Source organism: Stenella coeruleoalba (genome assembly GCF_951394435.1).
Source record: "Stenella coeruleoalba genome assembly, chromosome: 3".
In the NCBI taxonomy this organism is placed as follows: domain Eukaryota; kingdom Metazoa; phylum Chordata; class Mammalia; order Artiodactyla; family Delphinidae; genus Stenella; species Stenella coeruleoalba.
This window is the reverse complement of record NC_137148.1, coordinates 164,545,339-164,783,556: the sequence shown is the minus strand read 5'-3', so window position 1 is coordinate 164,783,556 and position 238,218 is coordinate 164,545,339. Positions and strand designations below refer to the sequence as shown.

The 238,218-nt window shown below is 55.3% G+C and overlaps 14 protein-coding genes across 26 annotated transcripts; 7 read left to right on the top strand and 7 right to left on the bottom strand.

The window, feature by feature from the left end:
- Window positions 1-10,758: 10,758 nt before the first annotated feature.
- IER2 (immediate early response 2) lies at window positions 10,759-13,669 on the bottom strand. The gene has a single exon (XM_079917048.1). The coding sequence runs from the start codon at window positions 12,314-12,316 to the stop codon at window positions 11,645-11,647; it is 672 nt and encodes a 223-aa protein (XP_079773174.1). The 5' UTR covers window positions 12,317-13,669; the 3' UTR covers window positions 10,759-11,644.
- A 1,632-nt stretch (window positions 13,670-15,301) lies between these two features.
- STX10 (syntaxin 10) lies at window positions 15,302-18,896 on the top strand. 4 transcript variants are annotated; one of them, XM_079916331.1, is made up of 8 exons: window positions 15,302-15,486; window positions 15,727-15,896; window positions 16,072-16,166; window positions 16,243-16,305; window positions 17,240-17,347; window positions 17,442-17,544; window positions 17,646-17,740; window positions 17,844-18,896. In XM_079916331.1, the coding sequence occupies exons 1-7, from the start codon at window positions 15,452-15,454 to the stop codon at window positions 17,732-17,734; spliced, it is 663 nt and encodes a 220-aa protein (XP_079772457.1). In that variant the 5' UTR covers window positions 15,302-15,451; the 3' UTR covers window positions 17,735-17,740; window positions 17,844-18,896. The 4 variants fall into 4 exon arrangements, with proteins under 4 accessions (XP_079772457.1, XP_079772454.1, XP_079772455.1 ...); XM_079916328.1 differs by having other exon boundaries at window positions 17,442-17,548; XM_079916329.1 differs by lacking the exon at window positions 16,243-16,305 and having other exon boundaries at window positions 17,442-17,548.
- A 2,385-nt stretch (window positions 18,897-21,281) lies between these two features.
- NACC1 (nucleus accumbens associated 1) lies at window positions 21,282-39,079 on the bottom strand. The gene is made up of 6 exons (XM_079918736.1): window positions 38,879-39,079; window positions 25,072-26,028; window positions 24,812-24,985; window positions 24,105-24,210; window positions 23,900-23,997; window positions 21,282-23,291 (listed from the first exon to the last, which is right to left on the bottom strand). Exons 2-6 carry the CDS (start codon window positions 26,015-26,017, stop codon window positions 23,029-23,031), a joined length of 1,587 nt encoding a protein of 528 aa, XP_079774862.1. The 5' UTR covers window positions 26,018-26,028; window positions 38,879-39,079; the 3' UTR covers window positions 21,282-23,028.
- A 1,236-nt stretch (window positions 39,080-40,315) lies between these two features.
- TRMT1 (tRNA methyltransferase 1) lies at window positions 40,316-49,176 on the top strand. The gene is made up of 17 exons (XM_079918732.1): window positions 40,316-40,405; window positions 40,628-40,912; window positions 40,998-41,053; window positions 41,305-41,447; window positions 41,615-41,802; window positions 43,789-43,904; window positions 44,014-44,126; window positions 46,110-46,258; window positions 46,430-46,516; window positions 46,601-46,670; window positions 46,767-46,901; window positions 46,994-47,079; window positions 47,416-47,524; window positions 47,611-47,687; window positions 48,472-48,591; window positions 48,682-48,811; window positions 49,011-49,176. Exons 2-17 carry the CDS (start codon window positions 40,653-40,655, stop codon window positions 49,158-49,160), a joined length of 1,989 nt encoding a protein of 662 aa, XP_079774858.1. The 5' UTR covers window positions 40,316-40,405; window positions 40,628-40,652; the 3' UTR covers window positions 49,161-49,176.
- A 1,565-nt stretch (window positions 49,177-50,741) lies between these two features.
- On the top strand, window positions 50,742-54,454 carry LYL1 (LYL1 basic helix-loop-helix family member). Its single transcript, XM_079918007.1, has 4 exons — window positions 50,742-51,373; window positions 52,282-52,634; window positions 52,718-52,809; window positions 53,657-54,454. The coding sequence occupies exons 2-4, from the start codon at window positions 52,303-52,305 to the stop codon at window positions 54,070-54,072; spliced, it is 840 nt and encodes a 279-aa protein (XP_079774133.1). The 5' UTR covers window positions 50,742-51,373; window positions 52,282-52,302; the 3' UTR covers window positions 54,073-54,454.
- Window positions 54,455-56,055: 1,601 nt separating this feature from the next.
- Window positions 56,056-153,167, bottom strand: NFIX (nuclear factor I X; the record flags this gene model as incomplete). 6 transcript variants are annotated; one of them, XM_079919046.1, is made up of 10 exons in its annotated part: window positions 56,056-58,830; window positions 63,478-63,569; window positions 71,509-71,684; window positions 73,646-73,768; window positions 76,747-76,883; window positions 78,047-78,167; window positions 78,542-78,616; window positions 78,969-79,031; window positions 124,292-124,823; window positions 152,655-153,167. In XM_079919046.1, 9 exons carry the CDS (start codon window positions 152,679-152,681, stop codon window positions 63,498-63,500), a joined length of 1,326 nt encoding a protein of 441 aa, XP_079775172.1. In that variant the 3' UTR covers window positions 56,056-58,830; window positions 63,478-63,497. The 6 variants fall into 6 exon arrangements, with proteins under 6 accessions (XP_079775172.1, XP_079775171.1, XP_079775173.1 ...); XM_079919045.1 differs by lacking the exon at window positions 152,655-153,167 and adding an exon at window positions 137,723-138,024; XM_079919047.1 differs by lacking the exon at window positions 152,655-153,167 and adding an exon at window positions 125,827-126,325.
- An 11,297-nt stretch (window positions 153,168-164,464) lies between these two features.
- On the bottom strand, window positions 164,465-169,228 carry DAND5 (DAN domain BMP antagonist family member 5; the record flags this gene model as incomplete). Its single annotated transcript, XM_079917286.1, is given in 5 exon segments — window positions 164,465-164,512; window positions 164,514-164,616; window positions 164,618-164,694; window positions 168,904-168,973; window positions 168,975-169,228. Coding segments are annotated over 5 exon segments (552 nt in total).
- Window positions 169,229-180,596: 11,368 nt separating this feature from the next.
- Window positions 180,597-183,836, top strand: GADD45GIP1 (GADD45G interacting protein 1). The gene is made up of 3 exons (XM_079915863.1): window positions 180,597-180,987; window positions 182,350-182,668; window positions 183,345-183,836. Exons 1-2 carry the CDS (start codon window positions 180,638-180,640, stop codon window positions 182,666-182,668), a joined length of 669 nt encoding a protein of 222 aa, XP_079771989.1. The 5' UTR covers window positions 180,597-180,637; the 3' UTR covers window positions 183,345-183,836.
- A 35-nt stretch (window positions 183,837-183,871) lies between these two features.
- On the bottom strand, window positions 183,872-189,149 carry RAD23A (RAD23 homolog A, nucleotide excision repair protein). Of its 3 annotated transcripts, none has more exons than XM_079915860.1 (9): window positions 188,825-189,149; window positions 187,327-187,488; window positions 186,977-187,158; window positions 186,782-186,837; window positions 186,522-186,649; window positions 186,179-186,257; window positions 185,925-186,058; window positions 184,092-184,256; window positions 183,872-184,009 (listed from the first exon to the last, which is right to left on the bottom strand). In XM_079915860.1, exons 1-9 carry the CDS (start codon window positions 188,894-188,896, stop codon window positions 183,896-183,898), a joined length of 1,092 nt encoding a protein of 363 aa, XP_079771986.1. In that variant the 5' UTR covers window positions 188,897-189,149; the 3' UTR covers window positions 183,872-183,895. The 3 variants fall into 3 exon arrangements, with proteins under 3 accessions (XP_079771986.1, XP_079771987.1, XP_079771988.1); XM_079915861.1 differs by having other exon boundaries at window positions 185,925-186,055; XM_079915862.1 differs by having other exon boundaries at window positions 186,782-186,820; window positions 186,977-187,064.
- Window positions 189,150-190,719: 1,570 nt separating this feature from the next.
- CALR (calreticulin) lies at window positions 190,720-194,860 on the bottom strand. Its single transcript, XM_079917596.1, has 9 exons — window positions 194,696-194,860; window positions 194,228-194,329; window positions 193,839-194,042; window positions 193,299-193,393; window positions 193,000-193,209; window positions 192,804-192,917; window positions 192,577-192,720; window positions 191,613-191,705; window positions 190,720-191,527 (listed from the first exon to the last, which is right to left on the bottom strand). The coding sequence occupies exons 1-9, from the start codon at window positions 194,784-194,786 to the stop codon at window positions 191,327-191,329; spliced, it is 1,254 nt and encodes a 417-aa protein (XP_079773722.1). The 5' UTR covers window positions 194,787-194,860; the 3' UTR covers window positions 190,720-191,326.
- Window positions 194,861-198,272: 3,412 nt separating this feature from the next.
- On the top strand, window positions 198,273-208,692 carry FARSA (phenylalanyl-tRNA synthetase subunit alpha). The gene is made up of 13 exons (XM_079917223.1): window positions 198,273-198,457; window positions 200,290-200,427; window positions 200,514-200,612; window positions 200,701-200,819; window positions 201,876-201,968; window positions 202,054-202,182; window positions 202,259-202,374; window positions 205,069-205,153; window positions 205,265-205,364; window positions 205,457-205,625; window positions 205,756-205,833; window positions 205,996-206,110; window positions 206,783-208,692. Exons 1-13 carry the CDS (start codon window positions 198,311-198,313, stop codon window positions 206,919-206,921), a joined length of 1,527 nt encoding a protein of 508 aa, XP_079773349.1. The 5' UTR covers window positions 198,273-198,310; the 3' UTR covers window positions 206,922-208,692.
- Window positions 208,693-210,846: 2,154 nt separating this feature from the next.
- On the top strand, window positions 210,847-224,320 carry SYCE2 (synaptonemal complex central element protein 2). Of its 3 annotated transcripts, XM_079918242.1 has the most exons (5): window positions 210,847-210,865; window positions 211,486-211,601; window positions 221,224-221,434; window positions 222,755-222,943; window positions 224,053-224,320. In XM_079918242.1, exons 1-5 carry the CDS (start codon window positions 210,851-210,853, stop codon window positions 224,098-224,100), a joined length of 579 nt encoding a protein of 192 aa, XP_079774368.1. In that variant the 5' UTR covers window positions 210,847-210,850; the 3' UTR covers window positions 224,101-224,320. The 3 variants fall into 3 exon arrangements, with proteins under 3 accessions (XP_079774368.1, XP_079774367.1, XP_079774366.1); XM_079918241.1 differs by lacking the exon at window positions 224,053-224,320 and having other exon boundaries at window positions 221,227-221,434; window positions 222,755-223,071; XM_079918240.1 differs by lacking the exon at window positions 224,053-224,320 and having other exon boundaries at window positions 222,755-223,071.
- Window positions 223,171-229,678, bottom strand: GCDH (glutaryl-CoA dehydrogenase). Its single transcript, XM_079918239.1, has 12 exons — window positions 229,622-229,678; window positions 229,416-229,545; window positions 229,291-229,326; window positions 228,865-229,008; window positions 228,634-228,696; window positions 228,183-228,353; window positions 227,337-227,466; window positions 227,039-227,255; window positions 226,394-226,497; window positions 226,002-226,127; window positions 225,552-225,712; window positions 223,171-223,974 (listed from the first exon to the last, which is right to left on the bottom strand). The coding sequence occupies exons 2-12, from the start codon at window positions 229,504-229,506 to the stop codon at window positions 223,901-223,903; spliced, it is 1,317 nt and encodes a 438-aa protein (XP_079774365.1). The 5' UTR covers window positions 229,507-229,545; window positions 229,622-229,678; the 3' UTR covers window positions 223,171-223,900.
- A 4,965-nt stretch (window positions 229,679-234,643) lies between these two features.
- Window positions 234,644-237,587, top strand: KLF1 (KLF transcription factor 1; the record flags this gene model as incomplete). Its single annotated transcript, XM_079918006.1, has 3 exons — window positions 234,644-234,730; window positions 235,384-236,224; window positions 237,412-237,587. 3 exons carry the CDS (start codon window positions 234,644-234,646, stop codon window positions 237,585-237,587), a joined length of 1,104 nt encoding a protein of 367 aa, XP_079774132.1.
- Window positions 237,588-238,218: the final 631 nt, after the last annotated feature.

The following is a 238,218-nucleotide window of genomic DNA, read 5'->3' as shown; positions in this document are numbered from 1 at the left end:
CCCTTGAACGGGTCTCAGTAATCAGTGACCTTAAGGGAAGCGAGGGAATGTGGGAACACAGGAAAAGTAGTCAAGAAACAATATTTCAGCAATAAAATAGAGACCTAGCTCCTCCTGAAGGGATATACATAACAATCTGATACAGGTCTTTGAGTTCTGCAGAAACTAAGGCCCCAACCCAGGTGGAGGATAGAATGATGTTGTTGACCCTTCTGACTTCAATCAAGTAAAGCTTGGACTCCATCTACCTCTGCCCCAATTCTATGTTGAATTCTCTTCTGCTCAAGCCCCTTCCTAAATATACACGTACCCTTACTTAAAACTTCCCCAGTTTTGCTGTTCAGAGAGACACTGCTTTAGGAAAGATCTCTGGTATTCTCCTTACCTGCTGCAAATAATAAATCCTTCCTTCTCCCAATCTTTACCTTGACACCCTCCTAGAGGTGATCCCAGTTTTCAGGTAACACTAGTGGATGGAGGCCAGGACTGCAGCTCAACATCCTGAGATGCACAAGGCAGAGCTCCCACCCCCAACAGAGAACGATCCAGCCCCAAATGTCAAGAGTCAAGAAACTGGCACTGGGCTTCCCTGGTGGCGCAGTGGTTGAGAGTCCGCATGCCGAGGCAGGGGACACGGGTTCGTGCCCCGGTCTGGGAAGATCCCACATGCCGCAGAGCGGCTGGGCCCGTGAGCCATGGCCGCTGAGCCTGCGCATCCGGAGCCTGTGCTCCGCAGCGGGAGAGGCCACAACAGTGAGAGGCCGCGTACCGGGGGGGGGGGGGGCGGGCGGGGGGGAGGACTGGCACTTTTTCGCTGTAAAGACTATATAGAGCAGGCAAGCTATCCAGCCTCCCTGGGCCTCAGTTTCAACAATGTGAAATGAGGATAAGGTAATAAATCTTTGCAGTGAGGACTCCATAGGTAAAGTGCCTCACTAGGAAGCAACAGCTGCTATGATGATTGTCATTCTTAAGACCTTAGGCTCCAAGGCTCCCACAGACCCCAGTTCAAATCCGAAATTCAGACAAGTGCTATCACGGCCCGTCTCAGAGTCATGGGGGGGAGACTACTGGGGCACACAGCCTCGGTGTGGTGGGGGGGATCTAGGGGTACAGAGTAAACTCTCACAGAGCTCAGAAGTGCCTGAGCCTGGAAGGGGCATTAGGGAACATAAGACCATCTGGCTTCTGGGTACCACAGATGCCATGGCAACGGGACAGGACGGGCTCTGTTGCGGTATGAATTGGAGAAGGTTTGGGGAGGAATCATGCTGGCCTTGAGCACAGAGCAGGGAGCATGCCTGAGACCTGGCCCATCTGGTGGGTGGCTGGCAGGACGATGGTTCTGAGGATCCTTCCCTAGCTTTCTAGAACATATAGGGTAGCTGCAAGGAGGGAGATTCACCAAGAGCAGGGACAGGTACACTAGGGTAATCCAGGACAATCAGAGGGAACCTGGGCCATTCAGAGGGTGGCAGAGAATTTCCCAGAGCCGAGAAGACCCAGCCTGCCTGCCCACTCGCCCAGTCTGACCAGAAACCCAGGTCCAAGCTTGGGACATGTGGCCCTGGGGGTGCACCCTGGTTCCAGCCTCCAGGGACAGAGCTGGCTTTAGTCACAGTGGAATCACTGGGAGATTGGGCAACAAGTATGCACCGCCCACAGATGTCCAGAAAGTCGTGAGAAAAAGGGACAAGCCTGGGGATAAGGGAGGGGGGTTACGGGAGACAGAAGGACGCCCAGGCTGCAGAGACAGACACATTAGTGCCCGCTGACTGCAGTCCCCAGAGGCCCTCTCTTGCACATTCCCTCCTCCGTAGCCTCATCTCCGCAGCAGCAGCCAGAGACGCAAAGCCAGGAGAGGGGAAGCCCCCTTCCTAAAAGGAAGGTTCTGGAGATCCTGGGGTAAGCCCCTTCTCACAGCCTCAGTTTCTCCCTCAGAGGGAATTCCCTGGCAGGCCAGTGGTTAGGACTCCGTGCTTCCACTGCAGGGGGCACGGGTTCGATCCCTGGTCGGGGAACTAGGATCCAGCAAGCCCCAGGGCATGGAAAAAAAAAAAAGGAACTGGTTTCATACCACCCCTCTCGGAAGGTAATGCCTTGTCCCAAACAACAGGAGAGTACTTTGAAAATCCGAGTATCTGTTTACAAGACAATATCCCTGGGTAGCCAGAAGCCAGCAGGGGACTACCTGGGGGTAGAAGCTGCAGACTTGAACCACCACTCCAGGCACACGGCCCGACGGGGAGGAGCTCCACCCCCGCCCCATGCTGAGCCTCCGAGCCACAGCCGGCAGGGCCCCGGCAGTAATTGCAGGCTTGCTTTGGCCTTCCTGGTGGCTCCAAGCCAGGACAAGTTTCATTCCGGAAGGGCGGGCCACAGCAGGGGAGCGGAGTGGCGGTGGAGGCGGGGTGGGAGGGGCGGTACTCAGGTGGAGGCTGGTTGGCAGTGGGCTGGCCTGGGGCCCATGGGCTGAGGCCCAGACTCCTGCGGCCTCTAACACACCCCTAACATGGCAGGTGGCCTCTGATGGCCCTCCCGGCCTTCCCTCGCCCCACCCCCGGGTCTAAAGGGTGAAGCAGTGAGCCATTTCTTGTTCCAGACACCTGCAAGGGGGCCCAGCAGCAGCCTTTCTAGTCTAGCAGTGTGGGCGGTTTGGATTTGCTCAGTTAATAATGATCACCCAAAACAAAAAGCAACAAAAACTAAAACCCAAACCCAACTTTGTCCTCATCAAGCCCCTGGGCTGAGCACGCACAAATTGGCCTCTGGGGATGTTTTCACCAGAGGAAACAGGAGAAAAGACAGTACAGAATCACCCAGCAAGTGGGTCTGCAAACGCTGAAGGAGGAAGCTGGTGGGCGAAGCTAGTGGGTGGCTAGCCCAGGATGCACGAGAGAAAAGGACGCCCGGTGGTGGCCAGAGGACCTGGACCATGGATCTCACCACCCTGAGCTCTCTTTCCTTATCTATGATAAGGTGCTGGGTATACACAAGCAAAAGTCCACTGGTCTGGAGAAAGATCGCTACCCACCCACCCCATCCTCTGCCCCCAAATCCAGGAGAGAAAGAAAAACAATGGACTTTGTTTTAGTAGACACGTCTTCTCTGTGCCTCAACTCCCTCATCCGTAAAATGGTGCTAGTGAAAGCGCCTACTTTAATTCTGACCCAGGCTTGGGGCGGGGTTAACTAAGTGAATATGTGGAATGAGCCCAGCAAAGCACCTGGCTGGCAGTAAGTATAAATACACTGTCTCTTCTAAGAACAGGGCATGTGATCTGGTCTCTAACCGGCAGCCCCTGGGGTTGAATGCTGAGTCTTCAGGGGCCCTTCAGAGTCTCACAGAATCTTCTGAGGGTGCTTCTCAGGTTAGCTCTGTAAACACACAGGACTTTGCACGAAGCCTCAATTAACACAGCGGCTAATTCCCCAACATGTCTTTCCAGGGCTCCAAGGAAGAGCAGAGCATTTCCAAGACTCCCCGCTCAGCTCACCCTGGCCCCCTAGGACCACCCTGTGCTCTGGTCAATCCCTTGGGAGAACTTCCCAAACTGAGGGAAACTGAGGCCCAGACTACCAAGGGAATGGCTCAGGGGGAGCGCAACCTCCAGCTCGCCCGGCAGGACAGTTAGATCAACCGTGCTTGGCAAACATAGCTGTACTTTGGACTCACCTGGGACACCTGAGTCCCCTGCCCGGACCAGCCCAGCCCAGCCCCAGAGATCCCGGGATTTCTAGCCATGCCCCGTCCCCTGATGGTACAACCCTCAGCAACAGAGGGGAAAAGAAACAGGCCCTGTGACTCCATTGAGGAGGACAAGGTCTGCATTCATCTCACCATTTCCAGGTACTTTCACAAACAAGTCGTGGAACAAGAGAAAAAGCTGTGCATTTGCTGGTTTTGTCATTCCCCTCGCCTTGCTCCCCCCTCTGCAGCTGGGCCCCGAGTGAAGAGTTAACAGGAAGTGCCTGGCGTCCTGCAGCCACAGAAGCCCATTGTTCTCCAGCTGGCCCCCTCCCCCTCGTCCAGGAAGACCCTCCAGGGAGCTCCTTCAAAAGGGCCGGGCCGGTGTCGCCATACTGCAGGCCAGCCAGTCAGGAGAGCCAGCACAGGAAAAGGAAACCCGCCGGGCGCGGGCTGGGGCACAGCTGTCACCGCAGAGTCTCGGGGGGTTTCCGAGGAAGGGGGGCTCAGCCTCATCCGCCCCTGGCGGGGGGATGGTGCAGCCCTCCCCCACAGTCCCCATCTGGAAGCCGGAAGGCTTTGATCTCAATTCTTTAAGTACAACTTAAGCTTCTGCCTCCCTCCACCCATTTGCCCCCCACCCCTCCCACCCCCAGCATCTCTGGGTTAGAAAGCTAAGCTGACTTAACTAGGTAAATAGGGAAGAGAAAAGACTCTTAGCAGATAATAGCATATACAAAGGCCCTGTGGCTGGAAAGACTGTGGAAATATAAGGAACAAAAAGCAGATCAGTGTGGCCAGAGAATGATGCAAGATTAGCCAGAGATGGGCTGGGCACAGATCAAGCAGAGTCTAAACATAGAAGTTTCACACCGCACCCCTCCTCCTTCTGATTTCAGATCTCTCTTGCAGGCACTAACCGCCGGCTTTTTCTGATTAGTAGACTCGGATTGCGGGGGGCTGGGGAGTGGGCGCTGTGCTTTGGCGGGGTGGCCTGGATTTGGGGGGCCAAAGGAGGCAGAGAGCTGCGAGCAATTCCCTGGGAGACCCTGGGGGGCAAGCAGGGTGAGGGTGAGCAGCTGGCAACCAGATGTGAGTGGACAGGTTGAGGGGGAAATTAATTGGTGCCAGTGGGGGTGGGCGGAGAAGGCAGGACCCCAGGGGGCCCCCGGGTAGCTACCTAGGTACAGGAGGGAGGGTGGCGAGACTGAACGCTGAGATAACTTCTTAAGTGAGAGTCAACAATGTGCTGGGGAGGGGGCGCTGATCTGAAGCCGATTGGGCCAGGAGGCTGGAAGGCAGCGAGAACTAAAAGGGCAGGGAGGGGCGGCGAGGTAGGGACCCAGGGGAATTTCTGCTGAGAGGGGCTGCAAGAAAGGGGCAGGCAGGGAGCTGGCCTTGGAGAGGGTTCGGGCCTGGACATAAGGTGGAGGGCCTTAGGCCCTAGGCTCAGCTCTCCTGGACACAAATTTGGGGTGACCTTAGCTCCCCGGACACAGGTGGGCAAAACACCCCTCTAGGCTGAGCCTCAGAAAACAGATATGAAATACCCTAGTGAGAGCAGTCCCGGACACAGGTGGGGAAGGTCTGGGCTCCCCTGAACACAGGTGTGTGGATCTGAGCTCCACTACACACTGCTGTGGAGGTTCTGGGCTCCCCTAGACACCGGTGTGGGGTTCTGGGCTCCCCTAAACATACATGGGGGAGGGTTTCAGTAGCCCCCACGCCAAGGGCGGGTAGCGTGAGCCTCAAACTCTGGCAACCCCCATTTCCCTTCAGCTTTTCTATGCCATTTACCTGATTCCGAGCCGACGCCCAGCCCCAGGAACCCCCTGCTCGACCTCTGCCTTCCTGCTCGGCGCCTAAACCCCGCCCCGTACCTAAACCCCGCCCCTACAACCGCAGGGCGCGCTGGGGCGGGAGGGGGAGGCAAGCGCCGAAGGTCTGGGCGGAATCCGGAAGGGACCAGTTTGGGGGCGAGGGGGCGGAGCCGGGGTCACAGACCAACACCTGGAGCTCTAGGAAGTACTTAGCTCGGTGCAGCGCGCGGGGGCGGGGCCCAGAAAGGAGTGCAAAGCGGGTAAATTTGCATACCCCGCCCCCGTCTGTGATTGACACCCAGATAACCCCGCCCCGCGCCCTGGCTACGTTACCCACCCAGAGGGCCCAGCCTCGGACTTAAATTTCCCAGCCTAGATCAAGTCCCCGCCCCGCGCCACTAGCAATCTGGACGAGGCCTGCGTTTTACCGCCGCGGGCGGGTGGACGTCTCTCAGGTTCCTGAAACCGGGTAAGCCGGTCTGGGAGCCGCTTCTGGGCTGGTCTCGACCTGTGGACCGGCCCTTTCCCAGCTCAGCGGAGTCCGAACTGGGGCATCTGTTCCTTGGGTCCCACACAGTGGAGGAGGCGGGGGTGGGGGTGGGCGTAGTGAGCGAATATCTTGATGGTGGGGGGGGACACCACTAGACCTGTCCCGTATTTGCTCTCCTGCAGGACAATCTTCTCTGGACCTCGGTTTCCCAGTCTGTGAAAAGTGGACATTAAAAGGACCGACCTCAAAGGAAAGTAGCAAATACATCATTCACTCACAAAAAACACTTAGTAAGCATCTACTAGATTCATCTCTGCCCTGATGGAGGCCACAAGCTAGAAAAGGAGACAGACCCAGAAAGAAATGTAACATTGCAGTTGTGATAAATACTACTGCTACCACCACTACCACTACCACTACTATTACTACTACTACTACTACTACTACAAAGTAGTTCCTGATCAGAACAGCAATAAATATAGGGGTCTTAGGCTAAAACGGAGGGCAGAAAGGTAAGTTCCCTGATGATTTGCCCTTGAGCTAAGCTGACTTAACTAGGTAAATAGGGAAGAGAAAAGACTCTTAGCAGATAATAGCATATACAAAGGCCCTGTGGCTGGAAAGATTGTGGAAATATAAGGAACAAAAAGCAGATCAGTGTGGCCAGAGAATGATGCAAGATTAGCCAGAGATGGGCTGGGCACAGATCAAGCAGAGTCTTTCAGACAGTCGTAGGGGTTTTGTCCCTCTTCCAGAAGCAGAATTTTCCTAACTCTGGGACAGTGGGCAAAGTGATTCAATGTTATTTAAATAATGTAACGAATCCCTCAGAGTCTCTCCCTTTTCAGCTAGTCTAAGGATCGTCTTTGGCAATAATGTGTCTTTAACCTTTCTAATCTTCCTTTGTAACAAAGGAAGCTGTCTGGAACCTAACATTGGCTACTGTTTCAGCAGGGTCTTATGACAGTGTTTCATTTTCATTGTAACTTTTATACACTGTTACCTTCTAAGTATGGTGAGTGATTGACAAGTGGGTTAAGTTTAAAATATCTATTACTTAAATAATAGTACTGTTGTTAAGCAGATATGACAAAAATCCTGACCCTCAACTGCCTGAAGTTTGGGAAATTCAATTCTAAGAGCCATGGGAAGCCACTGATTAATGAGATAATAAATATTAAGCGTTTAGCACCTGCTTACCCCAGCCAACCTCATTCACTTACTCAGGACTGGGCTGGGCATTCATGGAATTGACATTTATATGGGGCCATGGATGCTAAATAGAACTTAAATACATCCTTTCAGGAGGTGAGCAGTGCTCTAAAGAAGGCTGAACAGGGTAAAGGAGTAGGTAGCAGAGTGGGGTGCTATTTTAGATCAGGTAGCCAAAGAAGGCCTCCCCAGGGAGGTGACATTTCAGCAGAAAGTGAGGATGGACTTGTGGATGTCTGGGAGAAGAGCATTGCAGGCAGAAGGAACAGCAGGCGCAAAGGTCCTGGGGTTGGAACACACCTGTCCTGTTCTCCAAGCAAAAAGGAGGCCAGTGTAGATGAAGCAGAGGAAAGCTGGGATAGTGAAATGATCCCGTTTGCATTTTTATAAGATCAGTGCAGCTGCTGCATAGAATAGACTGTGGGCGTCAAGGGCAGGGAGGAAGCCACTGCCCTCACCCAGGTGACAGGTGAAGGCAGCTCACAGCAAGGTGGGAGCCATGAGGATGGGGAAAAGCTTGGAGTGGGATGGATAGTCAAGTTGACAGCACCTGCGACTGGACGGGGTATGAAGGAAGGAGAAAAGGGAAGTCAAGGAAGATTCCTCCTCCGGTGAAAGGCTGGCAGGAAGCAGCAAGAATCCTCTTTAGGTCCTGCTAGGTTTGGAATACCTTAGAGCCTCAAGGGGAGACAGAGAGAGAGGACTTGCCAGACAAGTCTGGAGGTTAGGGGGAGGTCCAGGATGGAGAGCAAAATTTGGGAGTCAGCATAGAGGTAGCAGTTAGGGCCTTAAGACTGAATAAGCCTACCTAAGGGTGAGTATAGACAGAGATGGACCCAGGGCCTGAGGCAGGAATCACAGGTGAGGTGGGAGTGTGAGTGTGGGGGCCTGAAAGCAGGAAGAATCAACCCTGTCAAATCATTAGCATTAGACCAGACTCAAGCTGGGAGGGGAGCTCTCGTTCACATTGAGCTACTGGGTGAGGAACCATTCTTCCAGCTCTCTGGGCTTAGCACAGTGTCTGTACACACTTTCCCATACATATACATGTACTTGTATTGCTGTATGTGCTTTTATTATTTTTTTCAAAACAAACAACTTTTTTTTAAATTGAAGTATAGTTGATTTACCATGTTGTGTTTGTTTCAGGTGTACAGCAAAGTGATTCAGAGATATATATAGACATAGATGGACCTTTTTTTTTAAGTCTTTATTGAATTTGTTACAATATTTCTTCTGTTTTATGGGGTTTTTTTTGGCCCTGAGGCATGTGGGATCTTAGCTCCCCAACCAGGGATCGAACCCACATCCCCTGAATTGGAAGGCGAAGTCTTAACCACTGGACCTCCAGGGAAGTCCCTAGATATATATTCTTTTTCAAATTCTTTTCCATTATAGGTTATTACAAGATATGAATATAGTTTCCTGTGCCATACAGTAGGTCCTTGCTGTTTATTTTATATATAGTAGTGAATATCTGCTGTATGTGCTTTTTTATAAATTTATTTATTTATTTTTGGCTGTGTTGGTTCTTCATTGCTGCGAGCGGGCTTTCTCTAGTTGCAGTCAGCAGCCTTCTCATTGTGGTGCCTTCTCTTGTGGCAGAGCACGGGCTCTAGGCACGCAGGCTTCAGTAGTTGTGGCTCGCGGGCTCAGTAGTTGTGGCTCACAGGCTCTAGAGTGCAGGCTCAGTAGTTGTAGCACATGGGCTTAGTGGCTCCGCAGCATGTGGGATCTTTCTGGACCAGGGCTCGAACTCATGTCCCCTGCATTGGCAGGAGGATTCTTAACCACTGCGCCACCAAGGAAGTCCCCAATTTGTGCCAATTTTGGACAATGCTGTAGTGAATACCCTTCTGGAACCTCTTTTTCCAGGCCTGAGGTTCCGTGGGGATCCACGGGCTATGAGATCTGTGACAGTTTTAGTTTTCACAGCTATTGTCCAATCGATTATTCCCTAGAGGGCTTGTCCCAATAATCCAATGCCATGTAATGGCGTGGAAAGTCCATGGCTCATCAGTGTCGACTGTTGTGACAAATTTTCAATTTTGTCTCTTCTGATGGGTGAAATGGGGTCTTGGGGAAGGGTATACGTTAAGCGGATGTATGTGAGGGGCACTTGGCCTGTCTCCCACAGCATCACCTCCAGCCCTCAGCCCCCAGTGACCGAGTACCGGAAACCCCCAGGCGGCCCGGGCGGGGGCGGGGGTCGGCCAAGCAGCTTCCCGTGGAAGGAAGCGCCCGGCGGTTCCTGCGACAGGATGCGCAGTGATGCCCCTCCCCAGCCGCCGGGGACTTCCCGGGGCCGGGCCAGGTTCTCGAGGGAGTTGCCCCCACGCGGACGAATTGAGCTACCGCGAGGGGTGTGGGGCTCCAGTCCCCCAGCATCCCACTGCGGAGCTGTGGGTCGGTCCCCCGAGTGGGCGGCACTAAAGTCTTTCACATTTCCCGGGAGGGAAACGGGCTGCGGTGGAGGCGAGATTCCCCTGAGGGGCCCTGAGGGAGGCAGGGAGGAGGGAGTGCGATGAGTGAACGACGCAGGAGGGGAGCCAGGGGCGGGCATTCGGGGGCGGGGCCTCCCCTCCCCCGCGCCCTCCTCCCTCAACCCTCGGGGTCAGGTCCCCCGGGTCTCGGGAGGCCAGCCGTGGCGGAGCCTGCCGTCTGGAGGCGGGGCGGGAGCTTTCCCGGCGCCTCCCGCCGCCTTCACCGCCCGCACCTGCGGCTCCTTTGTCCTCCCAACAGCCCCCACCCCCCACCCCCCAGTCCCAGTGCAACATCTACAAACGCTCTCCTAAACCAGCACTGGGGAAATTGTGAGGGGTTCCTCCTCTCTGGGGGGCTAACCTGGGGATGGGGTGGGGCCAAAGCAAAAAAGCGCTCCCACGGGAATTTCTAAACCCACAGCCTCGCAGGGAAGCTGTTGAGGCCCACTTTGCAGATGAGGAAACTGAGGCTGGGAGCACACCTCCTAGCCTGAACCACAGTTATACCGCCAGGGACTGGAACTGGGCATAAAGTGTGCTCCAAAGCTCACCTCAGTTCCACCCCAGTTGTGGGATCCCTGCTGATTCAGTTAATCAAGCGGGGGGGGGGGGGGGGAGGACTGTTGGGAGACATCCTTCAAGTCTCCAAAGGAGGTGTGGTCCCCCGACTCTGCTGCGGGCACAGTACCCAAAGTATCCCCCAAACGTCTGAACTCGGAAAGCACTCTGACCCAGCCAGAAATACAGGAGAATGTCCAAGGAACCCCCAAACGTGAGAGGGTTAAGGAAAGGTCAGAGCACCAGGCAATCAGCACTCAGTGCTCTGGCAAAGAAAAGGCGCCCGGCCCCTTCCCGCCCACTCTGCCCACGTGGTAGCCGGTCAGACCGGTTTCTGGGGCCCCAGCAAGCCGCCAGCCAGCTCCTGACCCCTTAACCCTGCCCCTCCCCCACCAGGGAAGAAAACCAGACGGGCTCCACAGACTTTTTCTTCAAATGGTCTTTATTTTCCTATCTGGCATTTCTAGCAAAAAGGCCAGACAGATGGAGTTAACAGAATCCACCACAGTAAAGGTAAACAGAACCCCCCTCCCCCAAAACTGGCCCAGTCTCACCAGCAACTGATCCCAGCTCAGCTTTACAGCGCTCTGAACAACCCCCTCCCCCCATTTCCGTGATTCATACCAGGAACGTCTGGGTTGATTGTGTCTGTAGGTCTGAGGGAGGCTCAAGCTTGAGACTGTCAACATATTCCCACCTCTCACACACCAGATGAGAAAAATTTTAACCTGAAATTTGATCTGCCCTCTGCCCCCGAAGGCGTAGGGGCTCGGGGCAATAACCCACACCACGCGGAGGCGAAGTGACTCAGGCCGCCCTCCTCCCATTCCCCTGGGCGTCCACACCCCAGATCCTCCTCCCAGGCCTCACACCCACGCAAGACAACAGGAAGCTCCCCACGTCTGCCCATGACGCAACGATGACCGCTTGCACAAGTATGTCACTGGAGGGGGAAGGGAAGTGCCTGGAATTCTCCGAGGTTGGAAACGCAAACACCAACTATTGAAAAACCTTGAAAGGGCAGCACAGCCCCCAGTAAAAAATAAAGTACGACCCTGAGGAGTTTAAAGAACCAAAGCTCCCTTCTCCAAGTCCCAGAAGGAGAGCGTAAGGTCCATATCCCAGTCCGTTAAGACAGCACCTGTGGGCGCGGCAGGTCTGGGGGAAGACGCCCGCGCCCCCGGCTCAGGTTTCTTGGTGTCGCCGCTGCACACAGGTGGCGACGGCACCCCGTGGGTAGAGTCCCTCTCAGGGCATCTCGGCAGCCAGGGCGGCTGCCCCTCTCCACGGTTTCCACGGGCGCTCCCCCGGGGGTGGGCCTCGCCTTGGGTCTGCTCACTCTGGCCGACGGTTCGGCCCGCGCTCTGGGCTCTGGTAGCGCCGCTCACGGACCCTCAGAAGGCCACCACGGCCCGCACCAGCACGTTCAGCATATTGTCCGCCGGGCGGCAAGCCGGCTTCGCCTCGCACGCCGGCGGCGCCGTCGGGGGCGCGGCGGGGCTGCAGTTCAGGAGGCCGGAGAAGCGCCTCTGCAGGACACGCGCCAGGTTGGGGAATGCGCCCTCCGCTTGCGCCGGAGGGGGCTGCAGGCGATCAAGGACGTCCGAAGAGGCCCTTTCCTCCTCCTCCTCTTCTTCTAGGCGGGCTTTCTTACTTGGGACCAGTGCAGCGTCCCCACCGTCGCTCAGGCTGCAGCTCCGCCGCTTGCGGCTGACTTTGGCGGGGCGCTGGGCACTGCGGGCAGGGGTCTCCTCCGCTCTCGGTGTCTCCTGCGTGTCCATGGGTTCCGGAGAGGGCTGCTCACCGTCGCAGGGCGCTACCTCTGCTGCGGCTTCCGCTTCCCGCGGCGGGTGCAGGCAAGGGTCAGGGGAGCGGGCGGGCGGCAAGGGCACCTCGGGCTCCTGGGCTTCCACCTTGGCCGAGAGGTAGAGCTCCCGGGCGCTGCGCATGACCAGCGACAGCTGCAGACTCCGGTGCAGCCGCAGGCCACCGCGCTGCATGCGCGAATGGTACATCTTCCACACCGACAGGGTCATGATGCGTTGCGCCTCCTTCTGCACTTCCATAGCTGCTTGACTGAGGGGCGAAGGCGGCGGGGACACGCGGCTGGGCAGGGCAGGTGGCAGGTGCACACTGGACAAGGCGCTCGTTCACGCCTCTCTGTACAAGCCAACCCACGCCGAGACGCTGCCAGGACGCTCTACCCCGGCGCCCGCCACCCGGGCCCTTTTGTACCTCAAGTGAAGTCACTGAGACGCCCCGCCCAATCAGAAAGTCGCATCCGGGCTTTCCACAGCTCTGAGGCGAAAGACTCCTTAAAGCGACAGGGTGGAATTTACCGAGCAAAGAAAAGGGACTCGAACTCGTGTGAGGAGGAGCGTTCCCCAGCCCAAGCTGAGCTCTCGGGGTGGTCTGCTTCTTCAGGGCCCCGCACTGCACCCGCGCGCGGGCCCAGGGGACAGGCGCCGTGGGTGGGGCTCAGGGTCCACCCACGGGTTGCATCTGGAGACCCCTGCGGGTCGTAGGCAGCACGTTTCCCTTCGCACCCGGGAAGACTTGGGTTCTAACTGATACATCCCCCGTGGGAACTGTGCCTAGCATCTACCAGGCGCCTAATTAATGTCTTGTTTGATCCCCCGTGGGAACTGTGCCTAGCATCTACCAGGCGCCTAATTAATGTCTTGTTTTTGTTTTTTTTAATCAATAACGATGCTTACACTTACTAAGCTCTTACTACGTGCCAGGCGCTAAAGGCTTTCCTTTCACAAACATCTCATTGATCTCTCACCTCCACTCCGCGGAGGGTAGTTATATCTTATTTCTTCAGGTGAGGAAACCGAGGCAGAATGACTCGTCCAATATTTGCTAGACGAATAAATGAGCCACGGCGGTGAAAGGGGACCACTGGAACCTGAAGCTCTCCTGTCTCTCCAGCGTCCGCCAGCCCCCGTCACTCCCCTCGTTTGGAAGCAGTTAAGAAAGCGGGACACGCTGGCTGGCTCTAGGGCAAAGTTGCCCACTACACGGGCGGCGGACGTCTGCAGACACAAGCGCAGCCCAGGCTGCCATCTCTGCGCTCCTCTTTGAGCATCCCCCCTCCGCCACCCCAGTTTCCGTTGGCACGAAATCCACGATGGGCGTGGAGCTCGTAAGGCGGAGGACCCGGCCGCAACACAGCCCGAGTGAACATGTGGCTGCGGTCCCCCAAACGACGCAGACGTTCTCCGCCTCTGCTTCCCGGGAGGCGGAGTTGGGATAGGACCTAGAAACTGAGCCAAGCACTGATAGAGCAGATAGATAGAAAACATCGGCCCCACCTTCCGCTACGCACTACAGTTCCAAGAAAACCTAATTCCAGTTCCTCAGAAAATGCAGAATTGTTCGAACAGCTCCATTCACTCGTGGTGCGGGCCCTTTAAGGGGAGGCTTCCCCCGCCACACACACACACACACACACCCCCGCACTGGTGCGCGAACCTTCCCGCCACTAGATCTGCCAGACTTCCACAACTATATTTGGAAGTAATGACGTAGGGCATGCGCGCTAGCCGCTTCCGGCTGCCCATATAAGGACTGGGGCCAGGATCTCTATACAAGACTTCAGCCGGCTTTTTCCGGGCCAGCGGGCGGGCGTGGGTGGTGCCTTACCCTCCTGGCAGGCCCCCTCCGCTCTCCCTCTCCCAGCCGCTAGAGCTGGTTGGAACCCCCGCTTTCAGGAGCGGCGTCCAGGGGGGGGCCCGCGGAGAGCGAGAAGAAACTTTCGCTTCCTTCCCTCCGGAGTCCAGGAAGGTGTGACGCCCCTCCGGAAAGCCCCCTGCCGGCAGGTAGGGGCCACCTCAGGGCTCACACTGACGCCATCTCCCAGAGACCTACACAAAGACCTTGCCAACACAAGCAGCTACTCCCTGAGGACCACTACATTCCTGTCCCCGCCCCTCCCCCCCATGGACACCCTGCCAGGCCCCCTCTCATGTATTCCTGCCCCTCCGCCAAAAAATTGCTCTTCTCGTTCACATTTGGAGCATGCTCATGTCCCCCACTCCCAACCCCGGCACATGAAAACAACAATTATTCTCTCTTCTAAAAGACTTCTCCCAAAACTGTCCCCATTCAACGATCCTGCCACATATTACGGCAACCTGCTGAGGACACCCCCATCCTCCCCCCCCACGAAACTCCACAATGACATCCCCAGCCCAGACGCTATCTCTGACACACAACGGGGGCGACCCTCCGAGGACTTCTTCAGACATCCCGCTCCAGAGATCAGGACCCCACTCAGCCGACAGCTGCCTCCCGCCCCCATAAAAAAAGTGCTTTCCCGGAGACCCTACACAGAAGGGCTCTGTCACACAGGTGGCGACCCTATGAGTCCCTCTCCAGACATTCCTGACCCCTCCTCACAAGCAGAGGATTTCCCTGCAGACCATCCTCAGAGCCACCACCACACCCACTCCCGCACCCCCAGGCTCGCACCCAGAAAGACCTCACCCCCCAGAAGCATCTCCGGGCCCCCACTCGCGGCCAACCCGCCCTAGGGCGATCTCGAGGCGTCCCTCCTCCGCAGGAAAAAAGAGGAGGAGAGAGTCCAGCAGAACTCCCCACACTTCACCCTGCCCCCGCGGGAAGGTGGGGATACCACCTCTCCCAATACTCCTTACCAAACCTGCCACTCCCGACCCTGGGCTGGGACCATCTCTCATCTCCCATCTCCTAGGACAGGATCTAGGTGCAGGCTCAGGGAGCCCATGAAGATGATCTACAAATTGAATGAGCCCCTTCCCCAGCCATAATCTCTCCTGATTTAAAGGAGACTATTATTATTTACATTGCCCGGAAGGGAAACAGGTTGCGCAGCAACAATCCGAGAGGTTGGGTCTCGAACCGAGGGATTTGGAGCTCTGAGTCGAACCCAGCCAGACGGAACTAGGACACCTCCGGGGACCAGGACGCGAAGGGGCTGTACGTGCAGACAGGAAGCCGTCTCTGCCCACAACCAAGATGGCGAAAGAGAGAGCGGATGTTTCCGCACTTCGGGCTGCCAAGGCCTCTCTTTCTCTCCTGGCGGCCCAGCTCTCAATGATGGCAGTGGTCACGTGACGGGGGCGGGGGTGACGGCTCGTTTTGCACCTCTTGGAGGGAACCAGCTTCCCAGGCCCAGAGGGGAGGGGGCTTGCCTTCGGGCGGGTGAGGGGCGTGACATGTCGCTCGAAGATCCGTTTTTTGTAGTCCGAGGGTGAGTGACAGCGATGGGGGAGGACAGAGGGTGTGCTGTCCCCCTGCCAGCCAGTGCCCGCGTGCCATACGGAGCATGTCAGGCATTCTGGGCACCGCCGTCGGGATCGCCCCGTGGCCGTGTGGGAGGGGTACGCAGTGGGATATGAGGGTCTCCTGAGTCCCCAGCTCGTTTGGGGGCGCAGTGGTGGGAGGGAGGACCGCCTGCCCCCAGCCGCGCCCGCTGTGCCCCTGCCCGCAGCGAGGTGCAGAAGGCGGTGAACACGGCCCGCGGGCTTTACCAGCGGTGGTGCGAGCTTCTGCATGAGGGCGCGGCGGTCGGACGCGAGGAGCTGGACTGGACGACCAATGAGCTGCGGAATGGCCTGCGCAGCATCGAGTGGGACCTCGAGGACCTGGAGGAGACCATCGATATCCTGGGGGTGGGGGGGGGTTGGAGGGCGGCATGGGAGAACCCATTGAAGTGGCAGTGGGCCGTGGGAGCCAGCCCTCGGGGAGGCTGGACACCTAGGAGGTGTTTGAGGGCTTTGAGGCAGAGGAGGGCGTTCTGTCGGGCTCTGGCCTTGACTCTTGACTCGCGGCTTACGCATAGTGGAAGCCAACCCAGGCAAGTTCAAGCTCCCAGCTGGAGACCTGCAGGAGAGAAAGGTGTTTGTGGAGAGGATGCGGGAAGCAGTCCAGGTGAAGAGAGTTTCCAGTGGGGTGAGGGTGGGGAGGTTGGGGTATCATTACTCTCTGATGCTGTCCTTACCCCTAGGAAATGAAGGACCATATGGTTAGCCCCGCAGCCATAGCCTTCATGGAGAGGAATAATAGAGAGGTAAAGGCATCCCGACCCAGTATCCTCACCCCCTGTCTCTCGGGGTGACCCTCCCCTTGGAGTGCAAGCCACCCTCTGAGTCAGTGCTCATCTTCTCTGTGCACAGTTGTCTCCATGCTGTCTACCCGCCTGCTCTTTCTGGATGTGAGCTCCTGTGTGTATAATCTCTTCTGCCTTCTCCTGTGGGTCTATACTGGTTTCCTGTCGGGGGGGGGGGGTGGCCTATCTCCTTTCTTTTTTTTTTTTTTTTAGCTCTCTGTGTTACTGTTTTCAGGATTTGATGCTTACCTTTTTAATCTGTGTATGCACTTGACCTCTCTGAACTTGACCTCTGAGTGGATCCCCACCTGCCTTGTGCATGCACACCATTTTCCTCTGTGGGTGTGCGTGCCCCACGTGTGTACCCACTCATGCCTTTTGTGCGCAGTCTCTCTGCTGCCTCTGTCTGTACACCTTTTTCCTCTGTGTTGTGTGTTCGTTCTTGCATGTTGTAAACAGCAGCCTCACCCATTAAACCCACATGGGGTCTGGGAGGGTGGAGGGCTGAGGTCTGCAGCAGCTTGGAGTCCTATAGCAGGGTCCACATGCCTTCCATGTGTGCTGCTTTGGGTATTAAAGTTCAATTCTTAAATACATGTGTTTATAGGATAATAAGTGTTCTCCCTGGATTAATTCATTAAATCCTTATTCCATCCTCAGGAAACAGGAATTATAGCTCTCCCCATTTTACAGATGAGGAAACTGAGGCACAGGGAAGTCAAGTGATATGGCCTCGGGGTCACCTTGCTAGTAAGTGGTGGCTCTGAGGAACCCAGGCCGTCCCACTCCAGAGACTGCCTTCCTGACAAACCACCATCTAAATTTGCCACAAACCTTGTCTGTCTCTGCCGTGAGTGGGTGACCCTCCCTGAGCCTGTGGTCTTGGCCTCCACAGATGCTGACAGGCAAGCCAGCCACCCTGAAGTCAACCAGCGACTTGCTGGACGCCAGTGTGGTCTCAACCACCTCTCGCTACATTGAAGAGCAGCAGGCCACACAGCAGGTGTGTGTGGGTGGCTGGAGGCCCCGGGCTGGAGGAGCCTTCAGGCAGCTCAGGGCTCCCTGCCGACCGCAGTTCCCACCCCTCCAACCTGCAGCTGATCATGGACCAGCAGGACCAACAACTGGAAATGGTGTCTGGGAGTATCCAGGTTCTGAAACACATGTCCGGCCGCGTCGGGGAGGAGCTAAATGAGCAGGGCATGTGAGGCCAGGACCCCAGGGGTGGGCCAGGAACCCTTGGCTGGCTGCACTGGTGTGCACAGACCCTCCAGGGGCTGATTACCTCCTGATCTCGGCAGTATGCTGGACACCTTTGCTCATGAGATGGACCACACCCAGTCCCGGATGGATGGGGTCCTCAGGAAGATGGCCAAAGTATCCCACATGACCAGTGGTGAGTCCCGTGGAGGTGGGGGGGGGGGGAATTCGGCAGTGGGGGGAGGGGGTTGTGGGTGGTGCTGCCTCCCCTCTGTGAACTCTGACCCTCTTGCTCCCAGACCGCCGACAGTGGTGTGCCATTGTGGTGCTGCTGGGGGTGCTTCTCCTGGCCCTCATCCTGTTCTTCTCTCTCTGATCCTGGTCCTCCCCAGGAAGCTGGTCCCTCCAGCTGGGGGGCTCAGCAGAGCCTTGCCCCCTGGGAGGAGGGGGATCATGCCTGGGGAGCTGTCCCAAGGCTTCATCCAGAGCCAGTAGGACCCTCATGGCCCTGGGTGGGAGCCCCCACCACTGGTTCTGTCTCAAGTGCGCTTAGGGGGTGGTGGAGGTAGGGGGACCTCAGACACGCCCCTCCCCATCTCTCCTTCCCGTGCCCCAAAGCCATCGCTTTGCCCGTGTGCCTTCTACATGTGTCAACTTGGAAATAAAATCCCAGCCTTTGTTATATACATTTGTATCGTATGATGTGTCGATCTGAACTTGTGGCTGTCCCTGAATGGGAGCTCCTGTTCTAAGCCCCCTGCTTGCACACGCTGGGGCGAAGTGTGCATGTGTGTGTTAAGGATTTCAATGGTTGATATTTGGTGCAGAAAAGACTGTTCTGGTTTATTTCTTGGATTTCATGATGGATAATTTTATTACCATCGAAATTCCAAACACTGATTCTTCTTGAGCTTTTGAAGTTCAGCCTAAACGTCTTTTGCTTGTTCTTTGTCTAAGGTAGGTAGGTGAGTCCCTTAGCTGTGGAACTGAGCTGTCACTTCCGAGGGGCCTCTGAGTACCACTAGGCTCCCTCATACACCTGGTCACTCTAAAAAGAAAGCATTTGTAAATTTAAGGGCTTTGCCATAGAGCCTTCCTGAGTAGGAGAAATGATTCCTATAAGCCAGGTAAACTTGTAAGTGCTGTGAATCTTAACTTACTGTCTTACATGTTTCCGTCTTGAGCATTATGTAATCAGGCATCAGGCCCACCCTTCTCAGTCACTCATTTATACATTGTAAAGTGCTCTGACAAGGATGTCTGTCATTCCATTAGGCTGATTTGTCAAAGAGAACCAAATATGTTCAGATTATTTTTTTTTGGTCGCACCATGTGGCTTTTGGGATCTTAATTCCCCGATCAGGGATCGAACCCAGGCCGCCTGCAGTGGAAGCGTAGAGCCCTAACCCCCCCCCCCCACACACACACTTATTTTTTGAATGCAAAACCACTACCACTAATGCTGTGGTTCAGGTTGTCTTGATCCATTCTACACTTGGTTCTAAGTCTTCCTGGGGTTAAAAAGATGTGCTTCTGGGAGTCTGACAGTGTTTCCACCTACCTGGGCTTGCCTATATGTTAAGACAGGCAGACTTCCTGTTACTTGAAGTGACTCTGGACCAGAGTCACCTGAGGATTTTTGTTGATGCTGCTGTTGGCTCCCCCAAACCCCTGCTTTCTGTTGGTTGAAGCTGGGCTTCAGGACTCCAGAGGGGGCTGGTCTTACTGAAGCATGCCCAAGTCACCCTGTGAATTGAGTCACCCTCAATCATCTGCCCCAAGGAAGTCTGGAGCTCCCTCCAATCATCATGGGGTGGTGAGACCTGGACTGGGCGGAGATGAAACCCCTTGTCCACCTCCCCAGCAAAGATCTTTTGATTTGATGGAATCCCTAAGGTCTGTCAGTAGTCTTCCCACACTGCTTGAGATACCTCTGAATCAATGGGACCCTAGGGCACGTTGCATCTTTCCTGTTTCGGTTGTTAGAACATTTTCCCACTCATATCCTCAGGGCCCTACAGCTCTTCCAGTTTTTTTTGTTTTTTGGCCACCCTGCACAGCATGTGGGATCTTAGTTCCCTGACCAACCCGTGCCACCTGCAGTGGAAGTGCAGAGTCTTAACCACTGGACCACCAGGGAAGTCCCTCTTCCAGGTATTTTAAACAACCACCGGCTGATTTTAGGCTTGCCATCCCGACTTTAGTGTTCCTTCTGACTTTAGTGCTCCTTCCAGACGCAGTGGCTCGGGACGGGGCGAAGGGTGTGGGCTTACGTTCAGGACACGTTTCTGGGGCTGGGAGTGTCAAATACCATGGAAGGGCAGCAAGTGGATCTGTAATACAGATAATTCCATGGAGCAGCTGGCCTTCTAGCTTTGGAGGGGCTCCCGTGGGACGCCCATGCAGGATTTAGGGCCCACACGTGTGAAGGAAGAGCCTAGGGAGGGTGTTGTTTGTACATATTGGGGCAACCTGGAAGCTGCTGGAAACTGTTTTCCCACCTAAAGAGGGCCCTCCCCTCAGGCCGACATTCTGAGGCATGACGTTTGGCATGGCCGTTCTGAGCACACCCCAAGCCGGGCCCCCACTGCCTTTGTCAGTGTGAAGCCCTGGGGAATGGGGATGTCGCTCTGCGGAAGGAGGGGGCCCACCACCCCGCGCCCCCAGTGAGCAGCTTGCAGCAGGGCTGTTACAAAGGCGTTTAGTTTATTCTCCTCATCAGTATCACTGATATTCTCATGGTTCACATTTCCCAGTGCGGCTCCTCTTCTTACAGTAGTTAATGTGCAATCTCACTTATGGGCCCGGGGAGGAGGGGCTCGGCCCAGGGCAGGGAGGGTGTTGGCACTCCACGCGGACAGGGCGGGTGGTCTGTCCTGCGTGAAAGAGACGTGGGTGAATGGGCGGCCGGGGGAGGTGGAGGGGGGCCCCCATAGTCTTTTTTGCGTTGGTCGGTGATCCTCCATTCATGTTCCTTCCTGGCTGCCCCGGGGGGTGGGGGAGTTGTGGGGTCCATGCAGCTCAGGGCAGGGCAGGGCCAGGGGAAGGGAAAGCAGGAAAAGCAGCAGGCCGCCCAAGAACGGGGAGGGCAGGGCGGGAGGGCGCAGGGGTGGCTCCTGGGGTAAGGCACAACCCTGTCTTTGGCTCTCCTGGTGAGGAGTTTCCTCCCCTGCGCCCCTGCCCAGCCCCTCTCCCCCGCCCCCTCCCCAGACCTATACACACAGTCCAGGGAGCCAGGGGCACCTCCTGGAGTCCCTGAAACAAGAGGGCTCTGCCACCCAACCCAGTGCTGCAGGGGCTCGGAGGAGGGACGGGGCAAGCCCCACCCGAGGACAAGGCGAGGAGGGGCTGGACAGGGGCCTGCCCAGGACAAGGGGGTGGGGAGGGAGAAGACCCCAGTCCCAGAGAGCTGGCCCCCGCTGAGGCCTGGAAGGAGGGGAGCGCCCGGGGACTCCTGCTTCCTTTGGGGTCTGGCTGGAGCCCCAGCCCACCCTCGGCCTTGGTCGGCCCGGCAGCTTGCCGAGTGACCAGGATGTTGTGCTTTGGGATCTACGCTGGGGTGGGGTGTCGAGGCCAGGATGAGGGGGCAGGGGAGGTGCGACTAAGGTGCTTGTGCTTTAGCTGGGGCTGTCGACTCCCCCCCCCCACGCACTCGGACCGGCTGAGGGCTAAGGTACTGGGGCTGGGCCAGGAAAGCAGAGCGCCAGGGCCCCGCTGGTCTGACCCCATCCCCACTCCCACCCCCACCCCCCGGCCCCTGGCAGCAAGCAGATGTCAGGAAGGACCCGCTCCCCGCAGGCTGGCAGGGGTGCCTGGGGGGGCGGGCAGGCCTCCAGGTCAGATCCCAGTGGTCCAGCTGGCCACCACCCCACCTCCTGTAATCCCCTTGCCTTTGGAAAGAGAGAGGCTGCTGGGAGCAACGGGCTAGTCAGACTGCGGGGGAGACAGAGGCGGTGAGAACCAGGGCTAGAGACAAAAATGTGAAATTGCAAAGAAACGGACACCCAGCCTGTGTGGGGAGGGGTGCGGGGGGGGGGGGGGAGAGTTAAAAAAACAAAAAGAACCCTCCGAGTTTACATGTAGAACTCAAAAAAAAAACACAAAACCACTCGTGGAGCTAGGCCAAGGATAGAAAGAGAGGAATGGTAAAAGAAGATTCTGCAAACAATCTTTAACCATGAAGCGGACCCGGCCCTGCCAGGAGCTGGACTCAGCCAACCGGACAAACCAGGGACACCCTTGCAATGTAGCCCTTGGGGGGGAGGCCCTGGGGTTAAGTGTGAGCCGGCCAGACCCACGGGAGCCCAGGCAGAGCGGTGCCTGGGGGGCCCCCCCCTCGGCAACGCGCGCCCCCACTCCACACACATGCGCACATTCAGCCTGCCCCTGGCTCCCCACTCCGTCCTGCCTTCCACAGCCCCGAGGACCGAAGGGGACATCAGACACGGTCCCGTTGGTTTGAAAAATAAAAGGAATCTTATACTTCAATATTTCATTAGCTAAAAAAATGTTTTAAAAAGTATGTACAGGGGGTGGGGGCTGGGAGCCCTGCCGTGGGGGGTGGGGGTGGGGGAAGGGAGGGAAAGGCAGCAGCACCCCCCAGCCTGCTCCCCTGGGTTCCACCCCTGGTCCTACTGCCTCTCACGTCTTCATCTGTTTAAAAGCAAAACTTCTACACACGCACGCGCACACACACACACGCACACCCATACGCTTCTGCGAGCCCCGGAAACCTCTCCTATTCTCAGAGACCCTCGGTCTGCCCCCAAGGGCCCCCTCTCAGGACTTGCCCCTCTCAGGCCCCAGGGGGCTGGTGGCGGCAAGAGAGGCTGAGCACAGGTGGGGGAAGAGAAGGGCGCTGGGCCTGCCACCGCCCGCCACCTTAGGTCGGTCATGGAGTTTCTCTGAGCCTCAGTTTCCTCAGCTGTAAAACGGGCAGTCCTCACGGCCTCGCCTACCCCAGCCCCCAGGCGCAGGGACAGACAAGGGAGACAGGAAGGCGCTTTTGGAAACGTGGAAGCACTGGGAGGTGGTGGCGGGAGGGGTCCTGAGAACCCGGGGCCCCTGTGAGTCCCCAAGGGGCTGCAGTGGGGGGCGGAGGCTGAGGAATGCTCCGGCTAGGTGGCCCAGCGCCTGGGAAGGGGGTCTTCCCAAGCCCCCCAGGCCAGCCCCTCCCTGTGCCTGGCCTGGTGAGTGGGGAGACAGTTGCTAGGGGTTAGGAGAGGGGGAGCAAGAGCCCCCCGACTGTGCACGAGTGTGTGCTAGAGAAGGCAACGCAGACCTCGCACCACCTGCCGTCCTCTCCCAGCCCGGATCCCTGATCGGATTGGGGTCAGGGGGTGGGACGTGGAGGCAGAGGGGCCAGGAGCATGCAGTGCCCCCCGCGGGTCCTGGGGAAGGACAGACAGTAGCTCGTGACCAAGACGGTGGGCGGGTGTGACAGGAGGGGGAGTGTGACAGCCCCGCGGGAGGGTCCGGTGGGGGTTACTGGAGGGCCTCCTCGGCCGAGGGGCCGGCCTCGCCGTCATGGCTGGCCGTCTCGAAGCCGTGCTCCACACCCATCATGTCCGGCTCTATCTTGCCCGTGTAGCTGATGAAGGTGGTGTACGCGTCACCCTCGGCCATAAGCGGCTTGACCTTGGGGATCCAGCTCTTCCTCACAACGCGGCGGGCATTGGTGCACATGTCGGCTGCGATGGCGTTCATCTCGCTCTCCTTGAAGTTGGGAGCAAAGTTCTGGCAGTAGTCTGTGCGGGCAGAATGGGTAGCTCATGTTGAGCGTGGCCTGGGCCTCCCACCCTCCCAACAGGCACTCAGCCCCCACGCTGCTCCTGAACCCCCCCCCCGGAACCATGGCACCCCTGAACGCCCCCCTTGGAGCTTGCGGACAGCACGCTACACCACATCAGTGGGCCCAGGACTGACAGAGCTTGGCCATGCGTATGGGATGTGTGGATTTGATGCGGGATGGCCCAGTGCTCTTGAAAAATGTGGGTCATTCGCCAGAATTCAGAAACTGGGAGATTCCACTTGAAAACCTAGACTTCCCTCCTGACAACTGGCTGAGGCCTGGCCACTTCATCACTCTGATGACCAGGATAAGTTTGAGACCCCCCCTCCCATAGGCTTCATGGCTTTCCTTCAGTGTCCTACCCACCCCCTCAAGAAATCTCTAACCAAGAACTCTCTAACCAATCACAGCCCTCTTCCCAACAAGCCCAGACTGAACCTCAGAATCCTTCTTAATACCAAACCCTACCTACCCATCCATCAGGGCCAACACCAGAGAAAAGGACCACCTGCCCGCCCCAGACCTCCATCCCCCAATCCCGACTCCAGAAAGGTGGACACTTACACTTGACAGCGTGCAGGACGCGGCTATCCAGCGGTTTGCGGCTGGGGTTGTTACTGGAAGAGCGGATGCCGGTGCCACAGCTATTGGCCAGCGTGTTCCTGGGCGAGGGATATGGGGGAGGGGAGTCAGGCCCCCTGTGGTGGTGGTGGTGGGGGCATGGGGCACCCCGTCCTCCCCCACATCGGGGCTCTGGCATGGGCCTCACCGGTCAAAGAAGGAGGCCAGGAGGCGCCGCAGCAGGACCTTGTGCCGCGTGCCTGCGCTGACGTGGCAGTTCATGAGCTGCGCCCTGGTGATATACACGTTGGTGCCTGGGCGGGGGGGGGCGAAGCCAGAGGATGATGGGTGTGGGGGGCAAACCGCCATGTTCCCCACTCGGCCAAGCCCCGTCCTGGGCCCAACCAAGACCCCCCCCCCCGCCCCCCGCCCCCCGCCCCAACCACTCAACTTAGAGCGTCCTCCTCAACACTCAGGAAAGGACCGAGACTGTGGCGCCACCGTCCACGGGGCTCCCAACGTGCCGGGGCCCTTGCCCACAAAACCACCAGCATCAGAAAGAACAGGCAGCAGATGCTCGCACCCTGACACCCTGAGTCGGAGGGCCAAATTCTTAACCACCGTGTTGATCAACCCTCAAACCACGCTATGAAGCCACTGATCTACTCCCATGTGGCCAACAATGCTGGCCCACACTTACACCAGCCTCCGGGGTGGAAAGCTACAAGCCAGTCTTTGATTTGTATCAATGCAAAGAGGTGTCAGCTGCCCCAGGACACAGCCAGTGGGCGGCAGGGCTGGGGTTGGACCTTGAGCCTGGCTCCTAAGCACTGTGCTGCAGGCTGCTGGCCCAGAGGGCATCGAGGCCCAAGGTGGGGGAGGGGGGAATTCAGGGAGCAAGTGAGGCCAGCCCACCTGTTACCAGCTCCAGCTTCTCAGAGGGGTCACCCTCATCGTAGAGCTTGGGGTGGCAGCGGTTGCCGATCTGGTTGATGAGCTCAGCAGGGAGAGACGCCAGGTCTTGCCGCACTCGGATGCGGTTCCGGGACTCGGGGGCCACCTGTTCAGGGAGGGCCTCCACCTTCTCGGCTGTCGGGGGCGAAATTGGTGTGTTGGGGGCGGGGCCGGGGGCGGGGGCGAGGGGCCAGGCTTGGGGTTGTGGTGGGGCACCTCACCGGTCTGGCCGACGTTCATCATGCTGTACATGGTGTACATATTGCAGATCTGCCGGTACTGCTCGTCTGTGCCCTCCTCGCCCGCGTCCTCCTCCTCATCTTCCTCGTGGTAAGAGCCGGGGCTGTCGCTGGTGTAAGCGCTTGAGGTGCCCGGGCTGGTCCGCTCCGACGTGCTGGGCCCACTCACCACTCCGCCTGCCGCTGCTGCCACGCCCCCCGCCGGCTGCCCGGCCCCGGGCCCCCCCGCCACTCCGGTGGGCTGTGCTGCCGCCACCACCGGGGCCTGCTGGGGCGGCCGGTTGGCGGCCAGGTCCGGCGTGGAGAACTTGGCCATCTTGCGGCTGCCGTTGCCACTGCTGCCACCGCCGGCCTCCTTCTGGCTGCTGTCCCACAGCCTCTTGGCCACGGGCGTGCACTGCACAGAGTCCGACTCCTGCTGCTCTGTCTTGACGCGAGACACGAGGGGCAGTGGGGTGCCGCAGGCCGGCCAGCTCGACGTCTGCGCCACAGGGCTCTGGGGCTCGGACGAGGGGGCCTCCTCGGCGTGCAGGCCCTGGGAGTCACAGCTGGGGGAGCTCACCTTGAGGAAGAACTCTGTGCCCTTCTCCATGATCTCCTGGATCTGCAGGAAGCCCGCTGTGTACATGAGCAGGAACTGGTCGCCCATGTTCATGCTCAGCCGGCCCGTGTAGCAGAAGCTGAGGATCTGCTGGAAGGACTGGGGCTGCACAGCCGCCGGCAGCTCCACCACCGCACTCCGGCTGCTGTTGAACAGGTCCCGGAAGTAGGAGCTGCTGGCGGCCAGCACGGCCCGGTGGGCCTTGAAGGCATGGCCCTTGACCACCACCGAGACATCACAGTACAGGCCCTGCAGCCGCTGCTCGTTGAGGCACTCCAGAATGCTGTTGCCGAAGTTCGGGATCTCCATCTGCAGGGTCTGGGCCATGGCGGCGGCGGCTGCACAGGGGACAGGGAGAGACGGAGGGACAGGGTCAGATGGCAGACTCAGCCCGCTGCAGGGAGACACACGGGAGCGTGGACATCCACGTGGTGGAATTTGCCACGACTGTAAGAATCACAGGTGCCGCCCACTCCTGTCCCAGCATGGCCTTTCCTCTGTGACAGACTGTCAAATCAGCTAAGTCAGCTATAGGCCGGGGTGGCCTATGCCGTCCCTTTGCAGAAAGGAAGGCAAAAGCATACTTACACGTCTGTGCTTGAATATTAAATGAGATAACACAGTGAGCCCCCCGTGAGCATTAACCACCACTAGCACTACACACATAGGGTAACAGGCATAGAGACACCAAGAAGGCAGAGTCATCCGATTTTTCACACTGCGTTTGCAGTGCTGAGCACGTGACCCTCAATCACCATTTGCTGAATGACTGAATGACCACTCGAGAAACCCTGAAACTGCATGAGAACATCACTAGTCATCAGGGTAATGCAAATCCAAACCACAATGAGACACCATTCCACACCCACTAGGCTGGCTAGAATAAGAAAGATAAGTATTGGTGAGGATGAGAAATGAACCGGAACCCTCCTACACTGCTGGTGGGAATGTGAAATGGTGCAGCTGCTGTGGAAAACCGTTCCTCAAATGGTTAAACATGAAGTTGCCATATGACCCAGCAATTCCACTTCTAGGAATTATTCCTGAGAAATGAAAACATATATCCACACATACACCTGTACGTGAATGTTTACAGCAGCACTGTTCACAATAGGCAAAAGGTGGAAACAACCCAAATGTCCATCAACTGATGAATGGATAAACAAAATATGGTCAATCCACAATGGAATACTACTCAGTCATAAAGAGGAATGCACTACTGCTACATGCTACAACTTGGATAAACCCTGAAAACATTATGCTAAATGCAAGAAGCCAGACGAAAAGACCACATATTATACAATCCCATTTATATGAAACGTCCAGAACAGGCAAATCGATAAGAGACAGAAAGCAGATGAGTGGTTGCCTGGGCTGGGGGTGCTTGGAGGATTAGGGGAGTGTGAGCAACAGGTGCAGGGTTTCTTCTTGCCCTCGTGAAAAATGTTCAGAAATCGTGGTGATGGATGCACAACTCTGAATATACTAAAAACTCCTGAACCTGTACACTTTAAACGGGTGAACTGCTTGGTATATGCATCTCAGTAAAGCTGTAAAAGGAAGAAAGAAACCATAAGACTAATGTCCTCTGTGTAGAACTGGGGATGAGACTTACCATGTACATTCTTAGGGTCTTTTTTTTTTTTGGCCACACTACACGGCTTGTGGGATCTTAGTTCCCTGACCAGGGATTGAACCCAGGCCCTTGGCAGTGAAAGCTCAGAGTCCTAACCGCTGGACTGCCAGGGAATTCCATCTTAGGGTCTTTTAAATTTTAAACATGGTGAATGTATTGCCTATTTACAAAAGTAAATAATATTTAAAATAAAGTGTGTGGGACTTCCCTGGTAGCGCAGTGATTAAGAACCTGCCTGCCAGTGCAGGAGACACGGGCTCAAGCCCTGGTCCGTGAAGATCCCACATGCCACGGAGCAACTAAGCCCGTGCGCCACAACTACTGAGGCCTGCGCGCCTAGAGCCCAGGCTCTGCAACAAGAGAAGCCACCGCTCGCCTCAACTAGAGAAAGCCTGTGCACAGCAACAAAGACCCAACGCAGCCAAAAATAGAATAAATAAATTTTAAAAAATAAAATAAAATAAAAAAATAAAGTGTGTGAAATCACACCACAAACAATTCACCCCAAAGTGCTTGAGGGGTGGGTGGAGAAAGAAATGTGAATTTAAGGAACTGCATGAGATCCTGCTCAGGGAGCCCACCCCCATCCTGACCTGTGAAGTACCACCTGGGGGGCCCTGGCACCTCTCAAATGTGTGACCTTCTGCATCAGAGCCTATTCCATCAGTGCATGTTCCAACCCAGGAGGAAGAACTGGTCGGGTGAGGACAGCATGTCTGATGCTCTGGGGGCAATCATAAAAGGGCTCTGAGGGAAGATACCGCTTTACAAGTGCCCCCATTGGTAAAACTGAGTCCCCTGCCATTCTGGAGTTGTGGAGGGCAGTCATCCTGAATGGGCAGGTATGGGTGAGAAGAGAGGCCTGAGCAGAGTGTCAGGCTGGTGAGAAGAAAGAGGAAAAAGGTGAAGAGTGTGTGCAAAGGCCCTGAGGCAGGAACTAACTAGAGCCCCCAGCTGTTCATCTCTCACTCCCATGTTAGCTCTCATGCATCTTTCAGTTTTTTTTCTTTAACCAGTCTATTCTAAGCTGCCTCGATGGGCTGAGGATTGGGGATGCAGTGAAGACTTGGGCCCTACCCAGGTTCATTCAGAAAGGGCTACCTGGAGGAACACAAGGGGCCATGCGCCCATGGGCTCAGAGGTGCACTTCAGGGCAAGGGTGAGTCCTGGCTCCCCCAGATCTGTCTGGGCACTGAAATCCATGATTCCCCTCTGCTGTACCCTCCTCTTCCTCATCAAAATCATTGTCGCCACCGCGAAAAACAAAAAGGCAATCAGGAGGGGGAGGCAGAGACAGGGAAATCCTAATTAGACGGCAGCATGCACGTCCCAGGAGGTCAAACTAAGGGCCGGACAGGCTAGGAGCTGGTGCTTCAGTTTCCCCTACCGCCTCATTCAGAGCTGGGCCTCTGAATGAGGCGGTAGGGGAAACTGAGGCACCAAGAGGCGGCAAAGGATAGAGCCCAGAGAGCCTCCTCCAGGGCCCTGGTAGCCCTGACCCGCCTCCCCAGGCTGCCAAACAGAAGACCCCCCGGGTACTAGGGCCCAAGTGACCAGGGCCGAGGCAGCCAAGGAAGAGGCTGCCTGGCCTCTAGTCCCTGGAGGGGTGCTCTAGACCCCTGGCTTGGAAGGCTTACACCCCAAGGGGGAGGACCAAGGCAGGACATGCATGCGGTGGAGCTAGAGTCCCTCAGACCTGGGTTCTGCTGCTAGCCCCACTCTGAAGCTGCATGACCTCAGGCCAGCCGCTCACCTCTCTGTGCTTCAGTTTGTTTTTGTGTAAAATGGGGAGGTATACATCCAACCCACCCGATGGACTGCAAGGTGCTGGGGACATAGCCCTGAAGAGGACTGGTTGTGCCCACATGTAGCTCACTGTCTAGTGAGGAGCCACAGGGCATGATTTTAGTTGGGGTGAGTGTGTCACTGAGTGAGCGAGGTAAAGATGGGGAGATGGAGAGAGCAACCAACAGTCCTGGGCAGGAAGGAGCCAGTGTGGCTGGAAAGCGGCACAGGGTGTGGGACAGGTGGGCCCTGGCCTGGTGAGGATGAATGTCTGAGAGTGAGCAATGGGAAGCCCGGAGCAAGGGAGACTGGGCCCAGACCAGCTTTGGGAGAATTCCCAGCATCAGTGGCGGGGACAGAGAGAAGCGGGTGAGTGACTCAGGAATGAGCCTCTACGGGAGACGGTATTGTTTTAAAAGTTGTAGACAGGAGACTTCCCTAGCAGTCAAGTGGTTAAGACTCCATGCTTCTACTGCAGGGGGCACGGGTTCGATCCCTGGTTGGAGAACTAAGATCCTGCATGCTGCATAGCGCAGTCAAAAAAAAGTTGTGTAGATAGGTACTCCGCAAGGAGACTGTCAGCTCCAGAGGGGCAGGCATGCTGGCAGATTTGCTCATGATTAGCTCATCAGAACAGAGAGAGGCGGTCAATAAATATTTGTAAACGTGTCAGATAGTGTACCAAGGCAGGAATAGACTGCTCCTGTCTGGGAAATGGCAGCTGCGGGGTGGGGGTGGGGAAGCATGGGGGAACGGGGGGAGGGGGCTGAGGCAGTACACATACGGGTGTGGATGCTTCTGGGGCTACGGAGGGCGTTGCAAAGTGTCCTCCTAACTGTGCTCGGTGTGACGGACACTGTTGCACGCATTTCCGGAAGGCTACCAAAGTGCTCACAGCACTCCACAGTGAAGGCTAGCAGGGCCCCACTTTGTGGGTGGTGATCACAGCACCGCCCTGCCCCGTCCCAAGCAGTTGGACTTCAGGGTCTGACCCCTCACCGGGAATTGGTGCAGGATGGCTTTGTGGTGAGCGCTCAGCATGGGGGCGATAAGGTCCTCAACAGGAGGGAAAAGAGATGCAAGGAGGAGGGCTCCCGAGGGCGAGAGCCAACCTGACATTCAGTCTGGGGTCCCCAGGCCTTGTGAACCCCATGGGGCCTCAGAGCCCAGCACCCAGGGCTTTGAAGCCTTCAACTAGCAATGGCGGCGGGGGGCGGGGGCACAACTTGTGCAAAAGGCTGATGCAATCCGTGCACAGGCACGCACCCTCTGCAGTGACAGCGAGTGGGGTGCTAGGTCTGCCTCGCTGCCCCTGTAAGTAGGACAGGGTATGGGGTGGGGGGAGGTGGAAGAGGCCACTGGAGACCACTAGAGACCCACCCCTGGATCGTGGCACCAATCCAGGCTGCCAGACTCAGAAGAACAATGGCCGGTGGTCCTGCCCCTCACCTACACCAGCTGTGAGGGAGGAGCCATGGAGCCAGATCAGGCTTCCAGAGGAAACAGGTTGAAAGCAGCTGGCGCTCGGCCTGGGTCACCTGCTGGTTGGGAAGTGGTAGGATGGAGAGCCGGGGTGGGGGTGGGGGTGGGGGTGGGGGTGGGGGGCGGTGCGGTTCTCTAAACCAGCCAACAGTTCTGTCCTCACCAGCCCGAGCCCCTCGCCTGTACTGCACGGTTCCCCTCAGCCAGACCTTTACCCAAGCTGTGCACCCTGCCCGGAGCGCCCTTCTCCTCCCACTACCCGCATCTTCCTCATTCACCCTCAGCTGCCCCGTGCTCTGAGAACTCACCAGACTGGAGAAGATGCCCTCTTTGGCACTCCCCGCAACCCCCAAGCCACAGGGCCCTTATGCTTACCTCTGAGAACATTAAATCCCACTTGACTATAATCTCCCCAGGGGCAGAAAACCGTATTTGAATTCTCTCTCCTCACAACTTGGCACATGAGCCGGCACATCTTCTGGGGTGCCCAGATCCCCCTGGAGGGAAGGGGCGGCCCCCAGACCCACACAAGGCCAAGGGGACCCTTCCATCGCTACTCCTGGCCCCGGAAGAGAGTGGGTTTCCTGACGAGACGCAAGGGCACGACACAGGGTTTCCATGACCTCTCAACAGTCACTCAACAAATATTTGCCAAGCGCCTTGCCTGGGGCAGGAAGTGCCCAGAGCCTGAGGCAGGCCACCACTAAGACAAGGCCCTGCCTCCGGAGCTCATGGTCCAGGAAGAGACATGACCATTCATCCAGGGTCACACGGATCAACGAGCTGCAGGTCTGCGCCTCTGACCTCACCCGGAGGAGGGGACACTGGAGCTGAGATCTGGGGGGCACAAGGGGGTGGAGGTGGGGGGTGATCTAATGGGGCAGTGGTGGGCTGGGAGCGTGGCCCTCAAGGAACAAGGAAGGTGTGCAGAGCCCCAAGGGAGAAGCAGGCACGGCCCTTCCAGAAACTGGAGGAAGGCAAAGCTGGCTCTGGGCTCAGTCTTTAGTCTGCTTCTCTCCTTGGGGGATCACACCCAGTCTCAGGGCTCTGATGTGGACTAAATTGTGTCGCCCACCCCAATTTCTAAGTTGAAGTCCTAATCCCCCGTGTGACTGTATTTGGAGACAGGGTCTTATTTGAAGGTAATTAAGGTTAAATGAGGTCATAAAGGTCGGGCCCTAATGCAACAGAACTCTTTGTCCTTATAAGAAGAGGAAGAGAGAGTTCTCTTTCTCTCTCCAAGCGCAGACACTAAGGGCCACATGAGCACACTAGAATCCAACCAGAACCTGACTGCGCTGGCATCTTAGACTTCCAGCCCCCAGAACTGTGAGAAAATGTCTGTTGTTTAAGCTGCCCAGTCTATGGTATTTTGTTATGGCGACCCAAGCGGACTAAGACAGGCTCAAAACACCATCTACTTGGACTTCCCTGGAGATCCAGGGAAGTTAAGACTTCATGCTCCCAATGCAGGGGGCACAGGTTTGATCCCTGGTCAGGGAAGATCCTGCATGCCGTGGCCAAAACCAAACAAACACCATCTACTCACCCCACAACTCCCTCATGGAGCCCCTGGCCTGGACCTCCCCTTGGACGGCAGACTTGCACATACCCCAGATGCCCACACAATGCGTCCTCAGCCGAGCCCTTCTCCCCTCAAGCCTGCTCTGGCTGCAGTGCACACAGGCTCTATCTAGCCCTCCTTGCTTGGGTGAAGAGCCTAAGATTCACACCTCCAATTTCTTCAAAACCAGTTCTCACCACCTGGGCCCCTACGATGTGTATGGGGGTCCTGCACAGTAAGGACTGCCTGCTCTCAGACCTCTTACAAGGCAGGCCCCAAGATGGTCACAGCCCTTCATCACCTATCAGGTCACACCCCTGATCACCTATCTCAGATTTCCAAAGACAGCCTTTGCCAACCCCAATTCCTCCGGCCACTTCTGCTTCATTTTCCCTCCTTGGCACTTCCCACCATCTACCAACTAGATGTGTCCTTGGCTTTGTGTCAGCTCCACCAGGGCAGGGCGACTGCCTGTCTGGTTCACACTACTATGTCCCCTGCCCCCAACTAGACAGGCACACAGTGGACGCACAATCGTTGTTAGCGGAATGAATGAATGATTTGTTACTTCCAACTACACTCCCCTTTTAGTCGCACTGTGACTAGAACAGAGTGGGACTTGGAAGAGGTCTCTGAGGCTGGGCAGGGGTGCCACCCGCACCGCAGTGGGGGCCGCCGGGGCCAACGCAGAGGGTGCTGCTCAGACAGACACCCTCCTCTGGCAGCCATAGCAGGTGGGTAGCCTGCAGTCAGGGTCCCACTTGGGGCTCAATGTAACTGAACTTGGGATTCCCACTGACTGCTGTCCTACTGCCGGATCCCGCTAGGGTGCGGCAGGCTTGAAACGGAGGTGCTTGTGTTGCAGTGCAATTCCTAGGGGTGGAAACTGCCAGCTCTTTGAAGGAGCTCCGAGTACCCCAGCCAGCAGTGGCTGGGGGGCAGATCTATGTCTGCCTCACCAAGGACTGTCTTTTCTGGCTGACTTTCCAGGGAAGTGGTGAGCTGCCCATTGACATGTAAGCTGGTTAAGGGAACCCACTAACTCCAAGCGTAAGAAGGACAGAGGCCCCTGGAAAGTCCCACAATCCTTCACCCAGCTCAGCATGAGGTCAGAGTGACAACTGGGGGCAGGAAAGTGGCACACCCCCCAGGCTGCTCGGAGTGCATTCCTGGCCCAAAGCCATTCGGACCCTCTGCAGGAGCCGAACTGGAAGGTAGTTTAGGCAAACATTAGCTAGTGAAGAACAAGGCGATACCCGATTGTACACATCTTTTTAAGGTACATGCACATTTAATTCATTTTCTTTTTCCCTGAAAAGCTCCTGTTAACTCCACAGTGGGTGACAGGATTAGCAATCGTTGGTGGCATGGAAGTTGCCCCTACTGTGCACCAGCACCCGACGAGGGCTCAGCTATTCCTCTCACCAGTTTCTGAGGAAGAAATGAGTCTTCCTGCCATTTTACAGATGAGGAGAGCAAGGCCCAGGATGGCATCCAGGCCACGTGGCTCCTGTCCAAGAATCAGGAGATAATGGCAGTTGGGGCTCCCTGACCATGGCTGGCCCAGGCTGCACTCATCCTCCGCATGGCCCTGCTGCTCCCTGTGGCAGGCGGCCACCACAGCTAGACCCATTTCATGACTGGGAAAACTGAGAAACCAGAGCTGAGAAGGGAAGCCGAGACCCGAGTTGGGGTCTGCTGCCCACCTGAGGCCCCAGCCCAAGGGTTCTAGGTGCTGCTATTCCCGCTCCCCCTGAAGCCGCCTTCTTTCCCCCAGCCTCCCCCAGCTACTCTCTACTCTTCCTCCCCTCACTGCCACCTCCGGGAAAGAGCAATCCAGCCTGCTGCCTCTCCTCCCTCCCCCCTCCCACTCTCTCCTCGAAGTCCTCAGCAATCTGGCTTCTGCCTGCAGCAGCTCCTAAGAGAACCCAGCCAGGCCCCACCCCCTTCCCACTCTGACCTCAAGCCCACCTTTGTGAGTTACCTCATACTCCCGGTGTGCCTCCAGACCCAAGGACAAGGGGGCAGGGCAGCAGCTGCACAAAGGGTGGAGGGAAGTGCAAAGGCCCTGAGGTGACCTTGGGGAGGCTAACACAAAGGAGGCTGGGCGTTACTGGGGATGGGTCGTGGAGATGTGCTTGGAGACCCTGCAGGGCCTTGGCAGGACAAAAGAATCAGAATCCTGTTTTACTAGACTCAAATATCCCTTACAAAGCTTCCCCGCTTAGAATTACGCTTTCCTTCCTCTACGCTCCCAGAAAACATTTATCTGTACTAGTGCTTACCACCCCCCACGTCAGTCTTTCCCAACTATAAAACAAGCAGCCGCCTCACAAGGCTGTTTTGAGGATTAAACCACCTTAAGGTAACACAGGTAGGTAGGCTGGTGCTGACTTTGCAGTCAGTGCTCAGCTGCTATTATTAGTTATGTTCCCCCTTCTGTCTGTCCCCCTAGCCCCTCACAGGACTGCAAACTCCCTGACAGCAGCAGAGGCATCTTATACCGCTCACCATCTCCCAGAACCTTAGGCCATTTCATGAGCTATCAGGCCATACTTACTGAGGGCTCCCTGCACTGCCTTCCCAGCACCAGCTGATCACACCCCAGACACCAACGTCTCACATGACCCTCCCAATAACCACGCAGCGGGGAGCCCCAACTGAGGCCCTGTTGCCACTGGGGCCAGATCATCCGCTGTCGTGGAGGCTGCCCTGTACATTATATGATACTGAGGGGCATTCCTGGCCTCTACTGTGACAGCTGTGACAACCAAAAATGTCTCCAGACATTTCCCAAGCATCCCTTGAGGGGGGCAGAATCACCCCTGGTTGAGAACCACTGCAGTGCAGGTATGCCTGCTTGTCCCCACTTATCAGATACTTAAACTGAGGCGCCAAGGCCACAGCGTTTGCCCAGGGTCTCCTGGCTGAGCAAGGTGGCACTAACAGTGGAATCTGACTCTCCACTACACCATGTTTGCTCACCTTTACCCACCCTCTGCTTAATTCAGTCACGGTCCTCACAGAGGGCCCTCGGATCTCTAAGGATGCTGAGACCTTCACATCCTGTCTATCCTGAGGAGACAGGGGCAATGATCACAACCAGATACTGGACACAACGAGACAGCCACCTGTTCAGTCCCACCTCACAGCCTCTGTGGCTCAGAAGGCTCTTCAGGAGGAGACAGAGGGATGACACTCTTGCCCAAGGGGACCCAGGAGCAGAGGCAGGGAGGCGGGCCTGCGTGCTCATGCTAGGCATAGGCTTAAGTGATTTACAAATGGGTGAAAGTGCTCAGAGCAGCGTGACACCCAGGAAAGGGATGGGAGTGATGAGAGGCAGGGAGGACCCAAGAGAAGGAGCAGAGGCTGGTGCAAACACCACCTCCGTGTCTTCAAGGCTGGCTCACCTTTACCTCAAATGCTGCAAGCCCCACCTGAACCTGGCAGGCCCTCCTCCACCACAGTCTCTGGCAGTGACACTGATGAGCCGGGTCAGACTTTCCTGGACCAACCCGCAACCCTCTCCAAACCCCATGCCTCCAGGCTGACCTCCATGACGGGTCCTGCCAAACTGACCGAAACTCATTTCCTTGCAGCCCTGTGCAAGAACCTGCTGGGGCTCCCCACTGCTTGGCCGGGGCAACAGATTTTAGAAGGCCTTGGATGTAGGCCAAGGGGTCTGGACTTGCATCTGGGGGTGATGGGGGGATCCAGGACACCCTGAGATCAGACGCTTCTTTTCTGGGAACGGCACTAAGGGTCTCTTATCTCCACGCTAGGGTCACCCTTCAGTCCTTCCCTCATAAAGACAAAATGTTTAGAGCACTTAGCAGGAGCCTGGCACATGCTAAATAAAGGCTTTCAATGTGTTGTCCTGTCTGCCTAGAACATTCGCCCCTCCCTGCCGCAGCTCCCCCACCAGCAGGCTGATCTCTTATTATTCAGAGCTCAGCTCGCCTGGAAGCCTTCCCTGACCACCCAAATCTAATGCTTTCCACCCACCCCAGCACCATCACTTCACTTGGTTTTACTATATTCATGAACGCGGGGATATCAGAAATGAGCTTGATCATTTGTTTGTCTGAGGTCAGTCACCTTCAGACAAACCTTTGTCTAACCTTCACTAGAAGTTGCTGAGAGCAATTCTAGGAGCTGCTTTTCAGGGCTGCTCCCCGGGCCCCAGCAGGGAGTTGGCACCCATGTGAAATCAAACTGTCCCAAGGGTCCCTTAACTTGTTGCTCTTGCCTGCCAGGCTATTTTGGCCTCCTCTGGCGCCCCAGGTCTGGGCACCCTAAATCCTCACAGAAAAGCAATTATTAAGAGTGCTTTCTCCAGCTCCAGGCACAGGCTCGGACTCACTGCCCCCTTCTCTGCCATCACACACAGCGGCCAACTCCTACCAGTCTCTGCCCCCGTTCCAGCTCTATGACTGGAGGCAGCTGTGCCCAATCCTAAGTACCCAGCCCGGAGCCCCGGCCGAGGCCCCAGGCTGCGCCACGGCAGCCAGCCTCAGCCCAACCAGGCAGGGGGAAGGCTTCTTTACATGGGGCTGCTGGCCCAGTTTCTACCCCTCCCAAAACCAGGAGGCCAGCCAAAGAGGGGAGGAGGGCCGAGCCCAGGTGGGGGCAGTTCTAGGAACTACAAGGAGATTGGGGGAAGGGAGGGAATGAGGTGACAAGCCATCATTAAACCCAGATCTAGCTGATACCACTCGACCCAGCAGTTTGTGGTTCCTGCCTCAGGTACTGAGGCTCCCAAGTCAATGTTCCCAAGACACATTGGTAACAGCTTTGCAGTTAGCCCAGAGAGAAGGAACAAAAGCAGGGGTGGTCTGACTGGGGACCAAACAGAGAAAAAGATAAACCAGGAAAAAAAGCAAAAATCCAGCTCCAGAGCCAGGTTCCATCCTCATAACCACCTCCCTCTGCCAGCCCACAGCTCTGTGACCCCTGACCTCTTGGCTCCCATTATAACAGGGATGACCTTGCCTCTGGGAAAAAAGCTTCCACTGATCTGGCTCCCTGGGACACCAGCAAAACTCTCCGCAAGGGATGGGCAAGAGAAAAGTCCTGGACAGAGAATTCCCACCAGGGAATCCAGAACAGTGGGCTCTTCCAGTCACGCCCCTAAAAGGCCAGCTCCAGGGGACTGCGGGCTGGGGCAGAGGATCAGTCAATCCCAGTCGGCCACTGTCTAGCTGTGGGACCTGGGACAAGTCATGGGGTCGCGGCTTCCTCCCCAGTACCATGAAGAAGGCCTAAGTTGACCTGGTGGTGGTGAGCAATCAATGAGCTCATCTAACCAGCAAGCTCAGCACAGGGCCTGCCCCAGGAAGAGCACCGCAGAGGCAGAGCCCTGGGACCCGGAGCACCAAAGGCCTGGGCCAGGGTGTAGGTGCCTGGTTTGATCCCTTTCTTGGTGACCTGCCTTCCCCCCATCAGGAGCCTTCAAGACACAATGAACAGAGCTTTATATGCTCACCTCCCAGTAACTCACCTGCGGAGAGCTGGTGCCTGGAAGGTAGTGAGGTCCCAACCCCTAGGCTTGAGCCTCAAGGCTCTGGTCACAAAAAGTGGAGAAAGAATCTTAGGACCCTAAGATACTCAGATAACAGGGGCTGGGCTGCCTCCCTACAGATATATGGGGTGGGGGTGGACAAAAGGGTGGTAAACAAGATGCCCGAGCTAGGTGTTCCAGACGATTTCCCAAGCTGCCCACACAAACGCCCAGGTGGGCGGGCTAGCACCTTGGAGCAGCCAGCAGAGGCTTGCCCAAAGGGTATGTCGGGACCCAGAGCCTGAGACAGGCAGGGATGAGGTGTGAGAAAGAAGAAACCCCTCAGATTTGGCCCCAAGCTAACGCCTGGACGGGGAAGGGGGGAGGGGGTGCACCTTGGCACTTGCCTTTTGATCACACTAGTTTCTCCGGACCTGCTCCCACATCCCCACTAGCCTACTTAGCGCAAAGGCTCTGCCTCCCCCGGACTCCCAAAGCTCCTACAGTAGTTCCTCAACCTACCTGATCGCCTCCGTATCAGGTCCTCGCCACCCCCTCCCCACTCTCCGAACTGAAACCTCATGTGACCCCTGCAAACATTTCAGGGATCTCCTAACCGCCCCCACTAGAACTAACTCCGCCCACACCCACCCTGCCCCACTTCCTGGGCTTCTCCTCAACCGCCCCCAGGCCTGTAACCTGACCCACCTCCTCCAGCGCCCCGACTGTACCTGCCAGCCCGGCCCCTCCCCGCCCCCCCCTCGGGGCCGTTTCCCTCCGGCCAAGCCACTCTCCCCTCCTCCCCCATTCGGCCGGCCCAAAGCCCGACTCCTCCTCCCCCTCCCCCTCCGGTCTCCCCGGCGCCTCCTCACTTTTCCTCCACCGGCCCTCCCTCCAACTTCCCGGCCCCCAGCCACCCCTGCACCTGCCCGGGCCTGGTCTCGCTCCCCTCTCGCGGGGGATGACAGGAGGAGGTCTGGGCCTGATCCCGACGCCCCCAAGCTCCGCGGCCCGGCCCGGGGCTGGACGCTCAAGGCCGCTCGCGGGGACCGGGACTCTCCGCACTCGGGCCGGGGCACAGTGCAAGCTGCTAACCAGGTTCCTCCCCGGTCGGAGGAGACCCCCATGTCCTCCCCCCTCAACCCTTAGCCGGACCTCGGATGCCCTCCGGCCGTCCCGGCGAAAGGAGGCCGGAACCGGGCCTGGGGCGGGCCGCCTCACCTGCGCCGTGGCCGCGCTCCGGGGGCTCCCGGCGAGCTCCGCAGCGGCGGCTGGGGCCGGGCCTGGGCCCGGGGCGCGCCCCCCTGCGCCGGGGCCTCGGCGTCCGCCTCCGCGGCCTCCGCGGCCTCCGCTTCAGCAGCAGCGGCAGCCGCGGCGGCCATTCATTGTGGGCCAGGCCGCCCCAGCCGAGCGCCGAGCGAGCGCAAGGCGCGCCGCCGCCGCCGCCGCCGGGCCGGGGAGGAGCGGCCGTGGCCCCGCCCACGCACCGCCCCCGGTGCCCGCCCCCGAGGCTAGGCCAGCCGAGCGCCGAACGCGCCCCTTCTCTCAGTCTCTTCCCTCGGCCCCTCGGAATCCCCGTCTGGACCTTGGCTCTGCGGCAAGTTCGAGTCCCGACCTCGCCACCATCTAGTCCCGCGACCTTAAACAAGTCGCTCTGCCTTTCGGAACTTTAGTTTCCTGTAAAAACGCAAACAATAATATCTGCTGTTTATTATGCCAGGAACTGTTTTAGGTTCTTTACGGGATTATCTCGTTTAAATTTCACAGTAGTATCTTTAGGTAGGAATTATTTTATAAACACACACACACACACACACACACACACACACACACACACTTTATAGAAAATAAGAAAGGGAGGCACAGAGAGATGAAGAAACCTGCTCCAGGTCACACAGCAAGGAAGTGGTGGCGGGTGCCAGGATTCAAAACCGGGCCCAAGAAGAAACAATAAAAGTTAACACTTGTCCGATGCTTATGCGACGCCAGATTCCATTCTAAGCATTCTACCTGCACTAACTCGTTTAATTCTCATCACAACTCAATAACGAACGTTAAAAATTTCTGCCCATTTTGCAAATGGGGAAATATAAGCAGAGAGCATTAAGAACAAGTAGGAAGGCAAGCTGGGGCTGGAACCAGTCAGTACCGACACTACGGTCTCCTTTCCTACACCGGTTAGAACCTTCTGAGGGTTTGCTATGTGAGAGCGCCTACTTTGCACATTTTCCAGGCATTCTGTCGTTTAATCTCTGCTCTATCTTGGAAGCTAGGGCTCTTATTTAACAGGTAAGGAAAGTGAAGCCCAGAGAGTTTAAGTAACTTGTCAAGAGCATGTGGTAGGACTGGGATTCAAACGCAGGAAATCTGATTTCAGAGTCTGAGTTATTCCCGCAGGGTGCCCTGACATACTGTGTTTACAAAACCCAGCACACGGGAGGCGATCAAAAGGTGTTGGATTTCTCCGCTTACCGCCCCTTTTCTGAGTCTCACCTTCCTCATCCGTGAAATGGGGCTAGTGTGGTATCCCCTCCCAGGGGAGCCGCAGTGATTAAGGCCGTCACACAACACTTTCAGCGCTTTCCGCCGTGCATTTTGATCCCAGCTGCCCACTATAGGTAGCATCAATGATTGACTAAACTCTGTCACATGATCTGCCCTCCCACTGTGCCAACATGGCGGCGCCCAGGTCCTAATCTGGGGAAATGTGCACCGAGACCGATTTGGTTTTCGGTGCCGCAGGAGAAGGTGAGGGGGGCCTGGGCGACGCGGGGAGGGATCCGGAGCATGGGTGGGCCCGCTCGAGGGCTTCCGGCTTCTCAGGGACAGTCCTCCAAAGACGGGGGGTGGTGTCAATTTACTGAGGTCACAGGGTTTCCTTAGTCCCTACTTTACACTTGTGTAGGCCATCCGGCCAGGAAAGCAGCTCTCTGATGCTTTGGCTATTCTCTCCCCCGCCCTCCGAACTAGGCTTGGCGGGCAGAGGCGCCCGCGGATGTCCCGTGCGAGGATCGTTCTGTGGCTAAGCCTGAGTCTCCGCTCCGCCCGCAGCTTCTCTAGAGCCCGCTTTATGGAGGGGCAGCCCCAAGGGCCGCCAAATCCAGCGGCAATGGAGAATGGCACCGAGCCCTGCGGAGAAGAGCGCCCACCTGAGGTTCAGGAGACGACGGTCACTGAGGGGGCCGCCAAGATCGTCTTCCCCAGCGCAAACGAAGTTTTCTACAACCCAGTGCAGGAGTTCAACCGGGACCTGACGTGAGCAGAGTCCGGGGTCAGCTTGGCAGAGGGCAGTGGGTCTATGAGGATGAAGGGGTGTGAGCTGACTCTCCGTTTCCCGCAGATGTGCTGTGATTACCGAGTTTGCTCGCATTCAGCTTGGGGCCAAAGGAATCCAGAGTGAGTAGAGGTCCAGGCTCCTGGTGGGCAGGGGTGTCACGCAGAGCTCTCTCGTTGCCCCGCCCCTTCTCTCCCTTACCTTCCAGAAAGACTCCAGCCGTGTAGCAGGCCCTGGGCTCTGCTCCTCTGCCTTCCTCCAGGGACTTTGGGGAAGATTTTCTTCCCTGAATCTTCTGTATTCTGAAGAGTTGGGGGAGGTTTCTCAGATGGCGCTTTGATATCCCCTAACTCGTGCGTCTGGATGGCTGCAGTCAAGGTGCCAGGTGAGAAGGATTTGCAAAAGGTGGTCGTGGACTTGTCGGAGCAAGAGGAGGACAAGGCTGAAGTGAAAGAGGGTGCAAACCTGGCCCCGGGAGACCAACCTCGAACAGCTGCCGTGCGGGATATCTGCGAGGTGGGGCCTGAACGTGGGAGGTAGCAGCCCTGGAGTCCGGTGGGTGGTAAAAGAAGGAAGGCTCCTGGAGGGGGAGAGCGATAGGAGCTGGGGGGGGGGGGGCTCCTTGGCGCCCAGCAGAGGATGGAGGCATGGATGTGAGTGGGGCTCCCTGCTTACTCCAACAGGAAGGCCTGCGAGTGCTGGAAGGCCTGGCAGCCTCCGGCCTCCGTTCCATTCGCTTTGCGCTAGAGGTGCCTGGGCTCCGATCCGTGGTTGCCAATGATGCCTCTGCCCGAGCCGTGGATCTCATGCACCGTAATGTGCAGCTCAACGATGTGGCCCACCTTGTACAGCCCAGCCAGGCGGATGCCCGGTAGGTGCTGGGCAGTAGAGGCTAGCTGCTGGAAGGTGCTTTCTGGAACAGAGTTCCCTGGGGTCAAATCCTGGCTGTGTCATAATCTTGCTCTGTGACCTTGGGGGAGTGGCCTTAGCCTCTTAGAGCCCGAGTTTCCTTGTCTATAAAACAAGGACAGTAGTTTTATAGGGGTTGCTGTATGTTATAGGGGTTACTGATTATACCTGTGTGGCTTGTGGTCCGAGGTGGAAATAAGTACCGTTATGGTCTCCATTTTAGACTCAACTTCTTGTACTTTTATTCAGTCAAGTGAACCAGTGTATATCCAGTGCCAGGCACCATTCTTTTTTTTAAAAAATAAATTTATTTATTTATTTTTGGCTGCGTTGGGTCTTTGTTGCTGCGCGTGGACTTTCTCTAGTTGCGGTGAGCGGGGGCTACTCTTGGTCATGGCGCACAGGCTTCTCATTGCGGTGGCTTCTTTTGTTGTGGAGCACGAGTTCTAGGCACGCAGGCTTCAGTAGTTGTGTCACGTGGGCCCAGGAGTTGTGGCTCGAGGGCTCTAGAGCACAGGCTTAGTAGTTGTGGCGCACGGGCTTGGTGGCTCCGCAGCATGTGGGATATTCCTGGACCAGGGCTCGAACCCATGTCCCCTGCATTGGCAGGTGGGTTCTTAACCACCGCACCACTTAGGGAAGTCCCCAGGAGCCATTCTGCCTGTCAGGACTGCATCGGTAAACAATACAGACAAAATTCCTGACCTTGTGGAGTTCATAATGCAGGGGTCAGCAAACTGCAGCCTGCGAGGCCCACGCCTGTTTTTTTATGGCCTGCCTTCTAAGAATGTTTTTCACATTTTTAAAGGTTTAGAAAAAGAAGAATATGTGATAGGGACCACATGTCTCGCAAAAAGCCTAAAATACTTACTACCTGACCCTTTACAGAAAATAAATGAATTAAAAATGTTTGCTTTCTTGACCATATTAGAATCTAATAGGGGGACTTCCCTGGTGGTCCAGTGGCAAAGAATCCACCTTACAACGCAGGGGACGCGGGTTCGATCCCTGGTCAGGGAACTAAGATCCCACATGCCGCGGGGCAACTAAGGCCACGCACCCCAACTACTGAGCTCTCGCGCCTCAACTAGAGCCCGCGTGCCACAAACTACAGAGCCCACACACTCTGCGACCCGCGTGCCACAAGTAGAGGAGAGAAAACACTCACACCACAACTAGAGAGAAGCCCGCGCGCCAACGAAGAGCCCGCGTGCCGCAACAGAGACCCGACGCAGCCAAAAATAAATAAGTAAATAAATCTTTTTTTTTAAAAAAAAATCTAATAGGAAACACAGATGATAACCAATAATCATGACAAATAAACAAACTGTGTAGTAAACTAGAGGTGAGAAGTGCTGGAGGCAGGGGTGAAATAACAGGGTACAAGGGATGGACGAAGGAAGGGTTGCAGTTATAAATTACACGGTCAGGAGCATTTGCATTTTCTCCCCTGCAAAGAACAACAATAGTTTCAAATCTGTGGAAGACTGTGTGATTAGATGAGTTAATACATTTATAAACCGCTTGAAACAGTGTCAGGTAAATATGTGCTGCATCAGTATTGGCTATTATCATTGCCATCTTGTTTTTCTGTTTTTTTGTTTTTGGGTTTTTTTTTTTTTTTTTTTTTTTTTGGCCGCGCTGCATGGCTTATGGGATCTTAGTTCCCCGACCAGGGATTGAACACAGGCCCTCGGCAGTGAAAACACGGAGTCCTAACCACTGGACCGCCAGGGAATTCCCTATTATTATTGCCGCTGTTAGATAGGTAGACAGACCCAAGAAGGAAAAGTTAATATAGTTAGCAGATGGATAAGCCAGGATCTGAAGCCGCGCAGCTGGCCCCCAAGTCCAGGCCAAAACCATCACATTGTGTGAGTGAACGTGTGTAGGGGACAGCACGGGTCCCTGGTGCAGGGGATTGAGGACCTGGCCCTCTCACTCCTAGGATGCTGATGTACCAGCATCAGAAGGCGTCGGAGCGGTTTGATGTCATTGACCTGGACCCCTATGGCAGCCCCGCCCCCTTCCTGGATGCAGCTGTGCAGGCTGTGAGTGAAGGAGGTGAGGCCAGCCTGATGCAAGGGCGGGGTGGGGATGGGTTGGGGGGTGTTATGTACTGAGCAGGGCTTGGGGTGTTGGAGGGTCCTCACTGCCGGGTCCCTCCCCACAGGGCTGCTGTGTGTGACCTGCACAGACATGGCAGTGCTGGCGGGGAACAGTGGGGAGACATGCTACAGCAAGTACGGGGCCATGGCCCTCAAGAGCCGGGCCTGCCACGAGATGGTGAGGGGCCTCCCAACTCTCCGCCCACCCCCAGACCTGCTTGGCCAGATCCATCCCAGGATTTCGATGACAAGCACGTTCTTTGTTTTTTTAAAAATATTTATCTATTTATTTATTTTTTTGGTTGTGCTGGGTCTTAGTTGCAGCAGGCGGGCTCCTTAGCTGTGGCATGCGAACTCTGAGTTGCGGCACGCATGTGGGATCTGGTTCCCTGACCAGGGATCGACCCCGGGCTTCCTGCATTGGGAGCACGGAGTCTCAGCCACTGTGCCGCCAGGGAGGTCCCAACAAGCACGTTCTTTAACCCGCATAGTTCCTGAGAGCATGGCTGCCAAATATGGTCCTTTGGGGGTGAGGTGGGGCAGTAGTTTCGCCCAGGATAAGAGTGGGTGATTACATTATTCTTTCTAGTATTCTCTACTTCAACAACTTTGCAATTTTCTTTTCTTTGTTTTGTTTTTTGTTTTGTTTTTTGTTTTTGCCGCACTGCATGACCTACAGGATCTCAGTTGCCCGACCTGGGATTAAACCCAGGCCGTAGCAGTGAAAGCCTGGAATCCTAACCACTAGACCACCAGGGAACTCCCACAAAATTATTATTATTATTATTATCTCTAATTTTATACTTCTTATTTATTTATTTATTGGCTGCTTTGGGTCTTCATTGCTGTGCGCGGGCTTTCCCTAGTTGCGGCGACCCGGGGCTACTCTTTGTTGTGGTGCGCGGCTTCTCATCGTGGTGGCTTCTCTTGTTGTGAAGCACGGGCTCTAGGCGCGTGGGCTTCAGTAGTTGCAGCACACGGGCTCAGTAGTTGTGGCACGCGGTCTCTAGAGTGCAGGCTCAGTAGTTGTGGTGCATGGGTTTAGTTGCTCCGCAGCATGTGGGATCCTCCTGGACCAGGGATCAAACCCTTGCCCCCTGCATTGGCAGGCAGATTCTTAGCCACTGTGCCATCAGGGTTGTCCACAAAATTTTTTTTTTTTTTTTTGCGGTACGCGGGCCTCTCACCGTTGTGGCCTCTCCCGTTGTGGAGCACAGGCTCCGGACGCGCAGGCTCAGCGGCCATGGCTCACGGGCCCAGCTGCTCCGCGGCATGTGGGATCTTCCCGGACCGGGGCACGAACCCGTGTGCCCTGCGTCGGCAGGCAGACGGACTCTCAACCATTGCGCCACCAGGGAAGCCCACAAAATTATTTTTTAAGGCAGTTTTTCCAGGTTTGCATTTGGCTCTGGGTTCAGGTCCTAGTTTTGCTGGCGGCTTTGGGCAAGTGACTTCACCTTTTCTGGGCCTCTGTTTTTGCATCTGTGAAATGGGTATGATGATGACCCAGACCCCACCAGGTTGCTATGGGGATTCAAGAAGGTCGGGTTGGCTATGTTGAGGGGCTGGGAAAGGAGGGCTCTTGTCCTTGTTCCTTAAGGACCTTGTTGTCAGGTCAGTCTGGAAAATGCTGCCTCCTTTCCCGTGTCAGAGTCTTACTGCAGCCTCTGGCAAGGAGAAGGCCCCAGTAGTTCGCAGCACCCAGTATCCTGCCCAGAGGAATGCAGGTCCTTGTGCCACATCACACAGCATGGGGCATGCTGAGAATGCTAGTTGGAAGAGGTTTGGTTTACTGGGCCTGTGCTTTCCTTAATTATTTTGGGGGGGGGGGGGCGGCGTGCTGCACGGCACGTGGGATCTTAGTTCCCCGACCAGGGATGGAACCCATGCCCACCGCACTGGGAGCGCGGAGTCTTAACCACTGGACCGCCAGGGAAGTCCCTTCCTTAATCATTTAGTGCCAGGGCCTTAAAGAGACAGATGGGTGTGATTTCATAGATGAGGGAACTGAGGCTCTCACTTGCCAAGGGTCACTCAGGGCTGGCCTGAGAACCCGGGGAGCCGGCCCTGACCTTGTACTTGCGAGCACCTTGTGTGGCTCCCTGTAGGGGAGGTGGCGGCGGGGGCAGGACTGATGGCTGGCACCCGCCCCCCACGCCAGGCCCTGAGGATTGTCCTGCACAGCCTGGACCTCCACGCCAACTGCTACCAGCGCTTCGTGGTGCCCCTGCTCAGCATCAGCGCCGACTTCTACGTGCGCATTTTCGTTCGCGTCTTCACCGGCCAGGCCAAGGTCAAGGCCTCGGCCAGGTTAGCCTGGGGCAGGGAAGGGTGATGGATGAGGGAGGTCACGGGGCCTTTCCCGGGGCGGGGGGAGGGAAGGCTGCCCTGGGGAGCCCAAAGGGGACCCAGTCAGCCTGAGGGAAGAGTTGGGGTGCGGTGGCAATTCCAGGAACTGGTGGCCACCCTGGTCTCCCACAGCAAGCAGGCGCTGGTGTTCCAGTGTGTGGGCTGCGGGGCGTTCCACCTCCAGCGCCTTGGGAAGGCATCGGGAGCCTCCGGTGGCCGGTGAGCAAGGGAGAGCTGGGGAGGAAGGCGAAGGGGGCATCCCAGCCAGGGTCACCACCCCCGACCTCACCCCTCTCTGTGCAGGGTCAAGTTCTCTGCAGCCTGCGGCCCCCCCGTGGCCCCAGAGTGTGAGCACTGTGGGCAGCGACACCAGGTGGGGCTGGGCGAGGGTGCGGGGGGAAAAGGCCAGGGGGAGGCGGGGGTCCTGGCTGTCCTGATCCCTGCTTATCTGGTCCCTGTGTGTCCATAGCTTGGTGGCCCCATGTGGGCGGAGCCCCTCCACGACCTAGACTTCGTGGGCCGTGTCCTAGAGGCTGTGAGCGCCAACCCTGGCCGCTTCCACACCGCCGAGCGGATCCGCGGGGTCCTGAGCGTCGTCGCCGAGGTGGGGACCGCGCCGTGACCGGGAGGAGGCCCCGCGGGTGCCCAGCCATCCTTCCTCGGTCTGCCCCACACCCATCCCGTCCTCTCTGGCAGGAGCTCCTGGATGTACCTCTCTACTACACGCTGGACCAGCTGAGCAGCACCATCCGCTGCAGCACGCCCAGGCTCCTGCAGCTGAGGTGAGGCTGGGCCCGGGGTGGAGCCTCGGCCTGACCCCTGGGTGCCCTTGGGCACGTCGGCTCCCTCTTGGACTGGAGTCCCCTATAAAATGGAGGTCAAACATAACCCCGGTCTAGGGCTTCTCATGCACAAGAGCTTAGAACAGCTCTTGGAAGCCATGAGCCCTGGCCACGGGGATAGTCTTACTGTGAAGGTGGTTGGCATTATGCAGGCAATGTAGTCACCAGGAGACGTGCAGCCATGCCAGTCTGTGAAACAAGGGTCACACTCACAGGTCAGCACCGACCTTGGGGTCCAGCCTTCCCCTCCCCCTCACAATCCCTCCCGGTCCCCAGGTCTGCCCTCCTCCATGCTGGCTTCCGGGTCTCCCTCTCCCATGCCTGTAAGAATGCCGTGAAGACGGACGCCCCCTCCTCGGTCCTCTGGGACATCATGCGCTGCTGGGTGAGGCCAGGCCTGACCAGATGGAATTGGGAAGGCAGGGGACGGTCAGTGCCAGCATCCTCTGACCTCTGACCTTTGCCTCCCAGGAGAAGGAGTGTCCGGTGAAACGGGAGCGCCTGTCGGAGACCAGTCCGGCATTCCGCATTCTCAGTGTGGAGCCCAGGTAGGGGCATGGCACGGATACGGCTGCCCGCAGGCACGGGAAGTAGACGACACAGACCCTTCTCCTCACAGACACACGCTCATTCTTCAAGTGAGATCCAGAATCCATCCACTTCTCTCCCTCCCCTTCTGCCCTCACCCTATTCTGGCCCCAGTACTGCTCAGCTGGACCAGTGCAGTGGCCTTCACCCTGGTCCCCCAGCTCTCCTCCCCCCACATTCTGTTCCCCCCCGCAGTGGCCAGAGGGCACCTGTGAGCACAAGTCAGATCCCGTCCCTCCTCTGCTCAGAACCCTCCGTGGCTCCCACCTGACTCACTAGAAACAATTCTATCTGCAGGCCCTGCACCATCTCCCCCTCACCTCCCTGCCCTCATTCGTCCACCACCCACCCCCCCAACTCCACACTGGCCTCCTCACCCAAACTCACCAGGCACAGCCCCTCCTCAGGGCCTCTGCATGGCTCCCAGACTCCCCATTCCCTCTACCGTGCTCTTTTCCCCAAAACTCTTAATCTCATGCCCTCACACGTTATAATTTGCTGATTTCTGATTTGCCCCATTGCCTGCCTCTCTTGTGCATTAGAATGTCAGCTTTACTGGCAGCAGACTTTAGGCACACCGTAGGCACTTGATAAATGTTTATTAAATGACTGATAGAAACCTGACGTCTGCAGACACAGTTTTCCCAAAGTACGTTGAGCTGCACTGAGGTGGGCAGGTGGCCTGGGCGGTGTGTGCCCGCTTGCCTGGTAGATGCCCTTCAGCCCCCACCCTCATTTCCCTAGGCTGCAGGCCAACTTCACCATCCGGGACGATGCCAACCCCAGCTCCCGCCAGCGAGGACTCAAGCGCTTCCAGGCCAACCCCGAGGCCAACTGGGGTCCCCGGCCCCGCGCCCGGCCACGGTGAGTGAGAGTGGGATGGGGGCGGGGCTGGGCTGGGGGGAGTGGGCACAGAGGCCAGACGGAGCCTCCGCTACTCGTCTCCCTACGCAGAGGCAAGGCGGCAGGCGAAGCTGTGGAAGAGAGACGCAAGCTGCTCCAGAATAAGCGAAAGGAGCCGGAGGAGGACCTGGCCCAGCGGGCTGCCCAGCTCAAGACATTTCCCTGCAAGAGGTTCAAGGAGGTGAGGGGCCCCCCAGCCCCCACTGAAACACACATGGGTTCGCCTCCTGGCAACAGGGCTGGGCCAATGGGCAGGCAGGGCTGGGAGAACTGGGGCCAGGCAAGTGTGTGGGAGTGAGCTCCCCATCCAGGGAGGGAACCCAGCAGAGGCTGCTGAGCTCCGGGCCAGGGTTCATTCACACCCATCATACTCCCACCAGGGCACCTGCCAGCGTGGGGAGCAGTGCTGCTACTCGCATAGCCCCCTGACACCCAAGGCCACTGCTGAAGCCACCCCCACTGACTGTCCAGAGGCCCCCGATCAGAACCCCCTTGGGCCTGGGGCTGCTGCTGGTCCAGGCGAAGACTGAGCCAATAAAGACTTTTCACCTTCCCCTGACTGTCATTTGTCTGAATGGGGAGGCTGCCTGTGGTGTGTCTGTCCATCTGCTGGAGGGGCTCTGTCCATCTCTTCAGCTGCTTGTCTGGGGTCTGTTCCTCTGTCCATCTGTTTTGACTCCCTTGGGGAGCTCTGTGCATCTGGGCTGTGTTTGTCCCTGCCCGAATGAAGTGTTGTCATTGTTTCTGACGGGAGTGTTCTGTCTGTATTGGAGAGGTGGGGAGCTGATCGTATTCCTGCAAGGTGCTTAGCCACCCATTTGCTGGCGCCTGCCATTCCCGAGGTGGCCACGGGGCGGCAGCCGTGCGCTCACGCCCGCAGGGACCTTTACCCCCTTCCCCTTCCTCCCACCCTCCCAGCGTGGGCGCGCCCCCTGGACGCAGGCACGCGCGCAGGCTGGTGTTCTAGACCCCGCGCCCGCTTATGGACTCGCGCCCCCGCCGCCGCCACCTCGCCGCCTGGTTTCTCTGGCCCAGTTCCCGCCAGGGCCCCGGTGGCGGAAGCCGGACCGGAACCAGGCGCCTCATGCATCCGCTCCAGACCAGGTGCTTCCTGCCCTGCGGCCCCTCGGGCTCGCACACTGAGGCACCCGGCAGCCTGCTGCAACCCCTCCCCCCAGGGCAGGGGCGGGTGGCCGCGTTAACGAAGAGGCCTGGGGCAGAATCCCCACCCTGCCACGTGGTAGCTGTGGGACCCTGCAAGCACCCTTTACCTTGCTTCATCCCCATCTGTAAAATGAACCTAATTCCAGAACCCACCTTGTAGGGATACCAGAGTTAACTCCTATGTTTAGAACTGTACTCTTGCTTCCCTGGGACAGTAGGAAGGTTGCTTGTGGGGTCCTGGGCTTCAACTGATTCCTGAGTGGGGGGGCGATAGTTCGGTGCTGGGGGGCAGCTGAGGGCCTGCCTGGGGCTCCTGCAGTCGCCCAGATATGCACTGGGCAAAGTACGACTGACCTGCTGGGAGGTTGCTGGGGATAAGGGACAGTGTTATGCTGACAGTGTCACTGCTTACGTTGTGGTACCCAGCACCCCTCCCTTTGTGAGGCCCAGCAGGAACTTGAGCTTTACCACCATTCCAAGATATTTACCCAATGCCTCTTTATCACTGTCCACCCTGAAGTGGACCCCACTGTGGGATGAGGGCCAAGGACCTCTGAGTTGGGGCTATGTGATCCTGTGACGTGGAGGCCCAGGATTGTGGGGACCTGCTGGGGAGGCACCTATTAGAAGGTTCTGCCAGCTCTGGCATGGGAGGAAATCTCCCCCAGCTGCGGCACTTCCCCTCACTCTCCTGGGCCTGGAAAGGTGGTGTGGATAGTGCACGGGGAGGGGGGGGCGCCCAAGACACCTGCCTAGGCTGGACACCCAAGGCCAAACTGTCAGAACTGCCCTCCAGTCAGTGCCCCACTCCAGGGTGGGGTTGGCAGAAAGGCGGGGAAGCACTCTGTAGAAAGAGGAACCAGGCAGGGTGAGGAGAGAAGGGGGCCCCTGGGTCACGAGGCCCCAGCAGGGCCGGAAAGAGCTCTCCTCCACCCCCATCAGCACGGACACAGCAAGGGGTATTCAAAGCTGGAGGACAGACCCAAGTGACATAGGGACCACTGCATCCATCCCTGCCTCAGTGTCCCTTCTGCATGCAACTGGGCACCTCACTCCTAGGGGTGTGCACCCTGGCTGGGATCCTTCAGTGCCTGGGGGGATGGAAGGTGAGGCCTTGAGGGGTGACAGTCAGTCCTGCATGTGCCGGCTGGGGGCGGGGACTTGAGGCCCGCGCTAGGAGATCCCCGCCCGCTGGTTTCCTCCGGGGTCAGCCCGGCTCCTTATCAGGCGCGGCCAGGCAGCCAGGCACTTATCTGCACTGGCCCAGCATCCTCCGGCCGCTGCGCCAGGGGTGAGAGGGAGGAAACCCGGCCGCCAGGGGCGGGGAGAGGGCAGGCGGCCCGGAGCTGCTCACTTTCCCTGGAGGGACCTACCCTGTTGCCACCGCCGCCGCGGTGGCCCTTGGGAGCCAAGGAAGCGGGGCGGCCTGATGCTGCGGCCCAAACAGGGCCTCCGGCCGCCAGCAGCACGCAGCGCAGAGGCCCGAGCGCGCGGCGGTGCCTTGCCTGAAGTCGGAACCACATCCTGGACCTGAAGGACAGAGTCACGGCCATCAGCAGGCATCCGGAGCAGTGCTGGGGTAAGAGTGGCGTGGGCCTGAAATTGGGGGATCCCGGACCCGCCTACATTCATTCATTCGTTCCTTCCTTCATTCATCTAGGGGGCCCACTAAGTGAGAGACTAGGCCTAGCTAGGGAAGACAGGGCAGAGGGGCCAGGAAACCCAGACATTGCTGGGACACACCAGGCCATGAGGCCAAGAGTGAACAGGGATATGGAAGCAGGGTGCAAAGGGGTGGATACTGATGGGGGGTGGGGAGGACACAAGAGCCAGAGGGAGGATTGGGGCATGACTGTGCTGGGCAGTAGGGTTAGCATCTGGAGTCAATGTCAGCAGTGGGGTCACAGGGGACATTTTCAGTGGGTGGGGGCGTGGTCACTGGAGTGATTATGGAGGACTTTCAGAGTCTGACATGGAGACAATGGGAAAGAGCCTCAGGGTTATAGCTGAGGGCCACATGGTCAGCCAGGGGGCAGTGATCAGTGAAGGGTCAGTCAATCGTGGAGGGATTCCAAGGTCCATGGTGTCCATGAAGGGTCTTGGGATCAGATCTGAGGGTTTAAGGGGCACCCTGTGGTCAAAGGGTCCATCATGGGCTCCCTGCCTTGCCCTTCCCTCCAGGCGAGAGGGGATTCTGGAAGAAGGGAAATTTGCTCAGGGGCTCTACAACTAAGGCCTCATGGGTCACAGACAGCTCAGAAGCAGCATTGCTGAGCTCAGTGCTGCCCAGCACCTCAGTGGGCACCTCCTGTCCTTGTGTTGGACCCCCTCCCATGTCCTGGTAGTTTCTGGGCCCACCCTGCATCTGCCTTTGCCCACTGAACTGCCACCCCCTCCAGTCTTCCTCCCATTTGAGGGCTCTGTTGGGCTAAGGGTGGGGGGTGGCTTCTGATTCCCCCCTCCCCGCTGGCTTCCTTCCTCCCACAGGTGAGCACCCCCTCGGGGTCCATGTGCCCGCCCGAGGCCCAGGCAGAGGTGGGCCCCACCATGACCGAGAAGGCCAAGATGGTGTGTGCCCCCAGCCCAGTGCCTGCCCCGCCCCCAAAGCCTGCCTCGCCTGGGCCCCCAAAGGCGGAGGAGGTGGGCCACAGAGGCTCCTCGCCACCCAGGCTGCCCCCTGGCGTGCCAGTGATCAGCCTGGGCCACACCAGGCCCCCAGGGGCAGCCATGGCCACCACGGAACTAAGCACCCTCCGTCCCCCGCTGCTGCAACTCTCCACCCTGGGAACCGCCCCAGCGCCCCTGGCCCTGCATTACCACCCTCACCCCTTCCTCAACAGGTCAGTGGGGGACTGGGGCCTGGGGGGAATCCGGGGTCAGGGTCCTTACCCACAAGGCATTAGTGACCCACGACCCCTTACAGCCTCTACATTGGGCCGGCAGGACCTTTCAGCATCTTCCCTAGCAGCCGGCTGAAGCGGAGACCAAGCCATTGTGAGCTGGAGCTGGCTGAGGGTGAGTATGGCTTTGTGTTCGCCCAGCCACCTCTGCTGGGGCCCACGTCTGTCACATAGCCTTCCGCAGGGAAAGGTTATGTGACATCGCACACAGACATACACAGGACAGCCCACACAGGGGCTCAGTACTCAGGCAGGTTACGCCCACGTGCAAAACCCCAGAAAAATGGCCAGTTCCACACAAGCACAGCCACCCAACGAGCCACAGAGGGTCGCGGCAAGACACAGCATGGCATGGGGGCTTCAAAATGACAGCCACGCACATGCGCAGGCACACAGGAAACAGCCACGGGACAGCAACCATCCAAGAGACAGCCACACAAGAGAGAGAGTCACAGGACCGCAACCACAGCCACTGAGGTCCATGGCCACACAGGAATTAGCCACACAACCACACGGCAATGATCACACACCACAGCCATTTAGATATACCAGGAGTTCACAGGGCCACCTGAGACATGAACGGCACCACAATCACTGGGAGAGAAACTCTCAGAATGAGAATGAGGACCATAGGGACAGCTGCCCGGACCGGCAGCCACACTCCCTAGAGAATTTCAGCCCTTAACATCAAGGTGTAGACAGAGGTACAGAAGGCTTCAGTTGTCTGCAGCTTGGGCCTGTGACAGTCCTTGTCTAGGCAGCTTAGAGGTGGGGCTGCGGGGGCTGCTAACTGGCAGGAGGGCTACACGTGGATCCTACGTGTGTATCCCTTGGGTGGAGAAAGGCCGAGCTCCCCGCCGGGGATGAAGTCCCATGAGGGTGCTGGGAGTCTGGAGTAAGGGCAGGTAGGGGTGCCTGCCTCCCCCGGGCCATGGCGCCAACCCTGCCACTCCTGTCCTCAGGGCACCAGCCCCAGAAGGTGGCCCGGCGCGTGTTCACCAACAGTCGGGAGCGCTGGCGGCAGCAGAACGTGAACGGCGCCTTCGCCGAGCTCAGGAAACTGCTGCCAACGCACCCGCCCGACCGGAAGCTGAGCAAGAACGAGGTGCTCCGCCTGGCCATGAAATACATTGGCTTCCTGGTGCGGCTGCTGCGCGACCAGGCAGCGGCTCTGGCCGCAGGCTCCGCCCCTCCAGGGCCCCGCAAACGGCCGGCGCACCGAGCCCTGGACGACGGCGCCCGCCGCGGGCCTTGTCGCAAGGCCGAGGTGGTGGCGCGCCCGCAGCCCGCGCCCCCAGGCGGCCCCGATGGCAGCCCCGGTGGGGCGGGCCGACCCATCAAGACAGAAAAAGCGGCTGTGAGTCCGGAGGTGCGATGACCTCCACGGTGTCGCCTCTGAGCCGAAGGGCACTGGGAACTCAGCCCAGGGCCGTCCAGGAAGGGGCGGACGACGCTCAGCGCCTGCTGTGGAGATAACTCCCCCGAAGAAGGACCAGTGAAGAGTCCCCTACAGGGGAAAGGGCCCGGGGGTCTGGAAGGGCGACCGTCGCCCCCAGGGGCCCTGCAGACCCTTTTATCGCCCACCGCCCGCTGGAAGTGGCCTTGTCCGCGTACCCCTCCCGGGGGAGAGGCCCGGGAACCAACACGTCATCGGAGCGGTCATCGGACCCAAGTGGTGCCGCATTTTTACGTGCTGGGGTCACCGAGGGAGGTGGGGAGGGACCGGAGAGCCTACTCCTTTCTCACCGGCGCCCCCTCCCGGAGACCAAAAGATACGCGCTCCTCGACGGTAGCGGCCGCCGGCCTGGCTGGAGGAGAGAGGCGCAGAATCCGTGCGGCGGCCCCCCCCGCCCCGACCGATCCCGAAACTGTCCCGCACGATCGCGTTAGCGAAGGCTCAGACGCTCTTGCTTTTGTTTTTCTTTATTTCTTTATTTCACATACACATTAGCCATTCAATGGAGAAGCCGGAGAGAGTCAGGCAAAGATGGTATAACAGAAGCGCAGTGACGGGGGCGGGTTGGGGTGGGGCGGGGCGGAGAGGGAACGTACGGGCTGGCTGCCTACTTGCATTCCGCTAGGACACTGAAAACCCAGAAAACAAAACAGACAGTAAACTACCCTTGTTTCTTATGTATCTCAGTGCAGAGACGGGGGTGGAGGGCAGAGAGGGGGAGACCAGGCTGAAGGAAGAGGAGCGGAGGGACGGGGACGCTAAGGGGGAAGCACACCAAATCCATTAGTACTATATATAGAGATACTCGTATATACTGCGTTTCTTAGCCTAAGAAGAAACTTGTTTGACGGGACGGGCGGCCTTTGCGGTCCGCGATGCTGGTGCTGGTCGGGCGCACGGATCTCCCGGGGCCGAAGCGGGGCTGGCCCAGGCTGGCTTGCGGGGGGAGGGGGGCGCCCCAAGGGTGGGTGGGGGGGAGCAGAGGCGGGGCTGGGGTGCCCCTCGGGCTCTCGATTGGGGGACGAAAGTTCTCGTGACTTTATTGCTCCTTTATTTTCTCTCGTGTGTGTGTGTGTCGGGGGGGAGTGTCCGTTCAGCACGGTCGGGGTGGGGAAGTGGTGGGTCGTCTGAGCCACCCGGCCCCTCTGGGACCCAGAGCGCGGCGTCCGCTCCGCCAGCACGGGGGTGAGAACAAGGCACTAGGTCGGCCGGCCAGCGCGGGGGCGGGTGTGTAAGGCAGTCGACGGGGTTGGTTGCAGGGTAAGGATGGGGCTGTGTGCGGGGCCGTGTGCGTGCGTGCGTGCGTGCGCGGGCCTGGGCGAATCGACCTGTCAGCTTGGCTGGTCCTGTCCTGGAGCGTCGAGCCTTCCCCGTACTCCCCGGAGGGTGACCGGGGTGGGGGTGGGAGGGTGATGTTGAGTCGCGGGCGCCGGGGAAGCGGTGGGGGGCGGGGGAGGGGAGAAACTACCAACTTGCTGAGCGCGCTCCTGATAATGCTGGTGAGGGTCAAGTTGGCGTCTGGCTCAAAGAAGGACGCTCGGGTTGGAGAGGGAGGGAGGGGACGTTTGTTCGTTGGCATTGACCTCTGCGGGGGAGGGGCTGGGGACCCGCCGCCGCGCCCCCGGGCCCGGACGGGGATGGGGCGAGGAGGGGGCGCTGGGCCCCGGGGAGGGGGCGCCCGGGGAGACCCGCGGCCAGAGCAGCCCGCCGCCGGGCGCACGCCGCTGTCCCGTTCCGTTAAACTCAACAAAGAAGGGATATGCGTGTTCCTAACAAGTGCAGGATATTTAATTGATTCATAAACTTATGTATAATAGTTTGTGGGTTTTTTAAAACGTACTTTATAATGTAAGAAGCACCAGGGTTTTTATGTTGAATTATCTTTAAAATAATTTTCTCTCGTCCTTTTCCTTTTTGATCTTGTGTTGGTTTTTTAATGTCGAGGTGTTGTTTTTTTATTTTTCAATTCTAAAATGTGAACGTTTCCTTCAGCCCTCCCACCGAAACCGAGAACGAACGACGAAACAAATAAAAACCCCAGATCATCCTCGTCAACGCAGGAAAACGACTTAAAAAAAAAAAAAAAGAACAAAAAAAAAAAAAAGGAAAAAACACTCAGCTTTCGTTACCCCCGCACAAGGCGGGGCAGGCCCGGTTCTTTTAGCGTCCCCAGAGCCGCGAGGACATTACAACAAAAATAGAATTTTTTTTCTTAATCTCTTAACATACAAAGATAGGAAAACTCTCTGATGCATTGCACTTGGTTCAATGAAAAAAAAAAAAAAGTTCATTTCCCCCATATATATTTTTTGTGGGTTTTTTCTCTTCTAACACGTCCCCACATCTCCTGTCGCCCTCGTCGCCCCTCGCCTGCCCCTCACAACAACACTTAGGAAAGGAGCGGCCCCCAACCCCCGTGCCCACCCCGGCAGCCCTGCAGGGCGCGCTCCCGCCCCGGCCCAGCTGGCCTGCAGCTTCCGACCTCGCCTGGGCGGGCGCCCCGCAGACCCCCGCCCCCGAGGACCCACCGCGCCCGCGGCCCCGATTGTCTTCGAGGGAAGGGGCGTGTGCGGCCGGGCAGGGGGGCAGGGGTCCCTTCTGCTCCCCTCTCAGCTCTGACCCTGTTTAGCCAACCAAACTGAAAAATCATTGCACTTTGACCGCGCGTCACGCCCGGCCCACCCGGCCCCCCACCCCCCGCCCTACTCCCCACGACCCCCAGGCTCCCGCGGATTCCCCTATCCCCTGCTTCTCAGACCCGGTCCTCCTCGAGGGCTGCACGCGGATGGGGGAGGGGCTTCGCTCAACTTCCAACAAAAGCCACCCCTGGGGCCAGCCACCTTGTGGCTTCCAGCTGGGGAGGAGGCACCACTCAAGCTGGCCCCTTTTGCCCCAGGTAAGAGCTCTCCTCTCCTCTCCAGCCACCTCCCTCCCCTCCTTCCCTCCCTTTGCTTGGGGCCACAGCCTCACAAACTAGATTCACAATAAATAAAGCCCATAACCCACCCCTATGTGGTGCAACGTTGGGTTGATTGACTTTCAGAGGATCCTGACCTGTGCTTTGTGTTTTCATACAGTTAAGAAGGAGAGAGAAAGAGAGAGAGAGAGGCACAAGGACTCCAGAAGGGGGCCAAGATGCAGGGAGGAGGGAGTAAGGCACAGAAAGACAAGCCAGAGGGGCCAAGTCACACCCTGGAGGCGGGCTGGGCGTGCTCTTGCTCCCCTCCCTCCCAGGGGGGCTTCTGAAGACCCTCTGGACAGGCCCCCAACCATCCCTTGGGGGAGGAGGGGGCTGTGGTGGTGGTGGTGGGGGAGAGCTACTTCTTGTGGTGTGTTACCAAATTGTTCCCAAGTTGCTCAAATGGAGGAGTTCCCAACTGCAACAGCAAAAGACCGAAACAATGAATGCCCCACCCCTAAATAAAGAGTAAAGACATTACAGCTGAAATCCAGAGAGAAGTGGCCATGGGGGTGGCGTGGGGGAAAGGGGAGGCAGAGAAAGCTCCAAAACACTTTTGAAAAAGGACGACACCCAACACCCTCCAAAGGAACTGAAAGTCGGCAAGCAGGACGCCTACCTAGCGCGGGTGGCGGTTTAGCCAACGGCAGCGGCGGCTGCCTCGTCCTCCTCGCTCGACTCCGGGGTCCCCTTTCTGCTCCACTCTCCGGCCCGGCCACAGCAGGGCTGTCTGCGTAGGGGCAGGGGCAGGGACCGATGGGGCGGAGCGAGGGCACCTGCATGCGGGGCTGGGGTGTGGGGGCAACCTGGGGCCCACCTCCCCTCACGTGTAGCATGTCAGGACGGTGACCTTCCTGGCCTGCCTTGGGAGGGAGGGAAGAGGGGACCTGTCCCAGGCTGGGATGGGCTGTCTAGAGCATTCCGACCTTTTCCTATGGACTGTACAGAGGGGTTTGGGGCCCGGGGAACTGCCCCTGCAGCTCAGGGTCGGGTGGTAGAACACCCTCCATTCTGGGAGCACAAAACTAGCTCCGGGAGATGCCCCCTGCCCAGCCGGGGTTGGGGGGCTTCTAGCCCGAGGGTGGGGCAGAGGGACATCGCGAGGCTACCCTGCCTCACCCGGTCCAGAGCAGCTGGGGGAAGAAGCCAGAGGCAAAGGCAGTGAGGGAGGGAGGGGGTGGAGTCTGGAGGGGAGAGCCCTCTGGATCTGCACCCCATCATCTTTACAAGCTGGTCCTCTGAGCTCCCTAGTGAAGCTCCGGCCCTAGTCGAGGGTGGGGTTCCCCTAGGAAGGGTGAGGGTGGGGGACAGGCCCCTTCAGAATTGTGCTGGTTGCTTTGTTTGGGGATTTTGCTCCTTCCCCAGAAGGCCGGGACGGGATGTGGGGGGAGGAAGGCAGTTCTGCATCCTTTCTTTCTGTCCTCTACTTGACAGAGTCCGTTTTGCATGTTTCTTTCTGCTTGGCTGCTGGTGCACAGCTCCACCGAGACCTCTTCTGAGGCTCTCCGAGAACTGAGCTGCTTCTGGGGGCCTGCAGGGGTCCCCGGGCTGGAGGAGAGAAGGGCTGAGTGGCTGACGACGTCTAATTTTTGCTTTTCGGTGGGGCTGGGCTGGGCTGGGGGATTTTTTTCCACGTCTCAAAATTTCTTCTCCCCCCTTTTGAGGAACCTCTTCTTTTCATTTTGCCATTTCTTTTGTCGATCTTATCAGAGGAACCAGGACTGAAATGGGACGAAAAAAGAGGCGACATTGAGAATAGCAGGGGCAGGTCCCTTCTTGCTCCCACCTGGTCCTGTGACTCCAGGCTGGTTCCTGAGGCCCCTGGAGGGTCCAGCTCCAGCAGAGCCAAGGACACCAACACCTCGTGCAGAGGTACATCCCCACTCTGTCGGTCCCTCCTATGGGGATCCTGACCCCCCAGGAGACCCTGCCTCCGGTGCTGGAGTCCAGCTGGCCTTCTCGTGGGTACCGTGCCCAGCGGGTGAACCCCGTGGCTGGCACTGGCACAAGCACAGACCTGGGATCTGGCCATGTTTCCAATTGTTTAGGTTTTTGTGTGGGTCCTGGAGGGTGGGGGAGGATGCCAGGCTACAGCTTTTGTCCCCAGAGGGGTTTGGGGAGTGGCGTGGGGGGTAGCCCAGCTTCTTGCTGAGTTTTCTTTCTGTCTCTTTGGATTAAAAGCAGAAATTCCCATCTGCATAGCTCAGCTAAGGTCCCACAGCCTGAAAGTCTGGGGAGGGGTGGGTACCACATGGCTTCAGTCCCTAGCAGTACCAGGCCTGGGGGAAGGGATCAGTAGCCCAGTGGGCTTGATCTTCTACCCTCCTGGACGCCACGCCCTGTGGAAGACCTGAGGCTCCCTCGGGTGGGCATCGCTTCCCTCAGGGTGCCAGCAGGGGGCGCCGCCTTCCCACAAACAGGATCTGGCAGCCACTCAGTACAAAACACACCTAGGGTGGACCCCTGGGAACTGGGCTGCCTGGCAGAACCCTCCACAAAAGGCTCTGGCCCCACCTCATGGCCAAGGGGCGGGGCAGGGGGGTTCTACTCTGGTCTACAGTGCCTGGGTATGTCTGGTTGTACCCTCGGGGCAAAATGGTGGTGGGTGGTCCCTGAAGATGCATCTTGGGGCCTCTCTCCGGCTCAGGGTCACAGACTCAGATCTGCAGAGGCCAAGCAGAGCTAACTACAGAGCATGCACCTGGTGCGGACTCATTCTATCCTCACTCCAACCCTGCACAGAAGCCAGGTGAAGAGAGGGTGGCTGAACTGCCCAAGGCCACACAGCCCACAGGGCCAAGCTGGGACTCAAATGCAGGGGGCAGCTCAAACTCAACGCTCCTAACTGCTATGTGTGGCGTGTTCACAGGGAGGCAGGGTCTGTGGTGACCAGGACACCAGCACCTTTCCAAGGCTGTGGCCAAGGCTGCCACATCAGGGTGAGGGCCTAGGGTGGCTAGATCAGCCAAATTTTAAAAAGAAGCTTGAGGGGCTTCCCTGGCCGTCCAGTGGTTAAGACTCTGAGCTTCCAATGCAGGGGGTGCGGGTTCGATCCCTGGTCGGGGAACTAAGATCCCACATGCCATGTGGTACGGCCAAAAATAAATTAATTTATTAATTTGAAAAAAAAAAAAGCAGCAGCTTGAAAGTCCAGACAATTTCATGTGAAATTTTTCCAATATTTGAAACACTTGTCTTGGTCACACAGATTATGCCTACAGCCCTCAGGCTCTGGTTTGGAACCGCAGGCCACGGTCCACCATGAGATGGAGACATCCAGTTTTAGAGTTAGAAAGGGCCTTGGTTATATGAGATCATAGATGCTTACTAACCCTATCGTGGCAGTCATTTCGTGATGTATGTAAGTCAAGTCATGATGTTGTACACTTGAAACTTATACAATGCTATATGTCAATTATCTCTCAATGAAACTGGAAAAAAGAAGAAAGACAGGGCCTCGGAGATCATCTAGAACTTTCTGGGACAATGGAAATATTCTCTATTTGTGCTGTCCAGTGCAGTAGCCACTAACAATGCATGGCTTCTAGGCTCTTGAAATATGGCTAGTGTGACCAAGGGACTAAATTTTTCTCTAGTTATTTACTTTAAACAGCCACATGTGGCCAGTGGCTACCACACTGGATATGGAGGAGGGCAGATGGAGGGCATTTGGAAACACGGGGGTTTGGGGTTGCCACAATGACTGGGGGCACTGCTAGCATTTACTGGGTGGGCAGAGATACTACACTTCCTGCCATGTACTGGACAACATGCAGAGAGGAGACCTGCCCTCCTTTGATGGAGCTCCTGGAGCACCTGCCCGAAGTTCAACCCCATCGACTGATTTTAGGCCAAATGGAGGCTCATGGGGGCCTAGCAAGGTGTGGGGGAAACCCGGGCCTGAGGCATTCTCAGAGTGGCTGGGGGAGGGCTGGTTCAGCCGCCAGCTCCCAGGCTTCGGTCCTGGCCGGAGGAACAGGGAAGCTGCCCGGGTGAGCCCCCTGTCCCTGCAGGCTCGGGTGTTAGTGTTCTCTGGGACACCCCCACACACACACACCTTCCCGAGGGGAGACTACACCAGAACCCTTACACCATCACCCTGGCTGCGAGCCTGCCCCTCCCCCTTCCTGTGAGGGAAAAGAGGCCGGGGACAACCAGCGCAGGGAGGACCTGCTTGGCCTCGATGCCCTTGGCAGGCCAAGCCAAGGCCCCAGACTGGCCCCGTTGGGGTCTCCTGAGCTGCACAGTGGCGGGGGGCGGGGGGACGTGCTCAGATTGAGGGGCCCTCCCCTCAGAGGAGGAAGACTCTGGTTTCAGGCCTGGAGTCAGGGACAAAGACAACTCCGACGGGACTCCCCGGTGCCTCCCCACGGGTCCCAGAGATGGGGGATCTGCTGGCAAGCACAGAGCGGCTTTTTCTGCTCACCCCTCCCTGTTTCCTGAGCCAGGTCCAAAATTGATTAAAACTAAGTAAAAAACGCTGCCCAGGGAATGACAAAATTGGTAAAATTCTCTTTTCTTCCCTCGTTCTATTGTTCTCTCTCCATCTGGTGCTCCAGAGATCAGCTAAAGTCACTGGTTACTGTGGAAACCGCCCCCCACTGGACCCCCTGCGCCCGCCGCAGCCGCCTGCCTGCCCCCAGGCCCGAGGGCTCCCCGCTCGCTCGGCTTGTCCGACTCCGGCCCCCCAACCCCCATCCCCAGACACACCTGCCTGCTCAGGGCCCCGGCCCAAGGCTCCTTGTAGGAACAAGGGGAAGAAAAACTGTTTCCCAAACTTGCCTCAGATTCTGAGTTGGCCCCAACATCCAAGCAAAGTGAGCAGAGAAAGTGAAGAAGGGAAAGCATGTGGAAGCGGAAATGGGGTGAATGGGGAGGGCTCATGGCAGTGGTCCCCGAGAGTGAGCAAGCGCATATACAGTCAGAGCTGCAGGGCGGACAGCGGGAGGGAGGGTGGGCAGGCAGGGGCACCAGAGCCCTGCCGCCTGGTGCCAGCCCAGAGCCAGGAGGGGAGGCCCTCCTGCTGTCCCTTCCTCTGGCACCCCCTCCTGCCCTCTACCAGCAGGGCTCTCTTGGCCTCCCTGGCACAGAGCGGAGGGGGCTGGCTCCAGCCCCTGCTCGGAGCCATTGTTTTTCTTCTCAACACCCCCAAGTTCAAGTTCATCTGGGTGTTACATCATGTCTGGTTGCTCCTGGAAACCAGACGGGTCAGACGTGACTCTGGGGAAAGGGGGTGGGAAGCTGGAGGGGGTTGAAGTTCTCCTCCCCTCCCCTCCTTGCCACTAGGGAGCTCTGAAGTTTGAAGTTTGACAAAGTTTTTTGGCTTTTTTTTTTTTTTTTTTTTTTTAGGGAGGGAAAGGAAAAGGGAAAAAAACAAAACCTTAAACCACACACACAAGACTTCCATCCACCAACTTTCTTTGGACTTGGGCCTCAGAGCAAAGAGGGAGCAGAAGCTGAAAGAGGTGTTCCCAGGGCTGAGGAAGCCTCCAAGGCCCTGGGCTCACAGGGTGTGTTTTTGTAAAATGTGCAAAAGAAAAAGATATTTGCATGCTCCCCTCCCCTCCATTCCCCAGAAGCCTCATACTGTAAAAGCTGCCTCTGCCCTGCTCCGGAGGCTGGTCCCTGTGCCCTGAGAGCCCTGGGCTCTACAGGCTATTCCCAGCCTCTTGGGGACAGGCACAGGGAGGAGAGGGCCTGCGTGCATGTGTGTGCAAAGATGCCTGTGCAAAACCAGGTCCAGGGGCCTCCAGCAGGAGGGCTGGAGGGGTGGCATTTCCTTGTGGGAACTGGGGGCAGATGGCAGCAGGACTGGGGGCTCCAGCAGCCTGGCCTCCCCTCTAACAGGATTCACAGGACGTGGGGGAGCCGCCCCTCCAGGGCGGCTTTGAGCCCTGCCTTACCCTCAGTGCCAGAGTCTCTGGGCACATAGCCCACCAGGCCGCTTCTGTCCCTCCTCCACCCCCAACCCAGCCCACCCAAAACCAAGGAAGAGGGGAGGGCCAGGGGCTAGGGCATCCAGCCGGAGCAAAAGGAGAGCAACAAGGCAGACCCTGTCCTCCTCCGGATGGAGCCTCCTGCTTCCATCTTTGCTTCCACCAGGCCTGGCCCAGAGCGCCTCTAGCCTTGGGTCCTTGGCTGCCTTCCCCAGGGCCAGGGCTGTCAGAGCTAATTATCCAATTAGCTGATTAGCCAGGGGGCCTGGGGGCTGCCTGGGGAGGCAGGCTCAGCTGGGCATGCAAAAGCCTGAGCCTTCCAGCCCTGCCCCAGCCTCTTCTCCCGGACTGCCCCAAGGATCCCTGCCTCCTCCCGGACACCAAGATGCCCCCACCCCTGCCTGCATCCACCTGGTGGGCAGGGCCTCCTACCTGAGACTGCTGTGGGATGTTCAGAAAGTTGCCGTCCCGGGGTCCGATGCTGACAAACCGGTTGGCAGAGGAGGCGCCTGTCGTTGCGAATGCTGTGGGGAGCAGGGGAGAGAGGGAGAGACCCCGTGAGGACTTGGAGCCTGCCCGGGCACTGCCCTTTGGGACTGCTGAGAGAGGGAGAGACTAGGTTAGACCACGTTGCCTGGGCTTAAGCTGGCAGTGGGAAGGACAGGCCCGAGGGGCCCCCTCCTCCTCTCACTGGACCAGGAGCACACAGTCCCCCACCCCTGGCACTCCGTTGCAGCCAGGCATCCTCTTTCATGGCCCTGGAGGCTATAGCTGAGGCCCCATGGGCCCACTTCTGTCCCCTAAACAGGCACTAGGCAGGGCCAGGGATACCCCTCATCCCAGAGCACCCGAAGCAAATACCCTCGCTTTCCTACCGGCCCTCTTGGGTCTGGAGAAGAGGGAGCCGGGGAGGGCGGGAGTTCTGGCAGACCGGCCCCATCCTGCTTGGAGAAGGCCATCTCAGCCAGGCCACCCCTCCAACTGGGGTGCCTAGTTGGGTGCTACACCACTTAACACTCTGGACCCAAGGATGGGGCCGGTGGTTTGGGAAACCTGAAGGGTCCCAACAGAGGGCTGAGCTGGGTGGGTCAGGGTCAGAGAGGGGTCTGGGTGCTGGCTGCTGGCTCAGGCACAGGGGTGGCAAGGCTCAGGCCCGGCACACATCCTCCTCCTTCGATGGATGAGCCAGGTCCTATGGTCCTGCTGTTCCCTGGGACCCGAGGTACAAGACGAGGAGGAGGCCAGAGGGCCTGGCAAAGGCCCAGGGCTTGGGCACCGGGGCAACGGTTCTAGGGTCTGGGGGGCAAATGGGCCAAATACCCAGGAGCTCTTCTTGGGTTGTCTGGCTGGAGCCCTATGGGAGGGGACTGGCGCTGCACCCCCAGGAGGAAGGATGCCCCCAGAGAGGACAAGGAGTGTCACAGCTAACTGGGAGCCCCCACCCCACCACCCCCTGCACCAGATACACCCCAGGGACCCCGTGCTCACCAGATTCTGTCCATAAGTGGCCCCCAGCCACCCCGCAGCCTGGCTCCCCCTCTCCCACCCTGCCCACCGCCAATGACCATGACCATGACTTCGTGTCTTGTGGCGAATGCAGATGAGAAGATGGCATGAAGAGGATGGACAGGGGAAAAGAACTCAAACCAAGAAAAAAGAAGGTGAGACAGAGAGCGCGAGACGAAGAAAAGTGGTGAGATGGGCCACCCCTTCCGCCGCTGTCCCGAAGTCCTGGCCCACGGCCTGCCAGCCCCCAGAGCGCCCGAAGCGCTGCCCACCCCCCACCCACAGTCCCACAGACGGCACGCCGCCCACCCTCCGCCTCTCCTGTCCTTCAAGCGTCGTCGGGTCTAGCTTGGGCCTCTCAACTCAGATTTTTCTCTTCCCTTTGACAAAATTTGTCATCGGTTTAAAAAGAAAAAAAAAAAAAAGAAAGAGAGAGAGAGAAAGAGATGAAGTAAGCCAAGGCCCAGAGCCCTTCCTTGTCCTTGGAACATCCAACCTGGGGAAGAAATTGAGGGAAGGGAGAGGGATGGGAAGGGGGGGAAAAAAAAAGAGGAACAACGAGAAACCAAATGTGAGACTGAAGGCTGAAGGGAGGGGGTCGGGGGCTGGCCTGCTGCACCTTTAGAGGCCTGAGGGACCCAGAATGGAGGTGAGGGGGGCAAAGGCAAAAAGGGGATGGTGGTGGCGTCGCCTTGTGGTCACATTTAATTTTCTTGGTGTGGGGGGGGGCACAACGAAACAACAAAAAAATCAAAAAACGAAAAAACAAAAAATGAAAAAACAGCAATTAGGCATGAAGATGGCATGGCTGTGCCTCCCCTCCCCCCTCCCCCCCTGGCCAGCACCCCTGGCCTGTGTGCCCCACTGTGCTCCCTCTCCCGCCCCCCGGAAGGGGCCTGGGCCAGGGGCCCCAGCTGGGAGCAGTGGGCGGGCAGGGGGGCTAGTGGGGTGCTGGCTGGTGCAACTAAGGCCCAGGAGGCCGTGGTTGGGGGGCTCAGCTCTGCTCTTGTCTGGGTGGGAGGCTCCGTGGCACTCTGGGTTGGGGGGCTTTGGCAGTGAGGGAGGGGGCTTTTCTTTTTGCAGTGGAGACTGTTTGGATGGGCTGGGGACGCTGGGCGTTGTGGTTTCGGTTTCATCGTCCACTTACAAGGTGATGGAGGAGTCAAGGCGGCGCCGTCTGGGGCAGTGCTGGTGGATTTGGAATCAGGCATAGGAAGGGGCACAGGTCTGGCCACTGGAGGCGGCGGTGGTAGCAAAAATGACCCCGGGACTTTGCCCTGGCCGCTACCGTTGGGCTGCGAACAACATAAATAGAGTGACGCATGAAGGCACATCACACACAGACACACGCTCCCCTGCGCGGCCACGCCAGCTCGCTCCTGAGAGCGGGCGCTCCCGGCGGAAGATGATGCAGGACGGGATTCTCTCCTCCAGGGCACAGGGTTGGTGAGGGCGTAAGGCCTCTATTTGGTCTCTCAGGTGTTTCTCTCTTTTTTTTTTTTTTTTTTTTTAAGTTCTCTTTTGAAGTTGTGGGAGGGAGGAAGGGGGATGTCCGACGGGTGGTTTGTTATTTCTTAGGGAACAGGTTTTAGGTACCGAAACATGCCACCTAGCCGTACAAGCAGCTGCACTCAGAACTCTCACGCTCTTGAAGACCTTCTCCTATGGCAGGAAAGATGTACCAGCTTACCTCCTGTGCCCCCCTAAAACACACACATGCCTCCCCTCCGTGGGCCCCTGGGGTAGGACCAGCAGACCCCACCAAGGACCACAGGCCCACCAGCATCTGCCCCATGTCATGGCCTCGGGGGGATGCCAGGGAGCATGCCCTGGGCTCTGGTAGCCTGAGGACAGTGGGGTGCTGGCTTATCTGCTACAGAACAGCCCAAGAGGAAAATCCATTGCTGGCAGCTCTGGTTCCCACAAGGTTCTTTGAGTGGCTTTCCCTCAGAAGCTGGGGATGTCTGGTCACCAGATCCACTAATTGTCCTTTATTCCCTCTTGTGCCCTACACTTGAGTTTCCTCCTCCAGGCCCCATGTGTGGCCTTGTGTTCAATCAGCCTTTGGGCTTCAGGGGGTGTAGGAACCACAAGGGAGGGCAGAGGTCCCCAGCCTCTGGCAGACACAGCTCCCCTGGGCTCCACACCTCCTGCTGCTCTGGGCAGTGCCCTCGATGACCACCTGCAGCCTGGGCTCAAGGGGGCCAGGCCACAGCTTTTCATCCTAAACCGGTTCCTCTCCTGTGGGTCAAACCTCTGCCCTCCCAGCTACCCAGGTTTAGGACCTTGGGAGGTTCCTATGCTCCTCCTTCTGTTGGTGGGCAGACCCTGTGGGGCACACCCCTAGACGTGTCCAGCTGGGTCGTCCTTCTCTCCTAACTGGTTTCACCTGGACTGTGACAGTGAGACTCCCAAGGGGCCTCCCCTCTGCCGACAGTGTGCTCAGCAGCTCAGCACCCTTGGCACCTGGCTCTGTACTAGGCCCTTCACTCAGGTTGTGTCCGATCCTCCAACCACCCTGTAAGGCAGTGGTTCTTGCTTCTGGGCAGTTCTGGGTATTGACAGTGTCTGGAGACATTCCGCTTAGCACAGCTTGGGGATGGAGGCTGGGGATGCTGTTCAACACCCTACAACGCACGGGGCAGCCCCCAGGACAGAGGCTCATTGGCCCAAAGATTAACAGTGCTGTGGCTGAGAAACCTTGCTGCGAGGGAAGCTCTACTCTCGGCCTTTCACAACAGGGGATACTGAGGCTCTTCATGATTAAGTGGTCTAGCCAAAGTCACCCGGCTGTCATTGGAAAGGCCTGAGATTCAGAGTCATGTCTGTCTAACTCCTAGGATCCTACAGATTCTTTCCAACAGACTCATTAACCCTCTTCCCAAACCCAAAGGAGTTCAGACTTCTCCGATGCCCTAAAACCTTCCACAGCTACGACTACATCTGACATAAAACATAATCTCCCCGGCCAGGCACGCAAGGTCGCCGTGATAGAGCCCAGATGGGGTCTTCCACCACTCATGCCCCTACACTCCCTCCCCGCCGAGTACTTCCCATTGTAAACCTACTGGGGTTTCCAGAACACAGCCTAAGCAGTCGGGGCTGCACACTTGCCAACTGCAGAACCCACTGTTCTAGAATGCCCTTTCTCACACCCTTCAAAGCCTGCTCAGAAAACACCATCCCCAGCATGGGGACCAGCCAGGTGTCCTGAATCACCATCCATCTCTCTCTCTCTTGTTCTTCCAGGACACTGTTGACCTCCACTGGAGCCTCTGAAGCAGACTGCCTCCAAGGCTCCCCAACAAGCAGGTGGAATGTCACCTCTGTGTGGCCCAAGCATGTAGCACTCAAGTCCCACTGACTGAGTTGAATCAACTAGTCCATCCTGCTGCACTTTAAAACCACAGAGCCCCATGGCTGAACCGCGCAGGCCATGCCCTTCTGCGTTTCTGCTGTCCCACCCTCCATCCTTCACCTCTAGTGACCAGTCACCTAGGTCTGACGCTGTCCCTCCAAACGGTTCCCTCGACTTGATCTTTCCTGCCCACTTAGAGGCCCGTGACAAAAGCGAGCAGTGGCTGCTTCTAGTGCTTATTGGTGTCCTGGGCTGAAGACCCTTTGTGCTGGGTGTCATTTTGGAAATGGACCTTTCAGTTCCAAGCAACAGCACCGGCCAGAGAGCAAGGGTTTCCGGCTCTCCAGGGTGGTTCTGACATCCACGTGGAAACTGCCTTCCCTCATTTTCACAGGCTATCTTGTTCCTATCTCATTCTTCCATCAGGGCAGGAAATGGAATGATCCCAACAGATTCACAGCCTCACTTCTTCTCTCCGGGCTGTCCTGAGCTTGGGCTCCAGGGGGGCTGGGACACGGGAGCTTTCCAGGCAGCCCTTGCTCCTATAGGGCAGCCTCTGGCTCCTCAGAGCCTGTCTCTGCCTAGGAGGATCTAAATCACTAATCCCATCCAATAAAGCAAATCCTAGCCCAATATGGCCAGACATCGAAACCTGCTGATTTACAACATTCAATTTCCGGAAGCAAGTCCCAGCCAGGCTAGGATGTCTCAGCTCTGGTTGGGGTACAAGTTGAGGTTTTAAAAATCTCAAGGTCTTGTGACTTTGCAGTGCCTTAAGACCTTGTGAGTTAAGATCTTAGAAGGAACCTAGGGGCTGGGATAGCTCCTCACATTCATCTGACAGATGAAGATGTGGGCCTGGCCATTCTGGCACTGGTGGTCAAGGCTGAGCTAGTAACCAGGCTTTCTGCCTCCCAGAGTCATACTCTCCCATCAGGCCCTGCAACTTCTTCATCGTGCTCACCTGGTGGCCTCTTCTCTATGACAGAAATACAGCTAACCAGGTATCCTCTTTCTGCCCTTTGCATGTCCTCTAAGTGGTGTCTCCATTTGACCTTGGCCTTTACCAATGTGGTTTTCTCAATCAGGGCCTTATGCTGAGGTCTAAGAGGTGCCTGGGAACCATTCTGCAAGTTGTCTGTAAAATTTTGTATGCGTATATTTTTCTGCAAAGATGATCCATAACTTCAGATTCTCAAGGAGATTAGGAATTTACTCCTCTAGTCTCTAGATCAGTGGTTCTAAAAGTGGGTCCGCGGACCAGAAGCAGCATCACCTGGGAACTTGGGGGCGAATGCAGATTCTCGGCCCCACACCAGAACTGCTGAATCAGAATTAGGTGAGGCCCAGCTACCTGTGTGTTAGTGAAGCCTCCAAGTGACTCTCATACATGCGAAGACTGAGAACTACTACCCTGGAGGTGGCCATGGAGCAAGCACAGCCCTGTACCGCCACCGTCTGCCACCAGGTCAGCTGCAGAGCCCAGGGCCTCTCTCTGGCTCGCCCCTCCTCCATAGCGTGATGCCATCTCTAGCCTCCTCTCAGAAACTGGGCCCAATGGAGCAGACTCACTGCAGAATTCAAGCCCCACCCCCCCAACTCTTGGGCACAACAGGCCACAAGAGGAAGCCTGCAGAGACTGCTCTCCAGCCGAACCAGACTCTCTGTTTAACCAGAGGGGCTGTTTGCTCCCCTATCGGTAGTGTTTTGTCTGCGGTATACTCCAAGCAGGCACCTGCCTTGAGAAGAGAACCGTCTAGGCCAAGTGAGCCCTTGATCTTTTTTTAATTTATTTTTTGGCCACGCCACACAGCTTGTGGGATCTTAGTTCCCCGACCAGGCACTGAACCGGGGCCCTCGGCCGTGGAAGCACAGGGTCCTAACCACGGGACCTCCAGGGAATTCCTGAGCCCTTGATCAGGGACAGGCGCAAGACCTGGCCATCGGGATGCCCAGGGATGGACTGACCCCCACTCTTGAGGGTCCTGTGGGCCAGCTTAGGCTCTCTGGGCTAAGTCGGGCCCCCAGGTGGCTGCCATTCTGATCCCAAACCCCAGCTGCGTCCTTAGGTGAGAAGCAGGCACGGAAGGGTTCCTGGTCTCTCTGATCCATATTCCAGACCCCAGGCCCCTTGGGGGCTGGGACACATGCTGGCAGCTCCCGTAGACTCTGCCGGTATCTCTGAAGGAAGCACGGAAGCTGTTGGAGTCATGTCCACTTTTCCCTCCAGGCCCCTAAGAGTGGACAGAGCTTGTCCAGAGAGGTGGGCGAAGCTCTGAGTGTGCTAAGGAGCTGCAGAGCCAGCAAAAGAAACCCTTGCAGGGCAAAGGGGAGAGAAAGATGAGAAAAGTGGAAGAGGAAGAAGAGCGGGAGGTAGGGAAGGAGACTGGCTTCTGTCCTAGACAGCGAGAGCAAGGAGGCTGAGCCACGGCCCTGCCCCAGATCAATACACCAGCACCGTGCAGGGCGCCCCGAGGCCGCACCAGGCTGAGCGGAGGGCCGCTGCTCTCGCTGGGCTGCCTCTGGCGTGGGCTTCCCAATGTCTTTCCCTACCAAGGCACTTTGAGTGTCCTCCCCATCTGATCTCTCACAGTGGGGTTCCAGGCTGGACCAACTGTGGGGAAAGGAGCTGGGCCTTCTCATAGCACAGCATGCTGCTGGAGTTCCAGAACATTCCCAGAGGTCTAGAGACCACCATGCCCCAACCTGGAATGGTCTCCCAGGGACTAAACAAGGACCACTGTCCCACGGAAGGGTCACCTTTGGCCCACTGCCGTCTGGGATAATTCCTTTGCTGAGTGGCTCTGTGTTTCTGCTCATCAGTGACCAGGCCCCGGGGGCTTGCTGACGGAGAAGGACAGTGGGGCCACAGAGCTCCATGGGGAGCCAGTCTCTCTCCCAGGCTGAGGAGCAGAAGACTTCACTCCAGAACCATGACTGACCCGAGAACCCCCTTGTTAAGAGTCCTGCCAACAGGAGTCTCATGAAAGACCCTGTGGAACTAGGCCTGCCCTCTACTAAGGGCTTCTCACTGGGGGATGATGATGCCCCCAGGGCACACCGAAATCTGGAGACATTCATGATCAACACAGCTGGGGAGGGGGCGGTGTTGCTGGCATAGAGTGGGTGGGGGCCAGGGATGCCGCTCAGTACCCCACAGTGCACAGGACATCCCCACACAACAGAGAATGAAGAACCCCAAGTGTCAATAGTGGGAAACCTTGGTCTAGAACCTACCAAATCCCTGCAGCCCTGAGGTTTAAGAGGGGTGTTAGGAGCTAAGGGGCCTGGGCCCAGGTTGGACAGATCATGGGTACACTCCTGCTAGAGGAAAAGACCACAAGGAGGGCAAAAAGCCCAAGCAAGGTGGGCCCAGCCACTGCCCCCTCATCTCTGGACCGTGACAGACAGGCCCCGGCCTGATACGTGGACCCCTACTCCCAGACCCAGAAGATCGAGGTGTTCGGCACTACCGGCTCTCTGCTGCTGCAGCCCCAGGTGGGCTTCCAGCTTTTGGGCCCTCTCCCTGTGAGCCCTGAGACAGACAGACAGACGCAAAGATGAGCTGTAGAGGGGCTCGTGGGGTCCTCTGGACTCACCTGTCCGGTGGCCTGGCCCGAGCCATCCGAGCACACAAACTGCACAAACTCCTTCAGCGAGTCCTGCCCGTGGTGGTGGTGGTAGCGGATGGTCGGGTGCGTGAAGTATGGGCTCGACTGCTGGATGATGGATGTGGAGGGGAAGTGCAGCGCTGATGCTGTGGCCCGTGGGCTCCCTGCATGCACGTGGCAGGAAGAAAAGGGCATCGTCAGGGCCTAGGAGGCAGTGGGGTGGGGAGCACTGAAGACAAGGAGAACTGCTGGTCAGAGCACTTTGGATCCAGAGAACGGGCAGGAGCAGGGCAGGGACCAGAGTGAGGAGAGCGAGGCACTGGCCGCTAGTGTGAAAGTTAAGATGGTGCCAAATAACTCAGCAAATCAAGATAAATAACATTTTAATGCAATATTTTAAAAAGTCAGATTGGCAAACCGGGACCCACAGACCAGCTGCTTATCTTTGTAAATAAAGTTTGATTGGAACCAGGGCCAGAGTTAGGGTGAGGGAAGTGAGGGTCATGCAAGCGCAAGGTCGGTCCGATCTTTTATTTAAAATCTTGACATTTGCTCATCGTGTATCTCTGCAATCGGTTTAATTTTTAGAAATATTGCATTAAAATAAAATGTATCTTGATGACTGAGATTTCAGGGGCTCCCTGACATTTTGCGCCGAGGTGAGTGCCTCACTCGCCTCACCCCGGTCCGGGGCCCGGGTGGGGAGCCTCGATGAGGAGACAGACAGTTCTGTGGGGCTGCAGATAAACACACAGCCCTGCGCCAGTGCAAGAGGGGCCCCTGCAGTGCACACACACATCTCCTGCGTGCGGTGGGTGTGCACCTGGCTGCTGCCGCCCAGGCCACATTCTTCTGTGCTCAGCCCCATCGCTCGTACGCACGTCCCCGAACGCACAACTCCCACCCTGGAGCAGGCCCCAGCTCTTCCCTGGCCAAGTCCTCCCCCTCCTGTCTGTTTCCAATCAGCTCCCTCTTGCTCTCAGTTTCATTAGGGGCCTGAAGAAACTTGGCTTCTCTCTGGAGTTCATAAAAGCTGAGTCGAGCAGGGCCTGCTGCCCTCCCGCTGCCTGTGCAGAGGGCCTGGGCTCCCCGCCCCCACCTTGCGGCCACCACGCCCTGCCCCGCTGCTGGCTGCCTCTGGGCTCCCAGCCAGGAGGCCCTGAGGAAGAAGCCAGGAGGGTAAACCTCAGTGTTCTCCGTGGAAGGCCCAGGAGACAGAGGGTGGACACAGGACACAGGGCAGTGTTCAGAAAAAAATCCAGGCCTCTTTCTGCCAGACAGGTGCCAAGAGAGGGAAGAGGCAAGTGGCTGAGGACTCAGCTTCCACAGCTTCCTGCCTGATTCCATCCCCTCCAGAACATGGAGGCATCCTCCCCTCGAGCACTCTCTCCGTGAGACTGAAGCAAGAGAGCTCCCAAGGCAGCAGGGCCAGCTCCTTTCCCTGAAGAGCAGCCCAGGTACCACCTTCCCCCTTGGCCTAGCCCTTCACTTCTGGAAAACAGCAGGGAGGCCCCGAGAAGGGAGCCTGGGCTCCTAGGAGTACTGTTCTCAACCTGTGCTCACACCAACCTGGGCTGGTGCTGGGAAAACAGGCCCCGGGCTCTGTGAGGAGTTGAGAGACAAGAGCTGAAAGGAGGGCAGAGGGAGAAGCCTGGGCTATCCCACCCACAGCTGGAGGGAGGACAGGAGAACTGCGTAGGAATGGGCCTGAGGCTTCTGCAGTCAGGGGTAAGTGGGAGGAAGCCTCAGGACAGGCCTGTGCCACACACACGAGCACACACGCATCCGATGCACGTACACAGCACCTGCACACGCACACAAGCAAACACACACACTCATGTGCACGCACAGCGCACAAGCATGCATCATGCACAAGGGGTGTGAGAAGCAAGTGGGAGAGTGCTGAGGAACAAGGTGAGGAGGCCCAAGGGCTGGCCTGGGTCTGGAGGAGGCGCTGCTGCGGAGGGAGGGCCCGTTCCCATGCCCACCCACTGCCATACCATAGCCCATTCAGAGAGCTTGGGGCTGTCACTCAGGGTCGGCCCTGGCCCCTTTGCCTGGCCAGTTGCCCATGTGGGCTCCTCTGCCACCCCCACTGCCCCCCTCCGGGCCCTCCATTTCTCACCTGGTCTGACTCCAGCAAGCACAGGCAGCGGGTGGTGAGTGAAAGCCATGCGCGGGGAGCTGCCCTGAGAGGAGAGGGCACTGCAGAAGTCCAGCTTTCCTGACTTCTTTAGAGAAGCCGGGCCTGGGGGGAGGAATCAGCAACACAGGGCAGGTTTAGCTGGGCTGGGGAGGGAGCAGGGGAAGGTGGGAAGCCAGCAGCTCACTCCTTCTCTCCTCGGCCCCCTCCCGGCTGCCCCTTCCCCCACCAGGCTCCCTCCTGCCTCCTTTGCCTGACTGTGGCTCTGTTTCTCAGGCCGTGTGCAGACCATCCTGCCGTGGGTGCTGCCGACAGGAGAGGAAAATAAGGCCCTTCGGTGCACTGGGCAGGGAGTGAGCAAGGGGGCCCATCTTGCCCCCTGACAAGCAGATAAGGAGCTCAAGGGGCACAGAGTAAAAGGGGGGATGCAGGGCCAGAGGGCAGGGAAGGTGTGCAGGAGGAGCCCGGGAGAGCAGCTTCAGAGCGAGCCGGCCCAGGGACTTCCCTGGCGGTCCAGGGGTTTAGGACTCCCGCGCTTCCATGCGGGGTGGGGTGGGGGTGAGGGCGCGGTTTTGGTCGCTGGTCAGGGAACTAAGCTCCCACGCAGCGCGGGCCCTGGGCTCTGGGAGGTTCCGATGGGAAGAAACCAGAGCTCCTTACGGGAAGGGAAAGCACAGCCATTGGCCCTTGGGAAGGACCACAGTGGAGAAACAGCATCTGACTGGAGAGCAGGGAGGAGGCTGGAGGGCTTGGGCGGATGCTGGGGTTACGGCTAGACAGGAAAGGACTTCCTCAGTCAGGGGACCCAAAGGCAGGACTGTCAGAGCATGGGTAATTCCAGGGCTTTGCTCGGCTCCCAGTACCAGAGATGGGGTGACATTCAGCAGGAGACAGGGACACAGAGGATACCCCATTTGAGCTCTCCCTCTAAGAGCCTGATGTTGCCAATCAAGGTCATCTCTGTGCCCAGTGGGCATGACATCCAAGATGCTATACAAAGCAGGGCCCCCAGGCCAGGTCCCCCAGGGGAGCTTGTCTCCTGTCCTCAGCTGGGCCTTGAGGCTATGCCCAGGCTGGGAGGGATAAGGGGAAGTCAGGGCAGATATCCAGAGCTGCCATCATTGGGACACAAACTGAATCGGTTTGGGTGGGGTGTGTGTGTGCTGGGTGGCGGGGGGTTCGGGGGGAGGCTTCAGAACACAGAAATAAGAGCTGTCTTAACCACGGAGGGAAGAGGCGGGGAAAGGGTGAACTCGCAGCCGCCAGCAGAGGTGTTATCTGGCAGCAGCTGTGTGCCACCTGATAGCTGGCACGATGGGGGCAGCGCCTCCACCAGCTGTGCACAGCTGTCCCCATGGCCGCACAGTGCCTCCCCAGCTGTTCCCAGTCCTGCAGCTGGGCTGCTTAATTGGTGATTTGTCCCAGAACAGGAAAACAGCACAGGGTCGGTGGGAGGAGGGGAATGAGTACACAGGAAAAGGGGGGAAGGCGAGGGAGCTGGGGGTGCTGCAGGAGGATGCTGGGGCCGTGCGTGGCAGGACTGCTGGAAGGAGCAGAAGTGGCAAGCTCGACAGCAGGCAGCCAAGAAAAGGAGAGAGAGGGAACTGCGGAGGGGAGGGTTCCTCGGGAACCAGGTCTGCGCAGAGGGACCTGGGGGCCCATGCCTCAGGAGCCAGCAGTAGACATGGCCCTCAAGGCACACCAGTCCTTGAGGAAACACTTCACTGAGGCCCTAGCTGGGGAGTCTCCAGGGCCTTCTCAAGCCCTTCTTTCTGCACCTCCAGAGGTTCCCCCAGGGAAGCATCTGTGCTGTGCTGGCCACGACACCCTGGGAGGGGCACCCAGAGTCGTGCCGGAGCGCTGTCCGGCAGAGGTGAGCCTTGCTGCTGGTCTAACCCTCTCCCTCAGCCCAAGGCCCGGAGGTGAGTCCTCTCTTCCTCCCAGGTTGCTGAGAGCAGAAGCCAGAGGTTGCATCTGGGGCAGCAGGAAAGCAGAAGCACGCCCTTGCCCTTTAGTCTTGCTTCCCCCCCAGCCCTGGCCCCTGCCCATCCACTTGGCCCTTCCCGGTAGGGGAACATCTACAAAATACCAAGCAAAACACCATCAGGTAGACCCTCGTCTTCCTGCGTCAGAGAACAAGGCCCCTGTGCCCAGGCCTGAGCAACGCAGACACACCTCATGCGCATCCCGTACACAGAGGTCTGCACTACCTGGTCCCAAGACACCCATACTTTGAGGACACACACAGGCTGCACCAACAATGTGTCCGGCAGAAGCGCCCTGCAGGCAGCCTCCTTATGCACACCACCTGTGCAGTACACACACACACACAGCCCCCCTCTGTCCCGCCTGGGCTCTCCAGGTGTGCCCGTACCTCCCGTCAAGACTGGAGGTGAAGGTGGGTGTATTCACCAGCAAGGGTGCGGTTAGAGAGGATCGGGAGGCCTGAAAACAATGCTGCTCGCTCTTTACTAGGCTCTGCTCCTCTCTGTGAGGGTGGGCCCTTTAGACCAGTGGTCCTCAACTTAGGAAGGTCCTGTCCCCACCCAGGGGACATTCAGCAATGTCCGGAGACCTTTTCGGTCATCACACCTGGTGAGGAGGTTTGCTCCTGGCATCTAGTGGGTGGAGGTCAGGGCTCTGCTCAGCACCCTACAGGGCCAAATGGCCCCGCTCCAGAGAATACCGTGGCCCCAAACGTCAAGAGTGCCCAGTTTAAGAAATGGCTTTAAACCACGAAGACCGTAGAACCGGGGCAGCCTCTCTAAAGAAATACCAAGAGAAGGAGGATGAGGAGGCTCTGAGCGGGAGGCCACGGCCCCCACTGCAGGGCCCCGGAGGCTCAGGGTCGGGGCCTCTGCTTTCCTTCTGCCACATCTGTGGGCTCTACTGCCCACTCAGGGACAACCCAGCTGCCCGCCTCTGCTCTCCTGGTCTGCCCTCCTCTGGAAGCTCAGGGGGTGAAAAGACAGGCAGTGCCACCAACAGGAGGAGGAACGGTGGGAGGTTTGCCGGGTAAACTGAGGGGGAAGAGGAGGCTCCATGCTGCCCTTGCTCCAGGTCGGGCCTTGTGGCGCCCATACCTGCATCCACATCGTTGGGCCACCCGCTGGACTGGCTGCTGCCAGCTGCTGGGGAGCGGCCTGTGCCAGGATAGAAGACGTCATCGACAGGGCTCTCCATCTCGCTGTCATCGATGGACTTGGGGCGCTTGGTGGTGCTGGGGAAGGAGGAAAGGGGTCAGGTGGGCCAAGGATGAGCTGAGGTGCTGGTACGCAGGCCGAGGAAGCCTGCACTGACAGTCTTCCATGTGGGGAGTGGGTGCCCGCTGTCAGCAGCACTTCAGGGCACTCACTGTGTGCCCACCCCCCAAGGCCAGACCTACAGCCCCTTGGGCCCAGCCCACCCACTCCTCCTTGAGCCCCTTCTCAGTCACAATACCATCCATCATCTATGGAACTGCCCAAGTCAAAGAAGTGGGCAAAACCCTCAACTGCTTCCTCAGCCCCACCTTCTATTTCCCATCAGCTCCCACGGCTAGGGTGAGGCGTGTGAGGCACTGGCCAGGGACAAAAATGCCAGGGGGTGACACAAAACTCAGTCATCGTGATATTATGTTATTTTATATTAAAGTATGATTAAATATGAAAACATCATAACATTTTAATGCAATATTCTAACATATCAAAATGAATGCCTAAACCTCACAATGAACCAAAATGTCCAAGGTTTTTTTAAAAAAGGACAGGATCCCACCTTGCCCTGCGTGACCAGGGCCTGACCAGGGCCTACTATATCTACCTCCCAAATATCTCTCAACTCCATCCCTCCCTCTCAGCCCAATCCCCCATCTGACTCAGGCCCTCCTCCCCTCCAACCTGCTGGGATAGCCTCTAACTTCTTCTAGAAGTACTTTCTAGAACATATATCCCCAGCATCTTCTACTTAAAAGCCGTCAGTGGATTTTAAGCCCTAAATACCCTCCTCTGGCCTCTGAAGTCCTCCGTGGGACAGTCCCGCCAGCCCGCCCAGCCTTGGCCAGGTTGAAGGCTGCTTCTCTCTACCTCGAGCATCCACCCCATGCCTGTACCAGACCCCTGGGCTCAAATGTCACATCCCCAAGAGAGAGGCCTTCTCCAATGCCCACAGGGAGCACCTTCTAGGCAAAGCCATGCCTTGTTTGAGTTTGTGTCCCCAAGGCCGAGTGCCTGTGTCAGCACAAAGCAGGAATCTCAGGGGTTGGGGAGCATAGTGAGCCCCAGCTCTGGAGCCAGTGCCCTCAACAAAGGATGACGTTCTGAAGCACCCAGGCCACAGTGGTACAGCTGCCCAAAGCGCCTGAGATGCCTGGGGGCTGGGGGAAGGCCGGGGTGCAGGGCTCACCTGGTGGAAGGAGGGGAGGTGATGGACCGCCGCCCCAGGGTCACCTGGTTTATATTGTAGTAGCTGGGACTCTCCAGGTCTGCCAGCGAGAAGTTGGGCCCTGATGCTGTCGCAACAGGAGCTGGGAAGAAGGGAGAGTGTGATGAGGTTTGGAAACTGTGGGTGCCTGTTTTGTTGCCATGAGCAGCTCCCCAGAAGCCCTGGGGTGAGTTCACTGTGAAGGCCGCTGAGGAAACCTCCTCCTGGCTGGAGGTTGTTGGGAAGAGTCCTTGGTTACGATTTTTTTCCTCCAAAGCAATGGAGGTTAGAGGTGGGGCTCTCTGGATGCCTCCATTCCACCCAGCCCCATGCCAGTGAGGCCGAGAGTGTCCCAGGAAACCTGTCTGCGCCCGCCCCAACCAAGACCCCATCAGTGGGGGGCTACGTGGGGTCCAAGTCCCACCGCTTCACCCCCATCCCTGCTGACTCAGCCCTGGCCCAGAAGGAAGGACTCACTCTGTGATACTCTCACCAGCTCCGTCACATTCCAGACCCCGGAAGTCACAAAACAGTCCTGGAAACTTAAGTGCCCTGAGGAGGGAAAAGGGCAAGTGAGTGAGTGGAGACAAGGCCAGGAGGGGATGTCTGCCTGTTTCCCCAAAGCTCTCCCCACCCTCCACTTGCTCCATCCCATGCCCCATGTCCCAGCCCCAGGCTGGCCCTCAGGGGTCTCAGATCTCCCTGGGAGTTAGGGTGTGCTACCGATGAGCGCCCTCCCCCTCTGCATAGCAGCCCAAGTTCAGTCGAGGGACAGCTGAGTGAAGCGGAATGGCAGGGGCAGGCCTGCCCTGGCCGGGGAGAGCAGAGAAGGGTGTGGGGAGGACGTGGTGGGCACAGCAGGCCAGGGAGGCTGGGTACAGGCAGGAGGGCAGGGGGCACTGACCGTTGGGCAGTGGTTTGATGTCCGCATCTCCTTGCTGGTTTGAACTATCTGATTGTCCGGATTCTGCAGGAGACACAAAGGGTGGGGATGGGTCAAAACCAAAGCGCTCCACAAACACCAGGCAAGCAGCTGCCCCTCGAGCCTTCTCAACACCTCCACTCTCCTTCCCTCCCTGAGCAGCCCGAGGAGACCAGGGAGAGAAGGAACCGCGGCCGCCGTGGTGGGGCTATCCTGGGCTCTGCAGGGTGTTTGGCAGCATCTCTAGCCTCCACCCCCCCACTAGATGCCAGTAGCACCCCAGTTGTGACAACCAAAAAACCGGTCTCCAAGCACTGCCTGATGTGCCCTGGGGGCAAGCTGCCCACGAGTGAACGCACTGGCTGAGAGTCAGGGCAAGGAGGCGCCCAGGAGAGAAGCCAGCGACTGTCTCTTTGCACAGCTGGGATGGACCCAAGGGCCCCCCATTCTCTACCCAGCTCAAGCTCCAGAGGAGCAGCCCCTTCCCTCCCTTCATTAATTAGAGCCGTTCCTGTCTGCCCACGCCACCCCCACCTCACCTTTATGCTTACGGGCAGTGCCTGGCAACACGGGGCTGGGGGGGGGGAGGTTTGCCTTGACGCTGTCGCCTGCTCTGTGCCAGCCTGTCTGGGCTGTCTCATGCCCCAGTGCCACAGCTGCTCGGAGGGAGCCCCGAGACAAGGGCCCATTGTGCGGTGGGAGCTCACAGAGGGCTGGGGGCAGGGTGGAGTGTGTGTGTGAATATTTTGCTGAGCTTGGGAAAGCCCCCCGCCCCTGCCCCCCAGGTCCTCAAAGCTTTGTGTACCAGGGGCACAACGGGGACCTCCAGAATGCTTGCCTGGGCACGACAGCTGGTGAGAGGGTGGCAGAGGGGGGCCAGGGCAGGTTGTGGGGCAGGGGAAAGGCGGGCATTGGGTAAAGAATCATCTTCTCACACGGGGATCGCATGGGGTGGCCTCAGAAAACCGGGCCCCGGTACTGGCCAGGGCTTTGCCCGACTCTTTGGAGTAACCCTGCCTCCACCACCCTCGCCCACCACCTCACAATCAGCCGGCTCACCAGGGTGTCCATCCTACACTGGCCTCACAGTCGAGCTGCTCACGTTGGGGAGTGACCAGCAAGGAGGTTCCCGAAGAGTGACATGGGCCCAAGAGATAGAAGTGGGGGGACCCTGCAGCCACTTGGGAAGGAAGGAAGAGCCCTGGGTGCTGGGGCTGGTGGGCATAATAGTAGGCTTTTCAGAGCCCAGGACCTACTGCGGCTCGACCAAGTTCCTAGCTTCCTGCCTCACTGGGGCAGGTGGAAAAAAAACAGGCTGCCCCCAGGATGGTTACACTTTTTTTTTTTTTTTTTTTTTTTTTTTTTGCGGTACGCGGGCCTCTCACTGTTGTGGCCTCTCCCGTTGCGAAGCACAGGCTCCGGACGCGCAGGCTCAGCGGCCATGGCTCACGGGCCCAGCCGCTCCGCGGCACGTGGGATCTTCCCGGACCGGGGCACGAACCTGTGTCCCCTGCATCGGCAGGCAGACTCTCAACCACTGCGCCACCAGGGAAGCCCACTTTTTTTTTTTTTTAATTCTAAAAAAAAAAAAAAGTAATAAATCTAGTCACAAATCAAGAAAACGGAGCTTTATAAGTGCTAACAGGGCCCCTTACCCCCTTGTGTTTGGGGTGTGTCCTTCCACACCTCCCTGTGCACTCACCCCTGTGGTGTGTTTAGGGATGGCGAATCCCACCCCAGGCCACTTCTCTGCTAGTGGCACTCTGCTCTGGAGAGAGCCCACAGGACCTCCTTCCACGCTCCTGGGAGGGCAACCTCTCTGTGGATGTGAGTTGTCTTGTTGTTCTCTCACCTCAGCTCATTCCTGACTCTCTGGTTCTGATTCAAGCCCCAGCCGGTCCAGGAGAGAGCAGGCAAGGGGCTGAGGCAGTAGGCAGCCCACCTTAGGGCCTCCTTGGACCAGGGCCCTGAGCCTGATGTCTCTCAGGGCCGTCCTTTCCCAGATTCATACCTCAGGAAGAGCACAGCTGCAGCACCTGCATGTGGTGCCCAGCGAGGGGCACACAGTCAAGGCTTTGCTGCCGAGGGGGTCCCTGCTACCGACCCCACCTGTCCCAGGACCAACTCAGTCCCCACGGAGCCCTCCAGGCCAGAGACAGTGGAGTAGGAGGAAATGGAGGAGGCTACTCAATGAGACTGGTCCCAGCTCTTCCAAAATGGCCAGGTGGAGACAGAAAGCCGCACGCATGCGCACACCCAGCCCAGGGACAGAAAGACGAGAGAACCCGACAAAGAGATGGAGGTGGGCCAGCGACAGAGGCAGAGACAAATGGGGCTCCAGGAGAGCGCGACAGACAGGAAATCCTTCTAAACCAGGACACTGCCCTGAAACATTACTGCTGCTATTACTATTATCTCCACGTAAGGGAGAAAGCAGGAGTGAGGATCCAGCGCAGGCAAGGCCCGCTGCCACGCGCCTCCAGGCGCTGCTCCGGGCGCTGCTGGCAGCCATTTTAGCCCTTGGCAGCCATCTTACGGCTGGCGGCCCCAGCCAGCATCCCCGCAATGCCACCACCGCCGGCCCCGGCACGCTCAGCTCAGCTCCAGGACAAAAGGCAGAGACACTAGAAATCTGGACCCGGGCTCAGAGGCAGAAGAGCCAGCCCTGCGGCAGGGGCAGCTGTGGCCAGGGCCCCACCATCCTGCTCAGGCGGCACCCCCTTCACCCTCCTGGCCAATGCCAAGTGGAATGGGCAGGGAGGGCCGAGGCTAGGGCCCACTCAACGTGGCTGAGGCCCCCACCGGCCATCCCCAGGCCCAGGGCCCTCAAACAGTTTACCAAGTAAACCCCTGCCCCGACGAGGTGACGGGGTGCTCAGGGAGTCAGGGGGCATGATGGGGACAGGCCCTTGTCCACCCAGTTAGCTTGGGGGCACACCTTGGGCAGAGAGGAGAAGGGGGCTGGCAGGGGCCCAGTCAGTGGCTGCAGGGCCCAGAGAGGCCACTAGGACTGTGGTGGGCAGGCTCCTGGGGAGGGCAAGGAGATGCCCTCCCCACCCAGAGGCGGGAGCCAGCCTGGCCAGCTTTCTTAAATGATGTGCCCTTTGGGGAGCTGTGCCCTCGGGTCAGGGCCTGCTCTGGACAGCCCCTGGGGATCCGGAGCTGCACCCCAGGCCGGCACATCAGGGAGCATGACACCCCAGCGCCTGACTCCTTTGCCTGTCTGGGCTCCCTAGGGAAGGGAGGGGATAACCCCAGGCCTTGGGACAGAATCAGGCAGGCCCCTTTATGACACCCCTCCCCAGGCCCCGCCTCATGGCTGCTTGGCTTTTATCTAGCAGAATGGGGCTTATCAGAGCCACCAGCTGAACAAACACACAAATCCACGGTTAGTGAGAGAAAACCCTCTGCCTGAACTCTTTATCTCCTGTTCGCAGGCCCCACGCACTGCCCCCTGCCAACGGCACAGGAGGAGCCCTGACTGCTGTGCAGTGAGGGATCCTCTCTCTGCCACCCCCCTTCTCGCCTTGCCCGACCCAGCACGGGTGGCTCTCCCCTGGCAGTCCCTACCAGGCGGCCTTGCATGAGTGAGCTCCTGCCACATGGGAGCCCCCCTCCAGTGTCTGATTTCTCACTGGGGACAATGGGCCAGCTGGTGGCCTGTGGGCCAGTGGAGGGGCAGGGAAAGTGTTGGCTGGCACAAGGCGGGCAGGTGCCCGACTCCATTTTTATCCTCTCCCGCCCAGCCCACGCCTCTGAGGCTGTCGCTCTGATTCCCCAGCCTTCTAGGGCCATGTCCCCTGGCAACTTTTCCAGCCTTGGCTTTCTCTCCAGCCTAGTTACCAGAGCAGTAGGGACCCTGACCACACACCCCCAGTTCAGGGCCACCCTGACTAAACCCCAACCCCCATGCCTGCACCCCTCTCCAGGGACCAAGGCTGCCTTCCCCTTCTGGAGAGACTGGAGATGGCACAGAGGGACCAAAGACACTGCTACCTCCCTCCAGTCCTGAGATAACATCTTCCTGCATCCTGGGGCTCAGAACCAGAGAGTGCCTTCCGTGCTCTAAGCTTCCTTCCACTCAGCCCATCAAATGCAGCCTCCTCAAAACCAAGTCCAGCCACTTTGTCTGATGATGGATGCCTGGGCGTGCAGGCATCAGGCCCTTGCCTGGTCCAGGTTTGGGGATGAAGAGAATTTTGGAAGCCACAACTCGTCCTTGATGCTGCCAGGGTGGAAGGGGTGTGTTCAGGCTGGCTCGTGTCATACATGAGAGCACGCTCTGCCGTTTTCCTCTCAGGACTGGGGCTACTCGTGCAATCCACACCTCTGAGGCAGAGGCCTCGCCTGCCAGTGGTGCCTCAGGGCTCAGACCACTGCAGAGGCTTCCAGAAGGGAGGACCGTGCAGGGGCAGGTGACGAATCTGGACTCGTTCTAGGTGTGGGCCCAAGCAGGCTCCGCAGAGCAAGGCTCTGAAATGGGATTTGGCTCACGGGTCCACGGCTGCTCTCCATTCATCCCCACACGTCATCAGTCACCCCCCGACCCCGGGTCAACGCTTGTGGACCGGAGGCCTTGTGCAGCACCCAGACCTGGGCCAGGCTCAGCCAGAGGATGGCAGCGTGGGGCCCTCTCTTCCTCGGGGTTCCTCCATCTCTCCTGGAACAGCCAAAAAGCCCTTGAAATACTGTTTTTCTCACCCCTCCACCGGCTCTACTCATTCTCTACCTCTTCTCAGTTCTCGAAGCCCCCCTACTTCATCCAGCTCTTCGCCTTTCCCTCTGGAATCCTATTTCTGGTCTCATTTCGCTCTGTCTTGGCTCCATGCCCCTCTCTCTGTCCTTCCTTCTCCTTCACTTTCCCTCTCTTGGGCCCCCTTTCCTCTCCCAATCCTGCCTGTTTGCACAAGTGTGTGTGTGTGTGTGTGTGTGTGCGCGCGCACGCGCACGTGTGTGCACACGTGCGTGTGTTTCCGAGAGGGCTCTGCCTCTTCATCAGAGCTCTAGAGGGGAAGCTCCAGCAGCCAGAAGGAGCCCAGAATCGCACATAAACCCCAACTGACAGCATGTTTTTAATATATATATATTTCCAGCCATAGACAGGGAGATATTTATGGCTCCTACTAGGTGAGGGAGGAATTCCTGCTCACTGCAGCAAATGCTCTCCCTCGTCTCCTACCCGAAAGAAATTCTCTCTGAGAAAGGGGCCACATGTAATTCACCGGCTGGCTGCCCCCACGCACATCAAAGATTGAGTGCGTTTTTCGGGGGCTGAGAGGGGCGCGCAGGCCCAGCTCAACCACACCCACACGTGCGTACCCAGGCACGTGTGTGCACTAGGGCGAACACTTGCTATGCATCCAGACACGCACATACACACACTTAGAGATGCCACCAGCCACTTCATGCTGTCCAGCAGGGATGGAGTGAGATGGTGTGTCCAGAGCTGTGGTTAGCATGCTCAACGCTAAGAGGAACCCCCTTCGGCTCTGTTCAGACCATTGGCCTTTGAGGGCTGGGGAGACCAGCCCTTGGGGTGTGCCTGCCTTTCCCCTCCCCTGGCCCTCCCCAAGTCTGAAGTTCGAGAAGCAGGTGAGGGTGTGCTCTGTTCTGGGGGTCCCATACTCTGAACGGCCAATTCGGGAGCTGATCCCTGGCCCTACTCAGTGTGGTATGCCCCCCCCCACCCCCCACACACCTTCTCTGCAATTCAGGAGCATCCAGGGCATGAGAAACCCAATCTCAAGGGGAGCCAAAGGCCTGGCCTGCAGCAATCAGAGCTGGAGAATGTAACTATTGTGCCTCTTGAAACCCAAGTCCGAGAATCTGAGACACCCTGAGGAGGGGAGCGGCAGACGGATGGGGGGCTAGGGGAACGGGTCACAGAGGGGTTCTCCCTGTCTCTGCAAACAGGAGACTCAAGACCGAGGAAGTTCTTGAGAATGCAGGGCAGCCAGAGGACAGAAGGGGGCTGGGCTTGGCCTGGACCAGGCCCAGGGGGCTTCTAGATCTTCCCCTCCTTCTCTCCACTCTCTACACCACCTCCATGAGCCAGCATGTATGCGCACAGGACATGGGGCCATCCTGAGGTTTTTCCCTCCTCTGTCATCCCTAGACCCCCACATGGCTGGAGACAGAAGCCTGACCAGGAAGCACAGCTCTGAAGCTGTGGGTGGGGTGTGGGCAGGGGCAAGGTGGGGAGACATGTCACTCCCCCCCCATCACCCTCCTCTCTTCTCTCATTTCCCCTCCCCTCATGGATGCAAAGGGGCTCAAGCCCTTGACTTGAGTCACCTGCTGGGGGGAAGAGGAGATGAGTGACAGGGAAGAGAAAGAGACCAAGTTACAACCTCAACACACATGTGGTCTAGATCTGCTCTGGCTGTCCCTGGGGCCTAGGTTCAAGGAAGGCCATTGGGGGTGGGGTGGGGGATGGGGACAGCAGATCAGGCCACGGGGATCTGCAGCCGCCTCAAGATGGGACATTCCACTCTTGGTCCCTGACTCCGACCGTACTGCCTTTTCCACCTCAACACACCTTGCCTCCATGGTGGCTATTTGGGGTCTCCTGGGAAGCAAGGGCCAAGTCTGGCTACAGCAGGGCTCATGGCCTGGCAGTGAAGCTGTGGGATGGGAAGAGAAGGCAAGTCCACGGGCTTATCTGGTGCCCAGAGGACGAGCAGAACGGGATCTGAAGGCTGGGCTCGGGCAAACAGCTCCAAGCCCCCCAGCCCGCTCCCTGGTGTGAGCTGCTCAGTGTTCTCTGCCCTGCACCTGCCAGAAGAACCTTTGTTAGCACTGCCCCCAGGCCAGGGAGAACTAGAGATGGGGCCTGGGCACTGAAGCCTGGGGGAACTTGGTGCCCAGGTGCTCATCCCCAAGGCATGACAGATAATGGCCAGCAAAGGAGAGAGGAAGGACATACCCCGGTGCAGAGCAAAGCACCCAGCAGGTTGATGGAGGGAAAGAGCCCAGGCCCATCAGCCTGTCAGCTGCCTCTCCAAGCCCAGCCCAGTAGTTAACGAACGAGACCCCCACCTACAGCAGCACTAGGAGTTGCAAGTGGGCCTGCAGGCTCCTCCTGGGTCTGCCCTTTGCAGGGGACCCAACACTGTCCCCAGCACCTCTGATATCAGTGCTCCGTGGCTGTCTGCAGACTGAACGGGCAGACCCAGGGCCGGGCAGTAACACCATCCTGGATGTTCCAGAGATGCCCAGGGGCTAGGAGGTCGAATTCACACCAGCGAGGGAATGAAGGTGAGACAGTCGCTAATGCAAAGGGAGGGACCTGTGGTGAGACAAAGGGAGGCAGGTGCCCTTGGCCCCAGGCCTGCCTCTGCCTCCACCCTGAGCCTGCCCTTGGCCCACCCAGGGAGGTACACTTCGTTTGGACCCTGTGCCCACTAAGGGCCCCGGCACGGAGGGGAAAGAGGGGGCACACCAAGGGCAAGGGGAAGGAGGAGGTGGGCAGCCAGCAACAGTGGAAAGGGGCTACCCTGAGTTCACATCCATGCTCTAGAACCTACCGGCCCAGTGACTTTGGCCAAGCTCTGAACTGTTTCCTCGTCTGTAAAATGGAGATACCGCCTGCACCCTAGGGTTCCTGGGCGAGGAATAAATGAAAAAACAGGGATACGGTGCTTAGTCCAGGGCCCAGCTCATAGTAGGGCTTCCATAAACGTCAGCTGTCCTTCCACTGGGATCACCAATTCCCTTCACCCCTCCTCAGCTAAAACTCCACCCCTCCTCCTGGGCTCAGCTCAAATGCCACCTCAGTGGGGAAGCTGTGGCTAACCCTCAGCTCCCCTCCCATAGGAGTTCATATTCTTTATGATACATCAAGTACACCCTAGATGATAGTTTTTGGTGTCTCACCCCAGAGACCACCACCAGCGAGCAGAGGGGTTCCCTCAAGACCTGGCCCATTACCATCAGCAAAGAGGGGCAGAGAGGTTTCTCTGGAAATAAAAGGCAAAACAGAACGCCTTCTACAGGTGCATCCCTCCCTCCCCAAATTCAGCAGCCACAGTAAATGGTCTCAGGACAGTCAGGATGTTGGAAACAGTAGGGGAGAGGCAGGGAAAGGAAAGGCCTGAAGATGGGCAAGCTAACAGGAGAGGGGAGAGAGGCTCGTGCCCCTGGATTCTGAGGGTGCTGAGCACAAGGCCCTGCCCATCCTAGCTCAGCGCCAGGCACGCAGAGAGCTGAGAGCACCAGGAGCACAGGTACTGCCACACAAGAGGCTGGGTGACTCTCCTGGCAACACAGGCTAGTGCCACGACTCAGCCGGCAGCTGGAGCCAACATTTCCAAGAAGGCCTGGGGCCACAAGTCATGTGATGGTGGGGCCCAGAAAAGTGGCCCCCAGGCCCTGAAGGTTCTGTTCCCTCCCAAGCTGATGGATAGAAACTGATAGTGGAGAATGCCCTCCACACTCCACAAACCAAGACAAGACAGGGACCCGGCAGAGAGGGCATATCCAGATAAGGGGCCTGCAGAGCTGCTCCCCTACCCCTGTCCACTCTATTTCCAGTGCTGCCCTTTCTGGCCCTTAGAGCCGTCCAGGCCAGGCCTGGCCAGACAACTGCCCCCACCCCAGCTGCTCTTAGGACTATTAATAGTGTCCCTACCTCCCAGGGCCAGGCGTCACCTTCCCCCCAACCCCTAAATACACTTGCCCTTGGTCTAATTATTTGTAAAGGGACAGAGTCCTCTGGGTGCTAATGCCAACTTGGGATGAGAAAGGGGAGGCAAAGGCTCTGGAGGCCACTTGAGGGACATTCCTGAGACAAGCAGGAATTTAAGGGAAGGAGGGAAGAAGGCAGTGAACCCACGAGCAAAAGAATGACAAAAACACAAAATTATAACGAAAAGAGAGGGAGGGGCCAAGACAGAAAATCAGAGTCAAAGCCAAGTGGTTCAAAGAAAGAATAAAGAACCTGAGGGACTTCCCCGGGGGTCCAGCGGTTAAGACTCCGCACTTCCACTGGGGAACTAAGATCCCGCGTGCCGTGAGGTGCGGCCAAAAAAAAAAGAAAAGAAAAAGAAAGAATCAGAGAAGTGAAGTAGAACATTATAGGAGAGACAGGGAAAGGGGAGCAAGCAGAGAGAGAAAGAAAAAGCAAAGGAGGAAATGATGCATTAAAAAACAAAAACAGAAAGGGAGAAAACTTTCCTAAAAATACTCACGAGTGGCTTCATGAGCACAACTTTCTGGTCTGCATCTAGCTGCCGGCATCCCTCTGTAGGGTGCTCGGCAAAGCGAGGGACTGGGCAGACTCCATGCCAAGGAACCCCTACCCACCCACTCTCACAGTGTTCTTGGTAAGGGAGGAGATGCAGGGAAGGAATAACTGACCAGGAAACGAAGGTGGGAAAATCGAATCCCCAGGATTAGGAAATTCACTCTCAGTCCCGGGAAGGGGAAGGCCCCCACAGGAGCCTCCTCACCTATTGCAAAGGGAGCCAGGCAGGACAGAGGACGGTGGAAATGGGGAAGCATCAGGGCCCCCTGGCCTCCCTGCGCTCCATGTTCCGTCTCTCCTTCTGACTGTGAGCAGAGGTCTGCCCCCACCTGCCTCCCACTGTCCCCTTTCCTTGGGAGAATCCATCCAGGAACCCCTGGGGCCTGGAGAAGAAGAACCCACCTACCTCCATTCTCCTCTGGGGAAGCAGAAGCGGACAGAGGCCATGTGCCTCTCATCCTCAGGTGCTCTAACTTCCTCAGCCTCCTAAGAGCACCTGGTACCCAGGCTGGTAACCCTAAAGGAGGCTCCTCTACCAGGCACTTGCCTTGTGGAGGGAGTCAGACTTGGGCTCATGGAAGAGCAACAAACACAAATGCATGCCATAAGCAAATGCCTAAGTGGAGAGCTTCTGCTTGGAGGATAGAAGCTGAGCAGCCCTTCTTTCAAATCCCACCCATACTGGGAACCTCTGGCTGGCCAGGGCTGGGGATAGGAGACTCTGGCTCTGGACAGCTTGAGGGACCTAAGGACCTGGCCAGCAGATCTCCTAGGCTGGTGGTTCCTGGCCAGGAGTGCCCCACCAGACCATCAGTCCCTTGGGGTCAAGGCTTATCAGCGTTTTGTTCATTACTCTCTCCTCCACACCTGCAAGTGCAGTTTGAGTGGATAAAAAGACTCTGAAGAAAGCCTTCTAGATCCTTCTTCCAACCGTGGCTACAAAGACCACCCAGGAGACAGAAATGTCAGCTAGCTGGCTCCTTCCCACTCCTGAGAGAACATCTTTCCTGAAGACCCAAACCTCGACACTCATACCCAAGGAATTGATTTGGAAAGCCCAGAACCACTAATACTCCTGCAAAGCCCAGTTGGGCCTGGATGCCAGGATTGGACACATTGGCCTTCATGCCCGATGACTGGACTGACCAAAGGAAGGAACAAGAGTCTCCCCATGAAGGTAAGGGCAGGGGAGCACTCTTGCAGGCCTGCTGCACTCCCCATCGTGGAGGCCTTAAGGCAGCCACTGTCCAGAGCTGCCCAGACGAAACATGAGGAATTTGGGACTTTGATTGCAAATCTCCAACTCGGAGGCCTGAGAGCCCAGGCTGGGCCGAATGGGTGGGCAGGCAGGTGACCTCCCTGGGGGCTGAGATGGCTCTCTGGCTGCTGGAAGGAGCCCTGGGCTTGGAATCAGGAGCCTGGGGTCCAAATCCTAGACCTGCTGCTATTCGGCACCCAGCATGTCTCCCGGGCCTCCTCTCCCTCTCTGTGCAACACAACCCCAGGCTTACCTCAGAAGGCACGGGGACACGCGAGCAGGAATTTTGACAGTGAATGAAACGGGAAGATTTTATACACTATAAAGTGCCAAGCATACATAAGGAGCTATTGATAGGGTAAAGGGGGCAGCTTCTGGGACTGTATTTCAGGGTCTTGAGGAGCAGCAGAAGGGCATCTTCCAGAAGCCCAAATTTGCACAGAGTTCAGAGGCTGGCATAGGAGGCAGCTACCCAGACTCAGGGCTGGGACAATTCAAGCCGCTAAAGGGACAAAATGACATCGGTCCTACAGAATGGCAGGTGCCAAATTCCCCACTCACGCTGCTCTGAAGTACCGAAAGGGTCTTCCCAGGGCGGTGGGGCTCAGGGGCCCGCACCCCCGAGAGCGGTGTGCTGCACTCCCTGACTCGGCAGCTAGGTGGCACAGCGAGTTAACACTAGCTGCCCTCCGCAGGCTGCGGCGGGGGCGGAGGCGGCGAACTTGCGCACAGTCCGCCCTGGGCTCCGGGGGCCTGGGTTCCCCTTGCACAGCCACAAGGTCCGACCTGGAACGAGGAGGACGCGGCCAGGCTCCGGCCACTCGGACCCAGGGTTGTGCTGCCTGAGGCAGCAGCTCTGGTTGCTGCCGCTGCCAAGCACATCCCGTGATGTGATATGAGGGCCGAGCTTCCCGTTCTCATTGATTAGGAACAGCTTGCGGTGCGGGGGCCGGATGCAAGGGGGCCGGGGAATGGGCGAGTGAGGAGAAGCGGTGGGGGGCGGGGGGAGGACTGCCAGGTGCATGGCTGGGAGAGGTAATCCAATGAGCTCAGGCCCACCCTGCGCAGCCGCCACGCCACCGCAGCTGAGTCCCGGCCTGCCTCCCCCAGAGCGGGGCTGCCCTGCATGTGGGCAGGTCTGCGGCCGCGTGACCCCCAACACGCCCACGACGCCCCCACCTTTCGGCAGCACAGACGTGCCTCTGCGCCCGATAAACGCCTGAAGAGGAAGATTCCTTTCTCTTTTTTCACCCCTCTCAAAAAGTGAAAAATGGAGACTAAAAGTCAGAGATCGGGAACCAAAAAGAGGGATAGAAATGGGAGAAAAGTCAAGAAGAAAAAAAAAAAAAAAAAAACCCACAGGCCAGTGCTCTCTGCAGCGGTGGCAGCAGTCGGGCAGGCACACCCTCCCAGGGCAGGCGTGGAGAAAGGCTCCTTTGTTCCGCAGGGAGGTTAGCCGAGGTGAGGCCCGCCCCGCCCCCTCCCCCCTGACCCTAGGCTGCGCAGATCGCTTCTCAGGGCCCCCGGACTGGGCCCAGCTGCTTCTCCGGCCCCCCGACCCTTCTCCCAGCCCTCCTGCCAGCCAGTGGAACAGCCCAGCAGCCGGGGAAGGGCTGCTCCCTACCCTCTGCCTTGCCCAAGCACCAGGAGTCACACATGTGGGGCTGGGCTCCTCCAGTGGGCCCCCTGGATACCCTTGCTGCCAGCCACTAACAGCTCGCCCAGGCTGCTCTTGAACTGTGGGGCTTGGGGGGCAGATTCTGCACACAGCAGGACCCCTGCCAAGGCATGGGGAAAGATGGTGACACTTCCTAGGAAACGGTGCCCCAGGCTGACTGACCATGCCCCTCTTGCCCACAGTGAGGCTCCAGGGCATCTCCTGTACCATTCCAGATATGGGCCCCTTCCAACACCCTCAGGCTCTGGAAAAGGGGTGGCTCGTGCAGGGCTTCCTCAGAGCGAGGTCTGGGCTGTGGTGCTGGGATTGCCCTCAGCTGAGAGGCAGGGCCTGAGTTCACTCCATCTGTTCCCTAAGGAGGTGCCAGAGTGGGGTCATAAAGGGGGGCTGAGAACAGGCCCACCCCCCAGAGCCTGCCAAAGGAGAGACTGCAGAGGGGGTGGGCAGGGGTGGGAAGGGAGAGGTATTGAAAAGCATCCCTTTTGCTCTGCAGCACATCCCAATCCCCGAACCCCCTAATGGCTCACGTTGCACAGGGGACCCGAGGGATGGTAGTACTGTGTGCCACACACTGTGTGCCCTCCACCGGCACCCCCACCCTGTCGATTAAGGCTCCTAGCCACTCCAGCAGGGATGCAGGCTCCCCAGAGCCCTCGGACCTTTCAAGCAGAGCTTGATGGCTTTACACTTGGCCAAGACGTTTCCAGCCAGCGGCACTCTCCAGCTCCCACCCCATCCACAGCAGCAGAAAACCTGGAATGAAGGACTGGCAGGATCGTTCTGCTCCAGTCCCCTGGCTTCAGGTTGAGGGGTACCTGCTCCACAGGAGGCCCTGGCCTCCTACCAGCAGTATTGGAAGGCAAGGTGGTGAGAGAAGGGAGGAGGAGTGAGGTGTTGCTGACCTTGCCCTCCCCAGGTGGGGAAGTGGGCGAAGGAGAGAGGGGAGAGGAGCAGCAGCTGGAATCGCAGGGAGCCTGAACCGTCCTCTACGGCACTGAAACTGCTGGAAGAAGCTGCAGCTCAGATACACAATGTCCTGCCAAACGCCAGTCCTTTAATTCAATTAAGCACGGGGACAGACTCCCCAGATTTTTCTGTGTGTTCGAGAGCATGTGAAAAACCTACTGTGTTGAATCCTGGGAGCTATAAGCTTGTGTGCATGTGCGCACACATGTGGATGTGTGAATCCTGATGGTGGGGGAGGAAGATGAGAGGATGCAAATGTTGAGGGGCGGGACAGGGGTGGGGCAGAATGGCTCAGGGGAAGAGTGAGTACCTAAATCTTTTTGGAGGGCCAAACTCCAGACCAGGGTTCTCAACCCCCACCCGATGGACCGTTCTCTGTGGTGGAGCCATCCTGTGCCAACAGTAGGATGCGAGCATCTCTGGCCTCTGCCCACTAGATGCCAGTAGCATCATGCCCCCTCATTTGGGACAACCCAAAATGCCTCCACCATTGCCAACCCCCTCCCCCCGCAGGGCAGAATCAGCCCTGGTGGAACCCGCTGCTCTTGGGCACCAGATGAAAACCATGGTTTGTGTATTTACTACCGGCACTTTGCCTCACCTCTCTCCCTTTGGGCTTAAGTCCCAGGGTGCTTGGCTTCCCAAGTGTCTCGGGTATGGCTGTCTTTTCCGGAGCCATTCTCCCTACCTTACCCATCTGGCCAGAGGAGGTCTAGAGCTACTCAGGCTCAGCGATGGTTTTATAAAGCTCCGAGTGCTAGGAAGTGTGGCGGTGGAGGAGGCCCTTGGACAGGGAAAGTGAAAGCTCAGAGCATTTAAAAGTCACGAGCCTGAGGTCATGCCTGGGTCCAGAAAGAAGCCTGAGCTCTACATCGCTGGGAGCAAAGCCCACAGGAGAGATGAGGACTTGCTTGAGTACAGACCCCTGGAAAGGTACCCTGCTCAGCCCCTGGAGGTCAGTGAAAGTAGTGCACAACTCTAGCCATCAGACTACCCTCCTGCTTGGGGGCTCCAGAGAAACAGGAGTTTAGGTGTCCCCAGCTAAACCCCAACCCAGGCCAACCCCCTCCCCTGTTCCTGGGGTCACCTGTAGCTGTCCTGGTGGGGGTGGGGGGACCCAGTTCCAGCAGCCCTTCTCCCCTCAGGGCCAGGGAGCTTGCCTCTTTCCCTGGCCCTCCAGGAGCCCTGAACAGCCCCCTTCTGGGAGCAGAGCCAAAAAGATGGAAGAAGGATGTTTATAAGCTGCTAAAAGGGAAAAGGAAAAAAGTGGGAGGCGGGGCAGAGAAGCCTAGGCTTCCAGGTAGTGTGGACTGGGGCCTCAGCGGGGAGGGAGTGATGCCACCTTCCCCAGGGATCATGACATGGGGCTAACCGGCTAACTGGTGAGGTGGCGCCCCCTGCCCTGCCTCACTGGGCCACAACAGGGCCTAACAGTGTGCACACGCAAGGGTCTCTCACCCCACAGTGGCCTGCCAAATGATGGTTTCTTGACACTCTTATCCTGACGCACAGGACTCTGAGACACTACTGGTTTTAGCTTGTCCCCCTGCTCAGCCTGGGAAGGGCAGAACTAGGGAAAGGGGCAGGGCCCTGGGGATCCCTGGCTGGGGGTGTGGTGACAGGAGCCCGGCTTGGTGGGAGCGAAAGCCAAGTCCCCAGCTCCTAGGGCTCAGCACACAGCTAATGGGAGGCTGGCAGTGGCAAACTGTTGTTTACTTTTAATTAAGTAAACAATGTCAGCTTTCCACCTCCACCCCTGCCATCCCAGCCAGTAATTTGGGGGATGACAATGGGGTTGTTTCCTTCCTCATGCCTCTTCTCTCCCTCCAAGCACTCCTGCTCCTCCTGCCCTGCTCCGCACAGCACAACCACTGCAGCTTGCTAGTGCCGGGTGAGGCCCCACGGGATGGGGGTAGGGTGTAAGAAGGTCCAGGCTGACCCACTGCCTGCTGGGCCCAGTGGGCGGCAGGTTCTACCTCATGGGGCATGTTTCCACCGTCAGGCTCTCTGGAGGGCGGCAAGAGGAGCCCTGTCCTTAGACTCTCTAAGCATGTAAGCTGTAGCCCATTCTCTCTCTGCTCCCTCCCCACACAGCCCTCCTCCCTAACCACCATCTCTAAAATCCAGAAAATGGGTGATCCAGAGTCTCTGATGGAAGCAGCAGCAGAGACCAAAATGAGGTGAGGAAGAGACTTTCCCAGAAATTGGATAGGTCTCCCTCACGAGTAACCACCAGGTGGAACCTTCTGGTCTACTCAGGCAGAGCAGGGTCAGGCCCGAGGTTGGTCAACCTCTGGGGCCAGATCTCACTTAGCCCACTGGCCGCCGGGCAGTGGGTACCAGCTTTTCTCGAAGCAAGGCCATGGCTTCACGGCCCTGGTTTCTGCTCTTCCCGTTGTGAAGTTCTTAACTTTCGAACAAGAGGCCTTGCGTTTGTTCTCATTCTGCACTGGGCCTTACAAATTCTATGGGTGGTTCTGCTGAAAGGCCTAAGTGAGTGAGGAAAGGGAAGGAAAAAGAAAGCTAAGCCAGCCTTGGCCTTTCACTGACTGGGTCCCCTGGCCTGGGGTGCAGGCACTGGGCTCCCCTGAGTGAACAGGCAGGCCAGAGGAGCCGAACCCTGCGTCTCTGGCGGAGGCTGGATTTCAAATGACTCCACTTGGGTAGACAGGCACAGAGCATTTATGTGGAAACAAAATGCTCCTCACATCCTTTCTCAGGAAGACTGTAAATGGGCCCACCTCTTCAAGGGCGCTCCGCAGATGCAATGGCAGAACTGAGCAGGAAGCAGAGGATGGGAATCTCTTAGTCCCCTCTCCCGCCCCTGCCTCCTAAGGATCAAGCATTCAGGTCCTGAGCCAAGCCGGGCCTTGGAGCTCACTCTCGTCCCCTCCTCCCTGAGAGGCAGAAGACTCTCTCCGAGGTGTTGGGGGCTGGGGGGCTGAGTCGTGTGCAAGCCCTGCTCCTCCCCCTGCCCCGGACTGCTCCCCCACCTCCTTCCGAAGGGTGGGACTGCGGCGGTGGAGTTGGCTGGGGCTGGATGCAATTTCAGCCACAGAGCTGGGCTCCCTGGCTGGAAGCAATTTTCTCATTAGGACCCCAGGCCTGCCTGCACGTTGGTTCTCAGCCCTCACTCCCCTCCTGCGAAACCACACCCCACAGGCCTCCCCACAGACCACTCACACGCACAGAGAACCACCACACGTGTGCAAGTCAGAGGGACGATAGTGGGGTCAGCGCAGTAGGGGTGCAGGAGAGAGGTACTGGCACGAAGCCCCTGCAGGGGAGGCCCACGGAGAGGTCAGGGCTCCTCCCGAGGCTCCTAGCCACCCGCTGCCTGCCGCCTGGTTCAGGCTCCCACACACAGACAGCCGGCCCCTCCTCGCCTGCTTCAGGGAGTGAGGATCCCAGACCCTAGGACCGAGAGAGAGGAGGCTGGGGGTCCTCGAGCCTGAGGGCTGGCCTCACACAACACTCCCGACTGCTCAGCCATCTTGCCAGCCCATCCCCTTCTTTGCTCATCTGGCTGGGGGCAAGCAGATGGGCTGTTGGGAAGCAGACCCCCTCCCCCAGCCCCAAGGCTGCGCAGAGTAAAGGGTGGTCTTTACGAGAAGGAGGGGGGAACTGAGGCCCCGTGAGGGGCGGCTCCACGCTCTTGCTCCGCAGACACATGTGGTTGGACTTAAAAAGCTATTAGGGAGCGAGGCGCTGGCGGGAGTGTGGCCGGCCCTCGCACCAGAGGCGGGGAGGGGAGGGCAGATGCCGAGGTGGTGAGCTCAGCACCTCCCACTCCCTCCCCGGCAGGGCCCCCGGACTCCAGGAGAACTCAGGGGACCCTCACTCAGCAGGAGAGTGGGGGCGAGCCCTGGGGGTGGGGGCGGTGCGGGAGAGCAGGCAGGCTGCCGGGCCTGGGTCCGGGCAGAGATTCCAGGAAGTGCTGCTATCTGAGGGCTCGAGGCCTTGGAGGGCAACCTCCGGGGGCAGGGGGAAGGCAGGGGTTGTGCCAGGGCTTGCCTGGGGCCCAGGAGGGCACAGACAGGTTCTCGGCCTTACTTCAGCTTTCTTGGGGTGACAGCTGGCTGGAGGTCTCCTATGTGTTTGGCAGGGCTGGGGAGGGGCGATTATTAGGGGAGCAGGAGAGAGAGGGAAGGGAAAAGTGAGCCCCACCCATCACGAGGCCAGAAAGAACCGACGGAAAGTTCCCTAGAGCTGCCAGCTTGTAAAAAGCTTCTTTTCTTTCCAAATTATGAACATTTTTTAACGACGGGGGTTGGGGGGGGGAGAAAACTCAGAGCAGCAATCTAGGACTTCATTAGGACCGTGTGTGTGACCACGAGTGACTGGTGACTGAAGGTGACGGGTGTGTATTTGCTCAGTTTCCAAAGAGTTCTACTCCAAAAGCCCAGCCAACACTACCTGGGGCTCCCAGCCCCACCCCGCTCCTCGGTCCCCTTATTTTCAGAGATCTAAATCCCCCTGCCCCACGCCTAACTCAAAGAGGGCTGCTGTTACAGGTGGTTGCCAGGACGGGCAAGGGGCACAGGGAGCGGAACCAGGCCTGGGATTGGTGAGTCACTTGTTAAAGACCCAGCTCCGTCCTTTAGAAGGAGAACTGCCTGGGGTGCTGGCGTTAGCACCCCCAGGAGTAGGCTTTAGGCTCCGGGTCTGCCGTAGGACTGTAGAGAAATGCCCCCACCTCAGGCTCTTGAGATCCTTGGAGCTCTTCAGCCACCCACTGAGGTCACTGACAGCCCCCCAGCCCCCCAGGGTGCAGTGCAGAAGTGGGGAGCTCAAGTTACACAGTGCCTCCGCTGTGTGGCAGGCAGGACCTGGGTGTTTCGGAGACATTTAATCTGCCTGACAGCCCCATGGGGTGGCTGTTCTTTTCCCCAGTTTTAAAGATGAGAGTATCAAGGTTCAGTGGAACCAAACCGAGATCAGCCAGAGCCTGGATGGATGGAATCTCCACAGGCCTGGTGGCAGAGCTCCCAGGGCTCTTCCTTCTCGGCCCAGATCTGTTGATGGGAGGCATGGGAGCTGTGAGGGGACCCCAGGCAGGGCAGAAGACAGGAGACTGCTCTGAGCCCCCGAGGAGTTGGGCTGGTGGGGGAGGAGCTGACCACGGAGCTGGTGCCGGGATCTTGCTCAGGAAACACGCAAAGAATGCAGCTGGCATCAGGCCAGTGGGCCAGGACCACAAAGAGGCCTTTGTTTTAGGAGGTGTCCAGGGAGTGGATGGACAGAACAGCAGAGGTGGGGGCAGCACCCCCTTGGGGGTTTGACTGGGGAAGGGCAGCCATGCCTGCACTGTCCCCACACACCGCCCCCTCCTGTCTTCCCCTACTCCTGGCCCCAGCAGTGGTGGGATCTCATATCAGGCCCCAGACTCCAGGGGAGGGAGCCCCTGGGGCCAGGTTCCCCCATTCTCAGCTCCCACTTCCCTTGGCTTGGGGAGTGCTCTATGCTGTATCCCAAATCCACCCTTCTGAACCCCAGAAGTCACTTCCCTTGTAATTTGATGCTGCAGTTCTCCTCTGACTCTGCCTCACAAACGCTGGCTGCGGGGTTTCTGAGTGAGGATGAGGGGGTTGGGGATGGTGAAGGGGCTCCCTGACCTCCAGGTGGGCTGTATGAAGTACCAGAGTCACCCCACTCCCCTAGCTGTCCCTCTTTTCCACCACGGGAGAGTGGGGAAAGGCCTTGGAACATGTTCCCTCCTCCTTCCCCCTCTGCAGTTGCAGGGTTTCTCCAGCCCCTTCTTGGCATCTGGAAAAGTTTGGGAAACTTAAAAAATTTTTTTTGAAGAGTTTGTCTATTGCTCCCCAGCCTTGGGGAGGCACAGCCAAGAAGAAGGGAAGGGGGAGTACGGGACGAGCAGAAACTCAGAAGAGAAGCAGAGCAAGCACGGAAGGCGGGGAGACCCAGAGGTGCCCCACCAGCCAGGCTGACCCCTGGCCAGCCTGACCCCTTGGCCTACCAGCCTCTCCACAGCCAGAAAGATGGATCCCCGCAAAGCGCTCTCAAGCCCACCCAAGCACACCAAGCCTGTGATGGCCGCTCGCTGCTGGAGTCCCACCCAGTGCACTGCTCAGCATCTTCCTCGGGCCACCCCCTGCCAGACACATGTGCACCCAGTTGGAGGGGCAACCTGTGACTGTGACCCCCAGGAAAGGAGAGGATGTCTTAAGATGGGCAGCTCCGAAGGCGGACTGAAGAGAAGGCAGGTGGCCTCCAGGCCTGTGGGGTTTCTATCTAGGTTTTCAACTCCCTGTGAGCAGGACGAGGGCAACATGGGAACTCACAGACCCCCACGGGCTAGGCAGAACAGGAACGGGGATCAATGTCCCTGTGCCCAGCATTCTCCCTCCTCTGGTAAGTGTGTGAACGGGGGTAGGGGCTGCCCCCAGCAGCACAGAGCAGCCAGGTAGGGCTGAGACGGCCTATGGTTCACTCAGAGGGTAGGGTTAAGGGCATGTTATAAGCAGAACTCTAGGTTCATCCCAAGAAAGGGAACACGTGTGTGACACATGACTGTTTCTCTAAGAGGACCCAGATCATCATGTCAGGAGGGTGCCCCCTCACCCTGACATGGTCGCCATCAGAATCATGACCAGGGAAGGCAGGAAGCTCCCTTTCATGACCCCAGTGTTACACCATGGGTCCCTCCTGGCAGCCCCTGTGTTGTCACCAGGCCATCCTCAGGTGACCCACCCCGTGCTCTCAGAATGCAGTGATCATTCAGGGGGGTTCTTGCCCCACCAGGACAGCTCCCATTTGAACGCCCTTCCCGGGTGGCCAACAGTGTGCCTCCTCAGCCTCCAGGTGAGTGTTGGGGGGGTGCAGCCTGGAGGAGGGGTAGCAGCTGGGAACTAGCTGGAAATGCAGATGCCTTCTGGGGCAGGCCCAGGAATCTGTGTTGTAACAAGCCCTCCGGGGGAATCTGATGCAGGCTCTGGCATGAGGATCACTGGCCAAGGGGGAGGATCCTGAGCGGGACTGCAAATGCGAGGAGGAGAGAAAGAGAGGGAAGGAGCGCAGTGGGGGAGGATGGGGCACAGAGGCAGTGCCACCTGGATGCAAGGGGGCATTTGGTCCTAAGTCCTACAGGCAAAGTGGAGAGCAAAGACAAGACAGAAGGGAGTGGTGGCAGAGGGGGTGGGGGGCAGTGGGCAGCAGGGGAATCTGCTGAGGGAGAGCAGGAAAGGGGGAGCAGGAGGGCGGGCACAGTGGGCAGGGAGCAATGCTGCGGAAGCTCCTTCCCACCGCAGCCAGAGCTCCCAGGAGCCACCCCGCCCCCTCCAGGCACCTGCTAAGGCGGCAGCAGCGGGTTGTGTTTCTTTAACCCCTGGGGCCTGTTGACACAGATTAGTATCGCTGGTCAGGGGTCAATAGGGAAGGCTCTTGAGGTCAAGACCTGAACAACTGGAGTTGTAATGAGCCACGTGGGGAAGAGGCCCAGGGAGAGGAGAGGGCTGAGGAGGGAGGAGGAGGAGGAGGGCTGGGCTGTGCCTAGGAAGGCAGCGTCTCCAGGAGGGGGGCCACTGGGCTTCCAGCTTGCCTGGAGCCTACCTGCACTTGGGGCTTGGAGAAAATCAGGCTCACTGATTCAGGTACAGGAGCGATGCATTGCTGGCTGACCAGAGCTGGATCACCAGCCAGGGAAGGACAGGGATCCAGTGAGAGGGAAAGACAAGAGATGAAGTGTGGCCTCACCTGACCGCTGACTGCTGCGGACCCCCTCAGGTGCAGACAGCATTCTTCCCCCCTTCCCCATCTTCTGTACCCTGAGTGAGCATGCCCCTGCTCCTCCCTGAGCCTGCGGTGGGTTGGCTGGGATGGCGCTGCTCCCACCTGAGCTACCCGCCCATCCTGGGCCACCTGGCAGAGCCTGAGCATAGTGACTCATTTGGAGACCGAGCGAGGCTGGTGCGTGGGCCAGGCCGTGTCCCAAACACCTGGTGGGACCACTTCTGCCCCACCTTCTGCGACAGGATCTGGGATCCAAGATCCAAGGCACCCGCCCAAATCTGGGGCAGCTACTACCCTGCTCCTCTGCTCACCTGCTGCCCTGGCCTCAGGAAGGTCCCAGAGGTTCACAGGTGCTCGAGCCCAGCCTATGCTAATGGCCAACAACATTGGGCCCTGGAGGCCACTCGGAGGCCACCTCCAGAGAGGCTGGCCTGGATGGGAGGAGTGGACAACATGGGGCCGTGGAGGTGGAGGAGTGAATGGGAAGACACTGACACCCCAGGGTCCAGAGGGGATTGGAGACAAAATGTAAGTGTATGTTCATTTGTATGTCTGCAGGGGCACTGGGGTGGGTCACACACAGATCTGTGACATGCAGGAAAAGCAATACAGTGCCTTAAGGTTAATTTGACAAGTTTGTTACGCACCTATTACCTGCTAGATGCTCTCGAATACAGAACCAGAGAAGCTGCCCTGGGCAACTCCCCCTGCAATTGGAAACTGGGTGCATAATGGACAAAATACAGCCCCACCCTGACCCTGCAGAAGAAGAGATAAGCTCTGGGGGTGGGAAGTGATGTGGGAAAAGGCTGAACACAGCTGAGCTGGGGTGTGAAAGATAGAGGCACTTGGACAAAGGGGAAAAGAGAAAGGCAGACTGAGAGAAACTTGAGCAGAAGCCCAGGGAGGAGGAATAGCACAGCAAAACAGCAGGGCCTGCAGACAGCTCCATTTGCTGCAACCCACAATGCCTGGGAAGTGATGGGAGACGATGCTGGAATGGTCAGTAAAGGCCTGTCAGAGATCCTGTGTGCCCGCCCAAGAAGATGGCGCCCCTGGCAGACAGTGTGACCAGATACCAATTTGAAGGTGGTTACAAAACTCCAGGAGACAGCAATTCCCCTACTAGGTGTATACTCAAGAGAATCAGAAACATATGTCCACATAAATACTTGTATACAAATGCACATAGCACCACTATTCACAATCACCAAAAAGTGGAATTAATCTACGTGTCCGTCAACAGGAGAATGGATAAGCAAACTGTGGTATAGCCATATACAATGGAATATTATTTAGCTATAAAAAGGAATGAAGTTCTGACACAGGTTACATTGTGGATGAACCTTGAAAACCTTATGCTCAGTGAAAGAAGTCAATCACAAAAGGCCATATAGTGTATGATTCCACTGATACGAAATGTCCAGAACAGGCAAATTCATAGAGACAGAAGTCAAACTAGTAGTTTCCAGAAGCTGGTAGGAAGGAGGAATTGGGACAAATTGTTAATAGGTATGGGAGTCTTTTGTTGGGGCAGAGCGTGATGGAACGGTTCAGGAATTAGATAGTGGTGATAGTTGCACACCATTATGAATGCGGCAAATGCCACTGACTGGTACACTTTAAAATAGTGAATTTTATTATGTGAATTATAACCCAACAAAAAACAAGTCCAAAAGAGAGGAGAAGAAGCTGAATTCGGAAAATGACAGTGGTAAAGAGGCAGAGACACTCTGGAGCTGCCACAGGGCCACAATTGTGAGGGCTCATGAGCTTGGATAGCTGGTGACACCCCCAACCAAGACTAGGCAGGGAACAGAGAGAAAAAAGGGGAGCTGGGAGTGTGGTGAGGTCACTTATGGACACAGCGTGGGGTATCAACTGGATGTCGGCCTAGGAGCTGGAAAGAAGAGTTTGGAGAAATCAGATCTCAGATATGCCAGGGGTATCAGCAGTGAGGGACAGGTGTGCACAGAGGGAACGGGCGCCAAGCTGCCACTCCCTAGTGCAAAGCCTACAGAAACATTCTTCTGTGCATTGGGCTTCCAGGCATAACTCAAGGATTATAACAGCATCTAGTGTATCAGACTGTCGTGGACTTAAATGAGATGGGGCTCAGTGACGCTGACAAGTAGCATCACCGATTACAGGTGAGAGTGCAGGAGGAGAAGAGAATGAGCAGACCCAGGAAAACCAACCTTTCCAGGGCAGGCAGAGCAAGAGGACCCAGGCGAGGTGCATGGAAATAAAGGGGCCAGGATGCCTCAGGGTAGAGAGAAGGGCCTCTCTTCTGTGGGCTGAGGGACCAACCAGACCACAGGCAATTGCATATGGAAAGCCAGGCCTGGGAGAGGAGGCCAAGTGGCAACTTATCAGGTCCTTGAACAAGTCATGTGGGATGTGTGGGAAGTAAGCCACTCATCCCCAGAGCCTCCTGATCCCATGCTTCCACCCTCCTCACCCTGAGCGACAGCCCTGCCCACGGTGCTGGGCCCTGGAGCTCAACACATGGCACCACTCAATGGTTTCTGGCACCAGGGAGGAATTTATTTCCTGGACGAAGCAGCCAAAATCGTTCTGCACCTTTGTTCACGAGCATGGTACAGTCGGAGCCGACATTTTCTAGCGGGGCTGGGGAAGAACAACTCAAAATGGATTCAGGGAGGGTGTCGGCTGAGGAACAGCTGAAATGCAGAGCATTCCGTGGTCTGGAAGGCTGATGGCGGGGAAAAGGATGTGGTCAAGTTTATAAAGTCAAGTAAACCAGGGTTTTTAGTGAGTTTGCTCTAAGTCAACTCCTGGGATAGGTAAGCCACCTGAAGCTTAAAAAGGGACTGATCTAATAAGGCAACAAGAATTTTTACTTTAAAAAAAAAAAAAGTAGAACAGGAGTGGCCTTGCAGACTGTACTACCTAAGAGACAGCCTCATGTCCAGGGAACAACGGGCTCCCCATTCATGGGTGGCAGAATGACATTGCTCCCAAGAATCTAAAGTGATCAGTTGATGCTGAAAATAGTTCCCTCCAGGACCCACCTCTCAGGGCCTAAGAGTCCTGGATACCTGAACTTCAAGGTCAGGTTCCAGACCTATGGCCTTAGAAAGGAGGATGGGCCCCCATCCCATCCCAGCTCTCTGAACAGTTGGCCCAGGGCCACTGTGGCAGGCAGTGGCTTTTTCTGAGGGCCCTCTCCTGATAAGGGCCTGTGATTTGGACCAAGACCATATCCCAGAAGGAAGAGAGCCATCCCAGGGCCCCCGGAAGCCATCCCTCTCCTCTCTCCTCCCTTCTTCCTCTCCTTCTCTTCCCTTTCTCTCTGCTCCTGACACTCACACGTGGAGATGTGCACAGACACAAAAAGGCACTCTGGTGCACAGGGATCCGTGTAGAGTCATCGCCTCACAGCCTATTTACAGACATTTTACGAAACAAAACATCAACCCCCAATGTTTGACAGGAAGCCCCTCCCCTCTTGTCAGAAGCGATCCCTCCTAAAGGGGGTTCCCAGCGATGAGCAGCAAAAACCCCAGGAAGGCGAGAGGGAAAAAAAGGAACACACAGGGCGGGAGAAGGTAAAATTACAAGGTTGGAGCTGTCAAGGCAAAAAACGGGGGAAAGAGGCTAAGCGACTCCACCATTAGGGACTCGGTGTGAAACACGGAACTCACAACAGCCGAAAATCTCTGTGCTTTGTCTGCGGAAAACAGAGACACAGCAGCCTAAGGGCTGGGAGGGCAACAGGAGCCACACCGCACAGCCTGCTCGCAAGCAGTGCACATACCCTAAGATACAGGACCCGCAAGCCACTCCCCACTGTGCCTCCTATTCGAGCATCCTGTCCTCTCTCCCAAGGGGCACCTTGGAAGGGGCCCAAGTTGGAAACAAAAGTGGGAAAGGGGCAGTACTGCCCTTTCTGTGGACAGGAATAAATGGTGGAGAAGCCTACCCAGAAAAGAACAAACTCCACTTTACTGATGAGGGGCCTCTGTCCTGCTCTGCTCCATGCCTCAGAGGGGAAGCTGGGCCAGATGTCCTTTCTGGAGAAGCCAGGATGTGGCCAGTGTCCTTGCAGGATGGGAACCAGAGGGTTCAAGCCTTTCCCATCCTTGCACACCTTCCTCTCGCCTCCTCCCACTCAGAGAGGCCTATGAGGCTCAAACTGAGGGAGAGGGTCTGAGCCCTTCACTCCCAGGTGCCTTGGTGGGCAATGAGGACATGAAAGGGGGGAGCAAGGGCAAGTGTCCCGATCTGAGTCCAGCTCTTGCTGCTGGAAGAGGAACAGGCCTGCCAGAAAAGGGAGAGGAATGGACACGAGGGCCCATGGCCTCCAGTCCTCTGACACCCACCACCGGGTAAACACACTGGGGTTGTCAGCCTGGGATTCGCCCTCTCCTACCTCCCCAGGGACAGACCTGCTAAGCACCCTGGGCTGAGGTCTCCAGATGCAGCACCAGGCAGTCCTTGGGTCCCTCCTTTGTCCTGACTTGCCCGTTGCCATCACTTTCCGCTGTGGTGGTCAGGGTTTCCCGGCTGTGACACCCCTGACATTGGGGCAGGATCATTCTCTGCTGCGGGACCTTCCCATTCATTGTAAGACAGTTGGCAGCATTCCTGGCCCTAACCCACTAAATGTCAGTAGTGACCACCCCCCACCCCCATGCAGTGTCAACCAAATAGGTCTGCAGACATCGCAGAAGTGCCCCCACTGAGAAGCCCCATGCTTTACGATCGTCCGCGTTCTGTCCTGCCAGGATCATGTCACATACAGCTTTGGACCCATGCCAGCACAGACCAGGTACTTAGGTGTCCGCAACAATCAACAGGAGCTGGTGGCTGTAGAGCCCCCTAAGAAGAGAGCTATCGTCCCACCCTAACTGCCACCACGTCTCCTGCATTCTGTGCCTGCAAAGGCCCATCCCTTCAGCATGGGGCCCGTGAGGGCAGGTGCCTGAGGGCCTCCTCTGCCCTCCCTGTCCTCAGCCCTGATGACCTCCTTATGTCATGCCAGAGCCTTAGTGGGACCCCAGCCCACCTGCCCATCCCCTCAGGAAGGGCTGTTATCCCTGCACCATATCAAAACATGGGGCTTTTAATAGCAGCTTCTTGTGGGGCTGGTCTCCCCCCACCCTTCGCCTCTCACTCAGCTCTACTCCTGCTGGTGCAGGCGCAGCGCCCTGTAATTACAGCAATTGTAATCTCTTTTACTAACAGGTAGATTAATAGTGAGGCAGGTTCACAAAGAGCCCCAGATAGGAGATGCTTAGCTGCTGAGAGGGCTGGAAAGGCATGATACTTCGCAGCAAGTAAGCACACCACTGACTCAGATGCTCACTCCAGGCCCAAGGGGCTCAGAGCCTGGAGTCTGGGCTGGCCACGCCCCTGGGTGACCTGGGTACTCACTGGGTGACTGGGGGCAGGTAACTGCACTCTCCCTAGGCTTCTGTGTCCTCGTGGGAGCAATGCGAGTTTGAACCTCATGACCCTCAGAGTTTACTCGTACGTCCCTGGGGTGTGACTCGCACTGACATTTACACACACACCCCAACCCACACTAGTACACAGATACCCACCTCCTGACACTCGGCTACACATGCACAGACACTCACAGGGTAACACATGCTGAACACCCCCAGAGTTAAAAAACGAACCAAGCTCCATAAACACAGGAGTCCCTGCCACGATGGTGTGACCACGGGCCCTCTAGGCACTGGACGCCTGGCACTGCCACCGCAAGAAGAGGGAGAAAGGCTTCTACTGCCTCTCCCTGTCCTGCACGACCCCTCCGCTGCTGCACCTCACAGGCTTCCCGCTGCGCCTCAGGGGTCATATGGAAGTTCCTACTACACAGGGCCCGAGGATAGTTAAGTTCTGGGCAAGATGGAGCATCAAGTAGAAGGGGCCCAAGACACTGCAGCCTTGATGTAGAAGGGTTCGAAGTGAATGAATACACATGTGTACATGCAGACGCAAAGGCATGTGACTAGAGCCAGTGGGAACTGAGCCCGACAAGAGCACGCTCACATACCTATGCCTAGGGACTTTAGGGAAGGAGATGGCCCTGGCCCTGACCCTGGCCCTGGGGCAGGACGCAAGGAGCTGTGTGTCCCAGATATGTGATGATACCCCTGGGGGATGCCATCTTTGGGGCACAGGGTGTGAAAGTGTGTGTGTGGGTGTGGGTGTGTGTGTGTGTGTGTGAGTGAAGGCAGAATCTACAGCTTGGAAGGAAGAGCTCGCCCTCCCTTAGCCTCCCCTCCACTCATAGGAGGACACGCACTTCACCAGACAGGCCCAGGGTCCTGGTGGCAGACAGTGGGGCTGGCCCCAGGGATGGGGAACAGCTGCTTCCTCGGGAACTCTTGGGGCACTTGCTGGTGGCCACCATGGGCAGCGGCGCTGGGGGGCTGCTGCCATTAAGATGCCATGGCCAGCACCTGCTCACTGCCAGGCAGTCCCCAGGCTACCCTGCCAGCTCCTGGCCCAAGAGAACCGACACTGCCATGCCTGAGGCCCTCAGAAACCTTCCCCTTCTAGCAGTGCTAACAGAGAGAGGCCTGGGAGAGGGGACCTCAGACTCACAAAAAAATGCAGGTTGGAGGATGTGAGTGTGTGGGGTGATGTCCAAGATTAGCTCTTTCATTGGACGATAGCACGCGTCCATCAGGGGACATGTGAGCTGATGCAGTGGACACACACCTATGACAGGGATGGGATGTGGGTTCAGAAAAAGCACATCCTCATGTGATATGTACATGATACGTGCGTGATGTGTGCAAATGATGGTAGTGTCTTTCTGAGGCGCTGGGTAGCACCAACAGGGTACAGCTGGGGATGTGGTGAGATGGACCCTCACGTGCCATCTGTGGGCATGAAATTTCCAGACAGCAATTTAACAACATATGTGACAAGTCTTTGTAAGAGTCTATACCCTATGCCTGATAATTCAACTGTTAGGAAGCCTTGTCTGAAGTTGATAAACAGAGCTACAAAGCTTAATGCACCCGGATGTCCATACCAGCAGAATTTACAACTTAAAGGCCTGCACACATGAGGAATTATATCAACTCTGGAACACTGAAGTGTCATGAGCTGTTCAAAAAGCATGTTTGTATTTTTTAAAAATAATCATATATTACATTTATAATAAAAGGTAATTTCTTATTTCCCAAATGAAAAGAGGATAGAAGTCACTAGAAATGTTGAGAATTAGGGACAATGCAGCTAATAATAAGACGCTAAACCACCACAAAGTATTTTTTGAAAAATTGTGACATGGTAGAATGCACAAATTTTTTTATAAGTAGCACCCTAAAGTATTTCTATCATAAACTCCAATTTTTAAAAAATAAAATATGTGCATGAATAGGTATAAAAAATACAACAAAAGGCTATTAGTGGTTAAGTGGTAGAATTTTGATCATTTTCATTTATCTAGACTTTGTGCTTATTTGGTATTTTTATGATGGAATGGGCACTAGTCTTATAACCAGAAAAATGCCTTTCTTAAAACAGTAGATGGATGAGAGACCGTACGTACGTGATTCTCTCCCCAAATCGTAGCAGAGCATAATGAGGTGATGGCAAACCACAGCCCTGCGGGTCCAGCCACATTCGTGTTCGCTTGAGCCAGGCAGGCCTCCGCCTCAGGAACTTTCATGCTCAGGCGGACTCCAGGTCAAAGGACACAGAGCAGGAAAGAGGGCAACACCCCCAAACCCCTGTCACACTGCAACACTCCTGCACACCACACTCCTAAGACTACTGGGGCACCAGGCCACCCTTCCACTGACAAGTAGAACTTTGGAAGGGAAAGCAGATCTTCAAGAAAGTCAAGGACAGGCACAGGGGGCCAGAGGAAAGAGGTTCAGGACCAGGGAGGAGGTGCCTGACTGGAGATTCTTAAGGTGGAGGGAGGAGAGCTGGGAATTCACTCCAAAACTAATGGAACCGACTCTAAAGTCTGAGGCAAGTGAAAGGGCAGCAGCAGTAGAATCGACCATAGAATCGGCTCAGAGAGGTGGCTGTGCGTGTGCGAGTATATGAGAAACGCACTGTTCGTGTTCCTTTAATAATTCATTGCTAAGAACCAAATCTAGCCACCAGAGCTGGGAGCATATACACCAGCTAGGGAACGGCAGCCATCTTCAGCCCAGGAGGCCTGGGCCACAGGGGTCCCCAGGAGAGAGAGGGAAGGAAGAGCCAGCCACGTGTCTGCATCCGCAGCCACATGAGAAGCCTGCAGGCCAGGGCTTCTGGGGAAAGGGGAGGGGATGAGGGGGAACCCCTGAGCAAAAGGCAAACAATCTCCATGCCCCGGGGCTGCTCCCTGCCAACCTGTGCTACAGGGCATCTGATAGGCTAGCAGGGTGGGGAGGATCTGGCATGGGAGGAGTTCCCTTCACGGGTGGGCTGGGGGCTGGCGGAGGTGGGGGTTTGGGGGGTCACGTATGTTTTGCCCCTTCTGTCTATTAGGACTAGCCAAGGAGACAGAGGGAAGGCCTGGGCGAAGGTGGGACCGGCTAAGCTGGAGCCTATGACCCGCCCAGCAGCGGCCCGTCTAACAAGGGGACCAGGGAGAGGGCTGCTCTTTCCCCATTCTCCTGACACCTCATTCCCATTCTCAAAAAGGGGAAAAAAGAAATTTGAGAAACCAAGTCCCTTTCAATCAATTAACCTACGGCTTCCCACTTGCCTGCCACATTCCTTCCAGCCTTCCAGAAGCTTCCATCACTCATCTGTCCGTACTCTCTCCTCATGATGCCCACTCAGAAGGCACACCAGCCACTCTTCCCCGCTCCACCCCTTTCGTTTAGCAGCCCCATTTCTGATTTTTATGCCATTTCATGCCTTTGCATCATCTCAAGGATGTGATGGGCCGTCGGCTGCCTCCCATCTGAAGGTAATTCAATATTCAAAATGGGTTTATGGGGTTGTATAAAACTATACACTGGGCGAGAGCCAGATGCCAAGGCAGATAAAACATAGTCCCAGTTCCAAGATTCCAGCCTAGCAAAAGAAACCTACAAAATTAAGTGCAAAGTGTCATAGGGGAGCAAAATTACCCGGCCCTCAGCCAAGCCTGGGTCCAGCTTGCATTCAAAGGGGGCCTTGCCCAGCTGACTGCTCACTTCTACTGAAGACTCTGCAGAGGTGCCCGTCTCATGACAAGATGCATAAAGGCAGGACCTGGCACCGTGGGAATTCCCCGCCTCTCCCAGGGAAGCCAACACATGCCTTCAACCACCATCCATAAACCAGGGAGTAGGGCTCTGGCTCACCAGGGGCGTCCCTGCAGCCAGAGTGCTTTGTTGGAGAGGAACACAATTCAAGAGGCCTTGCCAAGCCAGGCTGGCATTTGAGTAATTATATTAATGAATCTCTGAGTTTCAAAATCTAATATTAGACGGTGGCTTCAGGACCATCATCCTCCGTTACTGTCCCATGTCCCAGGAACACTCCTAGGTAGCAGCACGGCTAGAACCAACCGTGTGTGTGTGTGTGTGTGTGTGTGTGTGTGTGTGTGTGTGTGTGTGTGTGTGTGTGTGTGTGTGTGTGTGTGTGTTGTTTAATTTTTTTAAAAATGCATGTATTTGAAACTATGCCCAGAGATCTGTATTCTGGGCCCACTTTATAAACCACAATACCATGAATAAGTGAGAGAAATCTGGCCTATCCTTGGGGCAGGGGCCTCTCATTTGGCCATATCTCTCGGGTTGGCAATACCCTGAGGATTACTATTCCATGCAGCAATGGCCTTTGTGTTTGAAGCCAGCACTGTTCCCCACAGAGTTCCCCTTGGCACAGCAGGCAGGACTTGCCTGCAAACCCATGGGCCCTGCTTTCCCACCCGTGCTCATTAGCTGTCTCAATCCTAAGTCCAAACTCAAAAGTTGGGCTCGACACACACAAGAGGCAGCTGATCCTCTTGCTCTGGCTAACTCCCTGGTGCAGACCAGACCACTGCACCACCATCCTGGCCATCATCTGTGGGCCCTGTCCCAGGCCAGCAGTAACGATGACCCAGTTGGCCACACTATGCATGGTGTCGGGGCCAGAGGGGACCAAGTAAACTGCAGCCAGGTAGTAAACGAAACAGGCACTAAACAAAGGTGAGAAAGAAAGAGTTTGCTATACTCTTGTGATTATATTTCACGTATGCCGTGCAAAATGTAATCTGCTATAAATGATATCAGGTAGATAGAATCCAGATTTCTGTAAACTCCACATGCCAGAATAGAATTCAGCTCCCTCATCTGTTCCATTTGTGAAGTCTCATTGGGTGGCAGAGACTGGCCCTGGTTGCTGAGTCTGGGAAATGGGCTTTTGTGGAAACAAATTCTCATCCTGGGACTGGTACACTCAGGGGGCGCCATGACCCAGAGGCTGCCGTGGCCTGCTCAGGTCTATGTGGGAAGAGCTGGCCTGAAAGACGGGGGGGTGGGGGGCGGGGAGCAAGCACGTCTTGCCTCTCGGAAACTCTTTGGTAGGCAATAAGGGATCGCTCTTTCATGATTCTTTCATTACTATTAGTTTTTTAGTAACAGGCAAAGGATCCACTCAGTGCCACACTGCCAGGTGGGGCTCACTCTCAGCACCGTCTTAACTGCAAAGGGACTCTGAGCTTTGAGAGGGCAAAAGACCCTCTCAGAAGCCCCAGGATTCCCTAAAAAAGGTCTCCCAGCCCCAGAACCCTACTCACAACCGATCAAAACATGGAAAATAGAGCTGCAACAAATTCAGAGGGGAGGCCCGGCAGGGGTGGGGGCCTCCGCTAGCAGAGGCAAAGGATGGCCGTCGTAAGGAGAGACACACAGGTTCTGCTCACCCACCTCCAAGGCAGGGCTTCTCAGTCTCACCACTACAGACAATCCATGACTTTTGATGGTCTGACTCACAATTTTTGACTTTACGTGGTGCAAAGCAACACGCGTTCACTAGAAACCATACTTCAAATTTTAAATTATAATCTTTTCCTGGGCTAGCGATATGCAGTACGATACTCTGATACTCCCTTGTGATTCTGGGCAGCAGCAGCGATCCACAGCTCCCAGTCAGACAGGCAATCAGGAGGGTAAACAGCCGATGCACTTATAACCATTCTGCACCCATACAGTCACTCTGTTTTTCACTTTCAGTAAAATATTCCGTAAATTACGTGAGCTATTCAGCACTTTATTATAAAATAGGCTTTGTTAGATGGTTTTGCCCAACCGTAGGCTAATGGAAGTGTTCTGAGGACGTTTAAGGTAGGCTAGGCTGAGCTATGACGTGGGTTAGTATATTAAATGCATTTCTGACTTAACAGTGTTTTCAATTTATGACGGGTTTATCGGGATGTAACCCCACTGTAGGTTGAGGAAGATCTATAGTGACATTAGGGGCCAGGTGATTCCTTCTTGAGAGAATGTCCTGTGCACTGGCCTTGACTCACTAGATGCCAACAGCACCCTCCCCTGGTTGTGACAACCAAAAGCGTCTATGGACATTGCCAAATGTTCCCTGAGAGGCAAAACTGCCCCTGGTTAAAAACTGCTGTTCTAGGATGACCAACCATCCTGGTTTTCAGGGGACAAAGGGCTTTCTTTGGGAAGAGGGACTTTCAGTGCTGAAACTAGGAGACTCTTGGGCAAACTGGGACAAGTAGGTCACCCACCCTCCCTCCCAACTAACTTTAATCCCTCTACCTACCATCAAAACACATTTCCGGGACTTCCCTGGTGGCGCAGAGGTTAAGAATCCGCCTGCCAATGCGGGGGACACGGGTTCGAGCCCTGGTCTGGGAAGATCCCACGTGCCATGGAGCAACTAAGCCCGTGTGCCACAACTACTGAGCCTGCGCTCTAGAGCCCGCGAGCCACAACTGCTGAGCCCGCGTGCCACAACTACTGAAGCCCGAGCACCTAGAGCCCATGCTCTGCAACAAGAGAAGCCACCACAATGAGAAGCCCGCGCACCACAACGAAGAGTAGCCCCGCGCGCCGCAGCTAGAGAGAAAGCCCGTGCGCAGCAACGAAGAGCCAACGCAGCCAAAAAATAAATAAATAAATTTATTTTTTAAAAGAAACAAAAAAACCCACACATTTCCTCGGGACTTCCCTGGCAGTCCAGTGGTTAAGACTCCGTGCTTCCAAAGCAGGGGGTGCAGGTTCGATCCCTGGTTGGGGACCTAAGATCCCACATGCCACGTGGCCAAAAAACAAAAAAACATTTCCTCCTCTACCCTAGGGATGTGAACAGTAGCTCTTCACCGCCCTATATGAAACTACCGCTCACACACCTAAAAAGATTACATCCTACCCTATAGCTTCTTCTGGGACCAAAATCTTATCCTTGTCTCCTCTTTCTTCCCGGGCAGCATCTCCCACAGCCATGACTTCCACGAGGCTCTCTGAGCCATGAGCCGAATTGCTCACATATTTCTTATATTACTAAGGCCAAAATTGACCTAAAACGTCTGCTAGGAGAAATGGCCCCACCCTGGGGAGGACATTACTGGGGTGCAGAGCTCCGGTGTGCACACATTCAACTCCCCTTCAGCAAGTGGCCCCAGAGCCAAGGAGAGATCACCTGGGAGATGGAAGGATGGGGAGACACCATTTGACTCCCCTTTTGTCCCTGACACTCGGCTGAGTCTCACATGACCTGCTGGACACAGGGACAGGACCTGAGACCCTCTAAAGACGACATGAAAGGAAATGGCATTTTCTGCCCTGGTACTGGCTGAACACCTGGGAGTCCTCTGCACAGGGGACCCCACTCGGTCAGCCCCAGGTTTGGCAAACCTCCCCCCCCCCACCAAAGCTTTCTATCCATTTGCCTCCTCCCTTTAAAGGCCTCCTTTCATTTGGTCCCCCAGGGAGCCATCTCGTTACTACAGAAACAATGACGTCATGTGGCTGGGTGGGGCTGCGGGTCCCTCCTACCACTCCCTAACTAGGTATCGCGCGCCTGCCTACATCACGGCTCAGAAATTTATAGCCCAGCGCTGGGTATTTATAAGGTGGCTCTGGTGTGACCACAGATTCAGTGCAGGGCTGGTAACTATTTATAGCCAAAGGATATATACTTATTACATGCCCCCCCTCCGTCTTCTGGGCCGCGTGTTATATAACTGCCATTATGCAATAACGCCCATTACATAATAATTATGCACTAATAGGGATATAATCTGCAGGCACAATAAGGACACACTCCCCAAGGCCTGCCTCCAGGGGTCTCCTGATGTCTCTGCACACTCCACCCAGTCGAGAAGAGTCACCAGGTGTCACCCTACTCCCACTGTCATCTGCAGCCTCCCCTAGACCATCAGACCCAGCTGCAAAGCTCTCTCCAGATTCCTTCCTCCTGTCTTGTCCCTCACCCTGGCCTGAAGAGAACACCTCTGCCTATCTTTAAGCCCGACACAAAGAATTGTGAAGGGATAAATCCTGGAAGGTTAAGGGACACTCTCCATTTCAAGAAAGGAAAAGAGCAGCAGCAGTCACCCCTGGAAGGAGCCTGCAGGGTCTAGAAAAGCCTCCAGGACGCCAGGCCAGTTGGCAGAGGGTTGGCCGCACACAGAGGAGCACCGTGGCCCTCCAGGAAAGAGCTGGAAGGAGGCAAGGACTGGGGCCAAGCCAGCACAGTCAAGCAGGCCACTTCTCAGTGGCTCCTCCTTCCCTCATCACGCTGTGGTAGCTGCGCCTTTGGTAGGGCCCTTTGTGTCGGGCTTAAAGATATGGCAGACAGAAGTGTTCTCTTTAGGCCAGGGGCAGGGACAAGACAGGAAGAAGCAATCTGGAGATTTGGTGGAGCCCTGACTTCTGCCATTGGGGTTACGCTGCCAGCAGGAATGCCCTAGAGCAGGATCCTGGCTGCTCAGACAGCAGCACATGCTCTGCTGGTCACCCTGCTCCCAGGAAGGACAAAGAGAAACTGTCACCTCAGGGGAAAAGAGTACAGGGACATGGGCTCTGCACCTGGGGTGATGGGGGACACAGGTGGAATGGGCAGGGGACAGGAAAACTTAAGACCACAATGGCACTCAATGGAGCCAGTTCAATTAGCCCAAACATATCATCTGCTCTTAAAATAGATATCTCTGTATTTAAAAGTTGTTTGATGCAAAGTTAATTGATGAAAAAACTAGAAGAACCTATATGGATCTGGGAAGTAAGTTTCTCTCTGGTGCAGGAGGGTGATTTGGGGAGCCTGTCTCTTACATTTCTCTATTGTTTGAATTTTTAATAAAGAGTGCGTTTTACCACCGTAATAAGGAAAATCAAATAACTTCCTTTAAAAAGACTAGTGCTGAGGCTCAGGAGACACTTCTGATCTCTGCTTCCCATGCTGCCGAAACAAATGTCTGCTGTTCTTTGGGGTCTGGGGTGGGCCTGATGCGGTCAATGGCTCACTACATAGGCCTGGGTCAGCTGAGTAGTAAATCCCCTGTTCCAGTCCCCAGAACAGCATCCCTGGCACACAGAGAGACCATCATGCAAGACATCAAGAGGGATGTTCAGTGCGAGACTCAGAGGGGGACTCACGATTCCCAAGGGGAGAGGAGCCCCCAGATGGTTTCAGCCCAGGGTCCTTCTGCCCAGAAAGGGGAAAATGGAACAGGACATGCGGGGGAACAGCCAGGGCTCTGAGGTTCTGTTGCCATGTGAGAAAACGTAAATAAGTTCCTAAACTGGAAGAGAGGCAAGAGGTGAATCTGGGGTACATTCTGTCTGAATTGCTCTGTTTCTTACAGGCCAGAGGGTCTCAGCTGGGGCAGCTCTGTCCTCAGGGACACTTGGAAATGTATGGAAATATTTTGGTTGTCACACATGGGGCGGGGGGGGGGGTTGCAACTAGTGGGTCAAGGCCAGAGATGTTGCTAACCACCCTATAATGCACAGGGCAGTCTCCATGACACAGAAGGATCTGGCCCAAAAGTCAATAGCGCCATGGTTGGGAAACCCTGCTCTATGGGACCTGATTCCAATGGTTAAGAGGTCAAGTCCCTATCTTCTTAGCCACGGAAACAGGAAAATCTCCAGCAGTAAGCTAGCCTCTCTCACAACCCAGCCACCCTCAGCATATTGGAAGAGTTTTTATATACACAGCCCCAAAGTTTTCAAACTTTAAGAAAGGGGTAAGAATGAGAGTCTATGAGAATTCAGGAGCATAAAAGGCAATGAAGAGCAGATTACTGCAAAACTTCCAGCGATCATCTGGTTAATTAGGATAATTACATTCATTTTTATTTCAAACTGTAATTCCAAGCAGACTCCCAGGAAAAAGGCGTGACAGAGCAAGGATCAGGGATCCCAAGATCCAGCCGAGCCCGCCTGACCGCACACCTGGACTTCCTGCACACTCTACCTGCCCTCCCCACGCTCCAGGATGGGGTGCCAAGAAGCTGAGCTGGCCACAGCAGGGTGGGGGCATCCAGCCGAGCTTCCCCGGTCTACGCTAGCATGCTGCCTCTCAGGTCAGAGGCAGGGGGCTGGCCGGCGGGAAGGGAGACCAGTGTCAAGGACAGGCCAGGCTCCCGCCTGCTGTTTCCACCCCACATGCTCAGCAGCTGGGGGAGCCCTTGAGCTGAATCACAGGCTAGGCTCCAGCCACTCTGTCTCAGCTCCTAGAGAGCAAGGGAGACCACGGGGACCTGCTCGGCTTTCTCCTCTGAGACTCCACCAGGGCCAGCAATCCCCATGAAGTTCAAGGAATGGCAAGGCCCACGAAGGGAAGCCAAGGTGCTCAGTGACCTGAAACCTGGGGTCCGGAAACTGATTGTGTGACCCAAGCGCCCTGACATCTCTGTACCGGGTTCCCTTCTCTGTACGGTGGGGATAATGATACCTGCCCTGCCTATATCACTCAACCATTGTGAGGAGGGAATCAGCTCAAGGCAAGCTGAAAAGGCTCAGCCAGCTGACAAAAACCAACTAATTCCTCACTGTCTTTCAAAGTGCAATTCAAGCAGGTCATCTTCCAGGAAGCCTCCCAGGTCCTCGAGTCTGGTTCACCAATTCCTCACTACACACAAACACCCCTGTGTGTGTCACCCAAGTGCACAGGCTCACAGCCGGGAATGTGGGTTTAAAACTAGAATCAATGTGAGAATTTGGGTGGTTAACACACGAACAGGACTTAACACGGTGCCTCGGCCATATTGGGCCTTCAATGGAAAAATGGAATTAAAGCGAGGGATGGAGACCACGGGTGTGCCCTCTCCTCCACCGACCGGGAACAGAAAATTGTTTGGAACCTGGACAAAGGAGTGTCTCTTAAGTTATTGGATGTCCCCCAAATTTAAAACAAGTGAGGCACAGGGAACTCTACTCGATACTCTGTAATGAACTCTATGGGAAAAAAATCTAAAAAAGAGTGGACATATGTCTATGCATAGCTGATTCACTTTGCTGTACACCTGAAACTAACACAACATTGTAAATCAACTATAATCCAATAAAAATGAAAAAAATAAAAAATAATGTCCCTGACCCTGGGGCAGTGGCATGCCGTGTCATCATTAAGACATCAAAAGTGAGGAGGAGAGCCGGAACACCCCCACCACCAACAGGCCACGGTGGCTGGTGGGGGGACAAGTCACTTGGGAGACAGGCCCACAAAGGGCAACCCCAAAATATTTTTTTAAATCCCCAAAGGGCCAGAAAATCAAATATTAGATATCCATACAGACAAAGTAAGGAACCCAGGTACCCAGGGCGGTAAGGCCCAGTCCAGCCAAACCCCCCTGCTGCAGCCCCTCCACCTGCTGGGACCCTTTTCTAATGCCAACACCTCTTCTGCTCAAACATGCTTAAAATGGCGACGGCGGCCTGCAGGGCCAGGCGTTTGTCGTACTGTTTGCCACGGTGCCCTCAGTGCCAAGAAAAACCTATCATGAGAAATGCCATCAGCTATATTTATCTATCTCTCAGCCCCCCAGCCTCCTCCTTCCGTCTGCCAACCAGGCCCTGCGGAGCCCCCCTCACCCAGTGGGCACACTTCCCTGTTGCTGACGCCCGTGACCACCTGCCCAAGCCTCGCTTTCCGGCGCTCTCTTCCCCAGCCCCTGCAGTCAGACCTCCACACAGGCGCACCCCTTCTTACTGGTATATCAGGGCGTGCCCACATGTGCTTAAAGTTTGCACCCACACAGGCGTTGGTCGCCGTGTCTCTAGTCCCAAACCACAGGCACCGGTGGTCCTCCATCTCCTTTCAGCCTCAGCTCCCTGCTCCTCAGGCAGGACCGGCCTGCCCTCAAAGTCCTCCGTGAGCCATGGGCTGGGTCCTCTGGGAGCGGTACCTATGCTGCAGCCTCTCACAAGCCAGACATCACGGGGAGACAAGAGGCGCGGGGTGAGAGAGCAAGCCCTGGGAGGACAGGGTCTCCTCCCGGGCCTGTGTACCACTGCCGGCAGGACGCCCGGCTGCGGGGTAGACCTCTCACCCTTCCACTTCCCTGACTGAGAGTGGGGAGCCACAGCCTGTATTTCAAGGTGCTAAGAATTTCCAAGGAGTGTGCATGTTAAAAGGACCCCCACCCTCTTCCCCTCCAACCAAGAGGGAAACGGCAGAATCTGGGATGATAAAGGGAAAACGGCAAAGTCAAGGTTCAGGACTGCTCAAATCCTACAGCTGTGACCAGGCCGTTGCTAGGGATGCGGCTAACAGGACAATGTCCTTTGGTGTCAGGCACTTCAGACCTTTCTCTACACAAGCAGCAGGGCTCCAACCTGACCCTTCTTACCCTCAGGCCTAGCACAGAACATCTGAAGGTGAATCAATGACTGTATCCTAATCCCCCAAACCTCCTCCTCTTGCTTCAGGAGGCAGTGCCCACACCCCATCCCAGCCTTCTCTCCCCAGAAGGCTACCTCCCGCCTCTGAGCCCCTAACTCAGAAAAGAGTTCCAGGGAGCCAACTCCTCTGAGAATGAAGCAACCCAAATAAAAATTTTAAAACCCAGAAGCTCTTTCTCTCCTGCCCCCTCCCCCTCTGCTGGCAAATGAAAACAAACAAGAAATCAAAGAGGCCTTTTGTGCGAGCACTGCGCTGACACTGCTGGGGCCTTTGAAAGGACTTCTGAATCGGACACTGAAGGATAAAATAACTGAAGCGTGGCAGCTCCTGAGACAGGGGGGTGGGGTGGGGGTGGGACCGACGGGGCAAAGAGAAAAAGGGGTGGGGAGGGAGACACCTTCTTCCCAGGGCAGAAAGGGAGATGTTTAGCTGTACCCTCTCTGCCCAGCTGCTGCAGGACGCAAGAACGGAGAGAGACCATGGCACAGCCTTCTACCCCCCTGGCCTACCCTTCCTCAGCACCCTGGGCCCCTGCAGCTCTAGAAGGTGGCTGAGATGGGCCCTGCCTCCTTCTTCACAGCCCACCTGGAGCTGCGCCTGATGAAGCTCTGCTGGGTCTTCCCTCGCCTCCTGCATGGATCACTGTTCGTTCACATCTATAGGACGGTGTCTTCTAGAATTTATCAGGAGGCCTTCACCCAAACCCTGCAGGCCACATGTAGGAGTCTCTGATTCTTAGAAGGGCCTTGCTCCCAGTAGGTTCACCAAATGCATACGTATTTCATGAATAAAGGAAATTCAACCATCCTCTGGCAGTGCCAAAAAGTAAACTGAATCCTCAGGAAGTCCTTCTGTACATCTGGACCCCAGCTCTCCTGCTACAGAGTGGCCCTGTTTCCTCTGGGTGGGCAGTGGAGCACAGCTGGTCACCATGCTTGGGCTCCTAGGTCCCCTCATGGGGACCTATTCATGGGCAGAACTCTGCCAGCTCAAAGCTCAGACAAAGGTAGTTCTTTTTTTCCTTGAGCTACAGCTTCCAACTCAACCATGAGAGTGAGCACTCCACCAAGATGCCCTGCACATCACAGCCAGTGCGGACCCCTGACTGGCTGGACAGACAAGCTACAGACAAAGGGGATGAGAGCAGATGGTCAAGGGAGTCCCAGAATGAGACCAGCCCAAGGAGTGGGTCTGAGTATTTCTGAGCTCCTCTTTTGGGTCATGCCCCCTCCAGAGCCAGCCTGAGCCACATCACCCTTTTACACCACCCAGAACCAGGCACCCCACGTCACATTAACAGAGCAAATGTAGCCTGGACAGACCTCTCGGATATGTGACCTGGGCAGTCACACAGACCCTGTGCTTGGTTTAATGATCCAACTGTTGTCTCGCTGTAATTCCTCATCATTTTGAACTAGGAACCCCTCATTTTCGTTTTGCACTGGGCCCTGAAAATTATGTAGCTGGAAGGCCCAGCAAATCGTGTAGCTACCATGGGATCAGATCAAACTTGGACTTTCCTTGTTCAATACAGAACGCTCCGGTTTAAGAGGGCCTCCAGAGGGTGATGACCAAAATGGCAAGTGCGCAAGGAGCCGTATCAAATGTGGGAGGCGTGAGAGCCTGGCAGCGTTTGGCCTGGAGAACGGACAGCTTCCTGGGAAGAGGGGTGGAAAGGAACCATGAGCCCTGTCTTCAGCACTTGAAACGCTGCTATGTTACAGAAAAATTAACTGTCACTTAGTTCATCCCTTAAGGCAGAAATAGTACCAACAGGTAAAGGTGACAGGGAGACATCCTTGGGCTCACGGAATCATAACAATTGGAATTGCAGCAGCTGCTGTCCACTGCTTTTCTGCTGTGTGCCAGTATCTTCACATATTAGCTGGTTTAATCCCTTTAACCAACTTCTGAATTAGTTGAACAGAAGACTCTTACAACGACCAAAGCTCACCCTCGAACAACAGTGGCACCTCTTCTGGGTTGCTCTGAAAGGCATCTAACCCTACATTGGTATATCTTGCTAATTTTAGGAATCTGGTAACTAGGCCCTGCAGTCTTCAACAGCCCTGGCACCAGATGGCGCTGCCTCAAAAACGCAGACCAGTGGCATTTCTGGGCCTAGAAAAAAGAGGCACGGGTGAAGTGGTACAGGGGCCTCAGGAGGAGTTAGGCCTCCGGAGATGGTGGCTGGTATGCCTGTGGCCACCCCCGTGCACTCACCCAGAGCCACCAGATGGGCCAGGCATCCAGCAAAGGCTTGGGGGACCTCACTGGCATCAGCCACATCCTGGCAGGACTGACGTGGCGAAGCAATGCCTTCCACTGCTGAGGAAGGACGCAGACGTGGAGCCCTCCCTTGGACCAGAAAACCAGTGCTCACCGCAAAGCCCCAAGTCCTGAAGCAGACAGAGAAAACCGTGAAGCTCTTATACTGAGAAGGGCAACCTTGCACTTGAAAAAGTTCACTTAGACAGATCCTGAGGTGCTAATCCATTTCCTGCGACAGGTGAAGGCCCAGCTATCCCCGGACCTGGAGGTGAGGAGGGAGGCGGAATCTCCTTTCAGAGCGGCACACTGAAGAACGCAGGGGAACACAGCCTGCAGAGTCCAAACAGGGAAACCCTACCGGATAAACCATCAGGTTCCTTCCACAACAACAACCCAGAAACTGCCAGGAAAGAAACCAAGATGAAAGAGGAGGAGGAGGACCACCTAGAGATTATAAGACTTCAAAGATGGAGCAACCCACTGCAATGCATGGACCCGAGTGGGATCCTGATCTAGACAAACAAAATTAGGAGATAATTAGGGAAATGTGAACACTGACCAGCTATCCGACCATACTAAAGAAATCGTTTTAGGTGTGACAGTGATATTGCGGTTACGTTTTTCAAGAGTCCTTATCATTAGAGACATGTACAGAAATATTTACAAATGAAAAGCTATGATGCCTGGGTTTTCTCCTAGACAGCCCAGTGTAAAGCTGGGCAGCAGGGGGCTGTGGATGAATTGAGACTGGCCATAAGTCGGCCCTGGTGATGGGGGTTCCTTCTATGTGTAAATTTCTCTGGAATGAAAAAGCGGAGATAAAGAAAAGAATACCTGGACTTCATGGACCTCCACGGTGGGCCTGTTGGAGGGATCTGATGGGGAGAAGCTGACATTTCCATCCAGTAGAGCATCTTATTACTTTCAGATTGTTTTTCTTTCCTAGGACCGAGGCCTAGGTTAAGGAAGGTCTGAAGATGCCAGTTTACCTTCAGACTCCCGCAGAAGCACTGGAGATAGTCTAGTTGTGCTTCCAGGCCAGTTCAGCCATCCTTCCTCACACAAGCATCCTTCCTCCTGGCCCCAGGCTCCCCTCTGTCTCCAGCCACTGCCCTGGGACACCCCCTTTGGATGGAAGGACATCGGCAGGAATGTACTACCTTCTCCCCGTGGCAGTGCTCTCTGATCGTGCTCTGCCTCAACATCCCCTCCTAAATGGAACAGACACACAGCGACATTCCTTCCCAGCAAGAAGGCCACCCTCGTGAAGGGTGCAAAACACTCTGGGTGGCCTTTTAGGGCCGCGTATTCTGGGAGTGGAGCTCCTGACGTCACACACACACACACACACACACACACACACACACACACGTCCTTTAGTCCCTCTCAACCATGCCACCTCCTAAAGCTTCATGTGGGACAAAAAAAAAGCATCCACAAGGGCCATGGATGACAGATGACAATGGTGCCTGGAGGCGAAGCCATGCCCCCATGCTTACCATCATGTCAAGTTTGCTTGTCATCAAACCTGGCACCACCAGCTCAGCCCAGATCAGGTTCTTCAGCCCAGTTTGAAAGGAAGGAAAGCATTTCTTTTAGAATTCAACCTACCTCTTGTCTGAGCCCTTGCCAGCCCAGCTCCCAACCCCAGTTTATACTGGAAGGAAGGAACAAGTGGCACCCTACTGAGTATGTCTTTGCGTGGACATGGAGAAGGAACGTCGTGCTATTGGACTGACACTGTTTGGGGGCTCAGCCAGAAGAAGACATTTTCTAGCAAACTGGAGTGGCTTAGAGAGAAAGCCATGCCCACTCCACGCCATCTCGAGGCCACTTACCCAAGGGCCACTGGTAGCCCATGCCTCACCAACTCACCCCCACTCCTTCAGTAAGGCACCCTTGAATTAAAGCAATTTCAGCAACAAAAATCCTACCTTCCCTGAAACTATCTGGAGTCCAGGGACTTGAATTATAGACAAATTATAAGAAAACATCCTCAGTTCTCCACTCAGCTTTTGTCAAGGAACTCGGCCTCAGCTGGGACAGAGGTGGCCATGGCTGCATGCAATGGGGCATGAATTTACTCATATTCCTGGGCAAATCATCTCATTATGGCTAGGGGGCAAGTGGGGGCGCCTCCCTTCTCCTGACACCTGCCTGGTCAGTCCAGGACCCAGGTGGCTGGTCAGGAAATGGTCTCCATCACACATACTTCATCCTACCTCAGCCCCATGCTGGCAGCAGTCAAAACTTTGGCCTAAAATAAGAGAAGCCAGGGAAACAGCTCAGCTACAGGGATCCAGCTACAGAGCAAGGTAGGAGGAAGCCGGCTCAAAAGGAAGATGAGTATTAATTTCATCTTAGAGGCCCTAGTTCCAAAATCGGAAGGTGCGGAATCCCCTCTCGGAGGAGCTGACAGACACAAGCTCAAGGGTCCAAGTCTGCCCCAAGCCACTTCCAATACCACCAGGCACACACCCTCCCCACTCTGATTTGCCGAGTAGACAGAGAATCAGGGAATAACTTTTAATTTTTTCTTTGGTCTCTTTTCCAGAAAGAAAAAGGATGAACGAGGAAGAGGACCGGCAGTTGGTCATTCTTCGTGAGTGGGCCATGACAGTCACACAGGGCCAGGTACAGGCCTAGAAAGATCCATGGAGGGAGGGACAACAGGAGTTGGGGGGGGGTATCCACTGCCTCCAACCAACTACCAAAGCCACCTCTCAGAATGAGAGAATGAGCCAGAAGAGAGGCCTCAAATACCACCTTTTCCTCCCCAGAGTTCTCCAACAGATAAACTCTCAGTGCTAATCCCAGTCGAGGTTCCACTGCTGATGCAATGCTGAAAGTGCCCAAAATTTCCTTTCTGGATTAAGTCATACCTCTCCTCCCAACATCCCAAACAGGCAAGGGGGTAACCACAGCAGAAAAGTGAGTTGCTTTTCTTTTTTGTGAATGAACAGGAAGGAAGATACACACACACACACACACACACACACACACACACACATATATTTGCGGGAAAGAACATTCACTAGAGTTGAAGTTAAGCCACATTCTCTTACATTCGCATGAAGAGAGAAAGAAAGGGGGAAAAAAGGGGGGGAAATACTGGAATGGTGGAAAGGAAAAAAAAAAAAACACAGAGAGAGAGAAAGGTTTGGTAGCCCTCTCATTACAAGTTGGTTGGGCATAATGTAAACACACTTCTGCCTTGCTTAATCACAGAGTGCCGCCCGTTTAGGTTTCAAAGGCGGCAGTAAATTGGGCGTAGCTGAGTGGAGGCTAAAAATTAACCAGCCATCTCTGTTTCAATTTGTAAGAAAACAAAAGCGGAAAGAAATTATAAAAAGGGAAAGGGTAGGGGGGAAAAAAAAAAGGAACAGAGGAGGAGAACTGAACCACACAACCCAAAATGCAGGGTGAAATTGGAAAAGCAAAGAGGAGAGCTGGAACTACTTGGAACACAAAAGGAAAAGGAGATTTTACAGAGTTTTGATTGCTTGTTTGTTTCTTTAAGACCTTCCACAGCAATGCCCACTCCCTGGCGTGCCTATGCTGGGGAGAGCCTCTCTGCCCCCCAGCAGAGGTATGGGGGCTGCGGGCATCCATCCGGGGGTCTCGCCACTTCAGCTGAAAAGCGAAGGGGAAGGGACAGTGAAGGGCAAGAGCTCGAGGAATCTCGTGCTCATTTTCACTCTCTGTGAAATTGAATGACTTTTCTCCTCTCCGTCAGCCAAATCCCAGGCGAAACAGCTCCCGCCTGGGCATCTGGGCCTCAGAAGCTGCCCGCCTCTGCCTTCTTTCCTCTTTTCTATTCATTCTGTCTCATATCCGGGGGTTTTACACGCCCCTCTCTCCACCGAACTGCTGCCCACCCTGCTTGTGCCAAATCTGGCGTTTCCCCAGGACTTGAGGGGACGCTGCAGGAAAACCAGTACCTGCCCCCCAATACTTCTTCTCATTTTAAATCAGAGCAAGGAGTGATTTTTTTTGTTTGTTTTTTTTTTGGTGGTAGTGGTGTTCATCACAAACTCTCACCATCCTGGATAATTCTGGGGCATCCTGGCCCCAGTCCTAGGACCTGCAGCATCTTTTGGGTAAGATGAGTCCTCCAAAGACGGAGGGGCACGACAATCAGTAACACACGGCAAATGAGCAAAGGAGGAAGAATGGAGAGAGTGGAGGGAAACAGAAGGGAAAAGGGAACATCAAACGTGCTTCAGGCCTCAGCAGGACGGACGCACCAGTTAGGCCCATCGCGTCTATGCATGTATCGTTTGGAAAGAAGAATCAACAGAACAAATGCCAACCAGTAAAATAAAATGGGGTGGGCAAAAGGGGGATTGAGAGCAACCTACCCGGAGTGTGGACAAAGTAAGCCAGATAAAGATCCAGTTCTTTGATTGTGACTCCAATGTGATGTGGCTGCACGCACAGGCCGGGGTTCGAGCACTGGGGCGACTTGTAGAGCCGCTCCCCGTCAGTACTTTCCAGGGGGATCCCCTTAAACAAAATCACCATGACCAGGTCCAGCCGCCACACCTTGTCGGCCTGGCGAAGGCAGTCAATCCGCCGGATCTTGCCCTTCTGGTCGGGGTTGGAGAGCACACAGCAGGGGGGCTTCTTGCCCGTGATGGTCAGCACAAAGTCCTCTCGGAACTCGGGCCGGATGTCTTTGCGCAGCTTGGCCAGCAGCCGGGATGCCCACTTCTGCTTGATCTCGGGCTTCTCGCCCAGCAACTCGTCCTTCACCGCCCGCTCCTCGTCCTTCGACATCCGCTTCTCGTGCTTCTTGAAGTACTTGCGCTTCCGCGCCTGCAGGTTGAACCAGGTGTAGGAGAAGGCGCGGACGTGAGGCAGCAGCGCCTCGATGAACGGGTGGAACTCATCCTGCAGGCGGCAAGCCGGGAGCATGCGGGGCGAGGGAAGACAGGAGGAGGGGAAGACGGGGTGAGGGGGAAAGAGAAAAGGAGAAAAGAAGCGTTAGAAGGGGGGCACAAGAAAAATCGCCTTCTCCTCCTCCGCCCCCCCGCACAATTTTCTCTTGCGATTGTTCTAGGAAAGTGTGGTCTGGAGCTGCCACCAGCCTAGCCAGCCGCTTGCTCCCATCTCAGCCTCAGCAGCCAGACAGAGACACCCAGAGCCTGAGCACACACCTATTCTCTCTCTCTCTCTCTCTCTCTCTCTCACTCACTCACACACACGCGCGCACAGACAACGTTGCCGTCCACACACACACGCTGCTGGTATCCCCGCCAGGCTCTGTCGCGCCCATGACATCTCCATGTTCTATCGCAGCCTCGAACTCGTCTCAGCTCGCCCCAGCACAGTGTCCAGTCTGCACAAATGCCCGTGGACGCACACGCAGGGCATGCGGGGGCCACCTCACGCCCGGACACCGATAGGTTTTTGGCCACCCCCAAGAAGAGAGAACATGACATCCACGAGCCAGCGAGCGAGGAAACGGCTTTGGCTTCCCCCTCCCCAGGCTGTTTTCATTCTCTTTTCTCCTGCTCCGATTGGAACATCCACCCCAGCATTTTAAAAATCAGATCTAAACCCTAAATATGTGATTTCAGCTTTGTTATCAACACCAATACTAATGTTAATCTCAGTAATAAGGAAGAAAACGCTCCTTGTTAACACAAATAAGGTGGTGGTATCAATCAACCACATTAGGGTTAAAAGCTACACGGGGCATCCTGCGCCCCATCCCCACTGACCCCTTCACCCTCCTTCCCACTCAGTCAGGTGACAGAGGGCCGGGCTCTCGGTTTTTGGTTTTTTTTCTTTCTTCTTCTTTTTTTTTTTTTTGCTTGTTTGCTTGTTTGAAGTTTAAATAATAATTGATTTCTGTTTACAAAAATAAAACTGGAAAAAATTAAATAATTACCATTGATCTGAAGCACCCGGCAAAGCCCAACGCCCGATTCTGAGCTTCTGGACTCAACAGAGTTGTGAGTTGGGGGCGGGTGGGGGGAGGGGGAGGGGGAGGAGCAGGGGAGGAAGGTAAATGTTTTAAAGGGGGTTATTATTGGTGTTCTGGGGAATAGGGGCCGGGCTTGGGTGGATTCTCAAACCCTTCCCCCTCCTCCCCCCCACCCATGCTCCACTGCACAGAAGGGGGAAATTAATATTTTTTTTAAAGGAGCAAAAAGAAAGAAAGGTCAGGGATAGCAAGCAGAGAGAGGGAGCGAGTTGGTTACCACACACGCCAGGTAAACAAAAGCCAACAAAAAAATTTTTTTCAGTTTCACCCCCTGTGCATCACCTTCCAGTTAAAAATAAATAAATAAATAAATAAATAAAATAAAAATATGCAAAATTTAAAAGTCAAAACCTACCTCCCACCCGCCCCCCCAACACACAACACGCCCTACCCCACCCCTGTGCAAAACAAAAACAAAAACAAAAACCAGGAGGGGGAAAAGCGGCAGCTGAAGAAAAAGGCTTTCGGCTTTGGCAGCGGCACAGGGGTATAAACTTCGAGCTGCCTCCCTCCGCCTCTGAGCCTGATCGCAGGCAAAGGGGGAGCTCGCAGATTCCCGGGGAAGAGGACGAGTTCGGACCGGCTGCAGATCGTCGCTGGCAGAAGCGTGCAAAAGAGGGAGGGAGCAAGGGAGGGAGGGAGGGAAGGAGAGAGAGAGAGAGGGAGAGAGAGAGAGAGGACGTGGATGGGATGGGGCTGTGTGTGTGTGTGTTGTGTGTGTGTTTGTGTGTGTATGTATGTGCGCTGGTTGGGTTTTGGATTTTTTTTTTTTTTTTTTGCTTCTTTTCTCTCTCTCAAACTCCCTCTCTCTCTCCCCTTTCATGCTCAATCCCCATCCATTTGCTTGTGCCAAAGCCAGTAAAAAAAAAGGGGGGGGAGGAAGGGGGGAGGGAGAGAGAGAAGGATCCACCTATTTGGCAATGAGACATCCTCGAGCAGCCAATGGCTGCGTCCAAGGGGAGGAGGGAACCGGGCAAGCCGAGAGGGTGGGGAGAGCCCCCGGCAGTTGGAGACCAAAAACAATTTGCCCAATCGACAAGTTCACGTCTAATGAACAAGCAAAGTCCAGCAGTTATGAATTTTTCATTCCAGGCTCCCACTCGGGTCCATTTGGCAGCGGCCACCCAGCAAATCTGAAGGGGGTGAGGGGGACTGGGGCTGAGGAAGACACAGAATTTTTTTTTTTTTAAGCCAGAAAAATAAATAAATAAAGGCCTGACTCCGGGCAGGCTGTCGGGCGGGAGGGAGCCCCAGAAGGCCTTGGGGAAAGCAGCTGCGCCTTCTTCTCTGTGTTTTGGTTTCAGTCTCTTTCTCTAAGGCCCGCACACTCTTTTTCTGGTTCTATTTCTTTTTTTGTTTATGGGACGCACAGGGGCGAGTGGAAGTTTTCCTCCCTGGCCATACACACAAGCCTGCCTGCCGTGCTATGAATAGAAAGAGAAGAAGAAAGAGAGCTCGGAAAGTGTCGATGCCAGCAGCACTTCCAGGGCAGGGACCTGGCGCCCAGGGTGTAGCCACCCTTTCCCTCGGTCTGGCTGCTGCTCACAGGAGCACTCCCAGACGAGGGAGGCAGGCCCCCCCAGCACCTCACAGCCTCCCTCTCCCCAGCCCCCAGCGAGCTCAGTGCCTCCCTCGGCGGCGGCCCACACCCAGCCACGCACGCTCCATTAGCAGTGAAGAGGGATGCCAACGCAATGCAGCTCTGCTCGAGAAACTGCAACAGTTTATTAAAATAGCCTCCTGTCACAGCACTCCACTGACAAGCACTACACACAGCCACAAACACAACAGCCAACCCCGGGAGAAAGTGACAAAGGCACGGAGATGGACACTACTTCCAAACACAGGGTCCTGCCTGTGCACGACCACCACCACCACCACCACCACCACCACCACCACCACCTCCTCCTGAACTCTTGATTCTTTGCTTTCTCCAGCTCTGCCCTCTCCACTTGGTCTGTGTTTAGTGTTTCTTGGTTGGAGGAGAGGGAACACTCACCTACCTGTGCCCCGTTCAATTCAGACTAAAGGGCCCAAACCATATGGAGGAAGGTGCAAGAGCGTGAAATAAGAGCCCTAAAGGAAAGGAAGAGAGCTAATAAAGGAAACAGAAAGCAGGAAAGAGCTCTATCAGGAAACGTGAGACAACCTTGGGGAAACCGAGTCACCAGGAAGAGCTCCCCAGGGGAACCCCTGCTCTGGACCTTCCACCCAGACAGGAAAGGTGAACATGGGGGAGAGAAGCCAGGAGTGTGGAAGCCTCCACTGGGTCCTCTCCGGTAGGGGCCCTTGAGCAGCCATGCTTTAGGCCTTTGAGAAGCAGTAAGGAGGGGACAGTTATTAAAGAAATGGAAGAGCAGAGGAGGACATGAACACAGACAGGGAGAGACTGGTCCTACTCAGAACCCAGTCCCTACAGCTGCCCTCTCCCCAGGTGGGGCTCAGCCCTCAGCTGGCAACAGAAAGGTCACTGCTCACTCTCGCCCCTTTCTTCCCCATCTGAAACCCTGTGCTCGGTGGCCTTTACGCTCAGCGGAAAGGTTTGAGGAAGAGGGCCCCGGGTGTGACCAAACAAAACATGCAGCCCTGGGCTGGCGCTGGACCCAGACAACAGGAACAGTGCCGCTCAGCACCTGGGACCCCAGTCCAGGCCCTGACTGGCCTGACTGGCCGAGAGAAACAGTTAGAGGCGAGAGAGCAAGAGGCAGGTGTCACTGCAAGACAGGCCTCTTAGGGTGGTGTTCAATAATTAACATCACGTTAATAACCAGCTTGGGTCCAATTAGTCAAGGATATTAGCTGAGTAACATAAGGTACCAAACGCTGTCTCTCTCCACCTTGAGAGAAGCAATGTTACTTTCTAAAGATGAGACGAAACAAACAAAAAAATGTAATAAAGATGAGATGGTAGAAACTACAAGTGAGTTTATATTTGGCACGGGGGTGTGTTTTTCTGGTATTTTGATTCATACTAAATATTAGACACCAAACAGAAAACAGCCAGCGTGAGCCTCCTAGAGAAGTCTACCATGTTCCATCTCACAGACCACCATGCCGGGTGCTAAACATGGGTCGATTCTGAATCCGGTGGTGCAACTGGGTAGGTGGCAAGGGAGATGGTGGATGCAAGGATCCACTTGTAAGTTAGGGAAACAGGACAAGATCCATGATTCACTCCTGGATGAAGGGAGAGGTCAAAGGTCGATGGAGTGGTGGAGAGACTGCACATAAAAGTGGCCCAGGAGGACCAATGGAGTGTCTCCATGGAGCCGCAGGGACCCACTGCACCCCCTCAATTCTCCCTTAACAGGAAGAGCAACAGGCACTTCCCAGGGGAGGAACAGGGAAGGAGAACAATCATCAATTGTCCTTCACCTGCCAGTGGCCTGTAACCTTGAAGGTGGGCTGAGAGGATTCCCAGGCAGCGCTCTCCCCTCACCCTGCTCCCGCAGAGGCATCTGGCTCTGGGGGGGGGGGGGGAGGCCTGCCTGGGTGAGCAGCCAGGGTATTTCTAATGACTGGGTCTCTCTCCCTCCTGTGGGGCACACAGAGAAGAATCGCTCAGGTTCCAATAGAAACACTTGGCGAACCCGACCCCTACAGCCCCCTCCTCCTGAATGCCACTGATGGCGGCTTTCGGTCCTGGACACGCCCCTCAGAAACCCCAGACAAAAGGGGACTGTCCCCCTTTTGTTAAGAGAGTAGAGGCTCCTGTTGGAAGATTACCTGTCCCAGTCTCGGTCTTGGCTAGGAACTCAGATACTCTGCACCCTGCACCCCGATCAGAGCCAAGGCAAAAAAAAAAAAAACCTCTGAGGATTCAAGGCTTCTCCAGGGCTGAGCCACCTGAAAATGTAAGGGCTCAGGGGATGGAGGGAGCAAGGGGACAGGCAAGCCTTGGAGGAGAAGGAGAGGGGAGGGGAGAAAGGGAATGAGAGAAAAAACGGAGGGGTAAGGAAGCCAGTGATGCTGGTGACAGTAGTGAGCAAAAAAGAAAAAGACAACAAAGAGGAAAAATTAAGGAAAAGCAGGGAAATTTGAGGGGAAAGGTATTTTCCCTCATTTAACAGAAAAATCCCAGAAGCCAGAGATTTGACTTTTAAAATTCACATGGGCTTGTAGTTTGTGGAGAGGAATTTTTCTGCCTTTGTGAGAGAAAGACCTCTCTCATTACTGTCACGTATATAGAATTTGATTTTTTTTTAAAACAACAACAGTTTTCACTGAAACATTTCTGAAATACCCATGCTGGTTTCAGCCATCACTAGGAAAAATGTGCCTCCAAAAGAAAAAGAATGAGCAGGCCGTAGGAAGAGGAGGAACAGGGGGAGGGGGAAAGAAGGAGAGAAGGAAGCCCAATCCTGAGAGAGCAAGACAAGCTGGGCCCAAAACTGCAAAGAGAGAGAAGGACAGAGATGGAGGGAAAGAAGACGCAGCTGAAAAGGGAAAATGAGCAAGGAGAAAAGATAAGGACTCTAGGACAGGGGGAAGAAGAAGAAGAATGAGAAAGAGAAGCAGAAGGGGAAGAAAAGAAAAGAAAAACTAGCTAAAGTGACTGCTTCTAGCTTGAGAAAGTTAAATGTGTCGTTTTCCAAAAATCCACAAAAGAAATGAGGCCTTCTGGATTATTTAAGGGAAAACAGGGAAATGTGTACAGAATCTCACTCATATACACAGTATTCAAAAATATTCAAGGAAACAAAATAATTTTCCCAGCCTGAGACGGGTTTTGCAACTGGCCTATACCTGCCAATAGTAAAACATCTAGAAGCACAAGAAGTTATATCTTTAAAAACAGGGCCACTATTTGGAGGTCACTTTATCTTTAAAAAAAAAAAATCCTATTTGTCCACATCCTGCTTGCTTTAAGGCTCAGATTTATTCTTTCAGACCCTGGACACATGCTAGTTTTATATATGTCCGTGTTAATTTGGATAACTGTACACAGTGCAAATAACTGACAAAAACCTACATAGGAATTACCAGATATATCAGGATCCATTTTACTACTGCATATCTGCAGCCTGGGTGAAAAAAGATGCAGGAAATTTTAAAAGGCCACAAATAGAGCCCTGATTAGCCTGTCCAATTCCCGGGATTTTATAATTGAGCGTTGGCCTGAACCGAAAAGAAGCCAACTTCGTACCCCTGAGATCTTCCATCTTGTCCCAAAGAAGAAGGGATACAAGAAAGCAGTGGCCCGACTCCCGGACAGAAATGGAAAGAGAACCCGTAGGCAGCAAAAGGAAGGGGCCGGCTGCTTATCTGAGAGGTGGGTGGGGCCTCCCCTCCCTGGGTGGTGGGGGGGGCGGGCAGGCAGGAAGGGGCTCTGCAGCCACAGTAAAATCATCCAAGAGTCTGGAACCGCCAAGCATGGAAACCAGAATATGCACATTGCGAGGAGGCTCGGAGAATTTGGACCAAGCGGGTTTTTGGCTGACTTGGGCCTGTTTTTCTCTGCCCAGGAATGGCGGACCGGACGGGGGTTTTCTAGCATCCTCAGCTTGCTGAATGGATTTGCCCTGCACCCCTTGCTGGGTCTAGGATGAGGCCTGCCTCAGAACCAGGCTGCACACTCCTATAAACCAACACCCACCCCCTTCCCTTCCTTTTCTCCTCCTGACTACAAACCGGGAGCGGTGGCCTGGGATCGGGCCAACAGGCAGCCTCATTCTGGCTCCGAACACTACCCTGCTCCAGGCACATCTCCCCTCTCCCTCCTGGCACTGAATAAAATCGGGCAGGAATAGAGGTATTGGGGGAAGACGATCTATTCTCTCTAGTGCAACTGGAAATTGTTTACTTTCATCCTCTACAGAGTATGGGAAACAAAACCCTAGTCTTTAATTCACTATTTTGCTTGAAACTTTCTTGTGTCACCAAATAAAAGTAAAAGCCGGGAAAGTCAGAGCCCGGTCGTCCATTCAGGGAGCTCTGTGAGGACGGGACCCTCCGAAGGTCAGAATGAACCAACGCACAGGACAGATGACAGTCAAGGGCTTCAAGGGGCAAGGGCAGTGCGAAGCCTGAGCCTCACCCACCAGGTCGGTCTGGAAAGTGTCACTCCATCGTGGTCAAGGGTCCGGGAAGAAGGAAGAACCCCACAAGCCAACTTCACAACTTTCTCTAAAGAAAAACTGACAAAACGCATGGTAAGGGGAGACTAGCAGGTGAAGATGAGGTCTGTGCCCAGCGCATTGAGAAAATATCTGGAGGGCAAGAGAGGAGGCCAGAGCAAACAACAAAATGTTGAAAACTCTCGCCCAAGGCCCGGCTGCCAACTACTGACCCCAGAAAATGCTTGGGGATCCTCCAGGGAAGATGGTCCTCTCCCCTCTCCCCACCACTCGCCCTGCACTTTGGAGACAATTCCTGTGGCCTTCCCAAGTCCTCTTCATGAGCTCCAAGAGTTCCGTCAGGATGTTTTGACACCCCCTTGCTTTGCCAGGTCTATTCCCCCTGCCACAGGAGAGAAGGGCCAGGGCAAGAGGAGAGTTTCTCTGAGCTCCGGGTGCCCTCTGCCTGGTCTGCACTCCCCTAGACCCAGAGAGAACCTCTTTCTTGCAGTTGCTGTGGCAACAGGCAGTGCCCAGAGCCTGGGGCAGAGAGCCGGTGGCCAGGATGGGAAGAGCCCGAGGTTTTCACTGCTCGAGGGCTCAGGGGAGCTGGATGGGCCCTGTCCAAGCAAGCGGCTTCCCCCAAATGTACAGTTTTAGGAGTTGGAAGGAAGACATTTTTCAATCCCTCAAAATGTATTGTTCTCCCCAACTATTTTATTATCAGGATCATTGCCAAGGAAACCCGAGAATCCTTATCCCCCCGGTGTCTAGCCCCTTCAGAGGCTGGCACCAGGGTGCCCAGAGCTTAGGACCATGCCCACCCCTCGGCCACAATCCGTCCCTCACTGGCTCCCTTTCTTTCTTACCCTCTCTCCCCCTCTGTGTCCTCCAGCTCCAACACAAACTGTTTGCATGGGAAGTCTCCCTCTATGACCCGATTCAGCACACACAAGAGAAAACTGTGGGCGACAGACCCAACGTCCTAACGAACTTGAGTTAATTAATGCTAAGGAAGAAAAGAGGCGCCCTCGCTCTGTTGAATCACGGTTCACTAGCCCTTTCAGTTTGCTGTGGGTGGAGGAAAAAAAAAAAGAGGCTTTTTGGTTCAAATATTTTTGGGGGGCGAAGGGAAAACAAAAACACCGCAGAAGGGCCGTGGAGGGCGAAGCTGTCAGTACCTGCCCAAAGGAGCAGAGGCAAGAGCGGCCAAGCGTTCTCCCTCAAGCTTCTGGCCTGAATGGTGCTGGAAAGGCCAAGAAGGGGAAAGAAAAGGAAGGGGATTATCAACTGATTGCGGGCCTGTTCAAATAAATCGCTCCAAAAAATTATACTGTCAGACTGTAAGATACATACATATACATACACATTTTTTTTAAAAGCCCAAACCCAACAATTTGATTTCGTCAGAGCCGTGAAAATGTTTTAACAGTGCAGAAAACCGAAGTACGAATGGCACAAGTACAAAAAATTTAAGTGTGCAGAAAAAAAAGAAGAGGTGGTAATGGGGAGGGGGAGAACAGCTGCAATTTTGCTTTCCAGATGTTGAGAGCAAAATGTAATTGGCATGTAACTTCTTCCTTACCAATTTCTATCCTTTGGTCCTGAGATGTTAAAATCCTACAGCTAAACCTAAGTCTGCAGGTGGTTTCCAGGCACTCCGCACATGTGGAGGAAGGAAGCCTCATGGGCCACATGCCTGAGAGGTTTTTTATCAGCCCACTAATTTTTACAAGCCCTCCCACCATTCCTTAGTGGAGAGGCCTGAGCAAAGCAGGCTGGAGAACTTTCTTATTTAAATAATAATAATGATTATTATTATTTTGTAACCCTCGGCCTTTACTTTTGAGGCTGTGCCTTCCTTTTTAAAAAATAAACTTTTTAACTGAAGTGTGGCACACAGAAAGAAGGCACACAGTTCTAAGTCTTCCACTCGATACATTGTCACAAAGTGAACACACCTGTGTACCTCCACCCAGATTAAGAAATAGAACATTTTCAGCACTGCTCAAGGCGCCTTGAGTGTTTCAACTACAGAGTCCTCATAATTCATATGCCTTAGAAATAGCTCCTGCCCGCACCAGCAGCCTCAAAATTGAGCACCTATGTATACACGCACGTTACAGAGCCAAGTGCACTACTCATGTGACCACAAAAATTCATAGTGAAAAGAAGCCGCTTGAATCCTCACTGCTGCAGACGGGTTTCTGCGCCTCTGTCTGTCTGTCCGTCTCTCTCTGTGCTTGCCCAACTCTGATCCCATCAACAGGGCAACCAACTATGCAGCGGGGTTAGTGGACAAGCAGGGCAAGTGTGGGAGACAAACTGGGCCCACAGAGCTGAAAGCTGACGGACGGGAGTAAGCAGGCAGGGACTGGGGGGCCCTGATATTAGGTGGTCATGAGGGAAAAGTGGCTCTGCAGAGGCAGGGGTTCCTGAAGAGTGAATGAGCACGCAACAGGACAGGCTCCCCTCGTCCCTGTCCAAAAGAGCCTTGCAGGGAGAGGAAGGGAGTAGCAGTGGCAGAAGGGGGCCTAGAGAGTGAGGGGGTCCTGGGGTGGAGCTGCCGCGGGAAGGGAGGCCCAACTCTGCTGCATCTGCCTCCCTCTTTCCCTGGCTCCAGCCCCAGCTGGCTCCCCCCTCACTTTCACTCGCACTAAATTTACTTTAAAATTTTAAAATTAAATTTTAAAAAAAGCAGGAAAGAGAAAGCACTGAAGGCAAAATACCTCCCACAATATCTTTCCAAGGGGAGAAAAAAGTTTCTGCTTATGTAAAAAAAAAAAAAAAATGCAAGGGATCGCTGAAAAGTCTAAGCACCGAATAACAAGGTAAATAAAACAGGAACCCTTTTAATTAAAAACACCTGAAGCAAATAAATAACTCCCTTTGCAATGCGAAGCCACTGCTCAGCCACTGGTGCCTGGGGCACAAGCCCCTACCCCCAATTTCTTGCCCTCTTTCCCCTTTCTTTTCTCACAGGAGCTGCGTCTTCCCCAAGCACCACCAAAGCCTCTTTTTCCTTCAAGCCCGTCCACCCCACACCTGGGGGAATGACCAGGACAGTGGCTCAGCCTCCCACCAGCCTGAAGCAAACCTCTGCAGCCCTGATGAAATGTTTCTTCTTCTGTTCCTACATCTCCCTAGGCTGTGCCCACCACTGGCCCTGGACCCTGCTCTCCTGCCCCAAATCTAGGCCCTGTGGGTAGTGGCACCATCCTGGGGCTGGATGCCAGCCCCAGCCCAAGTAGACAGCTCTCTCCCCTACCAAGGGCACGGGGCTGCCAGGGCAGGCTCTCGAGGACCGAATTTTCTCTTCCTATTGCATATGAGGCTGGGAAGAAAGAACTGTTCGGCTTAATTTAAAATATGACAAGGGATCTGAGCTCTCTGAGGCTTCAATCTTTAGAAATACTGGATTACTTGATCCTTTTTTTTGGCGGGGGGGGCGTGCAGGGTAGGCGGCGAGACTGTGCATCTGAGACCCCACACCCGCCAGCCACCGGGTTTGACTCTCCCACCAGCCGGCCGCCAGGGAAACGCGCCCTCGGCTGGCACGGGGGTACCAGAGCCCGGCTCCTTTCTTCCTTTCTTTCTTTCTTTCTTTTTTAAATCGCTCTAGCGAAAACCAGGCAGTGGGTCAGGGCCCAGAGGCAGGGGAGGGAAGAAGAGAGGGTTGTCTCTGAAAGAGGGGGGAAAAAAGGAAAGCGAGCCTCCAACTCCGGGAGAAGAACGGCCGCCGCGGCAAGTTTCCCGGCTTGTGCCAGTTTGGGGATTTGCGAATCAAACCGGAGCGGAGGGAAGGCGATTGAGAAATAAAGCCCGCATTAAAACTAACTAGCTTTGCCTAAAAGTGCGCTTTCCACCCTTAAATAAGACAATACCGAGGGGAGAGGAGAGACGAATTATTTCTCACTCTTTAATTATTCCAATGCTTAGCATTATTAAAAAAAAAAACCGCACACATTAGCCAATGATATATTCTAACCCTCAACAAAGCTGGTATTTTTCTCTGATTACAGACTTTGCGGTGGCAAACCCGGGCTCCGACGACAGAGGCAGTGCAGAAGCGCGCTCCTAAATGAGACACAATTTTATTAAAATCATAATAATTCCTCGTATTTCTATAGCGCCTTTTCACGGGCAGAGATCCCAGGTGCCCCATGCCGGTTCTACCAGGGAACCGGCGACCAAAAGCTCAGTCGCCAAGCAGGCGAGGCTCGAGCTCCACGGACAGCCGACATGTATTTCTTCCTTTCTCTTTTTTTAAATGCCTGTTTCCATTAAACAGCCTCTGTCTCACGTTAAGAAAAAAAAAAAAAGTACAAAAACTCCTTACAATTTTTAAAATAATTTTTTTAAAGAAGAGGGAAAAGATGACCCGAAAAATAAAAGGGGGGGAAAAAGGGGAGCTAAGTGTGGTCTGGGAGCCTGAGGGGAGTGGATGCGACTGGGATGGGGCGCCTCCCATCCCATCGAGGGTGCCGAGCGCCGTGTCAACCGCTGCCCCGGGTCACCTCCCCAGTCGCAGCTGGAGCGGGCTGAGTCATCCGCACGTGGAAAAGGAAAAGGACCTAACACCATCAAAGCGCCCTTAAGTAATTCGGGCGATGAGAAGTCGGGTTTATGACTGGCTTCCGAGGGGCAGATCGGGAGGCCCCTGAGTGCTTTCTCTGAACGTCCGGGGGCTGCTCGAGCTCCGGGGGTAGACTGGGGGGGACGCCTTCCGGACACTAGCTTCCCTCTCGAACAGGTTAAGTCGGATCCACTCGGCGCACACGTTCTTTTTCCACTTTTCCATCCTCTCCCCCGGCCTGCCCAGAAGTGCTGCAAAATGGCTGGAAGCAATGGGTGGAGAGGCCTTAGCGCCCCAAATTCAAGAAGTCAGCGCCGAGGGAAGGCGGTGTCGATCAGAGGATATCTGAGGGGGAAATTTTTTATAAAGGTTCTTAGAAGCTGCGCAACTCCCGCGGCCTGAGGGCGGAAAAGAGGGAAAGGGAAAGCGCATTTTCTAACACTTAGTCACATTTCTTCCCTGTGCTCGCTGGAGGCCAAACGCCCCCAAACCCAGCCAACCCTTGAAACAAACAAAATGCTCCCCTGGTAAATTTCCCCGCCCTTATTCACACACAAAAAAAGAGGCGACTTGGGGAGAAATGGGGAGGCTCTTCCGAGGCTAGGGGTCTGGAGGCTGAGACGCGTACGAGGGATTCTCTCCGTAAGGACGCCCCAAAGTTGCCCTCAAGATTCTGGGGCAGTTAAGCTCAAAAAGTCCCTCAAGCAACCAAAGAACAGGAATCATTAACATCGCATTCTCCCCAAAGCCCTCTCGTTATCCCCTGTCGGGTATCAAGATGGCACAGGAGGAGGGACAATGAGGAAACGGCGGCCCGGAACCTCACGTCGCGCGCCTGGTGAAGGGACCGAACCCGCCTCGAGGCCAAAACGCCGCCATTTGAGCCCCTTCTGGCGCAGGCCTCTGGTGCTGCAAATGGCGAATGTCCCAGAACGCGAACCAGGCCGGCCCTCGACGCCCGCACCGGGTTACTTTCTGCGGGGTCGCGGGGAGGGGTTGGGCCGCAACGGGGCTAGAGGGAGCCGCGCCTGCGCAGTGCGGGGTCCGAAAGGCCGCCACAGACCCCCTCGGGGTCTAGTTGGCATCATTCTGGTGCTTCTGGCTGCGAACGCAAACGGCCTCGCCTGTCGCCGCTGCTCCTTCACACCCATTCCCGGTTTCCCCTCACCTGCCCACGGGGGCAGTGGTCCTCACTCCTCATTCAACGCCTGGAGCCGTTCCGCCTGCCGAGCGACACAACCTTGTGCCACAGGCGCTTTCCACATCCGGGGCTTCAACGCACCACTTCCCGCCTTTTCGCCTCGGCGCACGCGCACGCCCGACTTTAAGCGCTGGCCCTCAAACGCCCTCGGGTCCCGGCCGTCCGCACCTTGGAGGGCTATGCTGTCCCCTTCTACCCTGTGGTGCGCGTTGCAGGTGACAACGACAGTCAGCACCCAAGTTCCGCGCGTGGAAAACACCCAGCCCTCCCCTTGCCTGAGCCCAGGGGAGGCCTCGCCACGACCCTCACCCACCTATGTTGCCCCCCAAGCCAAGCGTGAGCCAATTGCAGCGGGTCGGGGAAATGTCACGCACTTAAAGAATACCCCGGAGGTGACAATGAAAGGAGTCGCAGGAGGCGGGAGCCTGGCGAGGGGCATACGCTGGGGCTAGCACACGGGCACCGGGCACCCGCTGCACGGCTCTGCCGGAATTTCCACAAACACGCGGACTGGGGGGCTTCAGGGCGACGTGGGGGACGGTCTGGATCCTCCCCTCGGGGCGCTCTGGAGAAGGCACGGAAGTTGATCTTTCTTCGGCGGGCGGGGGCATCCGGAGCGCTTTAGTTGGGCAGTGGGGCCGTCTAGGGAGTCGTGGGACGCCCTCCCCCCACCTCCGTTCAGCGAGGCGCTTCTATTTTAAGACATCTCCCATCCCTCCAAAACCCACCCACACTCGCTCCTGAGGTCCACGGTGCTCACAGGGAACCCGCCTCCAAGCCCCGGGCGCACCTGAGGGAAAGTCCAGGAGGGCTGGTAGCGCGCGGCCTGAGCTGCCAAGCTGGACTCAGGGGGACAAATGGAAGTTTCGCCCGAGAAGTGGGGGGGGGGGGCATTAAATGGCCTCTTTGTGGAGAGGAATTGCAGGCCGTCACTCAGGATTAATTTAAGCAGCAACAGCAAACACACCAAAAAGCAATGTCTGGCCACCAGCACCCACCCCCGCGATTGTGTTTCGGGGAGGGCTTGGGGATTCGGTGATGTAGCTCGGCCTTTCGTGGGAAGGGGGTCCCTAGCCTTTAAGAACGAGGGGCGTCCACAGTGGGAAGGGGGGAGGCTGCTCCTGCCTCGCCCCACGTCCCTGCTTGGAGAAATGGGGTTTTTTGCAGGTTTGGGAAGAAGCCGAATAGGGATGGTAAAACCCAAGTATAAACGTGGAGCGGGAATGGGGGGAGGTTCTTACATATAAGAAATGTATATAAAGGTACACATTTCCAATATAAATATAGCACATGCAGGGGCGCCACTGGGCAACAGTTCTGGGGCGTCTCACCTGCGCCCCAGGGACATTTGGGGAGGCGGGTGTTCTAAGACAGATGGGGGCGGTGGGAATTAGGCCTCCGATTCCCAGTCCCCTCCCCCAAAACCTGAATGCGGTTTTGCAGCCAGGTGCCCTGGGCGGCCTGGCAGGTGTGCAGCTCACGTGAAATACACGCGTGTGCAGACTGGGGAGGTGTGTGCCCGCGTGGGCCTGGAGCCACGTGCGTGGGCACCGGCAGTTCCTGCAGGCTCACCTAAGCCCGGGACCCCCGTGGGGACGCAGGGCAGTACCAGCGCTCAGAACCTCGGTGAGGATGCAAGCAAGAGCGCATGGGTGTGTGTGTTGTGTGTGTGTGTGTGTGTGTGTGTGTGTGTGTGTGTGTATGTGTGCGCGCGCGCCCGCGCGCCGCGACCCCATCTGAGGTTGGGGAAGGGTATTATTTATGGGGGGGGGTGTGCTCCCAGCAGTCCCATTGGGGCGTGAGGCCCGTGTATGCGTATAAGCTGGCGGTGCCTGGGATCCCGGTCGGGGGCGCCTGGCTAGGGCACACTGGCGACCGGGGTCTGAGCCCCTGTGCAGGAGCGTGCTTACGTGCAGTGCGTGCGCGCGGCCGAGTGTCCGCTGGGGCTTTGGACCTGGGATTGCGCCCGCCCGGGTGCCCCGTCGGGGCCGATGCGCCGGGGTGTGCGCATGTGCTTGCCCTAAGGGTAGCCACGTGCGCCGGGGCCGCCGTCGCCGCCACGCCGAGCCAGGATTTGGCCCCTGAGCGGGCCAGGGGGCAGGGCCCGCCGCCGCCCGGCGGGTCTCAGCGGGATGTCGTTGGAGCGGTGTTGGTTTTGGCCGTGGCAGCGCTAATGGGGGAAGCCCCGGGGAGCGGGGCGGGGGTGGGGTGGGGGTGGTGGAACAAAGAAGGGGAAAGCGAGCTGCAGAGGAGGAGGAAGCGCCCTGGAATGCGGAGGGCCCTGGGGAGTAGGGGTACAGGGCAGCCCGAGTCTCCCGGGCATGGCTTGGGCCGAGGGACTTGCCTGGCAGCCTACGGCTTGCCACTCCCACCCCCAGCTGTGGATGGAGACAGAGGTTTTGAAGACCCAGGACTTCTCTGCCTTCCAGAACCCTGGCCCCAGCCAAAGGCTCCTACATATGGAATCCAGCAGAACCGCAGGCTGCAGCCACCGCGGTCCAAAAGGAGCAAAGTAACATTTGGGCTGGAGGGCATGGCTCACACTTCCTCAGGTGAAGGCAGACAGCGTGAGCCCTCTTACGCAAGGGGCCAGGAGGCCCCTTCCCCTGTTTCCTGGCTGGGCTGCTTAGAACCTCAGTTTTTCCCATCTGGGGAATGGGAAGGGAACTCCCATGGTGGGGGGTTAGAAGGGGGAGTCTCAGATGGATAGGAGTGGGCTGAAAAGCAGTGAGATCTGTTTAAGTGTCGCTTGCCCCTGGGGGCCTGGCTGAGTAATTCCTGCCACCCCACTTCTAGCCTCATGACCTTGGCACGTGACCTTCCGGCCTGTTTCCTCATCTGTAAAACAGGTTACTCATACCTGCCTTATGCTGAGAGGGTTACAGGAGGTCACGTGCACCCGCCCACCCACTGCCCAGGCATAATTGCTCGGGAGTTGGTAGCTGTTATTTTTATTGTGAGGAGTCTATGGCTGTGACAAGCTGTGACGCTTGGTGTGATCGCGTGAGGCTGGCTGTGTGTGTGACTGTGCCGCTGTGTGTGTGTGCGTGTGTGTGACAGGTTGTGTGTGAGACTGTGCGTGGACGACAGATTGTGCCGGTGTGCGGCGGTGCCTGTGACAGGCTGTCACTGCGCGACAGACTGCGGGTGGCGGGGTGTTGCGGGTACCGACTGTGAGTGGAGATGAAGCGGTGTGTGGGGCTGGGACCAGGGGACCCCCATAAACCTATCTCAGTGAGGGTCTGGCTGACAGTGAGATGGGGAGGCTCTCAGGGCCTGGGGGCAGGTCAGTCCGGTGTCCTGTCCAGCCTTGGGCTTTCTATTGTCCAGCGGGATCCCATCTGCTTACAAACCTCAGGAGGGGATGGTTCAGAGGGACCCTGTGAAGGATCTTCCCCCTCCCACATTGTGTCAGCTCAGATGCCCACCCCCCAGCTTCTTGCCTGAGTTTGGGGAACTCCAGGAGGCTCATCAGGGACCTCAGGGCATGGAGGACCCCAGGCCTGTCTGGCTTCGGTGAGGAAAAACACACCCCAAGCCTGTTTCCCACGATTTCCCTGAGCTCCAGGCCTGGGCAGGGCTGGTGGAGACCCAGAGAAGGAGGGATTTAGGGAAAGATCAAGAAAAGCCAGGAGAGAAATGGAGGGAGCGGGGAGAAAAACAGAGACCTCCCTGGGAACTGGCAAACCTAGAGTTGCTGGAGGTCGGGGTCTCCAGTCAGGGTGGACACCCATCAGGTTTGCAGAAATGCCAGATGACACCTATGAGCACTGCTCGTAGCCCACGCCTCACGCTCAGACCCTGCTATTAGGGACTCACTCCTCCCTTCAATGATTCCAACCCAGGCACTCTTCTCATCAGTGTGGGATTCTGCTTCTCACACCCTCTGGGCCCAGCGCCTCCTTCTACAGTTGGAGAAACTGAGGCTGAGAAAGGGGAAGGGACCCATCTGAGCACCCACTCACGCCCACGAGACCTGAGAATGCAGGACTCCAGGCTTCGTGGCCATGCACTCTCCCAGTGTGGAAAAACCTCACCAGCTGGAAAAACCCCAGGGCCTGTGGGCTGGGGGCAGCACACTCCAAACCCTCCCCTCCCCCCTGGGTGTGTCAGTATGTGTGTGTTGCGTGTGTTATCAGTGAGCGCTATGGTCCTTGCCTGTCATGTGTCTGGTGTCGCAAGCTACGGCATGATGTGTGTGTCCCTCTGCCGGTGCGGGCCTCTGTGTGTCTATGTGTCCGTTCAGGGCCAGCCCCTGCCAGAGAGAGGGGAGAAGCGTCGAAGCACCCCCCCACCCCCACCCCACCCCCCCGAAAGTGTGTCTTTGATACTTGCAGCCTCGGCAGCGAAAAACAAGTTTCCACAGGGCCGCCTTGGGCTGAGGCCAGGCCGTCCTCAAATAACATTTGAAGTTACTTAGCAAACTTTGTTTAGTGCCGAGAGAGGCGGGCAGCGAGCTGGGGTTGGGGGGGGCAGTAAACCGGTTCCTCCGAAGTCCCTTGTCCCTCTGGGGGCACGAGTGCCCAACGTGGGGCTTGATTCCCCCACCCCTGGCTCTGGACAGGGGGAACAGAAAACTTGAAGTCCCGAGGACGGGGGTGACTTGGGGGAGGAAGGGTTGGAGCACCCTACAAACGAAGCCTTGCTTTTCCCAGTCCAGACCCCCGGCTTGCACAGAAATGCCCACCTGGTCTCCCAGTGGCCCAGAGGCTGACACGAAGCCCCGGGGCCGGTCAGAAATGGGAGAGTCTGCACTTCTCCGCCACCCCCTTCCTGCAGCCCAGCTCTGCCAACCTCAAGGCTGGTTGCACGAGCTGGCTCGAAGCATGTTTCCCCCTCCAGACACACACTCACACAAGCACCCAGAAAGCCCCCCTCATGCCCATATGCTCGGCCCCCCAAACTCTCTCTTCCAGGGTCCCAGCCCCAGGCAGCAGAGGCCAGAGAGCCAGCAATGGCGGGTTTGGAAGTGAGGTTGGCGCCTATGGGAGGGGGAGGGGGAGGAGATGCCAAAAATGGTGAGCCATTACAGGGAAGCAGGCGAGAGAGCGAGGAAGCGAGCAGGGAAGATGGAAGCCAGGCGGGCATCCTCGCCGAGCTCCAGGATGCAAAGGGGCAGCGGGAAAAGCAGCCCGGGCCCTTCCAAGGAGTAGGCATGGGGGACAAGTCCCAGGTGGCACGGGGCGGGCAGGGGGCCGGGAGGTGCCCAGCGTTCCCCCACCCCCACTCCAAGCTTCAAGATGGAGACTGGCAGCAGCAGCCGCTCGGCTCTGCCCAGGCATGGGGTGGGGGTGGGGGGCAGGCAGGGTGCCAAACCAAATGCCACCAGGCTGGGCATGATGGTTGCCAGCCAGCAGTGCCTACCCCACTAGCCCCAGCCCAGAGCCCTCACACCTGGAGTTCTGGGGGTGGAGGGAGATGGGGACCTAGTTGGGAATCGGGGGTCCGGCAGACAAAGCCAGGTCCCCTCAAGCCCTGGGCAGGTCCCCAAGACCCTACAAAGATGGCACGGCCTGGCACTGCCAGGGTGACAGGCTGGGGTAAAAATAAACTGGACCCGCCCCAAGGGAGCTAAATTGAGGGGCCCAGGTGGAAGTGCCACTCCGGGCCACCAGCTGCCCCAGCCCCACCCCCCAGCTCAGAGCGGCACAGTCGAGAGTGCCCGGTGCCCATTGACGCCCAGTTTCTGTAGAGAAGAGGCGCCGGCCATCTTGTCCCCAGGTCTTAGGCGGGCAGCCTACGGTGTATCCACAAGTACGGATAATGGATGACCTCAGACAGCAGCGACAGCAGGCTGTGCGTTCCGGGCAGACGGTGGGGGCAACCATGCTAAGTCACGTACCCCTGACCTCTGCACCGCCCCCTTGCAGAGGGCAAAGGGCCTGGGAGGCCGCACTTGAGCTGTGGCAGAGCAACAGAGTTGAAAGTCAACACCGAACACCGAGCCACGAGGCCTCCCGGACCACCTCTGCTAAAACCACAGCTGCCCAGCACTTCCGAGGACCCTACTGTTGTTCTCTTTTCCCCATAACACCTATCGCTGTCTCAAGCGCTGGACCCTCCCTTGTTTATCGGGTTCACGGTCTACCCTCTCACCGGGGCTGGCACCCCCACTGATTTTGCTCCTCGCCGAGCCCCCAGGGCCTAGAACAGGGCCTGGCACCCAGGAGGTGCTTAACAAATATTTGTGGAAGGAATGCACAGGTCCCTGGCTGCACCCCCAGCACGAGGGCTTCGGCTAGGTGCCCAGCAATGTGTGGGAGAGGGTGTTGGGCCCTGCCAGGAAGGTGAGGGCAAGCCTGGCCAGTGGGTGTGCAGAGGGGATGAGATACCCATCCACTCTCATTCTGAGTACTGGACAGAAAAAGATCTGAAGGTCAGAGCAGTAAGGATGGTTCAAGGGCCAACAGCAGGGACATACTTCAAATGGGGGTATGGAGGCCTAGAGGCCCACTCCGAAATTTGGTAAAGGCCAGAGAATAAGCTGCATTTTTGTCCCATCAGTAGGATTTAGGATGGTGGCAATCAGAGAAGAGGCTCAGGCTCCACCACTTTTCTAGCCCTTGGCCTTGTCCCAGGGTGCTTCTTCTCTGAGTCTCAGTTTTTCATCCATAAAATCAAGCACTTACTTCACATCAAGCACTGTTTTAAAGGACTCTGGATAAGCCAACTCCTTTCTGATCCTTACCACAACCCTGTGAGAGGACACGGAGGCCCAGAGAAGTTGAGCGACTTGCCCAGGTCACACAGCTAGTGAGTAGCAGAGCCAGGATTCAAACCCAGGAAGTTGGCTCAGAGGCCCCATTCCCCTAATAATGTCCAAATGTCCCAAATGCCAACAGTGCCAAAGTGGAGAAACCCTGCCCTAATATACTGTCAGACACACACATGGGCACAGCTAACCCTTGCCACACCCGCCTCACGTGGAAGGATTCAGGGAGACAAGCTAGGGAGGCACTTAGCACAGGTCGAGACACAGCGAGCACACAGCACACTTTAGCCATTGCTGTGATTTTTAGGACAAACGCTCATTCACTCATTATCCCACAAAACGCTTTCTTCCTGTATGATTCCCCCAGTCGTATTTCTCCAGAGTCAGAAACGAGGAGTCAACGGCCAGAGGATTAATGAGACAACCACACGGCGGACAAGAGTCTCAGAGGCCAGCCTCGCCTCCATCCTGGACGGTCTCCATGGCTGCCAGAAGCAAGACTGTGAGACGGGGGCCCCTAGCCGCTAGGCCCAGAGGGCCAGGGTCTCCTGGGCATGGGTGGGCATGTGGCCCCCCAGCAGTATCCCCCAGGCCTCTACAAACCAGCACAGGGACTCAGAGCTCCCAGTTCCCTCAGGAGAGGCTGGGGTGGTTGGATCTGCAGCTCAAAGACAGCCAGCAGGGCCAGCAAGTAGAGGGGAGGTACAAGGAGGGCAGGTCTCGCCTCTCAGGTGCCATTTCCAAGGAGGGCCAGGTGTGGCCCAGGTGTGAATGGGTGTGTGGGTGTGACCCTCGTCCCTGTGTGCTGGAGCAACATGGGATTGTGTACATGCCACACCATCTGCACCTGGGCTTGTGTGTGTGTGTGTGTGAGAGGTGGGGGGCCCTGCATTTGTGACAAAACCTGGGTCGTAGTAAGCAAGACACTGTGAGATACTGTGTCAGCTGGACTCTTGTCCGTGTGTGTGTGCGCGCGCGCGCGCAGTGGGTGTCAGGGGTTAGCTGGGCCCGTGTGCGTAACTGCTGACATTGGGGGCTGGATCATTATGTGCGGTTGGGGCCGTCCTGTGCACTGTGCGGTATTGGGCAGCTTCCCTGGCTTCCACCCACTAGGTGCCAGTGGCAAACCCCCCTCCAAGTGTGACAACCAAATGCTTCCAGACATCGCCAGGTGTGTGTGTATCACCATGTGTCTGACAATGTCACCGTGTGCGTGTGCCGTGGGCTTCTCACCACGTGTCTGTGGGGCCGTGAGCTCCTGTGTGTTGGGCGGTGGCAGTGCCTGTGTCTGTGCTGTGTGTCTCACGGTGTGTTACCGTGTGACCATGTGTGCCCCAGGGTCTGCACCCACATGTGTGTCCCTGCGTGTGTAGCACGAGCCTCTGTTCAGTGTGGCGGGCATCCCTAGGTGTCTGGGTGCGAAGGCGAGCCTCTGTGTGGGAACGCCTGTGTCTGTGTGCTGTGCCAGGGTGTGCCGTGCCTGTGTGACAGCGTGATTCTTTGTGCCTGTGTGTGCCAATGAGAGTGTGCGACTTTGTGTGAGATGGACCCGGAATAAACCCCCGAGATGATTCTACTGAAGCCGATATTTGGACGGACCCTCCTGGATGATTCGGCCCCCACCCCCAGCTCCTGGCTGCCCCGGACTGAAAGCCGCTTCCTGGGGCCGAGGGGGTGGGGTGCGCCTCTGAGCTGCCCCTTACTCCAGCTAGGCTCCTGAAGATTCAGGTGGGCACAGACCCCCCCCCCCCGCCCTTGCCCGATCTGTGCCAGGAAGGCTGGCCCCGAGCTTTCAACCAAGGGGGCAGGGTCCTCGGCGGCGGTGGTGGCATTGCCCCCTACCCACTGCTGGACACCAACCCCAGCTTCCCTCAGGGTGGGGCCCAGTGGGGGGAGAGCTCCCCAGTGCAACCCCGGCTTCCGATTGGCTATGGAGCGCCGCAGTGCCCGCCACCCGCCTCCCCCTCCCCGCTGGCGCAGCCACATCGGTAGTGATGGCAAACGCAGCTTGGCGTTCTGGGCACAGCTGCGCCTCACAGAGGCCTGCCAGCCCCACCAGAAGCCAGACACCCCAGCTCCGTGCCCCCGACCCCTCCCCACCCGGCCGCCCGCCCAGCCGGGCAGCATGGTCACCCCGGCCACCACTCTCTCGGGCTGCCAGGCCCAGTCCACCCAGCCCCCTCGCCCACCAGGCCTGTGCCCCCTTGGCCAACCCCGCTTGGGGGCCCAGGCCCCTGCACGCGGCCACTCCCGCCCTCAGAGGGGCTCCTCCAGAGGGGGGGGAGGCAGCAAGGAAGGGGGGCGGGGAAGGGGGGAGCTAGCCCTTCTTTTAGTGAACGCGCCCAGAGCTGGAGCCAAAAATCGAGGAGGAGAGATATTCAGACGGAGCCAAGATGCGTTTGGCAGGAGGAGAGAGAGAGAGGGAGCGAGGGAGCGGGAGGGGGGAGAGAGAGGGAGGAAGGAGAGGGGGCGGGGGAGCAGGCAGGGGGCCTCAGTTTCCAAATCCGCGCTCTCAGGGCCTCGGAGGGACAGCAGGCGGCACGGAGGTGTGGGACCTGGGGCAGGCTTGGCCGCTGGGGACGGTAGGGGGCGGTGGGCTCTGGCCCACAGAGACAGCCGGACACCCCAGCTGGCCAGGCCAGGACGGACACAGGCAGAAGCCAAGATCAATGTGCGCCGGGCAGACAGAGGGAGGCCTGTGGGCGGCCCAAACACACACCCGCACCTCGCCACACAACGGGCTTCTGTCCATGCCGGGCCAGGGGCACGGGTGGGGCCCACAGCAGGGCCACCATGGCCGCCCCACCTCATGGGAAGCCTCGAAGAAGCCAGCCTGCTCCCAGACACTAGCTTGGCCGCCATGGTGGGCACTTCACAAGGTGCCAAGAGGCCAAGGGAGGCCAGGGAGAGGGGCCCATGCGGTGAAACACACATTGATGGTCACAGGGACAAGCCCGGGACGCACAATGCCATGGGGGCGATACCTATAGGCGCACGCATTGACACAGGTATGTCAACACAACAGGCCGCCACGCACGGTAAGGCACACGGATACGCCTGTCACGACGATCAGACACCCAGAGGATTCGATGATTTGTTTAGTGACATACCACAGCGGCACCGTGACACAAAGACCACATCAGGTATCCCGACACACACGGTGACACACACCACCAACCCCACTGTCACCCGAATACACAGAGATGGAGCTTGGAATGGCCCTCAGAGACACCAGGCAGCACCCAGTGACATACCGTCCGGAGACACAGGGACATTTGGAAAGGGACCCACACACACACGCACAGCCACACTGCCGTCCTCGGGAAAATGGTGGCTCTAAGGCTCACCGCGCCGACGGACGCACATGCGAATCGGGGAGAAGCCGGGGAGCTGCTCAGGGATGTCTCCCCTGGCCCCTTCGCCTCCACATCCAGGGTTTTGGGGGTAGGAAAGTGCAGACGCCCCCTCCTTTCTCCCACCTCAGCTAGGAGGGACAGGAGCCCCATCCTCAGCGCCGCGTTGGAGGGAAGCACGGTTGTCCGGGCCTCCTCATCCTCCGTCGGTTCAGCTGGAGGAAAGTGTGAGACCCCACACTTGCACTTCAAGAGCAGAGGACAGGAACCAAGCAGACCAAAAAGGCCAGGCTCCCAGCGGGTTGGAAGTGGAAGCAGGTGGTCAGTGCGGGGGGGATTTCACTGTCAGCCACAGCTGCATGCCCACCCCCTGCACATACCTGAAACGCCCGCTTGACCCTGCCAAGTGCCCACGTAGGGTCCCGCACATTCATCCTGTCCCCGTGGTGGTCCCAGGTGACAATGCCCTGATGCAGAAATGATTCTGGAGCCATGCAGACATCCCTAAGGTCACCACTGGGACCCACCCAGGTCTCTAGGCTCTTTGCCCCACTCACATTTAGGCACTCATGTGCACACACACTCCTGAACATTCTGGCACAAGGCCTCAGAGCCCAGCCCCAAAGCGGGCCTGGTCGAGGTCAAGAAAAGGGGCCAGGGCAGCCAGAGCCCCCAAGAATGGCATCTGGTTCCCACGGGGCAGCCCAGGCCTTGGCATTCTCCCTGCCCCCTCCCCTACCCCCATCATCACCTCTCCCTGCCTTGCACCCCTGCCGTCCCCTCCTTGGCCTACAGGACCCCACCTAAAGGAAAACCGCTGGGCCGTGAGCTGGCCTCTTTCCTCCCGAACTCTTCTCTTGCTTCCTCCTCCAGACAGTCCATCTGGATTTCTATGGTTGGGAGGTGCCTGACCCTGGCTTCCATCCCTCTGAAGCAGCCTACCCTCAGCTGGGAGGGCCTGGGGCTGGCCTAATGATGATAACCAAAACGACACGTCACTCCTTTTCTTGAGCACATGCCATGTGCGCCAGGCCTGACACTGAACCTAATCACAGCATGAGAGGTAGGCACTATTATTGACCATTTTGTTTTTTAATTTTTATTTATTTTTTTTATTGCCCATGTTACAGACCAAAAAAGTCCTGTGTTTCGGGTCACAGGATTTAAGATGCAGAGCTGGAGCTCAAACCCTGTGCTGTCTTATTTGCAAAGTCTAACCCTCAACCTCTGCTCCCACAGCTCCACCTGGGAGCCCTTGAGGCCACACAAGACATTCTTGGCTGGGCCAGGACCCCTGGCTCCAGCCCCCAGAGAGAGGGGAGCCTCTTGCCCCCGTGTTAACTCAGCAGAGCCCTCGGCTCTGAGCTCAGTCTGTCCAAGCTCAACCTAACCCCAGGCATGGCCTACCCTGTCCCAGCTCATGGCCACACACACCTCCCACCCCAGCAGTGGACGTGAAGCATGCAGGGCCAGAGCCAGAGAGAAAATGCGCCATAAAAAGGAGGCCCCTGCTGGTGCCGGGACAGGGAGCAACAGCTACACAGGGACAGAGGGGAGAGAGACCCAGGGAGAGAGCTGGGGGGGCATCAGGGAGGCCCCAGTCCATTCCCCTCCCCTGAAGGAGTGTGTATGTGGCTGCGTGGAAACAAGGGTACGTGAACGTTCCGCTGCTCCCGTGGGGCCATGTGGCAGGTAATGTCGGCGAACATGCGTGTCCGTATACACACCCAGGTGAGCCAACAGCCTTGTGTCCTGTGTAAAGGTATGTGCCCTTGGGTCTGTGTAAGTGTGGGGGTGAACACACACTTGAGTCAGCCTGTATTTGAATGTGTCTGGACGGTATCGCCGTGTCTCCGTGCGTTTATGTCGGTATACACATCCCATCTCAAGGGGTTTGTGTGTGTGTGCCAGTGGGGAGAGAACACAGGTCCACCGTTTCCTGTGTCCGTAAGTTCGTCTGTCCATGGCCGAACTTGCTGTGTCTGGACATCAGCATAAACATGTCGTTCATGTCCTCATCTTGGCGGCAGCGGTGGTGTATGTGTGTGTCCACATCCTGTGTGCCGCTGTCTGTTAAGGGTGCGGGGCCATCCATCCACCCCTTTCCCCTCCACCGAGGACTCAGGCCCGTGGCTGCAGTGGGCTCAAGCAGCTCCAGTAAGCACCCCGCCCAGCCGCCCTGGATTTCGATGCTTTTTCCAGAAGGAGATTTCCCCCCACACCCGCCCTTCCCCCTCGCCCACAGTGCCTTTCCCCACCAGGGCCCCGCTGCTCCAAGCTCGTTCCTGCTCAATCATTTATTGACTTTAAAATCGAAGCCAATTCTGGTTTGAAAAAAAGAAGAGAGAGAGAAAGAGAGACACACACCACACACACACACACACACACACACACACACATACACACACACACAGGCCAGAGAAGAGACAGAGTCCGAGACTCAGGGGGAGGGGGGGAGCAGAGATGGGGCCAGAACCAGAATCAGAGAGAGACAGGGAAAGACAGGGACAGTCAAAGATATAGGACAGAGAGACGGATGGAAAAGGGGCAGACAGAGATAGAGGAAAAGACAGAAACTGGCAGAGCAAACTATGGAAGCAGAAAGATTTATAAAAACAGACTAGCTCCCAGAAATGTGGCCGTCAGGAGGGGAAGGCTGGACCCTGCTGACCAGCCAACAGCAGCCTCCTACCCAGAGCTGAGGGGCTCAATCTAGCGAGTCCGTGCCCCCTTCTCTCCCCCAACGCCCTGGCATACTCAGGCTTGTGACACAGAGCTGAGCCCTCGCTCCCTTCGAAGGTGTCAGAGAGCCAAGCACTGGCCATCACCCTGAGTCTGGGGGCTGCCCCAGCCCCTCCCTAGTCTTGTCACCAGTGGATCAGCTGGTACTTTCTTTCCCAAGGTCTGTGACATCTGAAGAACCAAGTTCTCACCCAGGCTGAGGAGGAGGGTAGGCCAGGGAGCCGAGGTGGCGGCTGGTGGGCCAGGGGCCGCTCACGCATGAGGTCTTGGTCCCACTAGGCCCCGAATATCAACCACATCGGCCAGCCAAATGCGGCACCAAAGGCAGCCACAGCTCAGACCCAGCTAGGTGGGTAGGGTCGTCATGCGGGGGCCCAAGATGGGTGGCCGGCCAGTCAGAGGCACAGATATGGGGGTCCCCCACACTGCCATAGTGGCCAGAGTGCCTGCTCACACCTGCATGCACACCGTGATACATACGTGCGCATGTGTACCTCACCAACACATACTCACATCCTATACAGGAAGACCCTCACCCTGGGCCATACCCGTGTCCATACACACAGGGCTGCCCACGGCTGATCACAGGGCCACAAGCAGACCCCCGAGATTGACTCACACACACACTTGCATCTGTGGATACGGGAGTGTGGTGTGGGCATTCTGTTTGTTACGCGGGGGGCTGACACACACCCCTGACATACCCTCTAGCCCCTCGCCAATACCACACCCACAGAGCAGCCATATTCACAGGGACTCCCACTCCCAGCCTGGGCACACTTGGCACACAGCTGGCAAGGCTCAGACTGGCAGAGGGGACAATTAGGACCCAGGCCTTGCCTAGAGACTCCCCCCACAAACGCAGGCCCTGCTGGCAGGCAGGGTTAGGAAGCCCCCAGGTGTCGCCTCTGCGGAGTCTGGGATGCCAGCTATAGCGTGGCCCAGCAGACAGTGCTACCAGGGCTGCTGTGGGGCTCTGGGCAGCTTCTGTGCCCTCTCAGAGCCAGGAGCCACCACCGGAGAGGGTGGGGTGGCAAGGCAGGCATCCCCCGGGCCTTTGCCGCCTGCCGAGCGCGGTGCAGAGAACTTCGCTGGAGGCGGGACGCGCTTTCGCAGCGCGCCAAGGTCGGCATAGCGCCCGCGGCTGACCCGGCGGCGTGGCCCCAGCACCGTCGGCAGTGTCCGCGGCTCCCGCCAGCCCCTCCCGCCTCCGGGCAGCGGGATGGGATTCCCCAGACCCGCCTGGTCCACCGAGCGGCAGCCGGGGTGGCTGGGGCCGGAAAGTTTAAGCCGAGGAAAGTTTTTTTTTTTTTTTTTGTGGGGGGGTCGCCGCGGCTGCGGCGTCCAGGGTCGGCGAAGAGGCGCGGCCAGGGCTGGCAGCCCGCCCGCCCCTCCCTCCCCTCCCCTGCCCCACAGAAATTTGGGAGCCCCGCCATTTTCTTAGCCCCGCTCCCATGTGAGGCCTGAACAAAGACTTTGGGGAGACGCCCGGGCTGCTCGGCCCGCCCGGGGCACCCCGGCGGCACGCAGGGGCCACCACCACGCACGCCGGCCGCTGCCACCCTCGGGAACCGCTGCGCCCGCCCCAGGGAGCGCCGCCAGACACAGTCCCCGCACTGCGCCCTCGGGACCACCCCCTGCCACTCTGTCATCCCGCAAACACTGCCAGCGGCCACGCTGTCCGGGTGCACGCCACAGCCGCCCACAGGTCGGCGGGAGTCCCGCTGCCCACTGCACCCCAGTCGAGCGCGCGCGCGCGCACACACACACATACACACACACACACACACACACACACACACACACACACACAAACACGCACTCCCGCTCCGCGCTACAGGGGCAGCGCCACGCACGCAGCCGGCAGCCCCCGGAACCCCCAACAGGAGTCTGCCTCCTGGCCAGGGTCGCACGCGCACGGGGGCGCCCGCACGCGTGGCCGGACTCCCCACCGTACGGCTTGCACCCCTCGGCCGCCCGTGGACTCACTCCCCCCAGCCGCCGCGCGCCCCCTCCGCCCTCCCGCCCGCGCCGCCGGCCGGCCTCCTGCGCCCGCTCCCCTCCCGGGTCGCGCGGGGGCGGCGGCCGGTACCTGGGTGAGGCAGTACGGGGAGTACATAGCTGGGCGCCCGGGCGGGAGCGCGGCGGCCGGCCGCGGCGAGGGGAGGCCCGGCAGGCGGCGGCCGCGCTCGGGCTCCGGCTCTGGCTCGGTTCCTCCGGCCTCCGCCGCGCTGCGCCCGCCCGGCCCGCGGCCCCGCGCTCGGCCCGGCGCCGCTCCGCGCTCGCCGCTCGCAGGCTCGGCCCCGCCGGCTCCGGGGCCGCCGCCGCCGCCGCGCTCGCCGCTGCCTCTCGCGTCCGCCGCCGCAGCCGCCGCCGCGCGTCTACTCCATGCCGCCGCCGCTCGGCCGGTCACCCTCGCCCGCCGCCGCCGCCGCCGCCGCCGCCGCCGCCGCCGCGCTGTGAAAGTGAAAGTTTAGACAAAGTTTGGAAGCGGCGCACTCCGGGGAGAGGGAGCGGGCGGGCGGCGCGGGCGGGAGGAGGGGCGCGGGGAGGGGCGGGCAGGGCGGGGGAGCGACGGCCGGCGCGCACACACACACACACATATGCACGCACACATGCACACACACACACACACACACACACACACTCAGACACGCGCGCGCGGGGGCGCACGCCAACACGGCCACCCCGACACGTGCTGGCCCGCGTTCCAAAGCAGACACACGCTGACACGCAGTGAGGTTCGGAGCCCTCCATACATGTCACGTACAGAACGCATTGCCACACGTTCCACATTCCAACAAAGCACTCGCAGTCACCTACGCGCACACAGCATAGGCACACAACCCACACACATGCACCGACACCCCCCCAAGACTAGGAAAGCAACCCACAACCCACACACTGACATGCACACAGGGCCCACCATCACAGGATACCCACACGTATGCATTTCAACAACAAACCATGTTTAGACTCCCAGATACAGGTGGACACACTCCAATATGGGCCTCACACAGACACACACTGATACACACCAAGACGCACACACCAGTGCATGCTGACATCTACAGATTCATGCTGACACACTGACACTGGCATGATCACACAACCACATCCTCACACACTCCAGGCACACAACTCCTATACATAGACACCCGAATGCACACACAACACACGCACAAAGCGGCACCAAAACAGATGCACTAATGCACTGTCACACAAACACAAACCACCAGACACCGGGACGTACATGCCAGACACAGGGAAAGCTCTGACCCTGACACAAAGTGACACTGGCAGAGACAACAGCACACAGGAACACACATCACACACCTGATGCCCAGATGTACACAGGTATCACATGCATACACCCAGGCCCCTTCCACGCCCCACTCCCAACACACACACACACTTGTACTTGGCCCTGATCATGGACACACACACAAATCTAACAAGGACCACACAGCCCAACCATCAGGGACAGAAATGGACATTGAGGCCTCAGGGACATGTATTCACACCCCCGGCGAGGCTCCATTCCTCTCATGCAGGCCCCTGGTCCCCCATTTCCAGAGCAAAGAGGAATGGGGGGAAAGGTTTGTGCTGAGGACCCTGGCATGGGGGCAAGAGGAGCCCTTAAGTGACCCCCCAGGGTGGGCGGGGAGGTGGTGTCTGCAGCCCCCAGGCAGCTCCTGCCGAGGCAAAGCTTCCTCCTGCTGCCAGGTGCAGCCGGCACTTTCTCACCCTCCTGGGGCAAGAAGCCGTGGCAGTTCTCAGCTATGCATTGTCTGTTGGAGGGGTGTCAATGCCCAGGTGTGTGTGTATGTCCATGTGAAAATATGCCTGAGGGTATGTGTTCCTGGTCACATTGCGTCTTTGAGGCAGGGTGGCCAGAGTTGTGTTCTTGGGAGTCTGGGTGGGTCCGGGTGTCCTCTGGGGGAAAGGAGGTGCAGGTCAGTGTATGTCCGTCTAGGAGTCTCTTTGAATGGGCCAGTGTGGTGTAGCAGTGATGCGGGTCTGGCTGTGTACCTGGGGTGTCTGTGAGTCAGAGGGTGAGTGTCTGCCAGGCTCTGTGCCTAGCACTGGGGACATAGTAGGGAACGAGACAAAAGACCGTGTGCTGGGGGCGCTGACATTCTCGTGGGAGTTAGGTGTAGAGGTCACCTTGGCAGTGTCTGGTCTTTGACAGGAAGTGCTGGTGATGTGGGTGCCTAGGTGAATATGCGTGTGTGTATTGAGCTGACCACAGTGTGTGCATCAGCTGTGAGGCTCTCTCTGTCAGAAAGTGTCAGTGTACATAACAAGCTTGTGTGTGTGTGGCAGGGACGCGGGTCTCTCTACGCGTCCCGGAGTGTGTGTGACCCGGGGGGTCTGTCTGTAATCAGGGTCTGTGTGGCTGAAAGTGTTAATGGGTGTCACTAGGAATGTTTCTCTCTGTTGGGTCCCTGTGAGTCTGGGGCAGTGATGAAGATCTGTGTGTACCAGAGTATGTGTACACAGGTGACTGTGTGTGTCAGGGAGCGGGGTTCTGTGTCTTTTCAGAGATGTGGGTCTGTGTATCAGGCTGTGTTGGTGTGTGTGACTAGGTGTGTGTGTGCGCATGTGTGTCAGGGAGGGAGGTCTCTGTGTGCCTGAGGATGTGCCTGGGTACATGTGTGTCTGTCATTGCCGTACTTGGGGGGCTCTATCCTGGGATCCCGCCGATCCGACCCAGCCTTCCCCCTCTGCATCGCAGCCGCTGCCGATGCAAGGCCGTGGCAGAGGGAATCGATACGTCCTTAAAAATTCAAGGGCTTCTCGTAAACAGAAACTTTTAACACCGTTTAAAGTTTCAGGGCCGCCGCTGCTGCCTCCCGGCCACAGCCTCCACCGCTGCAGTCGGAGGGCGTGCGGGAGGAGGCACCGGAGGGGGGGGGCGGGTGCCGAGGAGAAGGGGCGGGGCTACATGGGGGGGTTGGAGGAGGGGCTGCAGGAGGGCACTGGAGGATATGTGGGACTGAGGGGAGGGACAGGAAGGGGATTTGGGGATCAAGGGGCTGGGGGCTTGGATGGCTCAGGAAAGGGATGTGAGGGATAGGTCAAGGGGGAGGGAGATAGGGAGGAGAGGGGAGCAGGAAGTTGGGGGGGGACAGGGATGGGTCTGGGGGCCTTTGAGGAGGCCCAAGAGAGGCTGGAATGTCTGGGAGAAGGAACTGGGGATATGTAAGCCCAGGAGAGGTTTGGGGTGCCAAGGTGGGGCTTGGATGGCTGAGGGAATGAGCAGAGGATAAATCTGGGGGGTTACGGGGCCTGGGTGAAGGGGACATTGGAGCAGTGTGGGCCTGTGGGGGGCTGGAGGGGAAGGCAATAGGAAAGGTTTGGGGAGGGGGGAGGAATGGTTGAAGGGTTTGGGGTGTCTGGGATCTTTCATGTAACTGGGGAATTGGGGAGACCTCGAGAGACAGGTGGACCCTCCTTGCCCCTCTGCAAACAGCCATGAAGGGGTCACCCCTCAGAAGCCCCATCAGCTTTGGCCCAGTCCTCTCCCCACCTGCCGACCTGTCCTCCCAGCCCTGTTCCACCATCCGTGCCAGGCCCTAGGGCTGGGGTCTGCCCACTCCCCCCTCACCCTCCCGGTCCGCCTCTGGCGCCAAGCCTGGGTTCTGCTTGAACCAGCATCCCATACCCACTTCACACACGCATTCCATTCATCCACACACACACAACACCCATCCTTCCATTCACACACCCTCACGCCACAACACCCTCCCTGTGTGCATACACACCCCCTCTCTCTTCCTTACACACTCGCACATCCATCCATGTTCCCACAAACAAAACATTTCCCCCATATTCATGAGCATATCTGCACTCAGAATTCTCTCCACGTTGCTCAGACCACCCCCATACCCACAACAAACACCCCCCCACGCCATGCACACACATCCACATCCACTCTGCTCCCCCCTCCACAGCTGCCAGCTGGGAGGATTTTTACAGAGAGGCTGAGGGGTTGCTGTGGAGGACACCCGGGCCCCCCCTCCCCCCACCAGCCCAGGTCTTAGGACCACACCTGGCCTTCAAGAAATCACAGGGGAGGAGGGTGTTGCCGGGGGGCTGTGTACAGCTGGGATGCCACAGCTGGAATCTCCCACATTCCTCCCTGCCGGGGCTGCCCACCTGGCTGCGGCTGGCAGCAGGTGTGTTCTTACAATGCAGGTGTGCCAGGGGAGGAGGAGGGAGGAGTGGGCACCAGGCCCATGGCATTACCCAGCCGGGATGCTGGGGGCAGTGGGAGGCGGTACCAAAACATCTGGGCTCCAGCAGCCAAGTCCTGGGCCACCAAAGGTGGGGCCAGGCAGTGCTGGGCTCCGGGGCAGGTGGGCAGGCCTCTCCGCAGAGGAGGACGAACATCTGGTACACGAGATAAGTCAAGAGCCAGGCTGAGGGTGCTGCCAGGGTCGGGGAGGGGTGCTCCAGGCCCTCCTGGCAGGACTGGGGATCGCTACTCCCCAAGAGGGCCTTATGCCTCTCCTGCCCAGCCTGGAGGACATGGTCTGTGCCCAGGCTGGGGTCCTAGCCTTGCGCTCGCTGCCCCCTCCCTGGGCTGGGAACCTGTAGTGGGGAGTGAAGAGTTACAGCCCCACTGTCAAGGCACCTGCGTCCATGCCACACACACACACACACACACCCCAGACTCCTACAGTCACGTGCACACAGAATCACAAAGACACACACAGGCATGCTCAGACACACAAAGATACAGACCCTCCTCCTCCTCTGGGCGGTCATGTAAAATGCCATAATCACACACAGACACAGGATCACCCAGAAATGCTGCCGCACACCCTTAGTGCACGGACACACAAGCACACAGCTGCAGAGAGAATCCCACACAGATCTCCCCCACAGAGTAACACCAATAACACTCCAGTCACACACAAAGACCTTCGCCATCACATAGACCTCCCCCACAGAGACCCAGATTGACACTGACTCACAAAGACAAACCCAGTTACACAGACTCCCAGACTCATACGCTGAGTCCAGTTACACAGGTATACACAAAGTCACACAATTACACAAAGTGTTACAGACCTTTTGAGTCACGTACACAGATGTTCTCAAAATCGTCCGTAGACGTGGCACACGCAGGATGCCACAAAGATACACAGATCACAGATACACAGACACACAGGATCGTCCATGGTCACAACTGATCACACACTGACACCCAGACACACACACAGGCATCCCCAGATCACAAATGGGGATACTCAGGCCAGCCCGCAGCTGTGCACAAGGTGGCACAGACGCGCACTCACACGTGCCCCAGCAGCACAGCGTGGCTAGCGCCAAGGACAGGCAGGCGGCAGGGCTTCCTGTGGCTAACGCTCATCTGGAGGCAAGGGAAGGAGCTGGGGAAACATTTCATTTGCAGCCCGCTGGAGACCCACCCCACCCGTCCTGGAAACCTGGCCCTGGCTCCTGAATGGGGCCTCTGTGTGCTGCCACCACCCAGCCAACCAGGGTGTGGGGATCAAGGGGGGTGAGGCCGGCCGCACTGTGTCCCTGGCTGAGCACCAGGGGCCACCCAGCCACATACCGGGGCCCAAGCTGGAGTCCCCCAGACCAGAGGAGCCCCCCTCGCCCCCATCCCCACCGCATCTGGAGGCCACTCCCCAGCCCAGCCTGCAGGGGGAAGACACAGCAGCAAGGCAGAGCCCCGGCTGGCACTGGGTCTCCAGGTATCCCCCGTCTCAGGCCCGCGTGTGTCCGCAGGCTGAGCGGCTGCCAGTCCCATGTCACAAGGCCCCTCGATCCAGCACAAAGGTAAGACACCACGGCTGGATGTGACAGCATTGCTGACGATGTGACAGTGTAGCTGTGTGTGGCGGTGTAGCCGGGCTCCCTGTGCAGCCTTGGGGTGGGGGTGGGGCAGTCAAAGCCCCTTGGCTCATGTCATCACACACTCACTGTCACACACATAGTGTCACCATCACACCTTCAATCACACAGCCACACACAGCCACACTGTCTCATCTTCAGTCACACTGTCACACACCACCACACTGTCACATATGCTGTCACACCTTCAACCACACACAGAGTCACATTGTCACACCTTCAACCAGAAACCCTGCCTGTCACACCCCCAGCCACTCTGTGACACACAGAAGTACCATCACAGCCTCAAGGATTCTGGTCACACATGCCTTCAACCACACTGTCTCACACATCCTCACACTGACCCTGACACGCTGACCCTCACACTGTATTCAGTGTCTGACCAGCAGGGGCACACTCACATACCCGGTCCGGGTGCCCCTTCGGCTGTGCTAGCCACGTGGCCACACGGAGTCACTGCCCCACTAGGTCACAAGGAGGGGAAGCAGCTCTGAGCACTTCATTCCCAGGGTGTGGTGCACAGCTGCCCCTCGAGCAATGTTTGAACCCAGCCAGTGGCTCCAGTAACGCGACAACACACCCTGATGGTCACAGAGCAGGTAGCCAGCAGGTACAGGCCACTGCAGAACTGCTCACAGACATTCTGATGACGTGCACTCAGCATCTCACTGTTGCAGGTGACAGGTACACATCTCGCACTGCCCAGAGTCCCCGGACAGAGCTACAAAGAAACAGTGGGGGACAGCCACACCACGGTGACAAGGACATCCTGTCACACAACAGTCATTCTCCCCAATGCCTGTCACAACGTTGAGACAGTCCCGTAGCCATCCCAACAAGCAGCGAGGCACACTGACATGACCCCCACAGTAGTCACTAGGAAGCCCTCCAGCCCCCCAAGTCATGGAGACGGGGAGAGGCCCACGCTGCTACCCCCTCTCCCCACTGCAGTTGGTGCCTGGAGAGCAGGGGGGCTAATAGACGCGCAGCTGTAGGCGGTGGGTGCCAGCCCCTCTGCCTGATGAATATTCATCAGCTGGGGCTCTCCTGAACCTGTGGGGAGTGGGAGGTCCCAGGCAGCTGGGCACCCCCTTCTGCGCCAGGAGGCCCTCAGGTGAGGGGGCGCTTAGCCAAGCCCTGGCAGTCCTTGGAACCTATACCCAGTACACGCATAGGCACATATGAGTTTGTGAACACGGACCCCCAGACCCACAAACAACCGTCACACAAACTCGCAACCACACCCAACGACGGGGCCAGCCACCATCACACACACACACACACACACACACACACACACACACGGCATGCAAACACAGGCACACACACTATCACACGAACCCATAATCACAAACACAGAATCACACCCAAACCACAGACACCCACCATCTCTCTCTGTCTCTCTCACATCCACCCCTCAGGCATGCAAACACGGACACACACACTGTCACATGAATTCACAAGCACATAATCACACCCAAACCACCGACACACACACACACACACACACACACCCCAGGCATACAAACACAAGGGCACACCGTCAAAAGACCACAAACACACAGATACACCATCACACCCAAACTACACACTCACCAACACACACAGGCATGAAAACACACACACACACAGAAGTACACAGAATCTCACTCTACCCATCCCCGATGTTTTACAGAAGGGGACACTGAGGCAATGAGTGGCTGAAGGCCCCTTGAAGGAGCCCTGACTCCAGGCAGCGGGTACCGCCGAGCGCCCCCTGCTGGCCCGGCCCCTTCACGAGCGCGCGGGGCGGGCACGCGCCTGACGTAACCATGGCATCCTCTTGGCACGAGCGGCCCGCACGCGGGGCGGGCGGGGCGGGCGCGTTGCCATGGCGCTGGCTGGCCGCGTGAATGGGGCATTGTTCGCAGCGGCGCCCGGGCCGGGCTGTCCCGGACCCGCCCGGACCCACTCGAGCCGGCAGAGACTGGGAGAGATAGAGACGGGGAGAGACAAGAGATGGAGAGAGACAGAGCTGTAGATGGGCAAAGACACTTAGAAGCCGAGAGAGAGACAGAGATGGAGAAAGAGAGATGGGAGAGACCTGCAAGAGAAACGCACAAATAAGGAAGGACAGAGGGAAAGGGCCAAAGGGAGGCAGAGTCGGAGATCGAGATGGAAGATGAAGGGCTGGAGTGGGAGACAGGACCAGCCAGCCAATACCCACAGAGCACACTGTGCCTGGCAACAGGATGAGGCAGAGGACCAGGACCCACAGACAAAGTCAGAGATGCTGAGAGGTGGGAAGAGACGCTGCCGTAGAGAAACCCAGTGAGAACGAGGGTCAGACATACCTAGGGAAGAAATGAAGGAAATGCTCTGAGCGCCTCTGGTCCCACCCACCTCGGTCCCTTCTCGACCCCCAGTGCCTTCCCTGGTTCGACACTCTCAGAAGGCACACCTCTTTCCTACACATCTTCACACCCCAACTGACAAGACATCATTGACACAGGGTCCCAGTCTTCGGGAACCCTCCCCCAGACACTCCAAGACACCCTCACGAGCACAGTGACACCCACAAATACACCCACAGCCACCCAGTGACCCAGTCATGGTCATAGCCAGACACACCCATATGACAGGGATTAGTGCCCCACACCAGAGTGGCACTCACAGTTATAGATACGGCCCCTAGATGTGCCGTCACATGAGGATCCTGCCAGACACCTAGTCCCCGTAACACGTGGCCACACACCACCACACAGGCTCACGCTCCATGGGAACGCTGTTACATGTGGCCACTCCAGACACACAGTGCGCTCTCACACATGCACAGATGTTTCCCTACATTCATTGACACCTTCACAGACACACACGTGCTTCTGCCCAATCTGCCCCACTGACTGGGCACCCTGTCCCTTGATCCAGATTGGTATCTATGGGGATGCTGGGTCCAGTTCTCCATGTTTGACAGACATCAGTCACCGGCCGACACTGGGAGGGGTGGGGAGGGAAGTGAAGTCCTGTCCCCGTCCCCCCTCAAAGAGCCGTGTCAATCCGGGCTAGGGTGGTCCCCTAACTCCTCCGTGTCTAGGTCAGCTTGGCCCAAATCTGAACCAAGGGTGTCCCCTGGTGGCCATGCATGTTATCTGCACCCATCAGGTTAGGGGGTGGGGTGTGTGTGCAGGGGATGGTGGGCAGCCCAGTGGCCCTGTCTGAATAGAAGGGCAGAGAGGACAGGCCAAAGTCAACACACAGAACCCAGAGACGGGAAGCCAAGGTCCCGCAGCAAGGACCCAGACCCAGAATTCAGAGCCTGGAATCCAAATCCCGGAATCCAAAACCAGATCTCAGAATCCAGAATCGGAATCTAGATCCCAGATACCAAGGTCTAGAATCCGAATCTAGATCCCAGATACCAAGATCTAGAATCCGAACCCGGAATCTAAAATCCAGGTCCAAGCGTCCGCCATCCACAATCCAAACATCTAGATCCCATCCTCCAGAATCTAGAATCAAGGACCCAGCGGGAATTCCTCAGCAGTCCAGTGGTTAGGACTCGGCGCTGGCACTACCAGGGCCCGGGTTCGATCCCTGGTCAGGGAACTAAAAAAAAAAATCCCACAGGCCACGTGACGTGGCCAAAAAAAAAAAAAAAGAAGTAGAATCAAGAACCCAGAGCCCTCCTCAGAGCCAGCTCCCTGCCTTCCCCAAGTCCCCGACATCAGAGCCCTGCCGGCAGGGGTTGCTGAGGACAGGAACAAACTAAAGGGGCAGGAGAGGAGCCCTGCAGTGACCACACAGAGCCTCTCCCAGCTGCTGCCCCTGTGCATTCACACACACACACACACACACACACACTTCGACGGGATCTTATACACAGACCCACACACCCAAACATACAGCCTGTGACCATCAGGTGTACAGCACCACACACCCTCAGATACACATGCACAGTCACACAGACACACACACACCCCATCATGCATTCACCCAGACACACCATCACCCAAAGACACCTGGAACTGCCATACGCTCCTCTCCCAGCACATGAACACATGCCCATCTGTGTACCCACATGATCTCAGAGCTGCCCCCCAGCCCTGGCCATCCCCAAGCTCAGACACACAACCACCACGCCCAGAGACACACAAAAACCCATGACTCCCAGCCCTGCACGCAGATACGCTCACTCACAGAATTGTGGAGGCTGGCGCGCGCACACACACACACACACACACACACACACGAACTCTCCCAGGCACAGAGAAGCCCCGTGCCTTGGCAGCCACGCAGCCCCTGGGAACGGGACCCCCGGGACGGGGCTCACCGCACACCCTCATGCCCACCCCAGCCCCCCCACCCCGCCTGGCCGGCTGGCGGGCTTTAATACAGATGCCAAACTCGTAATTGTAACTGAGGGTGACAGGGTCACCTTGAGCCCCAGATGCTCGCGCGGTGACAGATGGCGTTGGCAAACCTGATTATCGGCCCCTGTGCCAGCGCCTGTGGCACCTGCATTCCCCGCCCCTCCCCCGCTCCCCCAGCACTCATTACCCACCCATTACTGGGCCTGGGGGGCGGGGGTGGGGGCCGGCTGGCATTGCCCGGGAGGGGGCAGGGACTCTGGGGGCCCCCCTGTCACCAAGGTTCCCAGCTGGCTCCCCGGCTGGCAGGAGGTGGGCACAGCTGAAGGGGGGGAAAGCAGGCGCCTCATGCCTGCCAGAGAGAGGGGTGCTCGCGGTGCCAGGGCTGAGCTGCCCACTCGGACACTGCTCGGGGTTGGCACAGAACCCTGGAGGGAGGAGGGAGAGTATGCCCCCGACTCTGTGGGCCCCTGGTGATCACCCCCCACTTCAGGGCCCTTGGAGCAGGGGCTTGGGAGCTGCCTGCCTGGCCTGTTCCCACCCCTCCGTGCAGGCCTGTGGGGTCAGAGGTCACAGGCTCCCACGCCCCGCTGGCCCATCTGTTTCCTCGGGTCCCCGCCTCCTGCTCCCCTCACCTGGGGCCTTCCTTCCTGAGGCAGGAAGAAGGCTGAGGGGGGCCTGGCCAGCCCCCGCCCTGCGCTCCGGGGGGCATTTGGAGGCAACCCTGACAGCGCCACATGTCCCCGCGTCTGTGCCAGACGGGCCCATCTGCTAGGGCCCTGGTTCCAGCCGCCCAAAGCCAGGCTGCCCTCGTCCACTGCAGACCCTGAGCCCAGCTGAGGAAGGAGCACCCCTGATGCCCACGCTCCAGCACAGGGCCACCCACTCCCAGGAAACCCCAATTGGAGAAACACACACACACACACACACACACATACACACACACACACACAACTAGACTTGGCCAACCTTTATGGTTCCTGTAAATGCCACACTGGGCATGGTGCTGTGTGGAGACTCGGGGGAGGTGGAGGGACAGGAGGGGCAGCTGGGGGCACGTGTGTCCTGCCTCTGACTCGGGGAGCCCAGGTTTCCCCCAGCAGCTCCGTCTGCCTCCCGATCACTAAGACCATGTCATCACTGTGTCTCCTAGTCTGGGTGGGGCCATCTATCTTCCTTGCAGCTGGGAGAGTCTTTGACTCATTCTGGGAGAAGAGGTCCAGCTTGTTGGTTAAAAACAGAAACCACCATGCCTTGGGTTCAAATGCCACCTCTGCCATGCACTGCTGTGTGACTCTGAGTGAGTGACTTTGCCTCTTGGGACTTAGGTTTCCTTTTCCATAAAATGTGATGCTACTAACCCCTATGTCATGGGGCTGCTCTGAGGCTGACATGAGTTAGTACTTATCAAAGACTTAGAGCAGGGCGTGGCAAACAGTGAGTACTCAATAAATATGCACTTTGACTATGAGTGGTCCACCCCCATGGGTGGGGCTGTGCCTGGTGTCCCTAGGAGCAGGGTGAGGACTCTGGAGACCTGTCTGTCTGTCCTGCGTCCCTGGTTGCTGGACCCAGTGTGCATGGTCCAGGTTGGCGTCTTTCTCAGCCTGTCTTCCCCCGTCTCTCCAAGGTGCATGCATCTGTGTGTCCATTCGTGATGCTCAGCTCATGCCTTTGGTCCGCACTGACACCCCTCAACCCGCACAGTGGACATCCTTCACCTGGCGACGGGAGGCTGGGCTGCCCGCCCAACACCAGAGCACCACAGGTGCCCAGCGTGTGCGAGCGGGCACACAGCTGTTGCAGAGGATGAACGGGGATGTAGAAAGAGGAGCAGTGGCCAAAGCAGAGGTGATTGAGGAAGTAGACAGCCATGCAGCCCAGCCGGGAGAGCACCTGGGGCCAGAGGCAGGGAGATGAGTCAAGGGCAGTGGAATCTGGAGCCAGAGACTTCATCCTACCTAGAAAGGCATGGATGCCTGGGTTCAAATTCTGACTCTGCCATCTGCTGGCTGTGTGCCTTGGGGCAACTTACTCAACCTCTCTGGGCGTCAGTTTTCTCACCTGTAAAATGATCAAAGTTCAACCAGGAAAAAAAAGAAAACCACTCTAGGGTGAGGGACAATAGGAAGGGTGGTATTCCAGGATCCCTGGGGGGGATTAAAAAGAAAACCCTTAGCTCATTGCCTGGCACACAGTTGGCACTCAGTAAATGCTAGTTCTTCCTATGATCCCCTCCACCTAAGTGGATCTATCAACTTGCTCCCAGATCATGGCCCTTCTCTGTTTAAACCCTGCACCGCCCTCCCGCCTCCACATCTCCCTGCCCTTCCCCCCATCACTGCCCCAGCCACCCTGGTCTCCTCGATGTTATTTCTCTCTTTCTTTCTATTTATTTATTTTTTGATGTGGACTTTTTTTTTTAACATCTTTATTGGAGTATAATTGCTTTACAATGGTGTGTTAGTTTCTGCTTTACAACAAAGTGAATCAGCTATACGTATACATATATCCCCACATCTCCTCCCTCTTGCATCTCGCTCCCACCCTCCCTATCCCACCCCTCTAGGTGGTCACAGAGCACCGAGCTGATCTCCCTGTGCTATGCGGCTGCTTCCCACTAGCTATCTATTTTACATTTGGTAGTGTATATATGTCCATGCCACTCTCTCACTTCGTCCCCTCCCTGTGTCCTCAAGTCCATTCTCTACGTCTGTGTCTTTATTCCTGGATGTGGACCATTTTTAAAGTCTTTATTGAATTTGTTACAATATTACTTCTGTTTTATGTTTTGGTTTTTTGGCCCCGAGGCATGTGGGATCTTAGCTCCTTGACCAGGGATCATACCCGCACCCCCTGCATTGGAAAGAGAAGTCTTAACCACAGGACTGCCGGGGAAGTCCCCCTTTTTTAATTATTTGGCCGCACCATGCAGCATGTGGGATCTTAATTCCCCAACTAGGGATCAAACCCGAGCCCCCTGCATTGGAAGCACGGAGTCTTAAGCACTGGACCGCCAGGGAAGTCCCTATTCTTTCTTTTTTTTTTAATTGAAGTATAATTGATTACAATGTTGTACTAATTTCTGCTGTACGGCAAAGTGACTCAGTTACACACACATATATATATATATATTCTTTTTTTATATTCTTCTCCGTTATGGTTTATCCCAGGAGATTGGGTATAGTTCTCTGTGCTATACAGTAGGACCTTGTTGTTTACCCATTCTAAATGTACTAGTTTGCATCTACCAACCCCAAATTCCCACTCTATCCTTCCCCCACCCCCGTCCCCCTCAGCAGCCACAAGTCTGTTCTCTATGTCTGTGAGTCTGTCTCTGTTTTGTAGATAGGTTCATCTGTGCCATATTTTAGATTCCACATATAAGTCATATCATATGGTATTTGTCTTTCTCTTTCTGACTGTACTTAGCGTGATAATCTCTAGTTGCATCCTTGTGGCTGTAAATGGTATTATTTCATTCTTTTATGGCTGAGTAGTATTCCATTGTATATATGTACACATCTTCTTTATCCATTCATCTGTTGATGGACATTTATTTTGTTTCCATGTCTTGGCTATTGTGAATAGTGCTGCTATGAACATAGGGGTGCATGTATCTTTTTTTTTTTTAAATAAATTTATTTATTTATTTATGGCTGTGTTGGGTCTTGGTTTCTGTGTGAGGGCTTTCTCTAGTTGTGGCAAGCGGGGACCACTCTTCATCGCGGTGCGCGGGCCTCTCACTGTCGCGGCCTCTCTTGCTGCAGAGCACAGGCTCCAGACGCGCAGGCTCAGTAGTTGTGGCTCATGGGCCCAGCTGCTCCGCGGCATGTGGGATCTTCCCGGACCGGGGCACGAACTCGTGTCCCCTGCATCGGCAGGCGGATTCTCAACCACTGCGCCACCAGGGAAGCCCGCATGTATCTTTTTGAATACTAGTTTTGTCCAGGTATATGCCCTGGACATGTGGGATTGCTGGATCATACGGTAGTTCTATTCCTCGCTGTTCTTTCAATGCACCAAACTTGTGCCTCTGCCTCCAGGACGTTGTCCCTGCTGCGCCCTCCACCTGGACTTCTCTTCCATCCACCTTTCCCAGAGCTCATTCCAACTCATCCTTCCTTCCTCAAAAGCACCCCCAAGGCAAATTTTACCCTCCTGGTAGTCTTTCTCCTAGCATCCTCATCTCTTTCTCCAGGGTCTCATAGCAATTTATTGTTATGTCTCTTTGGGGGATTGTCAATGTTCCTCTCTCTCCCAGAATATTCACTACCTGAAGGCAGGGACTCTTTCCGTCTTGTTTATGGCTACAGCCCCAAGAATCACAACAAAAGCTAACACTTGCCGAATCCTAACACCCTGCCGGGCCCATGCTGCTCACCTTTGAGGAACTCCCTCCTCCCCACAATGCTGCAAGTCTGGAACCATTAATATCCCCATTTACAGATGAGGAGACTGAGGCTCAAAGAAGTCCCTTGCTTGCCTAAGAATACGCAGCGGCCGAGGGGTCTGCTAGCCTTTAGAGCATCCTTGTGCCCCCCCGGGACAGTTGCAGCTCTGGGAGAGGGTACACAGCTGGATCCCAGGTCAGGGGTCCCCTCTGCTGTGTGCAGTGTGCACGGCTGTATGGGGCAACTGAGGCAGCTGGTCCAGGGCTGTGCAATACCACCGAGTGGTCTGGATTCAATGAAGGTTTGCTGAATGGATAGCAAACCAAGGGGTCCTGGGAACTGACACCCTGGTAAGCATGGTGCCAAACACTTTGCATGAGTTCTCAACTATTATTAACTCCCTTTTGCAAAGGTGGGACTTGAGGCATAAAGAAGGAAAGCCACTTGCCCTGTGTCACACAGAAATCAGCAGCTGAGGCAGAAGTTGAACTTAGGTACGCCTAGCTCCAAAACCTAGGCCATAAACAACACATGGTATGAATTATCAAAACCTTTATGGAGCGCCAACTGAATGCAGCTGTACGAGTGCTTCCCTTACCCCTCTCATTCAGGCTGCCCAATAGCCCTTAGGAGGCAAGTACTACTATTATTCATTCATTCATTCATTTAACAAATACTTAGTGCCCACTGTGTCTGGCTCTGCTCTAGAGCAGGGATGGGGCTACAGAAGTGAACAAGACATAAAAATCTCTTCCCCGGGCTTCCCTGGTGGCGCAGTGGTTGAGAGTCCGCCTGCCGATGCAGGGGACACGCGTTCCTGCCCTGGTCCGGGAAGATCCCACATGCCGCGGAGCTGCTGGGCCTGTGAGCCATGGCCGCTGAGCCTGCGCGTCCGGAGCCTGTGCTCCGCAACGGGAGAGGCCACAACAGTGAGAGGCCCGCATACCGCAAAAAAAAAAAAAAAAAAAAAAAAAAAAAAAAAATCTCTGCCCTGGTGGAGCAAACATTCTAGTGAGGGAGATAGATGGTAAATGCAACTACAAAATCAATTTCGTTTGTTAGGTGATGATGTGAACTACAGCGAGAAATAAAGCAGAAAGGGGGAACATTTTAAAACAACATCTGAGTAAAAACCTGGAGGAGGTGAGAGAAGGAACCATAGAAAGTTGGGGGTGGGGAGTGCTAGAGGCAAAGGGAACAGCCAGTGCAAAGGACCTGAGGTCCACATAATATTGGTGTGTCTGGAGAAAAGCAAGATGGCTGGTGCGGCGGGAGGAAAGTGGGTGAGGGTGAGAGTGGGAGGAGGGAGAGTGGGAGAGTGGGAGGAGGTAAGGGCAGGAGATGACAGGCATTGTGTGCAGGGCCTTGTGGGCCACAGGAAGGACTTGGACGTTCACTCTGAGTGAAGTGGGAGCCATGGAGGGTTCTGAACAGAGGAGGGATGTGATCAGACTCAGGTGTTCCCAGATGCCCTCTGGCCACTAGATGGAAAACTAGACTCAGGAGACAGGGTGGCCATAGCAGAAGCTGGGAGACCAAGATGGCAGCACTTGCATTGGCCCAGGTGGGAGATGCTTATGCCCCATCTTACGAGGGAGAAAATGGAAGATCAGAGACATTTAGGTGAAGGATGAAGGGTTGACCCCAAATCTGTCTGGTGCCACAGCTGGTGCTCTATCAACGCTGAAACCCAGCCCTCTCCTTCCCCTGCTTGAGTGAAGGGCACGGCTTTGCACATCTCCTGGGCCACTTCCTGTGGGTCCAGCGGCAGAGACACTGATGGCCACATCCTGCCCGTGCTGCATCCTGCCGGTCCCCAGCTGCCCAGTTTTCTGCAGGCCCAGGAAGGCCTTCCAGCTGCCAAGGGCAGAGGACGGCACTGGGAAAGCTGGGGCCCCTTGACCCAGAGACTGGGTCTCATTGGCAGCAGCCTGGGGCTGAGCTGGGAGGGCTCGGGGTCCAGGCCTCCCTGAGCCTGTGGGCGGCCAGGCCCCACTGAGCAGGCTCAAGAGAGTGGTCAGCTGGCTGAGGATCATCTGTTTGTCCGTCTTTCTGTGTGTTGGTCAGTCTGGGACTAGGCTCAGGGTCCTGGGCAGCCAACCCTGCTGTCTGGTAGGTGGAATCTGTGCTCTCTAGATCTGCCCCCCCCCGCCCCCGCCGGTAGGTGGAATATGTGCTCTCTAGATCTGCCCCCTCGCCCCCCCCAGGTGGAATCTGTGCTCTCTAGATCCGCCCCCCTCCTTTTTTTTTTTGGCTGACCTACCTGGCTTGCAGGGTCTTAGTTCCCTGACCAGAGATTGAACCGGGTCCTAGGCAGTGAAGGCGCTGAGTCCTAGCCACTAAGGGCACCAGGGAACTCCCCCCAGATCCACCTTGTTTGTTGTTGTTTGCTTTGTTTTGTTCTTAATGTTTATTTATTTATGTATTTGGCTGTGCCGGGTCTTAGTTGCAGCATTCAAGATCTTAGTTGTGACATGCGAGGATCTAGTTCCCTGACCGGGGATCAAACCCTGGCCCCTGCGTTGGGAGCGTGGAATCTTAACCACTGGCCCACCAGGGAAGTCCCCAGATCCACCTTTAATGGCTTGCCCCCAACCTGGGTAGCCTGGGAGGCACCTCTGCAAACCCACAATGGGGAGGAGAGTAAAACCCTTACCTGCTGGGTTCCCCCACCACCACCCTGGCACGGGATCTGGGGGCTGGGCTTGCGAGTGTGTCGGCTGTGGAGACCAGAAAGGAAAGGTGGAGAGGCAGGGGCTTAGGGGCACAATGCTGAATGCCCTAAGGGGCTCCTTTCCCATCAGGGCCCCATTCTTCCATTTAGCAAACTCAGACTTTGCAGTTATGCTTCTCAGGCTTCAAACTCAACACTGAAACTCCCTGGTTATGCAACCTCAGGTCCCTAAACCTCTCTGGGCCTCAGTTTCCTCTTCTGTAATATGGGGATAACAACAGTCCCTACTTGGGGGAATTCCCTGGTGGCCCAGTGGTTAGGACTCGGTGCTTTCACTGCCAGGGGCTAGGTTCTATCCCTGGTTAGGGAACCTATCCTGCAAGCCAAGAGGCACCACCAAAAGAAAAACAAAAAATAAAACAGAAAAGCCAGTCTCTGCTTGGTAGGGTTGTTCTGAAGACTGGAGATGATTTATGTAAGGAGCTTCAAATAGAGGTTGGTACACAGTAGCACCATGAATAAGCTATGATTAACACTATTGCTGTTGTTTTTTTCTTTGGCATGCATTAGAGGCCAGGAATAATTCTGAGCCCTGGGGATACAGGAGGACAACACAGAAAATGGGTCCTCGCTGCCACAATGTTTTATACATTGTAGAAAACAGACAACACAAGATAAGATGATTTCAGAGTCTTAAGTGTTACGAAGATACTAAAATGGGATGTGCCTGGGCTTCCCTGGTGGCGCAGTGGTTGAGAGTCCGCCTGCCGATGCAGGGGACACGGGTTCGTGCCCCGGTCTGGGAAGATCCCACATGCCTCGGAGCGGCTGGGCCCGTGAGCCGTGGCCGCTGAGCCTCCGCGTCCGGAGCCTGTGCCCTGCAGCGGGAGAGGCCACAGCAGTGAGAGGCCTGCGTACCGCAAAAAATAAATAAAATAAAATGGGATGTGCCTTAGAGGAATCGGGGTGGGGGTTTCTGACCCCAGGGTGGTCGGGGAAGGTCTTTCTGTGGAAGTGACATTTTTGCAGAGAGCCTAGGTGCTGTGGGAACAGCCCCGTGGGGAGTGCTGGTTGGAGTGCTGGAAGCACATAAACAGCCCCGTCCCAGGATTTGGGGCCCTGGAGGCGCCTGGGGGTTCCAGTCCTGGCCCTGGCACCTGCGCGGCCCCCACCTCACACCCAGCTGTAGGCCCCGGGGCCCTGAGATGCTGCAGAGCCGGTCCTTCCCGTGCCCCCCCGGAGGTGCGAGTGCGATGGGGTGCGCTTGCCCTCTGGCGGCAACTCTCGGGATTGCACGGCGACCGTGCCCTGGACAACTGCCTCCCGGACGTCTCACCTGGAGGTGCGCGGGCAACTCCCACTGACCCCACTACATCCGAGCCCCTGAGCGTCCCCCAACCTGCCCTTCCGCTGTCCGCTAGACCCAGCTAATGGCAGCGCTGTCCTGCCAGGTACTGAGGCTCCAAACTTGGCAGCATCTTTAAGCCCCCTCTTTCTCTGACTCCCCCACCCCCAATTTGATATGACTGCAAGTCCCTTCCACTTCAGAATCTACCCAGAATCCGCCCATTTCTCACTCCCTCTTCGGTCACCAACCTGCACATAATCCTCATTATCTCCCACCTGAACCAGTGCAGTCCCTCCACCCTGGTACCCCAGCTCCCGCCTCCTCCCTCCCTCAAAGTCTGTTCCTCCGACAGTACCCAGAGGGCTACGCCGGGAACCACCTTACTGAGATTAACAGCCAAAATTCTCCCTGAAGCCCAGCAGGCCCCACCCTGTTTGCTCCCATCACCACCCCACCCTCGTCTCTCCGCACTCTCTCCCCCGTTTTCTCACTCCCTCCAGCCACGCGGACTTCTCTCTTCCGTAGACTCACCCAGGCATAATCCCATAATCCCACACAGTTGTTCGGGGCTGCGACACTCTTGAAGTTTCAACATGGAAAATATAGATAAGAAAAATGAAGTTAAAAAAATTGCACAAGAAGGTGCTGACGTTTTGGGGAAGAGGGATAAGAATTTACAGGTACAATTTTTTAAAATTTATTTTTGGTTGCATTGGGTCTTCGTACGTGCTTTTTTCTCTAGTTGCAGTGCGAGGGCTTCTCATTGTGGTGGATTCTTTTGTTGGGAGCACGGACTCTAGGCGGGCGGGCTTCAGTAGTTGTGGCTCACGGGCTCTAGAGCGCAGGCTCAGTAGCTGTGGCGCACGGGCTTAGTTGCTCTGCAGCATGTGGGATCTTCCCGGACCAGAGCTCGAACCCGTGTCTCCTGCGTTGGCAGGTGGGTTCTTAACCACTGCGCCACCAGGGAAGCCCCTACAATTAAATACAAATTTAATTGTATTTGCACACTGAAAAGAGCAGCAGGATTCTCCTGTTGGGGAGGGACATTTAAATAGGCAGATGAGATTGAGGGGGGGCGGAGGGGGGAGGGGGCGGTGTCCCTTTAGAATTTAAAAATTCAATGCAAAAAAAAAAAAAAACCTTAAGGAAAAAGCACAAATGAAAGCAATCAATACCGTTGTTCTGCCCCTTGTTTTTTAAGTGATTTGGGGCATTCAAGTAAGTATAGATAAAAATAGATAAAATATATAATAGGTATAGATAAGTATATAGTAATATATATATAAGTAATATATAATATAGAGAGATAAAAATATAACAAACACCTCTGTACTCATTACCACAATTAAGAAATAAAAGATCACAGATATGAGAGAAACTGACTCTATACTTGTCCCTAATCCCTGAATTTGCCAATTATAATCCTCAGGCCTGTATTCATAGTTTTACCGTATATATGTCCATTCAGAAAAGATACATAAAATTGTTTTGTTTAAAACAATATACACGGTATCTGAATGTATATATCCTTTTAACTTTCATCTGTCCTGCCCTTCAGTATTTCACTGCACATATATACACCCCAATTCTTTTCTCCATTATCCAATTTTTTTTTTTTTTTTTTTTTTGTGGTATGCGGACCTCTCACTGCTGCGGCCTCTCCCGCCGCGGAGCACAGGCTCCGAACGCGCAGGCCCAGTGGCCACGGCTCACGGGCCCAGCTGCTCCGCAGCATGCGGGATCCTCCCGGACCGGGGCACGAATCCGCGTCCCCCGCATCGGCAGGCGGACTCTCAACCACTGCTCCACCAGGGAAGCCCCATTATCCAATTTTTTAACCATCACAAACAATCCTGCAGAGAATATTCTGGAACGTAGCTTTTTTTCACCTAGGTTTATGCACTGACTCTATCTGCGAGAGTTTGCTCCTTATCAGTGGTTCACATTCCTGGCTGCACATTAGAGTCACTTGTAAATGAGGAATCGATGCCCAGAATCTGCTGCAAATCAATTATTACACTGGAATCTCTGGGGATGGGACCCAGGCAGTGTGGTGTTTTTAAAAAAGCACCTCAGGGCTGCTGTGAACCCATGGGCTGCATCGTTCTATACAGCAGTAGATCTCAAGCTTGAGCCCCGCATCAGCATCACCTGGAAGGCTCTCGCACAGATCTGATTCTGGGATGGAGCCTGAGAACCTGCATTTCTAATAAGTTCCCAGGTGATGCTGCCACTGGCCTGAGGACCACACTTTGAGAACCATGACACAGAGAACGCCTTTATTCTTTTTTAACATCTGCATAGTATCTCACTGTACGGATAGTCAGTAATTTCTTTGACAAGTCCTGTATTCTTAGACATTTGGGTATTTTTCATCTTTCATTACTACAAAAAAAATTGCCCATTGTAAGTCAACTATATTTCAATTAAAAAAATTTAATGGTCTACAACAGAATATCATTCAGCTATAAAAAGGAATGAAGTATTATATTAATATGCTAGGGCTGCCATAACAAAGTACCACAGACTGGGGGTCTTAACCAACAGAAATTTACTTTCTTACAGTTCTGGAGGCTAGAAGTCTGAGATCAAGTCGTCACCACACTTGGTTTCTTCTGAGGCCTCTCTCCTTAGCTTGTAGATGGCCATCTTCTCCCTGTGTCTTTACACGGTCTTTCCTGTGTGTGTGTCTGTGTCCAAATTTCCTCTTTTATAAAAATACCAGTCATACTGGATTGGGGCCCATCCTAATGACCTCATTTTAACTTGACACTTTTTCTACATATGGTCATGTACTGAATGTTAGCACTTTAACATATGAATCTGGGGGGGACACAACTCAGTCCATAACAAGTACTGATACATGTTACAGTATTGGATGAACCTCAAAAACATGCTAAGAGAGACTTCCCTGGTGGTCCAGTTGTTAAGACTCTGCGCTCCCAGTGCAGGGGGCATGGGTTCGATCCCTGGTCAGGGAACTAAGATTCACACTTAGATTTATTTGGCACAGCCAAATAAATAAATACATAAATAAATAAATAAAACCAACTAAGGAAAAGAATCCATACACAAGTAGTCACATCGTGTATGATTCCATTTACATGAAATGTCCAGAATGGGCAAATCCACAGAGACAGAAAGTAAACTAGTGGTTGCTAGGGGCTGGGTGGGGAGGGGGACTAGAGAGTGACTGCTTAATGGGTACAGGTGATAGAAATGTACAAGAAGTTAAAGAGAGATGGTGGTTGCGTAACATTGTGAGTAGACGAAATGCCACTGAATCGTTCACTTTACAACGATTAATTTCATGTCATGTGACTGTTACCTCAGTTTAAGGCCTGCCCTCAGAAGCCACTTCCCCATGGCCATTTGGTACCTGCTGGGTGCAGAGAACTCCAGCCAGCAGCTTAAATTCAACCCAAGCTGGTTTGACATCAGAGTGCCTACTTTTAACCTCTAAGCTCTGGTTCCCAGCTTAAAACTCAGAGTGGTTCCCACATTTCCTGGTCTGGTAGGAAACTGTAGCTCAGATGTCCCACACCTGGCTGCCTACTCCTTTGCCTCCACTATAATGGTTTGTTTTTCTCACCCACAAGACTGTGAGCTGTTTGAGGTCAGGGACTGTCTCTACTTCATTTCCTATCTCTTCAAAGGTCCAAGGAGCCAGGGAGGTGTCCACTGAGTTAAACCTGAATGATAAGAAAGAGCCCACCGTGTCTAGATCCTGGAGACAGTTCTAGGCATGATAACAGCAAAAGTAATGAAAAGGCTCTGAGGTTGGTGCAGGTCAGGGACCATGTGGCCCCTTCTGCCTCTTAATGGGTCTTCCTGCTTCTACATGTTGCCCCACTCAATATCTTTTCTGCTCAGCACCCAGAAAAGAATTGTAAGTCATATCCATTACTGCTCTGCTCAGAAACCTCCCATGGCTCCCCATTGCCCTTGGAATAAAACCAGAACCCCTCACCATGCCCTATAATTCTTGCATGGTTGGCCCCTGCCTAACACTATCATTTTACCTCCCCCTTCAATTCTCTTCATTCACTGGACCTCAACCACGCTGGCTATCTGTCCCTCAGCAAACCCTGGGGACAGACTTGTTGAGCACCTCAGGGAAATTTCCCCGTGGGCACATGGGGACACAGACAGGGAGGCTTACTGCAGCATCATTTCTGCAAACAAGAAAAATTGGAGGGACTTCCCTGGTGGTGCAGTGGTTAAGAATGTGCCTGCCAATGCAGGGGACACAGGTTCGATCCCTGGTCCGGGAAGATCCCACATGCCACGGAGCAACTAAACCCGTGCGCCACAACTACTGAGCCCGGGTGCCTAGAGCCTGTGCTCCGCAACAAAAAGAGAAGCCACCGCGATAAAAAGCCCACACACCGCAACAAAGAGTAGCCCCTGCTTGCCGCAACTAGAGAAAGCCCGCGCACAGCAACGAAGACCCAACGGAGCCAAAACATTAATCAATTTTTTTAAAGAAAGAAAAATTGGAAACAAACATCCATCAAAACAGCCTGACAGAATAATTATAGTTTATTCATACTACAGATAATACTGAGCAGATATTTTCTCCAACTTTTTTTTTAACCGCTAAATGCAGTAAGAAATACATTTTACACTGTAAACCAGAGGTAGCGGATTGTACTTTCCAAAGAGGCCTCGACAATATGTCCTATCCTATATGCTCTACGTACAATCCTTTGTATGCGACTGTGACAATGTGACTTTGACAATCCTTTGATTTAGTGACAAGGTCTCTGACCCCTCCCCTTGAACCTAGACAACCTTTGTGACTGGCTTGACCAATCGAATACAGCAGAAGTGAGTCCTGTGACTTCTGAGACTCAGTTATAAAAATGCCATGCACTTCAGTCTTGTTCACTTGGGATCCAGCTGCCACGTTGTGAGAAAGCTCCAACTGGCCCATGCAGAGAGACCACTGTGTAGCTGTTCCAGCCAATAGCCCAGCTGAGTATCCAGCCAGAATGAACCATAAACCATGAATAAATAAAGATGCTTTCTGATGATTCTAGCCACAGGGTATAAACTCACTCAACTTTCAATTCTTCCCACTGGGGCTGCAGATAGCAATGGAGCAGAGACAAGCCACGCCCACCGTGCCCTGCCCAAATTCCTGATCTACACAATGAGCGTAATAAAATGGTTGTTTGGGGAAGGTTTGTTAGGCCAATCACAATTGTACCACCCGTATATACATACACGTATCTGTGACAGAAATAAAAGCTTTACCAAACAATACTTACCCTTACTACACGTGATACAACCTGACATTTTAATTTTATTCTATTTTTTTCATTAATAATAACTGCTATACACCTATGTTCACAGGAGCATTATTCACAGTAGCCAAAAGGTGGATGCAGCCCAAATGTCCATCAGTGGTTGAATGGATAAACAAAATGTGGTAAATACTTATGATGGAATATTATTCAGCCTTAAAAAGGAAGTAAATTCTGACCCATGCTACAATGTGGATGAACTTTGAGGACATTATGCTAAGTGAAATAAGCCAATCACAAAAGGACAAATACTGTGTGATTCGACTTGTACGAGGTCCCAAGAGTAGTCAAATTCACAGAGACAGAAATTAGAATTGATTACCAGGGGCTGGGGGAGGGGAGAATGGGGAGTTAGGGTTTAATGGGGACAAATGTCCCCTTCTGTTTGTTTGTTTTTAAGAGTACACACCTTTATTTCTTTATTTTGGCTGCATTGGGTCTTTGTTGCTGTGCACGGGCTTTCTCTAGTTGCAGTGCGCGGGCTTCTCATTGTGGTGGCTTCTCTTGTTGCGGAGCACGGGCTCTAGGTGTGTGGGCTTCAGTAGTTGTGGCGCATGATCTTAGTTGCTCCATGGCATGTGGGATCTTCCCGGACCAGAGATCGAACCTGTGTCCCCTGCATTGGCAGGTGGATTCTTAACCGCTGCACCACCAGGGAAGCCCTAAAAGTAAATAATTTTTAAATTAAAAAAAATGATTTCTATGAATCATCCTTCCCTTAATTGTAAACCTGGAAATAAATAAATAAATGCTGGTTGGAACCCACTTCACTGACTTCCTGAATCAATAACGGCCCTGTCACCCACACTGTGAAAAACACAGCTACACAGTATGTGCAATAAATCTACATAGATCCAGGACTTCCCTGGTGGTTCAGTGCTTAACAGTCCGCCTGCCGATGCAGGGGACATGGGTTTGAGCCCTGGTCTGGGAGGATCGCACATGCTGCTGGAGCAGCTAAGCCCGTGCACCACAACTACTGAGCCTGCACTCTAGAGCCTGCAAGCCACAACTACTGAGCCCGCGTGCCACAACTACTGAAGCCCACCCACCTAGAGCCTGTGCTCTGCAACAGGAGAGGCCCCCACAGTGAGAAGCCCGTGCACTGCAACGAAGAGTGGCCCCTGCTCGCCGCAGCTAGAGAGGGCCCACGCACAGCAATGAAGACCCAACGTAGCCAAAAATAAGTAAATAAATAAATTTATTTAAAAGAAAAAAATCTACATGGATCCACCTGGAGATATCTGGAAACCAACAAGCGGAGGGAGAAAAGTTGCAAACTAATACATTCAGGATACCATTTATGTAAACTGTTTAAAATATATATTGATATTGTTTCCACAGACTCCAGATAAGTGGCAAAGGCATAAAGACTGGTCCTGGAAGAATATGCTAATTTCAAAGTAACTGTTACTCCTGAGAAATGGGAGGGGGGGTGGGGGTGGAGGGGGGAGCATCTGTAGGCGGAGGCCTTACTGTCATTGGAATTTTTAAAAAAATATCTGAAGCAATCGAGCCAAAGTGAATATTTGTTAAACCTGGGTGATGACACAATGACTGTACCCTTCTGTCCCTGTGAAATAATCCATTAACACTGTTAATAAGAATGTATAAGCAACTCTAGGATACATAAGAAACTAACACAAGTGGGGGTGGAGGGGCTCAGACACAGAGGCAGAGGATGGGAGATGGGTGGGGATAAGACTTCTCACTGAAACCCTTTATGTTGCTTGTATTTTCATTTTTTAAATTGTGAAATGTAATAAAGCTACAAGAAAGTGTGCAGCCCACACATATAGTTATATACAACTGAAAGAATAATTATAACTCAGGCATCACTGAAGCCCAGATCAAGAAATAACATTGAATAAAGTCCACTTAGAGAAAAGCAAACAGAATTGGAATGCCCAGCTCAGTGACCTGTTACAAAGCAAACCCCGCCCACCTGCTGCCACGTGACCACCACCCAGCTGCCTCCACAGCCCGGCGACCCATCCTGACTTCCAGAATGATCACTGCTTGGCTTTTCTTTATCTTTTACCCCTTAAGGTGTGCATCCACAATAACACTAGGATTGTTCAACTTTATAAAAAAAGGACAATTTGTGTAAACTTTCCACAATGAAAAATATTCCTTTATGAAAAGGAATCATTTGGGTCCTGCTTCCTTTGTTGCATAAAATGTCGGTGAGACTCATCCACATTGCTGTGAGCAGCTGTGAATGCTCCTGCATTCCGGTGCAGTATTCTGTTGGCTAAAACATCACAATTTAGGTATCCAGTCTACTGCAGATGGACTCAGGTGTGGATTGTTTCCGCTTGAGACTGATATATATGAGATATATGTTACTGCTATGAACCATGAACACTCTTGTCCAGGCTTCTTTGCTCACTGAGCAAACTGAATTTTTTTTTTTTTTTTTTGGCTGCGTAGGGTCTTCGTTGCTGTGAAGACCTAGTTGCGGTGAGCAGGAGCTACTCTTCCTTGCGGTGCGCGGGCTTCTCATTGCGGTGGCTTCTCTTGTTGCAGAGCACAGGCTCTGCACATGCAGGCTTCAGTAGTTGTGGCACGCGGGCTCAGTAGTTGTGGCTTGCGGGCTCTAGAGCGCAGGCTCAGTAGTTGTGGCGCACAGGCTTAGTTGCTCCGCGGCATGTGGAATCTTACTAGACCAGGTATTGAACCCGTGTCCCCTGCATTAGCAGGCAGATTCTTAACCACTGCGTCACCAGGGAGGTCCCTTTTTTAATCATTTTTAAGTGTACTGTTCAGCGGCATTAAGCACATTCACAGTGTTGTGCAACCATCATCACCGTCCATCTCCAGAACTTTTTCATCATCCTAAACAGAAACTCTATACCTATTGAGCAATAACTCCCATTCCCAATCTCCCTGCCCCTCCCAACCACCATTCTACTTTCTGTCTCTATGAATTCCACTACTCTATGCACCTCATGTAAGTGGAATTATACAATCTATGTCCTTTTCTGACTGCTTTATTTCTTTCCGTATTATGTCTTTCAAGTTCATCCATGCTGTAGCATGGGTCAGAATTTCCTTCCTGAATTTTCAAGGTGGAAATCCTTTTTTAAAAATAGTATTTAGGGCTTCCCTGGTGGCGCAGTGGTTGAGAGTCCACCTGCCAATGCAGGGAACACGGGTTCGTGGCCCGGTCCGGCAAGATCCCACATGCCGCGGAGCGGCTGGGCCCGTGAGCCGTGGCCGCTAAGCCTGCGCGTCTGGAGCCTGTGCTCCGCAACGGGAGAGGCCACAACAGCGAGAGGCCCACGTACCGCAAAAAAAAAAAAAAAGTATTTAATTTCTACACCACGATCAAAAGTTTTAAACGTTTTAAAATATTAAAAAATTTAATTAAAAGGCATAAAGTAACTATTTTCAATAGAATTTAAAATAAAATTTCTACATAAATATCTTAAATAGCTACATTCAAATTTAAATGTTTTAAACAGAAATGTAAATATTTAAAATAAATGTTAAGTAAAGCTTTAAATAATTATTGAAAATTAAAATTTTAATAAAGATACTAAGATCAAATTAAAAAGCATAAAATAAATAATGTTATGAACAATATTTAAATAAGTGTTTATAAAATTCAAATATTTCGAATAGATTTAAAATATTTAAATTAAAATATAAAGTACCACGTAGATTGAACTTAAAATTGAAATGACATTTGAATGTTTAAATATTGAAATGATTTTAAATGTTAAACATTTAAATTTTAACATAGAAAGTAATTGTTTTTTTTTTTTTTGTTTTTTTTTTTTTGCTGGGATCTTCCCGGACCGGGTCACGAACCCGTGTTCCCTACATCGGCAGGCGGACTCTCCACCACTACGCCACCAGGGAAGCCCGTAAGTGCTATTTTTAAAATATATAATTAAATTTTAAATACGATTTTAATAAAGTAACTGCTACAATAATATTTAAAATTACACTTTAAGATGTGTAAAAAAATATATTACTCCCCTCTTCTCCCTGCCCAGAACTGAGGCAGTAGGGAAGCTACTGGCCTCCTCCGGGACTTCAGCAAACCTCACGCGCAGGCAGCGCCTTGGCCAGCCCGGCCAGCTCGCGAGGACCCCGTACGGCCAATATGGCTGCACCCGTACGGCAGGCACGCAGCCTGCTCGGGTTGGTGACGACCCTAGGCCCGGGCTCCCGCGGCTACCGAGCGCCTCCGCCCCCGCGCCGCTCAAGGGGGCCCTGGTGGCCCGACCCGGATGACCCACTGACCCCGCCCTGGCAGCTGGGGCCGCGCTACGCAGCTAAGCAGTTCGGGCGGCATGGCGCCGCCTCCGGGGTGGCCGCCGGTTCTCTGTGGCCTTCGCGGAAACAGCTGCACGAGCTGGAGGCTGAGGAGCGCGAATGGTACCCGAGCCTGGCGGCCATGCAGGAGTCGCTGCGGGTCCAGCAGCTGGCCGAGGAGCAGAAGCTACAAGCCAGGTGCGTGCGTGCGGTCGGGCAGGCGCGGGGCTGCGGGCCGTGGGTGAACTGTGTCCCAACAGCAGTACTTAGTCCATTGGGCAGTTTATCGCGGGGTTTGTATGCTGTATTTACGTGAATCCTCACCTAGATACAAAACAGACTTCTGAATAACAGTTCATTTAGTCATTCATCAACAGATCTTTACTGAGCGCCTACTGTGCGCAAGGCCTTGCCCCCACTACTGAGGACACAGCAGGGAACAAAACAAAGATAATTTCAGGTGTCGACAGAGAGCCATTAGGAAAATAAAATTGCGTGGAGAATGCATGCCTGAGGGGGACTTCGGTTTGGTAGGCCTCAGGCCTGAGAATTTGACGTTTAAATGTTTAAGCAGAAACCTGAATGATCAGTGGTAGTCATGGGAAGATCGTAGGCAGAGCGTTCTCGGTAGCGGGAACAGCTGGTGCAAAGGCCCTGAGGTAGGAATGTGCTTTAAGGAACAGCCTGGACATTAGTGTAGCTGGGGAAGAGTGGGAGGTGATGGGGCATGGAATCAAGGGCAGAGGTCAGCCTTAGAGGCAGGTCTGAAGGATTTGAAGTAGAATGGAAGCAAGACCAGGGACATTGATTGTGCCACTTAACCGAAGGGAGGGGGCAGCCAAAGGCAGGCAGGTGTGTTCCTGGTGTTTACTGTTCTTGTCCTCACAGCAGCTCTAAGAGGAAGAGGGAACCACCCTTATTTCAGAGATAGGACACTGAGGCCTAGGAAGGTGAAGTCACTTGTCCAGTCACTTAGGCAGTGAACGGTGGAGTTAGGATGTGAACACCTCTCTGATAACCCCAGTTATCCCAGCTGGTTGACCCTGCCATGGGGCTTTCAGCTTCATGTTTCTAATTCTTAAAATGGGACAGTGACTCACACCTACAAACACACAGGATTGGAGGGAAAGGTCCAATCCATTTCTTGCCTTCACTTCTGTGCCTCGAAGTAGGCCTGGCATACAGTGGTTGCTCAGTGATGTCTGTAGGACGGAGGAGTGAGCTGTGGGAATAGCTGGCGTAACACGCAGCATAACATGCGACATTCAGTAGACAGCTCAGGGAAACGTTGCGTTGACTTGGGGTCTGCTCCTAGGAATTACTGGGGCTTGGTTCTCTCATGCTCAAGGCTACACATGTTGGTTTCTCTTCCCCGCCTCTCTTCACTTGTCAAGAATTTTTCTTCACAGTTTTAATGGCCACCATAAGTCTTCCCGGTCTTTCATCTGGAGATGTGGGGGCGTTGGGAGAGGCAGGATGTGGGCAAAGGCTTGGGGGTGGGTGGTGGGTGGATGGGTACTGCTCTGGCTGCCCTCACTGACCACTCTCTTTCCCCTGCAGGGAGCAGCTCATTGAAGAGCGCATGGCCAAGATGCCACAGATGATTGAGAACTGGCAGCGGCAGCAGCAGGAGCGCAGGGAGAAGGAGCAAGCAGACAAGGAGCGGAGGGCTCGGCTGCAGGCTGAGGCCCAGGAGCGCCTGGGATACCACGTGGACCCGAGGAGTGCCCGCTTCCAGGAGCTGCTGCAGGACTTGGAGAAGCAGCATCGCAAGCGCCTCAAAGAGGAGAAACAAAGAAAGAAGAAGGAGGCACGAGCTGCTGCGATGGCCGCTGCTGCAGCCCAAGACGCAGCAGACTCTGCAACACCCAGCTCCTGAGTTGTGTTCTTTCCCAATAAAACCTGCTGCCTGATAGCCCCACCCCTGAAGAGCTCTGCATCCTCTTATCACACCCCTCCCCGGGCACCCTGGTTCTTTCCCCAGCACCTGGAGCCAGGGAATCCCCACCCTTCCCTGACTCTGCTCACTTAGGGACTCTAGGCCATGCCGACTAACTCTGGGGCTTCAGGGGGAGTGAAAGGGGGATGCAATGGGGAAATAATGGAGGAGCAGATGGCAGAGGAGAAGAGGGCTTCTGTTTACCAACATTAATCTCCAGTAATTAGCCAATTACCAGGGGGGAAGTGTAGCCAAAACAGACTGTGGTGATGATGGTGGGGGGCAGGGAGAAGCAGCCCTTCCAAGGCTGAGCCAGGGCTGGGGCTCATTGCCTGGGAGTGAGACAGCTTGGGGGAGGGGGAGTGAAGACACTGGGAGCCCCAGTCTGCAGAGGTTGACAGACCCCTCTGCCCTTTCATGGCATTCCCGCATCTCCTGTGTCCAACTAGCCCCAGACCCATACAAGCTGGAGTGGGAAGCCCCAGCAGGCACAAACCACAGGACTGGCTTTTAAAACTTTATTCACTTCAAAATCTTTTATCAGAGACACGGTTCTGTTCTGGGGTGGGGGGTGGCCTTGACCTCCAGAATGACTCTGATGTTTCCCCTTCCCCAGGCAAGACAAACCAGACCTCCTCCTCCCCAGCAAAAGGATGCAGGATGAAGGCCAAGGCCAGACCATGGAGGGGTCTTGGGCCTCTGAGTGCTCACCCCAGATGGAAAGATTTGGGCCACTCCAATGGAGAATCAAAGTTTGGAGCTCCAGCTACCCCTCGCCCTGCAGGAGGGCGGGGGAGCTCTCAGGGGCTCTTTGGGGGATGGGGAAGCAAACAGCCGCCTCTCCATCTGGCTGCAGGGAGCTGGGACAGAGGCCAAGAGGGGCCCATCTGTCACCTCCAGTCCTGCCAGCTCCTTGGAGAAGGCTGGGCTCGGGTGGGGGATGGGAGGACAGCTGTCTGGCCCAGGTCTTCTCAGGCCAAGATGGGAACGCGGGGCCACTTTAGGAGAGTGGGAAGTTGGGGTGGAGTGTTTTGGTTTTTATTAGTTTTTGATTTTTTTTCCACTTCTTAAATAAACATGAATATATATATATTTTTTTCTTTTATAAAACTTTTGTGGAGTTGGGGGTGGGGAGGAGGGAGCGGTGGGCGGCCTGGCCTCCCGGCATCACTCGTCATCAAAGTTCTGACTCAGGAGGAAGTTGGCAGCCAAGTTCTCGTTTTTTTCACAAGCGAAGTAGGCCTGGATCACCAGGCTCTCTGGGAAGCCCAGGGCCTTCAACTGCGGGAAGATGGGCAGGTATGAGCAAGAGGTAGGGGCCCTGCCCACCCATGAGGTCACCCCTCTCAGCCAGATCTCTTACCCTCTCTATAGCCTCTTTTTCCTGTGGTGTCACCTGGATGTAGTTCATCTGTGGGGCCTCCTCGCCTATCGCGCCCACCTCACCCTCCACGTCCGAGATGTCTGCCAGCTCCCCAGGGGGCTCGTTCAACATCTGGATGAATTGCTCCTGGTGCCGGCTGATTTGCTGTGGGAGACGGAGAAAGTGGTGGTGACCCACAGCCCTTGTCCCCCGCTTCCCCAGGTCCCTGTCACAGCGCTTGCTTTTTCTTTCATTCACTCAGCAAATATTTAGAGGGTGTCTATTCTGGCCATACAGCCACACGGTGGACATGGGCCCTGTCCTAGAAGGAGCTGATGTTCCAGGGTGGCGAGGCAGGCCGTAAACAAGCAAGTTGACAGCAACTTACAATGTAAATACTGGGCGTAACATACATTAGGGTAGATCTTGGGCTGGGAAAGACACTTTAGGCCAGGAGCGAGGGCCCTGTGACCTACTGGATGGGGAAGGAAGTTTCCCTCCACGTAGAGCAAAAATCAAGTGCAAAGGCCCAGGGATGGGGTCCATTTGGAAAATTCCAAAAGCAAAAGATCCATGCGGCAAAACAGTAAACAAGGAAGGGAAGGAGGAAGCAGAAGATCAGATCAGAGAGGCAGGGACCAGATATGCTTTCTTCTAGTGTGATGGGACACCACAGTGGTGAGGATTAAACAGGGAAAGACATCTGTGTACCTTTTAAAAAGATTAACTCATCTGGGTGTTGCGTATCTGGGGGTTCTAATATGCGCCTCTCTATTTTTATGTACATCTGAAAATTTACACATCAAAGGAAAAAGTGCTTTTTCAGGAATCTGGCTCCTAGTGGAGAATGGACCGTGGGGGCTGTGCAGATGCAGAGAACTGGGTGGTGGCTGCCAGGGGACCTGGGAGAAGATGAGGTGGCAGCCACAGAGGTGGAGTGCAGGGCTGGGCTGAGTGAGATGTTCTGGAAGTAGAGCAAAGAGGACAGGTGAGAGACAACCCCAGCAGGCCCCCAGTGCCTGGGGCTCAAGCAACCCCAGGTCCTTGCGGGGTTACGGAGGGCTGGGAGGATCTGTTCTGGTCTTGGATATCTAAAAAGCATTTTCATGGAGGTATCAAGTCAGTCACGGGAGAGCATGGCATCCAGAGGGTCCAGACTGGTCATATGGATTTAAGGGTCGCCACAGACTGAAAGCCCCAGGATTGATTGCAAATAAATGGAGATGCGCAGCCCTGGCCCTCCAACATCTGGAGGTGAGCGGAGTCAGCACAGGAGACTGAAAAGTCGGCGGTAGAAGCAGCAGACGCCTGAACCAAGAGAGGCAGGTTTTCACAGAGGACCCAGGAGACCCTGTCACACCCAGGGGCCACTGCCCCTCCGCCCAGGAACCTTCAAGGACAGGATGGAGCCTTGCTGAGCACGGTGGTCCCAAAACCAACTAGGGCACAGCAGTCCTGGGTGCTGCCATACAACCCTATGGACATTCAGAAAGCAACAGCTAAGCGCGGAGTGGAGCCAGAGCACAGGATCCAGAGGCCGGAGGCAGACACACACTCCACCAGTGGCCAGGCTGCTCCAAGCCTCTGACGTCTTCCTCCACGGAGTGGAGATGACAGTAGCACCCACACCTTACAGAGTGGTTGAGAGCATTACGTGAAACCACGTAGGTCATTAGGTCGCACGGAACAGCAGAAGGCTGTCGTTAGTCCTGCTTTCCAAGCATAGAGATGCCTACATACCACGCCGGGCCAGGCTCACTCTCTGGGGCTGTGGTACCCACAGGAGAAGGGAGATGGTACCTGCACTGACTCCCTCTGTCCCCAGGCCTGTACCTGTAAAAGCTGGGGGTTCTCCTGGCCCAGCTGCTGAAGCAGGGCTGGCAGCAGCGCCGGATTCTGCTGAATCACCTGCCGCATGTTCTGGAACTGGGGCTGATCCCGCAGGAATTCCAAGGGGTTCTCTCCTGCTGGCAGGAGGAAAGGGTGCGGTCAGATACCACCCTGGGCTCCCTGAAGTATGGGGGGTTGGGATGAGTCAGGTGCCTTGACAGCAGACACCCCACATGCACACCTCCCAATCCACTCACCTGCTTCTGTGGCTGGCTGCTCGGGTACTTGGCTCTCCTGGACAGAACCGTGTTCCGGCTCGGGGCTCCCAGGAATTCCCTGTCAGGGGTCCTATTTAGTTCAAAGCACAGACTGCCCACTGCCTCCTTCCTGCATACTCAGCCCTGGCGGGAGACACGTGAAGCCTCTGCTCTGCCCTCCACAGGTCCACCCCATCGCTCATGTCCAGGCTCCTGCAGGAGGTCTTTCCTGGCTAGAACCATAACCCAAAGGCTTTTGGGGGCAGATTTTGACCAGCCATCAGGGCACCGAAGCCTGCATGCTCCCTTGAGGACTCCCCAGGCAGCAGCAGCCCCACCTCACCGTGAGTAGATACTCCACGGCCCGGTGGGGATTGTTATAGCTGGCCCTCAGGGCAGCCACGACCCGCTCCCGCTCGTAGCCCATGGACATGATCTCCGTCAGCATCGTCTCGTACTCAGAGCCAGTCACTGTGGAGGGAGTGGCAAAAGGTGGGTCACCAAGGAGAGGGAAGGACAGCTCCCAGGCCCTCCCACACCCCACAAGGCCCAGCTGATGACTGGGGCACCCAGTCATTTTCACTCTGGGGACCACCCACCCACCTAGCGTGGAGGCCGCGTCTTCCTCTCGCCCGCTGCTACCTGAAGAGGGAACAGAGCTGCAAATTCAAGAGAGAGAAATCGGACCCTGGCTTCTGGTGGCTTTCCCTCCCCCAAGGTGTGTGGAACCACAAACGTGGGCGCTGAAATGTGCCGGAAAGACAGGGCCCAATCTGGGGCTGCTGCTCCCTGCCTTACCCGGACACAGACTCCGGGGAGGTCGTGGGGGCTGATTCCTCCGATGGGCTCTTGTCCTCTCTGGCGGTAGGTGGGGGATTGGACATGCCTGAGGCAGGGGCCGATGGGAAAGATGTGGAAGACTCCGGGGCAGCAGTGGGTGAAGCCTCTGGGGGTACTGAGGTGCCTGGGCTAGTTTTGGCCTGTGACACCCAGAAAAAGGGAGCAGGCATCAGTAACTCTATCTAGCCCCAACATCCTTCCACATCTCAGCCCCACCCTGTTCATGGCTAATCTCTCTTGGGCACACATGCTCTTTGCCAGCTCCCCAGCTAATCCACCCATCCTCCCAACCAGCATACATCACCCACCTTGGTCACCATGACGACCACGAAGTTCTTCTCATCGATGTGATAGTCCTTGATGGGGACATCATCGCTCAGGATCTTGCCAGCATAGATGAGTTTCTGTCCAGCCACGGGGAAAGCATCACGACCCTTCTCAGCTTCTATCTTCTCCTTCAGCACCTTCACCTGGAGGAAGGGGTAGACAGTCACTGCAAACCCCGAGATTCTCTCTTCCCTTCTAGTTTGGGGGCAGGGGGGAGGCTGCATGCCCTGATGGCTGAGAAGCTAAGCTTCATAATCAAGCATACTAGACCATTCCACCATTAAATAGAATATTTGCTGAACACCTGATATGTGCCAGGTGCAGTTTTAGACACTGACGATACAGCAGAGAACAAAACTCAATACAAGTCCCTGTTCTCATAGAGACGACATTTATTTGAGAGAAGAAAAAACACATATTTCAGATGATGTAAACATGATGAAACGCAAATCAAAATAAACGGGAGATAGGACCATTCCTCACTCCATGCTGCTGAGAGTGACCTTTACTAAGAGAATCCTAAGTTGACACCTCTATTGTAAACGTACACGGGTCACAAGTTTAAAGCCTCATATTAACTGAGTGAAACAGTTACCATTAGCCTCATTTTATATTTGAGAAAAACAGAAGTACAGACAGATTAACCAACTTGCCCCAAATCAAAAAGTTAGGCTGGTCAAAAAATCTGAGTCTGTTTCCTTTTCTACAAAAAGTGAACTTCAATGTCTCCCTCGTGGGGGAAATTGTGCAAAAAGGGCCAAGTACATATTTTTGTTAGGTCCTAAATCTCTTTTCAGCTAAAAGGACAGCATCATGTTTAGACCGTGGGCTCTCACTTGAGGCAATTCCGAATTGAAACCGCTCTGCCATGACTTGCTGTGTGCATATGCAACTATACCGAAGTTCTTTAATCCAAGTTCCCGCATCTGTGAAGTGGGGAGACTCAGAGTCCCCAAATGACAAGCCTACTTCGCAGATTTAGTAAGATAACATAAAAACGCTCAGCGACTGGTGAAGAACAAACACGGACCACTGAAACTCAAGACCGTTTATTATTATCGTCGTTGCTGTCATCACTCGGCATCTCCTGGTCACTACTCCCAGATTCGGCCACCAATGTCCCGAGGAGAAGCCTACAAAGCTGGGAACTCGGGGCACTCATCCCAGAGCAGGCCGGCCGGGAATCCGAGCCCCCGGCTCCCGCGCCCCGCGAAGACACTGACATTGGACCCGGGGCCTGGCGGGCGCCCCGGGGGTGGAGCCTCGCCTGGAGAGAGATCCAAGAGCTCCGCCCGAGCCACCAGGGGCTGAGCCGGGGACCATCAGGGTATCTGGGAAAGTCAGGCCCGTTGGGAGAATGGGCACTGCCCGGCGCCGCGCCGTCTTCCCCGCCTCTCTTGTCAGGATCCCGGCCTCCCCGCCCCCACCCCATCCCCGGCACCCGTCGCTCCCGCTCCCGGGCTCCGGCCTGGCTCGCACCGTCTCATCAGGCTCCATGCGGATCTTGAAGGTCTGCTGCTGCAGCGTTTTGAGCGTGATCGTGACGGCCATGGTGGGGCCCGAGCGACGCGGCGGCCCCGGGATCCTCACACAACATGCAACTCACGCCGCCGCCATCTTAGCGCCCAGCCGCGCCGTAAGCCGACCGCTTCCGGGGCAGGCGGTGCGCGCGCCGACCACCGCAGCACGTGTCCTGAGCGCGCCCCCTTTGCCTTCGTGAGCATGCACAAGAGAGCGGCCTCGAGCCAGGCATGCGCAGACTAAACTCTGCTCCGGGGGTGGGGGGGCTTCTCGCTCAACTGTCACGTGGCTTCCTGCGAGTGACGCCATGCCCGTTAGCGGTGACGTCATGCGGCCACAAAATGGCTCCGACGTCCCCAGTGTCAAGCCTACGAGTTTCATTGATTTGTTGACGTTGAACTCTTCGTGTACTTGTTATACTTTTATTTCTTCCATGAAATGTTCGTGTTTTTTTGCTCGTTCCAAATGAGTTTTATTCTGGTCTGGCTACCCTGACAGGATGCCTGTCAAGCCCTGAAAGAACTAAAGGATACTTGAAAGGTCACCAACAATTAAACGAAAACTCTGTAAACACGTTTGGCCAAGGAACTGGGGACACGAGGCCATTTTGTGGTCCCATCCATTCCTGAGGGAAGAGCTGGATTTTTGGAATGAATCTGTTCTAGCTCCTGGGTCTCCCCACGTCTCTGCTGCTCCTTCCCTGATCACTTTGTTCACCCACCTACCCCCAGTCTGACCCCAAAGTTTTTAAGGAAGATGTAACTTTCAAGGCTTCCCTACACCGAATACAAAATTCTCTCCTTAAACTTTCCCTGGATATGCCAATCCTGGAGGCTTTCCAGAAGGGTGGCGCTAGGCCACAGGACACAGGAAGCTCAAAGGAGGCCTATCCAAGGAACAAGGAATCGAAGAGCTGGTTGGCCGAAGCTGAAGAGGGTGCTTTGGCAGACAGGATGGAGGTGATGGTCTCATCTTCCAGTTAATGGGTGGACTCTCCCCCGCAATCCTGAACTGACCATTACCTGCCTCCTAAACTGCTCAACATTCCCATCCAAGTAGGACACCAGGCAGTCGCCTGCCACCTGACTCATTACCCAACTGTTACCAGGTCCTACTGCTTCTCCCTTCACTGCATGCCCTGAGCTAAGAAGCTTCTATAAGAATAGGCCAGACTTGGCTGAGGGATTCTTAACGTCTGGCAACAAGGGACATCAGTCCCCAACCACCCACTGGACATTAAGTGGCAGCCTTCAGGACCCCAACAGAGGTGGGCCTAGGCCAACCTTAGGGGCCCACACTCTCCTCTGCCACTTTTACACCAGCACTTGGTGCCACCTCCTTCCCTTCAAGAGGTTCAAATCCTGACTTGGCCACTGAAGACCACTGGACAAGCTAGATACCATTTCTGAACCTATTTCTCCTTGACTATGAAGAGAATTAATAGCTTTTGACACTGGCTAATATTAAGAAAATGTGTTTAAAACTGTCCAATAGCTCTGTGTAGTCTTGCTCCTTAATAGGTAAGCCGTACATATGCGGCGCAGTGTAAAACGGTTGGTACGAGTTGGTGGCTAAGGTGTGGGTTCAAACCCCACCTCTTACTAAATCTCAGTCTCCTCATCAAACACAACTGGTACTAGAACCAAAACTCACCAGTTTGATGCAACGACTCAATGAGTTAATAAGTGGAGTATTTGTAATGGCACTTAGAATAGTTACTCTTTCCCACTTGTTTGGGGTTCTCCAGATAAACAAGGGCCCCTGTAACCTTATGGGACGTTCAACCAACACTTGTAGTGGCTGCAAAATGAGCCTCACTTAAGAGTCACCTACCCCAAAAGGAAACACAGGAGGAAGACACAAAACTTAATTTAATAGAAATTTCATTTGTAGTTCTTACATTCTCAGTATGAGCCGAGCTAGAACCCGCTGCCCCACTCGGAACTGGCCCAGTCCTGGGGACAAGGGAGAAAGGAGAGAGGGAGGTCAGAGCTCAGGGCTTAGGAGCCCCATTCTTCCTCAGTGCTGGGGGGCTGGTGATGCCACCCTCTTCTCCTACCACCCCCCTGTGGGATCCAGGAAGGAGAGCAGATGGAATCTTGGGCCTGGGGCTTCTCCTCCACGCCACACCCCACCCTGAGTCCCCAAGTTGGAGGGGAGCTAAGGGATCTGGGGAGATAAGGGGACAGCAGAAAGCAAAGATGTCAAATCAAGAAAGATGAAGGCCAGGGGTGAGGGGTGAAGGAGGATCAGAGACGAAACACCAGTTAAAAAAAAAAAAACTTTAAAAAAAAAAAAAAGGGAGGGGGAGAACAAAAACAAAATCCACCCCAAATTGGAACCCGCCTGGAAAAAAATGAAAGTTCTCCAGTCTCACAGAGACATTATTTGGCGCGGCCGGCTCTGCGGCAGGAGCACTCAGGCCTCAGTCCAGCCCTGGAGGCGGCGGCGGCGTGGCCCCTACAGCTCATCCTTGGCCTGGCCAGCGGCAGCGTCTTCCTCGTCCTCTTCCTCTTTCTCGTCCTCATCCTCCTCATCCTCATCCTTGTCCTCCTCCTCTTCCTTGTCTGCCTCCTCCTCTTCCTTGCGCTTCTTCTCCTCCTCCTCCTCCTTTAGCCTCTGCTCTTCGTCTTGCTTGTCCTTCATTTGTTTTTCTGCTGCCTGTGTGCAAACCACACACCTCAGGGCCCGGACTCCCTTGGCAGCCCTGCCCACCCCCAAGCCCAAGACTGGACCCTGGTCCCACCTTCGTAACACCCCATGTCTCGTTGCCGAACTCCTCAGCGTATGCTTCGTCGTTGGTGATGAGGAAGTTGTCAAAGATGGTGCCAGACTTGACCTGTAATGGGGCCAGGGAGTAGAGGGGTGGTCGGAAGGGTGGTCAGAGGGGATATACCTGTTGGCCTTGGCCTCGAAAAGGTCTCCCGCCCATATTCCCATAACTACTACACAATGCTACAGTTTAATGTTGCAGTTAAAAAACAGGCTGCCTAGGCTTCCCTGGTGGCGCATTGGTTGAGAGTCCGCTTGCCGATGCAGGGGACGCGGGTTCGTGCCCCGGTCCGGGAAGATCCCACATGCCGCGGAGCAGCTGGGCCCGTGAGCCATGGCCGCTGAGCCTGCGCGTCCAGAGCCTGTGCTCCGCGATGGAAGAGGCCACAGCGGTGAGGGGCCCGCGTACCACAAAAAACAAAAACAAAAAACAAAAAACACAAAAAAACACAGGCTGCCTGGGTTCCAACACCAGCTCCGCCATTTCCTGCCTACATGACCTCAGGCTGGTGACTTCAGCTCTCTGCACCTCATTTTCTTTATCTGTAGAAAGGGGTCTCACTCCCTTCTTTAAATATTTCTCTAGTACCTACTACGTGCCAAGCACCATTCTAGGTGCAGAAGGTACATCACTGCACAGAACAGACAAAAATTCAGTCCCTGTGAACCTAATTTTCTAATGGTACTATCTAACCACCTTCTAGGTTGTTGGGGGCAATAAAATGAGTTGGTTCCCGTAGGTACTTGAAAAAGTACCAAGAAGTTAGTAAGTACAACTTCAGAGTGGGTGCTGTAAGAATGCCGTAAGGACAAACCAGGAATTTCTTTAAAAAAAGAAAAAGCACCATTTTGGAGTCAGACCTCCTTTGTCCCTTTCCTCCTGGGTTGACCCTGTGCACTTGAGGTCCTGGGATCCTTCTCTTCCCTCCGTGTCTCACCTGCCATAGATCCAAGCCCAGTACAGCAAAGTTTTCATAGGCGTAGATGTTGCTATCAGGGGAATACTCAGGGTTGTCGATCTCTGGGTGGATCCAAATGCCCTTGTAATCTGGGTTGTCAATCTGTCGGGGCTTCCACTCACCCTGCAGAAGAAGTGAACTGGCGGGTGAGTGGAGATCAGTGCGTTCCCCACTGTGTACCGCCCTGCTCAGAGCCCCAGGCTCACCTTGTACTCTGGGTTCTGAATCACTGGTGGTTCCCACTCTCCGTCCATCTCTTCATCCCAGTCCTCGGGCTTCTTAGCATCCGGGTCAGGAATGTGCTCAGGCTTGTCCCAGTCCTGCAGGTACATTAGGAGGTCAGAGTTGGCCCAGTTGTCCTCCACACCCTCCATGGTGGGGAGCCCCTGCCCAAGAACGAACCTCAGGCTTGGAGTCCGTAGGGTCATCAACCTTGGCTCGCTCGTCCCAGTCTTCAGGCTTTGCAGCATCAGGATCCTTTATCTTCTTGGGAGGCAAGAAATCCCAATCGTCCTCCAGGGAGCCTGACTCCACCTGGCTGTTGTCAATCTTTACCTCATAGGTATTATCAGGCCGCACAATCAGTGTGTACAGGTGTGTGAATTCATCGTCCTGAAGAGAGTGGGAGATCAGTGCCCCGCCCACCAGGCTGGCCTCTGAGCCTTCCCTTACAGCCATTTGTCACCACCCCCAGAGCACACCTTGCAACGGATATCCTTGTTGATCAGCACGTTCTTGCCCTTGTAGTTGAAGATGACATGAACCTTCTTGGTGCCAGGACCACAGATGTCCGGGCCTTGATGAGAAGCAGATCCAGTCAGAACTAGAGATTGTCTACCATTATGAACCCCTCCCCACCCATTTATAAAAAGAAAACTTGGTTCTTAAACTCAGGTCTGTCAAGGTGAAAAGACAAAATTCAGATATCTCTAAGGGACCGTGATTAGGGATTTAAAGAAAAAAAAAAATCAGTGCTCTAGAAGTCAGTATCTTTACTTGCAGAATTAGTAAATGCCTACCTTATAAAACCGCGCAAATTAGCAGTCTTAAATCAACGATAACAATATAGAAAGTTGCTACTAACTGTAACTATTTTCTCAGCTTCTCCTCCAAACAAATGTTTAACCATTTAAGTGTTTTCTATGATCCTAAGACCACTTTTCATGGGCTATAAAGAACTCATGGGGTTTCAAACTCCCTCTAACTAATCAGAGGTCAGCATCAGGGTGGGGCCCGCTCACCAAACATGATGTTGTATTCAGAGTCTCCATGCATGTCTGTCTGGTCCAGACCATCTGGAAATAGCTTCACGTAGCCGCCCCCACAGTCGATATTCTGTTCGTGTTTCACGGTGAACTGTACCACCAGTGTTTGACCCTTATTGGAGAAGGGCTCGAATCTGGCCGACAGAGCATAAAACCGGGCATCCTGGCTTGTCTGCAGCCCTAGCAAGGAACGGTAGTCAGATCACGGCTCAGCAACAACACCCGGGAGACCCTTAAGATGGGAAATACAGACGACTCTCCCTTTCTCCACCTCTTCTACTTCTAGGGATACCCAAACTGTGTGGTGACTAGGGCTTCCTCCAGGAAGTCCTCCTGGATCGGAGCACCCACCCCTAGGCTCTTACCTTTATCTTTCTCCTGGTCACCGTAGAACTTGCCGGAACTGAGAACGAATTTGCCAAAATCTGGTTTGTGTTTGGATTCGATCCAGCGCTCGGTCCATCCGTCTAGGGGACCAAAGGGGCAGGTCAGAGTAGCGGTGCTGAGCACCCCCCACCAAACATCTACCAGGAGCTACAAGCTGCTGGGGGCAAGGAAGGAGATTCCCCCTCCCCCCGACTGTCCCCACCCCAACCTCTAGCTTGACAGCTCTGGTGGTTTAAAAGATCCTCGGGCGAACCCTAACTCCCGCCGCGGAAGACCGCCGCGCCCTCCCCGCTCCCCAGGGACGCAGAAGGAAAGATCGCCTGCGGCTCTAGCCCCTGAAGGCCACTGTGTTGGTCCTCTGAGCAGTAATTACAGGCGACACGCAGATATGGGCTGGGGGGCCAGCCGCGTCGTTAGGACGGCCTCAAGGCGGGACTAGCCGTTACCTCCGTCCAGAAACTGCTCCTTGAAGTAAACGGCGGGTTCAGCGGCGCCCAGGCCAAGAAGGCCGAGCAGCACCAGCACGGGTAGCAGCATGGCGGGCCGAGGGGGCGGCGGCGCGCGGGCCCTTTAAGTCACTCTACCAGCAATAGCTCTGCAGTAGGGACGGACGGTGCCGCCGGCCGTGCGATTTTATAACCGGCCGCCTCTCAAACCAACCTGGTCCGGCCTCTTGGCCCTCCTCTCCCACTTTATCATTGGTCTGTGGCCACAGCTCTGCCTTTCCATTGGACCCTTGTGGGTTCAGCAAGTTAGGCTGTGCCTCGGAACGCTGGGTTCCCAGATGGCCGATTTCTATTGGCCGCACCGCTGGCCAATGAAGGTCGACCACGCGTTGTAGGGGACGCCCACCGGTGTAGTGGGGGCCTCGAGCCCCTCAGGCCCGGTCATGTGACCAGACCTCGGCCCAACCCCGCCCTCGCCCGCTAGCAGCGCTAGAGGTCTAGGCGTTTAAAGAATCCGCGCGCGAGCAGGTGCAGCTGCTTAGAGCTAGGGCCCTGCTCCAGCATCGACTCCACTTATCCCCTCTACAGGGATGGGTAGGCAAGGTTTTCCTAACCTTGTCTACCCTGAATTTGGGGAACCCCACCACTCCGACCCTCTCTCTCTCCATCTCTCTCTCTCTCTCTCTTAACCCCCGACCCCCGCCCTGCCAGGATGGGGCAGAGGGCATCGAGCCCTAGGGCTTCACTTCACCCCAGCGCCTGAGCCGTGCAGGCCTGCGGGGGGAGTGCCGGCTCTCTCCTCCGTACGGCCCCTAGTTCCCTGGCAGCCTGTCAGACTGCTGCTGTGTGAGCTGGGGCAAGGCATTTAGCCTCTTTGAAGGCACAGGAGCTCGTGAAAGGCCAAGAGGAGCGACCCCGGCCAGCTGCTGGCCGGCAGAAATGCTTTCAAAGCTTTTAGGGATGTCTGGGACAGAGGGAAGGAAGCCCTGAACGGCTCGAAGTTGCGACTATAGGCTGGGTCTCCTACGGTTGTTCACCTTATTGCAGCCTGTCCTTTACCCCTCATCCCCTCCTCAGCCGGTAAATGAAAGGGGTCACAGTCTTGTGGTCTCCCACAAACGGCCTGCTTTTGCAATTAAACGGCTAAAGATGAGAGGGCAGGGGGTTCCGTTGGGGAGGGACAAAATGGGACAGATGGTGGGGAAGATAAGGTCTAAGGGAGGTGGCCAGGACCCCTGAGACTAGAGCCTTCTTAGGAAGGCAGAGTCACATGACTGCAAGTAACACACCAGCTCCCTGCCCCTAGGCTGCAGGAAGGAGGCAGGAGAGGTGGGGCTTTCCCAAACTCTGACCAAATTGGCTCTGGACCTGGGAAGTGGAAGTAAACTGCTGAAGGGGGTGGATCTTGGCAAAAGGGTGGGGAGGGGGTGCTTCCCCTCTAGTGGTGGGGACTCGGAAAAGAGAGGAATTAGGAGTCTTGGAGAAGTTGGGGTTCTGCCCCTTCCCCAAGACAGTATCCAGTATTGCCCAACCTGGTCCTCCCCAACGAGGACCCCCCAAGTCTGGGATGACCACTCTAGGCCTTCCACTGACCTTCCCCCCGCCTTCCCGCCCTTCCACCATGTGTCAGGGACACATGGGCTAGGTGCTGCCTGCCAGAGGGTAGACACTATGCCTGTCTTGTTCACCTCACCATTCCCCCCCGCACCCCACCGTGTCTCCTGCAGCACCAGGCACAGAACAGGCTTAAAACCTACTTGACGTGGGACAGAAGCAAGGAAAGAAGGACTCTTGCTGGAATTAAATAAGCAAAAATGGGGAAAGTGCTTTGAAGCTAAGAAGAGACTTTGAGGGATGCATTCTGAATTTTTATCAGGATCTCACTGTAGGTCCAGCATTGGGGGATATTAGTAACCGCATTTACCACGCTCAAATAACAGTTGTGATGGCTAAATGAGTAGGTGCTTAGAACACCTAACACAGAGTCCACACTCAATTTAGTACCAGCAAGTATTGCATGTGTGTGTGGGTACTATTTCACTTAATTCTCACAGTAACCTGGGCTCATATCATTTCCATCCAAGCGAGGAAACTGAGGCACAGAAAGATTAAGTGATTTGGCTGAGGGACAAAAATGGCAGATCTGGGATTAGAACCTACTTGTGCTGTCTAATGTAGTCTCCACTGGCCACATGTGATTATTGCCTTTTGAAATGCAGCGGCTGTGAAGTAAGCTGTAAGTGGAAAATATACATCAGAATTTGAAGACTTAGTGTGAATAAATAAGGTAAAATATTTCACTAGTAGTTTTATATTAAGTGTTGAAATGATAATGTGGACATTTTAGGTTCTATAAATTCTTCAAATTAATTTCACCCCTTTTGTTTTTAACGTTGCTACTAAAATGTGTAAAATGACATTTCTATCTCGAAATATATTTCTTGTTTTGTCTTGGCCAAGCTGCGGCATGCTGACCAGGGATCAAACCCGTGTCCCCTGCAGTGGAATAGTGGAGTCCTAACCACTGGACCACCAGGGAATTCCCAGTATCTTGAATTATATTTCTATAGGACAGCACTGATCTATACTACAAATTATTTTCCTGACATTGGTCTACTCAGAGCAGGGGTATGGGGAGGAGGGGGCAGGTTCTGGAGTGTTTATAATTTCTGACACTGTCCACCAGCTCCTTGCAGAACCTTGGGCAAGGCATACCACCCTCCAAGCCTCAGTTTTCGCATCTGTGAAATGTATATTATATCAGTATCTACATCATACAGTTTTGGGGAAAATGAAGTAAGACACCTGAAGCACTTAGCACTGGGCTGGGCACAGGGGAGAACGTCCATACAGGTTAGCTGCAACCTTGACTATATTATTCAATAATATACTATTATTGAGTCCTTCTCCCCTCTATAAATAGGGTTGGTCCCTACCCAGACTCCCTTTTAAAATTTAAAAGTAGTTGACATCAGGGACTTCCCTGGTGGTGCAATGGTTAGGACTCCGTGCTCCCAATGCAGGGGGCCTGGGTTCGATCCCTGGCCAGGGAACTAGATCCCACATGCATGCCGCAACTAAGGAGCCCTGGAGCCACAACTAAGGAGCCCATGTGCTGCAACCAAGGAGCTGGAGAGCTGCAACTTAAAACCCAGTGCAACCAAATAAATAGATTTTTAAAATAATAATAGAAAAAATAAAAGTAGTTGACATCAGCAGGATGACTATATCTGGAGTCCACCACCCACAGCCCTCCTGTGGGGGTAAGAAAGAATCCCCAAGGGAGGACTGGTCTGAGGCCCAGAGAGGGGGAAGTCCAAGGTCACACAGCCCCTGCTGGTGAGGCTGGGTGAAGCTTAAAACAGTGCTGTGAGTCTGTCTTTGATGGTATTAATTTGACCTCTCTGGTCAACAAGAAACCACCAGTCCAGCCAGTACTGGGTCCCTAACCCCCTCTTAAGTTCAAGTGACACGCTCAAGATGGCGGCACCCGAGCCCTGCAGCATAGTCTGCCACACTCAAGATGACGGTGTACGCCCCCCGGCGCCGGTTCCGGTTCCGGTTCCGGTTGTTCTGGCCGCCGGCAGGCGCACGCCGAGCGCCCTGGGAGCAGTCATGGCAGACGGTCCGGTGGCGGAGGTGCTGCTGCAGCGGCTGGAGGCGGCCGATGGCGGCTTGGACAGCGCTGAACTGGCGGCCGAGCTGGGCGTAGAGCATCAGACCGTGGTGGGCGCCGTGAAGAGCCTGCAGGCGCTGCGTGAGGTGAGCTGGGCCGGTGATGCCGGGCCTCCTCGCTTTTGCACCTGCGGTTCCCTTGCCAGGAGGGCTCTGCCTCCAGGCCAGATTATCTCAGGCCTGGTTAGGAGTAATTGTATGTGTCCCGCCCAGGGTGCGCAGGGGGGGAGTCAGGACCGAGTGAGGGCCCCGGGGTACGGATGTTCCTCATGCAGTAAACGTCCATTGAGGCATGATCAGTGTTGAGGGGGTGGAGAGGAGAATGGTGGACCAGAAAGACGCAGTCGCCGCCTTCACGCAGGCTGCGGTATAATGGATATACTCAAGTGACCGGAGTGATGGAGGAAGCACGGGGCACTCAGAGGTGTTAGCAGACCCAGGCTTGAGGATCAGGGAGAGTATCCCAAAGGAGATGACAGCTGAGTCGGCTTTCTGCATTGAGTAGAAAAGCCATGGCACTTTAAGGAACAGTGGGGTAGGGAGGTGGCACAAGTGGTGAGAGAGACCCAGCAGAGCCAGATTTTGCGAGGCCTTGTAGGTCTTTATCTCACAGGGGTACTGGGGGGCCATGGCAGGAGCTAGAGCCAATGAGATGTGTGTACTGCCTACATCACTCTTGGAAAGGATCGGTGCGGGCAGGACTGGAGGCAAGGGGGCAGTGGCAGAGGCTGGCACATCCCCAAACTACAGGGTATGGTCCCTGGCTGTAGGGAGGCAGCTGGAATGGAGAAGGGATTCAGGTGAAAGAATGAAATAAGGTTCATGGAAATGTAGGGGTAGCTCGGATGAAGCCCAGCCTTCTGACTTGGACAAGGGAAGGGTGATGGAGCCAGAGGGGGAGGATGCTGACCGACCCGTGGGTCACCCAGCAGGCTGGATCCATGAGGCTAGGACTCAAAAAACATAGCTGAAAACATCAAACTTACATGATGTGCCCTGCTCTGGCCTCAGATTTATTCCTCATCCAATCTTTGATGTGCCCTTCAGTTGATGGCACTGTTATTATCCCCATATTGCAGATGTGACAACTTCTAAGCACTGGTCAGAATCTTGATCAGTGTCACTAGAAGGAACAGGCAAACCTGGATTTGAAGCCTGAGGTCGTCAGTGCAGAAAGGGATTGAAGCTATGGTGTATGGGATGACAGTACCTTGATGGATGTGAAAGTGACATTTGTGTAGGCTACTGAGGGTTAAGTGTTGGCAGTTTAATGGGGTTCATTGTAAGGATGATGACGATGATATTAATGTAGTAGTAGTTATATTTATGCAGCATTTGCTGCATACTAAGCGCTCTGCATCCTTTCTGTGTATTAATTTAGTTACTCAAAACAACTCTCTGAGGTAGAACCCACCACACCCTTCTCTCATGGATAAGAAAATTTGCTCAGGGACATTAAGCAACTTTCCCAAGGTCACACAGCAAGAGAGGAGCAGAGCTAGGAATTAAAACGAAAGGGGAGCCTAGGGTTCCTGTGTGTAATGTGGGCAGCCTGGGTTCTTCTCTGACGTCTGGCTACACTGAGATGCATGTAAGTGTGGAAATAAATCATTTCACCCGAGACTTTAAAAAAATCTTTCCCAGGTTCAAAAGTGATAGGATTTGTTCTTTGCCAGGCAGGTAATACCCTCAGTACTTTACCTCACCCTGGGAGGTGTGAATCATTTTTGTCATTTTTCCCATGTCACAAAAGGTCTACTGAGGCTCAACGAGGCGAGATCACTCCGCTGGGAAGTGGTACAGCTGAGAGGCAAAGCTGGCATCACAGGCTGTTCTTTGACCCGCGTCCCCAGTGCTGCGGCAAGGGGGTGCCTGGACCTGAACGCTGTCCCTGCCCGTGTCCCCCTGTTTTCCTACAGATAATCGAGGCTGAGCTGCGTTCCACCAAGCGCTGGGAGCTTACCGCTGAGGGCGAGGAGATTGCCCGGGAAGGCAGCCATGAGGCCCGGGTGTTTCGCAGCGTCCCCCCAGAGGGCCTGCCCCTGAGCGAGCTCATGGTAGGAGTCTGAGTGGGCAGGGCCTAGGGAGGTGTTGGGATGAGGGCGACCCTTGTGTCCCCCTCACTGCAGCCTTGCTCCCACAGCGACTGCCCAGTGGCGAGGTGGGCTTCAGCAAGGCCATGTCCAACAAGTGGATCCGAGTGGACAAGAGTGCTGCCGACGGGCCCCGGGTGTTCAGAGTGGTGAGTCCCTGCCGGGCGGTAGTTGGACAGGTAGTCGGACAGTTGGGCCCCCTGCCCTCACGGCCCCTCACGCCCATCACTGTGGCAGGTGGATAGCGTGGAGGATGAGGTGCAGCGGCGGCTCCAGCTGGTCCAGGGTGGACAGGCCGAGAAGCTGGGAGAGAAGGAGAGGAGCGAGCTCAGGAAGAGGAAGCTGCTGACTGAAGTGTGAGTGGGTGCCGCCCCCCCGGCTCACACCTGTGTCACCTGCATGGCCCTGGAGCAGAAGGGGAGCCGTTCTGCCCACACTGGGCCAGGGTGCTATCAGTCTCCTCCCAGCCTCCCTTCACACTGTGGTTGTCGAGCACGCACGCCAGGCTCATGCCGTGTCAGGGCCTTTGCCTCTGTTGTGCCTTCTGCTGAGAAAGAGCTTCCTGCTCTTCTTCAAAGCAAGTTCTGACATCAAACCTCTGCTCATGTGTCACCTTAGAGAGGCCACCCTGACACCCTTTCCTCCCTTCAAATTCCATAAAAGTTCCTCACTCCTGGCCTCCATCCCTTGTGCCCTGTTGACTTCCTTTACAGTCCTAAGCACCGTCTGAAAGTTTATGACTGCTGGGACCTGGACGGGCTGGGGGCTCTGCCCTCACAGAGCTGACGACTCCTTTGAGCAGACGTAGCAGTGGCCTAGCAGTTATAAGAACGCAAACTGGGAATTCCCTGGTGGTCCAGTGGTTAGGACTCTGAGCTTCCACCGCAGGAGGCCTGGGTTCGATCCCTGGTTAGGGAACTAATATCCCATGTGCTGCATGGTGTGGCCAAAAGAAAAAAAAAAAGACTGGAATGGGGCTGCCTGATTCAAGTCCCAGCTCTGTCATATGCTAGCTGTGTGACCTTGACCAAGTCACCTGATCTGTCCAAGCTTCTGTTTATGCATGTGTAAAATGGCTCCTTTTCACACAGGATTATGGGGTGATTTTATGGAGCAGAGCCTAGTGTGGAGTAAACTCTCTAAACTTGACCTATTATTATCACTCCCAGCTATATGCCTAGTGCCTTGAATAGACCCTGGTACACATTAGGTTCTCAGTAAATGTTTGTTGAATGAGTAACTGCATGAACATAGGGATGTAGGTCGGGGCCAGCTAAGAGGATTCTGGAGATGGTAAGTGTCAGGAAGGAAATACAGCAGAATGACTTGGTGGGTGACTTTGGGGTCAGCATCAGATGGGAGGTCAAGGGAAACCACTTGGAGGAGGTAACAGCGTTGTCCTCTGGCCTCAGGAACCTGAAGACCTACTGGGTGAGCAAAGGCAGTGCCTTTAGCACCAGCATCTCCAAGCAGGAAACAGAGCTGAGCCCAGAGATGATCTCCAGGTAGGGGGTAGCCCCAGAGCTGGGGGCCGATGGGGGTGTGGTAGGCAGCCCCCACCAGACCCATGTACCCTGCATCTCCCCATAGTGGCTCCTGGCGGGATCGGCCCTTCAAGCCCTACAATTTCTCGGCCCGTGGCGTCCTCCCTGACAGCGGCCACCTGCACCCCCTGCTCAAGGTCCGCACCCAGTTCCGGCAGATCTTCCTGGAGATGGGGTAAGCATGGGGCCAGGGGTGGGGCTAGCCCACCTGCTTGGCACAGGCAGGGCAGTCAGGCTGTGTCTCCCACCAGGTTCACCGAGATGCCGACCGACAATTACATTGAGAGCTCCTTCTGGAACTTTGACGCACTCTTCCAGCCCCAGCAGCACCCAGCACGGGACCAGCATGACACCTTCTTCCTGCGAGGTGGGTGGGCCCCGCTGCGCCATCAGAGGTGCCAGGACTGGACAGAACCTTTTGGGGTGGCATACCGTTTTACAGGATAAACTCCATCCTCCTCAGTGTGGCCGACAAACCTGTGTGAGCTGCTATCATCAACTTCTGTTATCTTCTTCCACCTCCCCTCCTGCCCACCTCAGGGCCTTTGCCCGTGCTGTGGCTTCTGCCGAGAACTGTCTTCTCCCAGGTCTTCATGGCAGGCTCTGGCATGAAGCTTCTGTTCACATATCACCTCAGAGAGGCCACCCTGACATGCCCTTGTCCCCCCAAGTTCTAAAAGCTCCTCACTGCTAGTCTTCAACATTGCTTCCCAGTTCTTTCTTTCTTCCACAGTCCTTAGTACTCTCTGAAATTGAATGACTTTCCAAAATGGTTGTTGTTTCCCCCACCAGCAGGGCAGATGAGGCTGTTGGGTGCCTGTTACCTGGCCAGGAGCAGCAGCGCCATTGTCATCATTTCAGCATCCAAAACTTGCTGAGCCATGGGACTTCCCTGGTGGCCCAGTGGTTAGGGCTCTCCGCTTCTGCTGCAGGGGGGCGCAGGTTTGATCCCTTGTCAGGGAAGTTCCACATGCCATGTAGTGTGGCCAAAAAAAAGAAAAAAGAAAAAAAATATATATATAAAACTTACTGAGCTGTCACTGTCCTAATCTTTCCACCAACTATAGGAAGTAGACTGTTAGCCCTGTTTTGCAAATGAGGAAATTAGGTCTCAGAGAGGGGACATCACTTGCCCAGGGTCGCAGTTTATAGGCGGTGGGGCTGGGATTTGATGTCAGGCTTTTCAGGTGCACTAAAATTGTGTCTCTGGAAGGGACTCATAAGAACTTGCACATTCGTACAGCATAGAGTCTGCACCTATGACTGAGCTCCTGTGTGCCAAAGTCTCTGTGAAACACCTGGGTCACAGCCAGGAATGAGACAGAAATCCTTGCCCTGATGAGGCCCGCATATCCTGGTTGGGTGAGATATGCATTTAATTCTAAGTAAGCTGTAAACCCGGCAATGAAAGATGGCAGTAAATGTGATGGGGGAATTGACGTTATGTTGGTGGGGGAGCACGCTGTCAATTTAAGTTAAAGGCCGCGGGCTTCCCTGGTGGCGCAGTGGTTAAGAATCCGCCTGCCAATGCAGGGGACACGGGTTCGAGCCCTGGTGCGGGAAGATCCCACATGCCTCGGAGCTACTAAGCCCGTGTGCCACGACTACTAAACCTGTGCTCTAGAGCCCACGAGCCACACCTACTGAAGCCCACGTGCCCAGAGCCCGTGCTCCACAACAAGAGAAGCCCGCACACTACAACGAAGAGTAGCCCCCGCTCGCCGCAACTAGAGAAAGCCTGCGCACAGCAATAAGACCCAATGCAGCCAAAAATAAATAAAATAAATAAATTTATTTTAAATTAATTAAATGAAGGCTGCTTGGGACTTCCCTGGTGGCGCAGTGGTTAAGATTCCGCCTGCCAACGCAGGGGACACAGGTTCAATGCCTGGTCTGGGAAGATCCCACATGCCGCTGAGCAACTAAGCCCGTGCGCCACAACTACTGAGCCTGCACTCTAGAGCTTGCAAGCCACAACTACTGAGCCTGCATGCCACAACTACTGAAGCCCGTGCTCTGCAACAAGAGAAGCCACCGCAATGAGAAGCCCGTGCACCGCAACGAAGAGTAGCCCCCGCTCGCCGCAGCTAGAGAAAGCCCGCCACAGCAATGAAGACGCAACGCAGCCAAAAATAAATTAATTAAAAAAAAAAAGTCTCCGTGCTCCCAATGCAGCGGGCCCGGGTTCGGTCCCTGGTGAGGGAACTAGATCCCACGTGCATGCCGCAACTAAGAGTTCGCATGCTGCAACTAAGGAGCTGGTGAGCCACAACTAAGGGGCACACCTGCCACAACTAAGGAGCATGCCTGCTGCAACCAAGACCCGATGCAACCAAATAAGATAAATAAATTTTTTTTTTTTTTTTTTGCGGTACGCGGGCCTCTCACTGTCGTGGCCTCTCCCGTTGTGGAGCACAGGCTCCGGACGCGCAGGCTCAGCGGCCATGGCTCATGGGCCCAGCCGCTCCGCGGCATGTGGGATCTTCCCAGACCGGGGCACGAACCCATGTCCCCTGCATCGGCAGGCGGACTCTCAACCACTGCACCACCAGGGAAGCCCCAATAAAATATTTTTAAAAATAAAATGAAGGCTGCTTAAGCAAAGATGGAAGGAGGTCAGGGAGGGAGCTATGCCTGGGGAAGGAAAGTTCCAGGCAAAGGGAATGGCCAGTGCAAAGGCCCTGAGGCTGGCACATGCCTGGTATGCTCACAGATCAGCAGGGAAGCCCTGTGGCTGGAGGAACTGATCAGTTAGGAGTGGGAGGAGAGAATTCCCCAGCAGTCCAGTGGTTAGGACTCTGCGCTTCACTGCCTAGGGCACAGGTTCGATCCCTGGTTGGGGAACTAAGTCCTGTGCAGGATGGCCAAAAAAAAAAGAGGAAATGGGACCACGGAAGGTTCTGGGCAGAGGAGAGTTGTGACTGACTCAGGTGTTCCCAGGTACCCTCTGGCAGCTGTGGAGGGCGGGGGAGGGAGCTGCCTGTGTCACTATCTGTTTTCAGTGCGGTGGCTATTTGAGAAATGCTCCTTGACTGACCAGATGTTGCTCTGTCCTGCCCAGATCCAGCCCAGGCCCAGCAGCTCCCAATGGACTACGTCCATCGCGTCAAGCGGACCCACTCTCAAGGCGGCTACGGCTCACAGGGGTAAGGCAGGACCCAGGACTTTGGGTCCTGGGCAGGACACCCAGGGATGTCGGGGGAAAGAGGTTGGGGGCCGTGAGCTGCATCATGGACTTCCTGTATGTCCCTCTGAAGGTACAAATACAACTGGAAACTGGACGAGGCTCGGAAAAACCTACTGCGCACCCACACCACGTCGGCCAGCGCCCGCGCCCTCTACCGCCTGGCCCAGAAGGTGTGGCAGGGCTTGGGCAGCGTTGGAGGGGCCAGGGCTGACATGCTGACCTTCTCACCCATGCCCGGGCTTGGCCTGCCTCTCATCTCCAGAAGCCCTTCACAGCGGCCAAATACTTCTCCATTGATCGTGTGTTCCGGAATGAGACCCTAGATGCCACGCACCTGGCCGAGTTCCACCAGATCGAGGGCGTCGTGGCTGACCACGGCCTCACGCTAGGCCACCTCATGGGCATCCTGCGGGAGTTCTTCACCAAGCTGGGTGAGCAGGCGGGCTGGGGTGGGCAAGCAGGAGGATGCCTTGGTCGTCAGCCTGACCCTCCCCCTTTGCCCCTCTCCTCCCCCTTTGCCCCACCCCCACCCCCACTCTGTTTGGCTGCCTCCCCACCCAGGTATCACCCAGCTGCGTTTCAAGCCGACCTACAACCCTTACACCGAGCCCAGCATGGAAGTGTTCAGCTACCACCAAGGTCAGGTTGGAACCCAGTACTGGGACAGGGAGGGAGGTCTCAGGCTGCCCATGGCTCAGCCCAGGTCCCCGTCACTGCCAAGCCCACACCCCACCTCCCAAGCTAACTGCCAGGCCCAGTATCACCCACACAAGCCGCCCCATCGTTCTCCTGCCTTCACAGGCCTGAAGAAGTGGGTGGAGGTTGGAAACTCTGGGATCTTCCGCCCCGAGATGCTGCTGCCCATGGGGCTCCCTGAGAATGTGTCAGTCATTGCCTGGGGCCTCTCCCTTGAGCGGTGAGTACCCAAACCACTTAGGGTATTGGCTGCCTTACTCAGGTGGCTTGCCAGGCGTGGGGGCCTGCAGACTTTCAGCCCCATTCATTCGTTCATTCATTTGAGAAACCCTTAGTGAGCACCTGCTGTGTACTGAGTCCTGTGCTGTGATTATGACATACACATCTCTACTTCCATGAAGCCAGGGGTGCTAGTGGAACACAGAGGATGATAATTAGCGAGATAAATAACAAGTAAAGCTTAAAGTATGTCCAAAAGCAGTGTTATAGAGAAAACACAGCAGGGAGGGCTAAGGAGATGTCAGGGAAGGCCTCTCAGAGGAGCTGGCATCTGAGCAAAGACTGAACGTGGGTGAATTGGTAAGCCGTGAGGATATCTGGGGAATGGCGTTCCAGGCAGAGGGAATAGCCAGTGCAAAGGCCCTGAGGCTGGAGTGGGCCTGCTGTGTTTGGAGAACACTAAGAAGGCCAGTGTGGTTGGAGGGAATGAGTGAGTGAAGGTGGAGAATGGGAGGAGATGAGGGTGGGGAGGTGACAGGACAGGTTGAGCAGGGCCTTTTGAGCCCCAGGAAGGACTTGGGCTTTTACTCAAGGAAGGTGATAAGAGAGGTTCTGATCAGAAGAGAGCATGACCTGACCTCATGTTAAACCATGTCATGTCCCCCCTCCCAAGCCCGACAATGATCAAATACGGCATCAACAATATCCGGGAGCTGGTGGGCCACAAGGTGAACCTGCAGATGGTGTACGACAGTCCCCTGTGCCGCCTAGATGCCGAACGGGGTCCCCCGTCGACACAGGAGGCCACATGACACGAACCGCCCTGGATAGGCCGCCTTCCCCAAGACCCTGCTGCCCTTTGCATCCCTGCCAGTGACCCCCTTGTACTTACGAGGCCTCTGTGAGGCCAGTCCCCCTGCCCCTGGTATCTCCTCTTCCCCACTGGCCCCAGGGTCCCAGGGACAAGGGAGCGGGTAGCAGGTTCTTTCTGTTGTCCACCTGTGAGGGTGGGCCTTGGGGAGCCCTGCAGACCAGCTGCTGGCTAATAAAGTGGGCACTTGCCCTCATCTGGTGCCTTTCCTTAGGGGTGGAGGGGTGCTGGAGCCCCGGGTGTGAGGCGTGGTGGGTTGGAGGTCTTGGATCTTCAGGAACCCCTGGCCAGCCTGAGCCAGATCCCTCCAGGGAAGACTAGCTCCATCAGGCATTTACTGATTTACCTCCTGGTGCCAGGTTCTTCTAGGTGAAGGGATCAGAACCCCCTACCCCTGTGGAAGGGGCATTTGGGAAGGGGAGGCCAAGGCGGGCGTCGGGGCCCCAGGAGTCAGCATTCCTACCAACTGGGAGCCAGCATTGGTGGGGTGGGGCGTATAGCAAGCTAAGCCTTTAAAGCTGCCCTTTTTGTTTTTTTAAGAGCAGTTTTAGGTTCATAGCAAAATTGAGTGGAAGGTAAAGGGATTTCCTATAAACCCCCTGCCTTGACACATCATAATGACCCAAAGTCCATAGTGTACATTACAGTTGATTCCCTGTGTTGTATGTAGGTTTGGACAAACGTATGATGACGTGTATTCATTCACTATTATGGTATCATAGAGAGTATTTTCACTGCTCTGAAAGTCCTCTGTGCTCCACACATTCACCCCTTTCTCGTCCCCCTAAAATTACTACTCTTAAAAAAAAAAAAAACTCAAGGATTTCAAATGAGCCCAGAATAGAGATGAATGAGTAGGATAAAGCTCCATGAACCCACCACTCACACTGGACAGTGAGCAGCATCTCACACCTGTTTCTATGGGAATATTTCAAAGCCAATCCAAGTCACCACGTCGCTCAGCCCAGATCTTCAGGGGCAGCACGCTTTTGGAAACAGACAATTTTTTATGTAACCATGAGGCCACTTTTATACCCAGGGCAGTTGGCAGTCAGCTGAGACCATGGGTTTTGCTGGTCCCAGGGCCTGGGGGCACCAATCTTCCAAGGGCTCCTCACTCAAATCTTTTGTTTATTTATAATTAAATAATCCAGGAATACAGAAAAATATTCCTTCATTCAATAAATGTACACCTTTATTTTTTTAGTTTTTTTATTGAGGTATGGTTGATTTGCAATGCTGTGCCAATCTCTGCTGTACAGTGAAGTGACCCAGTTATACACATATAGACATTCTTTTTTAGTATTTTTTTTCCTTTCTTTTTTTTTTTTTTTTTTTTTTTTTTTTGCGGTACGCGGGCCTCTCACTGTTGCGGCCCCTCCCGTTGCGGAGCACAGGCTCTGGATGCGCAGGCTCAGTGGCCATGGCTCACGGGCCCAGCCGCTTCGCGGCATGTGGGATCTTCCCGGACCGGGGCACGAACCTGTGTCCCCTGCATCGGCAGGCGGACTCTCAACCGCTGCGCCACCAGGGAATCCCTCTTTTTTAATATTCTTTTCCAGTATGGTTTATCATAGGATATTCAATATAGCTTCCTGTGCTATACATTAGGACCTTGTTGTCCATTTGTTCTAAATGTAATAGTTTGAAACGTGCATCTCTTAAGTGCCAGCAGTGTTCATGAGCTGAAGACCCAGCAGTGGGCAAAGCTGGCTCAGGTCCCTGCCTTCAGGAGCTGACATGGGGTGGGGGTGGGGAGGGACCTGGGGAGGCATGAGAGACAGGATGAACAGATAAAGAAATGGGGGAGGGGTAGAAGCCATGTAAAAAGTAAAGGCTGGTGAGGGTGAAGCATGTATAATATGAAGCATAATACAGTAAACACCCAAGAATCCACCCCTAGTTCATTCGAATCTGAGCATAGATTATATTTGCTTTGGATCTTTCATTTTTTAGATCTGTGCGACTAATGGTTTGAAGACCCTATGAGCTTGTCCTAGTTTCTTTTGCCCCCAGCCCACTAAGGTTGCCGCCTCCTGAATTTGGTATTTATTATTCTCATGTGCTTTTAAACTGTTGCTACTTATATGTGTCACTTTAACAAGACACGGTTTCAATTTGCATGTTTTCAAATGTTACACAGACTGTGCACCATAAAAATCATCCTGCATCTTCTGTGTTGCCTTTGTTTTGGTTTGGTGCCAGTGTGTTTGTGTATGCATGCTTAAAAGTAAGTGAGGGGCTTCCCTGGTGGCTCAGTGGTTGAGAGTCCGCCTGCCGATGCAGGGGACACGGGTTCATGCCCCGGTCCGGGAAGATCCCACATGCTGCGGAGCGGCTGGGCCCGTGAGCCGTGGCCGCTGAGCCTGCGCGTCCGGAGCCTGTGCTCCGCGACGCGAAAGGCCACAGCAGTGAGAGGCCTGCGTACCAAAAAAAAAAAAAAAAAGTGAGATTTTTTCCCAGTAGATAATCCTCAACTCTTCAAATCTGATGCTGCAGGAAGATGCATCTCGCATAACTTGTAGCTTTGCCACAAGATACTGTTAGCCACTGTTTATTAAACTCTTAATGTGTTCCAAATGTTTATCCCTGAAACTCTTATAATAGTCTCATGTTTTAGATTTTATCACCTTGCTATTAGACAAAGATGGGTTTTGAGAGTGAGTGGCAGTTTAATGATCACCCCCATTGGGAAGAGCCCAGATTGAAACCCAGTTCTCCAGAACGTAGGTGTTAAGGTGTGTGCTCTAGTGTGTGGCCAGGGACAGAGCCCTGCACAGAAGGGCTGAGCGATGTGAGCAGATTCCCACTGTCTCCCTTTCGTGAGCAATGTGACAGGTGTCCCGAAGCGGAGCTCCATCTCCTTCTCAGTCAGTTGGGACAAAGTCCCAACCCTTCATCCTTCACCCACTGCTTCCCCCAAGCCCTGCTCGCGCCACCAGGCCTGGCTACTCCTCAAAGGCACTGAGCTTGCTCAGACCTCAGGGCCTTTGGCCAACCATTTCAAATCCTTTGCCTTTTTTTTTTTTTTCTTGCGGTACGCTGGCCTCTCACTGTTGGTGGCCTCTCCCGTTGCGGAGCACAGGCTCCGGATGCGCAGGCTCAGCGGCCATGGCTCACGGACCCAGCTGCTCCGCGGCATGTGGGATCTTCCCGGACCGGGACACGAACCCATATCCCCTGCATCGGCAGGCGGACTCTCAACCACTGCGCCACCACGGAAGACCCCTTTGCCCATTTTTTAACTGGGGTTTTTCTGTCTCACTGAGTTGCAAGAGATCTTTGTAGATACTGGATACAAGTTAAATATTTTCTCCCAGTCTGTGGCTCCTTGTGTGCCAGTTACTATTATTGTTGTCACTATTAATTCATTACTGTTATTACTACTCTTATTATTAAGGGGTATGGGCCCAACCCTTAAGGGCCAGGCCCCCATGCTTTCAAGGAGCTTCTGGTTTTGGAGTGCAGGTAACTGATTCAAGGTGGTAACTGCATAAACTTTTTCACTGAGGGCAATAGGTCGCAATCAAGGGACAGCAAAGGTCAGAATTTTTTATTGGAAAGACCTCCGGGCAGAGCAGATGAACGGTTGTCCCCATTCCCCTACTGACCTTGGGCCCTGGAACCTCACACATGCGCACACGCGCGCTCAGAGACCACAGGCTCCTCCCGGCGGTACCGGCTGCGCGCGCAGCCCCTAGACAGCCCAACCGCCACTTAACGGCCGTCCCCGCCCCGCTGCGCGCTCAAGTTCCCAGAAAGAGGCGGGGCCAGGAGTGCGCACCGCTGCCCATCTTGGGGGCGGGCCATTCCGGGGGCGGGGGAGGCGCGTGCGCAGAGGGCGCAAACAAGAAGGCGGGAAAAGACGGAATGGAGCGGCAGGGAGTACGCTGCGCTTGTTTCCATCGCGCGGGCGGCGGGAGGCGGGCTGACGGGCAGGGAATGGCAGCGATCTTGGGCTTCCCCGATGAACCAGAGCCCTGCCGTTTGTCTCCTGCCATCGCGGCCCCTCCTCGCCCGACTGGGCTCCGATTTCCTGACTGACCTACCGGGCCCTGACTAACCGACTGATTGTGTGACTGACGCACTGACAGCCCAGGCAGGACCGACTTCCACGCATGGCGAGTGGCAGGAGTAGGGTAGAGAGAGACTCAGACATCCACGCGCCTCACCCGTTTTTCTTCTTCTTTTCTCCTACCTCTTTTCCCTCCTTGAAGGCCTTGAGCCGACTCGCACACCAGTTAGCCCAGGCCCCCAGCACCCCATCCGGAGCACCTGTCCTCACCCCGGCCCCTTCAGGTCTCCCCACCTCAGTCCTCCTGTGCTCCAGGCACAGGATCCCCGCGGTCCTCGTGGTGCCCGTCCCAGCACCCCCCGTCTCTTCTGCGGGTCCCCAACATGCCGCATCGGCAGACAGAGGTGCCCAGGGTTGACGGGGCGGGAGCAGGGGGATCTGACTGCTTCTCGCCCTCCTTCGACCTCTCAAGCGCTGGCCGTGCTCACAGGTGGACATGCCCCAGACAGAGTGCAAGGACCAGGAGCCACAGCTGTTGGGAGAGAGCCAGGAGCAGCAGCAAGGCGAGGAGAGCCGCGAAGAGGAGGCTGGTCGAGGGCCAGCTAGGTGAGGAAGAACCCGGCCCATCGAGTCCAAACAGACCCCTGAGTCCCTCTCATTCACCCTTTTCTTCCACAAGACCCTTCCAGTGTCTGCTCTTGTCGCATTTGTTGCACATACTCGTCCAGCATCTCCCGTGTGCCTGGGATGGAAGTGCTGGGGACACAGCAGTGAGGTGACGTTCTAGGAGAACGTCTATAAACTTGGGAATATGCAGTAGTCAGGGGATGCTAAGTGCTCTGAGGAAAAAAATAGGGAGGGAGTGACAGGTGACCCGTTTATTTATTTATTTTTAAGTTGATAAAATACATTTTGTTTATTCTGATGCAAAGCCAGTCTAAATCAGCTAAGTCTAAATTATAAAATAAGCTTTTAACAACTAGGAAACAACTTTTATATATATATGCATTAGCCAGTCTAAATTAATCCAGCCAAGTATTGCTTTGAAGAGGCCCTTAGATACCTGGAGTTAATTTGAAAATGAAGAAAAAATTGCTTAAGAACATCATATAGCAGTTCCTGTTCAAGAGAGCTGTGTATTGGGGTGGCCAAAAAGTTTGTTCGAGTGTTCCATAAAATGGTCAGAAAAAACCCGAACGAACTTTTGGGCCAACCCAGTATGATGCCTGTGAACTCCCCTCCTCCCAAGAGGCTACAGCTACATATGGAAAAATTTCCTCTTATAAAAACCTAAAGGCTGGGTTTCCCTGGTGGCGCAGTGGTTGGGAGTCCGCCTGCCGATACAGGGGACACGGATTCGTGCCCCGGTCCGGGAAGATCCCACATGCCCCGGAGCGGCTGGGCCCGTGAGCCATGGCCGCTGAGCCTGCGCGTCCGGAGCCTGTGCTCCGCAACGGGAGAGGCCACAACAGTGAGAGGCCCGCGTACCGCAAAAAAACAAACAAACAAAAAACCTAAAGGCTGGCTGAGTAATAACTACACATTAGACAAATGAGAAGAAAATCACATCAAAGTGGGTAGGAAAGGCTAGGAAACAATCTCACCATATACCCTACCCCCAGTGCGGTGTCCCACAAGCAGGAGGGAACTCAGACCCTGGAGCTTCTCCCTGAGGACTGAAGGGTTCAAACCCACTCCTCAGGCATTTCAACTTTTTTTGAAGAGGTGAATTGTTGCACCTGAGACCATATGGCCTGCAAAGCAGAAGACTTCCTATCTGGCCCTTTATAGAAGTTTGTAGCCCTCTGGACTAAAAGGCTCCCTCTAGCTGCTGTGTAGAGAATAGATTATTGAGGGCGGGATTGGAAGCAGGGAGGCCAGTGATTAGGCAATTGGAATAATTGATGTGCAAGATGACCCTAACTTGACCCAGGGTGGATCCATGTAGGTGACAAGAAGTGGTCAGATTCTGGATAGATTTAAGAAGATAGAACTAACATAAACTGCTAGGGGATTCGATGTTGGAGTGAGAGAAAGAGTAATGTCATGGATGACTTTAAAAAGACGTTGTCTTGCACATTTATTCACCAAGTATTTATCAAGGGTCTTCTTTACCCAAACACTGTTTTAGATGCTAGGGATACAATAGTGAACAAATCAGAATTCCTGCTCTCTTGGAGCTGACTTTCTTTCACTTAGTAATACACACTTAGTAATTTACACAATGTACCCCAGTTTATTTATCTACTCGCCTATTGAAGGACATCTTGGTTGCTTCCAAGTTTTAGAATTATGAATAAAGTTGCTATAAACATTCATATGCAGGTTTTGTGTGGATGTAAATTTTCAGCTCCTTTGGGTAAATACCAAGGAGCACAATTGTTAGATCATATGGTAAGAGTATTTTTAGTTTCGTAAGAAACTACCAAAATGTCTTCCGAAGTGGCTGAACCATTTTACGTCCCTGTCTTCAATGAATGAGAGCTCCTGTTTCTCCACATCCTCACCAGCATTTTGTGTTGTCAGTGTCTTGGATTTTCCCCATTCTAACAGGCAGTAGTGGTATCGTTGTGTTGATTTGCAGCTTCTTTACGAAGTATGAAGTTGAACATCTTTTCATATGCTTGTTTGACATCTGTATATCTTTTTTGGTGAGGTATCTGTTCAGACCTTTTGCTTATTTTTAAATTGGATTTTTTGTTTTCTTATTGCTGAGTTTCAAGAGTTTTTTATATATTTTGGGTGTCAGTCCTTTATCTGATTTGTGTTTTGTAAAGATTTGCCCCCAATCTGAGACCTGTCTTTTCATTCTCTTAATGGTGTCTTTTGCAGAGTAGAAGTTTTAAATTTTAATAAAGTCCAACTAACCAATTTTTTCTTTTGATATTGTATCTAAGAAGTCACCACCAAACCCAAAGCCATCTAGATTTTCTCCTATGATATCTTCTAGGAGTTTTATAGTTTTGTATTTTAATTTAGGGATATCTATTTTGAGAAAAATTTTGTGAAACGTACAAGGTCTGTGTCCAACTTTACTTTTTTTGTATGTGGATGTCCAGTTGTTCCAACACCATTTGTTGAAAAGACTCTCCTTTCTCCACTGAATTTTCTTTGTTCCTTTGTTAAAGATAAGTTGACTATATATGTGTGGGTCTATTTCTGGGCTCTCTATTCTGTTCCATTGACCTATTTTCTATTCTTTCACCGGTACCACACTATCTGGATCGCTGCAGCTTTATAGTAAGTCTTGAAATCAAGTAGCATCAGTCTTCCAACTTCATTCTTCTTTAATATTGTGTTGGCTATCCTGGGTCTATTGCCAAGCTGCCTTTCTAAAAGGTAGATAATTTTTTTAAAAATGTGATTTCACTTGGTGGCAAGTGCTGTGAAGAAACAAAACAGAGAAGGAGCAACTAGAGTGACAGGGAATTTAGAGTAGCTGGAGATCGCTAAGGAGGTCACATGAGGAGGAGCCAGCCAGGAGGTGCCCAGGACTCCAAACATTCCAGGCAGAGGGAGCTGCAAGTAGCAAGTCCCTGAGGCAGGAGCAGGCCTGGTGTGTTCACAAAACAGTGGGAAGGCCAGCATGTCAGTCATTGTGATTGGCAGCAGTGACACCCAGGGTACACTGACAGACATGCTCATACACTCCCAGTGCTTCCATCTGACAGGAAAGGCATATACTGAACAAGTACTGACACGGAGGAGCTCAGGTAGCTAGGAAAATGTTTCCCTTGTGGGCAGGGGAGTGAGTGCCAGAGGGGGACTCAGCACAGGCTAGGTTGCAGGGCATTTTGTCGGCTGTGGACTTGATCCTAAGGATTTTTTTTTTTTTGGTAACAGCTTTATTGAGATATAATTCATATACCATACACTTCACTTACTTAAAATGTACAATTCAATTGTTTTTAGTACATTCACAGAGCTCTGCAACCATTACCACAGTCAACTTTTTAACATTTTCATTGCCCTGAAATAATCCTTTGACCCCTTAGCCATCACCTCCCAGTCCCTGCGTCCTTCCCAGCCCCTGGCAACCACAACTCTACTTTCTGTCGCTACAGATTTGCCTCTGCTGGATATTTCATATAAGTAGAATCATACAATTATGTGGTCCTTTGTGACTGGCTTCTTTCACTGAGCATAATGTGTTCAGGGTTCATGTTGTTGTAACATGTATCAGAACTTCATTCCTCTGTGTGGCTGAATAATATTCTATATTATGGATGTACCACGTTTTATTTATCCATTCGTCAGCTGATGGAAATTTGGGTTGTTTCTGCTCTTTGGCTCTTGTGAGTAATGCTGCTATGAACACCCGTGTACAAGTTTTCATTTCTCTTGGGTAGATACCTAGGTGGGGAATGGCTGGGTCATAGAAGTAACATGCTCAGGTTCCTGTTAAAAAAAGACACCAGCTGCTCTGTGAAGAATAGGTGGGAGGGGGCATGAGTGGAGCTGGGAGATAGGTGGGAGGCTTCTTCAGGGGTGGCATCTAGCAGGGCAAATGGAGAGAAGATGAGGGGGGTCATTTACTGAGGCATGAGGAAGGTGATGAGCTGAGGATGTCTCCCAGCTGCAGTGTGCTGGAGCCAGCTCCTGCCCGCAAGAGCCAGTTCTACACATCACTTCCCAACCTGGCATTTAGCAACTTCATGTTAGTAGCTTGAAATTGGCTATAGTGGGAGTCTCCGCACCATGGAAACTGGCAGACACTACAAATCAAGGCTTCCCCTGCCACTCCTGCTCCCCGCTTTCTGGCTTGGGGCAGTTTCCAGCTGGCAGAAGCACAAGTTGTATTTTGCCCTTGTTGAGTCTGAGGTGACCAGAGAAATACACATGAATGCGTCCAAGATAGGGGTTGGACTTTCTGATGCAGAATTTGGGGCAGGGGGGGGCAGGGGCTGGAGATGGTGCTGCTTCAGTGAAGGAGCTCACCTGGGGATAGAATGAGGCTCAGGACAGGGCGCCTGAGGACTGCACCACGCACGAAGCCAGCTTCCTCTTGCCTCCCAGATTCCTCAGTTGTAAACCAGACCGCAGGGCAGAATGGTTTCCAGGTGTGTGCAGTCAATTGGAGACCAGAAAAAAAAAGAATAATTGAAGTAGTTTGATAACACCTTCCTGCAAATAGTATGTTTAGACTGGGATCTAAGTGGTGAGGAGACACAGACAATTGCGAATCATTGAGAGACTTCGAGGAGTTCCAAAAGAGCTTTGGGCTGAGAAGCAGATAGATTAGGACCAGTGCAAGGACCAGTTAATAGATCCAGCAGCAGACTCTCAGTGACGTGATTAAAATGTGAGCACATTTCAGGCGAGAGGAGCAGAGGGTGAAAGGAATGGGCTCCGCAGCTTCGATTCAAACCTTCCCCCTTCCTGGCTGTACTTCAGCAAAACATCGTTTTGCCCAAGCGCCAAAGATTCTGTTGTGTTCCTCCTTGAATGTTTGATGAGCTCTCCTCCCCTCCTGGGACTGCCGCCTGCGGTGGTCATAAGTGGCTGGCGGATTGTTTACTTGTGTATCTGTTAGAGGCCATGGAGGGAGGGCCCCACCAGCGGGTGGCTCTGGCTCACACGCCTGCCAATCACAGCTTTACCTGGAGCGAACAGATGGTCTCTTCGCTTAAACCCATTTCCTCCGCAGTTCCCGGGCCCCCTGCCAGGCTGAGCTCTTCTCGGGAACTAGGTCCTAATCCTCAAAGCCGAATTAGGTACTCCTTAGAAGGACAGACCGTCATAGATGAGCGGAGGGATGTGTTCACAGCCCCCATCCCGACCCCCTACTGCCCTACCCCGTGCACACGCGGCCTACTGTGTTGAGCTGACTTCCATTCCCTGGCTTCCATCCAGGGTTGGGCAACAGAGGCAGGCCCGGGAATGGGGGGAAGCCGGTGGAGAGGACATGGTGCATTTTGTTTATTAAAGTTAATTGGTGAATGCAGGCCCAGGGAAGCCTATGATTCATTAGCATCCTGATTATATGCAGCTGCTGAGTATTAGAAAAATGAAATGGAAAGGAATAAATCCCCAAAGGAGAGGTTGGGGAAAATCAAGAAGCTCTCTGCAGACATCTGATGCAGGCCTTTGTCCCATAACGAAATGTGAGTGAGCTGAATTCCACTGATTTTTCACCATTTGTGTAGCTGCCACGAAGACCAGTTCCAGCTTTATCCCTTGAACTTGAAAAAGGAGCAACTCTGAACAGTTAGCAGCTCAAGCAGGTTGTGAGCAATTACACAAAAAGAAGCACCTGGTTCTATCATTGATTTTAATTTCAGAATCCTATACTGTTGGGACAACAAAGCAACTTTGGGTGCAAAGTGGCTTAAGAGCAAGAATGTTACATCTGGCTCTGGCTCCAGCAGCAGTTCATTCATTTAGGTATTCGGCAAATAGTTGTGATGCCTTTGGCATGAAGGCAATGCAGCCCCTGCCCAGAGTGTGCATGGCGCCTGGGGGGAATCTAGTGTACAAACTGGCAGTGTTGTGATTAGAAAGCAAAGGTGAGGTAAGGATGCTCCAAACGTTGCCTCGTGAAGTTGACAGAAAGGAAAAATCGTTTCGGGCAAAGGCTGATGAGTTTGGTGAAATTGTGGAAAGTTTCATGTTGCTGGAAGTGGCGTCTGAAAAGAGAAGGTGGAGGCCAGGGCCCTGGAAAGCCTTGCGTGCTGTGCTAGGGAATTTACTTGCTTCTGCAGCTGATACGGGCTCTTGTAGGCTGTGGAGCAGAAGTGGGACATCAGATTGCGGTTATAAGGTCACTAGGGCCCAGGTGAGAATGATAGGCATGGGGTTGTGAATGGTTGGGTGGCGAGGAGGGGATAGATTTGGGAGAAATTAAGGAGGTGGAAATGAAAGGATTCTGTGACAGGATTTGGAAGGACAGAGAGAAGCCAGGCTCCAGGCTGACTGCTAAGTTTCTGGCTTGGGAACCAGGTGGCTTTTGGTGTCATTCAATGAAATGAGGAGGGAGGACAGCATTGGGCTGGTGTGCAGTTTTTTTTGCTGTTGTTTTTTTTGGCCGCACTGCCCTGCATGTGGGATCTTAGTTCCTCGACCAGGGATCCCCTGCATTGGAAGCGTGGGGTCTTTTTTTTTTTTTTAAATATATTTATTTATTTATGGCTGCATTGGGCTTTCTCTAGTTGCGGCGAGCAGGAGCTACTCTTCATTGCGGTGTGTGGGCTTCTCACTGTGGTGGCTTCTCTTGTTGCGGAGCACGGGCTCTAGGTGCGCGGGCTTCAGTAGTTGTGGCGCATGATCTTAGTTGCTCCATGGCATGTGGGATCTTCCCAGACCAGGGCTCGAACCCGTGTCCCCTGCATTGGCAGGCGGATTCTTAACCACTGCACCACCAGGGAAGTCCTGGAAGCATGAAGTCTTAACCACTGGACCGCCAGGGAAGTCCCTGGTGTGCAAATTTAGAGGAGTTTGAAATGCCTCTGGGACAGCCAAGTGGAATGGGCCTGGGGATAGTCAGGTACCTTGTTGGGAGCTCAGAAGTTTGGGAGAAGGCTTCCCTGGTGGCGCAGTGGTTAAGAATCCGCCTGCCAATGTAGGGGACACGGGTTCGAGCCCTGGTCTGGAAGATCCCACACGCCGCAGAGCAATTAAGCCCGTGTGCCACAACTACTGAGCCTGCGCTCTACAGCCCGCAAGCCACAACTACTGAAGCCGGCATGCCAGAACTACTGAAGCCCATGCATCTAGAGCCTGTGCTCCGCAACAAGAGAAGCCACCACAGCGAGAAGCCTGCGCAATGCAACGAAGATTAGCCCCCGCTCACCGCAATTAGAGAAAGCCCACGTGCAGCAAAGAAGACCCAATACAGCCAAAAATAAAATAAAATAAATAAATTTATTTAAAAAAAAAGAAGTTTGGGAGACATGAAAGCATGGATGGTAATGAAAACCCTTGCTAGTCATTCATTCTTTTATTTGATGCACTTTTATTATTCTTCCCATGAGAGGTAGGTACCGGGGACAGCAAAACATTTTTAACAAGAATGCCCAGGGAGACTTTAGTTGGTCTGTTGTTTTCTAGCTGACATGAGGCTTTGCTATAAAATGTCTGCCTTAATCAGAGGCACGCTTTCTCATCTTGACAAATGCACTGAACACAAGTGTCTGGCTTTGGAGGCAGATGAACTTGCATGCTTTGTGTGAAGCCAGAGGAGGGAGGACTAGATCAGTATCCTTCACTCATTCAGCAAACAGTGGAGGACTTACTATGTGCTGGATGCTGGGAATGCAGAGATAAATGGGGAGATAAGGGTGTGAACAGTGACAAGCGTAGGTCATAGGCGGCTCTGAGATGCCGTGGTCTGGGCTAGGTCTCGCAGTCAGAGAGCAAATGCAAAGGCCCAGGGGCAAGGAAACTTCTGGTAAGGAATACACGAGGTCAAGGACACAGCCAGCGTCTCAGGCCTGAGGACTTTTGTGTGAGTGAGAGCCTGGCTCTCATGCACCCAGGTTTCACTGTGCTTGCATCCTGGGCCAAAATGAAGAGCTCAGGCAGTCGGGGAGAAGTCAAAAAAATAGTTGTATGGAGGAAGCATCCAAAAATCAAGACGTGTTTTTCTAAGTAGCTGTGCCTGCCTTGCAGTCATGGCTGACTTTATGGTTGTGTGTGAACTGGTGTGTTGAGGAACTGCTGTGTTGGCACCTCCGAGTCAGCCATTCAGAGCTGGAAGCACCTCAGGGGGCGAGGAGGAAACAGAACTTTGGGGGAAGCAGGACACAGGCTGGGGGTCAGGCCAACTGGGCGCCACACCCAGCTCTGCATGGACTGGCTGGTGATCCTGAGAAAGTGACACAACCACGCTGAGCCTGTGTCCTCAGATATGAGGTAAAGATGATGGGGATAGACCCCAAAGCGTGGTTGTGAGGATGCAGCAAGATGAGGCATGTAGTTTAGCATGGTGCATGGCAGATAAAGCAAAGAAATGGCCAAAAAAAAAAAAAAAGCAACTTACCTTAAACATTTTAGCTTAAAACACCAATGGGTCTGCTGATCAGATTGCAACATTTTTCTTTTTTTTGCATAAACCTCATTCATAATGCATTACCCACAATTTCCACTTTTGTGTTTTTATAGCGGAGCAAAAACTTACAGGCCTTGACAAAGCGATCTGTATGCAGAATCCTAGATTTTTACGTTCTTGGTCCCAATATATAGTTGTCTCCCCCACACTTGATTTAATAGTTATGTTTTATTAGGGTCACCTTTATTCATTCCATTTAGCTTTATTAGACACCTGTCCCTTTTTCACATGTCACTAGCTAACACGATATTTAATGAATTGCATAATTATAGCCCTGTACAGTGTGGGACAAACATAACTAACTCTTTTGAGGGGTATTTTTTAAATTTTTATTTTTTAACATAACTACCTCTTTTTTTTAAATTTTATTTATTTATTTTTGGCTGTGTTGGGTCTTCGCTACTGCGCGCAGGCTTTCTCTAGTTGCGGTGAGTGGGGGCTACTCTTCGTTGCAGTGCACGGGCTTCTCATTGAGGTGGCTTCTCATTGCGGAGCAGGGGCTCTAGGCGTGCGGGCTTCAGTAGTTGTGGCACGCAGGCTCAGTAGTTGTGGCTCACGCACAGGCTCAGTAATTGTGGCACACGGGCTTAGTTGCTCCATGGCATGTGGGATCTTCCCCCACCAGGGCTCGAACCCGTGTCCCCTGCATTGGCAGGCGGATTCTTAACCACTGCGCCACCAGGGAAGCCCCCCATAACTACCTCTTGACAGGCCACCTTACCTGATGGGAGCAGAGACACGCAGGTACACTAGCCCCAGGTGGTCTGCATGCTCCTATGAGCATCACTAAGTAGGTTTAGAAAGGGATGGAAAGGGATTCAGCAGGCTGGTGACAGGAAGATCATCTAAGAAAGCATCTAAACTATTTTTAATATTATTGATGCTCATTTCAAAGCAGCAAGTTGGTGTAATAAAACGACTGTGGGCTTTGCAGTCAGGCAGATCTTCTTGTTCGGGAACCTTGGGCAGATTTTGTTTGTGCTCCTGGGTCTGTTTTCACAGTTATAAGATGGGATGCCATCCCTGCCTCTCAGGGGTGGGGTGGGGGTGTATGTGTGAATGAAATAAAAAGTGTCACCCACGAGAGACACACAACACAGGTTCTCCTCCCACCACAGAGCTAATTCAGATCAGCCACTGTCAACAGAGTTTGGCACTGATCTCAGTTTCCTATACTTTCAGAAGTCAGGTTTCTAGCCCCTCTAGTGCCACCTCCAGTGCCAACCGCCAGCTGATGATGCTGGAAGGGAAGTCAGGACCCTACTTCTCCTCTCTGGACTCGAGCATCGACATCCTGAAGAAGAGGGCCCAGGAGTTGATCGAAAATATCAACGAGAGCAGGCAGAAGGACCATGCCCTCATGACCAACTTCAGAGACAGCCTCAGGATCAAGGTGACGGATTTCCTCCTACATACTGCCAAGCCCCAGTGAAAGGGGAGGGGGTTCTTTATGTAAAAAGTGAAAGGGGAGGGAATGAACCACAGTTATGTTCCCAGCATGGTGCTAGGCAATTTGCATGCAGTACCTCATTTCACCCTTACAACAATCCTGCAAAGAGATTGGACCCATTTTGTAGATGGGAAAAGTAAGGTTTGGAAATAATTTGCCTAAGTGAGAGAACCAGGATAAGAAGCCAAGGTTCATCTGCCCCCACAGCCCAGGCCCTTACTTCATGCCAGGACTAATGGCTGTGGCAGGAGGGCATTGAGGCATAACCTGCATTGTTACACCCATTTGTCCTCCAGAAGTTGAATGATTTGTGACAGGAGAGTGGAGGTCCCTGGACATGGCTGGGGCTTATGTCTAACAAAGCCTGATGTTATGTTCAGGTCTGGTGTTAATGGTTGTCCCCGCCGATGCTTCTTCAGAACGCGTAATGGGTCCTGTGAGCTGGACAGCTTGTGGATTCCACGTCATCTCTCAATGACAGGCTGACTTTTTTCCCTGCCCCCCACCATCCCTACCTACCTTGTACATAGAAAATTTAGAGAGTAGAGAAAAATATAACATAGCAGAAAAAATATAAAAACACCCTGATACCACCACCCAGAAGCCACTTTGTTGCACGTTTTCTTCCAGGCTCTGTTCTATGTACTTTCCTCCTAACCTGGTTGAGCTTATACTATATACATACTTTTGCAACTTGTTTTTTTTAAATATTTATTTTATTTTATTTATTTATTTTCCTTTTTTTTTTTTGGCTGCTTTGGGTCTTAGTCACGGCACACGGGATCTTTGCTGAGGCACGCGGGATCTTTTTCCTTACGGCACGCGGTCTGCTCAGGTTTCTCTCTAGTTGCGGCGCGCAGTCTTCTCTCTAGCTGTGGCGTGAGGGTTTTCCTCTCTCTAGTTGTGGTGTGTGGGCTCTGAGGCACACAGGCTCTCTAGTTGAGGTGTGGGAGCTCAATAGTTGTGGCACGCGGGCTTAGTTGCCGCACGGCATGTGGGATCTTAGTTCCCCGCCCGACCAGGGATTGGGTCCGCGTCCCCTGCACTGGAAGGCGGATTCTTTACCACTGGACCACCGGGGAATTCTCGCACCTTGCTTTTTAAAAAGAAAAACTTAACATATAGGCAATTTCACCTCCAGTCACAGGAGTTGTTTTTACCACTTTTATAAGATAAATTGCAGAAATCTTAAAGAGCCAGCTAGAACAAATGTCTTGTGATGCCTCTTGTTTGACTTTCCAAGAACATCTTATTCTTTCAAAGGTTTCAGACCTGACAGAGAAGCTAGAGGAGAGGATGTATCAGATTTATAATCACCACAACAAGATCATTCAGGAAAAGCTCCAAGAGTTCACCCAAAAAATGGCAAAAATCAGTCACCTGGAAACAGAGCTCAAAGAAGTGTGCCACAGCGTGGAGACCATGTACAAAGACCTGTGCGGCCAGCCTGAGGTAGGACTGAACTCACGCATGCACATGGGTGCCGCCAGAGGAACGAGAGTTGTAGCAGCTAAGGTGAAAGTAAATGTCAACAGAGAACAAGGACATTAGCACCACCGGGCCCTAAACCCCACAGGGGCCACTATTACTGCAAAAGCCCTGGGGCTCTTGCCATTCCACTTGTGGCGCCGTGCTCCCCTGTAATGTGGGGAGTCCGAACTGAGAAGCTGGACCGTTATTTCCCACACTGTGCGTCAGCTCTGTGGTGACAGAAAGGACAAAGTCCCCTCTGCCCTCAGCCCTGAGCCCTGGCAGTGCCTAACCGGGTTTATTTATTACAGCCAAGCCCAAAACTCAGGCATGGGTCACTCTGGGGCGGGGGAAATCCCCACCAGGTCCCAGCGCGCTTCACAGCCCCGACACATGTTCCTTTCTCCTGTGACTGAAATAACTTCTCGGTGGTTACAAGTAACTGTGGTCCAACACTGTGGGCTCAGACACACAGACTCTTTATTATTCTCTCTTTCCCCCTCATTCTGCTCCAACGTCCAGCATAAGGCACTTACCCTAAGATGGGAGGGTCAGAGGGCGCAGAGTAAACTCTTGCTGTGTGGAGGGGGTAGTTTGCGTAGTCAGACACCAGGTGGGTCTCACAAGTTGCTTCCATGTCACTCTCCTTCCCTCTCCCTGCTCCCCTGTCAAAGGGAGCTTCTGTTCCAAGGTGAGTGGATTCTGTTCCCATCCACAGTTAAAACTGGATTGAGAAACTCAGTACAGACAGTCCCATCTTCTTTTTTAAGGAACACATTTGAATGACTTCAAAAGGGAAATTTTGATATTTAAAAATCAGCGTCTCTCACTTCCCACCAGAAGAAATGGCTCCATCTGCCACCTCCCTGACTAAGCTCAGAGCGCAGTATCTCCCTGGGAAGGGGTTTGGTACCATCCGGGCTCGCAGGTGAAGTGGGTTCACTTGCTGGCTGTGAACGCCTGGATCCCTGTGATTGCCCTTCCGAGGATCAGAGCATGGATGTCATGAGTGCCTGGGCGAGATAAATGCAGAGTTGGTTTGGAGTCTTAACAGCTTACAACTTCCCTTTAAACTTCATGTCTCCCCACAGGCTACTACTTTGGAAGAAGAACAGACCCACAAAGACAGCGAATGCTGACAGCTGCCAGGAGAGCCCCCTTAGTGGCAGCCACCAAGGGAAGGCTCAGAGGCCACCATTCTGGCCACGCCGAGAAAATTGTTTTTCAGAGTTCTGTAATGCATCTTGGCAAAAACCGACTGACCAACCAACCCAAAGCTCCTTGTGCCAGGCCCAAAACTGCAGCGAGTCCAGCCCCCACCATGGGCCAAGCTTTGGTGCTCCCCGATTCACCCGACCCCAACCCCAAACAGTTGATTAAACATTTCATTTTCAACCCAGCCATGCTTTCTTCCCACAGAGGTGGAAAGAGCTGATGAGCTCTGCAGAAATGGATCAGGCCCTTTCTCACTCACAGGAGGAATGGGAAAGCAAACATCAGACAGTTAGTTGCCTGTCCCAGATGATCCCCCATCCTAGAGCCACCACCCCACGCCCCACATTCCACATCCCATCCCACATCCACATGTCTAAGTAATACTTTACAGCCCGCAGTGTTCTCATTTGCTCTTCCTCAGCTTCCAGAGGTGGAAGGCAGAGATTATGGCCTCCCTTTTATGGAACAAAATAATTCTATTTTCTTCCTAAAGTGCAAATCTGACCCTGTCCCTCCCCTGCGTAAAACTATCTGAAGGTGCCCTCTGCTTGTCGTCTGGGTCATTGTCATGCCTGTAGAAACCCCCCACCCCCAGCCCTCCTTCTTGCTGTTTCTGGAATGTCCCATCCAGAATACCACATGGATACTATTTCACCATCTCTGCCCAGGGAGCTCCTACACCTCCCTCAAGGCTTAACATGGTCCCACTTTCTCCCTAAGAGATTGGGTGCCTGTTACAGCTCCCTCTAGTTCTGTGTGACTCACACTGGAATTGTACACCTCTTTTCTTTTTTTTTGGCCACACCACGGCTTGTGGGGTTTTAGTTCCCCAACCAGGGATTGAACCCAGGCCACCGCAGTGAAAAGGCCAAGTCCTAACCACTGGACCGCCAGGGAATTCCCCACATCTCTTTTTAATTATCTTTTTCTATGTCTGTCTTCCCATGAGGCAAGGGGTTCTGGGCCCCATGTGAGTCACAACTAGCTGTCAGGTGCAAACACCACAGCCTGCAAATGATTTACCTTTTCTCTTTTTTTCTCACATAAAATGGAGTGGTGATTCCTGTGTGTAGCTGCATTCTCACTCCCTTGCATCCACCAGCTCCCTGGGCATTAATGCCCCACTCTGGGAATGCCTGTGGAAGCCATAAGCAGGCTTGGGAACATCCCTCCCCTGGAGCATAATGGAGGAAAGGACTGGGAGGGTTTACTTCCACGGTCCCAGTATGGGCCACTCCAGATGAGGGACACAGGGTGGGACTTGCCCCAGGTCATGCTGCCGACTGGTGACAGCTGGGAGTAGGACTTGGGTCTGCTGTCCTCTTCCCCAGACGTGAGGCCACTGTGAACCCCACCCCAGGGATCCGGCCCCCACCTTCATAGGTGTTCACGGCCTCCAGGTTCATGGCATGCCGGATCACGTGATACTCATCAGAAATCCCATTCCCTCCCAGCATGTCTCGGGCTTGGCGGGCAATGTCCAGGGCCTTCCCACAGTTATTCCTCTTCAGCAGGGAGATCATTTCCGGGGTGGCCCTGGGAACAGCACAGACGTGTAACAAGCATTGGATTATAAAGAACTGACCCTGCTTTGGGCATCCAGGCATCCCTACACCCTGGACAAACCCAGCTGGGGAGGAGGGTTACCGTCACAGCAACAGACACAGCTCCTAATGAGGGAGAGGCAGGAAGGGATGGGTCCCAAGGGGCCACCAGGCAGGAAGGACCTCTCTCTCCAGGGCCAGCTGCCACCATGCCCAGAAGGGGCACTGGGTCCTCCCACCACAGCTGCCTCCCGCTTCCTCCCCAAACACACAGCCCCTACTTGTCTTGATCCTTCAAGCGGCCGAGCTGCAGGCAGGCATGAAGGCCCAGCGTGATCTCGGTGAGCATGTCCGCCAGCTTCTTCTGAATCAGTTGGTTCTTGGCCAGTGGGACACCAAACTGGATCCTATGTGGTCAGGGTCAGGGTAAGTACAAGGAGGGCCCACTCCCCAGTCCTGTCCCAGGGCCTTCCCATGCTGCCTCAGCCCCCATGCAGCTCACTCTGGCCCTATTGTTGACTGAGCCCCTCACTGCTCAGAAGGACTTCCTCGGCCATTTCACAGAGCAAGGAACTTAGGTCTTGTGGGTGGGGGCCAGGGGTGGGGGGGGTAAGAGATGGAACCCAAGCCCCCACGCACCCCCCCAGGAGTTCTCACGGCAGCCCCTACACACCTGTCCAGGGTGTACTGCCGGGCCGTGTGCAAACAGAACTCAGCAGCTCCAAGCACACCCCAGGCGATGCCATAGCGGGCATTGTTTAGGCAGCCGAAGGGACCCTGCAGGGTTCAGAGGGGGCCTCAGCCCCACCAAGAGGAGATGAGAGGCCTGCGCAGAACTAACTTTTAAGTAGTGGGGGGGAGGCCCCCTCCCCAGATACCCAAGACATGCAGTCAGTGTAAACAAGGGGGACTCAGGGCAACTGTTTAAGTCACACGTGGCCCTGACACCAAAGCTCATGCACATAAGGTCTTGCTCACTGCCGGCTCACTCTTGGTTTGCATACAGTTCTACCCAGCCCAGGGTCTGGATTGGATACTCAGACCCGGGGTTGATGTAAGGAGACAGGAAGATGCACATGCATCAAAGGATTAAGCTCGTTCAGGCCTATAAGTACTGGGCAGAGCCAGCATAAGTGAGATGGTCACCAAAACGGGGCAGCTTCTGCACATCAGTGAGCCAGGCAGAGCCCCTCCAAATCACTACTGTGTGAACTCCATGTGTGTCTGTTCCCCAGCTGGGTCTCTAGCGTGGCACCTGCCCAAGAAAAGAGAACCAGCAGGTGACCTGATGCCAGTTCCCAAGGTGGCTGCTGCTTACCGCCAGACCAGACGCCTTGGGCAGCACATTCTCCTCCGGCACTTCCACGTCGTCCATGATAATCATACCCGTGGCCGAGGCCCGCAGAGAAAACTTTCCCTCAATCTTGGGGGCCGAGAGGCCCCGCATCCCCTTCTCCAACAGGAAGCCCCGAATGCAACTATCTTCGCACCGAGCCCACACTACAAACAGGTCGGCCACAGGTGAGTTGGTGATCCTGGAGGCAGGACAGGCAGTGAGGCGTCTGGCCGTCACCCACTGCCCTTGCCCACCTGCCTGAGGCGCCCAGGCCCCTCACCAGGTCTTGGCCCCATTGAGGGTGTAGCTCCTGCCGGACGGGTTCTGGCGGGCTCTGGTCTCCATGCTGCCGGGGTCACTCCCATGGTTAGGCTCTGTGAGCCCAAAGCAGCCCAGGAGCTCCCCCTTGGCTGCAGGCATGAGACAGGGTCACGAGGCTGCCTCTCCCCCATTCATTTCCTCTACTGAAAATTGTCAGCCTCTCCGCTGAGCCAGGCCAAGGCAGGTCCAGCCCTGCCCTCACAGCACTCCCAGGTGGTGGGGGGACAGGTCTCACCCAGGCCATAGTCACAATGCCATGATGGGGTGAGGCCCAATAAAAGTCAGGAAAGGGTGGGCTAAACTTTCTTGAAGGGCAGTGAAAAGGAGTTAAGCAGGAAAAGGTGTGAAGAGCAGTCCTGGTAGAGGGACCAGGATGTGCAAAGGCCTAGTGGTACAACTGAGAATTCCAAGTAGTTGAGTGTGGCTGGGAAGGAGCAATCAAGGGAGTGGCCAGAGATGAGGTGGAAAGATCAGCAGAGGCCTGCTCACGTGGGGTTTTGTGGACCCGGTTAGGAAGTTAAGACTTTAAACTTTGGACTGGAATGGGGAGTACAGAAAGCAAATCACGGGGGCTATGATGGTGGTGAGGAAGGGGCAGAGTTAAGAGAGACCTAGGAAAAAAAAAAAAAAGACTTAGGAGAATCAGATGTGGGGGTGAAGCCCAGGGTCTGGCAGGGGGCCTGAGTGGCCACTGGTAATATCCTTGGGGTGAGGACAGAAGGCAGGCCTGGGGATAGCCCTGCCCCTGAGTTTCAGACCATTGGGACTGCCCTCCTTCCACCAAGCTCCACAGGCAGCTGCTCACCCAGCCGGGGCAGGTACTTCTGTTGCTGCTCCTCGCTGCCGTATGCGTAGATGGGGTGCATGACAAGAGAGGACTGGACACTCATCGCTGACCTGTAGCCGCTGTCCACTCGCTCCAGCTCTCGGGCCAGGAGCCCATAGGCCACAGATGAGACTCCAGCACAGCCATACCCTGGTGGGTGGGGGGGGAGGGGAGAAATAGGGCAATGGGGGACAAAGCCCTGCCCAGATGAGATCAGTGACTCCTGGGGCCCAAGAGACACAGCTACATAGGGGCACCGAAGGAGAGGGTACCAAGCTGGCCCTTACTTGAGAGTTTCATCCCCACAGCCACTTCAGACAGAGGGATTAACAGCCTCTCTTTACAGACTGGGAAACTGGGCTCAAGGAAAGGAAGGGGCTTTTCAGGACACAGTGGGGGCTGCAGAGTGTGGAGAGAAATTTGTCCCTACCTTTGATGGTGGGGCCCAGCACACCCAGCTCCCCCATCTCTGAGATGATCTCCCGGTGAAAAACTGCAAAGGGACAGATGCCCAACTTCAGCCTTGGCCCACTGGAGCCCCAACCCAGGGCCAGAGGTGCCCTAAGGCCCAGCTAGAGCAGGCAGAGCTGGTGTGAATGGTGGAGAGTGTGGTTCAGGTGGCAGCGGGAGCTCCAGGGTGCCCACCCGCCTGCCTGGGCACCTTCGTTGCGATTGGCCAGCAGGATGCGGGGCATGAGGCGCTCCTGGCAGTAGGTGCGGAAGGTGTCCCTGATGAGGACCTCATCTGCTGTCAGCTGCTCCTCCAGCAATAGTGGGTCCCTCCAGTCAAACTCGGGCCGCGAGGCTGGGCAGAGTTGGAGGAGGTGGGGCTCATCCCTGCCCACCCGATCACCACACCCTCCCCTCCCCAAGAATCATCAGCCCCATCCCTCAACCCCCATTTCGCTCCCAACAAATGTGGGCTGCAAACAGGACTGACAAAGTGGCCTTTCTCGGGGAAACTCACTGCCTCAGCGGCCCTGCCTCCCCGCCTGGGCAGCCCTCGGATTCCGGGACAGAGCCCATCCGGGACAGACAGACAGTTGGACAAGGGCCGCAGACGCACGGCGCGACAAGGGGTCCTTACACTTGGCTGATCGGCTCTGGGTCTTCCCGTCTTTTTCTGCAAACACAGGACGGGAAAATCACCCCGGGAAAGTCCCCAAGCCTCAAGTTTCTCCCTCCCCATCCCACCCCAGGTCCGGCACTGACCGGTCTGCGTCGCCGCCGAGCTCCATGAACGGAGGACTCGCAGGCTGGACTCGCGGCTCAGTAGCCACCCATAGACGCCTCTCAGGGCCATGTGGGCAGCGAGCTGGCGAGCGGAACAACCAAGGCCGACCTGGAGGAATGGAGGCGTCTGAGCGGACTGGCTCCCCTGGCCCTTTGCGCCCTTGGCCCCTATAGCCAGTCCTTACCTGGAGACCCCGGGCTCACCGCACAGGCCACAGGGCTACTGACCAAGGCTTTTGACCTCCGGAGGGGGCGGGCTGGGAAGAGGCCAAATGGGGCTTGTCATTGGTTCGTCCTAGGACTCCGCTCTTTCAAGGCTCTGCCTTTTAAAGGGGCCACGGCAGCCTTGCAGGCGTAAGCAGGCGCGCCCAAGCCAAAGCACCTTAACCCCTTTAAGGGGCGGAAGAGGAAAGGGGCGGAAGGCGAGTGCGCCAACTCGATTGGCCAGCTGTATTCCTGCTCTGATTGGCCCTGGGAGGGAGCTCGGCCCACTCCTGGTAGTAGGGGGCGAGGGCAGAGTCTGGAGTTAAAGTAGGCAACTGAGGCACGAGAAAAATGAGTCCTAGTACCCAGGAGACCAGACCTCAAGGTCTCCTTTAATGGGGTACTCTGTGTGGGAGGAGGAGGTGGGCTCTGGTGGGAGATCTCAGCCCAAGCTGTCTGCCAGTCTGTCCCAGGAAGCTTGCTAGCCACATGTGACTGTGACTTGGTGTGATTCCCTATGCTTTGTGATTCTGTGCGGTTGATTGAGTGACTGTGTATCTATATGTGAATGGGGCTGACTGTTTCTGTGACGTTGTGGGGCTGTTGATTATGGGTGGTTGTGTGCCTGTGTAACTGTGACTGTGTGGCTGAATGTCTTTGTGGTTTCTTGTCTAATTGTAAGCTCGTGTAATGGTATTCTATGTGATCGTGTGTTTTTGTGGTACTGTGTGCATGACTCTTTTTTTAAATAATTTTTTCAGGGCTACTGATTTTTTAAAAATTTTTTGTTTTATTTTATTTTACTTATTTATTTATTTTTGGCTGTGTTGGGTCTTCATTCCTGCGTGAGGGCTTTTCTCTGGTTGCAGCGAGCGGGGGATACTCTTCGTTGTGGTACGCGGTTCTCTCACTGCGGTGGCTTCTCTTGTTGCAGAGTGCAGGCTCTAGGCGCGTGGGCTTCGGTAGTTGTGGCACGCAGGCTCCGTAGTTGTGGCGCACGGGCTTAGTTGCTCCGCATGTGGGATCTTCCCGGACCAGGGCTCGAAGCCGTGTCCCCTGCATTGGCAGGCAGATTCTTAACCACTGTGCCACCAGAGAAGCCCCATGACTCTGTTTTGATGGCTTTCTCTGTAGATGCGGCTGTTATCTTTGTGAGAATATGACTAGATATTTTTGTGTATGTCTGGGCGATTGTATATAACTATATGTGTCAGTGTGATTTGGTCTATGTGTTGTGTGTGGTTGTGAGCTTGAGTATTTAGCTGAGTGAGTGGCTATGCTCACCTAGATCACTTTTGCGAGCACTTGTGTGGTGTGCTTTCGAATCTGGATGCATCATGCTTGACCATCTCTGTATCTGAAAGTCACTCATCTACCATGACCGTGTCCATTTCCCAGTTGGGGAAAGGAAGGCTCAGAAAGCAGATTGGTCTTGCTCAAGGTCACAATGGACCAGGCCTCCTGCTTCCCAGGACAGACCCCTCCCTGCTCACCCAGGAACACCTCTTCCCACATAGACAGTCTGGGTAGTTGTGTGTGTAGAATGCTCTGTCTCACACATTGTGGCTAAGTATGATGGGAGTAACTGTGAGATTGTGTCTGAAGGTGATCACTAGCCTGCATGTCCCCAAGTGCCTGGGGCCTGGGTGTGTCCAGACTCTTCCACTTTCTGGGCCCTTCTTGCCCTTAATATCCAAATAAAATGATTTGAACTCTCTTCACTCAGTAGGGAGTCCATCACCACTCTGAATTGTCTGGGATTCTACATAACTCTTATTCTTCTGGACACCTCCCTCCGCCAGGAACCAATGGCCTCCCTCCTTCCATCCCTTCCTTTCACCAAAGCTCCCTACCCTGGAGTTGTTGTGGATATTGGAGTTCTCTGTAGGGGGGTGTAGAGGGTGCTGACAGCATACACATTAGGAAACCCAAATTAAGGCTCAGGCCTTGCCACCCAGGGAAGTCTGTCATCCGTACTGGCTACCTGCTCCCAGAGGCCTTATCTCCCAGCCAGATGCCCACCCCTCCCCCCCGACCCTCAACCTCTTGCCTCACCTTTCAGAGCCAAACATGCCTGTTAGTGCTTTATCCTAAATCAAGGAGATGTCTCCCCAAGAGACACTCTGCTTTCTTCTCCAGGAAACCACTCTAATTTCAAACATTTTGTTTGATTGAAGTGAAATTCACATAACATAAAATGAACTTTTATTTTTTGGCTGTGCCGTGTGGCTTGCAGGATCTTGGTTCCCCGACCAGGGACTGAACCCCAGCCACAGCAGTGAAAGTGCTGAGTCCTAACCACTGGACCGCCAGGAAATTCCCTAAAATGAACCATTTAAAGTGTACAGTTCAGTGGCTTTTAGTATATTCACAATGTTGTGCAACCACCACCTCTATCTAGTTCCAGAACACTTCCATCACCCCTGAAAGGAGACCTTATACCCATTTAGCAGTCACTCCCCCATTTCCGCCTTCCCCCCCAGCCCCTGGCAACCACTAATCTTTCTGTCTCTGTGGATTTGCCTATCCTGGATATTTCATATAAGTGGAATCATATAATATGTGACATTTTGTAACTGGATTCTTTTATGTAGCATGTTTTTGAGGTTCATCCATGTTGTAACATGTATTAGAACTTCATTACTTTTTATAGCTGAATAATATTCCTTTCTATAGATGGACCACATTTTGTTTCCATCCGTTAATGGACATTTGGGTTGTTTCCACCTTTTGGCAACTGAAACTAATGCTACCGTGAACATTAGTATACACATACTTGATCCAGTACATGTTTTCAGTTCCCTTAGGTATATACCTAGGAGTGAAATTGCTGGGTCATATGGTAACTCTGTGTTTAACTAATTGAAGAATCATCAAACTGTTTTCCACAGTAGCTGCACCACTTTGCATCCCCACCAGCAGTGTACGATGGTTCCAATTTCTCGGCATCCTCACCAACACTTGTTATTTTCCTTTTTTGTTGTTGTTAATAGCCATCCTAGTAGGTTTGTCGAGTTGATTTTTCTGATTTTTTTTTTTTTTTTTGCGGTACGCGGGCCTCTCACTGCTGTGGCTTCTCCCGTTGCGGAGCACAGGCTCCGGACGTGCAGGCTCAGTGGCCATGGCTCACGGGCCCAGCCGCTCCGCGGCATGTGGGATCTTCCCGGACCGGGGCACGAACCCATGTCCCCTGCAACGGCAGGCGGACTCTCAACCACTGTGCCACCAGGGAAGCCCTGTCGAGCTGATTTTTACATGACTCTTTTGCTCCCCCCACCCTTGTTGCACATGATAATTTTTTGTCTTTTTGTGTGATGCATTTATGCTGCACCAGCTCTGGTGATGTACCTCCATCTGGGTGAGGCTGTATGCCTTTCACTACCAGGGTGTCTGATTTCATGTTAGTGTGGTTGTGTTTGGGTGCGCCCCCTGTGGTTGTGCATTAGTAGTTCAGTTGTGTGACTAAATAATTATACACAGTATCAGAGACAGGTGGCTGTGACTATGTAAGGTTGTAGCGTGTGATCATGTCTGTGCCTGATGTATAACTGTGTGCCTGACTACATCAAAAGTGTGTTTGTGAATGGTTGTGTGGATGTGTTTTACACTTTTGTGTCTCAGGCTTCGTCTGTGTTTGATGGGATTGTGTGACTGCATCTTCTATAGTTCTGTGACGATATACCCAGGACTCTCCATGTGCCTGTTTGGTTGTGACTAAATCGTGTGTGTGACTGTGTGTGATTTGGGTAACTGTGTATGACTGTCAGCGCCTGATTATGAATTCTATGTCTGAGGGATTGTGTGACTGTAACATCATGTAACCAACGTAGTGGATGGTTGTTTTTGTGCCTGAGAATTGTACGTCTGTGCATGGTCTACGTGACACACAGACACACAAGTATTTGTGCAGGGACTATATGGGGTGTGTGACTTAGGGACCAGGGGATTTGTGTCATTATGTAATTGCATAGTGAGTGTGTGTGTGTGTGTGTGTGTGTGTGTGACTATGAACTATGTGTCTGTGATGTGTGTCTGTGTCACCCACCTGGACTCCCTTGGTACCACGGTCTCTGGTGCGGAACCTCAGATTCCCTCCCCCATGTGGGGTAGAAATCAAGAAGCAGCCAGGTCTCCTGCAGGTCAGGTATTTCCTATGGCCCGATCCAACCTTCCCATGCCACGCAGGAGAGGGAGTCACCTCCTCCTTCCCAGCCCCCATCACGCTGGAGCAGCTCTAGTTGCGCCAGCCTCAGCCTCCATGCAGCTACACTCCCTGCAATGCCGCCTGGGTTGGGGGGGTGTCCACGGTAGACAGTGACGGCTGATTGGCAGGGGCCTCTCCTGCCACTGGGCTCAGACCTGGGAGCTCACTACCCAGGAAATTTAAAACCGAGTTAATTCCCAGCCCCCAGCCCTCGCACTCACCAGGGACAGAGCCTTGGCTCTTCTGGGTCCCCACCTGATAGCAGCCTCCAACATCTGGGGAGTCTGATAATGCTTGGCCTGGCAGGGAGCTCATGCCAAGTCCCGCCATCAGCACAGCTGCTCCTGTTTATGGGGAAGGGGAGAGCTGCAAGGTCCTGGTCAGGGGCAAGGGGGTCTTGAAGCTCCTTCCCAGAATCCCCATTCTGCCTGTCATCCCTTCTCCAGGAAGGTAACTGAGAACAGACTCCAAGTTTCTCCTTCTTTGGGAACCCAGTGCCTCACTTTGCCCAACCCCTGAACCCCCAGCCCCTGAACCCCCAGCCCCTGAACCCCCAGCCCCTGAACATCTGATTGGCTTTGGATACAGGATCAGTCTTTAAGGCTCAGCCCCAAACAGGCCTAGGCGAAGTCTGTTCCCCCAGAAACGGTGACCCCCGCCTTTGCCTGCCCCTTATCAGGGGCTGCAGCCAATCAGCTGAGGGCAGAGAGGAGCCCTCCAAGGGGCCATCAGAGCCTCAGAGCCCACGAGGCCGCCAAAGGAGAGGAGGCCTGAGCCCCAGGGTGGGCACCAGCCAGCCATGGCTGCAGCGGAGACCGCCTTGCCCTCCATCAGCACGCTGACCACCCTGGGCCCCTTCTTGGACACACAGGAAGACTTCCTCAAGGTGGGGCCAGTGGGGTCTAGATGGGCTGCCAGGGGCTCCGGGCCCAGGCCGCAGAGCTGGGGGATCAGGTCTGAATATTGCCTTGGAATTCAGAGACCTGGTCGGCACTGGGTGTCCTCAGTGCCGGCCAGGGGTCTGAACTCGTTCTAAGGGCCGATTTCTGTCATAGAAAACTGAGGCTGGGAACTGAACAACTCAGGGATCTAGGCTCAGTGAGACACCCCCAGATATCAGAGGGAAATGGCAGATGTGTCTAGGGGACATCCAGGAATTAATCTTGGAATTAATCTTGCTGGGGGACAGGGAAGAAGAGGAAGATTCTTGGGGGAAACTGAGGCAAGGCTGAGCCTCCCCCAGCCTTCCATTCTTGACTCTGCCACCCCTTCCCCCTTGCCTGAGTGTGGCTCCAGATAATGTAAGCCTTATCTCCTGTCTCCAGCCTGACCGACAGACCTCTGTCTCTGGAGCTGAGGTGGTGGGGGGAGGGGGGAAGGACAATGTGAGGGACAGACTGACATGACAGACAAGCAAACAAGACCCCTTTACTGAGCCTCTAGCCAGTCTGCCCCCATCAGGGCATCCGGCCCCCACCGTCTCCGGGCAGGATACCCTGGTGTCCACTGAAACTTCGTGCTACCGGCTCCCTCCCACAGTGGTGGCGCTCTGAAGAGGTGCAGGACTTGGGCCCAGGCCCCCCCGACCCCACAGGGCCACCCCTTCACGTGAGGCCTGAGTTGGAGGACACGCCCGGGGAGGACGAAGACGATGAGAGGGATGCGGCTACCCCCTGGGACCTGGATCTCCTCCTCACCAACTTTCCGTGCCCAGAGCCGGGCACCGCGCCCCAGACCTGCGTCCCCCAGACTTGCGCTCTGGCGCCTGGCGAAGGTTCCGGGGTGCAATTCCCACTGCCGCCCGAGACTCTGGGCGCGTACGCGGGCGGCCCGGGGCTGGTGGCTGGGCTCTTGGGTCCCGAGGAGCACCCGGGCTGGGCGCGCCCGACCCCACGAACCCCGGCTCCCGATGCCTTCGTGGGCCCAGCCCTGATTCCAGCCCCCGAGCCCAAGGCGCTGCCGCTGCAGCCGATGTACCCGGGACCGGGTGCGGGTTCCTCCAGCAGCTATTTCCCCCGGACGGGGCTTTCAGTGCCTGCAGCGCCGGGAGCCCCCTACGGGCTGCTGTCCGGGTACCCTGCGCTGTACCCGATGCCGCAGTACCAAGGGCACTTCCAGCTCTTCCGCGGGCTCCAGGCTCCGGCGCCCGGTCCCGCCACGCCCCACTCCTTCCTGAGTTGTCTAGGGCCCGGGACGACGGGTGCAGGACTCGGGGGGACCACAGGAGACCCAGGAGGGACCGCGGAGGCCGCGCCACCCAAGCGCAGCAGGCGATCGTGGGCGCGCAAGAGGCAGGCTGCGCACACGTGCACGCACCCGGGCTGCGGCAAGAGCTACACCAAGAGCTCTCACCTGAAGGCGCATCTACGCACGCACACAGGTGAGGGGGCAGGGCCCGGTGCAGGGGCGGGGCTGGGTGGGACCTTGGGAGCCTAGAGCTGCAGAGGAGCTGGAAACCGGGAGCAAGGGGCGGGGCTAAAGCAAAGTCTCGGAGCAAAAGGCTGGGCAGAAGGAGCTGGGGACGAGTCTGGAACATCAGGAGCCGGATGGGAAGTAGTGCGGAAGGCATGTGGGGACGGAGAGAGGACATGGAGAACCTGGGAAGCATTTCAAGGAACCGAGGGCTAAGACCTGGGCCAGGGACGGGCCGAAGAGCAGAAAGCCAGGCGAGATGTGTAGGGGCCGGGGCTAGAGGAGGGACTGCGGGGAGAGGACAGCTCGAAATACCAGGGGCGGGGCCAAAGACCCAGGGTTCAGTTTTGGGGCAAGCGGGAACGGAGTTAGGTGTTCTGGGGTGGTAGCCAGGAGTATACAGAGTGGGTTGCTTGGTTAGACTGTAGGGGGCGTGCTGGAGCTCAGGAGAGTTAGTTTCAGGGGCCCGACGCAGAGGCAGATCCTGGAGAGCAAAGGGAAATGGCTGGGAAATACAGGAGGGTAGGCATAGGAGAAGCCGGGTCCCGAGGAGCCAAAGACAGGGGAGGGGACGTGGAACAGAGGCGGGGAGGAGGAGGAATGAGGCCTATGCATAGGGGTCCGCTCAGAGGATGGGGCCACGTGTACAGACCCGTCCAGGAACGCAGGGAGGAGGGGCCACGTCTAGCAGGGGGAGAGCATGATCACTGGGGACAGGGCCTGGAACACCAGGTGGATTTCGGGGCTCAAGGGCCAAGGCCAGGGACAGGATTGGGCAGCAGCTTGAGGGTCCCCTGGTGCAAAGGAGGGGCTGGGACATAGGGGCAGTGCCAAAGGACGAAGATTGTGGCGGCATTAGGACGCAGGGGCAGGGTACCGGGCACAGGAAGTAGGGCTAGTAGTGTAGAGGGCGCGACTTGTGACCAGGAAGTGAAGAGGGGCCTGGCGCCAGCAGGCACAGAAGAAGAAGGGTCGGGGTAGCAGAGGCCGGTCCTGGGTACAGATTCAGACCCTCCCCGAGAGTGAGTGCCTCCTTAAACGTCACGACCTAGGCGCCTCACTTGCCTCACCCTAGTCTCGGCCAAGGCTAGGAGGGAGGACTCTGGGACCAGGTGTGGGGGACAGTGGCTCTCAAGGCTTCCTCGTCCCCCCCAGGGGAGAAGCCATATGCCTGCACGTGGGATGGCTGTGGCTGGAGGTTCGCGCGCTCCGACGAGCTGACCCGTCACTACCGAAAGCACACCGGTCAGCGTCCCTTCCGCTGCCAGCTCTGTTCGCGTGCTTTTTCGCGCTCGGATCATCTGGCCTTGCACATGAAGCGTCATCTCTGAGCCCCGCCCAGGCACTTGGACCTTTTCTGGGGACTGGGGTGAGAACAAGAACGGATCCAGGCACGGTGGTTTTCCCTCGGATGAACCCTCGTCTGGACTCTTGGGCCCACAGATCCACCAAGGACTGGCCCATAGACAGACCTGGGGGAGCCTCCAGCAGAAGTTCCCACATGTCCTTGACCAAAGGGAGCCGCAGTCACACACGGTCATGCAGACCGAGCGAGATAGACCGCCAAATAAACGGACTCAGGTGGATACTTAGATACTTCTGACAAAGAGACAGACCCTCAGAGAGCTGGACCATCAGGCCAGCTCACAGGTGGCCCTAGACAACGGAGGTGTTGTGCGGTGAGGCTTCCCAGAGACCCTGGTTCTAGAAGAAGGCTTCACGCTGTGACTCCTGAAGCTCCAGATAGCGGCTGGCATTGCTGTGAATGGTTACGGGTCTCGTAAAAATGCTCCTCCCAGATAAAGCTTCAGTGTTGGTCTGAATTTGTGGGTTTTGGGTGTGGAAGTTGGGAAGAAGCTTAACCCCAGAGGTGATATTGGGGAGCCATACACACACTACACCCTCCTCTCCTAAAACTGGGCAACCCTCCTCAGGCACTTGCAGCCGGTCCTTCCCCCACCC

Bases quoted from the DNA above. Each gene is read 5' to 3' on its own strand.
- STX10 (XM_079916328.1), top strand. From the start codon at position 15,452: ATGTCGCTCGAAGATCCGTTTTTTGTAGTCCGAGG. The intron at 16,167-16,242 runs GTGAAGAGAGTT...CCTTACCCCTAG, and splicing joins GGATGCGGGAAGCAGTCCAG to GAAATGAAGGACCATATGGT. The intron at 17,348-17,441 runs GTGTGTGTGGGT...TCCAACCTGCAG, and splicing joins AGCAGCAGGCCACACAGCAG to CTGATCATGGACCAGCAGGA.
- GADD45GIP1 (XM_079915863.1), top strand. From the start codon at position 180,638: ATGGCTGCACCCGTACGGCAGGCACGCAGCCTGCTCGGGTTGGTGACG. The intron at 180,988-182,349 runs GTGCGTGCGTGC...TTTCCCCTGCAG, and splicing joins GAGCAGAAGCTACAAGCCAG to GGAGCAGCTCATTGAAGAGC.
- IER2 (XM_079917048.1), bottom strand. From the start codon at position 12,316: ATGGAAGTGCAGAAGGAGGCGCAACGCATCATGACCCTGTCGGTGTGG.
- NACC1 (XM_079918736.1), bottom strand. From the start codon at position 26,017: ATGGCCCAGACCCTGCAGATGGAGATCCCGAACTTCGGCAACAGCATT. The intron at 24,211-24,811 runs GTGGGCTGGCCT...CCCCCCGCCCAG, and splicing joins GAAGCTGGAGCTGGTAACAG to GCACCAACGTGTATATCACC. The intron at 23,998-24,104 runs GTGAGGCCCATG...TCCCTCGCCCAG, and splicing joins CTGGCCTCCTTCTTTGACCG to GAACACGCTGGCCAATAGCT.
- GCDH (XM_079918239.1), bottom strand. From the start codon at position 229,506: ATGGCCCTGAGAGGCGTCTATGGGTGGCTACTGAGCCGCGAGTCCAGC. The intron at 226,498-227,038 runs GTAAGCAGCAGC...TGAACCCTGCAG, and splicing joins CCAAGGCGTCTGGTCTGGCG to GGTCCCTTCGGCTGCCTAAA. The intron at 223,975-225,551 runs GTGGGGGCCGGA...TATCTCGCCCAG, and splicing joins GGCCGTGAACACCTATGAAG to GCACTCATGACATCCATGCT.
- SYCE2 (XM_079918240.1), top strand. The intron at 211,602-221,223 runs GTGAGGAAGAAC...CTATACTTTCAG, and splicing joins GCTGGTCGAGGGCCAGCTAG to AAGTCAGGTTTCTAGCCCCT. The intron at 221,435-222,754 runs GTGACGGATTTC...ATTCTTTCAAAG, and splicing joins GAGACAGCCTCAGGATCAAG to GTTTCAGACCTGACAGAGAA.
- CALR (XM_079917596.1), bottom strand. From the start codon at position 194,786: ATGCTGCTACCCGTGCTGGTGCTGCTCGGCCTTCTTGGCCTGGGCGCC. The intron at 192,918-192,999 runs GTTCGTTCTTGG...ATGTACCTGCAG, and splicing joins CTACGGACTCCAAGCCTGAG to GACTGGGACAAGCCTGAGCA. The intron at 191,528-191,612 runs GTGGGACCAGGG...GTTTGCACACAG, and splicing joins AGACATGGGGTGTTACGAAG to GCAGCAGAAAAACAAATGAA.
- LYL1 (XM_079918007.1), top strand. From the start codon at position 52,303: ATGTGCCCGCCCGAGGCCCAGGCAGAGGTGGGCCCCACCATGACCGAG. The intron at 52,635-52,717 runs GTCAGTGGGGGA...GACCCCTTACAG, and splicing joins CCTCACCCCTTCCTCAACAG to CCTCTACATTGGGCCGGCAG. The intron at 52,810-53,656 runs GTGAGTATGGCT...TCCTGTCCTCAG, and splicing joins TGAGCTGGAGCTGGCTGAGG to GGCACCAGCCCCAGAAGGTG.
- FARSA (XM_079917223.1), top strand. From the start codon at position 198,311: ATGGCAGACGGTCCGGTGGCGGAGGTGCTGCTGCAGCGGCTGGAGGCG. The intron at 200,428-200,513 runs GTAGGAGTCTGA...TTGCTCCCACAG, and splicing joins TGCCCCTGAGCGAGCTCATG to CGACTGCCCAGTGGCGAGGT. The intron at 205,626-205,755 runs GTGAGCAGGCGG...CTCCCCACCCAG, and splicing joins GGAGTTCTTCACCAAGCTGG to GTATCACCCAGCTGCGTTTC.
- TRMT1 (XM_079918732.1), top strand. From the start codon at position 40,653: ATGTCCCGTGCGAGGATCGTTCTGTGGCTAAGCCTGAGTCTCCGCTCC. The intron at 43,905-44,013 runs GTGAGGCCAGCC...CCCTCCCCACAG, and splicing joins GCAGGCTGTGAGTGAAGGAG to GGCTGCTGTGTGTGACCTGC. The intron at 46,517-46,600 runs GTGAGCAAGGGA...CTCTCTGTGCAG, and splicing joins TCGGGAGCCTCCGGTGGCCG to GGTCAAGTTCTCTGCAGCCT.
- RAD23A (XM_079915860.1), bottom strand. From the start codon at position 188,896: ATGGCCGTCACGATCACGCTCAAAACGCTGCAGCAGCAGACCTTCAAG. The intron at 187,489-188,824 runs GTGCGAGCCAGG...CCCTTCCTCCAG, and splicing joins GCATGGAGCCTGATGAGACG to GTGAAGGTGCTGAAGGAGAA. The intron at 186,059-186,178 runs GTGAGTGGATTG...TCCTCCTGCCAG, and splicing joins GCAGCCAGCCACAGAAGCAG to CAGGAGAGAACCCCTTGGAA.